At 39.9% G+C, this 211391-nt stretch overlaps 26 protein-coding genes and 1 long non-coding RNA gene across 81 annotated transcripts; 14 read left to right on the forward strand and 13 right to left on the reverse strand.

Annotated features, from left to right (window-relative positions):
- Positions 1–1277: 1277 nt before the first annotated feature.
- LOC116651802 (uncharacterized) lies at positions 1278–2805 on the forward strand. Its single transcript, XR_004304807.2, has 3 exons — positions 1278–1888; positions 1957–2048; positions 2098–2805. It is a non-coding gene; the product is annotated as an uncharacterized lncRNA (long non-coding RNA).
- A 2472-nt stretch (positions 2806–5277) lies between these two features.
- Positions 5278–7889, reverse strand: CCT4 (chaperonin containing TCP1 subunit 4). The gene is made up of 4 exons (XM_002059184.4): positions 7658–7889; positions 6587–7379; positions 5848–6532; positions 5278–5789 (listed from the first exon to the last, which is right to left on the reverse strand). The coding sequence occupies exons 1-4, from the start codon at positions 7761–7763 to the stop codon at positions 5772–5774; spliced, it is 1602 nt and encodes a 533-aa protein (XP_002059220.1). The 5' UTR covers positions 7764–7889; the 3' UTR covers positions 5278–5771.
- A 106-nt stretch (positions 7890–7995) lies between these two features.
- IFT43 (intraflagellar transport 43) lies at positions 7996–9094 on the reverse strand. Its single transcript, XM_002059185.4, has 5 exons — positions 8951–9094; positions 8639–8898; positions 8557–8580; positions 8382–8504; positions 7996–8323 (listed from the first exon to the last, which is right to left on the reverse strand). Exons 1-5 carry the CDS (start codon positions 8990–8992, stop codon positions 8047–8049), a joined length of 726 nt encoding a protein of 241 aa, XP_002059221.2. The 5' UTR covers positions 8993–9094; the 3' UTR covers positions 7996–8046.
- A 2-nt stretch (positions 9095–9096) lies between these two features.
- On the forward strand, positions 9097–13680 carry PICK1 (protein interacting with PRKCA 1). Of its 4 annotated transcripts, XM_015169034.3 has the most exons (5): positions 9107–9231; positions 9421–9492; positions 9606–9731; positions 10573–10684; positions 12087–13680. In XM_015169034.3, the coding sequence occupies exons 1-5, from the start codon at positions 9191–9193 to the stop codon at positions 13434–13436; spliced, it is 1701 nt and encodes a 566-aa protein (XP_015024520.1). In that variant the 5' UTR covers positions 9107–9190; the 3' UTR covers positions 13437–13680. The 4 variants fall into 4 exon arrangements, with proteins under 4 accessions (XP_002059222.1, XP_015024520.1, XP_032294770.1 ...); XM_032438879.2 differs by lacking the exon at positions 9606–9731 and having other exon boundaries at positions 9108–9231; XM_070208861.1 differs by lacking the exon at positions 9421–9492 and having other exon boundaries at positions 9110–9231.
- Positions 10957–12003, reverse strand: LOC6635757 (uncharacterized). Its single transcript, XM_002059187.4, has one exon. It carries the CDS (start codon positions 11903–11905, stop codon positions 11114–11116), a length of 792 nt encoding a protein of 263 aa, XP_002059223.1. The 5' UTR covers positions 11906–12003; the 3' UTR covers positions 10957–11113.
- Positions 13681–14399: 719 nt separating the features above from the next.
- LOC6635758 (ATPase family gene 2 protein homolog A) lies at positions 14400–17848 on the forward strand. Its single transcript, XM_002059188.4, has 3 exons — positions 14400–15011; positions 15067–15558; positions 15610–17848. The coding sequence occupies exons 1-3, from the start codon at positions 14609–14611 to the stop codon at positions 17115–17117; spliced, it is 2403 nt and encodes an 800-aa protein (XP_002059224.1). The 5' UTR covers positions 14400–14608; the 3' UTR covers positions 17118–17848.
- Positions 17849–18392: 544 nt separating this feature from the next.
- Positions 18393–19946, forward strand: LOC6635759 (thiamine transporter 1). Its single transcript, XM_002059189.4, has 2 exons — positions 18393–19721; positions 19779–19946. The coding sequence occupies exons 1-2, from the start codon at positions 18569–18571 to the stop codon at positions 19907–19909; spliced, it is 1284 nt and encodes a 427-aa protein (XP_002059225.3). The 5' UTR covers positions 18393–18568; the 3' UTR covers positions 19910–19946.
- A 273-nt stretch (positions 19947–20219) lies between these two features.
- On the forward strand, positions 20220–22075 carry spict (magnesium transporter spict). The gene is made up of 3 exons (XM_032438880.2): positions 20220–20358; positions 20574–20879; positions 20959–22075. Exons 2-3 carry the CDS (start codon positions 20609–20611, stop codon positions 21813–21815), a joined length of 1128 nt encoding a protein of 375 aa, XP_032294771.1. The 5' UTR covers positions 20220–20358; positions 20574–20608; the 3' UTR covers positions 21816–22075.
- A 584-nt stretch (positions 22076–22659) lies between these two features.
- Positions 22660–23729, forward strand: LOC6635761 (protein D3). The gene has a single exon (XM_002059191.4). It carries the CDS (start codon positions 22800–22802, stop codon positions 23565–23567), a length of 768 nt encoding a protein of 255 aa, XP_002059227.2. The 5' UTR covers positions 22660–22799; the 3' UTR covers positions 23568–23729.
- On the reverse strand, positions 23570–27185 carry LOC6635762 (uncharacterized protein DDB_G0283357). The gene is made up of 3 exons (XM_015168921.3): positions 25388–27185; positions 24480–25306; positions 23570–24410 (listed from the first exon to the last, which is right to left on the reverse strand). Exons 1-3 carry the CDS (start codon positions 27000–27002, stop codon positions 24336–24338), a joined length of 2517 nt encoding a protein of 838 aa, XP_015024407.1. The 5' UTR covers positions 27003–27185; the 3' UTR covers positions 23570–24335.
- A 708-nt stretch (positions 27186–27893) lies between these two features.
- On the reverse strand, positions 27894–36761 carry Pih1D1 (PIH1 domain containing 1). 2 transcript variants are annotated; one of them, XM_015168920.3, is made up of 5 exons: positions 36519–36732; positions 36332–36443; positions 28282–28904; positions 28070–28213; positions 27894–28010 (listed from the first exon to the last, which is right to left on the reverse strand). In XM_015168920.3, the coding sequence occupies exons 1-5, from the start codon at positions 36585–36587 to the stop codon at positions 27978–27980; spliced, it is 981 nt and encodes a 326-aa protein (XP_015024406.1). In that variant the 5' UTR covers positions 36588–36732; the 3' UTR covers positions 27894–27977. The 2 variants fall into 2 exon arrangements, with proteins under 2 accessions (XP_015024406.1, XP_002059229.2); XM_002059193.4 differs by lacking the exons at positions 27894–28010; positions 28070–28213; positions 28282–28904 and adding exons at positions 29123–29394; positions 29466–30325; positions 30924–32756 and having other exon boundaries at positions 36519–36761.
- On the forward strand, positions 33706–55144 carry MRP (Multidrug-Resistance like Protein 1). 21 transcript variants are annotated; one of them, XM_015169044.3, is made up of 14 exons: positions 33706–33842; positions 37345–37453; positions 37516–37824; positions 37883–39088; positions 39149–39286; positions 39760–39906; positions 40834–40918; positions 40971–41790; positions 41859–42223; positions 47730–47953; positions 52469–52686; positions 52772–53278; positions 53609–53990; positions 54175–55144. In XM_015169044.3, the coding sequence occupies exons 2-14, from the start codon at positions 37397–37399 to the stop codon at positions 54364–54366; spliced, it is 4650 nt and encodes a 1549-aa protein (XP_015024530.1). In that variant the 5' UTR covers positions 33706–33842; positions 37345–37396; the 3' UTR covers positions 54367–55144. The 21 variants fall into 21 exon arrangements, with proteins under 21 accessions (XP_015024530.1, XP_015024529.1, XP_015024538.1 ...); XM_015169043.3 differs by lacking the exons at positions 39760–39906; positions 47730–47953 and adding exons at positions 39442–39588; positions 43466–43686 and having other exon boundaries at positions 33709–33842; positions 37328–37453; XM_015169052.3 differs by lacking the exons at positions 39760–39906; positions 47730–47953 and adding exons at positions 39442–39588; positions 44769–44989 and having other exon boundaries at positions 33709–33842; positions 37328–37453.
- Positions 55145–55495: 351 nt separating this feature from the next.
- Brd7-9 (Bromodomain containing 7/9) lies at positions 55496–58591 on the reverse strand. Its single transcript, XM_002059195.4, has 4 exons — positions 58450–58591; positions 57674–58368; positions 55912–57601; positions 55496–55849 (listed from the first exon to the last, which is right to left on the reverse strand). The coding sequence occupies exons 1-4, from the start codon at positions 58505–58507 to the stop codon at positions 55599–55601; spliced, it is 2694 nt and encodes an 897-aa protein (XP_002059231.1). The 5' UTR covers positions 58508–58591; the 3' UTR covers positions 55496–55598.
- A 155-nt stretch (positions 58592–58746) lies between these two features.
- Positions 58747–59934, reverse strand: LOC6635766 (uncharacterized). Its single transcript, XM_002059196.4, has 2 exons — positions 59570–59934; positions 58747–59503 (listed from the first exon to the last, which is right to left on the reverse strand). The coding sequence occupies exons 1-2, from the start codon at positions 59781–59783 to the stop codon at positions 58878–58880; spliced, it is 840 nt and encodes a 279-aa protein (XP_002059232.1). The 5' UTR covers positions 59784–59934; the 3' UTR covers positions 58747–58877.
- A 2138-nt stretch (positions 59935–62072) lies between these two features.
- Positions 62073–64390, forward strand: LOC6635628 (histone-lysine N-methyltransferase 2D). The gene has a single exon (XM_070209228.1). The coding sequence runs from the start codon at positions 62121–62123 to the stop codon at positions 64344–64346; it is 2226 nt and encodes a 741-aa protein (XP_070065329.1). The 5' UTR covers positions 62073–62120; the 3' UTR covers positions 64347–64390.
- A 3051-nt stretch (positions 64391–67441) lies between these two features.
- LOC6635629 (uncharacterized) lies at positions 67442–79102 on the reverse strand. Of its 3 annotated transcripts, none has more exons than XM_070209242.1 (5): positions 72480–72789; positions 71115–71468; positions 68790–69016; positions 68541–68725; positions 67442–67989 (listed from the first exon to the last, which is right to left on the reverse strand). In XM_070209242.1, exons 2-5 carry the CDS (start codon positions 71368–71370, stop codon positions 67794–67796), a joined length of 864 nt encoding a protein of 287 aa, XP_070065343.1. In that variant the 5' UTR covers positions 71371–71468; positions 72480–72789; the 3' UTR covers positions 67442–67793. The 3 variants fall into 3 exon arrangements, with proteins under 3 accessions (XP_070065343.1, XP_002059234.1, XP_015024405.1); XM_002059198.4 differs by lacking the exon at positions 72480–72789 and adding an exon at positions 78995–79102 and having other exon boundaries at positions 67444–67989; XM_015168919.3 differs by lacking the exon at positions 72480–72789 and adding an exon at positions 78995–79102 and having other exon boundaries at positions 67445–67965.
- A 2672-nt stretch (positions 79103–81774) lies between these two features.
- LOC6635630 (cilia- and flagella-associated protein 53) lies at positions 81775–132790 on the reverse strand. 2 transcript variants are annotated; one of them, XM_032438831.2, is made up of 9 exons: positions 132600–132756; positions 132442–132530; positions 94471–95026; positions 86044–86194; positions 84011–84145; positions 83751–83941; positions 82698–82844; positions 82233–82626; positions 81775–82173 (listed from the first exon to the last, which is right to left on the reverse strand). In XM_032438831.2, the coding sequence occupies exons 2-9, from the start codon at positions 132452–132454 to the stop codon at positions 82045–82047; spliced, it is 1716 nt and encodes a 571-aa protein (XP_032294722.1). In that variant the 5' UTR covers positions 132455–132530; positions 132600–132756; the 3' UTR covers positions 81775–82044. The 2 variants fall into 2 exon arrangements, with proteins under 2 accessions (XP_032294722.1, XP_002059235.1); XM_002059199.4 differs by lacking the exon at positions 94471–95026 and having other exon boundaries at positions 132600–132790.
- A 1675-nt stretch (positions 132791–134465) lies between these two features.
- Positions 134466–135333, forward strand: LOC6635631 (adult cuticle protein 1). Its single transcript, XM_002059200.4, has 2 exons — positions 134466–134564; positions 134626–135333. The coding sequence occupies exons 1-2, from the start codon at positions 134559–134561 to the stop codon at positions 135010–135012; spliced, it is 393 nt and encodes a 130-aa protein (XP_002059236.1). The 5' UTR covers positions 134466–134558; the 3' UTR covers positions 135013–135333.
- Positions 135334–136985: 1652 nt separating this feature from the next.
- On the forward strand, positions 136986–139584 carry Nbr (exonuclease mut-7 homolog). Its single transcript, XM_002059201.4, has 4 exons — positions 136986–137331; positions 137411–138062; positions 138177–139150; positions 139324–139584. Exons 1-4 carry the CDS (start codon positions 137223–137225, stop codon positions 139452–139454), a joined length of 1866 nt encoding a protein of 621 aa, XP_002059237.1. The 5' UTR covers positions 136986–137222; the 3' UTR covers positions 139455–139584.
- A 254-nt stretch (positions 139585–139838) lies between these two features.
- Pld3 (Phospholipase D family member 3) lies at positions 139839–141721 on the reverse strand. Its single transcript, XM_002059202.4, has 2 exons — positions 140425–141721; positions 139839–140360 (listed from the first exon to the last, which is right to left on the reverse strand). Exons 1-2 carry the CDS (start codon positions 141586–141588, stop codon positions 140103–140105), a joined length of 1422 nt encoding a protein of 473 aa, XP_002059238.1. The 5' UTR covers positions 141589–141721; the 3' UTR covers positions 139839–140102.
- A 196-nt stretch (positions 141722–141917) lies between these two features.
- Coq3 (ubiquinone biosynthesis protein COQ3, mitochondrial) lies at positions 141918–143148 on the forward strand. 2 transcript variants are annotated; one of them, XM_002059203.4, is made up of 4 exons: positions 141918–142053; positions 142105–142290; positions 142350–142882; positions 142937–143148. In XM_002059203.4, exons 1-4 carry the CDS (start codon positions 142019–142021, stop codon positions 143065–143067), a joined length of 885 nt encoding a protein of 294 aa, XP_002059239.2. In that variant the 5' UTR covers positions 141918–142018; the 3' UTR covers positions 143068–143148. The 2 variants fall into 2 exon arrangements, with proteins under 2 accessions (XP_002059239.2, XP_032294716.1); XM_032438825.2 differs by having other exon boundaries at positions 141944–142053; positions 142108–142290.
- On the reverse strand, positions 142925–143721 carry Mpp6 (M-phase phosphoprotein 6). The gene has a single exon (XM_002059204.4). It carries the CDS (start codon positions 143628–143630, stop codon positions 143136–143138), a length of 495 nt encoding a protein of 164 aa, XP_002059240.1. The 5' UTR covers positions 143631–143721; the 3' UTR covers positions 142925–143135.
- Positions 143722–144572: 851 nt separating this feature from the next.
- On the forward strand, positions 144573–146570 carry E2f2 (E2F transcription factor 2). Its single transcript, XM_002059205.4, has 5 exons — positions 144573–145091; positions 145151–145260; positions 145556–145814; positions 145880–146198; positions 146267–146570. Exons 1-5 carry the CDS (start codon positions 144771–144773, stop codon positions 146365–146367), a joined length of 1110 nt encoding a protein of 369 aa, XP_002059241.1. The 5' UTR covers positions 144573–144770; the 3' UTR covers positions 146368–146570.
- A 325-nt stretch (positions 146571–146895) lies between these two features.
- On the forward strand, positions 146896–151710 carry del (deadlock). 2 transcript variants are annotated; one of them, XM_002059206.4, is made up of 5 exons: positions 146897–147194; positions 147262–148785; positions 148851–149084; positions 149151–151054; positions 151547–151710. In XM_002059206.4, exons 1-4 carry the CDS (start codon positions 147045–147047, stop codon positions 151044–151046), a joined length of 3804 nt encoding a protein of 1267 aa, XP_002059242.2. In that variant the 5' UTR covers positions 146897–147044; the 3' UTR covers positions 151047–151054; positions 151547–151710. The 2 variants fall into 2 exon arrangements, with proteins under 2 accessions (XP_015024543.1, XP_002059242.2); XM_015169057.3 differs by having other exon boundaries at positions 146896–147194; positions 148851–151054.
- Positions 151629–153719, reverse strand: pths (probable ATP-dependent RNA helicase DDX47). The gene is made up of 3 exons (XM_002059207.4): positions 153429–153719; positions 153110–153368; positions 151629–152817 (listed from the first exon to the last, which is right to left on the reverse strand). Exons 1-3 carry the CDS (start codon positions 153633–153635, stop codon positions 151712–151714), a joined length of 1572 nt encoding a protein of 523 aa, XP_002059243.1. The 5' UTR covers positions 153636–153719; the 3' UTR covers positions 151629–151711.
- A 264-nt stretch (positions 153720–153983) lies between these two features.
- Dap160 (dynamin associated protein 160) lies at positions 153984–163719 on the forward strand. 4 transcript variants are annotated; one of them, XM_015169059.3, is made up of 12 exons: positions 153984–154127; positions 154384–154938; positions 155515–155937; positions 155998–156431; positions 156491–156764; positions 156820–156967; positions 157035–157298; positions 157367–158329; positions 158669–158920; positions 159006–159279; positions 159349–159522; positions 163074–163719. In XM_015169059.3, the coding sequence occupies exons 2-12, from the start codon at positions 154775–154777 to the stop codon at positions 163415–163417; spliced, it is 3714 nt and encodes a 1237-aa protein (XP_015024545.1). In that variant the 5' UTR covers positions 153984–154127; positions 154384–154774; the 3' UTR covers positions 163418–163719. The 4 variants fall into 4 exon arrangements, with proteins under 4 accessions (XP_015024545.1, XP_015024546.1, XP_032294714.1 ...); XM_032438823.2 differs by having other exon boundaries at positions 153985–154127; positions 163049–163209; XM_032438824.2 differs by lacking the exon at positions 163074–163719 and adding an exon at positions 160175–161728 and having other exon boundaries at positions 153985–154127.
- Positions 163720–163918: 199 nt separating this feature from the next.
- Positions 163919–188391, reverse strand: Nhe2 (Na[+]/H[+] hydrogen exchanger 2). 23 transcript variants are annotated; one of them, XM_070209411.1, is made up of 21 exons: positions 187933–188391; positions 186106–186346; positions 183787–184050; positions 181116–181312; positions 180857–180977; positions 180380–180518; positions 180084–180301; positions 179727–180019; positions 179333–179458; positions 179092–179249; positions 178574–178712; positions 177987–178001; positions 176348–176404; positions 176161–176247; positions 175896–176076; positions 175129–175251; positions 174187–174396; positions 171606–171818; positions 170731–171067; positions 168843–169145; positions 163919–166360 (listed from the first exon to the last, which is right to left on the reverse strand). In XM_070209411.1, the coding sequence occupies exons 1-21, from the start codon at positions 188389–188391 to the stop codon at positions 165817–165819; spliced, it is 4425 nt and encodes a 1474-aa protein (XP_070065512.1). In that variant the 3' UTR covers positions 163919–165816. The 23 variants fall into 23 exon arrangements, 22 of the variants coding, with proteins under 22 accessions (XP_070065512.1, XP_032294742.1, XP_032294741.1 ...); XM_032438851.2 differs by having other exon boundaries at positions 175129–175221; positions 175995–176076; positions 179062–179249; XM_032438850.2 differs by having other exon boundaries at positions 175995–176076; positions 179062–179249.
- Between the last annotated feature and the right edge of the window lie 23000 nt (positions 188392–211391).

The following is a 211391-nucleotide window of genomic DNA, read 5'->3' on the forward strand; positions in this document are numbered from 1 at the left end:
ATTTATGCTGCTCGTTTTAAAAAGAAAAGGGAAATATCAGGGGGAATTTGTCCGGCTTGCTTTTAGTGTAGATCAAAAGCTTTTCAATGGCCGCCTTATCAACTGCAGGGTACAGCCGCCCGCCTGCCCGCCAGCCAGCCAGAACGGTGGGGGGCGGAAATGGCCGCCGGGCGGGAACAGGGACGCTGGCACTCACACGTAATTGGTACACTCGAGAGCTGCGCTCCTTGAATGTTATCAGTCCGTTGCAGACGTGCGTTGAAAAGGGACCCCAAGAACGCTTTCGGGTTTTCAGTTCATATTCAAAGTGCCCACAGCCCAACTCCCCCTTACTGACCCTGCCCTCGGGTCATTTAACTGGTCAAATAGAAATTCCGATTGGAATTGGGATTAGGACTCAGCTTCAGCTGGAGGCTATTATTTGTGTGTGTGTGTGTGGCATGCGCTCAGATCGGCTGGCTCAGATTTGATTTGAGCTCTTTGATAGATTTGGCTGCATTTGCAAATTGAATTGGCCATTTTGAGAAATGTTTCCTTGCAGGCCAGCCGCCTCCATTTATAACAATTTAATGAAATTTTCGAATGCGTTTTCATAACATTTTCACGGACAGTTTCCCTTCGTTGATATCATTAATCACTCGCCTGCTGTCCTAGACTAACGAAAATTAAGTTTTCTGTTGCAAATCAAAAAAGAAAGGAAAAACAAAAACAACAACAAAAACTCTTCCAATTGTTTTCTCTTTAACTAAAACACTTTTATGCGCCCTCACTTAAGTGCCACGCCTGCTTTTCTGGGCTTAACGTTGTGTCGGAAAAATCTGTTAAGTATTTAGTTTATATTTTTTACGATTTCCAAGTTGTTAAATCTCAAATTTCCCTCTTGAATATGCAAAAACACATTTAAAAATTTATTTAAATTAAAATTCTAATTTTTAGAATAATTATTGTGACCATAAAGAATAAGGGGATATTTTTGGGTACACTCTTTTCATAATTTCTTAAAATATAAATGCAAAAATAATCTAATGATTCAGCTCTGGCAAAAAAAAAACACGCAAAAAAAACACGATATTTAAAGTCTGGGTAGAAGAAGGGAAATTTTCTAGAGGCTTGGGAAATTCGCATGTTAACATTTTTGACATTTTTCACGCGTTTCTTGACAGAACAACTTTTAAGTTTTGGCCGACGGGAGGTAATTTTCTATGTACTAGGGAAATTTACATGTCAAATTTTGAATTATTTTTCAAATAGGGAAATTTTAGAGAAAAATTTGCCTAAATTGTCAAAAATTCCTTAATTTTAAATACAAAACTTATCTTGAGCTCAAATCATGTCCAAAATAGATTTGTAGACAAAGAAATGCGTAAGAAAATTTGTAATGAAGCTTTAACAAGTCAATATTTAAAGTCTTGAGAGCAAATTAACCACTGAAGCGATTGATTCTAATTTGTAAGGTTGGATAAGAGAAGAAGATGTCTTTGTCAACTGGGAAAGTGCTCGAAAATTATATGGATAGCATATGTTCAGTTTCTGGATGATTGCATTTGAATTTGATGCTTTGAATTTCAATTCGCAAATGTGTGTGAGAGAGGTGGAGGAGGGGGGAGGCGGGACATACCCCTTTTTTACCATCTCTCAAATAAATGTATGTCTGTGACGAGCTGCCTTTGTTGTCAAGTGAAGACAAACATTTAACCAAAGAAAAACAAGAGTGCAAGAGTCGGAATATGCACGACTACAAGATACCCTACACATACAGACAGGCACACGCGCATCTTCTATCCTCTTTTCTTCCTTTCTCAACACTAAGCATGAAAAAAAAAACATCCCTGCTTCTCAGATCAGAAATAGGGCATCAAAATGTGTGTAAATACCAAAGCCCAAGCTTGTAAGTTTTCAAATTTCCCAAAAGTGAAATCCTCTAGATTTGTATAAACTATAAAATATTCCACATAGCAAATTTGTTGCCTGTAGCTCTGAAAATTTCTGAGATATAAACAAAAACGCAAAAATCGATAACATTTGGTTATCGATTTATCGAGAATGGGGTGAGTTATCGATAATTTGATTTGAATAAACATAACAAGTTTCTTCCAGATCTTTTGGCTCTCTCTCTCAAGCCAAGCTACCCCATTTACCCGTTTACAGGGCATAAGACAAAGAAAAAGCTGCCAACACAATTGAATTACAATGAAAATATGAAATGAGCGACAAAAGCAAAGTTTTGTCTAGTTTTCTTCTACGTTTTTTTTTTTTTTTTGGTTTTTGTCCTTCGGGCGGCAAAAATTAAGCAAACAAATGCGAGAAGCGACAAAGAAACAAAGCGAAAATAAGTGGAAACACATGGAAAATTGAAAAAAAAAAACTCTAAAGTGTGAGCGCTGCAAACAAATATAACTAGAAGCTGGACCCGTAAAAAAATCCCAAATTCAATATTTGCGCATACAAACAAATGCGTGTCCCTAGACGAGGAGCCCGCCCCCCTGATGAGGTCAGTGCAAACAAGACGAACAAAATGTGGCAAAGTGCTCAACGCTGTGGGCTATAGGGAAAACGAAAGCAAGAGTCCGCACGACTAGCAGATACCCTGTAGCCAGTTTCGAGCTGTCAATTGAACTTTCTTCGCACTTCGAACTTCCTTCTACAACACACACACACACACACAGAAACAATTCCCAGTCCTGTTTATGCTTCTTCTTTCCCTCAGGTTCACTCTATGAAAAAGTTAATCTTTAATAACTTTGTTGCTCTTAGTCCGATTCTTATGAAATTTTCGGAGCTTTAAAATAACATTCAACTCTTGTTGCATACAAAAAATCAGCGCTATACTTTTTACATACTTCCAGTTATGCGGGAAGGGGTAAATAGGGTTTAAATTAGCACGATCTGTACCATGTACACAAATTGGAGATATCTTTCAAATGACAGATACTTCGTACTACTCGGAAATGTTGCTAAGTCTAGCTCGTAAAACTTAAGAGATTTGTTTAAAAACGGAAGATCGATATTGACTTTTATCGATTGCTTGGAAACGGGGCAAGTTATCGATTATCGGAAAAAGAAATACCTACATTGACAAGTCCCCAGCTCTTACAGGTTCTGAGATCCTTGCGTTCATACAGGCGGACTGACGGACAGACGAACATATCTAGATGAACTCGGCTGTTGATGCTGATCAAGAAGATATATAATTTATGGGCTGGGGCATGCTTCCTTCTGCTCATACATACGTCACATACATTTAGACAAAAACATTATACCCTTTTTACTCATTATCAATGGGTATATAAAGTGAGCTGCCTTTTGTGAGCTAATATATATGCTCGAAAATGGATATACGCGAAGAACTTCTATTCGATTTCACGGAAACGGGTGGAACTATCGCTATATTAAATCTTTTCTTAAAGAAGAAGACTGTGGAATAGGGGTATATTTACAATGTTGGGATATTTACAAATTGGGATATTTACCATAAAGGGGATATTTACAATGGAAATATTGCAATATTGGCAATGAGGGGTATTTATAATGGAGGGGATATTTATAATGGGAAATAGTTTTAAGTGCAGGGATATTAACAATGAGGGATATTTATAACGGGGCATTGTTACAATGAAGGGGATATTTATAATGGGGAATAGTTTTAAGTGGAGGGATATTAACAATGAGGGATATTTACAATGGAGAATAGTTACAATGAAGGAGATATTTATAATGGGGAATAGTTACAATGAAGGGGATATTTATAATGGGAAATGTTTAAAATTAAGGGAATTGAGAACTAAGGATTGGGAACATGGCCTACTACCGTAGGGATATTAGATCATTCGCCTCATAGGAGTGGAATCCTTGAAGGCGTCTCTCTGTGATGGAGTTAGCCAGGAACGGGAAAATCCAGCATATGGGCGTAGAATTGGATCTGAACTCCGACCTGTATCTGTATCTATGCATAACTTATACAAAATGTTGCTCTTATAGCTAGATCTGTTTATAAATATAAATACTCTTTGAATTTCAGACTCCTACAAAACCAGCATAGCCCATTTCGGCACATCTCTAAAGGGTATAAAAAGGGCAACCTTTTCTCATTCCCAGCAACCCTCAAAGTCCGCCCAAAAGTATGCCACAAATTACGTAAAGCCCATTCAAAAATGGTTGATTTTAAAAGATGGCTGAAACATGTGAAAATTTGCATGCAACCCCCTCGAATAAAAAACGAGAAGGTATCCAACCCCTCGCTGTGGCGCAAATGCCCAGCCAATTAGCTGGAAATGTTGATGTGCTCAAAAACCAAAGCAACAGGAACTCCCGCATGACCCAACCCCATTTGGGATATCCTTTTTTTTTTTTTTGAAACTGAAATCAACACCAGGCCGAAAGTTCAGGCCTTCCTTTTGGACATGTTTACACATTTAATTAACTAACACGCGCCCGAAAACTTCCGGGGATTCCCCGGCCCCGCGAAAAGTAAACGAACGGAAAATGAGACTCGGTTCGGGTTCAGTTTTTCTGCCTCTTGTCTCTGTTTTTATGTTTCCTTGACCATTTGAAACCATTTCAAGTGGTTTAATCATTTAACGCACATCATAAAAATCGCATCAAGTGACTTTTTTTTATTTACACGCATCAACAAAAGAAAGGAATTCCAGCCCAAAAAGGGGCGACAAAAACGTATGCGGGCGGGCAATGTGAACGAAAAGAGGGGGGGGGTCGATCCAAAAGGATGGCAAATCCTTTGAAATTTTAGCAGTGCCCGAAAAGGGGCGTGAACTAATCGCACAGCCCACAGATGAGCCGAAGGTGATAAAAATATTGGCGAGAAATTGAACGAAAAGTCGAAGATCTAATAACAATCATGTTCGCAAATTAATCGAATTAAGCGGCGTTGCGCGACCAAAATACGTCTCCTTTCAATGCCAAAAAGTCATGTGAATGCAAATTGAACTTTTGGCTATGCAACCTGGGATAAACATTAACTCAACCTCAACTTCCGCGACTATTTTGCGATTAGTTTCGATTTTGGGATGCGTCAGAAGTAGCTTTGTTCCACCCATTTTCCACTCTTGGAGAGAGCATAACATAAAACTGTTATCATATATTGGAATTCTGACAATGTCAAGTAGGCAATCGGACAAAATGTGAACATTAGTTCTTTATAAATGAGTTCCTTATTTAAACAATCTTAAAGATTAATTGATCTTCAATCATATATATATTCATATATACACATTGCCAACGCATACATATTCTTTATGTATGTAAATTAAATGCCTTGCATCATTTAAATAAATTCCTTTATTTATGCATGCTTTTTAGTAACAAGAAAATGACATATTTAAGTGCAGCGCAGGCGAAATTTGAATTTGCCGCCAAATGCCAAACGATTTGCCACACTTTCGCCAAAGGTGGCAACGCCAAAATCAAAATGCGTGCGCACGCCTGCGACTGGCAAATTCTAAAATGCGCGCAAATTTCAAAATGGCGCACAGCAAAAAAAAACTTAATATGCTGCACAATATTCAGTTGCTTGTTAATACAAAGCGAAATACATAGTTTTTTATTAAACGTTAAATAGTTATTACCTTGTGTGTTGTATTATAAGGTGAATTTAATTCAATTGGACGCGGCACAAAGCAGCCGCAATACGTTATGAGTGTGTGCGAGTGTGTGTGTGTTTGTGTGTGTTAAGGAGTTCTTTTTTTTTTTTTTTTTGATGTGGCTTATGAAAATGCAAATAAGTAAAGATCTTGCAGCACAGTAGGCGAACATGTTTAGCTCATGGTATTGATCTAGAAGAGAGAACATGGATTTATAAAAAGACTAAGAGTACAATTCCCGGCTACTCACAATATCATCGATCTTCAGTATGGAGCGTATGGTCTCGGTGGCCAGTGTGATGGCCGAGGTGCTGACCAGCAGCGGCTGGACAACGTTCTCCGCCAGTATATCGGTAATGGCGCCCTTGCGCACATTGATGCCCGCCGTCTTCTCGCCCTGGGCATGACGATTGCGCAGCTCCGTGACGGTGGCAATCGGATTGAGGCCCGCATTCTCGGCCAGAGTCGATGGAATGACCTCCAGGGCATCGGCAAAAGCGCGATAACAATAGGCATCGACACCCTCCACGGTTTGTGCCAAGGCGGCCAGCTGCAGCGCCATCTCGATTTCTGGCGCACCGCCGCCCACAATCTGGGCGCGCTTCTTCACCAGACAGCGCACCACGCAGAGCGCATCGTGCAGCGAACGGGCTGCCTCCTCAAGCACCAGCTTGTTGGAGCCACGGCAAATGATGGAAACGGTGCGTCCCTGATTCTGTATGCCCGTGATCTTGACAAATTTGTTGGTGCCGCTGGCCACCTCCTCGACGAGATCGGCGCTGGACAAGTTCTCGGCTGTGAAATGATCCAGCGAGGCGATGGGACGGCAGTGCAGAGACTTGCATACGAACTCAATATCCTCGCGCTCCACATCCTTGACAACCAGACACTTGATCTTGTCCAGGAAATGCTGAGCCAGATCCGAAACGGCATCGCTGCAGAATAACTTTTAGTATTACGAAATTCATATTAAGCAGAGATTAACTCACCGCAATATGGACTTCTGGACGAGCAGGACATTGCAGCCGGCCTTCTTGATCTGTTTGACAATATTGAGAATATAGGAACGTTCCTCCTTGAGCACACGATCCATGGCCGCATAATCGCTGACAATCACATTGTGATCCATATCGGTTTTCGGTGCCGAAATGCAGAACTGAATCAGCCCAATTTTTGCCTTCTCGATGCGCTTGGGCGCATTGGTGCCCGCCGAGCGGCTGGTAAAGACCAGGCCCTGCACCAGTTCCGTATCCTCGACGGTGCCGCCCAGGCTCTGGATAACCTTGATGTTCTTCAGATCCACAGACGACTCCTTGCCGGGCTCGGTGACCTTCAGCACCGCATCGACAGCAATCGGAGCCAACAGGCTGCTCTGCTGCGAGACCACCTTGGAGTTGAGCGATGTTGAGGCGCTCTTGATCAGGGTATCGCGATCATTGAGCTCAATGGGCGTGGACATTTGGGTGAGTATCTCGACCGCCTTGTTCGAGCAGCGCTGGAACGAGTCCGAAATGGCAGTCGGATGCAGGCCCTTCTGCAGCAGCTTCTCGCAGGCCTCAAGCAATGCGCCCGCAATAACCACCACAGATGTGGTGCCATCGCCGGCCTCCACATCCTGGGCACGGGACAGCTCGACCAACATCTTGGCAGCCGGATGCAACACGTTCATCTGCTTCAAAATGGTGGCGCCGTCGTTCGTGATGGACACCTCACCGTTGCCCGCCTGGATCATCTTGTCCATGCCGCGCGGGCCCAGACTGGTGCGAATCGCATCGGACACAGCTGCAAAAAGCAAATATGTATCAAAATTCTCCACCTCCTCCACACGCTTCGCCCGCAGCACATGAGTCATATGCGCGACAAAGTGTCATCACTAGGAAGCTTCGAGACGGCGGCGCAGCCGGCAACTGCTTTTGTTAAATGCATTTTTGCACAGCAATGCGTCTTAACAATAACTTTTGTGCAGCGCAATTTGTTGTTTGCAACATAAATGTGCCTGCTGCACACACTTTATGTGATAGCTGTGCTTATTTCTGCAAAAAAAATATGCATTTTCTTACCCTTGGCCGCCTGTATGTTGGACAGCCGCACATCGGTTGGCTTCGACTTGTCCTTGAAGGTCTGTGCTTTCGGTTTAATGCCAACTGTTCTTGCTTTCGGCGCCATTGTTGTCTTAGTTATGCGATTTTTAACAATTGGTAATTTTTAAGCACAATTTTCAACGCGATTAACACAGATTAAAAAGTGTCTAAAACTATGTTTTTCGCTGCCCCGTGACGTATAGTGACGGGAGAAACTCTGATAGTACTATCGATTGTTTTCGATTGTTCAAGCGATGTTTTTGGTATTATTTAGCACCATTTTCGGTGAATGGCAATTTGAATTTTAAAACAAGTGCTTTAGCCTAAATATTGCATTTATTTTTGATTTTCTGATTACAATTGTCTGCCTAATCATATTTAAGCGTTGGCGGCAGTTCGTCTGGCCCGATTTCCAACTTTTCCGGCACACCAGCCTTCAGCGTCTTATCCGAATTTATTTGAGCCGTGACCTCCGTAAAGAGTTTATCCCATTCCCAAAGCTCGTCCGGCTCGTCCAGACTTTCTTGATCGTGCAAGCAACGCGTCAATATGGACAAGTCGACGTCCTCAATAGCCGAGAACGCATTCTGCGAGAGCAGATCAGAGCTCAACTCCTTGAGCGCGACTTCATGGCTGTAAGGAACGCTGAAAAATTGAGATAGTATTCATATATCTTTCCAAATTATTAACACAAGGCACTCACGGCGGAGGATCGGCTATTTCGTTCAGCATGAGATCGTCCCTGACATCATCCAAGTCCGGTATAATGGGTATATCATCTGTGGGTATTGTGCTGGACGCCGATTTTGTCACCTGAAAACGCTCGCTAAATATTTGAGACTCGTTATTTATGTTTTAATTGAAGTGTTTCCGCTTACTCGTCAAACGAATTCTTCTTCGATCTGTGAACATGAAATGCCTATTAATAACAAACGGAAACAGTTACCGGATATAACTGACTTGAGGCCCTTCAATCCCGAGTCCGCCCAACCGCCCGAAACGCGTCTTATGGGCGGGCGACTCGAATCGAATTCATTATTATATGTTGTCGGCGTTGTGGCCGCTGTGGTCGTGGGACTGCTGCTCTCATTGTGTATATCCAGCGTTATATCGATGGATATATCCTTGTTCAGCTTCTGTGTAGACGCGGCACTCGCGGAGCCTCCCGCCTCGTTGAGCACATCGCGACTCTTGGAGCGGCGGCCCTTGCGCGCCGTCGTCTGCAAATGTGCCTAAATTAACTGCTTTTTTTTATTAGTAATTTGATATTACCTTTCTTATGGTCATTTTCAGCTCCTCAGCCCAATCCATCATTATAAAAATAATTGTTTATATTTCTGGCGTTGCCTAGGCAACAAGTTGTCGTTGCAGTGTTGCAAAATGTTGTATAATATAAAATCGATACTATTCGATAGCAGCTGTTTTTGTGCCGCAGCCAACTTCACGTCACGCAGTGCGGTGGCAGCTTCACAGACTGATTGATTCAAAACAAAATATTAAAACGCTGCCAAAATGCTGACAGACGACGATGACTTCTTCTACGAGGACAAAATGTGAGTAGGAAATACGTCAACCGTGTGTACAATCGCATGTTCATACAATTTCATAAAACGCCTGGCGGGCTTTAGCCAAACGAAAGCCTTCGCCCAGCGGCTTGTCACAAATCAATAATTGGGTCAACATATTGTTTTGATTTTGTTTTTGACCCAACATTTAAATACTTTAAATTGAAATTTGGTCAGTAAACGAGCAGGCGAACAGGCACCGCCAGTGCTCATACAATTTAATGCGGATTCCATGGCCGACTTTGAGGCGTAAGTATCGGGGCATATGGCAAGTACTTTTGCTGCTGCTTCTTCTTGTTCTTCGAGAAAAAAAAAAATAGTACTCTTATCTACGTCACAAATTGCCCAAATTTCCCCGAAAGTGAAAAACCCAAAACGGAGGATTCGAATACGTCTGATACGGAATGCGCGGTGCTCTGCACTGGCCTCGACTTGGCGCCCGAAAACTTTGGACTGTATTATAAACAGAAATATGAGTTAGATCGCTTGTAAGTCCATGTCTTGACTCAAAACCCATGTACTTTCATGTAGTGTCTCCAAAAGCTAACCAAATAGACGGAGACTGAGCAACAATATTATTGTGTGGGAATTCGATTAGATTATCGTAATATCTTAAGTTTTTATTGTATAACCCAAAAATGGAGACTGCTAGAACGTCCACCCCTAAACAGATAATGCCCCCATTGTAATGTAGGGTTTATCTATGGTAGATATATGATATTATTTTCGACTTTTTAGCAATCTTAGAAGCCTACAAAATCTCAGTTTTGATTAAGATCATTTGAAATAATATTAAGTTTTTTTTTTATATAATTTAATTCTTTAATGATTGCTCTATAAAAGCTATATGTTATAGTGCTTCGATCCAGCACAAAGACAATTTTATGCAGTCTTTAAAAATTAGTTTCTAGTTGAAATTAAACAAGAGTTCATATGAGATCGGACCTAACCTAGCTTATAGTACTCCCTTGAGGAATATTACAATAAATTATATTTCTTTTTTACCTACCTAGAACTAGTATTAGCCCGACTTATATCAAAAATTAACTTAGATATAGACTTTTTCAGTTTTTTTTTTTTTTTAATTTATCAGAAGCAACAGAAAGAAGCCTTAAGATTGTAAAGCTACAGATTATTAAGCGATCATGTATAAGTAGAGTTACAATAGGTTTTTCTTAGCTGAATTGCTAAATCGTATTGCTAGATTAAATACCTAGAAAATTGCACCCATTAATGTGAGTATGGCACGCTTCGATTTACTTTCGAAAAGCTTCCAATTTGTTCCAAACTCTATCCGATTTGAAGCTAATGCAATTGATCAATTTACAGGGGCATGACCGTGACGACCAGCTCCGTTGTGATAAACAAGGATCAGAGCAATCTAATTGGCATCAGCATCGGAGGCGGAGCCCCAATGTGTCCCTGTCTCTACATAGTTCAGGTGAGGATAAACAAACAAAAATAATAAAAATAGCTGAACAAAAGTTTTTAGTTTAAGATTAATATAAGCTACTAGCGCAGAAACAAAGCAGATTTATAGCTCAACAGACTTTGCTTTCGATTCTTCTTCTTTTTTTTCCATAGCTTAAACTTGTTGAGAATTACAAGCTGAACAACATTTGCAGCTAGTTTTTGAATTGAAACAATTTTGAATTAAATATGAAATTAACAAAATTGTTGATAAAACTAAAAAAAAAAGAAAAGACAAAACAATTAGCTGAACTACAAATATATGTTAATTAAAAAATAAATAAACTAAAGAAGCAAAGACAAAAACAATAATCCGAAAGGAAAAACGCATCTAAAAGCGAGGCATTGATTCAACCCCAAACAATATTTCAAAATGTATCGCGAGTATATTTGTAATTGTTTACAATTTAACTTTGGTGCGCTTCCAGGGATTCGGTCTGGCCTTGAAGTTGGTCAGCTGGCGCGCCTGCTGGTATTCCTTCTGCCAACGAAGCGATGCCGCAACCATGTTCGCCTGGCAGCGATCCTCCTGCTTGCGCTGATTCCACTTGTCGAACTGCTTGCGTTGCTCACCCCGTTTCTGTGAGTGCAATTTGAATGGCTTCGTCTTGACAATGCTCGACCAGATGCTGGGCACATATGGCGGCTTGCGCCAAGAATCGCCCGATGTTGCTAGCAAATTTGGCCGCAGCGTTAACTCCTTCATGCTGGACTCCTGTATGGACAACATTTCGGCCTCCCAGCGTTTGTTCGCCTTCATCGAGTTGATAAGCGTGCGGGGCGTTTGCGGCTCGGTGATCTTCTGCAGCGAATTCAGCTGACGCATCTTGTTGCGCATCTCCCAGCGCTTGTGATGGGCTCTGAAATTCGGCACCGGCAGACTGTGAAATTGTCGCTGCTGTTGTTGCGCCCGAATCACGCTGCGCGCCCTTTCTATGCGATTCCGATCGTACTCCTGCTGAAATTTGCAGACCTTTGGCACCACGGACGCCCTGCGGCACTTGCTCGCCTTCGATCTGGCGCTGTCCAGGCCCGCCTGCTGCCGCAGCAGCTTGTTGCTTCTAGAGCAGCGCTCCATTAAAATGGATCTCAGTCGTTGATCCAATTGACTGGCGCGCGACATGATTTTCGCTTTGGCAGCCGGCTTCGGTGCATTCTCTCCGTAATCTCTGTACCAATGCGAGAGCGTCATGGTGCTTGGCCAATTTTCCAAAAAAATGTCCTGAAATGGAAACCGAAAATATAAAATTTGTTCAACAGAATTTTGAAACTACTTTGAATGTGCCTAAACTCTACTTAACAGCTGCTCGGCTCCAGGCATCTCAGACATGGCTTCCATAGAATATATTCAATACGTGCCCTTCTTTTTTCAGGTATTCGATGGCACGCCGGCCGCTCGGGAGGGTTCGCTGCAGTCGGGTGACGAGCTGCTGGCCGTCAATTCGGTCAGCGTGAAGGGCAAGACCAAGGTGGAGGTGGCCAAGATGATACAAACAGCCAGCGAGCAGGTCATCGTGCACTTTAACAAGCTGCACGCGGATCCGGAGCAGGGCAAAAGCCTTGACATAATTCTCAAGAAGCTGAAACATCGCATTGTCGACAATTTGTCGAGCAACACGGCGGATACGTTGGGTCTGTCGCGGGCCATACTCTGCAACGATTCGCTGGTGAAGCGGCTGGAGGAGCTGGAGGGCACAGAACTGATGTACAAGGGCCTGGTGGAGCATGCCCGTCGCATGCTGAAGGCCTACTATGATCTGCTGCAGACATACAAATCGTTTGGCGATTGCTTCACACAGATCTCGGCGCATGAGCCGCAGCAGCGCGCCTCCGAGGCATTTCGCACCTTTGGCGAATTCCATAGATCGCTGGAGAAGGATGGCCTGGCCATCATCAAGCAGATCAAGCCCGTGCTGGCCGATCTGGGCACATATCTGAACAAGGCCATTCCGGACACCAAGCTGACGGTGCGACGCTATGCGGACGCCAAGTTCACGTATCTCTCCTACTGTCTGAAGGTCAAGGAGATGGATGATGAGGAGCACGGCTTTGCGGCGCTCCAGGAGCCGCTCTATCGCGTGGAGACGGGCAACTATGAGTACCGTTTGATCCTGCGCTGTCGCCAGGATGCGCGCAGCAAGTTTGCCAAGCTGCGCACCGATGTGCTCGAAAAGATGGAGCTGTTGGAGTGCAAGCATGCCATGGATCTGAACAAACAGCTGCGCAGCCTGCTCGAAAGTCTCGCGGAGCTGCACAAGAGTCTGGTGGAGCGTCTGGACACGCTGCCACCGCTGTTCCCCATTGAGGTGGACTTCAAGGAAACCGATTTTCAGTACAAATCCAGCACACTCAAGCCCCAGGAGCTGGACGAGGATGAGCTCGAAGCCAATGCGCAACGACGCAGCCACAATGTCATCTATGGTCGGGAAGCAGCAACCGTCGAGCAGCCGGCGCCCATTGTCAATGTGGCAACGTCCAGTTGTCCAGCAGCCGCTGCCGCCTCCAATGCCAACGAGAATGAGACGCTACTTAAGGAGCTGGGCCTGCACGATGTCGATTTGCTGTCCAATCCGCAGACGATTAGCAATCAAAAGGATTCCATATCCGCGCAAAACGATGGCTACGATTTCGATTTGTTCCTGAATCAGGCAAATGCCACAACCAGCCTCGAGCGGGACCTGATGTCGGCAAATGCTAGCGAAACTGATTTGCTGCTCCAATAAACTTTTTTTTTTTTTTAGTATTTTTGTGCAAATATAAAAAGTGTTGAAAAACCAATTAATTTTTAAAGCTGCGCTTAACGGCTAAGGCTGGTATGCTGTTCAAGCCAATTGCTGATAAATCGACTATGCAAACATTGTAAAAGACCTTTTGCTTATGCGTTATGTGTGTGTATATATATATTATCCTGTACTTACAATTAAATCAATACTTATTAGATAATTAAACTTGACATGAGATTACAAATTATCTTAAAGTATCGATACTTTAATTTAAAAGTCAGTTGCCGCGTACTCGTCTTAATAAGGCCTGTCTTTGTCTGCCTTAGCCATTCACAACGCGCGCTCACACATGCACAAGTGGTTTCTACTTACAATTAAATCAATACTTATTAGATAATTAAACTTCACATGAGATTACAAATTATCTTAAAGTATCGATACTTTAATTTAAGAGTCAGTTGCCGCGTACTCGTCTTAATAAGGCCTGTCTTAGCCATTCACAATGCGCGCTCACACATGCACAAGTGGTTTCTAAATCTCAGAGCACACACAATTGTCGCAGCTTCCTTGATTCCAAATTCGCTGTTATATGTATACTTAAAAAAAAGCAATTGCACTTACCAGCTTTTGCCATTCACAATGCCTGCGTTCCCCTGCAGATGACTTGGCGATGCGCAGGCAAACAAAAAAACACGATTAACCACATAAAACACAAAACAAAGATGTTTTTATATAACATCCAACTCCTGCCACGACGAGCTATTTTCTCTATTTTCATAATCCTTTCTTAATTCAAAACACATGAATATTGCGCACTTGTTTCAAATATGCAATGTCTGCCAACTTTTGCCATTCACAATGCACGTAAACACGCACAGCTGATTGGCATTGCAAAAGGTAATCAAAACCTGCTTCGTTTGCCGGCTGACATAAAACACAAAACAAAGAAATTTGTTTTATACAACATACAAATGCTGGCACGACAAGCTATTATCTATATTACCAAAGTTCAATTGTATCAGTTTCTTAATTAAATTCGAATATAAAAGAGAATATTGCGCACTATGTTTAAATGTGCCTCGCCAGCCAACTTTTGCCATTCACAATGCACGTACACACGCACAGCTGATTGGCATTGCAAAAGGTAAACAAAACGTGCTTCGTTTGCCGACATGCCGCCAAAATCGAGCAACAAAAAGAACCAAGCCACTTGGTATCATTGCGACAAATGCGGCGTGCACATAACATCCAAATCCCGAGACACACACGAGCGAATATGTCCCATTGATGAAGACAAAAGCGGCCCAGCGGTGGATGCAGAGTTTGTGCGCAGTGGAGCGCTCTACACGAGCAGCGCGCAGCAGCGCAGCTTTGAGGTGGAATCACTGAAGGATCTGCCGCCCAAATATGCCAACATGCTGATATTTGTATCCGAAGGCGCCATGCAGCTAGCGGAATGGCACATAGGACAGCAGCTGGTCATAAGCCCGGCGACTCAAGAGTCCGGGACGCTCGTGCGCCTGGCTTGGCCCGTGTCGGAGCAGTTTCTCACAACAGTGTTTGCCTCGACGGAGGGTAGGTTTGTGTGTGCCCAAGTGGAGACAACTCGCTAATCGATTTCCTATTTAAGATTACAAACAGAATTGGACGCCGCTGCGAGGCAAATCGCTGCGCATTTCGGCGCTGGACAGCAGCCAGCTCTACGTTGCTGCGAGCGTCTCCTTGAGGCAGCTGAACGGCAGTGAGTCCAGTCTGGAGCAGCAGCAGCTGCCGGATGTGGCTGCTGTGCTCAAGCAGGACCTAATCAATAACATCTACTGCAGGCACAGCGAGCTGCACTTGAATTTCTTTAACAAGCCCTTGACCTTTCGCTTGGAGAGCTGGCGGGGCGTCGAGGAGTGTGGCGTGGAGGATGCGCTGGCACGGCTGAGCTTGGCAAAGTCCCAGCAATTTGTGCAGATAACAAGCGCCACGCGCCTGGAGCTGCTGCTCAGCGAGGAGCAAGCCAAACCGGAGCCAGAGCAAAAGCTGACTAAAGCCAAAATAGGCGGATTGGACAAGGAAATCCAATTGGTGGAGGAGAGCATGGACTATGCGCTGGGCTACAGGCCGCTGCCCAAGGGTAAGCAGACAATTTGAACTTGGAAACCCTCTCAACATCTTCTCCCTGCAGGCATCAAGGTCTCACGTGGATTGCTGCTGTACGGCGCCAGCGGCTGCGGCAAATCCCTGGTCTGCGAGGCCATGTGCGCCGCCGCGCAGGCACGCGACAGCAAGGTGCAGCTCATTCGCATCAACAGCGGCGAGATCTACAGCAAGTTTCTGGGCGAAACGGAACAAAAGCTGGCGGCTCATTTCGAGCGCGCCTATGCGCATTATCCGCATCCGACGCTGCTGCTGCTGGAGGATGTGCACACGCTGTGTCCCAAGCAGGACGCCGGCAGCGATCTGGTCAAGCGTGTGTCGCTGGCAATGCTCTCGCTGCTCGATCAGCTCAGCAGCGGCAGCCGGCCCGAGTCGAGTCGCACATTTTTGCTGGCCACCAGCTCGCAAATCGATGCACTGCATCCGAGCATACGGCGTGCCGGGCGTCTGGACTGCGAACTGGAGCTAGGCGCACCCGCGCCAGCCGCACGCCAACAGATTCTGCACTGTCTGCTGCAGCCGCTGCAGCATAACATCCAGGAGTCGGAGCTGGAGCAGATTGCCAGCATAACGCACGGCTATGTGGGCGCCGATCTGGCCAATTTGGTGTATACCGCCACGCTGGCCACACTCAAGGCTGAGGCGCGCGCGCTGGAGCTGCGCGACTTGCAGTCGGCGCTCACACAGGTCAAGCCCTCGGCCATGCGCGAGGTGCTCATCGAGAGTCCCAATGTCCGCTGGTCGGACATTGGCGGCCAGGCGGAGCTGCGGCTGGCACTGCAGCAGGCCATCGAGTGGCCGCTGCTGCATGCGGATAAATTCCAGCGCCTGGGCATCAAGCCGCCGCGCGGCGTGCTCATGTTCGGCCCGCCCGGCTGCTCCAAGACAATGATTGCCAAGGCGCTGGCCACCGAAAGCCAACTGAACTTTCTGTCCATCAAGGGTCCCGAGCTGTTCTCCATGTGGGTGGGCGAATCGGAGCGTGCCGTGCGCGAGGTGTTCCGCAAGGCGCGTCAAGTGGCGCCCGCGATTGTCTTCTTCGACGAAATCGATGCCATTGGCGGCGAACGCGCCGAGGGCTCGACCAGCGGCTCGTCCGTCAAGGAGCGTGTGCTCACCCAGCTGCTGACCGAACTGGACGGCGTAGAGGCCTTGCATAATGTGACCATTGTGGCGGCCACCAATCGCCCGGACATGATTGACAAGGCGCTGTTGCGTCCCGGCCGCATCGATCGCGTCTGCTATGTGGGCCTGCCCGAGCCGGAGGCACGCCGCGAAATCCTTCACATCAAGCTGCGCGCCATGCCCCTGGCCGAGAATGTTGTGGACATTGTGGACAGGCTGGTCACGCTCACGGCGGGCTATTCGGGCGCCGAAATACAGGCTGTCTGCCATGAGGCAGCGCTCAGCGCTCTGGAGCAGAGCTTCGAGGCGGAGGCCGTGCACTGGCGGCACTTTGAGGCCGCACTCCAAATGGTTCAGCCACGCACAAGTCCCGAGCTGTTGCGTCTCTATCAGGAGTACATTAAAAAGTAGAAAAGTAGGGATGTTCCCGAAAACTCTTTCAACGCACTTTCGCCTTGATTTATTTGAAAGCGTGTTCCACAACGAATTCAACAATTTAAACTCATTTCGACTTTTTATGCATTCTATTTTTTTTTTTTTTTTTTTGGTTTTTACGTTTTTCGGAGTTGTAAAAAAGTGTAATTTCCAGTGCCCTAAATCGTCAGAAAAAATATCATAAATCTCCAATCTAAATGATATAGATAAGGGAACAAGAGATGATAATATTAATAAAAATGCTTATCAGTGAGAGAAATCATAAGTCTACAAGAATTGAAGAACGTTCAGTCGAACCGACTTGGCAATACCCTAACAGTGTTGTAAAGTGGCGTACGAAACAAAATTGTAATTTGTTAAGAATCAGGAGTTAAAATATGTGAAGTGCATGTAAAACTGTAATTTTAGAAATGTGCATTTAAAACTGTAAGATATATAAATTCCCTCTAAATTGCTTGGGCTTTAATCGAATGGAATTGTCAAATTGATTGAACCCTGCTCCAAGATTTTCTTTACATTATTAAAGAGAGAGCCAGAAACCAATATGCCTTTTGTTCACTTCGCGTGCAGAGTATCAACTGTTACATGCCTAATGACAAAACTTGTTATGCCCGAAAAATAAATAATCAATTCGATACCCAATTGAATCAGTTCAACAATGCGCTGACAACAAATTTGTACATTTTTCTTGTGTATAGACTAGAAAATACCCTGTGCCTGCGACATTTGCATTTTAAAATATTTTCCTAATATTTCAAAAATAGTTTTCAATGATATTTCGAAAGTAGAGCTATAAAAAACGGATATGTAATATATAAATAGAATAGCTTTAAGTTATTTATACAATTTTAAAATTTTCAGTGCTGCCAATTTCTAAAAAAAAAAAAGCAGCTGAGTCCAGTGTTGAAAATGGCCATAAATAGCTGTTCGCTAAAAATAGCTAAAGGCAGCTATAAAATAGCTGTATTGGCATTGGAGTTGTCCAAAAATAGCTAAACTAGCCTTAAGCAAAAACTTATCCAGATTTAGCTGGATTAGTTAAGAGTTTTAGCTTCTTCCGCCAGATGAACTCCTAAAATAGCTAAAAATAGCTATAAAATAGCTTTAATGGCAATAGAATTATTTAAAAATTAAGTGCAAATAATATTTGAAATGTTTACAGGGTATGAGCAGAACAGACACACATTTATATATGGGTGTATATTTTAGGAGAAGTGTTTTTTAGTGCTTGAACTCGCAAATTGGCAGACTTTTTGAGGGGCGAAAGAAAGCAACAGGTTGCTGCAGAGCTCGTGCGAGAGCGTCGCCGGGATCGGTGCGGAACAGTTGTTGTCGGACCGTCGCAACGATTACGACACAGAGTCAATCAGCACGCACGCTGCTAACAAATTTGAGAGCGCGCGTCTCTTCGAGAATTGCCAAATAAGATGCAGCTGTGGCTGAGGATTTCCATGCTGCTCTGCTCGTTCGGTTTTCTGCGCGAGCTGCGACCCTCGGAGCCGTACGTGACCGAATATTTGGCCGGCGATTGGCGCAATCTGACCTCCGAACAGATCTACCAGCAGGTGTATCCCTTTGGCACCTACTCGGTGCTGGCCCTGCTGGTGATCGTGTTCCTCATCACGGATCTGTTGCGCTACAAGCCCATCATTGTGCTGTCCTCTGTGGCGGGCATTGTGCTGTTTGTGCTGCTGCTGTGGACGCGCAGCCTGCTGGAGCTGCAGTTAGCCCAGCTGTTCTTTGGCTTCTTCATGGCCGCCGAGGTGGCCTACTATACGTACATCTATGCCAAGGTCGATCGGGCACGTTATCAGATCGTCACCGGGCATACGCGTGCCGCAATTTTGGGTGGCAAATTTCTGGGCGGCATTGTTGCCCAGCTGCTCGTCTCAACGGACTGCATGAACTTTCGCCAGCTGCACTACATCTCGCTGGCCACACAGATTATATCGCTGCCCATTGCCCTGCTGCTGCCGAGTGTGCCGCGCAGCGTTTACTTCTATGCGGTGAAGGATTCGCCGGCGCAGCTGGAAAATGAGAATGCGAAAATGGCGGCGCCAAAGTTTTCGCTGAGAAACGCGTGCAGCCTGCTCTGGTATCATTTGGTCTCCTCCTATACGAATCCCATTGTGCTCATGTGGAGCATCTGGTGGGCATTGGCCATTTGCGGCCAGGTGCAGGTCATCTCGTACATACAGTTCCTGTGGAAGGAGCTGGCGCCGTTGCATCAGAGCAACTACAATGGCGGCGTCGAGGCGGTGGCCACACTTCTGGGCGCCATCGGAGCCATCCTTGCCGGCATGCTGAACAGCAACAGTCGCCGCAGCTTTTATATGCTGCTCAATTCGGTGTGTGCGGCCATATTGGGTGTGCTAATGCTGCTCGCGGCCTGCTGCAACAGCGTCTGGTTGGCGTACGTCAGCTATGCGATCTTCTGTGCCATCTTCTTCTTTATCATCACCGTGGCAGCTGCCGTTGTGGCCGAGAATCTGGTGGACGACAGCTTCGGGCTGGTGTTTGGCATCAATACGCTGGTGGCGCTTGTCTTGCAATCGATATTAACTGTTGTTGTGCTGACCGGTAAGTCGAGGATGCTTTTATTTGTGACCGCCAGCTAATCCTTTCATTCCTGGGCAGACACGGGCTTTGGCCTGCCGCCAAAGAAGCAGTATATTGTTTATGGCAGCTACTTTTTGGTTTTGTCTGCAGTTTACCTGCTGCTGCAGCTGCTACTAAAGATCTTTGCCAGAAAGTCTCCGGCGGCGTGATGAAATAAAATACCACTCGAATATCCTTAATTACATTTTTTATTAATGTTTACCTTTTTTACAGCGCAGACAGCAGTAACTTAACAGGTCTGCGGACTGTTAATAACAGTGCGTAATTGTTTTAATTGAGAAAAAGCGCTTGTGCGCTTACAAGCAAGCCGGTGTTGAATTTTGCATTGTGTATAACAATACCAACATATTGTTGCAGTTATTTAGCAAAAGAAAACCTATAATTGTGCGGCAATTGCCATTTAACAGTTGAAATAAGACCTAACAGAGAGCACAGCTGTTATTCAACATTTCGATCGTGAATTGCTGCAAAAGGCCGCACAATAATCGATATTTTCGATATTATGTTCGTGCAGCCCTGGTAAAACGCAATCGAGCACAAACAAAACAAAGTTTCTGTGCGTGCAGTTCCTATATTTGCATGGCTGCTAAATAAACAAGTAAGTTGATTAAAATTCTATAAATAATGCACGCAGTTCACACAAACTGCTTGCTTATATGTGTTTATGTGTTTGTATTGAGTGCAAGCCTCGAGGGCAAATGTGAGTCATGCAGACAACAACTTTCAGCTGACGAGCCGTGCGTGTGTGTATGTGTGTGCGTGTGTGTGTGTGTGTGTGTGTGCGTGTATTTATTATTCTAGTTTTTCTTTTAGAGTTGCGTTTACCAACAACACGAATTAGCTAACAAATGAATAGCGAAGCCCCATTACTGCCGCCGGCCCAAGCTGTGTCCGCCGCAGCCGTTGTCTCGGACACGCCCCCTTTGACTGAGCCCTATTCGGATACGGATTTTTACATTGGCGTCGGCTTGGCCATTTCATCATGTTTCTTCATCGGCTCCAGCTTCATTATCAAGAAGAAAGCACTGCTGCGTCTGAGCCGCTATGGCGAGGTGCGCGCCGCAGCTGGCGGTTTTGGCTATTTGCGTGAATGGATCTGGTGGGCGGGGCTGCTGACAAGTGAGTTTTGCTTTTGTGATCGGGAGAGACCTTGTCTAAAATAGTGACTCATTCGTTATCGTTTGTGTGTGCCTTGCAGTGGGCTTGGGCGAAGCAGCCAATTTTGCCGCGTATGCATTCGCACCCGCCTCCCTGGTGACGCCGCTGGGCGCGCTGAGCGTCATCATCTCGGCGGTGATGGCATCGCGTTTCCTCAACGAGAAGCTCAATTTGTTGGGCAAGATTGGCTGCTTTCTGTGCATTCTGGGCTCGACAATTGTGGTCATACACTCGCCCAAAGAGAAGGAGATTGAGGATCTGCAAGTGCTCTTCGAAATGCTGCAGGATCCCGTCTTTATACTCTATGTCATTTGCATCTTTGGCTCGAGCGCATTTGTCGCCTGCTTTGTGGCGCCGCAACATGGCCACACCAATGTCTGCGTCTACCTCTTCCTGTGCTCCGGCATTGGCTCCCTGACGGTGATGTCCTGCAAGGCACTGGGCCTGGCCATACGCAGCACAATTGCCAACGGCTCGAATGTGTTCAGCACATGGATGCCATGGTTCCTGATCGTGGTGACCGTCACCTTTATAGCCATACAGATGAACTATCTGAACAAGGCGCTGGACATATTTAATACGAGCATTGTGACGCCCGTTTACTATGTGATGTTCACCACGCTGGTGATCACCGCATCCGCCATACTGCTCAAGGAGTTCCAGCACATGCGCTTCGAGAATATACTCGGCGATGTGTGCGGCTTTCTAATTGTCATCATAGCCGTCTTTATGCTCAACGCCTTCAAGGATATCGACATCACGCTGATGGACGTGCGCGGCCTGATGCGGCCCAAGATGCAGCGCGTCTCCCAGTACGACGAGGAGGTGCTGGTCAGCACCAATCTGAAGGAGCGTCGCTACTCGTACGGCTCCAGCGATGTCTTCCGCAAGGCATGACACAAGCAGCGCTATCAAGTTTAGTTATTCCCCATGGCCCAAACTTGACTCCAACCAACCACATTCAAATTGCAATCCAAAAAAACCATATCAAACGCATCATACCATTGATTGTTCCTTCATTTTTGTTAATCACACTTTCGTTTAAGTCCTAGCATTTTAAGTGTATTGTAAAGCTAAAAGATCGACCAGTTATTATTTGCCTTTAGGATTACGTGAAAAATTTGTATATAATATAAGCATAGCCCTTGCCAATTTAAGTTGTCTTTGAATCGAGTTGAAAAACAGCTAAAAATAGCTATTATCTGCTTGTTAAGACGCCAAAAATAGCTACGTAAGTTGAGAATTTCAAATGTTTTCGGCTGACCACCTCTTCAAAAAGCCTTATTTAGCTTCAAAATAGCTGAATTGACAACGCCGTTAAAAACACTTGAGTCTGATTAGCATCATGATGTTGTATCCAATTAGAACTGACAGTGGGCTACACAAATGTTGCAAAATAGCTATAATTTGCCTGTTAGAATGCCAAAATTAGCTAAGTCAGTTAAGAATTGCCAGCTAACCTCTAAAAATATCCGTATTTGGCCTTAAAACAGCTAAATGAACAACGCTGTTAAAAAGCACAACACTCTTATTGGCATACATGTATTATATCCAATTGGAGCGTTCAGTGGGAGATTAGGCAAGTCGCTCTAAAAAAAACCTTGGCTAGTTAAACAAGTAAATCTCGTATTTGCTATTTGCCTAGCAGGCTGTTCGATCCTCGTCAAAGTTTATAAATCAACACAAATCCAAATTCATATCGTATTCAACAAAATTGATAGCCTGTTTTGAAAATTCGGAAAACATCGATAACGATAACAATTCAACGCGTTCACCTGTGAATGCCAGGGCTGCCAACTGTGAAATAATTGCAATTAACCAAATATTAAAAAATAGTTAAAAGTTCGATTTGGCTTGAGTAAACATTAAATTTGGGCAAATATGAATATTGTGCGCTTGGGCTGCACGCGTGGCGTGCTGAAAAATCCATTGTCCACGCAATGGAATAACATAATCAGGGCTACCGCAATGACGGCTGTCAATTGGAATGCCCTCAATGCCGTTAGAACGGCAACAGCGACAAGCTCTCGCAAAAATTTCGCCATTTTGCAGAGTTCAATTCCAGTTATAAACTCGATACGCAACTATACGTGCAAATCGATCGGCGGCAGCATGGAGGAACATTGTGTAGTGCCCGATGTAATTGCCAAGGCGCCCAAGGGCACGGCTTCCGTTGAATATGCCGGCGGCATAAGCGTGCAGGCCGGCAATGTGCTGACCCCCACCCAGGTCAAAGATCAGCCGTGCGTCAAATGGGAGGCGGATGCGTCGAAGCTATACACGCTCTGCATGACCGATCCGGATGCGCCCAGTCGCAAGGATCCCAAGTTCCGCGAATGGCATCACTGGCTCGTCGGCAATATACCCGGCAGCGATGTGGCCAAGGGCGAGGTGCTCTCCGCCTACGTGGGCTCTGGCCCGCCGCCCGATACCGGCCTGCATCGCTATATCTTTCTGATCTTCGAGCAGAAGTGCAAGCTCAACTTCGACGAGAAGCGTCTGCCCAACAACAGCGGCGACGGACGTGGCGGCTTCAAGATAGCCAAGTTCGCCGAGAAATATGATCTGGGTGATCCCGTCGCTGGCAATTTCTACCAGGCCGAGTACGATGACTATGTGCCCATTCTGTACAAGCAGCTGGGCGCCTAAGACCAAGAGTTTTCCTTGCATTTCTCTAGATTACATAATGTGAAGCACATTTGTTTTTTTTTTTTATTAACTTGTAATTTGAAATTGTAATTGGAGCCAGATTCGAATCATAGACGAAGGTCTGTTTGGCAATAAAAATTGCGGCAGCTGCATTTTGAATAAGTTCGTTTGTTGTACCCGATTTTCAAGGTGAGACAGGTGCAGGTGCACTCAATTACAATCGATATTTATTACCCTGCGAAGGGTTGTTATGTCATGGGAAGGCGTTTCCAAGCCCAGCAGGTGCTTCGATATAGCCAAGTCATACCTAAAGCTAATCAGTTCTAAAGAGGAGCACACAATTTGAAACTTTACAATTCGCCCCCAAATAATCTGTAGAACCAAAAGACTTCTGGAAAGGATTACTAGCAGGGACATTCACAGTGCACTTCACCATCTCCTGCTCCAGCAGCTGATTCCTTATCGCTCCTAAAGAGAAAACATTCTTTCACGAACCTAATTCGAATCTTCACAATTCTCGCCAACTCTCTGTAAAGCCAAGTCTTGCTGGGTTGGGTAGACTCCAAACTCCCAGTGGAAAGCTTACATCCACTCTAGTCTCATCCTGATATTGCGCCACAATAGATAAACCGTGCGTCCTTATGATGTATGCATTTATTTGTTTACTCGCAATCTACAATCTTGTGTTGTTGTTTTTTTTTTTTATGTATTTATCAATTTATAATAAAATTTGGGATGAAAATGCATACAGGACAAGCGGCGGCTGCCTTAAGATGCTGGAGCGGATGATTCCAAGCTGTCGTACTTCTGTTTATGCTCCGGCCACTCCACCTCGCTGATAGCCTGCCAAGATATTTGAATATTAAACAAACAATTCAATTAAATGATAATTAATTAAGTAAATGTGCTTGCCTTGAGTTCGTCGAAGGCCTGCTTGGCTATCCAATGGAATACGGGATTCTTCCAGTCGCGGGTAATGGCCTGCAGCTCCTTGACGCCGGTTTCGGTGGCCGGCGATGAGGTCTTTGAGATTTTTAGATACTGTGCCCACAAGAAGACCATGCTGCGCATTTTGTATGTCCAAAAATCGTTGGGCACGCCGCGTATCATGTCCTGTACCTTTTCGGTGTTCGGCATCTTGAGGTTCTCCAAAAAGGTTACATTCATCAATGTAAATATGGACTTCATGTTATTGTAATAATTATCGGAATTCTTCTCCAGCGCAAATTGGCCCTGGCTAACAATAACATCGACCACCTGATCGGTTGTCAAACGTGGAAAGTCCGGTATAAAGCAATTGCGCAAATTGATGCTGCCAAATGGCTGCAGCTGCTCCTTGATGGCCGCCTCGCACCACTTGTAATCCGTCCACCAGGCTGTCCAAGATGTATACTTTTTGGACTCCTCCTTGATGGCCCACTCGTAGTGCAAACGCTTGCGAATGCGCTTGACCAATGTGCGTCCCGCATTCTTGCCCTCCTGCTCAAAACTGGGCATCTCCGCCAGCGCCTCGTCGTCCAGCTCCTCACCGCTTGTACTGTAATTCGGCGCCTGCTCAAAGAACATGATCGCATACGACTTGTCCTCCGGCTGTGGCAGTGCCACCTTCTGATTGTTGATATACGGCAGCTTGAAGCCGCCCAGCAAAAAGCCGCGCTTCACGGCAAGCTTGCGACGCTTGATGTCGGCCTTGGTGAGCGGCACGGAGACTGCCTCGGCTACGCGTTTCTGTCCGGGAACTGCAAAAGGGTAAGACGTTAATACAAAGCTTGACCGAATCAGGCGAAGTTTCTGCTGGGTACTGAAGCGCTCGGCTTTACCTTTAGCATTTGTTTTGGCAGCTTCTTTCTTGACTTCCTGTGGCTTGTTGTTGTTGTTGCTGCTGCTGCTGCTGATGTTGGCTTTGCTTTTCGCTTGAGTATTTGGAGCTGGCGCCGCGATCGGATTCTTTTGGACCGGCAGCTGAGCTGGCTTCGGCTTGCCGCCATTGAGTGCCACATTTTTGGCCACAGCTGGTTGATTTTTAGCGTTCAATGGATTTTTAATAATTTGCTTTTGTTGCGCATTCTGCGGCCGATTGACAACAACTGGCGGCCTGCGTGCCGCAAGGGGCAGCTGCGGATTGTTGCTGTTGTTGTTGTTGTTGTTGATAATTTGCCTGGGAGCTGGTGGTCTGCCCTGATTGTGCATCTGCGGCGGTCGGTTGCCAACTGGCATGGCATTGGGATTGGGCTTGGGGCCGCTATTGTTGTCGAAATTCCATTTGCTGTTGCGATTGCCGCCCACATTCGGTTTGCCCTGGCCGAAGCCAAAGTTGTTGTTGCCCACCTGCCAATTGGATTGGTTCTTCATCAGAGCGTTAACCGTCTCCATCACTGCGTAAGCCTCGCCAGCGGGCCTAGCATTGTTTGGGCCGCGATAATTCTGCACATTCGAGCTGCCTGCCCCAATTGATGCTTGGCTATTGTTGTTGTTATAAAATGGTTGATTATTGTTGCTGTTGTTGCTGTTGTTTATGGGAAAATCGTTGGACTGCGGCCGGCGAAAGTCGTCATTGTATCCGCGATCGTTAAAGTTGCCAAAGTTACCCGTATTATAAGGCGCAGCAGTGCGTTCATTGTTGTTGAACTTAAAATTGGAGCCGGTGCGCCCCAAATTACTCGATTCCTGGCCGCGCAAATTGTCATTGAAATGATCGGCACGTCGATAAGTATCGATATTGCGATCATTGTTGTAAAAGCGTTGATTGTCAGTGTTGTTAATGTTGCTGCTGTTGCTGTTGTTGTTGTAGCTAAGATCGCTAACAGAGCGACTCATGCCCAAATTTGTTGGCAACTGCTGCTGCTGCTGCTGTTGTTGTTGTTGTTGTTGCTGTTGAGGGCCACGGTAATTGTCGGAACTGGACATATAACCGTTATTGCTCGCATTTCGACTGTTGTCGCCGCCGCTTATATTGAATCGCTGATCGAAAGTGCGTCCCAGAAAATTTGATTGCGTCTGCTGCGACGGTCCACGAAATTTATCATCAAAGTTGCTCTTAATCGGCGCAGCACTCACGTGGTCTGCTCCACGGCCGGCATTGCCGAACCTTTGGTTGTTGTTGTTGTTGTGGTTATTGTTGAAGTTAGAGAAGCCAATGTCGCCGCCGGATCGTCCGTAATTGTTTGATTGCATGCCGCCAAACTTGTTGTTATCAATATCTGCATATCGTTGATTGTTGTAACCGTTGTCAATATTGTTCATTGACCTACGAAAATTATCATCGAATGGACCGCCACCACCACCAACACTGCCGCCGCCACCTCCGCTATTGCCACCACCACCGCCGCCGCCGCCACCACCGCTGCCAACTCCGCTGCGAATTGGCGCAAAAGACGATGTATCATTGGGCTGTCGACGCTGCCCAATGCCGTAGGCGCTGAATCTATGGTCCATACTGCCCGATTAACTGCTCTCTAAATCGATTTAACTAATTATGTGTGACGACAAGGTATGATTTTAACGGCTATTGCAGCTATTTCTATAATTTTTTATTTTTTTTACAATACGCTAGCTGCTTGATGCCGTTCTAAATTGTAATATTTTCACATTTGACAGACACGCACACACGCGCACACACACATACATGCAGACTAGTGCTGTAAAGCGCCGGATTGAGCTGCCGTGAACCTGAACTAATTCAGGAACGATTCCACATTTGAACAAGTAAATCAAGTCATTTTCTGTTTTATTTATTAGCTACAATTAAATTGAAACTGACAATTTCTTTTATTTAATTGACATTTATAATTACGTCATTTTTGGTGTAACCTTACATTTGCCTGACTGGCTCTTGAATGGAACTAAAAGGGTGTTTCAAGCCAGGTGTAACCAGGGCTACGCCATATTGACTGCCGGTTGCTGTAAAAGAAAAATGTTATACAAGCACACCCCAGTGTTATACAGCTCAAGAAATTGGTAAATAATTGAAAGTATTATTATTTTATCTTAAAAACATGTAGTTTTAAGTAGTCTAGGGCTGAGGAAAATAATAGAAAAGCAATCAGCAGATATTTACCCATAAAAATATGCCCCTGCCGATAATTTTAATGAATACCTCAATCCCCCAGATCAGGCCTTTATATTCTGTATTATCAGATTTGCCTGGAACAATATAAGATATTGTCTGTACTTATAGACTTTCGCATTTCCTCTCTATCTAAAAAACTGGTTCTATTTTGAAGTTTTTAATTTTTTTTTTAAGATTTTTATTTAAAAAAAAATGAAGCAAAATCCCATCCCACGATTTTTGCATAATCTAGAGATTAGAGTAAAAACAATTTAAAATATGATTTATACTTCATTTGATTATCATTGCTCTTTATTTTTTTTTTTTAGAATTTCAGTTTTTGTTTTGTTTTATGTTCATGATTAGATCAGAACCGGAATGCGTACTTGAAGCATCTGAAAAAGTTATCCGATAATTAATTGAACTTGGAATATATAAAAAACTCTATGTTAACCTTGCTGGTTTTATCGAAGAGCGCCTGGGCGCGTTCCTGGTTCAGGCGATAGTTGACGAATTTATCAAAAACATAGCCATGTTTCGGGGACTCGATCAATATGCGATCCTCGCCAATGTCCAAGCTGAATTCCTGCGACGAGACCTGTTAGGGAAGATATGTTAAAGTGTTTTCCAGAGAAACATATAAATATATATATTATATAGACTCACGCAATTGGGCATATAGAGTTCAGCATGGATTTCGTCGACGATCTCATCGCGAACCCGGGCACGCAGCTTGTAGACGGGCTCACGGCTCTTGGCCCAGTTGCTCCGGATGCTGGCCGCATGCTCCTCATCGATTTCCTGCACCAATGCGCCGGGTTTCGATGCGGATTGCTCTCCCTGTGGCTGGGACTCGTTGGGCTTTGGTCCGCCCGCCCGCTGCACATCATCGTTGCGGACACGATGCGGCGCCAGGGTTCCGATAAACTTGCGATTGCTCAGGATAATTGTCTTGTCCATGCTTATTTGTATGTTGTACTTTTCGCTCAGCGCCTCGGCGACAATTTGTAGAAAGAAATTGTTGAACAGTTGCGACTTTTTGATTTTCAACAAGAACTTCGGATTGATGGCAATGTCGCACACTTCCACCGTATTGTTGGAGCGATCCTTGGCGCTGCGCATCTCCGAGATGCTCATGGGCACACGGAACGAGCCCGGCTCGCATGATTCCAATATGGAAATTAGCTCCGCATCGGTTATATCCTTGGGTCCTGGCACTTCCGGTGCCTGGCAGACGTTTATGAAGAACTTCTCATTGCTGTTCACTTTAAAGCTTTTCACGCAGAATCCTAATAAAATTGAGGAAAAATCAAAAATAAATAAAAATTCCATGATACTAGATTGCAAAAAAAAAAACTTAAAATAACCTCCGAAACGAATCACATCGTTTTTTTTTTTTAAATTAAATATAATCATAAAATATACAAAAGACAAACGTAGGCTTAAATCAAAGTCCGTGCTCATGGACGTAGAAAATAAGGTTCACGAACCGAACCTAGACCGCGAGTTAGTTTGAACCGTGAACCGAACCAGTTACAATTTATTTGGTTTTGCAGCCCTAGACAACTTAATTGCAAAATTTATCCTGTGATTAGGTACAAAAGCAACTGCTTGTTTAACGTACATTATTTTTAAACATTATTGATTTCAATACGTTTTCATGATTCCATTTAAATTCAAAGGTACTTAAATTAATATATCTTAAGTTTATAGTTATTTTTCAGATTTCAGACGCGCATACTCTTTAGCGTGATCAGGCCACTCGATTGCACTGATAGCCTGCAAATACAGATAGATTCGATTATAATATGAACTTGGAAAAAACAATTTAAAAAAAAATAGCTGCCCACCTTTAGCTCATCGAATGCCTGTTTGCACATCCAGTGGAAGACGGGACTCTTCCATTTGGACTGAATGGCCCCAAAATTGGCCTCATTTCTGGGACTGGCCTTAAAGATTTTATAGTATTCCGCCCACAGAAAAACCATGCTACGCATTTTGTATACCCACAAATGATTTGGAGTGCCGCGTATCATCTCCTGCAGCTGCTCGACAACGGGCAACGAGAGATTCTCGAGGAACGTCTCATTCATGAGCTTATATAGAGTTTTGTGATTACGAAAATGCGAGCTTGTGTTCTCCTCGAGCGCAAAATGTGCCGATTTCATGACCAGGTTAATCACCTGCTCCGTGCTTTTCTTCGGATAGTTGGGCAGAAAAGCCTGCCGAATATTGAGCGAACCGAACCTTTCCAGCTGCTTGTTCAGCTCCGATTCGCACCATTTGTACGCCTGCCACCAGGTGAGCCAGCATTTATAATTATTCGCCCGATACAGCTTCGTCCAGGCCGCACTGATTCGTTTGCGTATGACATTGCGCTTCCTGGTGTCCGGCTTGATGACCAACCGGTTGCCAGCCGTCGGCGGCGCATCATCATCATTATCCGAATTCTCGTCCGACTCAATGTTGGCCATGTCGCCCTCATCATTGTCCGTCACATGAATGCACGTATTGTAGATGGGTTCTTGTTCAAAAAAGGTGATCGCATAGGACTTATCCTCCGGCTGGGGCAACGCCCTGGCACTGTTGTTTATATACGGCAGCTTGATGCCGCCAATCAAAAATCCACGCTTCTCGGCCAGCTTGCGTCTCTTAATCTCGGCCTTGGTCAGAAATCCTGGACCTGTCCCATCCGCTGCACGCTTGTTGGCTGTGAACAGGTCTGACTATATTTCTCGTCTACTCTCCCAAAAAGCACTTAAACATTTGGAGTATGGATTTCTAAGTTTTTGAAGGGTGTGTTGCTTTTTAGTCGCAGGGGTTTGAACCATTAACTTTACTTATTTACTCACACTTTTTTTTTCTTTCTGATTAGAACTGGGACTTTTCTTTTGGTTTAGTTCTTGAAATATGTTAAGGTAACTAATCAGGATTTCGGTGAAGCTTTCAAGTCAAAGGGATTTGAACCAGAATCTTCTCTCTTTTTTTTGTAAGTTTTTTAATTGGAACTGAAACTTTTCTTTTTTCAAAATATGTAGAACTATAATAATTGGAACAAAGCTAAATATTATAATAAAATTCCATCGTTTATATAGGTATAACATGAACTGGTTCAAATCCTGAACTGAACCAACGACCTTTCTTTGCGTTTTATGGTTCTATGGGGTCTTAAACTCAGCTATTAAGCTAAAAATTGTATAGGGTAGGTAAAAATTCGAAAAAATATTAGTGTAAAAAATGTTAAAAAATCGATCTCGATATGTTTAAGTGCTTTGAGAACTTTATAACGGAGCTATTATATAGCTTACCATTTCGGTGAGCTGCTGTTGGCAGATTTGTCAGATTGCCGGCGACATTCCATGTGCTCGGCCTGTTCGGATTTTGGTATCTATTCGTATTAATTTTTACCAAATTGTTGAGAACATTTGGCTTGCCAGCCGGAGCTGGCAGTAAGACCTTTTTGGTCACAGCATTGCCTGTATTTTGCTTATTTATTTTGTTTGGATTGCCGCCCGTTTGCCTGTTGCCAGGTAAATTGGCAATCAGGGTTTTCTTTGTAAGATTATTGCCAGTTCGAATCGGCGATGGCTTTTGCTGCGTCTGACTTGGTCTATTTTTGAGGGAGCTGCTCCTTGGTGGTTTCATGGGCTGCTGCTGCTGCGGGTTGTCTCTCATTTGAGCTGGCCAAATCATGTCCGGATTGCCATCTCCCACAAAGCCAAAGCAGCCGGGATTATTATTATTATTGTTCCAGTTGGGTTGGTTCATGGGATTATTGATATTCCAGTTGCCCGGGCTCACTGGATTATTATTATTACTGTTATTCCAGTTCGTTTGATTTCTGTTGTTGAACATTGGATCCGGCGGGAAATCGAGTATCATGTTCAAGTTCCTGTCCTGGAAATCGGGATCAAAGTTGCAACGTTCGTCTGGCAAACTTCCATCGGAATTATAACGATTTATATTTAAAGCATATTCATTTCCCTCATTCAAGTTATTTCCCATAAAATTTGACGGTTCGCTATCAAAATTGGGTTCTGGCCCAAAATCGTCTGCATATTCCGGGCGTAGCGCCTCATTCCGTACACTCCTACGGAAAGTTTCGTCCAGAACGGACCGTCGACGAAAATTATCCTCCGGATAACTTTGATTGCGTTCATTGTAAAAACGTTGTTCATCTGGTTCATTCTCGAAACGCACATCAATTCGCCTCCGTTCCGAACTAGTTCCACGGTAGTTTTCCACCTGCAGCTGTCGCGGAACAGCTCTCAAATCATCATCGAAATCATGAATATTGGAATTTTCAGAGTTTCTGGGACGCTCTGCGCGAAAATTATCATAAATTGAACGATAATTTTCGGGATTTGGCGAACGACGATTTAAACCGAAATTGGAACCTATTGGTTCACGATTATTGTTAAAAATTAAACGTTCCTCGTCCCTAAACTGCGACTCATTGCATTGATTTGGACCAAAATCGTCCAAATTTGGGCTACGAAATTTTTTCAAAAATCTTGGGCTATCATTAAATGGTTCCGCTTCACGAAAGTTATCATTTCGTTCACAATGTCGAGTACGAAAACTGTCTTCCCGTTCAAAGATTGGATTTCCCCCACGTAAATTGTCGTTTCGCTCACGAAACTCTTCGCTACGCTCACGATATCTGTCGTTTTGCTCACGAAACTCATCGCTACGCTCACGATGGCTTTCTTTTCGCTCACGAGAACTGCCATGCCGCTCGCGGAACTGTTCATTTCGTTCATGTTCATCGAATCGGCGAATCAGTCCAAAATTTTCGGGGCTTGGTGCACGTTGCCGTGGAACGCCCCTATTTCCATGCCAATCGATGTCTCTCGGCGGCGGCGGAGTGCGCGGCCGCTGCTTGAGCCTCTCCTGACGCAAATCAATCATAGCTGTAACTTCTTTGACAATAAAGGCGTCCACATCCGCCTGACGCTCGTCGCCGGCCTCGACGCTCATGCGATATCTTTGCCGCTGAATGTCGCGTAAATTGAAATCGGGCACCTTCAAGGAGCCAATGGCCAGGGCAAAAGCTCGGCTGCGATTGAGGCCCAACTGGCGAAAGTACTGTAAACGTTGATCCACTTCAACGCTTCGGAACGGTTTCGCTTCACTGTTGCCTGCTCAATTTTTGCATGAGTTAAAGCGACATGTAAAGAAAATTGAGACACTTTGATTAAAATCAACACACATGCACATACACACACACACACCCACACGACCAACTCGCACTTGACTCTTTGGTTTATGCTAAGAGTGCCGTGTTGAGTGTGCATGAGTGAGCTGTTTGTTTTTTTTTTGCCATCCGTTTATTTTGGTTTTAAGTTGAGCATATGTTTATATGGGGTTTTTTGTCTCTGTAAACAATACTCAACTAAATCGCTGTCAACATGTGCGTGATGTTCAAATAACGTTCTCTGTTGTTTTTGACACATGATATGAGTCAAACGTCGCTGTTATTTTCAGAACTGTTAACCATGTAAATTGCATACATTTGCTATGTACATACATATATACATAGTTGTGCACATTAAATATATGTATGTGTTTGGCGAGAATAACTCAAACATATGATCGACAAACGTTTGTTTGCTTATTTCATCAGAATGATTTGTGTTGTTTTATCGCGCGCGCGCTCTTATCTCTTTCTCTTTTGCCATCGCTCTTTGGGGGGCCTTAGCACTATCTTTTGGCGCGCGCGTTAAAATGCCGATGAGCAATGACTTGCCAATTAGACGCTTGTGTGTGTGTGTATGTGTGCGCGCATAACTTAAATTCCCAAAGGCTCAACAAGCGTGGCAGTGTGACCAGCTGTGCGTCTGACCAGCCCAAGTCTAGCTTAAGCTGCACAGCTTTTCATTGATCAAGCAAAAGAGAACCGCGAGCCAAATCAGCAGAGAGATAGAGAGCGCGAGAGTCGCGTATGCTGTGTGGGAACGGCAGCAAGTGTGCACGTTTTTTTCACTGCGGTGTGCTTTGCCAGCTCTTGATTAAACGGGTTGCATTGGTATTGGTGTAGAGAGCGGGAGCGCTTCAAATAGAAACAAATAAGTGCCGCCGGTCTGTGCGTCTGGCATTCAGTTGGTTTTGTTAGCTCGACACGAGCCGGTCGAAGGAATATTAAAGAAATAAAAGTGCCGGCAACTCACACAACCCAGCAACAGTAGCAGCAGCAGCATTTTTGTACGTCACATTATATCGCCGAGGTAATTATAAGTGGCTTTTATTGGTGTTGTGTTTGTTGTGTTCATTATTGTTGTTGTGTTGTTGTCAGTCGGGCGCCCGCAAGCGTAACAAGTGCGAACGAAAGTTATTTGACACACATTGTGAAATGCCCACACGCACGTTCTAGAAGGGTTTCCACTGAGAAATTACTATTTCTAACGATTTTCAATGAATCACTAAAAAAAGATCTGGCAATAATTTTGATAATTGACAAATTGTGTGTTTGTTTTCTGTTTGGTCATGCTCAGTGCGATTTTATAATTGATAAAGCCAAACTGAAATGACACAGAGCTATTATATGATTTATATGCATAAAATATATATGCATATGTGTTTGTGTGTGTGTGTGGCTTTAATTTGTTAATGCTGCTATGCTGCGAACAGTTAGAACAGTGGGCAAAACCTGATACGATGACGTCACAACTTAAGCCCAACTGTCGATTAATTTCCCAAAAAAAAAAGGGCCCTGAAATAGAGAGAGAGAGAGAGCGAGAGAGACACGCACGCACACGCACGCACGTAGCTATTATAAACAAGCGCGATAAGCAAGAACAATAAAATTATAAAGTGCAATTCAAAACTAAAGCAACAGTAAACAGAAATAATATATTTGTTTGTATGCATGTGTATGTGTATACAACAGTAGTTAAAAAAGTATGTGTGAGTGTGTGTGTGCGCGTACTTGAGCCTGTAAATGATAACAACGCGTTGCCGCGCGCACGTCTCAGAAACAACTTGAAAGATAATGATAACAAAGTTTGTGCAATCCTGTGAAAGGACACAATAAACAAGACAAAACACACAAAAACGAATGCCCAAAAGAGAGCGGCCGATAAAGTTGAACAAGTGATAGCTAATAAATGGCATGTGCAGCGATAATGTCTAAAGAGACAATCAAGTCATAAATAACACTTGAATAAGTTTCATCGACTGCAAAATGCACTGCTAATAAATAATTATTCGTTCTGTGGCTGCCAAACTGTGAACCGTTCGCTGACGCTCAAACTGTGTTAAAACAAAGCCAGCAGAGATCGAAGAGCGTGTTAATGTGCGATTAGTTACTCTGCAACTGTAAGGCAGTGATCTTCAAACTGTGCAGTTAATTGAAATCGATTTTGGCACTCTTCAAACGGTTCAAGATGCACTCATGCAATGGCTTTAAAACTGCATGCATAAGACTGCCACAGATTTTCTCAGTGACTCTCAAAGTGTGAATAGTAAAAAAAATCTGTAGCCGCGATTGTTCGCCCTTTGCTGCATCTCTCAGCGAAGCTGGGACGTACCAACAAACTCGTTTGAATCTTATGAACAGAGTATGCAATTATTTATAATATGCTATATATATATATATACATCATATACAAGAACGCAAAAGTTCAATATTGAACTTTTCTGATATATTTTTTTTTTATTTTTATCAGTGTGCTCTCTGACATTTTCGTGGAAATCAACAGAAGAGCAGCATCACGATGACTCGACACATGTGAAAGATTCTGCTAAAATGCGAATATTTCTGCATTTGTCGTATATAACACCATTTTCTTCTTCTTCTTCGTCTTCTTCTCATTTTATTGTCTTCTCCGTTTGGTGCACAAAATGAGATATTTGATTCTATTACATAACTTTGAATAGTCGCCGGAACAGGTTTGCCATTAATTACAAATGTTTTTTATCCGAACGAAAAATACTCGTTTTTGTTGTTGTTTACTTTAACCTTGATTCGAGTATAATTCATTTGTCAGTCGGCCTGCAACCGAGCTTATCTCGCATTCCAAACGAATTCGTATTATAATTGTCTCTGGGTTACATTTTATATGCAAGTTGTAATTGGTTTGAATATGGGAGATTATGTATATTATGAGCTGAGTTTTAACTATTTTCGCAAAATATTCATTTGATAAAAGTCAAGTGAAAACGAGAATTCCTAAAGAATTCCAGCTCCGGGTTTAATCAATTAGAGTATTTGGCCAGCGGTGTTTTAACAATTCTCAAAATTTAGCTGCTTATTCTAACATTTGATGCTAAAACACAAACAAACTCGTTTTCGCATCAGGCAAAGATCAATAAAATGTGGCATTGTTAAAGATCAAAATCAAGTGTGCGAGTGTGTGGGGCAGACGGCGAAACGGGTTTCATTAAAATGGCCAGAAGTCCATATACATAAATGTTTATATACATGCAGGCATTAACTAACTACTGAAGAGTTTGTTTGCTGGGAATTCATAATGACAGCGTTCAGATTAAATAAACGCTTGGAAAGACACTTCAAAGCAAATTGAACGCACTCGAGTGAGAGGGAGGGGGGAAACCATGTGTGAGCGATCGACATGGATCGTTAGTGACGCGTATCGCGCAGATAAGCAATTAAAGCTATTGATAAAGAAATGGGGAAAAAGTGTGTTAACAAATAGCAATTGTCATGCAGCAGGAGCACAACAATTGCCAGATTAGGCCAAGTGCAGCCACTTACCGGGCGTCGGTTGTACAATAATAGAATCGCGCGGCGGTGCTCCATTGCCCGTTGGGCCTGTGCCGGCTGCGTCCGCGCCAAAGAATTGATTTATATTTTCTTCAAACTCGTTCTGCAATTGTCAATTAGAAGAAAGAAAAAATAAACAATATTTATAATTGCGCGTTTTTTGTGCATTTTTGCTTACCCTCACAAAGCGCAAGTTTTGCTCGCGAAAGTTGTCGTTGCCCTCGATAAAGTTGCTGCGGCGCGACATGTTTGCGCCTTTGTGTTCAATTCAAATTTGAAGTTTATAAAACAGTAAATATGCCTTTATTTCTATTTACTTGACTATTTCTCTAATTTCTGACAGGCAAAGTGTATTTTTATTTTCTATCATTTGGCACACGCAAAGTGCTTTGCAGGGTTGCCAAACGATAAGTCGTAAATGCGATAACATTGGCAGTGTTGTTAAAGCCGTTTTGCCAAGTATGGATTAGATGAGCAAAAAAGAGAGATGGACTGGCTTAAATAAAAACAGCTAAAAATGGCTGAAATTCTAAACCGGCCAAAAAAGCGTCCAATCTGTCTTGATATGCAATTTTTGAACCTTTATATATATTAAAATGTAAAGAGCATCGAAGAGAACTCAATTTATATTGCACTTCGAGTTAAATATACTTTTTATATATATATGTAGGATTAGTATAAGTTTCTTCAAAACGAGTACTAATTCCTAAGTTCACTTTGTTCTCCAATTTATGGACATAATTAACAAGGACAGAAAATTGGGTTTAAAAGACCAGTTGCAGTTGCCCCTCTGAATAGGCCAGATTTGACGTAATTTCAGCTAAATTGGCAACACTGGTTCTTCAGTGTTGTATTGTCTCTAAAATTTTATCGTTATCGTTTTGGTTTTTTTTTTATATTTTCTTGTTTTTGCTTCTTCTTGTGTTGTGAAATAAACCAGCTGTTTTTGCATAGTACAATTTTTTTTTTTTTTTACATGTTTCACAGTTTCGTTTTTCCCACAGACACGCACGTGGAGGAGTGCTTACACAAAAAGTTTAAAGCCAAAACTCGACCATGGGAGACGCTACTGCCTTTTCGTCCATGGACGAGTTTTGCGGCTCCACATTCTGGGTGAGTGCGAGAGACAAATGCTTTTATTTGGCGCGCAATTTACGCATTAATTTTTCTAACAGGATGCAAATGAGACGTGGTGGACAACCGATCCAGATTTTACACCCTGTTTCGAGCAAACAGTTCTAGTTTGGGCACCCTGTGCCTTCTTTTGGCTATTTATGCTATTCGACTTTTGGTATTTGAAGGCCAGCTTGGATAAGAACATACCATGGAACAGATTGAACATAAGCAAACTGCTCATAAATGTGGGTCTCCTGGTGGTCACCGCCTTGGATCTGATCATGTCGTTTGTCAAGAAGGGCGGCGACTCTGAACTGCCGCTCTACGGCGTGGACATTTGGACGCCCATCATAAAATTGCTCACCTTCGTAAGCCGCACATTACCTGACTTGTTCCATATACCGTATTAACCTTTCCCAATTGCAGCTGATGGTACTGATGTTCATACCGCTGAATCGCAAGTATGGCGTTCAGACATCTGGTTGCCAGTTCATGTTCTGGTTTCTATTGACTATATTCTCCATACCACGCTGTCGGACCGAGGCGCGCTTGCATCAGGAGCGCGGTCAGATTATTGGCTCGCAACAGGCGGAGCCGCACGATTTCACCTGGGAGACATATCAGTTTGCCAGCTTCTTTATATTCTTTGCCTTTACCTGCCTGATGCTGATCCTCAACTGTTTTGCTGACCAGCTGCCCAGGCAGACCAAATACTATCGCGGACCCAAAGAGATACCCGAGCTGTCGGCCAGTTTTCTGTCGCGCATCACGTACAGTTGGTTCGATCGGATGGCCTTGAAGGGCTATCGCAATCCGCTGGAGGAGAAGGATCTGTGGGATTTACGGCCGCAGGATAGCTGCAAGGAGGTGATGCCCACCTTTGCGCATTATTGGAACAAGAATGTGCGCAAGAACTATAAACGCGCGAGCGGCGGTCAGGAGCCGAAGGCACAGTTCAGCAATGGCAAGGTCTCGTTTGAGAATCCTCAGAGCAATGGCCGCAAGAAGGGCATGGCCAGTATTATGCCGCCCATTTACAGATCGTTTGGTGGAATTTTCCTATTCGGCTCATTCTTCAAACTGATCACCGATATTCTGACCTTTGCCCAGCCGCAAGTGCTCAGCCTGATCATTGGCTATGTGGAGGACTTTGCCAAGGTGCCGCAGCCGGAATGGAAGGGCATCATGTATTCGATACTATTGTTTGTGCTGGCCAGCGCACAGACCTTCATACTCGCTCAATATTTCCATCGCATGTTCATTGTGGGCCTGCGCATCCGGACAGCGCTGATCAACTGCATCTATCGCAAGGCGTTGCGCATTTCAAATGCCGCCCGCAAGGCGTCCACAGTCGGTGAAATTGTCAATCTGATGGCCGTGGATGCGCAACGTTTCATGGACCTGACCACCTATCTGAACATGTTGTGGTCCGCACCGCTGCAAATCGCGCTGGCCCTCTACTTCCTCTGGCAGCAGTTGGGTCCCTCCGTGCTGGCCGGTCTCGCCGTGATGATCATCATGATACCGCTTAATGGCTTCATTGCCAGCCGCATCAAGACCTATCAGATACGCCAAATGAAGTACAAGGACGAACGTGTCAAGCTCATGAATGAAGTTCTCAGTGGCATTAAGGTGAGTCCGAGCCTAAAGCTAGCAGCTAATTCCTTTTGACTCTTGTATCTGCCATTGCAGGTGCTTAAATTGTACGCGTGGGAGCCCAGTTTCGAGAAGCAGGTGCTGGATATACGTGACAAGGAAATAGCCACACTGCGCGCGACCGCCTACTTGAATGCCAGCACATCCTTCCTCTGGTCCTGTGCGCCGTTTTTGGTAAGAATTGCCAGAAAATTGGCGCCGCTTTGAACTCTCTTTGCAGCACTTGACGTTTATGGGACGTGCTCTAATCCTGGAATCTGTGTCTATTATCTTGTCCAAAAAAATGTAAAAAAAAAAAACAAATATTACAAAAAAAAAACATAAATAAGGTATCCTTGGTGACATTTGCCACTTACCTGTTGTCCAACGAGGCGAATCAGCTGAGCGTCGAGAAGGTCTTTGTCAGTCTCGCACTGTTCGATATCATGAAACTGCCGTTGACCATAATACCCATGCTGACGGTTGACATAGCCGAGGTAAAGCCCGCCGCAAACGGATCCAACGGAATCTAGATTATATTATCGACACATTTACTTCGGCTATGGGCATCTATCGGCACTATCGGCAACCTTCCAGATTTGGATGAGAAAAACATAAACACAAGAAAAAATTAACCCAAATACCAATTACTATATATATTTTTCTAGGTATCATTAGTCACATTTGCCACATATGTTCTAATCGATGAAAACAATGTGCTCGATGCGAAAAAAACCTTTGTCTCATTATCATTATTCAACATACTTCGCTTTCCGTTAACCATGTTGCCCATGCTGATCACCAACTTGGTGCAAGTAAGTTTACCATATTGCAATTCCAATTGAAAATATCTACCAGCTTTCAGCCTGATATCAGATCGTATCTAGCTGAAACTGGTAGAGCATTTTTGGTACAGTTCACTCCGTGAATTGTTACTATGTGCCGTATTGTGATTGTAATTTATGTTCAACTATTATTTATTATTATAATTATTATTTTATTTAGCTACAGCAACGAACGACTATTATGTATTCAAACCTAACCCTACACTACAATTTTCCTAACTATCCTTAAATTCGTTTTTTTAAATGGTTTTTTAATGGGTTCCCATTTATCATCGAAATGTCCTGTGCTATAAAAAGTTTTGACAATTTAGTGGGGCATTTCTTTAGAAAGCGGCAGCATTGGCTTTGGGCTACATTTTCTATTCGTTTCTTCGGCATCCTTCATTCAGTTTAGTTCAATATTTGCATACCCTTGCAGAGGGTATTTTCAAAGATCCAATCCTAAATAAACTTCGGTGAATATTGTCCGATCATTAAAATACTAAATGTATGCTATTTGTTTATTTTCTTTTTTATTAATACTCTTCTTCAATTTTCTTAAATTTAGGATCATATATTAATAAAATTAAATATACGAATTTTCCCTTAATGTAGTTTAACCAAAAATCTGATCAGTTTCATTCTGACTATCTTATCTAATAAGGAGAAGTTGAGGTTCTGGTTTTTATAGACATTATCCATTGAATACCCAAAGTTCTGCAAGGGTACAGAAGTTTCGGCAGGCCGAGTTTTTGGTTTAATCTTGGGCGATTACGAACTATTAAAAGTACCTTAGAGCTTTTCAAATCCTTTCCGAACATCCCAACATACCAACAACTAATGCTAACCGAACCTGTGTGTTGATAACAGTGTTGTATAACGATCAAAAGTTTTCTAATCGATTTCCTTTTCGCATAGACGCAAGTTTCTGTCCAACGCATAAACAAATTCCTGAACAGTGAAGAGCTGGACCCCAACAATGTGCAGCATGATGCCTCGAAACGTGAGTAAATCCGACGAAGATTCCAAATTAAATTATAATGAAATATTTTTAGCACATCCCATGAGCATTGAGAATGGCCACTTCTCGTGGGGCGATGAGGACGAGATGACGCTCAAGAATATAAACATGCAGGTGCCGAAAAATAATCTGGTTGCCATTGTTGGCACCGTCGGTTCCGGTAAGTCCTCGGTGATCCAAGCACTCCTTGGTGAAATGGAGAAAATCTCCGGCACGGTCAACACGGTCGGCAAAATGGCGTATGTGCCACAACAGGCGTGGATCCAGAACGCGACCGTGCGAGACAATATATTGTTCGGCAAGCCGTACGATCGCAAGCGTTACAATAAGGTGATCGACGCCTGCGCCTTGCGCACCGACATCGAGATACTCTCTGCCGGCGATCTGACCGAAGTCGGCGAGAAGGGCATCAATTTGTCCGGCGGCCAAAAGCAGCGCATCTCGTTGGCGCGCGCGGTTTATCACAATGCGGACCTGTACCTGCTGGACGATCCGCTGAGCGCGGTCGACTCGCATGTGGGCAAACACATCTTCGAGGAGGTGATCGGACCGAAGGGCATGCTGGCCAAAAAGACACGTGTCCTGGTCACCCACGGCATCACGTTCCTGCCCCAGACCGATAAGATTTATGTGATGAAAATGGGCGAGATTAGCGAAAATGGCACGTACGCTGAGCTGCTGAAGAACAGGGGCGCCTTTGCCGACTTCCTGATGCAGCATCTGCAGGAGGGCGAGGAGGAGGAAGAGGAACTAAATCAAATCAAACGCCAGCTATCGCAAACCGATCCCGCTCTGGTAGCGCCCTTCGAGAAAGCCATTCTCCTGGCGCGCACCGAAAGCCTTTCGGACTCAATGTAAGTCTTGGAACCCGACCAAGAGCTGAGATCTTGACTATAGTTTTATTTTCTTTTATTTTCCTTAGCTCTGTCACCTCCGCCGACAGCTTAATGGGCGGCAGTTTGCGTCGCCGCGGCAAGCGTCAGGATTCGTACGATTCGAATGCATCGGCCGCCTCGTTGAAAAAGAAACAAGAGGTCGAAGGCAAACTGATCGAGACGGAAAAATCACAAACGGGCGGCGTTGACTTTGCCGTGTACAAGCATTATATCAAGAGCGTTGGCATATTCTTATCGGTCGCCACCCTGGTGCTGAATTTTGTGTTCCAAGCCTTCCAAATCGGTTCCAATCTGTGGCTCACCCAATGGTCTAATGACAAGGCCGTGGAGCACGATACGGGCCTGAGGAACATGTACTTGGGTGTCTACGGCGCTTTCGGTTTCGGTCAAGGTGAGTTCATTGTGATTCAGTTCGTAATTATATTCATGTTCGTTTTGTCGCATTTATGTTGCTTTTATGTTGTCGTTTCATTTCCGTTTAATGTTTGGCTTTTATGTTAAATATTATGCTTATAAGTTTTTGAATATCGGGCCGAAAAAGCAGATCGAATCGCTGAGAATTTTAAGTGGAACGATTGGAATGAAACACGAGTATACAAACTTCCTGTAGAATGTTTTGAATGAAACACGCTTATATTTTCCAGCGATATTATCTGCTTTTATGGCACTTTATCTTTAGTGTATTTTTTATGGTATTTGGTTGTATTTTATTTTATGTGTTGCTTTTTACGTTTGCCCGCCAAAAATCATGCCTCGAAAAGTCGCTGACAAACAAATAGTCTGTGCCTCAACCTCGACCTTCATCAGATCTCTGTCCGACCAACAACCAACTAACGACTCATAAAGACAAACACACTAGATCTATGTACACACAACTTATTATATGGCTAACTATTAGATAGATAACACCTTTTAATTTGCACAAATTCGCACGCTTAACGACTTTACAGTTTGCACAGCACACAAAATGCTTTCAATTAGGCATGAAATGAATGGGAATAATGCGCGCCACGAATTCGATAGTACGATACATTTCGATAATTGTCAAGAGGAAAACATTTTTGAAACACCGAAATGGAACAGTAATGCGAAATAATTCATTCTGTCAATAATATTTTAAATAATAGAATAATAAGTAACAGTGGTCGCTTCCAATTGGTAACTAGTTCTTTTCTATTTTTATTTTTTAGAATAAGATTTTTAAAAATATTCCTTTTTTGACTTTCAAATTAAGCTTTCCTTTAGAATTTTTCCTTATTGATTTTTTCATTTCTGTTTCTTTTAAATATTTAAAATCTTTTGTTTTTTAAAAAAATGCTTACCCTATTCTTGAATTTCTTTATTTTCTTTTTGACTATCTAAAATCAGCTTTCAATGAAGGGTTTCTAGTTTGCAAGTGGCCGCTGTTAAACTTGTTTTTATATCTAAAGTTCAATCCCAAATTCAATTCAGAGCATGCCTAATAATATTACACAACAAGTTCCTATCGTGTGTGTCGTGATTGTGTGCACAAATTAAATATTTCCAAATTATGTTTACAAAATTTTAAATCTTTGTGTGTTTTGTATTACCCCCTTACTCCTTGAACCTCTATCCTACAAAAACGATGACCCACCGTACGAAAAATTTGTAGTCGGATCGACATTTTTCTCATCGCTCGCGGTCTCCTTGGGCGGGCTTCAGTGCTCGCGCATATTGCATAACAGTCTATTGCACTCGAACTTGCGCTGGCCGATGGAGCTGTTCGATACGACGCCGCTGGGACGCATCGTTAATCGATTTTCGAAAGATATCGATACCATCGATAACGTGCTGCCATTCAATATACGCGTCGTCATGATGCAGGCATTCATGGTAAACAATTTCGCTGACCGACCGCCTGATTGATCTCTACCTAACCAAACCACAATACCAACTAATTACTAACGTACTTAACTCCCGTCTGCACTACTCATCAGATCTATCTGGAACATTCGACCTATCTATCATACATAGCGGTGACATTTAGCTAGACTTAAGCGCGCCTCTGTCTTTTTTGTTTTTGTTTTTTTTTTCGTAGTACTAACCGAACTTATCCCCAACCACAGTTGCGACCAGTTTCTTTTCGACCCTTGCCCTGTCCCTGGGCTGCATATACAGCGCCGCGTATTTGCACGAGACTGTACTGCATGCGGTTTTACGCTGGCCTATGGAACTGTTTGACATGACACCCCTGGGTCGTGTTGTCAACCGTTTCTCCAAGGATGTCGATACCTGTGACAACACCCTGCCGCTCAATCTGCGCGCATCTGTTTCACAGTTCTTTGCGGTAAATCTCAATTTTCATTAAGGGGTGGGCTTTTAAGGCAGCAACTGTACCATGAGATCTATTCATATAAGAGTAAAAGTTAAGATTCCCTTTCCGTTTTCCTTGTTTATATACTTCAATTGAAATCTGAGGAACGTTAGCTAATGTACAATTCTCAGAAATTCCAGTAGGGATCTACTTAAGTTAAAGGGTTGCTTCTGTTTAGGATTCGATTAGGATAAGGCTCTTCGATAAATCATTTATCGATTAATGTTTAGGTGTGGGGAATTGACAGATTAAATATTTTTATTTTACCAATTAAATTCAGCTATCAGTCCCAAAACCCATTCAGGGCATGTCTCAACCACATCATAGGGTCGCATTGTCAATAATCGATACCATCGTTAATCGATGTCATCGTTAATCGATAACGTAATTGTCATTTAATTTAAGTGTCGTCCCGCAGGTATTCATGGTTAACTCATTCGATGACAGACCTACGTACTTGACCATGCACTCATAAGATCCCTCGTGACCTTTGACCTATCATTAATTCATTTTGGTGACATTTAGCTAGACTTAAGTACGCGTCTGTCTGTTTTGTTGGTCTATTACTAACTGAACCTTCTGAACTCCTCCCGAACTGCAGTTGTGACCAGTTTCTTTTCGACCCTTGCCCTGTCTCTGGGCTGCATTTATAGCGCCGCGTATTTACACGAGACTCTTGTGCACTTTGTCTTGCGCTGGCCCATGGAGCTGTTTGACATAACGCCCCAAGGACGCGTTGTCAATCGTTTCTCCAAAGATGTCGATACCTGTGACAATACCCTGCCGCTTAATCTGCGCGTGGCTGTTTCGCAACTCTTTGCGGTAAATCCCAATTTTTTAATATCCTTCATTTAAGGGGCGGACTTTTAGCTTTGACTATTCTCCTAGGGTTTTAGTTACTTGTAGATTCTCTTCCAGACTTTTTCTATATATTTTTATGGGACTTTTTACTAGAGTTTTCTAGATAATAAAATATTTTGCAATTTGTCCAAAAGAATTCCAATGGAAAAACCTTTGTGCTTTGATCTGATCTGATCTGATCTAAAAGCTTACTTTTTATTTTATCGTCTGATATCTCATGAGGAAACTCCTTAAAATAAGTTTCTCAGACCTTAAACGTATTACCATCCGGCTTTGTATCGAGTTGAGCTCTCTTAGAGACTTAGAGCTTTTATCACGCCGGCTTAGCGTAAAGTCCCGTAGTTAGTTTTCCATTATATTTATGTGCACATCCTATTTAAACCTACCTTTCCCACATAGTGCTCGCGTATATGGGCTCCTCCCTGGTGCTGGCGATCGGTTGCATCCGGTGCGCCGTCGCGATTCATGCTCAACTTCTGTCAAGTGTTCTACACTGGCCCATGGAACTGTTCGAGACGACGCCGCAGGGCAGAATTTTGAATCGTTTCTCGAAAGATATTCATGTTGTTGATGCCACATTGCCCATGCTACTGCGCGTTGTACTATTTTGCGCAATTGCGGTAAATTTCGCACCATTTTTGTTTTCACACCAAACACCAAAATACAAAGAACACAACTGTACTTTTCGAGATTAGTTGGGAATTTTAGTGTGTTTTCAATATACAAATTAAAATAGAAGACTTTTATAATGGGAATTTTAAAAATGATTCTGTATAACAGTTAAAATAGAACACTTTTATATTGGGAATTTTCAAAAGGGTTCTTTATAACTGCTTAAGTAGACATTTATATAGGGCACTTTAGAAGGAGTTGCTTATGAAAGCTTTAGTAGTGAACCTTTATATCAGTTCGTGTTTATTTTCCATTTCTCAGTCTCTTACCTTAATATACCATAACTTAATGTGAACCAGAATTTAGGGATTTTTCCACTAAAATATTGAGATTGTCCCACTGTACTTTGAACTACTTGGGAAATATTTTCCCAAGATAATTTCCAAAGCTCTCTATGCTTAACCATAGATTTAATAGCTTGGCTTTTTATTAATATAGCTTAACAATTATTTTAATTGGAGTTTCAAGTCCTTGTACCATTGTACAATAAGGTTTAGTGAGCTTTTCCAGGGATACAAACTTAATTATTATAGGGTTTCTTTTTATTGTGGTTCAAAATGAGAGGAAAGAAAAGAGAGATGAGAGGAAAGAAAAGATGTGAAATGAGAGAAAGGATTAGAAAAGTTTAATAATCTAATAATATATTTACAGTTGTTTTCGAATTTCAAGAATTTGGTCCATTGTACTTTGAGCTGAGGTGATCTTTTCCAGGGATACAGTATTTCGTATTATGCAGTTTCTTTTGATGGTTCGATGCTCTAATAATAGTAATATATAGTTTTTACTTGAGCTTTCTAGTTTATGAGAATCTCGGCAAAATTTGTCATCTGTATAGATTTTTTTTTTGAGATTGAGGTTGACTTGTTCTACAAGTTGGCCTCTTCAGATTCCCAAGATAGATCCATTAACAACGCCCAGTCCTGTGTCCGCTGCAACTAATAAACTCTACGTACTTGGATCTTGTCTATATATCTAACCTAACTATCGGGCGCTCTTATCTAAACCTGTGTGTATAAATAGTATTTAGATGGGCTTAACTACTTTAACTAGACGTAATGCTCGCATGCACAGCACGTTCGGAGTCCTGCCCACTGTTAAGCTATAACCCCTCTGTGATATATATATATATATATATAAGTATGAATAAAATAGATGTTAAGCCATTTGAAGAGGTAGCTCAATAACTTTACGCTCGATGCAGTTGTGTCGCGCTATTTGTCGGGCCTAGCCCTGGCCCTGGGTGGCCTGCACTGCTCTTTGGACGTGTTCACCAAGCTGATACGCATGGTGCTCAAGTGGCCGATGGATTTGTTCGATACGACGCCTTTGGGTCGTATACTCAGTCGCTTTGCCAAGGATATTGACACGGTGGACAATGTGCTGCCCCAGATAGTGTCTCAGTTTTTGTCCACATGCTATTCGGTAAACATATTTTAAGAATCAACCCAACAAAGAAAAACAAAAATCCCAGCACAAGCACCAAATTATCGAAACTCCTCCCTTAACTTTTTCTAACCCCCAAAACAGCTGCACATCTCGTACTAAAAGCTAGAACTAGACGTAGAACCCATCACCATTACATTATCATAATTTTCACATTTTGCAACACTGGAAACTGAAACGCATTTACTTGATCTGAGCTCTAACCTCAAATATAATTGAGTTTTCTTTACTTTTTTGTGCTTTGCTTTAGTTTGTATTATATCATTTTTTATGCTCAACTAAAAATCCTTCTCTGAGAACGCGCCTGTCTCAGAGCCCTAACGGTTAAACCTATCGATAACTAAAGCCGATTAATATCGTTTAGAGTTTGACAGCCTTGGCTTGGGCAGGGTTGGGCCTGGTAAAAGGGGGTTTAATTTTGGATATGCCTAAGTATAACTAGAGATAAAGGCGCGCCCATTTTTCGATTTGCATTAAATAAGTACATACTGTTAATGCCATTTAATGTTTATCGATATATTCTTTTCGCGCCTGGCTATCGGCTGCGCAATTCCATTCCATTCCGTTCCGTTGCGTTTCCGTGCAGGTGTGTTTGCCTACATTGCGGTCGTGATTGTCTACTGCGGCGGTCTGAAGGCCGCAAAAACATTGCACAACCAGCTGCTCAACCAGGTGATGCGCGGCTCGATTTGTCGCTTTTTCGATATAACGCCCCTCGGGCGCATCTTGAACAGTTTCAGCGCCGATATGGATGTTATCGACGAGGAACTGCCCGCCACCATGGATTCCTTCATGACCTTTATATTTATGGTATTTTTCTTACACATTTTATTTGCCATTCTCTTTCTTTTGAGTATTGTTTTCTTGTAGCCCACTTGAGTTACGGTTTGTACTTGGTTTTATTACCTAGTTTGTAGAACTTTTTGACATATCATGTACCAGAAAAAAAAAAAACACTCCTGTCTCCATTTCTCAATTCCACCTCTAACGTTCTCTTTTCACGCATTCACACATTTACGATGCGCAGGCCTCGGCAATTACGGCGCCGCGATCACACTCTTCACATCCTCCCTTAACGCCTCATTCAAAGTGTTCCGACAGCTCTTTAACAATCTCATGCATTGCCCATCCGAGTTTTTCGATACGACGCCCAAGGGGCGCATCTTGGATCGCTGTTCGAACGATATCCACAGCCTGGACATGATCATGCCCCTAAACATACGCATGTGTCTGAGCACTGCGTTTCAGGTAACCAGCCAGCCCCCCGAAAGCCGCAAAGCGGAAAAGTCCCTGAATTGTTTCCTTACTTTTCAGTTGAATTGGAAGTGTATTTTTTGATTTTGTAGTTTTGTACATTTTCTGCATAATTATTTCGTCAAGCGTCGTTTGTCGCATGCTCAAAAAACGAATCTACGCTTCGATAACAAACAAAAATCTACTCATATATATCGAAATATCTAGCCCCAAGCCTCAAACCGAAAAGTCCATTAATTTACTTACTTTTCAGTTGAATTGGAAGTGTATTTCGTATTTTCGTACATTTTCTGCATAATTATTTAGTAATGTTTTGTTGAATGCATGGAAAAAACACATATCCCCCATTTCTAAAACAAAAATTATGATATATCCCAATTTTAAAAAAGTTCTATTGGAACATTATTCTGTAGTATTATTGAATACTTGGGCATTCTTTAAAGAACTTGTTCAATTTTGTTATTATCTCAAAATGTATGCTCTCCAAACTTGGGTGAAATCTTTTTTAGATCAGACGTCTATATCTTAAAGCTTCAGTAGTATGAATCGATCTAAATTTAAGTATTTTTCTAGTATCTGCATAAATTGTTATTTATATCGGACTCTACTATCTCATATAGTGTACATAGAAACAATTGTTGGGAAATTTTCTTTTTTACATAATATCCCCACCACTTTATCTGCTTGTTAGGGTGATTCCACTTTTGTTCCTTGTCATTTTTGCCTTCGTCCCTTTTGCGCAACTGTACTTTCCACTTGGAACTAGGTACAGTACCGCGAAAAATGATGTTCCACTTCGGAACCGGTTCCTTTTTCCATGTTAATACTTTATGATCTTTCCCCACATTGCATAAATAAATAAATGAACACATACTCAAATAGGCCTAATTAATTAAACCTGTTGTTCTGTCCAAGCTCAAAGCGATGTCTTTGTAAATTACCATTCGTTTTGTTCATTACCTAACAAAAAGAAAGTTGATTCGTTTCTAACCTCACACCTGTTATGTCCCACTTGCCTAATGTAATCCTGAATTATTGCAGTAATTAGCAATATAGCCGCCGTACTAATCGTGTATATTGGCGGTCTGATTGGGGCACAGAAATTGTTTTGCCTATTATTTCGGCGCATTTTGGGCGCGCCACAATCCTTTTTCGATATACAGCCCAGGGCCCGAATACTCGATCGATTGGCCAACGATGTGTACAAATTGGATATGGTATTGCCTGAATTATTACGTGTCTTTAACTCGCAAGCCTTTCGGGTACGTGTCCCTCTGTGATCGTGACTAACCTACAATAAAAAGAAAGAAACGTAGAACTAACCAAACTTTTTACTAAACCAATTTCCATTCATCTAAGCGAAGCTTGTAGCAATTGAAGAAACCTTTTTAAAGAGAATTCCCAAGAGTCGATGACTGTACCACATACACAACCATATACCAGGGACAATATAAACACTACGATGTTTAACGCCCGTACAATTGAATGCAACGCAAACTTGCTATCCTGGCTTCTCATCTGGCTTTTCCCCACTTCAAACGAAACGCCAGCCGACTGGTTGTTCGCTCTCCAAAAGCCAGATGAACGAATGCCGAAGCTGATCGATTGTGCTCTGCGTTGATTCGATCGGTCCTCAGGCCGAGCCGCAGCTGAGAGTACATTTTTTTTTTATCGTTTTCGCTCTTTCGGCTGTGAAACTGATTTTGTTGTTGTGCTCAATTTTCAAAAATTAAACATCTTAGTGTTTATACTGTCTTTGCATATACCATATCATAGTTTTCTGAGCGGGCATGCTTTGTACTCTTTCCATAACTAGTCTCTATATATACTCTGTCTAAGAACTGAATTTCCAAGCTGATGAACCAAATCAAATCGCAGGTATTGCCTCGTTATTTGCGGATCTGGGATTATGGCTCGGCGGCTTACATGCCGCCCAGGTGCTACACTCGCTGATGCTATTGCGTATGCTGCGGGTGCCGATGTGGTTCTACGATACCACGCCGGTGGGTCGCGTAATGTCGCGTTTCTCGAAAGACATTGAAACGGTTGATCAGAAAATTGTGGAGGTCCTAACCGACTGTATTTGGTGTGCATTTGAGGTAATTTTATTTTCGAGCGTTACCCAACACTGGCTACCAAAATGATCCAAAATTGCTACAAAAAATACGAATTGGCAAATAGTTCTATAAATATCACATTAATACCCCGCTCCTACCTTGAACTAATCCAAAAACTAATCAAATCTTTACCTGTCGCTTTTGGTTTGAGACTCTTAACGATTGGCTTTTCAAATCCGCATGAAATCAATGTTGATTAATTTCGTAGCAAATGCTCGCCAGTGTTAAAAAACTACCGTTTGTTTTTTTTCAAATTCGTTCAATCTTCAGGTATTTTGTCCGTCGTTAAGTTTGTGGTGCCCACAATTGGCGGCCTGCGTGCGGCTCAATTGTTGCACGCCTTTCTACTCCATCGTGTGGCGGCTGCACCGCTGAAATTCTTTGATACCACGCCGGTGGGTCGCATAATATCGCGTTTCTCGAAAGATATTGATACGCTCGATCATTTGTTGCCGTCCCTCATACTCAGTTTTGTGTGGCTGCTCTTTGAGGTAACATACGTAGAAGAAGAATCTGAAATCTTTTAATTACTTCCATGTTGTACTTTATACTTCTTATAAATATCACAGATCATTCTCCAATCCTTTTCTATTCCTTCTAACCCATCTTAAGTCCAAATTGTACAAAATCACTATTTCAAGTTCACATGTGTTGTGGAGCACAGCATCAGCATTTCTCAGTTCTTTTGCAACACTGCTCCCGACTCTTGAAAGCCACCAATGTGAAGGATATATTTCAATTAATTTCCTTTATAATTCTTATAAATATCATAGTTCATTCTCCAATTCTTTTATATTCCTTCTAATCAATTTTAAGTCCATATTGTTAATAATATCCATTCACGTGTGTTGTGGAGCACTGCACAAGCATCTTTCAGTACTTTTGCAGCACTGCTCTTTTTTATAATCTCAATTGAATGCTAATTATTAATCGCCAGGAACCTTATCGGGATTGGTGGTATTGTTCCCGGCACTTGGAGGCCTTCGCGCTGCCCAGTTATTGCATGAGCTTATCTTGCGACGTATGCTTTATGCGCCCTTACAGTTCTTTGATACGACGCCGGTTGGTCGTATTATATCCAGATTCTCGAAAGACATTCAAGTAGTTGAACTATATCTGCCGTTTATGATAATCAATTGTGTCTGTCTGGCATTTGAGGTAATATCCAACTGTATTCAATTGCACAAATTAAATAACTAAGATTTGTTAACAGATCTGTTTCAGTTGGAAAAGGTTTGTCACATTTCTGAATAAACACTTTTAATTGAACTTTGGTTCGGTTTTCCAGTTATAAGTATAGAGTCAACTTATAAATTTGAAAATATTCGAATTTAATTCAGATAAAAAATGATCAAGGTATAGAAAATAATATTTTAAAAATAAAAAATATAGATATATTTTAGGCCAAAAGGCGTCTGGAATATATATATTAGGCTCGTTTGTGTTTTTGGTTAGAGTTCACAGAACATGTAAAATTGCTGTTATCCTTTTTTTTGTTTTGGATATCCCCAACATTTTAAGGTAAATGATAAGCTGTAACAGATCTGTTAACTTCTCTTTGAATCTGCTTAGCCTCGACTTCATTCCGATTCGCTAAATCGAATAGTTGACAATTGGAATTCTCTAGGAAACGCATTGCTTGGAAATTATTACTAACATGTCAATAGCATTGCCCATTGGAACATTCTGTTAACTTTAACAGCATTGTTAAGCTGAGTATCTTAAAGTTAGGTAAATATGAATATTCTTAGATAGGATTTCAGACTCAAATCAAGTAAAACGCGTTGCAATTGAATCGTATCGAACTCGAATCGATCATCAATTTAACAAGAACAATTTCAGTTTCCTATCATTTGATTTCCAACTAACTCCACACAACACTTGCACCAGCCCCCAACGAAAGACATATCAAGCCAAAGATCTGGATAATAATGTTATGCTATATTTGGGTTAGGTTCTGGCCACAATTGTGGTTATTAGCATATCGACGCCAATTTTCCTGGCCGTCATCGTGCCCATTGGGTTCATCTACTATTTCGCGCAACGCTTCTACGTGGCCACCTCCCGCCAGCTGATGCGCTTGGAGTCCGTTTCCCGATCGCCAATCTATTCGCATTTCGGCGAAACCGTGACGGGAGTTTCTACAATACGCGCCTACACGGTCCAGGATCGGTAAGAATCAATCGAAACATTAGCTGTTGCTGTGAAAAGTTATCGATAATTATCGATAATTATTATATTTTGTTTCCACCCACAGCTTCATCGAGGAATCGGACAACAAGGTGGACAAGAATCAGGTGTGCAAGTATCCGTCTCTGATTGCGAATCGTTGGCTCGCCGTGCGCTTGGAGATGGTCGGAAATCTGATCATTCTGTTCGCCTCGCTCTTTGCGGTGCTGGGCGGTCAAACGAATCCCGGCCTGGTGGGTCTGTCGGTCAGCTATGCGCTGCAGGTAACCCAAACGCTCAACTGGCTGGTGCGCATGTCCTCGGACATTGAGACGAACATTGTGTCCGTGGAGCGCATCAAGGAGTATGGCGAAACGAAGCAGGAGGCTGCCTGGGAGCTGGAGGAAGATAAAAAGAAGCCCAAAAACTGGCCCGAAGATGGACGTGTCGAATTCAAAGATTTCCAAGTGCGCTACCGCGAGGGTCTCGAGCTGGTGCTGCGTGGCGTTAGCTTCAACATCAGCGGCGGCCAAAAGGTGGGCATTGTGGGACGCACTGGTGCCGGAAAATCCAGTTTGACTCTGGCTTTGTTCAGGTGAGTTAACAGAACAAATGTTACAGTAAGTGCGATGTTGAACAGAGTGTAACATTAACATTAATATGTTAGTAAAATTCACAAAACCTTAATATAACATAATTATGTTGTACAATATCAGTAGACTTCAAATTAACATGAACATTAACTTAATAGTAACAGTGACAGGTCGTTAACATAACATGATTATGCCATCAACGTTTAACAGTGATAGATCTGCACATAACACAAATGCTAGCAACAGAGTCTGTTTGTTAACATAATATCCGCGTATTAGTTTTTTTTATTGAACATTTGATGCTTACATTTTGACAATAATATTTCTTGCAGAATCATCGAGTCTGCTGGCGGCAAAATTCTGATTGATGGCATTGACATTGCCACCATGGGTCTGCATATGCTGCGCTCGCGTCTGACGATCATACCCCAAGATCCCGTGCTGTTCTCCGGCTCGCTGCGTTCTAATCTCGATCCGTTTGAGGTTAAGACCGACGATGAAATCTGGAAGGCGTTGGAACTGTCGCATCTAAAGGCATTCGCCAAGAGTTTGACAGCCGGCTTGAATCACGAAATCTCCGAAGGTGGCGAAAATCTGTCCGTGGGCCAGCGTCAATTGGTTTGTCTGGCGCGTGCACTGCTGCGCAAGACCAAGGTTCTGGTGCTGGACGAGGCCACAGCAGCTGTGGATCTGGAAACGGATGACCTTATACAGGTATGTTTAGCTAAGCACTGTTAATTAACATTGGAGTCTCATGTTAACTTGCATGTGAGCCACATGTTAACATACAATTGAGCCCAATGTTAACTTAAATTTGAGCCACATGTTAACTTACATTTGAGCTACATGTTTACTTACATTTGAGCCACATGTTAACTAACATTCAAATTTCTTGCAGAAAACCATACGCAGTGAGTTCAGAGAGTGTACCGTGCTGACCATAGCCCATCGTTTGAATACCATCTTGGACTCGGATAAGGTCATTGTGCTGGATAAGGGTCAGATAACAGAGTTTGACGCGCCGAGTGCACTGCTGGCCGATCCAAAGTCCGCCTTCTTCAGCATGGCCAAGGATGCCAATCTTGTTTAGTATTTTAGCATAAACATGGACGAAACTCATAAAAAAAAGTGTGGCCAAAAAACAACAAAACAAAATGAACTAGAACTAGTTAGGCCGCAATTGAACGCTAGCTTTTAATCAATTTAGCAACACTGGAAAATATTTAAAAGAAATAACGTTAAAGTGCTCTACCTCAGCGGAAGCAACAACTACAAAAACAACTACAACAACTATGGCAACAACAATAGCAACAACAATAACAACAACAACAACAATTTGTGTGTGCGTGCAATTAGTAAATACCATTAAAATGTTCATTAGCTTAAGTCAAAAAGTTGAATAATGCGCTCGCAGGTCTCTTTTGGTACATTTCATCTAAAATGTACTTTTATATGTATATATATATATATATATACATATATTTATATATATGTACGTATGTGTATGTACTTACCTAGGTTCGTTTTATGTGTATGTTTGTATATATGTGCATGGCCATATATAGTTAGTGTATACTCTACACATATATGGATTCGCATGCCCTGTTTATTTTTCTATGCCAGTTTACATGTTAAAAAAAAAATAATAACCGAAAAGCGTCCGACTTAATCACGCAAACGTACTTAAAATATGAATGAAAGAAAACAAAACCTCTTAAGAATTTGCCTTCAAATGATTAAATCAGTAAGCTATTAAATGCCCAGTAGTTAATTAGATTTTGCAACATTTTTTGTAAAATGTGTACTTAACGAAACAGTTGAAATTGTATTCATAAGAACAAATAAAACCCATCTATAACTAATGTGAATTTAAAGTTTCCAGATTTTGCACTTGATTTTTGTAAATTAAATGTTACTTGAAGTTTGATCTTTTCTCTGTATGCAATAATATTCTGTCGGTCTTTTTATTTTGAGTTAGTGCAAACTCAATTAAAATTGAAATTTTAAATGCATTAAAAGCTTTCCGATATCTTTGAGGTATTTTAAATTTTGAAAATCCTAACGGTTTAAATACCGACTATCGATTATTGCTTATCGAACTAGTTCACATCGAGGTGAATTTTTAGCAATTAGTTCATGTTAAAAATGAAAAGTCCGTTTTTTTCTCACTTAGATTAGGTTTCTCCTATTTTTTTTTTTTTATTGAAAATGCAATGCGATTCGAATATATATGAAAATAATTTAGCGTAGTTTGTTAACTAAGATTATTAACATTGCGCGCGCGGGCAATTATCGTTGCCGCCAAGAAGGATCTCGCGAATTCTAGTTGAGCAACAGCTGGGCGACAATATTGTTATCGTCCGCCGGATTGGAGGTGTGCATGCCGGAGCCGCTTTCGAGAAATTCACGCAGCTCGTTCTCCAGATCGCCGCCGGCGTGCACGTCCGGCTCATCAATGTCCATGGGCACATGGCCGACCGCAACGGGCTGGAGCTGAGGCAACGCCACCGGCTGCTGCAGCAGCTCGGGCAGCGGAACGCGTGCAGGGGCTGTCGGAGGCGGTGGCAAACCAGCTGCAAGAAGGTGAACAAAGCATTAGCAGGAAATCGTAAAATTTGGTTAGTCGAGCACCTACCGAAGGACATGCCCATGGCCTTGCGCAGTGCATATTGATCGGCAATGGCCGAGGGCGGAAGCTTTTTGGCCAAATCGCTGAGCTGCTGGGTTAGTTGCTGTGCCGTTTGCGTTTCCTCCTGCCCGGCCGGCGGCACCAGGGCCAAGTGCGCCGGCAGCGGCTGCGACAGACGCTCCTGCTGCAACACGCGCAGCTTCTCGATGAGCGTCAGATTGTTGTTTAGATGCTCGTGCATGCGTCGCGACAGCTCAAAGTTCTTCATGTCGGTCTCCATGCCGTCGAGGAAGTCCACATCGATGCCCAAATCCTTGAGCGTGCGCAAACGCTTAAAGTCCAGCCGTGTATTCTTGTACTTCTCGTATTCCTGCTCGATTTGGGCGCTTGTCTCCGGCTGCTGTTCCAGCTGTTCCTGCCTGCGATTGAAGCACTTCTCGATCTCGCGCTGCTCATAGTTGTGCAGCTGCATGTTATAGAGCTCGTCCAGGGATTTGCTGTGCTCGCCATTCGTGAGTATGTCGAGCAGTCCGTTGGCTATGTTGGTGCCATAGCTGGAGTCCTTTGTGAACTGCAATATGCTCTCGGCGTACTCGGCGCTGGAGGCATCGCCATAGGTGCGCAGCACCAGCTGCGTCTCCTCGGCGCTGAGCGTGGAGAAGCGCGAATCGAATGTGGGAGCAAAGCTGGCAAATGGCCCATAGCCCAGCGGCTTGACCGGTTTTACCGCATTGCGCTGATCCGTATGGATGCCATGCAACTGGGCGCTGCCCGCCGGCAGTTTGCCGACCAAATCGCCAATGGTCACAACCTTTTCGGGACCTTCGTTCTCGTCCCGCATCAGCAGATTGAGCGTGGTGGTGCCGTCCTTACGCTGCCGCAGAAAGCCCATCTTGTGGGCGCGCTGCTTGGCGCTGATGCGCTGTTTGGCCTGCTGGGCGGCCTGCTGCACCTGGGCGAGTATCTCCTCGCTGGTCAGATCATCCACGTACGGTTCAAAGTGCGTTTTGGGCGCATTCTCAAGGCGCAATGCACGTTTGCGCTCCTCCTCCTCCAGCTGAGCCGGCGTGGGCGGCTCCTCGGCGCCCGTCGATGCGCCCTCATCCGCCGAATCGTGCGCATCATAGCCGGCCAGCTCATTGGAGGTAAGCTCAAAGCCCAGCTCTTTGGCAGTCAATTCGCGTATATAGCCGGACAGCGGTTTCAGCGTACGCATTAGATTTTCCGGCTGCAGCTGCTTGAGGCCCAGCTGCAGCAATCGCTTGGCCGCCTTATGGTAAACGGTGTCCACATGATTATAGCGTATGGCATTCTCGCACATCAGCCGGAAATCATCGCTGAAATCACTGAGCGCCGCGTACTCGTGATCATCGATCTTCTGGCGCATTGTCGAAAAGTCCATTGGCTTGCTGATGATCGACGAGTAGCCGGGCGCAATGTCATCGGTAACGGGCCATGCAAAGAACTGATGCGGATCCCGTTTCTCCAGGAATCGGAGCAAATGCTCCAGCAGCTTATTCAGCGGCGATTTCTGTTGCTTCAGCTTCAGCACACAGCTGCGTGGCTCTCGTCCCGATTCACTGCTGCTGCTTGGTGTCTTGGGCGCTTCCAGTGCTTTGGGCGTTAATGCATTCAATGAGCTGGCGCCGCCAGGCGTGGAGGCAGCCGTCGAGCCAGATGGCGAGGGTATCAATAGCTGCAAGAGCAAATTCTCAATATTTAACTGATATTTCCCAGAACAAGGCTTAAACTATTGGGGCACACTCACGTCGGGCAGCGGCTTTGTTGGACTGCCGCCGGCTGTCGTCAGGCCCTGCGACGAGGATGTGGGCGAGCCGAGCAGCATATCGTCCAGTTTGCGCGGAGCTATGGGCTTCGTGACCGGACAATTGGAGGGTGAATTGTCGGTGGTAATGCCCGCGTAGTATAGGATATTTTCTGGCAGTGGTTGTGACTGCTCCGCATCGTCGTCCATAAAGCTAAATCCATCCTGGCTACAATCGGCATCCACTGACGCCGAGGCGGGCGCCTGGCTGCGCGGACTGCGCTGCTGTGCTGATGAGAAGCCGCTGCAAGCGGCATCATCTGCTGCACTGGCTGTTTCATCCAGGTGTCGCTCCTCGGAGCACAGTTCACGCTGCCGGTCACGGCTGCGATGCCGTTTCTCCTTGTGATGCTTGTGTTTCTTTTCGCGATCTTTCTTTTTCTTCTTCTTCTTGGACTTCTTGTGGCGCTCCCGATGGCCCAGTTCGCTGCCACCGCCGGCACACTGCAGCTCCTCGGGCACCGTGGGACTGTCCGGCGCAGCGGCCATCATTGCCTCCGCGGCGGTGGGCGGTCCGTGTCCATCCAGGGCCGTCAGCGGCGAATTGGCGCTGTATTCGGGTGTTGCATTGGAGCCGACCTTTAGTATTAGCTTAAGGCCACGCTGCAATTGCGCAGGATCCTGGTGCTGACTATATTCTGTGAAAGAAATTTGGTTTAGAAACGCGCGCGCTGCTCGTTGAAAAAAAATGCACGCTTCTGTATTTTCGGTCTTTTTACCTTCATACTTTTCGCGTCGCTCCGATTTGTTCTTTTTGTGCTTTTTCGATGAGCCCATTTTTTATGCAGGCGGTTTTTTCTTGTGCAAATTACGCCAACAGTTGGGCAAAACAAAACGAGAATGTACGCAAATAAATGAAAAAACAAAATTATTGGCTACTGAAGGCGAGACAGACGCCATGATTTAGTGATGAGAAACCAGCTATCGATAAGTACAAGACGAAAGTATCGATAGCCAGGTGCTGTATATTGGCGCGCGCAATTCGATAACCAGGGCTACCACAATTCGACACAGTGTTTGTGTTTGTTGCAAATAATATTTTGCCGCGCTATATTTCATACTGTTATTCTTGACTTTTGTGCTCAAAATAAATTACTATTAACCTAATTTGCCGCCTGTGCAACTATCAAATTGATTTTTGGCCAACTCAAAGACGATTGCGACGCTTCGCTGCGGCCGAATGCTGCCGTTTAGCGGTTACATTACCCAGTTTGGAGGCAGCGGATCGGGCCTTGGCGCCCCCCGACCGAGTCGATCCGGGTGCATCGTTGACGACATTCGTCGGCAGCGCAACAATGGCCGCACCCTTTTTGCCCTTGCTAACGCCTGTGTAGAGGGTGCGCGTCGAGTTCAATGTTTGCAGCGATGTGTCCAGCTTATTTTTGATCCTGTCCAGATCCTGACGCATCCGCTGTATGTCCGAGGCAATCGTTTGCCTGTCGCGCTGCAATCTCTTGTGCTGTAACAACATGTTCTCTAGCACAGTTTTCTGCAGCAGCACCTCTCGAATACGTCGCTGATTGCTAAAACTCTTTGGACCAATCTCCGAGTAGCCGCGCCTCATCACCTGCTGCGACTGCCGGTTCATTCTGGCCTTGATCTGTGAAATGGGCAACACTGGCGATGTGTTGCTGGTCAGACCACCGACACCGCCGCCCCGTATACGGCGTATCTTCTTCGAGCTGGCCGATTTGCTGGTCAGACTCGGCGGCGAAGAGATCTGCGCTATGGGAGCGGGAATGGCCGGCACGGCCTTGCGCGGCGGCGACGTGGCTGTGAAACACATTTGCCCCATTTGGTATGTACTCGAATCTCTTGTCAAGTCCAGCCTTTACTCACTTTTCATATGCTTGTGTATGTTGGCCATCATGGAGTTGACGCGATTCTTCACGTCCGACTTGTCCGGAAAGTAGCGCACCGAATTATCATAGCCCAGGCGCAGCTTGGCATTTGCTTTGGCGACGGCCAGCGGCGGATCCAGATTGTCGGACTCGCTTAAAGAGCTCTTCACTTGACTCTTCAGTATTGTGCCCAAATTCAGTCGCATTGTCATCTTTTGGCCTTCGAGCAAAGCTTCTCGCTTGCCTTCAACTTGCACAACGAATTTTGATATCAAATTGTTAAAAAGCCGAAATTTGGCGTAAAATCTTAGTCCGAAACTTTGTGCTCTGCCTCAATTTTGTAATTTATACACCGAATTCCTAGCCTGACAGCCAGCCTGCTGCCTGTTCCCCTGACTACAAATTTCAATTGTCAAAAAACATTTCGCATAAGACGAGTAGCTAAAGCTCAATTATGGACTCTAGTTACGAGCAGATATCCTAGTTAATTAACTAACATACTTTTTTTTTAAATACGTTTTTTAGCCTTGGACTCTTCCAGCCCATAAGGAATATATATCTATATTCTTGATCCAGTCCATCTTTATTTATGCAAGGATCTCACAAGGTAAATGGTAAAACTTAAATAATAATATATATTCAACTAAATTATATATTTCTCTTATTGTTAGCTTCTTTCATTGCTTCAAAACGTTTGCATATCGTTTACGATCTTCAGTTTTATGGGAAATTATACGATAGAGAAAATGTAAGTCGCACACTGATTTATCTTATTATGCACGATCGACAAATACCGCTTACTTTTAATATTTATAAATTTAGATTTATTTAAATCTGAACTCCTGCAGTCCATAGAGAATATATATCTATTTTTGATGCAGTCACGCCCATTTGTAGGCAACAAGCTCGTAAATTAATCGTATTGTTAGCTACTTCCATTTCTTTAAACCGCATGAATATCGTTTACGATCTTCAGTTTTCTGGTAAATTATACGATATAGAAATTTTATCCATCTACTATAAATACTTCTGAAATTTTTATTTATAAATCAAATAGGACATTAATTAACTTTTATAAATTGATGACTATTTAAATCTCCTCTACAAAATATATTCTTTGCATAGCTTATGCTCTAGATATGCTTTCCAAGCGCAAGATAGTATTGTTAACAGCTTGAATACGTAATTCTCTGTTTTGTTTGCATAACCAAATTATTGACTTTTTCGACTTTTCGGCAGGGGCGTGGCACTGGTGCTGCATTCGCTCCCACGAGAAATATTTTGTGGAATTATGCAAGTTTGGTGCCATTGTATATAGACACGGTTATTGGAGTCGAGTTTGCCATTTATTGTTGATTTTTCTTCACTTTCTTGTTTTTTTTTTTTTTTTGTTTTTAATTTGTATTTGTTATTGGTTTTATGACTGCGTTTTTAATGGCACTTTAGCCATGGGCCATTTTACGAGCACGTTAGATTTATGAGAAAAGTGAAATGGAATTTCTAAAAAATAAAAATTGTTGCCCCTGAACTTCTCCATTAATTTGTGAAAATGCATCTCAAGCGCGATCCCACGCATTCAATAGTCGTACACGCATGTAGAAAGGGTTCCAGTCGGGAGTGCCCGACTAGGAGATACTTCTTCATGTATTGGCGCTTGTAGTCAGATTTTTACAATATTTCCAGAACTTGTGTACATGCTAAGGCCTAAAGTTTCATTTGGAGGAATATACATTATGTATGATATATTTATATTCTGGTTAAACCAAACCTGAATCTACATTCCAAGTTTGATGCATCTAGCTCTGCTAATTCTCGAGATATGCCTAAAAAACCATGTCCCAGAATCGATATTTATCGATATTCGAAAATTGGAATGAGTTATCGAATGTAAATAATGGGCTGCATTTTGGTAGCATATAGGAGCTTATTTATTTCAAATTTCAAGCTTATAGCTTTTATAGTTTGCGAGTTTTTCGGGGTCTGGGCTCTATCAGTAACTATTCATAACTCTGCTCAATATAAGTATAAATCATGAGTCAGATATTTGCCAAAGATTTTTGTCGAAAACTAAAGGCAGCTTTTGTAATGCGAATAGAGTTTAATTTTTTCTAATGAAACCTTTTTGCACCACATTGTCAAGTATTTGCGTTGAAGTGCGTTAAAGTAGGAAGTATTTAGGCAAAATTCATTTACAAAATGTTTGCTCAGCTTGCCGCCAATTGGGCAGTTATGAATGGAACAGGCCAAAGCTGGAGAATTTGTATACCAAAACTCGAGAAAAAAAAAAATAAAAACAACTTTTGCTGTAAGCGGCAAAACAAGCAAACGCGTTTGTTGTGGCCATAAACAAGAGTGCAAATTGTTTTCGTCGAGTGTGCGAGGGGGGGGATGAGCCGCAGATGAGACCGAGACCGAGACCGAGACCGAGTGCAAGTCGCACCTAATTTGTGGCCAAAGAGCGCGGCGAGTGACCCGCGATGTTTTAGTTGCGTTTTGTCGCGCGTTTCTATAGGTAACACAGCCGGAAAGCACACGCGCTGGGTGTGGAAATGTGGCCAAAGGATTTGCCCGGATTTGCCAGCTGGCTGTTCTCATTATTGCTAATACCCCTAATCCTAATACTGTCCAGCTCGCACGGTTCTGTGCACGACGAGCTGCCGCAGTGCACGCTGCAGGGCGTCTATCGCCAGCGCCAGAGCCTCATCGAGTCGCCCAACTATCCGGACACCTATCCGTTCAACAGCTGCGTGGATTATGTTATACGTTCGCCATATCGCTGCCCCACCAAGTTTCATGTGCAGTTTCTGGACTTTCAGCTGGAGCTGTCCGCGAATTGCAGTCGCGACTATTTGGCCGTGGGCCTGCAGCATGATGATCGCGACCTGGACGTGCTCTGCGGCCAGGTGCTGGGCATCAAGAAGTACCAAACGCCGGATGGCATATTACGGCTGCGCTTCCTCAGCGACAATTCCCCGTGGACAACGGGCGGCGGCTTCCGGCTGCTTGTGACGCGTTTGGCCTGCGAACGCGAGGATTTAACGGCACGCGGCTTGCCCGCGACAAATGAGCCGGATGATGCGGATGAGCCGGATGATGCGGATGATACGGTACAGGTGAATGCCCAATTGCCGCACAAGCAACACCATCATCATCAGCTGCAGGGGGCGGGACACAACGCAAGCTCGGCGCAGTCTGTGCTGCCCGGCTGGCCAGGCGGCTATCCGGACTATCCGGCTTTTGCTCCGGGCGGCTTCTATTTGCCCGCACCTTGCCCCACAAACGAGCCACAGCAACAGCAACAGCTTCAGCTGCAGCAGCAACAACAGCAACAATTGCAGCAGCTGCAGCAGCAATTGCAACAGCAACAACAATTTGGTCAGCAGCAACAGTTGCTACCGCAGCAGCAACAATTGCTCCAACTGCAGCAACAATTTGGACAGCAGCAACAATTTGGACAGCAGCAACAATTGCTACCACAGCAGCAACAGTTGATCCAACAGCTGCTCCAGCAACAACAATTTGGACAGCAGCAACAGTTGCAACCACAACAGCAACAGTTGCTCCAACAGCAACAGCTTGGACAGCAGCAACAGTTGCAGCCACAGCAGCAACAGTTGCCCGCCATCTCGGATCAGTATCAAACGAGCTCGTTTCACGAGCCCACCGCCAATCTGCGGGATTACGATCCTCAGTTTGGGGGGCAGGTGGATTTGTGCTGTGTAAGCAGCTTTAGTCAGGCGCATTTTTATCTCTCCAGTCCGGGTTTTCCGCGCACCGTGCTCAACGCTCTGCTGCCCAATCAGCAGCGGGATTGCGTCATCTATCTGGAGAAGAGTTCACCCAATGTCGCCGGATTGCGCATTCAATTCAAGTTCTTTGATTTCGGACAATCCACTGCGGCCGGGAATTATCCGGCTGCCGCCTCAGCCGGCGGCTGCTCCGGGGATTTCATTGAGCTGGATGGGCAGCGCTATTGTGGCTGTCGCTCGGGTCATGTGCACAAATCCTTTTGGCCGCAGGGCCGCAAGGCGTTGCGTCTGCGCATGGGTCAGTCGGGTGGCGCGGCCTCCAACGGTTTTCTGCTCGAGATCTTCCACGATCAGGACACCAGCAACTATAGGCTGGATGGCAACAGGCCGCTGAATGGCCAAAGTGCGACGGGCTTGCCGGGTTTGGGCGGACTCCAGCCTCAGCTGGGCGGGTTCCAGTCGCAGCTGGGCGGACTCCAGTCTCAGTTGGGCGGACTCCAACCTCAGCTGGGCGGACTCCAAACACAGCTGGGTGGGCTCCAGCCTCAACTGGGCGGACTCCAGTCGCAGCTGGGCGGGTTCCAATCCCAACTGGGCTACCAGCCGCAGACTACGTTCTGGCAGGGCTATCCCGGACGCCTGCCCAGCTATCCGCTCTCCCCCCTGTTACCCATCACGCCGTATCGGCAGTCGAGGCAGGCGCCTGGTTCCTGGGCTTATGCGCGCGGTCTGGACGCACAGCAGCCGGCGCGCGTCGTGGAAACCAATTCGACGCGCAAGGAGTTCTATTATTTCGATGCCGATCAGGCTTTTGCGCGCGCCGCCCTCGACGAAGACGGCGACAATGAAGATGAGCCAAAGGCGACAACCACGGCGCCGGCTCGACCGGGCACAAAGGCGTTCGAGCAGAGCAGCTGCACCTTTGATTACATGGAGGTGCTGCGTCTGTCCGTGGACACGCTCTGGCTGACCAAACCCATTTGCCTGGCGCCGTTGCGCAGCTGGTTTAGCAATATTTTTGGCTAGCCTCGATAGTTCTGGAAATCCATAAATAAATCCCATTTTCGCTAGTTAAATTTTCTTTAAATATATCTATTACCATTATTCGAAGCGCCTGCTAAAGTTCAGGATAAACTTTTCGCAATATGGCAACGTCAGCTCATTAAGTTGGCAGCACCAAAATAATACGTTGGCAATGCGGCTTGTAACGGCCAATAACAAACTGCTTACTTTTTAAATAACCTTTTTCAGTGTTGCCAGATGCACAAAAACATTGCTAAATGGCAATGCTCATGTCAAATATTAAATATTAATCTCCATATATATAACTATGTTGCTTAATAGGATATCTAAAAAGTCGTTGACTGTAAAAGGTCTGCCAAAAATTAGGGTTAACTCCTCCCGTTCAGCTGTGTGTGTGTATGTATGTATGTGCGTGTGTGTGTGATGTGGGCGTGTCTGTGTATGTATGCATGCATTTAGGTATATATGTATACATGCATGTTTGTTTTCTTATACCAAACGCAGACCAAGCTGCAAATTTAAATAAAACGAATTTCTGCCAAGTGCTCTCCTCCTCGATTCTCAAGAATTCAAGTAGGCCCTGCAGTTTTTGATGCAGTTTTAGTAAGTGCCTGACAAGTGTGTTGGTGATGAAGTCAGGGGTAAGTAGGTTTGTAGGTTTGTAGGTATGTAGGTATGTAGGTATGTAGGTATGTAGGTATGTAGGTATGGATGTATGGATGTATAGATGTATGGATGTATGGATGTATGTATGTATGTATGTATGTATGTATGTAGGTATGTAGGTATGTAGGTATGTAGGTACGTAGGTATGTATGTATGTATGTATGTATGTCTGTATGTATGTGTGTATGTGTGTATGTATGTATGTAGGTATGTAGGTATGTAGGTATGTATGTATGTATGTATGTATGTATGTATGTATGTATGTATGTATGTATGTATGTATGTATGTATGTATGTATGTGTGTATGTTTAATCAATTCGGTATTTATATCGGGCAAAATTCATCGTGGTCAAAATGTATGAGAAAATGTTACCCACAACTATCCTATATAGACATCCTATATAGGGAAATTTCCCACCATAGTGACTAGGTCCAATCTCAAACTCAAATACATTTTCTTTTAGCCAAAAATAAGTGCGTATTAAATTATAAAGTAGCTGATAAACAAGATACCCATGAATTTCACGAGCATGTGCTGACTTTCATTTTCCATACAAATGCGTCGCATTGTTTACAACATCGCATAAGTGCGGTGATTGTGGTTCCAGTACGTCCGTCCCGCACTTTCACACCCTGACATTGAACGCCTGTGTCAGGCGTCGCCTCCTCTGTTATGCCCACAGACCGGGGAGTTCTTGGATATGTTTGCTTGGGCTTCGGCGTCGACACCTCCAGACGACAACTTAACATTAAGGTTAGCTATTTGAAGAGCTGCTGTGCCTGACAACAACGGAAATGTTGTCCGCAACGGCAAACCGGGGCAGATTATCCGGCTAGCAGTTACCCTGTTAATGGGGCTGTGCTTCATCTTCTTTCCCCAATTGTAACAAATCCATAAGCTATTATATTGGGCAGGGGCAGTGCTTCTTCTGCTTTCTCTACTATGGAACATTATTTAATTTTTGTCTGACAGATAAGTAACATGTGAGACCTAATGATTGCAATCTGTTGTGTCTAGATTTCGAAAATCATATTAATTCACATTCATTTCTCTGAACATTCATAATTTGTATTGAATTGAATTGAAATATTTTTAAGCTGCGTGCACCAAGCGACCCTTTTAGCAAGTTGTACAGGGTATCTTCACAACAATGCATGTGACTTACCAAATGCTGTCGCAGCAGCTCGGGAATAGCTTTGGAAACCAGCGATGACTCAGCGTGAAACCTTTTTTGTCATTTTACCAGTGTTGCCAAATGTCTCTTAAAATAATATAGCTAAAGCCAATGTTAAAAATAGCTAAACGCATCTCAGCAGAATTTGCTAAGAAATAGCCAAATCAGCTTCAAATTGTAACTGTTTCCGACTGACGACCTCTTTTAATAATTAGCCATTTTGGCTAGAAAACAGCTGAATTGTCAACACTGTTGATGACGTCAGCAAAGTCGAGCTGGTAGAGAGATCATAGAAAAACAATTGTCGCAAGTCAATATAAATATGTTTGTGCCAAATAAATAAAAAAAAAAGTAGATAACATATTTAGGCCAATTTTTTTATTTGCTGTGTTTAAAGAAAAGTAAAATGTGTTTATTTTTGTTATCAAAGAATTTTTCGCCAAAAATGAAACCTAGTTTAACTATGGAAGAGATTAAAGCTGAAAATAAATAAAATACTAATGCTAACTCTGTCTAGCACATGCTTTATGTTCGGCTTTGAGGTTATGTACAAGAGATTGGCTTATTAAATTGTGAAAAAAACGTTATAAATTTTTTAAAATATCTTAGTTTTTGTTTTTGATTAGAACGTTCCATAGAGTCAATACAATTTAGCTATTATAATCAATCCTATATATAGGATTTTATTTTTTTTATTTCGATGTTGAGGTTAAATATAAAGCCTGGACATGGTGCCCTAAAACAGCTTAAAGCTTGCCCCAAATTTAATTTAAGTTAAAAAATAAAAAGCCTAACAAAAATCTGTAAGCTGATAACTATATCATTTGGCTGAGATTTCTTCTAAATTATTATGGAGTAACACCTCGCCATCTCATCTAAAACCAAAGAGAATAGAACAATTGTGAATATCATTGCGCAGTAGAATATTATGGATATATTTATCATATGTTTATTAGCAATAAGATCTCGTACACATTAGTTATTTTTATAAATAGTTATTAAGAATTATTGGTTAGGTATAGATATATATATATATACACATTGATATTTGATTTTGTACATACAATAGATAATATTCATTTATAATTAGGCTCAATCCATTTTCTAGGTTAGGTTAACATTATAATACTTCGACTACCAACACCGATTGATATGACAGATTGGAAACATTTATTGGCATGTGTATTAACTTGATATTTGCATAAACTAGTAAAACTTTGAATATACACATACAAATACATATATATATATATATATATATATATGTATATGTATAGGTGTAATTATATACAACACATTTAGAGATATAAAAAGTTAAAGTTGTCTAACACTAGAGTTGGAAATGTACTCCATTTAGTGTTGGGTAATTGGCTTAGTGCGAATGTAACGGAAGGCATGGGGGGAAAAGGTACATAAAAAATTATCTAATTGTTGGTTAGTTTAGTTTAGTTAGTTTAATTAGTTTAGCTAATTGTTAGTGCTTGTTGTTCTCCAGTTACGCGCTTGACTTTGTCAGCAATATACAATTGATGCTTGGTATACATATGTGTGTGTGTGTGTGTGTGTCGTGTGTGTCGTGTGTTTGTGTTTGTGTTTTTGTTTCCGAATCTAGCCCAGGAATCGTATATTGGTGAATACCACCTTGGCCGGCCGCTTGCGATTACAAAAATTAACCGTCTTGCTGTGATTACCTTTGCGATTCTCATGCAAATTGACCAGAAGCTTGAATATATCCTCCTTGCTAGGCGTGCAGGCGTATCGCAGTTCCGGTTCATAATTGCTGTTGATAGAATTCATGTAAGAACTGAGATAATAGTAATATTTTGCAATTAGAATTTATGGTTGACATCACGCCCACTTTTCATATTGATATTGATTTTGTGGTATTTCGGTATTTCAGGGTTCTGTGTACGGGCCTAGAGAGACTCTTGGAAATGCAGTTTAGTACAAATTAATTGATTAAATAACAGTTTTTCAATTTTCATCAAGTTGCGGGTTGTGTTCCTGAAAAAGCCAGGCAGCTTCGAAAATTTTATTGAATACATTTCGCCAAAATGTTTATTTGTAGTTGGTTTCCGTTTTGGAATTTATCTTGAATTTATCTGATTAAAATTTTGTATTTGCTTCAAACTAATTGATTTCACAAATTTAGCAAAGGCGAAATTGTAGCGAAAGCGATTTCAGGAACATTGCCCAAGTTTGTTTGTTTTTTGTTTTTTTAAGTGGAAAAAGCGAATTAATCAAAACTACGACTACAAATCAAAACTGGGGTAACATACAATTATATATTTTTTTCGGATTGCTTTGGAGTGAGTGTTTTTTTTTTTTTGGGGTACCAGGATGACAATAGCTTACCCGCGATTGCGATTGTGCCGCTTCCAGGGATAGCGACGATAATAACGCGAACGTTTGGGCTTATTCGGACCCAATACCAGGCTGCCAATGCTGTTGTCCAGCTCGGGATAGTCATCGCCGGCAATTGCCGTCGGCAGCTGCTCCTCTTCCACATAGACCAGCGGCAGCGTATCCAGCGAGGGATCCTGGTTATCGGGCAAACTGTTAAATAAATACGCACGATTTTAGCCGCCAACTCTGCAGACTTACCTCCAACATTTTCATGAGCAAAGCGGATTTGTCGACCAGTTCCTGCTCGGCGCGCAAATCCTGTTCCAGCTTCTTGAGCATGTCATATTTGCTGGCCACCTCCAGTTCATTGTAAACGGCATTCGCAAAGTCTCGTTCCGGCTCTGGCTCCGTCTCTAGCTCCGTCTCCGTCTCCGGCTCCGTTTCCGGCTCCTGGCCCAGCTCCGCGTTCAGTGCGTGCAACAGCTCTGTCCGGGCGAAAGGGAAGCCACAATAACTTGTATTATTTGGCATTTTGGCATTTACGCGACTTTGCCGCTAATCCCAACCACAAGAAGGGGCTGCTGGGCGCGGTTTCCGCCAACTGACATTTGAAAGTTGGCATCGTTTTGTTGCCCAGCTCACGCTTACATTTGTTGTATTGGGGCTTAAAAATACTCATTCATATTCAAATATACGGACGGGTATTTGCTCAGAAGTGGCGGAAATTGACCGGCGGCTATAACCACGACAATAGCTCAGACAGCCGTCAGTCTGTCACAGTCCCTTGCCCAGCCCTTCCCCCAGTCCGTCCCCCAGTCCGTTCCCAGTCCGTCCCCCAGTCCGTCCATCAGTCAGTCTTTCAATTGTGTTTGACGTTTGCCCGTTTATCTTGCAGCTGCCTTTGTCTCACTTGCCAGCTTCCTGCCAGCTCTCTGTTCGGCTTTAATGCCACGCCCATCGCCCACATATTGCTTCCACTCGGATTACAGCTTACGATTCATTGGTTCAGCATTAGGCGTTGTCTGCCTTCGAACTCAAAGCTGATCAACTTTTAAGCAATTTTATTTGAGATTTGCTACTTGTTTATCTTACATATTTGAGAATTGCCACGAAAAATGTTCTCAATTTAAGAAAATATTTTCTACAAATATCTAATTAAGGTTAATTTTTCTAAGAGCAGATACATTGACTCTTTTTCACTTTTATTCAATTTCAAGATATAAAGTGAACTTTAATAAATACTTTTGGATTTTTTTATAATGCTCAGAAAATACTACTTGCTATTGAACTTCTATTTAAACATGAGAAAGTTAATAAAAACGTGACTTTTTATAATTAAGAAAATGGGTATAAAATCAAACCAACTCATATTTTAGAAATCTATTCTATCTATTTTTTATTCTCTCATCAGAGACGGGTACGAAGTATGAATAATAAATAGGTCTTATCACAAGCGGCATTTAAAAGAAAGTGCATTTTGTTTTAAGCAAAATAAATAATTTAATTTAATTTATAAAAAGGTCCTAAAGGCCTTTGAAATTTATTACTTTGTGCAGTGTTGAAAAACATAATTAAAATAACGTTTTTAAAGTCGTTAACAACAGTTCATACTTTGTGTGCAGTGTTGCAAAACATTAGACATTGCTCCAGCCCTGGTTTGAGCGCAAACCTAGCCTAACCTAACTTTAATCAATTGGAAACCCAAACGAATTTATTATACCAAATAAATGGTAATCAATTGTGTTCATATTTTAATTTTATGGCCACACTAGAAGAGTGCTGTATATTTGTGTGTGTGTGTGTGTGTGTGTCCATTGATTGTAGACAAAACGGCGCGACTTCTGACGTAAAACCAAATTTCAAATGCGTCCAAAATTGTTAACATTTTGTGGGCGTGTTAAGTGTGTTGTGCCTCTGTGTGTGGTGTGTTGCCATAGATAAACGCACTTCAAAAATTGTGCACTGACCGTAAATGCCCAGCGACCATTCAAATCAATTGATGCGTGGGAGGGATGGGAGTGGAAAAGAAATGAGAGGCGGGAGGGAAAATTTGGGCACCTGTTGACTGTGCAGCCAAACGTGGTGGAAAATAATATGCAATGCTCTTGTCAAAAGCCATAAGGCCAAAAATGTTCTAATTGAATTCCATACATATTTATGGGGTTAACTGGCAAAAGAAGTCCCGCTTTCATTTTAGATGCAAATGTATTTTTTTTTTTTAACCTTTTCAACTTGGTCCAAGAGTTGGTTAAAATATTTAAAACATTTTGGCGTAACTTGGAAATTTTTTGAAACTTTTAAAACTTCAATTTGCCAATATGTATAAATGTGTAAATATGTGAATTTAAGGGGAAGAAAGGGTTGGCCGCCCGAAAATCGCGTCTAACCGTGGCAAACTATGAGCCCGGTTAATAGCTTTGACATGGTTTACTCAATGGGAAATAAACTTTCATGGCGCACATTGTAGCCCGTCAGTGGAGGCAGTAGACGAAGACGGACAAAGCCTACACACAGAAGTCAAATGTGAGGGCGTAATCCATTCAAGAACAAAAACACAGTGCCGTTATTTAATCAAGGACTCACCATCACCAGGATCGTAAACGTTACGTTGCTGCGCATTCAAGTTGGGTTGTCGCTGCTCGTCGTCCTCAGCTCCGCCGACAGCTCCTGCTCCCAATCCAGCTAAGTAGGCACGTGAATGCTGGTGTTCCCCGGCAGCAGCTGCTCCATTGCCAGACGCTGTCGCGTGGCCCGTAGCTGTCAGAAAGCCAAGGACATGACGCGTGCTGGCCAAGATCGTCAGCACCAGCAGGCAGAAGGTTTGGATGTCGTGCTTCATGGCCTCCTCCTCTTAACTTGTGTGTGTGCGTGTGTGTGTGTGCCTTGACTGATGTTCTCGGGATTAGTGGGCTGTTGGCGCCGTTTGTCGGTTTTTGTCTGCAAGCACAAATGAAAACGTGTTTGAGGGTAATTACCATCACAACCTTTCGCCCACCTTGCATACCGCCCCCCACAGCTTCTCCCACCCCTCCTTACACGTCTAGCAACTGCGTGTGGGTGCTCGCACTTTTTTCACACCCGACGCAGGCTTAAATCAACAACTTGCTGCTCTTGGGGTGTGCTTATTTAGTACAACTTGTGAATACCCTTACGGAGGGTATTATGGCTGTGCCTTGAAATGTGCAACGCATTGCAGAAGACAGCTGCGAGCACATTTATCAATAGTCGAGCTTATATAGGAAAGTTCGTCAGTGTGACCGTCTGTCCGTTTGTATAATCGCGTGTATCTCGAGAACTTTAGGTGCGAGAGATTTAAAATTTGGAACGTAGCTTCTTTTAGCGCTCGAATATATCTTTTTTATTTCAGCACGACAATAACTCTCACCATTTTCAAGAAGTCCATAACAAACTATAGCATTATCCCATTTCTTGAACATATGTCGTAATCCCTAAGATCTCGAGCTCCAAGTTGGTATGTAGAATATCTTATCTTACAGATCTAGAATATTTTTAAAGAATATCGGATGACTGTAATGTTTTGGGCCACTCCATCATTAATTAAGGTTTCATATGGAAAAGTTGTCTTTAGGGGTAAACACAAATCCAGAAGATTCCCTATTAATATCGGATTATTTTAACATAATATTACTGTATAAAACGACTTGTTCAATAATTGAGTTTTTATTTGGAAAAGTTCCTTAAACACATTATTTGAAGATATCTTCACCAAACTCAGCTTTCCTATGCCCCACACATATCTACCTCGTCGTAAGGGTATTTAATTTTCGATATGTTGTGCTTTGTTTTTCTAGCTTGTTTTTATTTTAAGGCCAACATTCGCATCGTTTCATTTAATTAGCCGCGTGGGCGTGGCTTAGGCATTGGCTTAACTCCTTCTCCACGCATTGCCAGCACAAGTTTACCGCCACCCTCCTCTCACTCCCCTACCTCCTGCTCGTACTTCCCCCAGCCGCCAGCATGTCTTAGGTTCCCATTAGCCAGGCCACAACGCCTTCAGCTTTGCCCTTGGCGTGTTCTTTCGCTTGTCTCTAAAATAACTTTGCGCTGGTGAACAATATAAATGAGATGGCTTCAAACTTTTGGCACTTGCGGTCGTGTCTAACTCCTGAAGCCTTCTGATTTGGTTTAATTTCTCAAACCCAAACAATGGAACAACGTTTTTTTGCTTAGGCTCAAACTGTTCTAACACAAATTTACAGCATGCACAAATTTGAAAAAATTTCAATTTTTTTTGTTCAATATGAGTTAACAGGAATTTTATGAAAAATTCGTAAAGAAATGATCTAGCTTTTATTTAATAAATAGACTTTTAAATATTCATAAAATTTATTACAAGATATTTGGCTATTTTTTAAGACTTTTGTAGCAAACATGTTAGCTTTAAGAAACCAAGACTGGTTCATGCTTCCGACTCAATTCCTTCTCAAGCTCGCTCAATTGCGAACTGGTTCCAAGGCAAGTCAAATGAACTGCGCGTGCAGTTTCCAATTGGAATATTTCCTTTTGACGAATTACCAAATGAACCATGCGCAGAGCTTACAATAAATGAGCCACAAGACACGCCCCACAAATTGACGACTGACAAAAAAAAAAAAAAATAAAATTGTTTTCAATTCGTCAACTCATTAAAAATTGTCTAAAAAAAGTTTTGCTGCCAATTTTTTTGTTCGCTGCACGTTTTGATTGGACTGCAGTGAACATTTTTGTGGGAGCTTAGATAAATTTCTCAAATTATCGACTAAATCGAGTTGCAAAGTCAATCTTTAAACTTGATTTTGTCATATTTCTGTAATCGATGGCAGATGGCTTTGTTAACAAGCCAAATATTTTTGTTGAAATATTCTGAAAGCCTATAAATGCTCAACAAAATGGCCATTTACGTGGCTTTTGACTTAAATGTGCTGTGAGCTGGCCTATAATATCGATACTCCAATTTAATACCCCTACTTAAAATAGACAGGTTTACATTAAGCTCTTTATGTTGTCATAAGGTACATAAGAGTAAGTACTCGCAAATGAAGTTAAAATCGCGTTTTCAAATATGGAATACCCTTTTCTTTTTTTTATGAATATGGCATATGCCTTCATTTCGTTAGCTAAAGTTAGTTAGTTGAATCTTACTGGGAAAAATTGCTAGGCACTTTATCCTCATTGTAAAACTAAGCTTGCTGCATAACATCGTTTTCGCCTCCATTTATCTAACTCATATTATTAAGCTGAATCTTACTGGCAAGAGTTGCAAGGTACTTTATCTACATTGTAAGACTAGACTTGCAGTAAACTCTTTCCGCCTTCATTTCGTTAGCTCACATTAATTAGTTGAATCTGACTGGCAAAAGTTGCTAGGTACTTTATGTACATTGTAAAGCTTTACAAGTATATTGTATAAATATGCATATATTATAATATGAATATATCAGCATACAATGAACAATATTTTCCACACTTAGCCAACTAAGCAGAACCTTACCTTGAACATGAGTTGCTTATGAACGGCATTAAGAAACTTATTGTTTACAGGGTATTAAAATGAAAACGAATGTAGACAGCTCAGAAAATATGTCCTATATAAAACACACAATATTGGCCTTGGCATTGAATAACATATTCAATAAGAGTTTTTCAAGCTACTTTAATGCCCATAAAACCTTAGAAAGGTTTTTTTTTGGTCACAATTAGTGACAATATTTTTTTTCTTTATTGCAAGGAATGTTTTCAGAAGTGGATGAGCCCGAGTGGGCGGTCAACAGAACACGAATCGTTGTTAAACTGTTTTAATTAACTTGTTGACACACACTCAGACAGACTCGAAACTGGCCCAAATGTAGGGTAGGGGAAAGAGCTTGGCCAAATTGTTGTCAATGTTAAATGTTATCCCGGGGGTAAAATGAAATTTACCACAAAAATGTGGGCGAACATTTGTACCTGTCCCCTGGCTGCCAGCTCACCTGTTTCGCAATAAACGCACAGTTAATTGTTTTAATGAGAAAATTGAGCTCAAATAAATGGGCCAAGTAGAACAAGGCATAACTGTTGGAACTTGTCATGTGTATTGTAGAAAAAAAGGTGAACGCCAAAGCTTAAATACTCTGGTAGAAAAAATGGGTCAAGGTTCTGTGAGGTGGAGAAATGTAGAGCTCATGGTTTGGTCAAGATATGAAGAAAATTAGAAAAGTTTTCTTAGAAAAAAAAGTGTCGGAAATATTTCTTCTAAAGAGTAAGATATTTATATATAGCGCGTATAACCCGGCCTTGCCCGTCAGCTACCAAATCTTTGATCTCCATTTCCACCAAGGAGGAATGGAATTTTCGAAAAGTGTGAAACAGTTCTCGAATGAATTTGAACAAAGTTCTTTGAAATAAAGTTTGGGGCCGATTGGGTGGTTCACAAAAAAGTAGCATACAAACGTTTTTCACAATTTTTCCACGCTTGCGGGTGGAATTACCCGAAACAAATGGAAACTATCCTGAAAACCTCAGCTGTCTAGCTCTTACGGTTTGGGTTAAGTGTTGATCACCAATCAGTCAGTCAGTCAATCAGTCAATCAGTCAGTCAATATAGAGATTTATATATAGAAGTTTATGTAATTAAGATTTTCCAAAGTTCCACAAAGAAATTAAGGAACATATGTCCGAGTGTTGATGTTGATTAGGAATATAAATATATATATATACTTTATGGGATCACAGTTGTTTCCTTCCAGGCATTACACATTGTTCGAGCTAGTTATTATACCCTTTGCAAGTGTATGAGAACTTGTTTAATTAGCTTTGGGCCAGTGCAAAGGGTCACTGGGTTTTTCCGGTTGGGAATTTTTTTTAGTACGCTTCTGGCCCAAAAAGTTGTTCTTGTTGGCCAAAACTAATGCACATGTTGCTGTCGGCCAATTAGGCAAACGAAATGTGTTTTCCTTTTTCTGTGTGTTTTCCCTTTTTCCTTCTTCTGCACAATATTTCAATATTATATAAATGCGACAATTATGAGCCTGAAGCGCAGCTGTCAACTGGGGAACCTTCTTATAATTCCAAGCATTTCCAGACATATGAGATTCGATTTCTCAAAGTCGAGGAAAAATAACTTTAATAAAAGTATTTAGAAATTGGCAGCTTGGCTTAACAAAATCTTTGCAAGAGTTCAACTGTTTATAGCTAAACCTTATCCATGTGTTTCTATATATTTATGTATCTATATGTATGTGCATCTATATCTGAGTCCTCTGTTGAGGGGCTATTTCCTCTTTCTCGTTAATAACTTTTGCATTTTTATTTATTTATTATTTATTAGAAATTTGGATTAGCCAAACGTCAAGGTACCTCTAAAATAGACTCTAGAAGTATGGAGATGCAAAAAAACGTGACTCGATAAAATCTATTTGTTTATGCGGATCAAGCACAAATTTTGATTTATTGATTCTGGCTTATTAAAGCCACTTCAAGTTGGAAAAAAAAGGTTGCCATGCACTTACAAAAAAAAAAAAAAAAACAACCCGAATATCAAATATTGTTTTGCTCTAATAAGCCCGCTCCCAAAATGTTTATAAACCCAATATATATACATATATTTGCTGTTGTGTACCCTTTGGCAATTCATGATTTTCACGAGTATTCGCATTAGGAGGTCAAGAACTTGATAGCCTCTGCTTCAACTGAACTCTGCTTTCGTCTTTCAATATAAACACACACACACACACAGACACAAAAGCACTCAGACAACGATCATATTTTGCGGGCAAAGGTGCTGTGGAGCGGTAAGTGGGGTAGGCGGGTGTGTGGCAGTTTCTATGCCGGAGGGCTGAAATTTGATCCATGCTCGATGACCATGTGGAATAACATACGCCCACAAAGGCGCACAGATTGGTAGAGGGAGGGAGAGGGAGTGGGGAAGAATGGTAGAGAAGTAACAGCAGCAGATATTTATTATTTTTTATTTTAATACCCTAACCGAAAAGTATTGTAGCTATAACAAAAATCGTATAACGTAGAAATCAGTATATTTTGAAAAGTAAGGGTATGCAAGATATTGTTGTTTATACCGAAAATCTTGTAAAAAGTATTCATTACATTATGGCATACCCCTGTGCTAATATGTCATAAATAACTCTGAAATTAGGATCAACGAGACGTACTAGTCGGGAGCTCCCGACAAAGGGATACCCTGAACATTCTTCCAACAGCGAATGCAATTATATATACTATTCTAAACAAAAGTCAAGCTGTCTCTAAGAAGGGGTATGCAAGATTTTGTGTATTATACTTTAAGTATGTCTGCATATTATTTCTATATTGGAAAAATCGTCTATAAGAAGGGTATTAAATCTTCGTTATGCCACATCTGGGCTTTCATATATTGTTTGACTTTCCAATTGACTTGGACGCGTACGCGTATTGCATTTATGACCCCCGGGATTTTTGTTCAAACAATTTTCTTGCGTTGGTTTTTTTGTTTTTTTTTTGTACGTTTCTTGCTGTTTGGAATTTTTGCAGGTGACACTGAAGGGATTTCAGTTGAGGTGTGTTTGCCAGGCAACATTTACAGCAAATATTTCTGTTTTTCTTTTGCTTCATCTTATTTTCTTGTTTTTAATTTCAAGCTGAGTGTTTCTTTGGCTGATTGTTACAGCAATCCGTCAAATTATTGAGCTCTGTTTGGTTTTCTGATCAAGCAAAATTAAGATATGATTGGGCTTAAAAGCAGATAAAATTATATTGAAAATTTAGTAGAATTTCATATTGATTTAAGTCAAAATTATCTCGAAGGAGTTTCGGGTTTTTATTCAACTTTGTTTGTAAATGTATCCAAGTTATATTTAGGCTAGCCTTTCAAAGTTTGTTTGATTATTCATTCGAGTTAGGTTTGTATTTAATATTTAACTAAGAAAGATATCTAAAGAATTAGCTTGTCAGAAAAATAGCTACCATTTAAGCGCTTTAGCATTAATTCCCAGCGACACTTGCCCATTTTCTCGCTTCACTTGCCTTACTTTCTCTCGGCGATTACACTTAATTCCCCTTTTTTCCTTAAACAGTTTAAATGTGAAGCCATGAATACTGATTTATACCCACACTATATATATATACTGTTATTCGGGCGCAGTGTGACCCACTTTTCTGCAGATGTTTGTGCTCGGAAATTGGCAAAAAAAAAAGAAGAGTTTCTGTGAAATTTTTAAGTTCGTGATTGATTTCTGGCATGCATTTTCCATACGACGCAGGTTTTGTTGCCATTTTCGGGCTTAACTTTTGCTTTGTTTTACATTTTACTAAACCTATTCACCAAATGATTGATATGCGTAAATTAAGTGAAATTGAGGCTATTTCTGGCTTATCTAATATTTATTTATAGCTCAGTTTTTCGGTGTCACAAACTAGTTTGTTCTTTCACTGTGATTCATTAGTTTAATTAGTTAATTTCCTATAAATAAGTTTTTCCTCACAATTTTTGGCGTCTCTTTCCGCTTCAAAATATGCAAAAGTTTTCATTGTAAAACACATGGTAAAGCTATTTTGAATTTGAATAAAAAATAAAAACTAAACAAACTTTAATATTTTCAACGTTCCTTTTAAGTCTGATTAAAGCTATGATTATTTTCTTAAGCCAAGTTAAGAAATTAATTATTAATTTAGCTGTCTCGAGTTTCGGAGAACTGAACAAAAAAAGTGTTTGGAAAAACACTCAACTACTTTGAAAGTAAGGCGTTTATAGTATTTATTTCCTCCGAATTCATTTGCGATTAAAATAATAATTACTTTAGGAGCCCTTTTTAAAAGAGGATTAGTGAAAAAAGTTTAAGAGTAAGGGTCTTAAAATATTTTTATTCTGTTTTCCGCCGAATTCATTTGCGATTCAAATAATAATTACTTTAGGAACATTTTTCAAAAGAGGATTAGTTAAAGCTTTATTTTCGGATGAAGATTAAATATGTAAGCTCTTAATTTAACTTAAAGAATCTTTTGGGCATCACGAAAAAAAACATTTAAATGTAGTTTAGAATCAAATTAAAGCTGCAGAATATTTTTTTAAAAGACGTTTTTAAAATTTCCAAATTGTTCAAATTTTTTTTGAAATTGTCATATTTAATCATTTTTCATAATATTTAAATGTTTTCACATTTTCAAATTATTTCAAATGTTAAAAATTTTTCAAATTTTTAATTGTGAAAAGAAAGCTTTATTAAAAGTTGCCTTAGTTCCCGTCAGCACTAACACACACACCCACAAATATGTATAAGTATATATTTAATGCATTAGATAATTTTAACACGCATTGTCATTTGGCGACGGCACTTCTAAGATTTCGCGACGGTTTTGTCAGTTCGTTAAGAAAAAGTCTCTCGGAACCAGTTCAAATGAAGTGAATGCATTTCTTGCTTAATTGTTCGCTTCTTTATTTTTGGTAACTTTAATTCAAACTTGAAATATTAATTGATGGCGCGAGAACTCACTTGGTTAACTTTCGATTAACTTTCCGGATCCGTTTTTGCGGATATATTGCGCTTTAACTGTTGCAACTGTTGCTCCTGCTACTTGTTGAACACTGCGTAACCGACTCGCGGCGCCGACTTCTTTTATAAGGACCAGGCGGGCCGATGGCCGCACGAGCGCGCGTTCGGCGCACGCACGCACGCACGCATGCACGCACGAAGGCGACGCGCCAAAAATTGCGTAAAAGCTTCGCGAAGCTTTTACGATTCCATTTACAGTTAGTCGGCGCGTCACGCGAGGACGCGCGTTCATTATGTTTTCTTTTTTTCCTCGTAATTTGGCGTCTTTATCAATGAAAAATTTCGTCACATTTGCGCAAAGTTGTTTTGTTTTTTTTTTTTTTTATTTTGTTTTGTTTCTGATATTGTCTTATGAAAAATTATAGGGAAATCGGGCAACGCCTGCGGAATCATAAAAAGTGGCCGCAATTATTTACGCCGCAAGATAACCGCGCGCCGCTAACTAGGCAACAAGTCAACGCGAAAGGGCAGGCAGCGGCGGATGGGGGGGGCTTGAGCTGGGCGGGGCTGGGCGTCGGTCTGGACACTTCCCGTAATTGTTGACATGGCGCGTCATTTGGTTCGCGGAACATTTGAGGCGTAGGCGAATGCGTTTTACTGCGCGCAGTTTACTCGCAGCTGAAATTACGACGCGTAAATCCTCGGCAATCCGGAAGCGTATTTTGAACAGATATCCGCCTGCTTCCTGCACTTTACTTTCTCCAAGATCTGCCTTTACCTTGAATTCCCTTCTTTTTTTTTATCACAAAAAAAAAAATTGAAATATGTTTACTTATTTTTTATTAACAAGAAAAAGTTTTTACTTCTTTTCACTATTTTTCTTGTTTTATCACAAGCATAACTTCTAAGGTTTTTCCTATTTTGCACTATATCCCAATTTTCTTTTTTCTATAAAAAAAAAATATATATATTCTGCATCGTAAATCATTTGATTTAACATTGACAGACTTGCTAATCGCAGCAATTAGCTAGCGATTGCCTCATATTTCATTTTTATACCCTTGTGTGGGGTATTTTGATTTCATCGGTAACTTGATTAAAACTAAACAAATTCTCTTTTAATACGAACCAGGTTCACGAACCGAATCTTAAGGCAAGACATTGGTTCGAAACGTGAGCTGAACCGAACCAATTAAACCATTTGAACCAATGTCTCGCCTTAAAGTTCGGTTCGTGAAGCAAAAAAACGCGTAGTTTTTCAGTCAGATAGTTTCATAAATCGGCATTAAAATCGAATGAAAGTGAGCTGGAAAGATATATGCTTATTGAAAAGGTTCATTGACTCCTAGGTAAAATACCGTTAGCACCTTGCAGGCGACACCTCCCAGTCACATAAACAACGTTAAGTCGCGCTGCCTAAAGTTTTCTTATTTTTTACCCAAGCACAATCTAAGATAGACACTGAAACGCGATGGACTAGGCTGAGTGTGAGGGGCTGTGGATGCTTGACGGGGTCATAAGCTGCAGTCAGCAGGCCACGGGCCCCAGGCCCCAACACTTTAAAGTCAATAGCTGGAAGGAAACGAGTAAGTGACGAGGGGGGCACATCATTTGCATGGGTTACATTTTGCCGACAAGAGTGTGGGCGGGGCCGTAGGCGGAGGCGAAGGAATCGGCCACAGCAAATAAGCAAACACATAAGATTGCAGAGTGGCAAGCTGGGCAATTGCCCGGGGCAACCAATACCAAAATGATATAACGATACCTCCTCCTGCCCTCAAAGTAAAAAACCAATAACAGACGCGTTCAAAAGTTGTCTTCTCCAAGTTCCTGGACGAGGGTGTTCTTAATGGAGGGAGGTAGGTTGTTGAATACGTCTTCGTATGCTGACGCATATTTTTAGCCCAGCGCAAAAACAAAAAAAGTCTATTTTAAGATCTTTCAATACCAAAAATTGCAGTTTGCATTAATTACAAAATGTCACAAAGGAAGATTTAGTTGAAGTCTGGAGCTCCTCGTCAATAAAGCCCACGCGCTTTGAATGCGTCACGGCTTTTGAGTGTCATATTCTATATATCTACATCTATATCCATATCTTTCTGAATAAATAAATATATGTATTCATATGTAGATTATAGTGCGGGCGCCAACATTTCCGGCGTGCAATAGATAAACAAATTAGTTCAGCTAATTACGCTGAGATTTGTTACGGTCGCAGTTCCAAGATACTAAATCGCCACAATTTCGTCCCAATTTCGCCAAGAGAAAATATATAAATGGTTGGCACCAATAGAAATTAAAAAAATAAATACTTAATAATGTTCATTTTTATTGTCCGAATTTATAAAAGAAATAGTTTATAACTTAAAATTTATGTGCAACTCTTCATAAATTGCGTATTTAATTCTATTTTGTTAATAAATTGCTGAGTGAAATGAAAGTGAATTAGGGCTGAGACATGTATACCTTATCTATATGTTATTAATATATATTACATTCAGATTTATAGCTCAGTACAAGACAATTGACATAGCTTTGATTTTAAGGCAATTTATAAAACAGTTAAGGTACGAAATGGGCGAGATTTCAGTTTCCGGAACACAGTTCGCTCGCCTTATCGCAGCTGGCGCATGCAAAATGCAAATATTTGTAGCCTATTTGGCGGCTGGCCTCTGTAAAAGAACTCCTACGCGCAGCGCATAGGATTAGAGTTGGATTTTTTATTTGTACGTGGGTTTTATTATCTTGAACTTGTTACAGGTTTAATTAAACTTGATGCATTGACACTTATATTGACAGGTTTATTTCGCTGAGATTTCGTATCGGATGACAGCCCTTCCCTGTACGCTTTTTGATTAACTATAATTTCAATCTTGCAACCGTGCATTTTGGAAATTTATCACGTAATTTGCTTCAAATGTATTTGAAAATTGTTGTCTGAAATTTGAGTAAAACCCCATTTTTTTGGGAATAATTTGTCCCGTTCAAAAGGGTGAGACGGGTATAGATCGAAATAAAATGTGATGAAACGATTATTAAAACAGCATATTTTATGCGTCCTCATCGGGGTCAAGAATATCGTCAAAGTTGCCCTCTTCCTCGGCGATCTCCTCCGGCTCCTCCTCAATCGGATCGCCCATGATTATTTGCTCGGCCAACTGATACAGCTCGAGAATGTTCTGGCCAAAAAGAGAGAAGGATAATTTATAGGAAAACTTTTGTTAATCCCCAAACTCACCTTGGCATTGCGCAAAGCGACAATTTTCTCGTCCTCGAAGCGCAGTTGATCGTATTGCTGCTTCGATATGAGCAGGCCGCGATTAAACTCATCCTCCATCTCCTCCTGGAGCACCTCGGCGTATTGCTGCTTGGCCACCGTCAAACTGATGAGGCTCTCGCTCTTCAGCGACTCCTCGGACAGATCGGAGGCATCGTCCATGTATTTGCTTTGAATGGCGCCCGGATAGTCACCAAATTCTTGGGATGGCTCACGCTGCATTTCAATGCTGCCACCGCCAATGTCCTCCATGATGAAGGCCTCCAATTCGCTGGTCGCCGGCACCACGGCCACCTCCTTCTTCTCGTCCTCCAGCTGGTGCCGGATGCGCAGCTCCGTCTCCCTGAACTTTTGCCTGTAAGGAATACCCTTAGTATCTATCTGTCTCTCTCTCTCTCTCACTCTCACTCTCTCTTTTGCACTTACCGAGCGCGCACTATGTTCTGTATGTCCTGCGGATCGGAGGAGAAGGGCATGGGCACACGCAGCGAACGCTCCTTCATCTTGGCCCGCTCGTTCTCAAGGAACTCCTTCAGATTTTGTTCACATTCGCGCCAGTCCTCGTTGTCGATGCTGTTTGAAATAAGCATTCAGATTTTCAGATTTTCATATTTGATTAGCTAACAAATTTGCCAGGCATTTATTAATTTCTTTCTACCCCTCCCAGTTTGAATAAGCCGCAACACGTTGCTACTTAAAACAATTTCTATACCCTAACCAAGAAGCTTGGCTAAATGGGTTAGTTGGTTCGAGTAGGCAATTGGGATCGCTAATCTGCAGAAGCTCAGGAGTATTCTCTTCATATTCCGAGTATATGCATATTACAAAAACACAATTATTTAAAATAGGCAAAATTAGAATAGTTTTATGTAAGAGTATATAGTCGTAAACCTTAAATTTTAATTTAGATCGGAAAATAGACACCGAAGTTAATCAAGAAGGCATGCTTAATCGGAATCTAAAGGTAAATCAAACCATTAAAAAATAATTCCTATTGTTTTTTAGCTTTTCACTAAAGTGCACCACTAAAAAATAATTCCTATTTGTTTTTTTTTGTTTAGCTTTTCGTTATATAGAAGATTGAAGAACCTGAAAAATGAAATGGGAATAATAACTCATCCTACTCATCCTCCAACGGTTCTAGTACTGAATTCCAGATTCCAGGTAAGTTTAAAGCTAGATATCGATCTGTAATAATATCTTTAGAGATTCGCAAATATGCATTTGGACTATTTATTAGGGTATTTAAATGTGCGCATATAAAGCCCATCTTGCTCGACTTTTCCTTTAGCCTAAGTAGTTGCATTTTTCCTCGAACTAAAGCCTTGGGCTTAAATGCTCAAAGGGACGTGGCACAGCGCCCCCAAACTGGCCATAAAATGTAGTTTTAATGCTGTTGCATTATTATTTTGCTTTGTTTAAATAACTTTTAATTAGCCACTGGCTCAGCTCGTGGCCTGGATTCCTGTTCTCACTTACCGTAATAGGTCCATGCCCCGCTCGGCATCCTCGAGGCGGTACTGCTCGACGAGCAGCTTTTGTTGGCGCTGGCGCTCGTGCTTCTTGGCCAGCATCTCGGCCTCCTTGGCCGCATGCTGCAGTCTCTCCCGCTCCCATTTGACGCCCTGCACCTTCAGGCGTTCTGCGTTCTTTTCTCGGCTTGTTTTCAGCTGTAGTCAAATTTTTGGCACAGTTTTAATTAGATTTTCTTGGGGTATTGTCGATGTGGTTAATGTTACCTTGGAGCGCTCTTTGAGTATCTCGGCATTGGCATCTTTGTTGACCATAAAGATGGGATCGTCGGCCAGCTCTTCAGGTATTATATCTGATTTTCCCTCTATAATCAGCATGCGCTCACGCTCCACCTCTTTTAACTGAAGAAGAGTTACTCAATTAATTTCTAATACAAAGCCAAAAAAAATCTACATAAAAATATATGTACATATATATACAAATTTTGGGCTACTTGGTTTGTTTAAAGACTTTTTAGGAATAGCAACGCACAAATATAAACTATTTGGAAGCTAGTTCTATAAGCTTCTAAGTATAAGTTCTTCGATATCTGCTAGATTTTCTTTCAGCCTCATTCCACAGATTAGTGTCTAAATAAAATCTTCAGAGACTAAAGAAAACACACTATGTAAGGGAAATGAATTCTTGATTATCTTCGGTGCTTATAGTCCGATTCGGACTGGGACTGTTTCTAATTTTTTTTTCAGTCTAGTATTTTTATAGCCTTTTCAGTGTGACCAGGCTTATGAATTAGATAAGCGAAATGTCCTTGATGTAAAACTAAAATCTGGCAACATCACAATGAGTATGAGTATATAGCTCTTATAATAAGTAAGTTATCTATGAATAAAGTACAAAAATAGGTTTAATAATATGGAGCCATAATCTCTTTCTACATATGGAATACAAAATATTCCTTTAAAGAGCTGGTGCTCTTTTTTTTATAATTAACTGTATGATTATTTATGATATAATATAATATAAATGTATTATAGCTAATCTCAATAATAATAATAATTTTATTTAAGCTGTCAACTCTCCAGCTGGAGCTTTACTATTCTACGAAATCAACCTCTTAACACAACAGACGGACTAATTTTTTTTAGTTAGCTCTGGGTATTTTCTAGTTTTCTTCGAGGAGGGTTATGAAGTCTTTTCTTAATTAAACTTCAATCTAGCAACGATATAAGCCTCTCTTATAAGCTCATGTCTCATCTGGCAACCTTGGATAATTAAACTTCAATCTGGCAACGACATAAGCCCCTCTTATAAGCTTATATATAAAAATTGACTGCCGTAGATAATTAAATTTCAATCTGGCAACGTAACAAGCCTGGTTTATAAGTTTTTATCTCAAATCTGGCAGCCTTGGTTGCCTGAACGCCCCCGAATCGACACCTAAAACTGCGCAGTGCGGCAAAGTAAAAATAATTCTTCTTTAGCCGCGTCTCTGGCTCCGCAAATATCTGGAGCTCTCCGCGCGAATCAAAGACAAACAAATATAAGTGGCCATATCCGGCTTTTGGAGCACTTTTCAGCTGTAGTTTGGAATTATTGCATGTCTCGCAGGCATAAAGCCAAGTTTTGCGATGGTCTAATTCTTTATGATTTTGACGGCTTGGATTTGCCAATTTCATGTCGAGGGCTCATTCAATTCAATTGTTCGCCAGCGAAATTTCTCATTGAAAACTTTTCGCTAACAATTTGTATCTTGTCTTTTTTGTCTCATTTGCCACGCCTACAGTCCATGAAAATCCCTTTTTTTTAAAAAGTTATTGCGGTCCATAAAACGGACTACGTGACAAATTTGCGTGGGACGCCATTTTCATTTTTTTGTATTATTTGGTTACCCCTGAAAATTTAATTAGGCGTCTTGCAAATTGCAGACATTTGTGCGGCCGGCTTTTTGTATACCCTGTAATATGTGGTAAATGCGGGACAGGGGGCATAATTGTTTTGTGGGTGTAAATATCAAAGCGGAAGAATTTCTAAGCGTTTTTTCGCTTTTTTCCTACATTTTTCTTATATCGATAAATATCGATTTGAAGCCAAGGTTTTTGAAGCATAACTCGAGAATTATAAAAGCTAGAGACATAAAATGTGAAATGTGGGTGCTATTCAGATATGAAATATTTCACAACTTGACTATCCTTTCCCGTAACCGTACAAAAGTTATTCACCTGGACTGAGGAAAGAAGCTTAAGTAGGGTATCTTGCTAGTCGAACACAAAGGCATTTTCTCTTTTTTTTGTGGGCTTACCTCACGCGCTCGAATCCTGGCCAGCAGCTGCTTGCGGTAATCCTCGTCGATCCGTTCGCGCAGCTCCTTCATGTAGGCGCGGTCGGTCAGCTTGACCACATTGGTGCCCATGAGCCGCTCCAGCCGGGCGCTGATGCGCGGCAAATTGAAGCTGTGGGAAACACGGTTAATCGGCGTGTCAAATGTGACTCGGTAATCAGCTAATTCCTCGGGCACGCAGTTAATACTCGTAAAATATTTGCAGCTTTTTTTTTTGGGGGGTGTTTTCCTTTTTTTTATATTTTTAGTCTCTTTCTACACGTGGGTCACACGAATGCACCGTGTTCGGCGTTTTCGCGCTTGTAACTCTTGGTAACGAATGAGGTCGGCCACATATTTGGTTTCTATAGAGCTTCTAGTTCTCTGCCTTTTCTGCCTTTGCTTTATTTGCCAAACACTAACGGAAAAAAAAGAAGAAAAACCGGCAACACACAAGGACAAGCATTCGCCCTCCCTCGCGCTGCCTGTCACACTCGAGCCCAAGCTCATAAATGTGAAAATTTTTCTAAGCAAAAGTTAAGGCTACCAACTTTTTAATGCTCTAACTATGTCTGATTTGTTGCAAAATAAAACTGAATTCCAATTCAGAAATGAAGAAAAGATTTTGAAACTATATCAGAGTATGAAGATCCTGTTTTTATTTTTACTATTTTTCAAGTTTGTTCAAAGTTTAATATAATGTATTAAAAATTCGACTTGAACTTAAACCCACATTCTAATACTCTCATATTACTTTTTTTTTTTTTTAACTCTGAACAATAGAAATTCCCCCTGCAATTGAGCGTAATTTTAGCCTGGCAAAGAGGGGGGAGGGTATATATGTGTATATAGTACGGATAGTTCTTTATGTGATTTATTCGGTAGACTTTTTAGCAGACAGTTGTTGGCAACAACTCACAAACATGTTATACGATTTTGACAGAGCTCCATTTGATATGTGCTCCAAATTCCTATATGCTAATACATATTGGGCTCATACATGCGATAAATATATATATATATATATATATATATATATATATATATATATATATATATATATATATGTATATCAGGCATTAAATGGAGCTAGTCATGATATGTCTGAGCTAGTTATTATTTTTGAATAGTGTATGCTTAAAGAAACTACAATTAGTTTGGGTTTTTTTTTATGGGCTTATTTGCAATTTCGCCATGTTTATGATATACATATATTCTATATGCGACATGAGGCGCATAGATAGATGTATTTACCACGCCGCCAACTTTGTCTCATTTGCGGCACGAAACAAATTTGACAGCAGGATAAATATGTTGTGGCTGGGGCGGTGCGGGGGACACGTGAAATCGGACCAACTTTGTGGCGAAATAATGTTAAATTACCTGAATGATATGGCCTGACTGAATGACTGACAATAATCAGAGGCCACACAAAAAGTGCCCGACTCGGGGTTAAGTCTCCGATTTCGACTTTGGTTTCACGTTTCGGTTTGGAACGGAGCCAAGAAACAAACAAAACAAATTGGCTGTTAAACGGTTTTTTGGCCTGCTATTAAGTTAAATGTGGCTTGGGCCAAAGTTAAATGAACTTTTAATAGTTGCACTTGCAAAAGAAAAAGAAGAGGCAGGTGCTTTTTATTTGAAGGTTACGTTTGACTTAAACAAACATTTTTATGAGAACTATAATATTAAATTTGATTTGAGTATAATTTTAGAGGATTTGTCATATTCGGACAAATGAATATCTTATAAATGCATTTGCTCCGTGCACATTTTGAGGTTATGCTAACATTTTAAGGTTATGTTTGATTAAAAAATAAATAAATTTGATAGATAATATAACTGTTTATATTATTTTTATTCTTATTCGAATATATTAGTATTTTTTAGGGGTTTTTTCAAAGTTAAACGATTTAATTACTAATAAATACTTCTGTTAGCTGCACATTTTGAGGTTATGTTAACTTTTTAAGGTTATGTAAATTCAAGTTAAGTTAAGAATTCAAGTTAAATTTGTGTGGTTTAGTTCAATTCGCATATCATTAAATAATTCATTAATATAATAATATATATATTATATTATAATTATAATTATACAACAATATCTAGGCTTGTTCCCACTGAAGCTCAACTGCAACATTCTTCACATTCTTATCTGTTCCTCCATAATTAACATTTTATAGACATAGACCCAGTTTTTTATGGACAGTCGCCGGCATTATGGTTTACATATGCGTGGGCTTTTATCGCGCAGCTCTCAACCCGTTCCCAGCTCCAAACATATTCCCATTTCCCACATACGCCCATATACAGAGAATATACCATAACAATGTCTGACCTCCACCTTCACTGCACATGGCATTAAAGTCGCAGTTACGTACGGCTATACAAGGTAATTACCGTTACCGGAGCATTTATAAATCACGGCCCACCTGTACGTGCGTGACAGGAACGGATGCAGCCAATGGCTGAAATGTCATGGACAGGAGCGGGGGGGGGGGGCCGGTTGGCGACAATAAAAAAAATAGTCGACATCCGAAACTCATTCCAGCCAGGAAATTCGACTAACATACAAGTGTTTCCTCTGTCTTTCCCCTACAATTCTTTGTCTTAGTTTTTATACCCTGCATACCACAAGAAAATAAGAGGGTATATTAAAGAAGCAGGCATTCCGGCCTCATCAAGAATATATATATATATATATATATATATAAGCTTTCGTATCTGTCTAACGATTACACATTTGGAATTTAGTCAACATATATAACATATGTTACATTGAGCATATTTACCAATATCGGTAAATATCGAAATTTTATACAATTGTTCTCTCAAGATCGATAAATATCGATTTTCGGCACACGATTTTGTTGGGCATATCTAAAGAGATTCTAAAAGGCAATATAGACTCAAAAGCTGACATTTAGATGCTTTCTTTAATGGATGCTTTATTTGATAGTAATTTTATTTGATACTATGGTTCTTTCAAGATTGATAAATATCGATTTTCGTTTGTAATAATGTATGTAGATCTATATACAGGGTATCTGTCAGGTGTGGCACCTTCAACTAAAAGACTCGCAACATGCTTTCTTATTGCAATTATTTGGTACACATATCGCAATTGCAGCACCTGACATGACAGATTGCCATAGATAGGTTGGAGGTTGCCCGTTTCCACAGGGTCTCTGGCACAATTTATGCACGTTGGGCTTGACTTATTGATACTCAAAACAATAACAACAGCAAGGTTCGTTTGGAATTTCATTATCAATGTCAATGCTGATGTAACACGTTGAAGGCAGGCGACGAGCGTCAATCGACAGGTGAAAAACTAGTTGCAGAGCACGCAGCCAACACTTAAACTGGGCTGAGAGCTTTTTCTTTGGATATATTGAAAATTGATTGAATTGAACTTTGATGTCTTCGAGGAGCACGAAAGAAGGAGAGGGAACATCAAAGCCCGAAGACATTGTTGTTGGCCACAAATATACGAGACAATGTTGTATCTATTTCGATTCCGCGTAGCTTGTCCCAGTCTCCCACACAGAACCCACACGGATAACCACAAGGCCACAGAAGATTAAATTTCCAGATCTAATTTAATAATTCTAACTAAATTTGGGAATAGCAATAAAATAGTTGACATCTGAATGTGAGTTGATATGAGAATGTTCTAGAATATTCTAGTTGAAAGCAAATAGGTGGGGTCTAGTTTGGAGTGCTCGTCTCGAAAATACTTATAAAAATTCATTTCTTCCTTTTTTCTTACTACACATACATATATGGACACACATACACACATACACTCTTTACAACATACCCACATCTAATGATAAATGCATTTTTGCGTAACTTCGGTCCTTGTTGTCCGATCATTATGAAATTTTTGGGGCATAAATATGTTTGGCTAAACTTTTAAAATGAGACTTTTAGTAATTATTATACTAAGGGATTGGGAAAGTTATCAAAAACGGGGAAATAATCTAAAGGGTAATAATCTTAAATCTTAACTTTAGCTGTATATCATACGAGAGTCTACTTTCTAAGTTTGTTGCCTTAAAAAACAACTCTGAAAATCAATATTTATCGACGTTGTAAAAATAGAAATAAGTATCGAAAATTTGATAAGATCGTGCTGCTCTAAAATTCATTGTCTAGCTTATGTACTTTCACAGATCTACTTTATTTTACCTGAAACATGGACTTCCATAAAGCACTCCCGAGCGGTATTTTTAAACGCATTTCCACTTCAAGGCCAAGCTCATTAATATTCAAAATATGTAAGGGTCCTGCACATGATATCATATGCAGCAGGCTCTCAGCATAATTTGCCATTGATTTTATTTATGACTCAATTAGCGCTCTTCTCCGTGAAATGTCAAGCTATATTAGTTTACAGCGAGAGCTCTGCCGCTTCGGCTAATTGAAAGACGAAAGTCAAACTAATATAAAACTGAGAGCTGAGAGCCAAGAGCTGGAAGCTGCGAAGCCTCGAAGTATGCAGCGTTAATTAATGCGAGAGACGTGCATAAATTGTCGAGCACTTGACTTTTATGCGTTCGCTTCTTCGGCCTCGACTCGTTTGCCACGCATTAAAATTGATAATTGCAACACGTAGCCAAAGGGCAATAAATGCGGCAAAATTCAAACGCCATTAAACCATACAAAACTCTGAGCCCTGACTGATTGAACGCCAGACTGATTGATTGATTGACTGACTGAAGGAATGTAAGCGCGATTAGGTAGCATTTTTTACAGTAGGCAACGTTTAAGCAATTTTTGGAAATTCCACTCGCATGCGTGGAAAATTAGTGAGAAATATTATTATTCAATATTATATTATTTATATATATATTATAACCGCTTGATAGAAAGGGTTTTTAAATATTTTGGTTGTTAAAGTTTTTAGGTTCAAACAGAATTTTGAAGACCTTTAGGAATATTTATATCAATTCACACCTTTCGAAAAATTCAAGTGCTTAAGTGGTAATGAGGGTTCGTCCATTTCTCATCTTGCACGCGCTAAGCCGGGTAATATGTACATAAATTTCATATCTACATATTTTGAGCTATTTAGCGTAGAGTTTACCTTTCGGGCGGCTCCAGTGTGCATTGCACAAAATCGACTAGAAAATCATCCTCTATTTCAAGGGCCTCAGCACTTTTGGGCTTCAGACGCTTTAGCTTGGCGCTGCCCATGTTGACACGCCCCCAATTTGACATGACTTACGACTGGGAACAGGTGAAATATTCCCGTTGCTTGGCTCAAATTTAAACGACTTGCGGCACTGTCGATTCTCGAATGTGGCGCCCAACGTCTGGGGATTCTTGTTTTGTTTCGCTAACGTTTTTTCCTTTTTCCTGAGACACATGTGTGCACACCTGTGCACACACACCCACGCACACACACACACATGTGACAACAGGCGGGTCGAGTGCCATGTGCTGCGGCTGCGATTCACTTTAATGTGGCAGCGTGTCGTGTTACAGCCCGCCTGATACGGCCAAGCCGAGGCACAGTTAAGCTCCCGGCCGAGTGGGCGGGTCTCGGGGCGTCGCATGTTCGCGCTAAGCGTTTAATGTTTGGTTTAATGACATGACACCAATGTCAATATTATGAGAAATACACAACGTTCTGTGTCAACAAGTTCGCATTTTACACAGCCGAAAATCGAAAGTGTTTCAAGATTGTCAGTAAAAAGCTTACGAATGGCACGCAAAGCAGAATTGAAGACCTAAAACGTTCGCGAATAAGCTGTAAAAGGGAATGGAAAACTCGGATGCGCTCAGTAGAGGGAGAGAGAGAGAGGGAGCAAATGTGGGAACAGCAAGAGTGCTGAAAACGGTTAGAGAAATTCTTCTGTATACAAGCTGCAAAACGTTTGCGAATAAGCCGCATGTCGAAATCGAGAAGAAATGTAGGCGTCGCGCCATTTAACCCAAATTTAAATAGAAATAAACTCCTGATAAATGGTTGTGCTTCCTTCTCTTATTGAAAGCATAGCTGCCTGTTGAATGTTTACGAATACGGTAAGGAAGAAATCCACAAATTACTAAGCTCTCAAGGGCATACAAAAAATACACGTTTTTATTTGTAGGAATTCTTGATTTTCTTAAATTGAACAAATATTTTGCCAGTGTAACGACTGGCAATCCTTGAGGGTTGTTCAGGTGACAACTCTATTTTTATAATCGTCGTCCAACTAAATATTGTCTATGAAACTAGTTTCTCGAGTTTCCATTTTCATTTACTCGTTGCCAGATTTTATGGCTGTCAGCGTCGGATTTCAACGAAATGTTTCACATGTTGGACTGCTCACAACGGGACCTTTCAGTGGCAGGGTTGCCACCAGCAGAGAGAGGTACAGTGCGGGCCAGATAACTATTTGGGTTTATGGCCACGTTTCATGCCAGCCAGTCATACAATAATTCCCTCTAATCGACTTTGAGCGCAGAAATTGAGCAAACACTGACATTCCATGCAAACTTGTTGGCCACATTCTCGGTCAAATGCCAGGGTTGTCGGGGAGTATTTACATTTGTTTTCGCGTGGCAATTTATCGTGCACCACGTGCTTGCCTAGCTCGGCAACTTTAAGAATCACACGGCTGCCAGTTTAAATTACAGCCTCAAGAAATACCCTCAAGCCGCGACCGCAAGGTTGCATTTGCAATCGGCAAAAGACGTGTCCGTTGACACCTTGACAACAAAAAATAATTCAAGTTTGCATTTTTATTGAGTTTTGCTTAAAGGCAAACAGGGTATATTCGATCCATTGGAAATTTTATAGCGAAATGCATTAGATTAAATGTTGGGCCCGCTTAAGCAATTAAACAAGGCTCAAATTGGGCACACTTATTCTGTAATCTTTTAACCAGGGCTGCAAAACGTTTTTGAACTTGTAAGCTTACTAACTGAACTAGTAGCTCGAAAGGATGTGAGCCGAACCAGGTTCATATTTTTTTTGAGTTTACAATCGGAACAAACTTTTTATAATCTGAACTATGCTCCCTTACCGCTGTTAATCAACACTGGCCACAGAGCAGCTCGCAGTTGGGCTTCTTTCTGTCCATTGCAATAGTTTTACTGACTTAATTTTTTCATTTTGTTGCACTTTACTTTGTGCAGCTTTCCTTTGTGGCAATAATATGCAGCGCTCCGTCGTCGACTCGAGTTTACGTTGTGCATCTGGCAGCTTAGAGCCGCGCGTCGAAGGCGGAAAACAAAGCAAAACACAGCCAAGTCGACGACATTTCCTAACTGGCTGAGCTCCGGTCTTGGTCAAGTCATCGGAACGAGTTAAGGGTAGCCGGAATATTCATAATGTAATTGCTCTGACAGTTACTTTGCCTCATTTGGCTAAAATTCGTGGAATAAAATATTTTCTGCGAAATTTATGCAGGTTTTTGCTCTGAATTCCTTATGACAACTACAATTTTTATCCATTAAGATTAAAGTTGTATTCTTTCATTTTCCCAATTTTGCTTGTAACGCCTTGTGAAGTGCATCGAAAGCACGCACGATTTTGGTTTGTGTAGCTGCTAAGCTTTTTGGATAGCTTTTTTCCAACTGTATACACTGAAAGTTATTTAAGCTACAGTTAAGTTTGTTTTTACAGTTGGGTAAACCTTTAGAGATATGTATGTTTCATAAGATATGCTCTTTAACATTTTTGAGTTAATTTAATATCCTATAATCTATTAATAAATATTCGAATATATAATGTATATCTATATAAACCAAAAATGTCGCAAGAAGAGTTTAACGTTCATTATCCTAATCATATATCTGAAAAAATATATATAACATATATTTTATAGATTTTAAAATCGAATATTGAGTAATGTTGTGGGCTTCATCATTCCCGCAGTTTAAACATGTTGAGAATTTTAAGCAATTAATAAAAGCTGAATTAAGTCATCAACTCAGCTTCGCGATTTTTTTTAGAGCCGTCTTATGACAACTGAACCAAGAAGCAGGACTCGAATCTCAATAATAATAATAATTCGAAAAAGTATTGCTAAATTTGTAAAATTAGCTAAGCTCGATTTGAATAATATCTTATCAAAAAATAAAGCTTAATCAGCTTTACATATAAATAGATTCCGCCTAAAGAAATATCTGAATTAAGCTAGTAAGAAACTATTGGGAATATCTGAATTTAGCTTAAAAAAAAAGATAAAAGGGCAGCACTGAACTTTCAAAGATATGATGAGATAAATGTATCCACACAGACGCACAGATTAATAATAATAAATTAATATTATTATTTAATTATGTAAAATATTGGAGAACACCTGAACCAGATCTTAGAACCTTTGGAATGGAGCGCAAGGATTCCGAGTCGAAATCTTATGGTGTATGGAATTCTAATAAAGTTTCTTGAACTCTGGACTCAAAACTTACGTGCACTTGACCAGATCCTGCAGATCGTCCTGGCTGAGCGCGTACTCTGCATCCTGCACGGATAACTTCCGTCGACTGCGACGTTTGCGCCGTGGAGCAGCTGCACTCGCAGCGACGCCCTGCAGACTCAGGACCAGATTATCGTTGGACTGGAAACTGGGTATGCCCCTGGCCATGGTGGCGGAGACGACATCCGCAACGCTGCCGATGCCGCGCTCCTCCACGTACTTGGCATTGCCGGCGCCGCTAGCCACCTCCTCCGCCTTCGTCCGCTCCGCATAACTGTCCCGGCGCCAGGACGGGGTTAGGGTGCGTATCAGATGCTGCGTATCCGCAAAGCCCTCATAGTTGTAACGCTTGCGCAGACCCAGGCCGGACAGATACTCGAGCGTCTGCCAGACGTTCATCCTGTTCGCACCGTAACACGGCTCTGCGTCGACTGACCGTGCTGCTATCCGGCGGGCGAGCAGCATCGTTACCGTCGCGCACGTCCCGCCCGCGGGCAAAGCGGGCGGCAGCCATTCGGAGCCCGAGTCGGAGCGCGCAACAGTGCCAGCTGTGAGTGGCATATGGATAACAGAGTTTATTTACGCTGTAGTCGGAGTCCGTACCACACGTCAGTTGGACGAGCGTAAATTGAAATGTAATTAAGTTTCCTTTAAAAACGCGAAAAGTTTTCAGACCCTTTTACGGGTTTGCCTCTCGCGTGCTGCGCCGCTGACGGCCAAACTTCATTTGAGACCGGAGCCAGTAGAAGTCGCCAGTTGGGCCCCCTCCCCACACAGTTGCGAGGCGCGTATCGTGTTTATTGGAGGGCGCCGGTTCAAATTCGGCACCATTAAAAATAATATCATTGTGATTGAGTGACGCGCCGCTTAAGTACTTTCTTTGTCCCGTACTGGGTACTGACACCATTTTGCGCTTTGATTACCATTTCCCTTTTTTATTGAACACGCAAAGTGTTCAGGCCTACAATTGCACACACCCCCCACCCCACCCACAATCACCCATAACGCCGCCCTTGGGCCAAACCCATTAGCAATGCGGCTACGCAGCGAAAGGCCCGCTCTCTAATGGCAGGTTACCTCCTCCTGGCAACACCTATGCGAGACCCTATCACAGATAGGGATTGGAAACTTTTTTATTACTTATTTTGTTAGAGAACGAATGCGGATATTTCATTGGGGAATATGCATATTATAATAGAAATCAATTCCAGCTTGAAGTCGTATATTAATCACAAATTTTATAATAAGAAACTGAAGTAATTATTTATATGTATGTTTATATATTAGATCTGAAGTATTTCTCTATATATTTATATAATAACATTATTATAATATAAAACAATTCCAGCTTGTCTGAAGTATTTTTCTTATAAATTTATATCATAGATTAACATTATTATTATAGAAAACAATTCAAGTCTGAAGTATTTGAAGTCAAAAGCTTTGTTTTCCTCTAAAGTCATCTAATCAAGGGTGCGATATATCTCTAGGAATCGTACGAGATCTTTTTTCAAGGTCTGTCATTTAAGGTCTGCAAAGAATTCAATTAGAAACTCTTGATATTTCTTGCCCGTATATCTCAGCCTATTCCCACAACAACTAATCCTCACGAACTCAACCTTGATGAGAAGTACGACAATAGCACTTCACACTGTCCACATGGAACAGCAAATGATAATCGACCCAGTTAGCGAGCCTCAGACAATCCCGCCATCACAATTTTGCCAATTACTTGGCAAACTTTTGCCGACAGCCTGTCCAAGCTGAGCCCATCAATCCAAACGCTTCGTTAGCATCGCGTGACTCCTGTGGCAAATAGATCCCATACATACAAGCACATAAATTGGCGGCTCTCACTTCAAGGAAATATTTGAAGATTTCTTGCACTGAAAGTCTTATCAATCGACTAATGCTATTGCCTAATGCATTAAAGACAATCACTCAACTTTAAAAACACGTGGAATAAGAATTCTGGCCGCGGTAATAAATATAAAACAATTAATTTGGTTTTTATTTAGCCCGGCAGTCCTTAAAATACTTTTTTGATGATTTTTGGCATATCACCAAATCGACCAAAAAGCAAGGGGTTACACGTCACGTTTTTTTTCAAAATCGGGGTCGGGTCAAAAATCAAAACTTTTTCGATGATTATTGTTAATATCTCCGGTAAATATCGTCTGATTTCGAAATGTTACACCTTTTTCAATTCGTACGGATCCCTACTATAAATTGGCATTCAAAGAAATTCAATATCTATGGGTAAAAAAAATGATTGACCAAAAACAAACTCGTTTTCAAACTCAACCTTTTTCGATGAATTTTTGGCATATCTCGGCCAAATAATGTCAAATTTTGGAATTTTATACCATTTTGAGCTCGTAAGGATCAGTTCTATCGATTGGCATCAACAAAATAAAAATCTCAATTTTGACCACAATTGAACAAAAAAACATCACGTTTTTTTTTCAAAACCGGGGTCGGGTCAAAAATCAAAACTTTTTCGATGATTTTTTTAACATCTCCGGTAAATATTGTCTGATTTCGAAATGTTACACCTTTTTCAATTCGTACGGATCCCTACTTTTAATTGGCATTCAAAGAAATTCAATATCTATGGGTAAAACAAAATGATTGACAAAAAACCGGCTCGTTTTCAAAATCAACCTTTTTTGATGAATTTTTGGCATATCTCGGCCAAATAATGTCAGATTTTGGAATTTTATACCATTTTGAGCTCGTAAGGATCAGTACTATCGATTGGGATCAAGAAAATAAAAATCTAAATTTTGACCAAAATCGAACAAAAAGCAAGGGGTAACATCACGTTTTTTTTTTCAAAATCGGGCTCGGGTCAAAAATCAAAACTTTTTCCATGGTTTTTTTTTTTTTGAATATCTGCGGTAAATATCGTCTGATTTCGAAATGTTACACCTTTTTAATTCGTACTGATCCCTACTATAAATCGGCATTCAAAGAAATTCAATATCTATGGGTAAAAAAAAATGATTGACCAAAAACCAACTCGTTTTCAAAATCAACCTTCTTTGATGAATTTTTGGCATATCTCGGCCAAATAATGTCAGATTTTGGAATTGTATACCTTTTTAAATTCGTACGGATCCCTACTATAAAATGGCATTTAAAGAAATTCAATATCAATGGGCTACAAAAAATGATTGACAAAAAACTGATTCGTTTTCAAAATCAACCTTTTTTGATGATTTTCCAAAATTTTGACCCAAATCGACAAAATGGCAAGGGGTTACATCACTTTTCGATGATTTTTTTTTTCAATATCTCGGGTAATAGCTCCGCGGGGAGATATGACGTTCCAAAACGACATAACTCCGCGCGGAGATATAACGTTCCAAAACGACATAACTCCGCGCGGAGATATGACGTTCCAAAACGACATAACTCCGCGCGGAGATATGACGTTCCAAAACGACATAACTCCGCGCGGAGATATGACGTTCCAAAACGACATAGCTCCGCGCTGAGATATGACGTTCCATAACGACATAACTCCGCGCGGAGATATGACGTTCCAAAACGACATAACTCCGCGCGGAGATATGACGTTCCAAAACGACATAACTCCGCGAGTTTTTTATTTTCAAAATCGGGGTCGGGTCAAAAATCAAAACTTTTTCTCGGCCAAATAATGTCAGATTTTGGAATTTTATACCTTTTTAAATTCGTACGGATCCCTACTATAAAATGGCAGTATCAATGGGCTACAAAAAATGATTGACAAAAAACTGATTCGTTTTCAAAATCAACCTTTTTTGATGATTTTCCAAAATTTTGACCCAAATCGACAAAATGACAAGGGGTTACATCACGCTTTTTTTTTTTTTAAATAGAGGTCGGTGCATAAATCGAAACTTTTCGATGATTTTTTTTTTTAATATCTCGGGTAATAGCTCCGCGGGGAGATATGACGTTCCAAAACGACATAACTCCGCGCGTTTTTTTTCAAAATCGGGGTCGGGTCAAAAATCAAAACTTTTTCGCTGATTTTTTTTAACATCTCCGGTAAATATTGTCTGATTTCGAAATGTTACACCTTTTTTAATTCGTACGGATCCCTACTATTAATTGGCATTCAACGAAATTCAATATCTATGGGTAAAAAAAAATGATTGACCAAAAACCAACTCGTTTTCAAAATCAACCTTTTTTGATGATTTTCCAAAATTTTGACCCAAATCGAAAAAATGACAAGGGGTTACATCACGCTTTTTTTTTTAAAAAATAGAGGTCGGTGCATAAATCGAAACTTTTCGATGATTTTTTTTTTAATATCTCGGGTAATGGCTCCGCGTGGATATATGACGTTCCAAAACGACATAACTCCGCGCGGAGATATGACGTTCCAAAACGACATAACTCCGCGCGGAGATATGACGTTCCAAATCATCACGTTTTTTTTTCAAAATCGGGGTCGGATCAAAAATCAAAACTTTTTCGATGATTTTTTTTGACATCTCCGGTAAATATTGTCTGATTTCGAAATGTTACACCTTTTTCAATTCGTACGGATCCCTACTATAAATTGGCATTCAAAGAAATTCAATATCTATGGGTAAAACAAAATTATTGACCAAAAACCAACTCGTTTTCAAAATCAACCTTTTTTAATGAATTTTGGGCATATCTCGGCAAAATAATGTCAGATTTTGGAATTTTATACCATTTTGAGCTCGTCAGGATCAGTACTATCGATTGGCGTCAACAAAATAAAAATCTAAATTTTGACCAAAATCGATTAAAAAGCAAGGGGTTACTTGAAAATCTGATTCGTTTTCAAAATCAACCTAGTTTGTTGATTTTTTGGCATATCTCAGCTAAATAGTGTCAGATTTTGAAATGTTATACCTTTTTGAATTCGTACAGATCCCTACTATAAATTGGCATTTAAAGAATTTCAGTATCAATGGGCTACAAAAAATGATTGACAAAAACTGATTCGTTTTCAAAATCAACCTTTTTTGATGATTTTCCAAAATTTTGACCCAAATCGACAAAATGACAAGGGGTTACATCACGCTTTTTTTTTTTTTAAATAGAGGTCGGTGCATAAATCGAAACTCTTCGATGATTTTTTTTTTAATATCTCGGGTAATAGCTCCGCGGGGAGATATGACGTTCCAAAACGACATAACTCCGCGCGGAGATATGACGTTCCAAAACGACATAACTCCGCGCGGAGATATGACGTTCCAGAACGACATAACTCCAGCGGAGATATGACGTTCCAAAACGACATAACTCCGCGCGTTTTTTTTCAAAATCGGGGTCGGGTCAAAAATCAAAACTTTTTCGCTGATTTTTTTTAACATCTCCGGTAAATATTGTCTGATTTCGAAAAGTTACACCTTTTTTAATTCGTACGGATCCCTACTATTAATTGGCATTCAACGAAATTCAATATCTATGGGTAAAAAAAAATTATTGACCAAAAACCAACTCATTTTCAAAATCAACCTTTTTTGATGATTTTCCAAAATTTTGACCCAAATCGAAAAAATGACAAGGGGTTACATCACGCTTTTTTTTTTTTAAAATAGAGGTCGGTGCATAAATCGAAACTTTTCGATGATTTTTTTTTTAATATCTCGGGTAATGGCTCCGCGTGGAGATATGACGTTCCAAAACGACATAACTCCGCGCGGAGATATGACGTTCCAAAACGACATAACTCCGCGCGGAGATATGACGTTCCAAAACGACATAACTCCGCGCGGAGATATGACGTTCCAAAACGACATAACTCCGCGCGGAGATATGACGTTCCAAAACGACATAACTCCGCGCGGAGATATGACGTTCCAAATCATCACGTTTTTTTTCAAAATCGGGGTCGGATCAAAAATCAAAACTTTTTCGATGATTTTTTTTGACATATCCGGTAAATATTGTCTGATTTCGAAATGTTACACCTTTTTCAATTCGTACGGATCCCTACTATAAATTGGCATTCAAAGAAATTCAATATCTATGGGTAAAAAAAAATGATTGACCAAAAACCAACTCGTTTTCAAAATCAACCTTTTTTGATGATTTTCCAAAATTTTGACCCAAATCGAAAAAATGACAAGGGGTTACCATTAATTACCGGAGATATGACGTTTCAAAGCGACATAACTTCGCCGTCGATCTTGGCGGATTCTACGGACCTCCCCGAGTAACCCCTCCCTTTTTGGCCGCTATCGGGCTTTATTTGGCCGAGATATAGCCATTTAAAGTTTTCCCAAAAAAATCGAGTGGTTATGGAGTTATGTCGTTTTGAAGCGACATAGCTCCGCCGCTCTAAAAAAATCTTGGAGATATGACGTTTCAAAGCGACATAACTTCGCCGTCGATCTTGGCAGATTCTACGGACCTCCCCGAGTAGCCCCTCCCTTTTTGACCGCTATCGGGCTTTATTTGGCCGAGATATAGCCATTTAAAGTTTTCCCAAAAAAATCGAGTGGTTATGGAGTTATGTCGTTTTGAAGCGACATAGCTCCGCCGCTCTAAAAAAATCTTGGAGATATGACGTTTCAAAGCGACATAACTTTGCCGTCGATCTTGGCAGATTCTACGGACCTCCCCGAGTAACCCCTCCCTTTTTGGCCGCTATCGGGCTTTATTTGGCAGAGATATAGCCATTTAAAGTTTTCCCAAAAAAATCGAGTGGTTATGGAGTTATGTCGTTTTGAAGCGACATAGCTCCGCCGCTCTAAAAAATCTTGGAGATATGACGTTTCAAAGCGACATAACTTCGCCGTCGATCTTGGTGGATTCTACGGACCTCCCCGAGTAGCCCCTCCCTTTTTGGCCGCTATCGGGCTTTATTTGGCCGAGATATAGCCATTTAAAGTTTTCCCAAAAAAATCGAGTGGTTATGGAGTTATGTCGTTTTGAAGCGACATAGCTCCGCCGCTCTAAAAAAATCTTGGAGATATGACGTTTCAAAGCGACATAACTTCGCCGTCGATCTTGGCGGATTCTACGGACCTCCCCGAGTAGCCCATCCCTTTTTGGCCTCTATCGGGCTTTGTTTGGCCGAGATATAGCCATTTAAAGTTTTCCCAAAAAAATCGAGTGGTTGTGGACACGATATTCACGACATAATCTCGCCATGATCAACGGCGAAGCTATATCGCTTTGAAACGTCATATCTCCGCCGCTCTAACAAAATCTTGGCAGTTAATCAATTCAATAATCCAATGGTTACATACAAATTTTTGACAAAAACCGGATCGGGAATGATGTCAACTTTTTTTGATGATTTTTATTGAATATCTCGGCCAAATAATGTCCGATTTTTAAATTTTATACTATTTTGGACTCGTAAGGACCAGTATATTCGATTGGCATTCAAAAAATTCAAATCTAAATTTTTAGCAAATTTGACGAAAAAGACAGTGGTTACATCATGTTTTTTTTTCCAAAAACGGGGTCGATTCAAAAATCAAAACTTTTTTGAACATTTATTTTCAATATCTCAGGTAAAACCCGTCCGATTTTGAAATCTTATACCTTTTTGCAATCGTACGGAACCCTATTATAGATTGACAGTTAATCAATTCAATAATCCAATGGTTACATACAAATTTTTGACAAAAACCGGATCGGGAATGATGTCAACTTTTTTGATGATTTTTATTGAATATCTCGGCCAAAAAATGTCCGATTTTTAAATTTGATACCATTTTGCACTCGTAAGGACCAGTATATTCGATTGGCATTCAAAAAATGCAAATCTAAATTTTTAGCAAATTTGACGAAAAAGACAGTGGTTACATCATGTTTTTTTCCAAAAACGGAGTCGATTCAAAAATCAAAACTTTTTTGAACATTTATTTTCAATATCTCAGGTAAAACCCGTCCGATTTTGAAATCTTATACCTTTTTGTAATCGTACGGAACCCTATTATAGATTGACAGTTAATCAATTCAATAATCCAATGGTTACATACAAATTTTTGACAAAAACCGGATCGGGAATGATGTCAACCTTTTTTGATGATTTTTATTGAATATCTCGGCCAAATAATTTCCGATTTTTAAATTTTATACCATTTTGCACTCGTAAGGACCAGTATATTCGATTGGCATTCAAAAAATTCAAATCTAAATTTTTAGCAAATTTGACGAAAAAGACAGTGGTTACATCATGTTATTTTCCAAAAACGGGGTCGATTCGAAAATCAAAACTTTTTTGAACATTTATTTTCAATATCTCAGGTAAAACCCGTCCGATTTTGAAATCTTATACCTTTTTGTAATCGTACGGAACCCTATTATAGATTGACAGTTAATCAATTCAATAATCCAATGGTTACATACAAATTTTTGACAAAAACCGGATTGGGAATGATGTCAACCTTTTTTGATGATTTTTATTGAATATCTCGGCCAAATAATGTCCGATTTTTAAATTTTATACAATTTTGCACTCGTAAGGACCAGTATATTCGATTGGCATTCAAAAAATTCAAATCTAAATTTTTAGCAAATTTGACGAAAAAGACAGTGGTTACATCATGTTTTTTTCCAAAAACGGGGTCGATTCGAAAATCAAAACTTTTTTGAACATTTATTTTCAATATCTCAGGTAAAACCCGTCCGATTTTGAAATCTTATACCTTTTTGTAATCGTACGGAACCCTATTATAGATTGACAGTTAATCAATTCAATAATCCAATGGTTACATACAAATTTTTGACAAAAACCGGATCGGGAATGGTATCAACCTTTTTTGATGATTTTTATTGAATATCTCGGCCAAAAAATGTCCGATTTTTAAATTTTATACCATTTTGCACTCGTAAGGACGAGTATATTCGATTGGCATTCAAAAAATTCAAATCTAAATTTTTAGCAAATTTGACGAAAAAGACAGTGGTTACATCATGTTTTTTTCCAAAAACGGGGTCAATTCAAAAATCAAAACTTTTTTGAACATTTATTTTCAATATCTCAGGTAAAACCCGTCCGATTTTGAAATCTTATACCTTTTTGTAATCGTACGGAACCCTATTATAGATTGACAGTTAATCAATTCAATAATCCGCCGCTCTAAAACAATCTTGGAGATATGACGTTTCAAAGCGACATAACTTCGCCGTCGATCTTGGCAGATTCTACGGACCTCCCCGAGTAGCCCCTCCCTTTTTGGCCGCTATCGGGCTTTATTTGGCCGAGATATAGCCATTTAAAGTTTTCCCAAAAAAATCGAGTGGTTATGGAGTTATGTCGTTTTGAAGCGACATAGCTCCGCCGCTCTAAAAAAATCTTGGAGATATGACGTTTCAAAGCGACATAACTTCGCCGTCGATCTTGGCGGATTCTACGGACCTCCCCGAGTAGCCCATCCCTTTTTGGCCGCTATCGGGCTTTGTTTGGCCGAGATATAGCCATTTAAAGTTTTCCCAAAAAAATCGAGTGGTTGTGGACACGATATTCACGACATAATCTCGCCATGATCAACGGCGAAGTTATGTCGCTTTGAAACGTCATATCTCCGCCGCTCTAAAAAAATCTTGGCAGTTAATCAATTCAATAATCCAATGGTTACATACAAATTTTTGACAAAAACCGGATCGGGAATGATGTCAACCTTTTCTGATGATTTTTATTGAATATCTCGGCCAAATAATGTCCGATTTTTAAATTTTATACTATTTTGGACTCGTAAGGACCAGTATATTCGATTGACATTAAAAAAATTCAAATCAACATTCATGAACATTTATTTTCAATATCTCAGGTAAAACCCGTCCGATTTTGAAATATTATACCTTTGTGTAATCGTACGGAACCCTATTATAGATTGACAGTTAATCAATTCAATAATCCGCCGCTCTAAAAAAATCTTGGAGATATGACGTTTCAAAGCGACATAACTTCGCCGTCGATCTTGGCAGATTCTACGGACCTCCCCGAGTAGCCCCTCCCTTTTTGGCCGCTATCGGGCTTTATTTGGCCGAGATATAGCCATTTAAAGTTTTCCCAAAAAAATCGAGTGGTTATGGAGTTATGTCGTTTTGAAGCGACATAGCTCCGCCGCTCTAAAAAAATCTTGGAGATATGACGTTTCAAAGCGACATAACTTCGCCGTCGATCTTGGCAGATTCTACGGACCTCTCCGAGTAGCCCCTCCCTTTTTGGCCGCTATCGGGCTTTATTTGGCCGAGATATAGCCATTTAAAGTTTTCCCAAAAAAATCGAGTGGTTATGGAGTTATGTCGTTTTGAAGCGACATAGCTCCGCCGCTCTAAAAAAATCTTGGAGATATGACGTTTCAAAGCGACATAACTTCGCCGTCGATCTTGGTGGATTCTACGGACCTCCCCGAGTAGCCCCTCCCTTTTTGGCCGCTATCGGGCTTTATTTGGCCGGGATATAGCCATTTAAAGTTTTCCCAAAAAAATCGAGTGGTTATGGAGTTATGTCGTTTTGAAGCGACATAGCTCCGCCGCTCTAAAAAAATCTTGGAGATATGACGTTTCAAAGCGACATAACTTCGCCGTCGATCTTGGCAGATTCTACGGACCTCTCCGAGTAGCCCCTCCCTTTTTGGCCGCTATCGGGCTTTATTTGGCCGAGATATAGCCATTTAAAGTTTTCCCAAAAAAATCGAGTGGTTATGGAGTTATGTCGTTTTGAAGCGACATAGCTCCGCCGCTCTAAAAAAATCTTGGAGATATGACGTTTCAAAGCGACATAACTTCGCCGTCGATCTTGGTGGATTCTACGGACCTCCCCGAGTAGCCCCTCCCTTTTTGGCCGCTATCGGGCTTTATTTGGCCGAGATATAGCCATTTAAAGTTTTCCCAAAAAAATCGAGCGGTTATGGAGTTATGTCGTTTTAAAGCGACATAGCTCCGCCGCTCTAAAAAAATCTTGGAGATATGACGTTTCAAAGCGACATAACTTCGCCGTCGATCTTGGCGGATTCTACGGACCTCCCCGAGTAGCCCATCCCTTTTTGGCCGCTATCGGGCTTTGTTTGGCCGAGATATAGCCGTTTAAAGTTTTCCCAAAAAAATCGAGTGGTTGTGGACACGATATTCACGACATAATCTCGCCATGATCAACGGCGAAGTTATGTCGCTTTGAAACGTCGTATCTCCGCCGCTCTAATAAAATCTTGGCAGTTAATCAATTCAATAATCCAATGGTTACATACAAATTTTTGACAAAAACCGGATCGGGAATGATGTCAACCTTTTTTGATGATTTTTATTGAATATCTCGGCCAAAAAATGTCCGATTTTTAAATTTTATACCATTTTGCACTCGTAAAGACCAGTATATTCGATTGGCATTCAAAAAATTCAAATCTAAATTTTTAGAAAATTTGACGAAAAAGACAGTGGTTACATCATGTTTTTTTCCAAAAACGGGGTCGCGATTCAAAAATCAAAACTTTTTTGAACATTTATTTTCAATATCTCAGGTAAAACCCGTCCGATTTTGAAATCTTATACCTTTTTGTAATCGTACGGAACCCTATTATAGATTGACAGTTAATCAATTCAATAATCCAATGGTTACATACAAATTTTTGACAAAAACCGGATCGGGAATGATGTCAACCTTTTTTGATGATTTTTATTGAATATCTCGGCCAAATAATTTCCGATTTTTAAATTTTATACCATTTTGCACTCGTAAGGACCAGTATATTCGATTGGCATTCAAAAAATTCAAATCTAAATTTTTAGCAAATTTGACGAAAAAGACAGTGGTTACATCATGTTTTTTTCCAAAAACGGGGTCGATTCAAAAATCAAAACTTTTTTGAACATTTATTTTCAATATCTCAGGTAAAACCCGTCCGATTTTGAAATCTTATACCTTTTTGTAATCGTACGGAACCCTATTATAGATTGACAGTTAATCAATTCAATAATCCAATGGTTACATACAAATTTTTGACAAAAACCGGATCGGGAATGATGTCAACCTTTTTTGATGATTTTTATTGAATATCTCGGCCAAATAATGTCCGATTTTTAAATTTTATACCATTTTGCACTCGTAAGGACCAGTATATTCGATTGGCATTCAAAAAATTCAAATCTAAATTTTTAGCAAATTTGACGAAAAAGACAGTGGTTACATCATGTTTTTTTTCCAAAAACGGGGTCGATTCAGAAATCAAAACTTTTTTGAACATTTATTTTCAATATCTCAGGTAAAACCCGTCCGATTTTGAAATCTTATACCTTTTTGTAATCGTACGGAACCCTATTATAGATTGACAGTTAATCAATTCAATAATCCGCCGCTCTAAAAAAATCTTGGAGAAATGACGTTTCAAAGCGACATAACTTCGCCGTCGATCTTGGTGGATTCTACGGACCTCCCCGAGTAGCCCCTCCCTTTTTGGCCGCTATCGGGCTTTATTTGGCCGAGATATAGCCATTTAAAGTTTTCCCAAAAAAATCGAGCGGTTATGGAGTTATGTCGTTTTAAAGCGACATAGCTCCGCCGCTCTAAAAAAATCTTGGAGATATGACGTTTCAAAGCGACATAACTTCGCCGTCGATCTTGGCGGATTCTACGGACCTCCCCGAGTAGCCCATCCCTTTTTGGCCGCTATCGGGCTTTGTTTGGCCGAGATATAGCCGTTTAAAGTTTTCCCAAAAAAATCGAGTGGTTGTGGACACGATATTCACGACATAATCTCGCCATGATCAACGGCGAAGTTATGTCGCTTTGAAACGTCGTATCTCCGCCGCTCTAATAAAATCTTGGCAGTTAATCAATTCAATAATCCAATGGTTACATACAAATTTTTGACAAAAACCGGATCGGGAATGATGTCAACCTTTTTTGATGATTTTTATTGAATATCTCGGCCAAAAAATGTCCGATTTTTAAATTTTATACCATTTTGCACTCGTAAAGACCAGTATATTCGATTGGCATTCAAAAAATTCAAATCTAAATTTTTAGAAAATTTGACGAAAAAGACAGTGGTTACATCATGTTTTTTTCCAAAAACGGGGTCGCGATTCAAAAATCAAAACTTTTTTGAACATTTATTTTCAATATCTCAGGTAAAACCCGTCCGATTTTGAAATCTTATACCTTTTTGTAATCGTACGGAACCCTATTATAGATTGACAGTTAATCAATTCAATAATCCAATGGTTACATACAAATTTTTGACAAAAACCGGATCGGGAATGATGTCAACCTTTTTTGATGATTTTTATTGAATATCTCGGCCAAATAATTTCCGATTTTTAAATTTTATACCATTTTGCACTCGTAAGGACCAGTATATTCGATTGGCATTCAAAAAATTCAAATCTAAATTTTTAGCAAATTTGACGAAAAAGACAGTGGTTACATCATGTTTTTTTCCAAAAACGGGGTCGATTCAAAAATCAAAACTTTTTTGAACATTTATTTTCAATATCTCAGGTAAAACCCGTCCGATTTTGAAATCTTATACCTTTTTGTAATCGTACGGAACCCTATTATAGATTGACAGTTAATCAATTCAATAATCCAATGGTTACATACAAATTTTTGACAAAAACCGGATCGGGAATGATGTCAACCTTTTTTGATGATTTTTATTGAATATCTCGGCCAAATAATGTCCGATTTTTAAATTTTATACCATTTTGCACTCGTAAGGACCAGTATATTCGATTGGCATTCAAAAAATTCAAATCTAAATTTTTAGCAAATTTGACGAAAAAGACAGTGGTTACATCATGTTTTTTTTCCAAAAACGGGGTCGATTCAGAAATCAAAACTTTTTTGAACATTTATTTTCAATATCTCAGGTAAAACCCGTCCGATTTTAAAATCTTATACCTTTTTGTAATCGTACGGAACCCTATTATAGATTGACAGTTAATCAATTCAATAATCCGCCGCTCAAAAAAAATCTTGGAGAAATGACGTTTCAAAGCGACATAACTTCGCCGTCGATCTTGGCGGATTCTACGGACCTCCCCGAGTAGCCCCTCCCTTTTTGGCCGCTATCGGGCTTTATTTGGCCGAGATATAGCCATTTAAAGTTTTCCCAAAAAAATCGAGTGGTTATGGAGTTATGTCGTTTTGAAGCGACATAGCTCCGCCGCTCTAAAAAAATCTTTGAGATATGACGTTTCAAAGAGACATAACTTCGCCGTCGATCTTGGCAGATTCTACGGACCTCTCCGAGTAGCCCCTCCCTTTTTGGCCGCTATCGGGCTTTATTTGGCCGAGATATAGCCATTTAAAGTTTTCCCAAAAAAATCGAGTGGTTATGGAGTTATGTCGTTTTGAAGCGACATAGCTCCGCCGCTCTAAAAAAATCTTGGAGATATGACGTTTCAAAGCGACATAACTTCGCCGTCGATCTTGGCAGATCTTGTTGATTCAAATCAACATTCATGAACATTTATTTTCAATATCTCAGGTAAAACCCGTCCGATTTTGAAATATTATACCTTTGTGTAATCGTACGGAACCCTATTATAGATTGACAGTTAATCAATTCAATAATCCGCCGCTCTAAAAAAATCTTGGAGATATGACGTTTCAAAGCGACATAACTTCGCCGTCGATCTTGGCAGATTCTACGGACCTCCCCGAGTAGCCCCTCCCTTTTTGGCCGCTATCGGGCTTTATTTGGCCGAGATATAGCCATTTAAAGTTTTCCCAAAAAAATCGAGTGGTTATGGAGTTATGTCGTTTTGAAGCGACATAGCTCCGCCGCTCTAAAAAAATCTTGGAGATATGACGTTTCAAAGCGACATAACTTCGCCGTCGATCTTGGCAGATTCTACGGACCTCTCCGAGTAGCCCCTCCCTTTTTGGCCGCTATCGGGCTTTATTTGGCCGAGATATAGCCATTTAAAGTTTTCCCAAAAAAATCGAGTGGTTATGGAGTTATGTCGTTTTGAAGCGACATAGCTCCGCCGCTCTAAAAAAATCTTGGAGATATGACGTTTCAAAGCGACATAACTTCGCCGTCGATCTTGGTGGATTCTACGGACCTCCCCGAGTAGCCCCTCCCTTTTTGGCCGCTATCGGGCTTTATTTGGCCGAGATATAGCCATTTAAAGTTTTCCCAAAAAAATCGAGTGGTTATGGAGTTATGTCGTTTTGAAGCGACATAGCTCCGCCGCTCTAAAAAAATCTTGGAGATATGACGTTTCAAAGCGACATAACTTCGCCGTCGATCTTGGCAGATTCTACGGACCTCTCCGAGTAGCCCCTCCCTTTTTGGCCGCTATCGGGCTTTATTTGGCCGAGATATAGCCATTTAAAGTTTTCCCAAAAAAATCGAGTGGTTATGGAGTTATGTCGTTTTGAAGCGACATAGCTCCGCCGCTCTAAAAAAATCTTGGAGATATGACGTTTCAAAGCGACATAACTTCGCCGTCGATCTTGGTGGATTCTACGGACCTCCCCGAGTAGCCCCTCCCTTTTTGGCCGCTATCGGGCTTTATTTGGCCGAGATATAGCCATTTAAAGTTTTCCCAAAAAAATCGAGCGGTTATGGAGTTATGTCGTTTTAAAGCGACATAGCTCCGCCGCTCTAAAAAAATCTTGGAGATATGACGTTTCAAAGCGACATAACTTCGCCGTCGATCTTGGCGGATTCTACGGACCTCCCCGAGTAGCCCATCCCTTTTTGGCCGCTATCGGGCTTTGTTTGGCCGAGATATAGCCGTTTAAAGTTTTCCCAAAAAAATCGAGTGGTTGTGGACACGATATTCACGACATAATCTCGCCATGATCAACGGCGAAGTTATGTCGCTTTGAAACGTCGTATCTCCGCCGCTCTAATAAAATCTTGGCAGTTAATCAATTCAATAATCCAATGGTTACATACAAATTTTTGACAAAAACCGGATCGGGAATGATGTCAACCTTTTTTGATGATTTTTATTGAATATCTCGGCCAAAAAATGTCCGATTTTTAAATTTTATACCATTTTGCACTCGTAAAGACCAGTATATTCGATTGGCATTCAAAAAATTCAAATCTAAATTTTTAGAAAATTTGACGAAAAAGACAGTGGTTACATCATGTTTTTTTCCAAAAACGGGGTCGCGATTCAAAAATCAAAACTTTTTTGAACATTTATTTTCAATATCTCAGGTAAAACCCGTCCGATTTTGAAATCTTATACCTTTTTGTAATCGTACGGAACCCTATTATAGATTGACAGTTAATCAATTCAATAATCCAATGGTTACATACAAATTTTTGACAAAAACCGGATCGGGAATGATGTCAACCTTTTTTGATGATTTTTATTGAATATCTCGGCCAAATAATTTCCGATTTTTAAATTTTATACCATTTTGCACTCGTAAGGACCAGTATATTCGATTGGCATTCAAAAAATTCAAATCTAAATTTTTAGCAAATTTGACGAAAAAGACAGTGGTTACATCATGTTTTTTTCCAAAAACGGGGTCGATTCAAAAATCAAAACTTTTTTGAACATTTATTTTCAATATCTCAGGTAAAACCCGTCCGATTTTGAAATCTTATACCTTTTTGTAATCGTACGGAACCCTATTATAGATTGACAGTTAATCAATTCAATAATCCAATGGTTACATACAAATTTTTGACAAAAACCGGATCGGGAATGATGTCAACCTTTTTTGATGATTTTTATTGAATATCTCGCCAAAAAAATGTCCGATTTTTAAATTTTATACCATTTTGCACTCGTAAGGACCAGTATATTCGATTGGCATTCAAAAAATTCAAATCTAAATTTTTAGCAAATTTGACGAAAAAGACAGTGGTTACATCATGTTTTTTTTCCAAAAACGGGGTCGATTCAGAAATCAAAACTTTTTTGAACATTTATTTTCAATATCTCAGGTAAAACCCGTCCGATTTTGAAATCTTATACCTTTTTGTAATCGTACGGAACCCTATTATAGATTGACAGTTAATCAATTCAATAATCCGCCGCTCTAAAAAAATCTTGGAGAAATGACGTTTCAAAGCGACATAACTTCGCCGTCGATCTTGGTGGATTCTACGGACCTCCCCGAGTAGCCCCTCCCTTTTTGGCCGCTATCGGGCTTTATTTGGCCGAGATATAGCCATTTAAAGTTTTCCCAAAAAAATCGAGCGGTTATGGAGTTATGTCGTTTTAAAGCGACATAGCTCCGCCGCTCTAAAAAAATCTTGGAGATATGACGTTTCAAAGCGACATAACTTCGCCGTCGATCTTGGCGGATTCTACGGACCTCCCCGAGTAGCCCATCCCTTTTTGGCCGCTATCGGGCTTTGTTTGGCCGAGATATAGCCGTTTAAAGTTTTCCCAAAAAAATCGAGTGGTTGTGGACACGATATTCACGACATAATCTCGCCATGATCAACGGCGAAGTTATGTCGCTTTGAAACGTCGTATCTCCGCCGCTCTAATAAAATCTTGGCAGTTAATCAATTCAATAATCCAATGGTTACATACAAATTTTTGACAAAAACCGGATCGGGAATGATGTCAACCTTTTTTGATGATTTTTATTGAATATCTCGGCCAAAAAATGTCCGATTTTTAAATTTTATACCATTTTGCACTCGTAAAGACCAGTATATTCGATTGGCATTCAAAAAATTCAAATCTAAATTTTTAGAAAATTTGACGAAAAAGACAGTGGTTACATCATGTTTTTTTCCAAAAACGGGGTCGCGATTCAAAAATCAAAACTTTTTTGAACATTTATTTTCAATATCTCAGGTAAAACCCGTCCGATTTTGAAATCTTATACCTTTTTGTAATCGTACGGAACCCTATTATAGATTGACAGTTAATCAATTCAATAATCCAATGGTTACATACAAATTTTTGACAAAAACCGGATCGGGAATGATGTCAACCTTTTTTGATGATTTTTATTGAATATCTCGGCCAAATAATTTCCGATTTTTAAATTTTATACCATTTTGCACTCGTAAGGACCAGTATATTCGATTGGCATTCAAAAAATTCAAATCTAAATTTTTAGCAAATTTGACGAAAAAGACAGTGGTTACATCATGTTTTTTTCCAAAAACGGGGTCGATTCAAAAATCAAAACTTTTTTGAACATTTATTTTCAATATCTCAGGTAAAACCCGTCCGATTTTGAAATCTTATACCTTTTTGTAATCGTACGGAACCCTATTATAGATTGACAGTTAATCAATTCAATAATCCAATGGTTACATACAAATTTTTGACAAAAACCGGATCGGGAATGATGTCAACCTTTTTTGATGATTTTTATTGAATATCTCGGCCAAATAATGTCCGATTTTTAAATTTTATACCATTTTGCACTCGTAAGGACCAGTATATTCGATTGGCATTCAAAAAATTCAAATCTAAATTTTTAGCAAATTTGACGAAAAAGACAGTGGTTACATCATGTTTTTTTTCCAAAAACGGGGTCGATTCAGAAATCAAAACTTTTTTGAACATTTATTTTCAATATCTCAGGTAAAACCCGTCCGATTTTAAAATCTTATACCTTTTTGTAATCGTACGGAACCCTATTATAGATTGACAGTTAATCAATTCAATAATCCGCCGCTCAAAAAAAATCTTGGAGAAATGACGTTTCAAAGCGACATAACTTCGCCGTCGATCTTGGCGGATTCTACGGACCTCCCCGAGTAGCCCCTCCCTTTTTGGCCGCTATCGGGCTTTATTTGGCCGAGATATAGCCATTTAAAGTTTTCCCAAAAAAATCGAGTGGTTATGGAGTTATGTCGTTTTGAAGCGACATAGCTCCGCCGCTCTAAAAAAATCTTTGAGATATGACGTTTCAAAGAGACATAACTTCGCCGTCGATCTTGGCAGATTCTACGGACCTCTCCGAGTAGCCCCTCCCTTTTTGGCCGCTATCGGGCTTTATTTGGCCGAGATATAGCCATTTAAAGTTTTCCCAAAAAAATCGAGTGGTTATGGAGTTATGTCGTTTTGAAGCGACATAGCTCCGCCGCTCTAAAAAAATCTTGGAGATATGACGTTTCAAAGCGACATAACTTCGCCGTCGATCTTGGCAGATTCTACGGACCTCCCCGAGTAGCCCCTCCCTTTTTGGCCGCTATCGGGCTTTATTTGGCCGAGATATTCAAATCTAAATTTTTAGCAAATTTGACGAAAAAGACAGTGGTTACATCATATTTTTTTCCAAAAACGGGGTCGATTCAAAAATCAAAAATTTTTTGAACATTTATTTTCAATATCTCAGGTAAAACCCGTCCGATTTTGAAATCTTATACCTTTTTGTAATCGTACGGAACCCTATTATAGATTGACAGTTAATCAATTCAATAATCCAATGGTTACATACAAATTTTTGACAAAAACCGGATCGGGAATGATGTCAACCTTTTTTGATGATTTTTATTGAATATCTCGGCCAAATAATGTCTGATTTTTAAATTTTATACCATTTTGCACTCGTAAGGACCAGTATATTCGATTGGCATTCAAAAAATTCAAATCTAAATTTTTAGAAAATTTGACGAAAAAGACAGTGGTTACATCGTGTTTTTTTTCCAAAAACGCGGTCGATTTAAAAATCAAAACTTTTTTGAACATTTATTTTCAATATCTCAGGTAAAACCCGTCCGATTTTGAAATCTTATACCTTTTTGTAATCGTACGGAACCCTATTATAGATTGACAGTTAATCAATTCAATAATCCAATGGTTACATACAAATTTTTGACAAAAACCGGATCGGGAATGATGTCAACTTTTTTTGATGATTTTTATTGAATATCTCGCCAAAAAAATGTCCGATTTTTAAATTTTATACCATTTTGCACTCGTAAGGACCAGTATATTCGATTGGCATTCAAAAAATTCAAATCTAAATTTTTAGCAAATTTGACGAAAAAGACAGTGGTTACATCATGTTTTTTTCCAAAAACGGAGTCGATTCAAAAATCAAAACTTTTTTGAACATTTATTTTCAATATCTCAGGTAAAACCCGTCCGATTTTGAAATCTTATACCTTTTTGTAATCGTACGGAACCCTATTATAGATTGACAGTTAATCAATTCAATAATCCGCCGCTCTAAAATAATCTTGGAGATATGACGTTTCAAAGCGACATAGCTTCGCCGTCGATCTTGGCGGATTCTACGGACCTCCCCGAGTAGCCCCTCCCTTTTTGGCCGCTATCGGGCTTTATTTGGCCGAGATATAGCCATTTAAAGTTTTCCCAAAAAAATCGAGTGGTTATGGAGTTATGTCGTTTTGAAGCGACATAGCTCCGCCGCTCTAAAAAAATCTTGGAGATATGACGTTTCAAAGCGACATAACTTTGCCGTCGATCTTGGTGGATTCTACGGACCTCCCCGAGTAGCCCCTCCCTTTTTGGCCGCTATCGGGCTTTATTTGGCCGAGATATAGCCGTTAAAAGTTTTCCCAAAAAAATCGAGTGGTTATGGAGTTATGTCGTTTTAAAGCGACATAGCTCCGCCGCTCTAAAAAAATCTTGGAGATATGACGTTTCAAAGCGACATAACTTCGCCGTCGATCTTGGCGGATTCTACGGACCTCCCCGAGTAGCCCCTCCCTTTTTGGCTGCTATCGGGCTTTATTTGGCCGAGATATAGCCGTTTAAAGTTTTCCCAAAAAAATCGAGTGGTTATGGAGTTATGTGGTTTTGAAGCGACATAGCTCCGCCGCTCTAAAAAAATCTTGGAGATATGACGTTTTTTTTAAAAATAGAGGTCGGTGCATAAATCGAAACTTTTCGATGATTTTTTTTTTAATATCTCGGGTAATGGCTCCGCGCGGAGATATGACGTTCCAAAACGACATAACTCCGCGCGGAGATATGACGTTCCAAAACGACATAACTCCGCGCGGAGATATGACGTTCCAAATCATCACGTTTTTTTTCAAAATCGGGGTCGGGTCAAAAATCAAAACTTTTTCGATGATTTTTTTTAACATCTCCGGTAAATATTGTCTGATTTCGAAATTCGTACGGATCCCTACTTTTAATTGGCATTCAAAGAAATTCAATATTTATGGGTAAAACAAAATGATTGACCAAAAACCAACTCGTTTTCAAAATCAACCTTTTTTAATGAATTTTTGGCATATCGCGGCAAAATAATGTCAGATTTTGGAATTTTATACCATTTTGAGCTCGTCAGGATCAGTACTATCGATTGGCGTCAACAAAATAAAAATCTAAATTTTGACCAAAATCGATTAAAAAGCAAGGGGTTACTTCAAAAACTGATTCGTTTTCAAAATCAACCTAGTTTGTTGATTTTTTGGCATATCTCGGCTAAATAGTTAATAATGTTATACCTTTTTGAATTCGTACGGATCCCTACTATAAATTGGCATTTAAAGAAATTCAGTATCAATGGGCTACAAAAAATGATTGACAAAAAACTGATTCGTTTTCAAAATCAACCTTTTTTGATGATTTTCCAAAATGTTGACCCAAATCGACAAAATGACAAGGGGTTACATCACGCTTTTGTTTTAAAATAGAGATATGACGTTCCAAAACGACATAACTCCGCGCGGAGATATGACGTTCCAAAACAACATAACTCCGCCCGGAGATATGACGTTCCAAAACGACATAGCTCCGCGTGGAGATATGACGTTCCAAAACGACATAACTCCGCGCGGAGATATGACGTTCCAAAACGACATAATTCCGCGCGGAGATATGGCGTTCCAAATCATCACGTATTTTTTAAAAATCGGGGTCGGGTCAAAAATCAAAACTTTTTCGATGATTTTTTTTTTGACATCTCCGGTAAATATTGTCTGATTTCGAAATGTTACACCTTTTTCGATTCGTACGGATCCCTACTTTTAATTGGCATTCAAAGAAATTCAATATTTATGGGTAAAACAAAATGATTGACCAAAAACCAACTCGTTTTCAAAATCAACCTTTTTTAATGAATTTTTGGCATATCTCGGCAAAATAATGTCAGATTTTGGAATTTTATACCATTTTGAGCTCGTCAGGATCAGTACTATCGATTGGCGTCAACAAAATAAAAATCTAAATTTTGACCAAAATCGATTAAAAAGCAAGGGGTTACTTGAAAAACTGATTCGTTTTCAAAATCAACCTAGTTTGTTGATTTTTTGGCATATCTCAGCTAAATAGTGTCAGATTTTGAAATGTTATACCTTTTTGAATTCGTACGGATCCCTACTATAAATTGGCATTTAAAGAAATTCAGTATCAATGATTGACAAAAAACTGATTCGTTTTCAAAATCATCAAAATTTTTTTGATGATTTTCCAAAATTTTGACCCAAATCGACAAAATGACAAGGGGTTATATCACGCTTTTTTTTTTAAATAGAGGTCGGTGCATAAATCGAAACTTTTCGATGATTTTTTTTTTTAATATCTCGGGTAATAGCTCCGCGGGGAGATATGACGTTCCAAAACGACATAACTCCGCGCGTTTTTTTTCAAAATCGGGGTCGGGTCAAAAATCAAAACTTTTTCGATGATTTTTTTAACATCTCCGGTAAATATTGTCTGATTTCGAAATGTTACACCTTTTTCGATTCGTACGGATCCCTACTTTTAATTGGCATTCAAAGAAATTCAATATTTATGGGTAAAACAAAATGATTGACCAAAAACCAACTCGTTTTCAAAATCAACCTTTTTTAATGAATTTTTGGCATATCTCGGCTAAATAGTGTCAGATTTTGAAGTGTTATACCTTTTTAAATTCGTACTGATCCCTACTATAAAATGGCATTTAAAGAAATTCAGTATCAATGGGCTACAAAAAATGATTGACAAAAACTGATTCGTTTTCAAAATCAACCTTTTTTGATGATTTTCCAAAATTTTGACCCAAATCGACAAAATGACAAGGGGTTACATCACGCTTTTTTTTTTTTAAATAGAGGTCGGTGCATAAATCGAAACTTTTCGATGATTTTTTTTTTAATATCTCGGGTAATAGCTCCGCGGATATATGACGTTCCAAAACGACATAACTCCGCGCGTTTTTTTTCAAAATCGGGGTCGGGTCAAAAATCAAAACTTTTTCGATGATTTTTTTAACATCTCCGGTAAATATTGTCTGATTTCGAAATGTTACACCTTTTTTAATTCGTACGGATCCCTACTATTAATTGGCATTCAACGAAATTCAATATCTATGGGTAAAAAAAAATTATTGACCAAAAACCAACTCGTTTTCAAAATCAACCTTTTTTGATGATTTTCCAAAATTTTGACCCAAATCGAAAAAATGACAAGGGGTTACATCACGCTTTTTTTTTAAAAATAGAGGTCGGTGCATAAATCGAAACTTTTCGATGATTTTTTTTTTTTTATATCTCGGGTAATGGCTCCGCGCGGAGATATGACGTTCCAAAACGACATAACTCCGCGCGGAGATATGACGTTCCAAAACGACATAACTCCGCGCGGAGATATGACGTTCCAAAACGACATAACTCCGCGCGGAGATATGACGTTCCAAAACGATATAACTCCGCGCGGAGATATGACGTTCCAAAACGACATAACTCCGCGCGGAGATATGACGTTCCAAAACGACATAACTCCGCGCGGAGATGTGACGTTTCAAATCATCACGTTTTTTTTCAAAATCGGGGTCGGGTCAAAAATCAAAACTTTTTCGATGATTTTTTTTTTGACATCTCCGGTAAATATTGTCTGATTTCGAAATGTTACACCTTTTTCAATTCGTACGGATCACTTCTTTTAATTGGCATTCAAAGAAATTCAATATTTATGGGTAAAACAAAATGATTGACCAAAAACCAACTCGTTTTCAAAATCAACCTTTTTTAATGAATTTTTGGCATATCTCGGCAAAATAATGTCAGATTTTGGAATTTTATACCATTTTGAGCTCGTCAGGATCAGTACTATCGATTGGCGTCAACAAAATAAAAATCTAAATTTTGACCAAAATCGATTAAAAAGCAAGGGGTTACTTGAAAAACTGATTCGTTTTCAAAATCAACCTAGTTTGTTGATTTTTTGGCATATCTCAGCTAAATAGTGTCAGATTTTGAAATGTTATAGCTTTTTGAATTCGTACGGATCCCTACTATAAATTGGCATTTAAAGAAATTCAGTATCAATGGGCTACAAAAAATGATTGACAAAAAACTGATTCGTTTTCAAAATCAACCTTTTTTGATGATTTTCCAAAATGTTGACCCAAATCGACAAAATGACAAGGGGTTATATCACGCTTTTTTTTTTTAAATAGAGGTCGGTGCATAAATCGAAACTTTTCGATGATTTTTTTTTTTAATATCTCGGGTAATAGCTCCGCGGGGAGATATGACGTTCCAAAACGACATAACTCCGCGCGGAGATATGACGTTCCAAAACGACATAACTCCGCGCGTTTTTTTTTCAAAATCGGGGTCGGGTCAAAAATCAAAACTTTTTCGATGATTTTTTTTAACATCTCCGGTAAATATTGTCTGATTTCGAAATGTTACACCTTTTTTAATTCGTACGGATCCCTACTATTAATTGGCATTCAACGAAATTCAATATCTATGGGTAAAAAAAAATGATTGACCAAAAACCAACTCGTTTTCAAAATCAACCTTTTTTGATGATTTTCCAAAATGTTGACCCAAATCGACAAAATGACAAGGGGTTACATCACGCTTATTTTTGTAAAAAATAGAGGTCGGTGCATAAATCGAAACTTTTCGATGATTTTTTTTTAATATCTCGGGTAATAGCTCCGCGGGGAGATGTGACGTTCCAAAACGACATAACTCCGTGCGGAGATATGACGTTCCAAAACGACATAACTCCGCGCGGAGATATGACGTTCCAAAACGACATAACTCCGCGCGGAGATATGACGTTCCAAATCTTCACGTTTTTTTTCAAAATCGGGGTCGGATCAAAAATCAAAACTTTTTCGATGATTTTTTTTGACATCTCCGGTAAATATTGTCTGATTTCGAAATGTTACACCTTTTTCAATTCGTACGGATCACTACTATAAATTGGCATTCAAAGAAATTCAATATCTATGGATAAAACAAAATGATTGACCAAAAACCAACTCGTTTTCAAAATCAACCTTTTTTGATGATTTTCCAAAATGTTGACCCAAATCGACAAAATGACAAGGGGTTACATCACGCTTATTTATGTAAAAAATAGAGGTCGGTGCATAAATCGAAACTTTTCGATGATTTTTTTTTTTAATATCTCGGGTAATAGCTCCGCGGGGAGATATGACGTTCCAAAACGACATAACTCCGCGCGGAGATATGACGTTCCAAAACGACATAACTCCGCGCGTTTTTTTTCAAAATCGGGGTCGGGTCAAAAATCAAAACTTTTTCGATGATTTTTTTTAACATCTCCGGTAAATATTGTCTGATTTCGAAATGTTACACCTTTTTTAATTCGTACGGATCCCTACTATTAATTGGCATTCAACGAAATTCAATATCTATGGGTAAAAAAAAATGATTGACCAAAAACCAACTCGTTTTCAAAATCAACCTTTTTTGATGATTTTCCAAAATGTTGACCCAAATCGACAAAATGACAAGGGGTTACATCACGCTTTTTTTTGTAAAAAAATAGAGGTCGGTGCATAAATCGAAACTTTTCGATGATTTTTTTTTTTAATATCTCGGGTAATGGCTCCGCGGGGAGATATGACGTTCCAAAACGACATAACTCCGCGCGGAGATATGACCTTCCAAAACGACATAACTCCGCGCGGAGATATGACGTTCCAAAACGACATAACTCCGCGCGGAGATATGACGTTCCAAAACGATATAACTCCGCGCGGAGATATGACGTTCCAAAACGACATAACTCCGCGCGGAGATATGACGTTCCAAAACGACATAACTCCGCGCGGAGATATGACGTTCCAAAACGACATAACTCCGCGCGGAGATGTGACGTTTCAAATCATCACTTTTTTTTCAAAATCGGGGTCGGGTCAAAAATCAAAACTTTTTCGATGATTTTTTTTTTTTGACATCTCCGGTAAATATTGTCTGATTTCGAAATGTTACACCTTTTTCAATTCGTACGGATCCCTACTTTTAATTGGCATTCAAAGAAATTCAATATTTATGGGTAAAACAAAATGATTGACCAAAAACCAACTCGTTTTCAAAATCAACCTTTTTAATGAATTTTTGGCATATCTCGGCAAAATAATGTCAGATTTTGGAATTTTATACCATTTTGAGCTCGTCAGGATCAGTACTATCGATTGGCGTCAACAAAATAAAAATCTAAATTTTGACCAAAATCGATTAAAAAGCAAGGGGTTACTTGAAAAACTGATTCGTTTTCAAAATCAACCTAGTTTGTTGATTTTTTGGCATATCTCAGCTAAATAGTGTCAGATTTTGAAATGTTATACCTTTTTGAATTCGTACGGATCCCTACTATAAATTGGCAATTAAAGAAATTCAGTATCAATGGGCTACAAAAAATGATTGACAAAAAACTGATTCGTTTTCAAAATCAACTTTTTTTGATGATTTTCCAAAATTTTGACCCAAATCGAAAAAATGAGAAGGGGTTACATCACGCTTTTTTTTAAAAAATAGAGGTCAATGCATAAATCGAAACTTTTCGATGATATTTTTTTTTAATATCTCGGGTAATGGCTCCGCGCGGAGATATGACGTTCCAAAACGACATAACTCCGCGCGGAGATGTGACGTTTCAAATCATCACGTTTTTTTTCAAAATCGGGGTCGGGTCAAAAATCAAAACTTTTTCGATGATTTTTTTTTGACATCTCCGGTAAATATTGTCTGATTTCGAAATGTTACACCTTTTTCAATTCGTACGGATCCCTACTTTTAATTGGCATTCAAAGAAATTCAATATTTATGGGTAAAACAAAATGATTGACCAAAAACCAACTCGTTTTCAAAATCAACCTTTTTTAATGAATTTTTGGCATATCTCGGCAAAATAATGTCAGATTTTGGAATTTTATACCATTTTGAGCTCGTCAGGATCAGTACTATCGATTGGCGTCAACAAAATAAAAATCTAAATTTTGACCAAAATCGATTAAAAAGCAAGGGGTTACTTGAAAAACTGATTCGTTTTCAAAATCAACCTAGTTTGTTGATTTTTTGGCATATCTCAACTAAATAGTGTCAGATTTTGAAATGTTATACCTTTTTGAATTCGTACGGATCCCTACTATAAATTGGCATTTAAAGAAATTCAGTATCAATGATTGACAAAAAACTGATTCGTTTTCAAAATCATCAAAATTTTTTTGATGATTTTCCAAAATTTTGACCCAAATCGACAAAATGACAAGGGGTTATATCACGCTTTTTTTTTTAAATAGAGGTCGGTGCATAAATCGAAACTTTTCGATGATTTTTTTTTTTAATATCTCGGGTAATAGCTCCGCGGGGAGATATGACGTTCCAAAACGACATAACTCCGCGCGGAGATATGACGTTCCAAAACGACATAACTCCGCGCGGAGATATGACGTTCCAGAACGACATAACTCCAGCGGAGATATGACGTTCCAAAACGACATAACTCCAGCGGAGATATGACGTTCCAAAACGACATAACTCCGCGCGTTTTTTTTCAAAATCGGGGTCGGGTCAAAAATCAAAACTTTTTCGATGATTTTTTTTAACATCTCCGGTAAATATTGTCTGATTTCGAAATGTTACACCTTTTTTAATACGTACGGATCCCTACTATTAATTGGCATTCAACGAAATTCAATATCTATGGGTAAAAAAAAATGATTGACCAAAAACCAACTCGTTTTCAAAATCAACCTTTTTTGATGATTTTCCAAAATTTTGACCCAAATCGAAAAAATGACAAGGGGTTACATCACGCTTTTTTTTAAAAAATAGAGGTCGGTGCATAAATCGAAACTTTTCGATGATATTTTTTTTTAATATCTCGGGTAATGGCTCCGCGCGGAGATATGACGTTCCAAAACGACATAACTCCGCGCGGAGACATGACGTTCCAAAACGACATAACTCCGCGCGGAGATATGACGTTCCAAATCATCACGTTTTTTTTCAAAATCGGGGTCGGATCAAAAATCAAAACTTTTTCGATGATTTTTTTTGACATCTCCGGTAAATATTGTCTGATTTCGAAATGTTACACCTTTTTCAATTCGTACGGATCACTACTATAAATTGGCATTCAAAGAAATTCAATATCTATGGGTAAAAAAAAATGATTGACCAAAAACCAACTCGTTTTCAAAATCAACCTTTTTTGATGAATTTTTTGCATATCTCGGCCAAATAATGTCAGATTTTGGAATTTTATACCATTTTGAGCTCGTCAGGATCAGTACTATCGATTGGCAACAACAAAATAAAAATCTAAATTTTGACCAAAATCGATTAAAAAGCAAGGGGTTACTTGAAAAACTGATTCGTTTTCAAAATCAACCTAGTTTTTTGATTTTTTTGCATATCTCGGCTAAATAGTGTCAGATTTTGAAATGTTATACCTTTTTGAATTCGTACGGATCCCTACTATAAAATGGCATTTAAAGAAATTCAATATCAATGGGCTACAAAAAATGATTGACAAAAAACTGATTCGTTTTCAAAATCAACCTTTTTTGATGATTTTCCAAAATTTTGACCCAAATCGACAAAATGACAAAGGGTTACATCACGCTTTTTTTTAAAAATAAAGGTCGGTGCATAAATCGAAACTTTTCGATGATTTTTTTTTTAATATCTCGGGTAATAGCTCCGCGGGGAGATATGACGTTCCAAAACGACATAACTCCGCGCGTTTTTTTTCAAAATCGGGGTCGGGTCAAAAATCAAAACTTTTTCGATGATTTTTTTAACATCTCCGGTAAATATTGTCTGATTTCGAAATGTTACACCTTTTTTAATACGTACGGATCCCTACTATTAATTGGCATTCAACGAAATTCAATATCTATGGGTAAAAAAAAATGATTGACCAAAAACCAACTCGTTTTCAAAATCAACCTTTTTTGATGATTTTCCAAAATTTTGACCCAAATCGAAAAAATGACAAGGGGTTACATCACGCTTTTTTTTGTAAAAAATAGAGGTCGGTGCATAAATCGAAACTTTTCGATGATTTTTTTTTTTAATATCTCGGGTAATGGCTCCGCGGGGAGATATGACGTTCCAAAACGACATAACTCCGCGCGGAGATATGACGTTCCAAAACGACATAACTCCGCGCGGAGATATGACGTTCCAAAACGATATAACTCCGCGCGGAGATATGACGTTCCAAAACGATATAACTCCGCGCGGAGATATGACGTTCCAAAACGACATAACTCCGCGCGGTGATATGACAACATAACTCCAGCGGAGATATGACGTTCCAAAACGACATAGCTCCAGCGGAGATATGACGTTCCAAAACGACATAACTCCGCGCGTTTTTTTTCAAAATCGGGGTCGGGTCAAAAATCAAAACTTTTTCGATGATTTTTTTTAACATCTCCGGTAAATATTGTCTGATTTCGAAATGTTACACCTTTTTTAATACGTACGGATCCCTACTATTAATTGGCATTCAACGAAATTCAATATCTATGGGTAAAAAAAAATGATTGACCAAAAACCAACTCGTTTTCAAAATCAACCTTTTTTGATGATTTTCCAAAATTTTGACCCAAATCGAAAAAATGACAAAGGGTTACATCACGCTTTTTTTTAAAAATAGAGGTCGGTGCATAAATCGAAACTTTTCGATGATTTTTTTTTTAATATCTCGGGTAATAGCTCCGCGGGGAGATATGACGTTCCAAAACGACATAACTCCGCGCGGAGATATGACGTTTTAAAACGACATTAATCCGCGCGGAGATATGACGTTTTAAAACGACATAACTCCGCGCGGAGATATGACGTTCTAAAACGACATAACCCCGCGTGGAGATATGACGGTCCAAAACGACATAACTCCGCGCGGAGATATGACGTTCCAAAACGACATAACTCCGCGCGGAGATATGACGTTCCAAAACGACATAACTCCGCGCGGAGATATGACGTTCCAAAACGACATAACTCCGCGCGGAGATATGACGTTCCAAATCATCACGTTTTTTTTCAAAATCGGGGTCGGGTCAAAAATCAAAACTTTTTCGATGATTTTTTTGACATCTCCGGTAAATATTGTCTGATTTCGAAATGTTACACCTTTTTCAATTCGTACGGATCACTACTATAAATTGGCATTCAAAGAAATTCAATATCTATGGGTAAAAAAAAATGATTGACCAAAAACCAACTCGTTTTCAAAATCAACCTTTTTTGATGAATTTTTTGCATATCTCGGCCAAATAATGTCAGATTTTGGAATTTTATACCATTTTGAGCTCGTCAGGATCAGTACTATCGATTGGCAACAACAAAATAAAAATCTAAATTTTGACCAAAATCGATTAAAAAGCAAGGGGTTACTTGAAAAACTGATTCGTTTTCAAAATCAACCTAGTTTTTTGATTTTTTTGCATATCTCGGCTAAATAGTGTCAGATTTTGAAATGTTATACCTTTTTGAATTCGTACGGATCCCTACTATAAAATGGCATTTAAAGAAATTCAATATCAATGGGCTACAAAAAATGATTGACAAAAAACTGATTCGTTTTCAAAATCAACCTTTTTTGATGATTTTCCAAAATTTTGACCCAAATCGACAAAATGACAAAGGGTTACATCACGCTTTTTTTTAAAAATAAAGGTCGGTGCATAAATCGAAACTTTTCGATGATTTTTTTTTTAATATCTCGGGTAATAGCTCCGCGGGGAGATATGACGTTCCAAAACGACATAACTCCGCGCGGAGATATGACGTTCCAAAACGACATAACTCCGCGCGTTTTTTTTCAAAATCGGGGTCGGGTCAAAAATCAAAACTTTTTCGATGATTTTTTTAACATCTCCGGTAAATATTGTCTGATTTCGAAATGTTACACCTTTTTTAATACGTACGGATCCCTACTATTAATTGGCATTCAACGAAATTCAATATCTATGGGTAAAAAAAAATGATTGACCAAAAACCAACTCGTTTTCAAAATCAACCTTTTTTGATGATTTTCCAAAATTTTGACCCAAATCGAAAAAATGACAAGGGGTTACATCACGCTTTTTTTTGTAAAAAATAGAGGTCGGTGCATAAATCGAAACTTTTCGATGATTTTTTTTTTTAATATCTCGGGTAATGGCTCCGCGGGGAGATATGACGTTCCAAAACGACATAACTCCGCGCGGAGATATGACGTTCCAAAACGACATAACTCCGCGCGGAGATATGACGTTCCAAAACGATATAACTCCGCGCGGAGATATGACGTTCCAAAACGATATAACTCCGCGCGGAGATATGACGTTCCAAAACGACATAACTCCGCGCGGTGATATGACAACATAACTCCAGCGGAGATATGACGTTCCAAAACGACATAGCTCCAGCGGAGATATGACGTTCCAAAACGACATAACTCCGCGCGTTTTTTTTCAAAATCGGGGTCGGGTCAAAAATCAAAACTTTTTCGATGATTTTTTTTAACATCTCCGGTAAATATTGTCTGATTTCGAAATGTTACACCTTTTTTAATACGTACGGATCCCTACTATTAATTGGCATTCAACGAAATTCAATATCTATGGGTAAAAAAAAATGATTGACCAAAAACCAACTCGTTTTCAAAATCAACCTTTTTTGATGATTTTCCAAAATTTTGACCCAAATCGAAAAAATGACAAAGGGTTACATCACGCTTTTTTTTAAAAATAGAGGTCGGTGCATAAATCGAAACTTTTCGATGATTTTTTTTTTAATATCTCGGGTAATAGCTCCGCGGGGAGATATGACGTTCCAAAACGACATAACTCCGCGCGGAGATATGACGTTTTAAAACGACATTAATCCGCGCGGAGATATGACGTTTTAAAACGACATAACTCCGCGCGGAGATATGACGTTCTAAAACGACATAACCCCGCGTGGAGATATGACGTTCCAAAACGACATAACTCCGCGCGGAATTATGACGGTCCAAAACGACATAACTCCGCGCGGAGATATGACGTTCCAAAACGACATAACTCCGCGCGGAGATATGACGTTCCAAAACGACATAACTCCGCGCGGAGATATGACGTTCCAAATCATCACGTTTTTTTTCAAAATCGGGGTCGGGTCAAAAATCAAAACTTTTTCGATGATTTTTTTTAACATCTCCGGTAAATATTGTCTGATTTCGAAATGTTACACCTTTTTCAATTCGTACGGATCCCTACTATAAATTGGCATTTAAAGAAATTCAGTATCAATGGGCTACAAAAAATGATTGACAAAAAACTGATTCGTTTTCAAAATCAACCTTTTTTGATGATTTTCCAAAATTTTGACCCAAATCGACAAAATGACAAGGGGTTACATCACGCTTTTTTTTTTTTAAATAGAGGTCGGTGCATAAATCGAAACTTTTCGATGATTTTTTTTTTTAATATCTCGGGTAGTAGCTCCGCGGGGAGATATGACGTTCCAAAACGACATAACTCCAGCGGAGATATGACGTTCCAAAACGACATAACTCCGCGCGTTTTTTTCAAAATCGGGGTCGGGTCAAAAATCAAAACTTTTTCGATGATTTTTTTTAACATCTCCGGTAAATATTGTCTGATTTCGAAATGTTACACCTTTTTTAATTCGCATGGATCCCTACTATTAATTGGCATTCAACGAAATTCAATATCTATGGGTAAAAAAAAATGATTGACCAAAAACCAACTCGTTTTCAAAATCAACCTTTTTTGATGATTTTCCAAAATTTTGACCCAAATCGAAAAAATGACAAGGGGTTACATCACGCTTTTTTTTGTAAAAAATAGAGGTCGGTGCATAAATCGAAACTTTTCGATGATATTTTTTTTTAATATCTCGGGTAATGGCTCCGCGCGGAGATATGACGTTCCAAAACGACATAACTCCGCGCGGAGACATGACGTTCCAAAACGACATAACTCCGCGCGGAGATATGACGTTCCAAATCATCACGTTTTTTTTCAAAATCGGGGTCGGGTCAAAAATCAAAACTTTTTCGATGATTTTTTTAACATCTCCGGTAAATATTGTCTGATTTCGAAATGTTATACCTTTCTAATTCGTACGGATTCCTACTTTTAATTGGCATTCAAAGAAATTCAATATCTATGGGTAAAACAAAATGACAGACCAAAAATCGGCTTGTTTTCAAAATCAACCGTTTTGGATGATTTTTTGGCATATCTTGTCCAAATAATGTTAGATTTTGGAATTTTATACCATTTTGAGCTCGTAAGGATCAGTACTATCGATTGGCAACAAAAAAAATAAAAATCTAAATTTTGACCAAAATCGACCAAAAAGCAAGGGGTTACATAACTTTTTTTTCAAAAACGGGGTCGGGTCAAAAATCGAAACTTTTTCGATGATTTTTTTTTAACATCTCCGGTAAATATTGTCTGATTTCGAAATGTTACACCTTTTTTAATTCGTACGGATCCCTACTATTAATTGGCATTCAACGAAATTCAATATCTATGGGTAAAAAAAATGATTGACCAAAAACCAACATGTTTTCAAAATCAACCTTTTTTGATGAATTTTTGGCATATCTCGGCCAAATAATGTCAGATTTTGGAATTTTATACCTTTTCAAATTCGTACAGATCCCTACTATAAAATGGCATTTAAAGAAATTCAATATCAATGGGCTACAAAAAATGATTGACAAAAAACTGATTCGTTTTCAAAATGAACCTTTTTTGATGATTTTCCAAAATTTTGACCCAAATCGACAAAATGATAAGGGGTTACATCACGCTTTTTTTTTTTAAATAGAGGTCGGTGCATAAATCGAAACTTTTCGATGATTTTTTTTTAATATCTCGGGTAATAGCTCCGCGGGGAGATATGACGTTCCAAAACGACATAACTCCGCGCGGAGATATGACGTTCCAAAACGACATAACTCCGCGCCGAGATATGACGTTCCAAAACGACATAACTCCGCGCGGAGATATGACGTTCCAAAACGACATAACTCCGCGCGGAGATATGACGTTCCATAACGACATAACTCCGCGAATTTTTTTCCAAAATCGGGGTCGGGTCAAAAATCAAAACTTTTTCGATGATTTTTTTTTAACATCTCCGGTAAATATTGTCTGATTTCGAAATGTTACACCTTTTTTAATTCGTACGGATCCCTACTATTAATTGGCATTCAACGAAATTCAATATCTATGGGTAAAAAAAAATGATTGACCAAAAACCGGCGCGTTTTCAAAATCAACCTTTTTTGATGATTTTTTGGCATATCTCGTCCAAATAATGTTAGATTTTGGAATTTTATACCATTTTGAGCTCGTAAGGTTCAGTACTATCGATTGGCATCAACAAAATAAAAATCAAAATTTTGACCAAAATCGAACAAAAAGCAAGGGGTTACATCACGTTTTTTTTCAAAATCGGGCTCGGATCAAAAATCAAAACTTTTTCCATGATTTTTTTTTGAATATCTGCGGTAAATATCGTCTGATTTCGAAATGTTACACCTTTTTTAATTCGTACGGATCCCTACTATTAATTGACATTCAACGAAATTCAATATCTATGAGTAAAACAAAATGATTGACCAAAAACCGGCTCGTTTTCAAAATCAACCTTATCTGATGATTTTTTGGCATATCTCGTCCAAATAATGTTAGATTTTGGAATTTTATAACATTTTGAGCTCGTCAGGATCAGTACTATCGATTGGCATCAACAAAATAAAAATCTAAATTTTGACCAAAATCGAACAAAAAGCAAGGGGTTACATCACTTTTTTTTTCAAAAACGGGCTCGGGTCAAAAATCAAAACTTTTTCGATGATTTTTTTAACATCTCCGGTAAATATTGTCTGATTTCGAAATGTTACACCTTTTTCAATTCGTACGGATCCCTACTATAAATTTGCATTCAAAGAAATTTAATATCTATGGGTAAAAAAATTGATTGACCAAAAACCAACTCGTTTTCAAAATCAACATTTTTTGATGAATTTTTTTCATATCTCGGCCACATAATGTCAGATTTTGGAATTTTATACCATTTTGAGCTCGTAAGGATCAGTACTATCGATTGGCATCAACAAAATAAAAATCTGAATTTTGACCAAAATCGACCAAAAATCGGGGTCGGGTCAAAAATCAAAACTTTTTCGATGTTTTTTCTTGAATATCTGCGGTAAATATCGTCTGATTTCGAAATGTTACACCTTTTTCAATTCGTACGGATCCCTACTATAAATTGGCATTCAAAGAAATTCAATATCTATGGGTAAAAAAAAATGATTGACCAAAAACCAACTCGTTTTCAAAATCAACCTAGTTTGTTGATTTTTTGGCATATCTCGGCTAAATAGTGTCAGATTTTGAAGTGTTATACCTTTTTAAATTCGTACTGATCCCTACTATAAAATGGCATTTAAAGAAATTCAATATCAATGGGCTACAAAAAATGATTGACAAAAAACTGATTCGTTTTCAAAATCAACCTTTTTTGATGATTTTCCAAAATTTTGACCCAAATCGACAAAATGACAAGGGGCTACATCACGCTTTTTTTTCTAAATAGAGGTCGGTGCATAAATCGAAACTTTTCGATGATTTTTTTTTTAATATCTCGGGTAATAGCTCCGCGAGGAGATATGACGTTCCAAAACGACATAACTCCGCGCGGAGATATAACGTTCCAAAACGACATAACTCCGCGCGGAGATATGACGTTCCAAAACGACATAACTCCGCGCGGAGATATGACGTTCCAAATCATCACTTTTTTTTTTCAAAAACGGGCTCGGGTCAAAAATCAAATCTTTTTCGATGTTTTTTCTTGAAAATCTGCGGTAAATATCGTCTGATTTCGAAATGTTACACCTTTTTCAATTCGTACGGATCCCTACTATAAAATGGCATTTAAAGAAATTCAATATCAATGGGCTACAAAAAATGATTGACAAAAAACTGTCTCGTTTTCAAAATCAACCTTTTTTGATGAATTTTTGGCATATTTCGGCCAAATAATGTCAGATTTTGGAATTGTATACCACTTTGAGCTCTTAAGGATCAGTACTATCGATTTGCATCAAAAAAATAAAAATCTAAATTTTGACCAAAATCGAACAAAAAGCAAGGGGTTACAATCACGTTTTTATTCAAAATCGGGGTCGGGTCAAAAATCAAAACTTTTCGATGTTTTTTCTTGAATATCTGCGGTAAATATCGTCTGATTTCGAAATATTACACATTTTTCAACTCTTACGGATCCCTACTATAATTTGGCATTCAAAGAAATTCAATATCAATGGGCTACAAAAAATGATTGACAAAAAACTGTCTCGTTTTCAAAATCAACCTTTTTTGATGAATTTTTGGCTTATTTCGGCCAAATAATGTCAGATTTTGGAATTTTATACCATTTTGATCTCGTAAGGATCAGTACTATCGATTGCCATCAAATAAATAAAAATCTAAATTTTGACCAAAATCGATTAAAGAGCAAGGGGTTACTTAAAAAACTGATTCGTTTTCAAAATCAACCTAGTTTGTTGATTTTTTGGCATATCTCGGCTAAATAGTGTCAGATTTTGAAGTGTTATACCTTTTTAAATTCGTACTGATCCCTACTATAAAATGGCATTTAAAGAAATTCAATATCAATGGGCTACAAAAAAATGATTGACAAAAAACTGATTCGTTTTCAAAATCAACCTTTTTTGATGATTTTCCAAAATTTTTACCCAAATCGACAAAATGACAAGGGGTTTTTTTTAAAAAAGAAGTCGGTGCATAAATCGAAACTTTTCGATGATTTTTTTTTTTTAATATCTCGGGTAATAGCTCCGCGGGGAGATATGACGTTCCAAAACGACATAACTCCGCGCGGAGATATGACGTTCCAAAACGACATAGCTCCGCGCGGAGATATGACGTTCCAAAACGACATAACTCCGCGCGGAGATATGACGTTCCAAAACGACATAACTCCGCGCGGAGATATGACGTTCCAAAACGACATAACTCCGCGCGGAGATATGACGTTCCAAAACGACATAACTCCGCGCGGAGATATGACGTTCCAAAACGACATAACTCCGCGCGGAGATATGACGTTCCAAAACGACATAACTCCGCGCGGAGATATGACGTTCCAAAACGACATAACTCCGCGCGGAGATATGACGTTCCAAAACGACATAACTCCGCGCGGAGATATGACGTTCCAAATCATCACGTTTTTTTTCAAAATCGGGGTCGGGTCAAAAATCAAAACTTTTTCGATGATTTTTTTAACATCTCCGGTAAATATTGTCTGATTTCGAAATGTTATACCTTTCTAATTCGTACGGATTCCTACTTTTAATTGGCATTCAAAGAAATTCAATATCTATGGGTAAAACAAAATGACAGACCAAAAATCGGCTTGTTTTCAAAATCAACCTTTTTGGATGATTTTTTGGCATATCTCGGCCAAATAATGTCAGATTTTGGAATTTTATACCATTTTGATCTCGTAAGGATCAGTACTATTGAATTCATAGAAATTCAATATCTATGGGTAAAAAAATTGATTGACCAAAAACCAACTCGTTTTCAAAATCAACCTTTTTTGATGAATTTTTGGCATATCTCGGACAAATAATGTCGGATTTTGGAATTTTATACCATTTTGAGCTCGTAAGGATCAGTACTATCGATTGGCATCAACAAAATAAAAATCTAAATTTTGACCAAAATCGAACAAAAAACATCACGTTTCTTTTTCAAAATCAATTAGTTTTAACGTTATTGCCCGCACGCCACAAACGCTACACATTATGCCCAACCCCTTCATATTATATGGTGAATACTCACGCAACAATAACATCTGGATCCTCCCACCATTTTTTCTGCGTGGGCGCCAAACGCAGACTAACCTGACGCCAGTGATTCTTGTGGACTACCTGGAATCGGTAGATAGGGAATAGGTAAATTCCATTCTTAAAGTTCTTGTACATTTGAGGAACTCTTACCTTATACTTCCTAGGATCGTAGGAATTTTGTTCCTTCTCTGTAAAGACCAGACGAGCCATGTCATTTGCCCCTTGGCACTAAGTGTCTAAGATAATTATGTAACTATATAGATATATAAATATGTATATATATATATATATATATATATATATATGTATTTAAGGAGTGATATTTAATTGTGTGTGTATGTATGTATTACTTCTACTGTAAACAGAAGATTTAGTTTGACACATCTGCAAAAGATGACCATGTTTTCTAATCAATTATTTATACAACAAAATTTCTCTGTCAGAAAATTGTTTGAATAGACTTTCGATAAGTATTCAACGAAGGGAGCTTAAAAGATTGATTCAACAAACTGAATGCTTATGTCTAAGCTTGGGTATCGATATTTATCGATTTGAGTAACAATCGTAACAGATTTAAAAAAAGCATTATGAACATTTGGAATATTTATATAAATAGACTCTCGATAGGTTATAAACGGTGGGAACTTAAAAGATGGCAACATTTATTTCGGAAAATCATATACAGCTCATGCGGATGTCTCAGTTTGGGTATCGATATTTATCGATTTGAGGAACAATCGTAAAAGATTTAATATGCTTAATAATAAAGTTTTGAGTAATTAATAAAAATTACATTAAGAAAAACATTATGAACATTATGAATATTGATTATACTTATTATTTTAATAGATGGCTTCGATTAATATTCACATATTTGATTCACATATTCGGAACAATAAGTAAATAATATTTAATTGAATCCAAAAACACGAAGTGCACTTATCAAATTATTATGCAAATATTTCTTATAGCTTAGTCAAGCTCTCCATTAACCTAACCAAGTATCCCACTTTACCCAAGTCTCTTAAGATATATTGTGAGTAATTATTAGCTATATAAATAGGTATTTATATGGCAATATAACAAATGCTTTTAGTCGGCGATTTTAATTTCAGGGCAAACACTTTGAAAAATGCTGATGAAATGTGAACTATATCCAGTATAAGATACCAAGTGGCCAACTATAACAATTGCATTGATTTGTTGTTATTATTGTTATACCCATTTAAAATAGGTGAGCTAGGGCATTATAGTTTCGTGGCAGCGTATGTATATACAATATACAATCTATACAATTTTTATATCGTTCGTCAGAGCGAAATGTTCTTTCAATTATCGATAAATTTCTTATGAAATACTTATATCGATAAGTTTACCAATATATCGGATATCAACATAATTTTAGACAGAAATGATCAAGAGTTAGATGCCATAAATGCATTCATGTACGATTATGCCCCCCGTCTCATTAAAATCGATTAATACCGAATTTGTATTGGTCTGTTGATTAGTTTTTAAAAAATTATAAGAGCGTAAGTTTTTAATAACTATTATTATACGAGGCTACATTTTTTAAGAACTTTTAAGCCAACCGATAAAATAACGATTAATATATATCGACAGCTTGTAAAATTTTAATCGATATCAATAAATATCGACATTCGGCCTGGTTGTTAAAGATTTAATCATGCTTCCTCTCGTTGCGAGTATATCACAGGGTACAGGGTATCTGCTAGTCGGCCAGCCTCAGCTGCTGAGCTCTTATTTGTTATTTCATGGTAGCCATGTGATTCGATTGATAGGCGAATTGATTGACCGAATCAAATGGGTTGCTTTGACGGTTGTCTCTTGCTGCTGGCTGCTGGCGTTTATCTTGTAACTTGTCAACCGCTCTGTAGCCAATTGTGTCTCCAAGCCGAGGGGGGCTGGCAATTGAAGGTCAAGGAGGGGGGCGTGGGTTTGTTTCAGAGCAAAGCCGGCCAGTTTCCGCATTGGCCGAGAACTGGCTTTGGCCTGATCCGATCAGAATGGGCGCTATAAAAGCTCAACGGCCACGGGCAGCTGTCAATTAGTTACGTTTGAAGCGTCTCGCCGATCACAGAAGCCAACATGAAGGTAAGCAGGAGCCGTTTTGGGCCCAACAAGAGCCGTATTTTAATCCGAATCCCACTTGCAGTTCGCCATTGTCGTAGTCTTGTTCGCTCTGGCCTGGGGTGCCCACGGCTCAGTGGTGCCGCTGCTGACCTCCGCTCATGGCTCCGCCGTGGTGCTGGGCGCTCCGGCCGTGGCCGGCTCCGTGGCCGTGCACGCCTCCGCGGTGCCCGCCGCTGTGCCCCTTGCCATTGCCCCAGCTGGACCCATTCTGGTGCAGTCAGCGGCCCATTCGATTGCCCATGCTGCTCCAGTTGTGGTTGCGGCTCCGGCGCCCGCTGTTGTGGCCGTTGCCGCTGCACCCGCCTCGTATGTGGCCAAGACGCGCGGTGCCGTGCATGTCGCCCCGCTGCCCGGACATGTCCAGAGCGCCGCCTCCGTCAACCTGGAGCCCGCACCAGGCACTTGGTAGAGATCACACTCTGGGATTACAATTGCAACAGCCCTGCCTTTGACCTTGCCATCGATTCGTTTTTAGTTTCCTTTGTTTTTTGTTTATTTCCCAAAAGGCTATCCCACGCACATCTTACTGCCATCTAAGTCAGGCTTCGCCTCTTATCAGCAGCTGCGCTTTGGCCAGCTCCTCTCCTACTCTACTTATTCTGGTCTTCTTTATGTACTTCTATTCCTTACGATCTGTTAACCAAATGATATCCTCACATGCACATGAAAATTTTGTTTCAAAATAAATATGTTTAAAATCAAAATAAATTTTTTACTCATGAAAAAGCAATTTTAAGAATGTCTGCACTTAAAATGCTCAAACAGTTTAAGCGCTGTATTTTTGGCATTTTTTTGCCAGTCGCAAAAGAAAAGATTTCTGGTATATAAACTGTTTTCTGTTCAAGGAGGAGTACATACATAAAAAGCAAATATAAAGGTATGTGTAAAATTCATCTATACATTTCTGGTTGCTATTCTCAATGCCTCTAGCTTGCATATTCGGTGAAAAATGCCCAAAAAACTACTGCTTGAAATTGATATTTATCGATTTATCGATCTGAGATGAAATAAAATATAACGCATTCTACCTTTTAAATTTATTTCATGAGGAACGTGCTCAGGTTTCGAAAAAGTCAAGTAGTCTGAATCTATAAATACTGTACGAAAGTTTCTGTGGCGAATTTTTGGGCTAGTCATCGATAATTATCGATTTTCTGGGCTAGTTTTCGATGACTTTAAATAAACTCAAACTTTGTGTGCTCTAGATGTATAAAAGTTGGGAGAGAGAGCAGGAAATGCTTATAATGTTCGATTTTTATATAAAATAGGGAACAGAAGAATGGACAGGCCTGGGAATAAATTTGCCCTTGGAACTATCGCGTTCCCAGAGCGTTCCCATTTCATCAACAACTTTTATCAATGGTCAGTGGCCACGGGGCAAACTTATGTTTACATAAAGAAAAACTCCATTTAGATTACATCAGTGCAATTAATCATTTGGACATATAGATCAACCGATTGCTAATAAAACGGTGTTAGCCACAGCTTCGAGCACAGCCTCGACCTCCCACGATTGAACTCAACCTGTCTGGTTGCCAACTCAACACTCTGCAGTTAAAAGCGAGAGTTACATGTGCTGAACTGGAGCAGGGCCAGTTGACCTTGATAGCCAGCACTTGCAATTGTTTAATATAGAAAAATTATGCCTTTTGTGTTGAGCTTGATATTGCCGCATGCTAATTCTGAACGACCTGTTCTTGGCACTTGAAAACCCACTGGCTGTTGGCCATAAATCTTGACTGTCCAGTTTGCAATTCTACACGTGCTGCCAGCTACCAGGTCTTGTCTATAACTGGAACTTAGCTGTAATTGATGACGCCCTCCAGTTGTCACAATATCAAGTTTATGTAACGGAATGTGATGAATCATTTGCTAAAGGGCTTAATCTATTGAATCGTAATTAAAGTCTTAAGGTACAGCACTTAGGCTTATTAAATGTAATAAGCTTAAATATTCTCGACTGTTGTGACAATAAACTGCATTCATTAAAATTGTTGACTATTCAGTTGGTTTAATAATTAAAATAGTATTACTAACATATGCTCATTGATGCAAGTGCATGTCAATTATAAGAAAGCTTTAACAGATTCATTAAGCTTTGTAAATAATTCAAATTTAAATCTGCCGCGTTGACCACCGCGAGCAGTAGTTTACTAGTTCGGGCAATACTATCGACATATCTATCGAGTTAATTTTCTACTTAACTTTCCAAAAAAGGATCGATACCAAACTGTCTGACGTAAGTATCGAACCTTAAGGTCAATAATCGATAATGTTAAGCGGCTCTGTAAGGTAACAGCCTGTTAAATTCAAAATTAGGCCAACTTGGCAATTCTTGTCAAAACTAAGTAAATGGTTTTGACAACAGGGTCTTACAATCACTTTACAGGATATTTAAAAAGAAAAATAGGTAAAACCAATTGTTTGAACTTTTGGTAAAGAGGACTGCAGCAGCGCAGTTGATGAGCGCCCACTGCTATTAACAGTTCACCATAATGTTAAGATCTTAAATGCGTTAAAAACATATGTTTTTACACCGCGAACGAAATTTGGTTATCAATTTTGCAAGTGCATTGTGTGTGGGGCTGCGCGCCCACAAAATAAAAAGGAAACTAAATTATGGCTAATAGATATAATGCAATGCCGGCTGGCATGGAGTCCGATGACGAAGAGCTGGAATGCATGTTCGCGCATTTGAAAATCAAACGACTCGAGGACATTACAACGGGTACGAAGAATTGTTTTTTGTGGGCTTAGAAGCTCCACATTGATTCGTGTAAATATAAATATAATTTCTTTCACCTTAGGCGCGGGCATCAATGGCGACTTTGACGCCACCTTGGACACAGAATTTCAAAAGTTCTTCAATGTATTTCGCGAGAAATGGAACATGCACAGCAAATGCAAATCGTCGCCGTATATGCGACAGGATCTGATCAATGCGCTAATGCGTCATCCGAATCCCATGCTGATGGCACTCAAAATCTTTGCCAATTGCCCCGACAGCAGCAATGTGAAGAACAAGAGCCTCTCACACTTTGTGCTGGACACGGTGTGCAAGCTCCAGGCGGATTTGCCGCATCTGAGCGAGCATTGCGATGACAACACCAGCATGATAGCCTTTCACTTTGTCAAGACGACGGGCCTGACGACGCTCAACAATGCCATGGTCCAGGCATATCGCATTCAACAGATCCGTGAACTGCTCGTGCCCAAGCTGCGCGAGATGCTCGACAATGGCTACTACAAGGAGGTCGCGCAGTGGACACTCAATTTGCAGCTGACTCACCAGTTTGATATGCTGGAATTGGCATTCCCATTGATTGCGCAGGAGAAACTGCCGCTGGCCGAAGAGTACCTGGATCAGGCGACGCATCAGCGTCTGCCGTTTGTTAAATTTCTCGACTCGCTCCTGCACAAGGACAAGTCCGTCATAGAGATGTGCGAGAGTACACTCAGGTACATTTTGTTGGTTCGGTGGTTCTTTCCTTGAGGTTGGCTTTTGTGAACCCAGCCACATTTTTAGAACATAATCCATCCTATACTTGATTCTCATGCCTTAATCTCTTGCAGTCGCTATAAAAATCTGAAGGTATCGCATCATGTGCTCAGCTATCGGCCCGTCTCAAAGATTGTGGCCCGGCTGGCCAAAAAATATGGCTTCGATGACACCATAACGCCCAACTACAAATTCACAAAGACCTGCAGCTACCTACATTACCTGTACCGCGAGTACGAAAAGTCGCGCATCAATATGGCCAGCTTCAGGGAGCTGGTGCGCGTGCATGCCTACGACCATGCTCTGCGCTTGGATTTTGTCGCCTATGTGGCGGCGGCTGCAGTCAATGGGCCACTGGAATCGGAGGCCATATACTGGTACAATGAATTTAAGCTGCGCCATGAGGATTGTCCGCCAGAAATTAAACCGCTAATCTCACAAAAGGTGGAGCCGCCGTGCCGTGCAGTAGAGCCGACGCCAACGGCCTGTGAAGTGTACCTGGGCATGGATCTGCCGGACGAGTGCCTTCTGATTGTGGACACGGCGGCCACATTCGAACGCATGCTGCAGCATTTGCAGCGCGAACAAATCATCTACATGGACTCGGAATGGATGCAGAATGTATGCGCACAGAATCAGCTCTGTTTGCTCCAAATAGCGACCACACACAATGTCTACCTAATTGATTGCCTGGCCAGCCGCCAGGCGCTGCACGAGGAGCACTGGCGTGCCCTGGGCGCCAACGTCTTCAACAATCCAAACATTCTCAAGGTGGGCTTCTCCATGCTTAACGATTTGTCGGTGCTGCAGCGTTCCCTGCCGCTCCAGCTGCGTCTGCATATGCCGCATCATTATCTGGATCTGCGCAACGTTTGGCTGGAGCTAAAGAAGCGACATGGCGTTGAGCTGCCCTACGGCAACGTGAATCGCGCCGGCGATGCACTCACCGATTTGTCCATGCTCTGCCTGGGCAAGAAGCTGAACAAGGCCAATCAGTGCTCCAACTGGGCGAATCGGCCGCTGCGACGCGAACAGATACTCTATGCAGGTGGGATGAAGTATTATATTAGAGCCCTGCATCGAGTAAACCGAAACCCGTTTCGGATTCTCGAGATGCTTGCGTTGCAATCGATCCAGAACGTTAGCTGGAAGAGTTGATTAACCTACGCAGGGCTCTATATTATATATATCTAAATATCCTAATTCTTGCCTCTCTTGCAGCTATTGATGCGCGCTGTTTACTGCTGATCTACGACTGCCTCATGAGCTGCGTGGCTGATATCAATGTGATCGTTGAAAAGTGCATTGCCAGCAACAATTTTCTGCGACGCGGCGGCAATAATGTGAAATAAGTGTGTGGCTAATCTCAAAGCACAGTCCGTCAAGTTGAACATGGAATGCGGCAACTATGCACTATGTTAAAGTTATGACAAGCGTGAAAGAGTATTTGAATTATATATATACATATATATATAGATTATATTACCCGGGTGTTTTTTCTTACATTTTTGTTATCAGCTTTCCTATCAGGCAGACAGTACCCGGCGTTGTCCGTTTTATGTTTCACATTTAAGAAATCAATTTGTTTCCGTCAATTTCCCACATTTGCAGGAAGGAAGGGTGGATTATGCGAAGAGTATTTTTAACAGCACCGATCGGATGACAAACACAAATTCCATACAACCTTATTTTGTGGCTTTCCCGCACAAGTGTGTAGAATTTCCGAGAATCGAGTCTTAATTTACAATTTCAGTCCCAGAGTTCTTTACGGCTTGGGTTGCACATTGGACATTTAGTTATCCAATTTTGCATTCCTCAGGAAACAGTTTATATATTTAGATAACAAAATAGCGCAGTACTTTGTTTAAAACTGTGCATGATGTGCAAATATAAAGCATAAGAAATACTGTTATCAAAATGTGGTGAAAAGCTATGAAATAAAATGACGTCAGATTGATAAGCTTGCCAGTCAAAAAATAGTGCAAATGCCAGGCATTGCCTTAAGTGAATGAGTGGGCATATGTGCTGTTCCAATCCCGGTCAAAGACATTCTCCAAATCGTTGCGTATGGTGCCTGTTAGGCCGGGTTGTGTGTCCTTTAGGACCAGGCCAATGCCAGCAGTGTCTGTGAAATAATCACCAGACCAATTGGAGGTGCCGATATACGCGACTCTGTCAGTTACCATATACTTGTTGTGATTGACGCGACCGTAGGGTATGCGCTTTTGAGCCTCATCTGCGGGCACAATAAAACGGCGCTGCAAAAGGATGGGAAATTAGTTTAGAATAAATATATATATAACCTGTTAGCTAGGCTCTCACAATTTGTATATTCACATGAGGGTGCGCCATGGTCAGATCCTGTAGTGAGCGCAAATAGTTATCCTGGCTGGCATCCGAATGCTTCCACCAGGAAATAAGCATTTTAACAGCCACGCCGCGCTCCACAGCCGCGCTGCGCAGCGCATTATCAATGGCCGACCAGTACTGGATCTTGGGTCCAAACACAATTAGGGGATAGTAATCCATGACAGCAATATGCACGAATTTCAGAGCCCCATGTATCGTCGTTAATATGGCATCCAGATCATGGGTGCGTCCCGAGGCCGAGAGTGGGGGAGGTGAACTGGCTGCAAAGGCCTGCATTGGGTACATCTTGTTCACATTCAACAACATGGGCTGGTCCTTATTGTATTTGGTTCCGTAATCATAAGGCCAGGAGGATGGTATGCGTGCATCTGGATTGCTGCCCAGATACCAGTATGCCTTGAAGATCTTTGCCAAATCGCTGGTTAATTGCGGACAATTTTGAGCCAAGACGCCGAGCTCCTTGACTTGGGTCAGCGCACGCCAGTCCATGTTGGCACTGCCCAAATAAAAGTGCTCTCCATCCACAATCCAGAGTTTTGTGTGCAGTATGCCACCACCCAGGTACTTGGAAAAATCAAGGGATACCACGTCGGCAGCACCATAACTGGCCAGTAATTGTGTGTCCAGATTTGGTGAAACGCTCGAAGGTTCGCTTTGTGCAATACGTATTTTTATCTTAGATGTGGCAATGGCATTGTCCAACAGTTTCTGGAAAATCAGCTCCCCAGGCTGCGCGCTGCTCTCATTGGCACCCGTGTCCTCACTACGCAGTGACCAGTAGTAGGATCCAATGTCTAGTGTGGATTTACTATTGTCCAGCAGTTGCTGCCAGGCCTCAAATGTGCTCATGAACTTCGGACTGTTGGGTGTAAAGTTCAGGCCAATCGGGATTGACTCAACCAGCGTTATATTGCAATCGTATTGCTGATCGTCACGCTGATGTGCCGGAGATCTGAGCATCAGTGGCTTGGGATGAAACATCGAGCCGGCTAAAAACAGCAGCAGAAATGTGGTTAAAAGGAACATTTGCAGTGCATGAACGTTTCCTCTTTGCATATTTCTGTCCGACGCATTTACGGCGTCCTCATGATTGAGCAACGGTTCTTCTTTGTACATTTTGCACAGTTAACTATTTTTAATATATATTTTTGGTTTAAGCGTATTCTTTATTTCTTTGTCATAACATCGATGAAGCAATACTAAAATGGTGACGCATGCCAAATAACTGTTCTTATCTCGATACTTATCGATTAGCCCGCAAAAGCTTTAGCGGCAAGAGCGTCACTCAAATTTACATCTGCCTGCAGTTAACAAAATAAAATTACTTTTTTTAAATAAATAATCCTAAATTAATATACCATGAATCGACGCTGTGCTTTTTATTTATACTGTTCTGCGTCGATTTTTTTATAGCCTTTTTTAATCGTCAGGCAGGTTCCACATGTGTTATCGATAACATTCGCTATCGATATATTGACAACATTTTCCCATTTCTAAGCCTAAAACATAATAAACAACAGCTGATTTTACAATTTACGCATTTACAATGTTGCGAAATTTGACCCTTCTTAAACCCAGCAAGTATGTCGAACACACTCATATTAATTGCAACTAAATCTTAAATCTTAACAGTAGATTAGGTCAGTCACTGTTTGGCGCGCTAACAAGACACAGCAGCTTGGATGCCACTTCAACCGGCGGCTTTAAGCAACAGACCGCGGAAACGGTGCGCGAGGTGAAGCATCATGACGGTTTGGCCGCAGATTGGTGGAATAAAACTGGTCAAATGGCAGCGCTGCATGCCATGAACGAAATCAGGCAAATAAACCACTTAACACATAAGCAATTAACTTACCTGAACAATTTCTGTTATGTAGGGTACCATTAATACGCGATGGAATTGTGGCGCGCGGTAATGTGAAGGCACATTATATAAACACAACAAAAGTCTTAAGTGGACAACGCATCTTGGATGTTGGCTGTGGCGCCGGTCTGCTGACCGAGCAGCTGGCTCGTTTGGGCGCTCACGTAACCGGCATAGATCTCGGCGAAGAGCTGATTAAGGCTGCACGCGTACATTTAGCTAATTGCAGCCCCGAGCTCAGTGATAGAGTCGAGTATAAAATGGAACCAATTGATCAGCATGCCAAAGGAAATTGCGAGTGCTATGATGTGCTGATACTTTCTGAAGTCCTGGAGCATGTCGACGATAAGGTGGCGCTGCTGAGCTCTTGCGTACAGACACTCAAGCCGGGCGGCTCCATTTTTATAACCACCATGAATAAAACATTGCCCATGTGGCTCGGCGGCGTTGTGCTGGGCGAGTATGTGCTGAATATAGCTCCAAAGGGAACACATCACTGGGACAAAATGATTGGGCCACTGGACGTGCAGCGCATATTGGACACAAGTAAGAAAGTTATATTGAATGGATATAGTTAAACGTTAATGCTTGTACTTGCAGTGAATTGTCAGACGGTGCTCGTCAATGGCAGCACCTACGACTTTTGGCGTAACACTTGGCGCTGGATAAACTCCACACAATTGTGCTACGCGCTGCAGGCCGTTAAACAGATGCCAACCGAAAGCAGCTGATCAAATTTATTGTACAATATATCTAAAAGCTAAACTCCTATGTCATATGTTATAAAGAATATGATAGTCTATGAATCATCATCGTCGTCGTCGTCCTGGCGCGGCTTTTTGAATTCCGGCTTTTTTTGCGATTTTGGATTGTCATTGGATTTGCGCTTGTTAAACTCGTTTTTCGTTGCGAATTTTTTGTTCATCGTTTTGCTTGCGGCCGGCGCTTGATTCGCATAGTAGGCTTCGGCCATCTCCTGGTCGGTGATATCTTTGGGCTGATCGGGTCTCGTTCTGCCCTGCTTTTCGGCCAGCTCCAGCTCCATTAAACGCTCCAATTCCGGATTCATGCCACGAAAACTTAGTCGACCATCGATGAGTCCGGCGCATATGCTATAGCTTGGCTCGATTATAAAATTTGAGTTACTATTGAGCATCTTTTGGTTCAGTTCATTGGAGTACAGTGCGCGGCTTTGCTCGTCATCGTCTTCCTTAGCCACTTTGGCTTTGGTGCGTTGCATGAACTTCATGTCCAACACGCCGCGCGAAAGTCTTGGCTTCACTTTCGAAGGCATTTTATGTTTTTTAAATATTTTTTCTATTTAATTATTAGAAAAAAATCTACAGGCACGTTGTTCCCCAAGAGAATGTGTGAGCAAAACAAAATCAAAAGTAGTGATGGGCAACAGATCAACAGTGTTGCAAAATGCGAATGCTGCGATGCCATGTGGGCGCGCATGACTCGTTTAAAATAGTGATTGCATATGCATGCAGTTGAATAAATCCAAATATCGGTTGTTAAGGTGATAACAATAACAATTTAAATATAATGGTATAGTGTAGAAGCTACACGTGTTTACTGCAATACGTGACAGAGCCACAGACAAAAAATGCACTTTCTGACAATATCTTTAAACATGAATAAATAAATAATGTCAGGAACGTAGATGGCAATGTGACAGAAATATAGAGTGATATTAAATGCTAACCTATAATCGAATTATTAGAAGGTTTAATATAAGCCACAGTTATGTTATTTCAGTGCAAGTTATAGGGGAAAAAATTAATATCTGCGTGACACGCAATTAAAGCAGCTGTAAAAGCGCGCCCCTCACACACTCACATGGCGCGCATTAAAAACGTGGTTAACCAGGACGATAAGTGCATCGCCAAAGCTAACATTCTAAGCATTTTGCAAGAAAAATATATACAATTTACGCGTAAACTCTAAAATATGGGTAAAATAAAATAACTATATATAAGCATGTTTAATTGTTCGATAAATCTATTTGGTATTTCGATAAATTGGTACAGCTGCAACCTGGGCGACGGTGTAAAGAGGTGAAATTATAATATAAATAAGAGTATTGTGCTTAAGTAGATAAAGTTAGTTCTTAATTAAGTTTTATAACAAGTTAACTGTATGTTTTTGTTGCACAAAGGCGTCATTAGTTAATTGCGCCAACCTTTTTGTTAGATTAATTGTGGCGGTTAATCGATAAGTTGGCAAAGTACAACACTGATGCGCAGTGCTGGGAGAATGAAAAAAAGTGACATAAATGGCGGAATTGTGCTCAAGCGCCAACATTTGTATTTAATTGAGATTTATAATAAAAATACGTGAATATTTTCATCGTCTAAACACGCAGCAATTTAATAGGGCCAACAAATTAGCCATTCAACATCGAACAGAGAGTTTTATTTAAGTGCGCGCCATGTACAAGCGTAAATCTGGTGGTGTAGTACCAAGGCAGCGGATCACTGCCAGCAGCAGCAGCCCCGATATTGATGACTCTGCCAGTGGCCATGAGGCCGAGTCGGAATCCAAAACCTATGGCACCTTCCACATAGACCTACCGACGGAACCACAAAAACCCAAAATACAAATACAACAGCAGCAACAACAATCAACACAAACATCACAAACACCACAGCCCCATAGTCAACAGCAGCGCTCGGTGGGTTCGCTGGTGTTGTTGACCCAAAAATTCGTTGAACTGATGAAACAGAATGGTGGCTCGATTGATCTGAAAGAGGTAACACCCGTATGCATCTTCCATATATATCTCATACACTCACAAATATATTCTTGCAGGCCACGAAAATCTTGGACGTTCAGAAGCGTCGTATCTATGATATCACCAACGTCCTGGAAGGCATTGGCCTGATTGACAAGGGCAGGCACTGTTCGCTAGTGCGTTGGCGGTAAGGATTGTGGATATTGTGCGGCACAAGGGTGTGCATAATATGCTTATTTTCTACCTAACCAAATGTCTTATGAAGCCTTTATGGGCTCCTGCACTTGAGCTATTTGAGATAATGCTCACTTGTGGAGAAACTGCACTGCCGCGGAACTTTCTCTAGATTAATATTAATCAACCTTTTCCACCTATCGCAGTGAAGTCATGAAATATCATATAGATCGAAAGAAAACAAATTTAAATGTTATATATATGTAGTTATTTAAATTAATAATATCATGTTTGCATGTTCTACTTAGCGGCGGAGGTTTCAACAATGCCAAGGACCGCAAGGAATACGATATTGCCTGCGAAAGGACAAATCATTTAAAAACAATCGAGGAGGATCTGGACAGACAATTGGAGTATGCGCAACGTAATTTACACTATATAATGCAGGATCCAACCAATCAATCATACGCGTACGTAACACGAGATGACCTACTGAAAATTTACGGTGATGATTCCGTCTTTACCATACCCAATTATGACGAGGAGGTGGAAATTCAGCGCAGCGATGTAGGTTAACCCAAATTTAAAGGCCCATTTCCCAGCTCATTATTTGTTGTAAATATGTTTTGCAGCATGAGTTACGTGTTTCGTTGGATAATGGCAGCACGATCGATATACGCCTGGTAACCAACCAGGGCAAGGGTACGACAAATCCAAATGATGCGGATGGGCCATTTGATGATCGGTATTTGGACACACCGTCGCCGTCGCACTCCAGCGACGCAGGCGCCGGCACAGGCAACGTAATCAAGGACGAGCATACGTACTCTTGTAATCCCGAGCTGAAGGAGATGAAGGCACTCGAAACTGAGCTGACGGCGAAAGTAATCTTTCAAAATTATATGGCTGGCCACTCACTGAGGCGCTTCTATCCCGATGATCCACATTTAGGTAGCTTAAATATCATTGTAACTGCTTTTATGATCCTAATATGGGTTTTTTGTCTCCTGTTATTGTAGAAAATCCGCCACTGGTGCAACTGAATCCACCACGAGAAGACTTTAATTTCGTACTGAAAAATGACGAAGGCATCTGCGAGCTATTCGATGTACAGTGTTAGGCAATTCGCGATTGTAATTGGCCGAGTGCGTTGTGCAAATATTTAAGATTAGTAAAATTTTGACCTTTAATATTGTTTTATAATGTAGACATTTTAAATTAGATTAATTGTAATGTACTTTTGGGCCAATAAAATACGTCGATGCGTATACATGTACATATACACATTCGTATACATAAGAAATTGACTGCATGTTTCACGCACTACACGATTTTTATTTACAAAACATACGAAAACAAATTTGGGCGCAATTATCTAAAAAACTTAACAAAAGGCGCGCTAGTTTTATGATAAGTGACAGCAAATTCAAGTAGATGGCACTTATCGATACACTCAATATATTGCTTGAGGTTAGCAAAACTTTTTACTGACATTAAGATTATTTAAGAGATGATCCAAATCCTTATTGATTAAAGATCAAACCATAATAAAAAGCGCTCCAATTGAGTATTTTGGTCCTTTGTCTGGCATCGATAGGAATTTCGCAAAGTACTCATTGCCTATCGACAATTTGCAAAAAGTAACACTGGCCACCATTTGTGCAGCCCCGACATAACGGCACTTGTCAAAGCGCGAGACATAAAAGCAAACACTGGCGCACTTTTTCCTTAACATTTTCACGTGGAATTGTTTGGGACTTAACTTAAAAAGCTGTGGATAGAATTTGAAAATTAAAGATGCGTCGCCGTGATATTTTACGGATGTGGGCGCAAATAGTCCAACAGACGGGCATAGAAAAATATACGGCCAAAGAATGGCAAGAAAACTACGAAGAGTTCTGGAAATGCATGCAGTCTCCCACAGATCCATACATACGCATTGAAAGTGTAAATAAATGTACAATTGGGCTGTTTAATCTATCATTTACATTCAAGTTTCTTCTACTACGCATAGATCGATCATCTTCTAAACGAACAGGCAGTCGGGAATCAGCAACAGCAGCCGCCAAAATTGACTTCAACGAAACGTAAATCTCAACCGAAAGCTGGGCAAGCGTTGGTCCATAAATATGACGAATCGGAGCCACTGGCTATATGGCGAAAGCGCATTAAATCGGACTCAAAAATCTTGTCGAAAGAATCAAAGGCAACCAAAGCCAGGAAGCAGACCCGGAATACAGTTGGAACAGCAGCTACTGAAGATCAGATTCCAAAGGGAAAGGAAACTGATGAGAGGATGGTAAACGAGAATACACCTGCTCCAAAATTTACTAACAATTGTTCGAGAAGAAGCGCCGTCAAACAAACAACAAAGTGCAGTCGTCCATCTCTTCTCCAGGATGCATCGTTGGAATGTCAACTGGATGAGGAGCAAGTTCAAGCTAAGGAGCTAGTTAAGATACATAAAAAGCATGAACTGCAGCAAATTCAGAATGAGGTGGCGGGTACAGAGCTTGAACAGCTGGAAGCTCAAGAGGAGGAGATAGATGTAGTGAATGTAGAGCAGGAAACTCAACAGGATCAACGGGAGCAAGAAATTGAGGAACCGAAAGCTCAAGAACAACAAAGGGATCGTTTAATTCTTAAAATAAAGAAGCAACAAATTCAGCCGGAGTTGCTATATGAGTTGGAGCAAGGAATTGGACAGCAAAATCTACAGGACCATCAAAAGAATAAACTAATTCTTAGGTTTAAGAAACAAAAAATTCACCAAATAACTAAGCTGGAGCAAGATGTTGAGCAACAGCAGCCTGAACAGAAGCAGGAGACGATAATGTTGCATAAAAATCCAAAAATGCCGCTTATTCGTGTGTATGAAAACATGGAGGAGCAGGAAACTCTATTGGAGGAACTGCAGGTATCAGAATCTGAGAGTTGGGAGCGGGAAATTCAACAAGATCCGCTAAGTGAGCCGAATCATGAGTTGCAGGTACAGGAGCAACGAAATCGGAAACAGAGAATGCAGCTGGAACAAAATAATGCACAGCACGATGCGCCAGAGGTGCAGCAAATTCAACATATGATAAAGATTAAGAAGAAAAAAGTATACCAGCAGCTGATGGATGAGCTGCAACAAGAGATTGGCAGCCACAAAGTTCAACAGGAGCAGCATGAGCAGCTTCCGAATCAATTAAAACAGAACAGAAAGCAGAATAATCAAATGGAGCTGCTGGATCAGCTAGACCGAGAGATTGAGCAGCAGGAGCCGCTGAAGCAGGTGGTAGAAAAACGGAGACCGCATCAAGATCAACCAATACTAGAGATTAAGAGGCAAAAAATACATGAAGAGCTACTAACTGAGCTGGAGCAAGAGATTGAAAAGCAGAAAGCAAAACAGAAGCAAAGTATTCAAAAGCAGAATCTTCAAAAGGAGCAGCTAAATAATGCTGAACAGGAGCAGGATCAACATGGGCAAAAGACAGATCAAGATGAGCATCAGACCGATTCTGAGCCGGATATCGTGTCGTCGCAGCCCAAGGTATGTGACATGATTGACAAAAATTTGTTGAATAAAACCTAAGAACTTGTTTGTCTGCTCTCTAGAAATGCACCAAAAGGGGAAGGCAGTCAGCCAGTCAAACCATGCAAAATAAAAGAAAGCAAGCTAAAAATACAAGCCCAGAGCTAGATGCTGAGTTGGAGCAGGCGTCCGCGACACGTCGAATACGCACGCGCTTACAATGCTCCAACCAAGAACAACAGCAACAAGCAAATCAAGATCAACAGCAGCTGAATGCGTTTAGAAGATGCAGCAGATCGAAGCGTCAATCAAATGCTGTAATCTTAGTTTGCGCTACCCTCGAGTACTTGCCACATAATAATCAATTTCTTTTGTTACCGCAGATGAACGCTCAAGTCGCGCACATGTCGCAAAAAGCAATCGATTTAACACCGACTAACGATTCAGCCAATTCCGCTGACTCGACTTTCACTTTGCAATCAAATGAGCCGGAAAATCTCTGCATGCCCAAGGGCCGAAAACATCTTGAAGCTGTGCCAGAAGAAACTCAAGACAAGCACAAGCTAAATTTAAGCCCAACTAAAGAATGCTCCAAGCTGTCCCTTGAGCAACCTGTTGAGCATAATTCAAAGGCCGAATCTGAACTGGAGGATATGCTCATAAATGAGGCTATGCAGCTGACCGCTCCACTTGCCGCACCCACGGATCTGGGTCAATTATTGGCCGACGATGGTAAATGTGGCGTTGAGGAAATCGATCGTTGTTTGCAGATCTTTAATGACAAAACGCCAAGTGAGATTGACCATCAAATAGCTGATACAACGGATTTTTTCGATAATTTGCCCAATTTGTCAACAATAGTTGACAAAACGCCACTCGAGCTGGACACGGCTATGGATAATGTGCTCAATTACGAAGGCGATGATGATGATGATGACGATATTGATGCTATATCAGTGACCACATCCTGGGACGGCGAAGATGAGCCCATTGGCTATACAAATTCAGGCAAGCATCCAACTGAAAATACAAAAGTTGCGCTGGAGCAAAAGGCAGACGCAGAGCCAGTGAGAGCTCAAGAGAGCTCTGAGCCAGTTACTCACGTTGATTCTACGGTGTCTTCCGCCAAGACGCGTCTCAGCGAGTTGGTTAATTTTCGTATACCCAAGAAAGCAAACAGACAGTCGGAACAACTGCCACAACGGCAGCAAGGAAAACAGCCGAAGGCTCAAATTATGAGAAGCCAGCAGCAACAGCCACATCGGACGCAGCCGCCGCCGCCGCAGCAGCAGCTGCCCAAGGGGCGGCCTGTCAGAGGCAGCACAAGATCAGCTGCAGCCGGAGAAACGACAGCCAACTCCGGTCCAATTTTCGCGCCACCCTTTCGCCTGCCACCGGAACCGGACAATGCACTCTCCGGCATACCGAATATTTATACAAATGAGTGCAAATATTTCATATTTGGCATCAAATGCTGGCGCTTCTTGGATGGGCAATGCGACCAAATCAATTGCCAGCACACGCTCAGCGGTCCGTGGGAGGTGCAGCGGCGCCTTCAGTCGATGAAGCTGGACAAATTATGCGACACTTACAGCATGGTGTTGCGTCATGGGCTGCTCTTCCGAAACTTCTTCGTGGTATTCGCTGAGATCTTCGGCAATCGTGGCATGCGATCGCATCTGCTGCGTATGGTACAGGATTGCAGCTTATATATGGCATATTGTGCGCCCTTTATCACGGATATTTATTATCTGTTGCTGCGCTACGAGCTGGCGCCTCAATTGGCGGCGGCGCATTTCATGAAGCATCTGTGGCGTCCAAATATTGGCCGCGCCTATCCGGATTTGACCATGCAGCTGCTCCGAATACTCGCTGCAGCCGATTGGTTTAATTACATACCAAATCTGAATCATCTGTTCTACAATCAAAGCTTTCCCATACCCGTCGAATTTATGGCCTGCCTGGCCCATGATGCTGTCGGCAAAGACGATCCGGTGCTGGTTAAAAAATGCTGGGAGCTGGTGCTCTTCAGTCCCATCGATAGAAACGACGAAGCCCTTAGCTCGGTTATTAAAATCCTGCAGAACTGGAGCGAAACTGCGGGCAAGATGCAGGCGGACGCAGCTCAGCCGGCGATGCGGGAGCAACTGCTGTTGCAGCAGCAGCAACAATTGCCGCATCGCTACGTCAGCTTGCCGCCAGCCGACAAAATGGCCTACAATCTGACGAATCCGTTTCGACACACCTTCGAGGATAACATCGACTTGAGCGATTTTTAGGACAACGGGTGAGCTATAAACAAAAGCTTAAAATCCTTAAACATATAGCTATATATATAGGCTATGTTATGTGGTAGTCCAATCGCAATAAATATTGCTCAAAGTCCTTGAAATACTCCTTGTCTATGTTCGGTTTGATCAATATCAGGTTGGTTCCCAATCCAGTTTAATACATCCTCGGCTTTTGCCAGACGTTAATCTAAATATTAATGGAAACAATTCAACTCTTAGTTTATAATTGCACATAGATTTCAATCGAAGATTAACGTAGGCACAAAGGTCAAACATCATCTACTATAAAAGCAAGAATATATATATATATATATTTACATGAATAATGTCGCTGATTCGTTTTGCACTTTAATTTTTCACCAACTCGGTTTGACTTGTAAAATAAATCCAAATTGCAAAGCTCCAACTGTTTCGGCTTTAGGACACTATTCAATATATAAATGATTATCTTCTCTTACAATAATCCCTCTCCTCTCTCTTCTTTGCAGCAAACATTTGGCCTTTCGGACTTATTTGCTGTTGAGCAGCGTTTACAAATATTCATTTTAACAAAATATCGTACAAATCACGTATTCTGGCATTTTACACAATTGAACTGTGTATATCAATTATTTTTTTTTTTATTAAATTACAATACTAAATAAACTTAAAAGCTAGTTTCTCTTTTTGCCCCGGTTCCAGTTCTTTTTCGCTCCGCCGCCACCGCCTCCGCCTCGGCCGGCTCCCGCACCCTTGCCCCTATTACCCCCCATGGGCTTCATGCGTTTTCGCGCCCCCGTAAACTGCTCCGAATCATCGATGTCGGCGGCAGCACGCTTGCCCCCCTTGCCACCTTTGTAGCCCTTGCTATCCTCCAGATCCTTGAGTTCCAACTTGGCGGTACGCTGCGCCTCAGCGACGCGCTCCTGCAGCGCCATGACCTCGTCCTCCTCGCACTTGTAGAGCGGCAGCTGTTTCCCGAGCAGCTGCTCTATGCGCTGATACAGCTCAATGTCGTACTGGGTGACCATGGTGATGGCCTGGCCGGAGCGACCGGCACGCGCTGTCCGGCCCACACGATGTATATAGTCCTTACTGTGCGTGGGTATATCGAAATTGACCACCACATCGACATGGGGTATGTCCAGGCCACGTGAGGCCACATCCGTGGATATCAAGATGGAGCGATTCTTCGCCTTGAATTTGTTCAGAGCTGCCAGACGCTTGTTCTGCGACATCTGGCCATGCAGCGGTATGGCGGCGAGTCCCAAGGCGCGCAACATCAGCGCCGTCTTTACAGTATTGTTGCAGGTGCTGCAGAAGATCATGAAGCTGTTGCCCGCCAGTTCGTTGAGGATGTGCACCAGGTACACATCCTTATATTTGACTGGTATGAAAATATAGTACTGCTGCAACTGATCCACCGTTTGGTACTTGTTGGACACTTCCACCTTGACGGGATCCTTGAGTGAGGCACGCTGCAGCTTCTTTACCTTCTTAGTCATCGTCGCGCTGAACAGAAAAGTCCGCCGTTCGCGCGGCAACACCTTCAAGATCTTGTCCAGCTCCACCTCAAAGTCCATGTTGAGTATGCGATCAGCCTCATCCATGACCAGGTACTTGATGGCCTTCAGATTGAAGCCCTTCAAGTTCTCCAGATGATCGACCAGACGACCGGGCGTCGCAATGATAATGTGTGGCTTCTTTGCCAACTGCAAACCCTGCGCCACCATGTCCATGCCGCCGACCACGACGCAGCATTTGATGCCGATGCCGCTGCCTGTGGAGCAGAAAATAAGAACAATTTTTAGGAAAGGTCGAATCGCTGGCTTGCATATCTATATTACAGCTAATTTACTCAGAGGTAGTGACGAATAAAGAAATAATAATTTCATATTTACGTTGAAGAACATAAAATCAAAAAGGGTTTCACATCATTGTGGACATGTATGTATATACAGTGGCGGCAATTATATTAGCAACACTACTCATTTACTCTACTCATTTAAAGTGTGCCCATTTGCTTGGCCGCCACTGTATATATATAAGGAAATTTATAACTGTACACTCACCCAGCGCCTCGAACTGTTCGCCTATTTGGAAAGCCAATTCACGTGTGGGCGTCAGCACCAGGGCAAAGTAGCGCTGCGGATTTTCGAGCAGAGCATGCAAAATAGGCAGGGCAAAGGCGCCCGTTTTGCCCGAACCGGTTTCAGCCAGGCCAATGACATCTTTGCCCTGCAGTGCAACAGGTATCGCCTCCTTTTGAATTTTCGAGGGCGCCTTCCACTTCAGCTCCTCGCACGCCTTGCACAACGTGTCGTTTAAGCCCTACATTTTGGAAAACTACGTTATAGTATGAAAATGACTTGGCTATTTTGAGAAATTTACTAGATCTTTCCATGTCAGCGGCTGGTCGTCTTTGGGAGCCTCTTCTGCTTCGTCCGCCTCATCGGGGTCACTTGTGTCTGGTTCTTCAGCGTTTTCAACGTCATCTTCCTCGGCGTCGGCATCCTCTTCAATTTCTTCTTCCTCACCGCTTAGCTCTTCATCGCTTGTTTGCAATTGCGCTTGTTCATCTTCTGAAGTTTCCGACATTTTGTTACATATTTTATTCGCCGTTGCTTTAGCGGATATTACCAGTCGCCACACGTGCTCGCACAGAAAAGAACGCTGCGTTGGATAATGTGCGAGACATAAGCTATCGAAAATGTATCGATTGTAATTTGCTTTGGCGGCAACCCTAAATGAGGATGTGGCGATATTTACTTCACATGTGGCTATATATCAGGGTCACATTTTCGCCTAAATTATTTCCAACGAAATAAAATGGCGAGCGCGTAGAGCTTTCTTTTTATTAAATCGCGAAACATTGCTACACATTTATGCATACAAATAGTAAAAACTGGAACCACTTTATATTGGAAGCGGTCTTCAGTAGCCCTGAACTAGTGTATGAACAAACTAGATTTTTGGTTCGTTCACCTGAGGGATAGTTCGTTTTGCTTAGTTCGTGAACAATTAATTTGCACGACAAAACGAAGTTAAAAATAACAAAAACTTAAAAAAAATTTAGTGTTCAAATGAAAAGTAAGCACTTATAATATCACCACATTGCACACACAGCTACAGCAGACAGTTGAATAAGAAATCAATACCGACTCTCGGTAAAGATGGATTTTTCGGGCAATCAAAACGCCCACCAAATATACGAGCGACAATTCCGATACAACTGAAACATTTCCAAATGTGACGAGGTGTTAATTTGTTGTTATCTGCTGTAGTTGTTGCTGTTAGTTAAGCCAGTGATGATGTGTTTTTTTAACAATTTGCAATTGCATTTTAGGTAAACCATAAAAATCCATTGTGAAAAATTGTGGGGTGGTGGGAGCAAAACGGATACTCAATAGTAAAAAGAGCGTAAGCCAGCGCGAGCGAGTGTGTGTGTGTGTGTGCACATTGGAGAGGAGCATGACATGTATTTGATGTGTACTCAGCGGCCGAAGAGAGCGCATTAAACAAGAACAAAACACACACACACAACTGCGAGAAAGCTTGTTGTTGTTGTCGGTGTGGGGGAGTCAGAGTCGGTTAGACGAGAAATACACGGCGTAAAGCGTGTGTGGATAACATAAAACTAACATACACTCACACACGCACGTACACATTTGTAGCAAGCAGAATATTTTGCGAAGCTCACACTCCACATAGAGGCACACAGCAAAAAGGGCAACAAAATGAATCCGGCAGTGGATGCGTGGGCTGTAACCCAGCGTGAGAAGCTCAAGTACCAGGAGCAGTTCAAAGCGCTGCAACCGCAGGGCGGCTTTGTTACCGGAGCCCAGGCAAAAGGATTCTTTTTGCAGTCGCAGCTGCCGCCGTTGATCCTAGGTCAAATATGGTAAGTAACGGAACTGACTCACTTGTTAAGTATTTATTACATTTATCGGCCATGCAACGCTGCTGGCAAGATAAGAACAGAACAACAACAGTTATTTTGCTGACGTTTTGTTTTGTTCTGGCTTTCATTGATATGAATTAGAGATGTGTCTTTGGGCAAGTGTGCGTGCGCTCATGCTTAAGCACGACTCACGATGTTATCATAAAATTTCGTGACGAAAAAATGGAAAAATATGTTTATATTCTTCTGGTGCAGCGGTTGCTCAAAAGAATTGTTAGAATTGTCAAAAATAAAAATAAATATATATATATATATTCTATAAATGTATAGTTTTTAATTTTTCGTGCATATATACATTTTTGGAAAAACTTCACGAAATTGCTTAATAGAAATAATATTTTATCAAAATTTAAAATGTATAAATTAATCCCAAGTTTGAATTCATTGGAAAATGAATTAAGCTCTCAACCCGATATACCTCAAAAATATATATATACATACCTTAAATAAGAGACACTTCCACTCACGACTCACGCACACATCTCTAATATGTTGTTTGTTGTATTCCATATGCAGGGCACTGGCTGACACGGATTCCGATGGAAAAATGAACATCAATGAGTTTAGCATAGCTTGTAAGCTTATCAATCTGAAGCTGCGAGGCTTGGAGGTGCCCAAAACGTTGCCGCCCACATTGCTCAGCTCTCTAACGGATGCGGCTGCCCTTGGCGGACCGACGCCCACGATGACGCCACGCGGCTCGACCAGTTCAATGAGTCCCATGGATCCGCTCAAAAGCATTGCTGCAGCTGTACCTCCGGCTGTGCCCGTTGCTATTGCTGCTCCTCCAATTGTGGTGCCACCGATTCCGGCTCCAGTTCCAGTTCCGGTGGTGCCCATTCCAGTTGCTGTGCCTGCAGCGATTGTGTCGCCACCGCAAAGCAATCCACCTAGTCGGCATATGTCCATCTCGGAACGCGCGCCCTCCATTGAATCACCGTGAGTAAATCATGAATTTTCCACATTTATTGTGCCTCTTTTAAACGCCTCCATTCACAGTCAAGGCGAGTGGGCCGTGCAGGCGGCACAGAAACGTAAATATACGCAGGTATTCAATGCCAATGATCGCACCCGTTCCGGTTACTTGACGGGCGCCCAGGCGCGAGGCGTTCTTGTACAGAGCAAATTGCCGCAGGTGACGCTGGCGCAGATCTGGACGCTGGCCGATGTCGATGGCGATGGGCGGCTCAGCTGCGATGAGTTCATCTTGGCCATGTTTCTGTGCGAGAAGGCCATGGCTGGCGAGAAGATACCCGTTAGCCTGCCACTGGACTGGGTGCCGCCCAGCTTGCGCAAGATCAACAAGTCGCGACCGGGCTCCGTGTCTGGCGCGGGCTCACGTCCCGGCTCGCAGCCCGCCTCACGGCATACGTCGGTCTCTTCACAGGGCGCCGTCATGTCCGATGCCGATCCACTTGCGGGCTTGCCGCAAAGTAAGTATTGCCTAAGGAAATATAAAAGAATACATAACAAATGTCTATCCTTGGTCCAGCTTCATTCGAGGACAAGCGCAAGGAGAACTATGAGAAAGGCAAGGTGGAGCTGGATCGCAGGCGCAAGCTTATGGAGGATCAGCAGCGCAAAGAGCGGGAGGAGCGTGAACGCAAGGAGCGCGAAGAGGCGGACAAGCGAGAGAAGGCGCGGCTGGAAGCCGAGCGCAAGCAGCAGGAGGAACTGGAGCGTCAGCTACAGCGGCAGCGTGAAATCGAGCAGGAAAAGGAAGAGCAGCGCAAGCGCGAGCTGGAGGCTAAGGAGGCAGCTAGAAAGTGAGTTCGATTTGCAAAGGAAACCCTTACGAATAACTAATGGTGCCTTTAATAGGGAGCTGGAGAAGCAGCGCCAGCAGGAATGGGAGCAGGCACGCATTGCCGAAATGAATGCACAAAAGCAAAGGGAGCAGGAGCGCGTGCTCAAGCAGAAGGCACACAACACTCAACTGAATGTGGAGCTTAGCACGCTGAACGAAAGGGTGAGTAGCTACTCCAACCATATTCCACCAGAGCTAACGCAGCTCTCTCTCTCTCTTTCTCTCGCAGATTAAGGATCTGTCGCAAAAGATTTGCGATACACGCGCCGGGGTGACCAATGTCAAGTCCGTGATCGATGGCATGCGCACCCAGCGCGACACTTCGATGAGCGAAATGGCCCAGCTGAAGGTGCGCATTAAGGAGCAGAACGCCAAGCTGCTGCAGCTAACACAGGAGCGTGCCAAGTGGGATGCCAAGAGCAAGTCGAGTGGCGGCATTGCCGGCGACACGGCACAGCAGGAGCAGCTAAACGCCGCCTTCGCACACAAGCAGGTGGGCAACTGGGCAAATATATATATTAGGAAAAATATAAATTTTGTTAACTCTAATCTGGACTGCAGCTACTGATTAAGCAGATCAAGGACAAGGTGGTGAACATTGAAAAGGAAATCGAATCCAAGAAGGAGGATCTCAATTCGAACGATGTAACCATGCAGGAGCTGAAGGCCGAGCTCGCTGCGCTGATTACCAAATGCGAGAATCTGTACAAGGAGTACGACGTGGAGCGCACCGCGGTGCTGGAATTGAAATATAATCGGAAGAACGAAGCAGCCACAATCAGTGCCACCTCCGCCTGGGATACGGGCAGCGCCTGGGGCGGATCTGCGGCCAGCGGCGTGCCTGCAGCCGCTGCTGTTGATGCCTATGCCGGCTATGGCCTGAGCATTGACACAGTTGCTGCTGCCGATGCTGTTGTCGATCTCAGTGGACCGGCGCCGGAAGGTTTCGTTAAATATCGTGCCGTTTACGAGTTCAATGCTCGAAACGCTGAGGAGATTACGTTTGTGCCAGGCGATATAATACTGGTGCCATTGGAACAGAACGCCGAACCCGGCTGGTTGGCTGGTGAAATAAACGGCCATACCGGCTGGTTTCCCGAGTCCTACGTGGAGAAGCTGGAGGAGCAGTCAATGGCATTGGCAACAGCAGCGGCAGTGGCAGTGCCAGATGTTGTCGAGCCCGCGACCCAAACCGATAGCTACTTGGACAATAACGCCTTGGCGGCACAGCCAGAGCTGGCAACAGCGACTGTTGTTGCTGCTGCTGCTGCTGCTGCTACAGGCGATGTCGAATACTATATAGCCGCATATCCTTATGAATCCGCCGAGGAGGGTGACCTGAGCTTTGGCGCCGGCGAAATGGTCATGGTCATCAAGAAGGAGGGCGAATGGTGGACGGGCACCATTGGCAATCGCACCGGCATGTTCCCATCGAACTATGTCCAAAAAGCGGATGTCGGCACAGCCACAGCTGTCAATGCCGTTCCAACTGCTGTCGAGCCCGAGCCCGAGCCCATCGAGCAGGTGAGTCGCTAAAGTGGTCACAGTTAATACAATAAATATAATTTGACTTCGGTTTGCCGAAGCTGAAATGCCCATGCAGTCAGATTGAAATGTTTTCCAATCAGATCTATAGTTAAAACTAAGAAAATACGATTGTTTTCATGCTCTATATATAAAAGAGTTCGTTGTCGGCTTGAAATATCCCCAGTTTAATTTAATATCGACCCACTGCAATGGCATACAAATAGCTTCTAGTCGTGTTTTAACCATATCCATGTGCTCATCTACTAATCCAATGCTTTTCATTTGCTAAACCCCAATCATCTCGATACACACATCATGCTGCTCGCTCTCGTCCAGGAGGTCACACCGAATGGCATTAATGCTGCTGCCGCTACCGTTTATGCTGCTCAGCCAGAGGCGTCAGAGCCGCAGTCGATCCAGCCGCAGGCACAGTCCCAGTCACAGCCACAGGCGGTTGAGCTGGAGGAGTCGCATACAATCGAAGATCTTGACATTGAAGTATCGCAGATAAACACACAAAACAAGACACAGAGCGAACCGGCCGAAAGCTACAGCCGGCCCATGTCACGTACTTCTTCCATGACACCCGTAAATAGTTGACCTACATGCGCCCGAACATTTTCAACGCCATAAAACTTTACTAATCCCCATTCCTATCACTTTTACTTTGCAGGGCATGCGCGCCAAGCGTTCGGAGATTGCACAAGTAATTGCACCATATGAAGCAACCAGCACGGAACAGTTGTCGCTGACGCGCGGCCAATTGATCATGATACGCAAGAAGACCGACTCCGGCTGGTGGGAGGGTGAGCTGCAGGCCAAGGGCAGACGGCGTCAAATCGGCTGGTTTCCCGCCACCTATGTCAAGGTGCTGCAGGGGGGACGCAACAGTGGACGCAATACGCCAGTTTCCGGCAGTCGCATTGAGATGACCGAACAGATTTTGGGTTGGCTATAGAAAATACTTTATAAATCGTAAACTTAAAACAATTGTTAATTATTATGTACATTTGCAGACAAGGTGATTGCTCTCTATCCGTACAAAGCACAAAACGACGATGAGCTCTCGTTTGACAAGGACGACATCATCAGCGTACTGGGCCGCGATGAGCCAGAATGGTGGCGCGGCGAGCTGAACGGTCTCTCCGGACTGTTTCCCAGCAACTATGTGGGCCCATTTGTCACGTCCGGTAAGCCAGCGAAACTGAACGGCACTAAAACACAGTGAATCTCCACGAGAAACGACAACAAAATCCACAACCATGACGATGCTTTACACATAGTTTCATCCCCAACTCGCGCTCTCTCGCACACATTCCAGTTTATATTTTGTTTTTGCTCAACTTATATAATTTCTCCTGGATATCGAATAAGTAAAGCCAATTTGTTCTCGCCACGCCTAACGTCTTGAAAGCTAGTTTATCTTATGATGTTTAGTTCTAATTTGTTGCAATATGATGTAATTATCTGTATGTGTATATTGTTAATTGTTATTATTTAGTTGTTTAGCAATTATTTAATTTTAAGTTAAAAGTCCCGCAGCCCAAACACCTATGTATCCTTGTTAGCCAATCTTAAGCTTTAATTTGATATTGATTTGCATTTACATGCATATATACACACACATTATATATATATATTTATACATTTACCTTACGTACATCTTGTGTATTTAGTAGTCCATTGATTTTGTATTTATTTTGTGTAATTTTTTGTACTTTTACCTGCTATTATTTATACATTTATACACCCACATATGTTTATGCTGTATATAAAATCGAAAAACGAAAATCTAATTACAATATTATTTGAATTTTATACTCTTTGCACTGCGGCGCACAGGAAACGTATAACGAGCCATCGGGTTTGGTCTTTAAGCGACGCTAGGAATACGCCACAACAAAAATAACAACCAGGTCCGGTGGGATCCATAGTATTAAGTTCGTCAAAAAATGATCCAAAATCTAGTCGAAACTTAGCGAGCATTTAGTTCTGATTTATTTTCAATATTTTCTCAGAATCATATTCCATTCTAAGTGTATCAAAAGAACCTGATATATATTTTATATGCTGTTTTTTTTCTCGAAAAATTGAAGACTCGCTCTATTTTCTGGATTGTTATCTTTCGTTTTCATATTTTAAACAGCTTTTGAGTTTTATGGACGGATATTTTGGGAATTATTGAAAAATACTAAGGATTGATATTTTGTTTTTGGAAGTATTCCAAAGTTCTCCTACATCATAGAATCAAATGTGCAACTTTAATGGAAATCTCATATATGTAATCAATCAAATTACCATTCAAAATACAAATCGCAATCGAAATCAAGTTACATATAAACATATTTAAAAATCTATATATATATATACATATGAGATAAAACATATTTATATCAAAGGCAATTACAATTCTGTTCTATTAGATGTGTTTAAAGCCCAATGCATACATACTATATATCTAAATTTAAAGTGTTTTTTTCCCCAAGAGATATAAAAACAAAAAAATGAGAAAAAAAGAAAGAAATATACATATACTAACTACCTACAAAAATACACATATATAAAAATGGTTTTCTGTGTTTTCCAATAATATGCGCATGTATTTGTACATAATATATAACTAATATTAATTGTTAACTAAATACTAAGCATCAAAGACCATTCACAATTAAAAAAAAAAACAAAATTACTTCACGGAGGAGAAGGCTTTTAAGCACACAGACGACAGCAGTATTGGTAATAGTTATAACTTCTTCAATTTTGCTTAATAATATATATGTATGTGTATTTAATTTGTTTATAAAATTTAATTGTTTACTACTTTAAGCGCTTAATTCAACTGCCATAATTAAATTAGTTTGATTCATTTGCCAGCAAAGTTATCAGCAGCATTTACAGCGCGCATAAAATTTGCAAGCAGAGTTGTCAGCAGCATTTACCGCGGGGATAAAAGTTGATTAGTGTATTGTAAAAAAAAAAAAGAAAACAAAAACAAAAGCGAAAAAACTATTGTATAAAACGCGTTCGATTTGAATTGCAATTAGCTACATATAAACATAATATTGAACATATATATACTCTATTTATACAAATAGCTATATTATGTTATGTTCTGTTGTTAGTCCTAAAATATATATGTATTGTATCTATGCTATATCTACAAAACACACTCTCGATTGCCTTTCAAAATGATAACCAACATATAACATGATGAAATTTACTCGTAACTTGTTATTGCATACAAAAAAAAAAAAAAAAACTATACATATGCATCTATAGGCCCTAAAACTACTTAATAAAAAGAAAAAGAAACCCGAATCAATTAACCAAAAAAAAAAAAAAAACACACGCTGCTAAATGCTTGCCCGAAATCGAAATTCTTTTCTGTTTTCGCAAGTGTTTAGCTGAGACATATTTACATATGTAGCTATATTGTTGGGTTGATTATGAACTATTAAAAAAGAAAAGTAATATGAAAGCTATATAAATATTTAGTAAATACTACAAATTTCTTTAGCAAAATGTTAAATAGAGGCAAAACAAAAAGAAAACCATTTCTGTTTATCTTAAGTATGGGCTGCGCACTTCTTATAGAGCCAAACACACACACACACACACACACACACACACACACACACACTTGCATACATATAATGCTCATATACGCGTATTTGTTTTAATCGTTAAGGCGTTCATGAATTTAACTAAGCAGTAAAAGAAATATACAACAAAAAAAAAGGAAGGAAAATTAAAAATAAAAGTAAATAGCAAAAATTGATATATGTACGCATCAGTGTGGCCAGCTTAGCTATTTTCTACATAAATGTAGCTATTTTCAGCTAAATTTCAAGCTAGTTTGGCTTTCTCTGGCAACTCAATGGGCAATTCAGCTTTTTAAATCTATTCTCAACACTGGTTTCAGTTAATTGCAGTTGGCAGCACTGGTGCGCATTAGCTAGCACACACACACTCACACAGACACACTTTAAATGCGAAATGATGACCATCGATATACATATTTACCTACATACTAACATACAGACATATGCATACATATACATATATACATATACATAACAAAATATGTAAGCTATGCACATGGAACTTGAACTTCTTGTCGGGAATTCTCGTTAATCGCATAAAAACAAAAATACATGCATAAATACATACTAACAACAAATATATATATATATATATATATATATACATATATTTAGAGAGAGTTCTTCAAGAAATGCAAAAATTAAAACAAAAATAATATTTAACATATTAAACTATATCAGTTTCAAATGAAATAAGATTATGAAATTACAAAAATAAAAAAAAAATATTAACACATATTTGGTGAAATAAATGTATAAACGGAATTTCAAAAAACAAAAAAAAAATATATATATATCTGAGCATTACGTGTACAATTATTTGGTGGCGGCTTCTCAAAGGGAACTCCAGAGATTTTGATTTAAATTTTTATGTGATTTCGATTAAAATTCAAATTAAAATATTTTTTTCTTTTTTTGAATTAAACTTGAATTTAAATAAACACTTTTTATGAGCTTTAGAAAAAAGGAAAATTCAAAGCCAAATAAAGTTTGACTCAACTGGAAACCACATCCAAATCAAATCATCAAATCTCTGGAAAACCGCATTTATTTTTTTTTTTTTTAATTTTAAATATATACAATTTATTGTTTGTTTTGGTTTTCGATTCTCTAGATATTCGTCTTCTGTACTTACGCAGTGCCCCGAACTGAAATCCAAGCAGCGCAGCAGACCGCAAAATCGAATCAGATCGCTCGACGTCCGCTGCAGCGACTCTGGCAGCACTGGCGCCAGCAAGTACCCGCGCCCAGCGTTGCCATACCGGACGAACGATTGCGCGGCAAAGTGCAATCAGTGCACATATCAAAACGCAGCAATGGCCAATTGATGGGCTGTGCCTATGTCACGTTCGAGTGCAATGAGCTGATGGCCAGGGCCATGCTGCAGGAGGATCAGGATAATCGTCTACTGGGCCGTGACGTCATCATGGACTGGCAGCTGCCCAAGAAGCGCAGCAGCACGCAATGGCGCTGCTGGTGCTGACCTCTCGCCATTTATAATAATTAGATATATACATATATATATATTTAAAATTATTTTTAGTTTGCTTTGATTTTCGTTCGATTTTTATTTTTAGTAAAATTCTCTTAGACAATATTTAAAATCAGTTTAACAGTTTACAAGTTTTTTTTTATTTATTTTGTGTTTTGCTAAATATTTTGGTGAGTGTTTTTTTTTCATTTTTCAATTATTTTGTTTTATTTTCCCGCTATATTTATGTCCAGTTATTTAATTAATTATGCACAACTTAAGGCCTACAGTATGAAAATTGCAAACTAATTCAATTTTCTTCTTGATTTTGTTTAATTGTATTTTTTTTCAATTTTAGTTTATGCTCTGCAGCAAATTTAATTTATGAACTGGCGCTTTTTATATAAAGTGTCAATTTTTCAATTTTCATCCGATTTATCTGTGCATAATGCTTTATTTATATAGAAAACGCGCTCATAGTTAACACAGCTCTGATTTTATTTCTTTTAAGTATTTTTTTTTTTCATAGATTTTTGTTTTACTTTTAAGTGAAATGACAATTTACAAGAAATGTCCATGCAATTTCTTGTAGCTGTTTATTGTCTTTCGTTGAAATAATAAAAATATTTTTTAGTTAACTAAACACAGTTTTTCTTTTGTGTTTTTGTTGTTAGTTAGTTGCTGACAATATAATTGGTATTATGCCCGATTTAATTCAGCTTTAATGTGCATATTTAGAAGGCAATTTGTTGGATATACTCACATAAAGAATCACTCAGGACAAATAAGAAGTACAATTTCCTACTAAGCATGTGAATTTTACTTTTATTTTGTAGGTTATGTTTTACTTTTGAGGTTAGGTGAAAAAAGTAAATGGCTACCGGTTTGATATATCGACTACATATTGAACATATTGAACTGCAAATTTATGGGGACTCCCGTGTTCTGCTCATACAGTCGAAAATTCACGCATACTTAGACGTTAAGATTTACTCTCGTGCTACACATTTCTCATTAGTTTGTGGCTCGTAAATGTTTACAAAAATAATTTATAAATTACACAACTCTTGCTAAATAGCTATAATATATTATTATTTAATATATATAGGTATTAACTTGTATAGTTTTGCTTAGAAATAGATTTCTTATGTATTATTAAATGTAGCTCTACGACTTCAGGCGGCTAATTTCCGGTTTACTTTATACACGCTACGTTAAGTACGACTAAAATTGAACTAAATACTGCAGCAACACAGTTATAATTATCCATATAGATATTATAAATTTGTCTAAACTAAAAGCAAAAGACAATTCACGGACACACAGCTAACTAAGTGTTAGGACTTAATCTGAACTTTGGCTAAATTGTTAATTGATAACACAATTGTTTCTGGAACACATTAGCATTAGGCTAGCTTTAAATACAGTAAATACATTATAAATAGATTAGTTTATCATTTGAAGAATTTAAATGGTTCGAAGCAGCTGAAAAAATTCTGTTTAACTTATAGTTTGTGTGCTAGACGTACGTACAATCGTTTTGTTTTTCTTTCTTTTCTTAAATATCCTTGCAGATCCTAACTATCCAACTATTTAACGGACCATGTTAACTGTCTGTGCTGTGAAGTTAGCCTGCTGAAATTTGGTTTAGAAGCATATTTTAGTTACAGGTGGTATGCATAATCGGAGTTGGCCTGATCGGAACACTAAATCATATATCTACGTGAATGAGACACTGTTCACTTTTAAAATATTCTTAACATAATTTTCATGTTAAATATTTACCATGCTCCTTATTTCTGGATTGAGTCCTGTTATTATCGGATACCATATACCACATAGCTAAGAATAATAGGACCTCTATATCATATAGCTGCTATAGGTAGAAAAGGTCGAACGTGAAGTTCTTGAATGAGAAACTTTTCGTTTTTCATGTTAAATATTTATCATGCTTCTAACTTCCCGCTAAAATCTTATAAGTATCAGACGGGCATTACGTATAGCTGATAGGAATAATCGCTCGAAAAATGGAAAATCTCTTCCGTTTTTCAAATAATCGTATGTTAGACCCTTTTCTTATCTACAACGGATCAATATATGATAGAGCTCTTCTAGAAATAATCTGTAGGTTTTTTGAAACATTATCCGCAAGGTTATTTAATCCTCGGCAAGCCGAAGCTTTCTATGCTCTTTTGTTATATACAATTTTTGTTATGGGATTAATTATAATATAAAGCTTTCTTATTTTTTGTTTTAAACCATTTTCAAAATGTTCTTATATACATATACATAATATATATGTGTCAATTATATTCATGTGGATAGTTAGGTAATCGTTGCCGAACTCAGTAGAACATTTCGTATTGGAAAAGACGCCTGGATCTGGCGCGAGTCCTCCAGCTGCTTGACCCTCAAATGATGCTCTCGTCGTTGTTGCGCGTCAGGCGAATTGTTGTCGTCGTCGTCGTCGTGGGGGGTGGAGCTGGTGCGGCTCCAGCTGCAGCTCCAGCTGCTGCGCCATGCCGTCTGCCCAGCTCGTGTGGGCGTGGCGTTGCGGGCGTTGTGAACGTGGTGACGACAATGTTCTCATCGTCATACAAATCAAAATCCTCGCCCTCATCATCATCCTCATCCTCCTCCTCCGTGTCCGTGTCCGTATCCTCGTAGTCCAGCAGCGCGCTCGTCACTTGATTTCTGCCGCCCCCCACGCCCACAGCCGAACCGCCCACCGCGCCAGCGTTCATGTGCCGGATCTGGGCACGCGGCGTGTTCGTCGTCGCGGCCAGACGCGGCAGCAAAGGTTCACGTCCGGCATGCATTACTTTCGCGGAGGCCGAGGCGGAGGCGGCGGCGGTGCCAGCCAGCGGCACCGCGTCCCAATCATCGGCATCGACGGGCTCGCAGAGGGACTTGGAGTGGCCGTGCTGGTAGCTGGACTCCTCGGGTATTGTGTCGCTGAGATTGTGTAATTTTGTTGTTGTTGTTGTGTGCAATGGACGTGAAGAGAAGTCGAAGAAAGTAAATGTCAATTGTGCGTTCAATTTTGAATCGAAGTGAATGCGAACTATGATCGGGGTCTACATTGAGGCAAAGTACAACTAACATAATTATTTAACTTTAAAGGGTCTACATCAAAATGGAACTAACAATAACGAATAAAAGTACTTAGAAGACAACTTCTTACGATTATCATAGAAAACACCAAAAAGGCAGAACCCAAATGAGAACAAAGCAAAAAGAAATAGTAATAAGTTATATACAATAATATAAAGCGTAAGCATTAAGCGAAAGATTTAAAAGCTTGGTTTAAAAGTGAGAGCAGAAAACACAAAAAAGCAATTCTAAAATACAATTTATCTTTTCTTCAAAAAAATACTTTTAGGCACAGTTAATAACAAAAATAACTGCCAGCAGTTCCTTAAAAATAATAACTAATTTTTTTAGCTTTTTTTTTTTGTTGGTTAGTTTTCATTTAAAAGAGGTTCAAGTGCAACTGATTTTGCTGATCTACAATAAAACAAAATAAAGCAATTTATGCAAGTTAAATTAAATTACATGTGGTTTGGTTCACGGTTTGAACCGGTTCCTTGCCCATAGGTTCGGTTTTTGAACCGGATTTGGGTTCAGAACTTGCCTTTTTCTATTTATTCTATTTATAAATGAAACTATTTTCTGTCAAATTGCTTTTAGCTTTGGTTTTTAGTTCAGTTCACAACTCGAACCAGTTCCGCTTCCATAGGTTCGGTTCCCGAACCGGTTTGAACTCAAAGCTTGGCTTTTCCTATTTCTTCCATATTTGATGGATTCTTAGTTTAGTTTACGGCTTGAATCAGCTCGTCTTTCACAGGTTCGTTTTGTGAACCGAACTTGGTTTCGCCAATTTTTTCTATATTTTAATGTAACTAGTTTCTGATAATTTTCGGTTTTGTTTTTAGCTTTGGTTTTTAGTTTCAGACTTGAACCGGCTTAGCTCAAAACCGGTTTGTAACCTAGCTTTTCCGTAATTTTCGATAGAGAAACGAGACAAACTTAAATATTTGCAGACGGAATATCTGTCTGTTTTACATTTTATGCTCTATACTATGAACAGCTAATCAGTTGCAGGAGTACCCCTAACATCGCGCGCATAATAGTTACATTTGAGGGGTGCTTAGCACAGTCATGAACTGCTTGATAATTATATTAAGCGAGCCAAAATACTTACACATATTTATGAATATATAAGTATATATATTTATGAGCCAAAAGCCAACATATACTAGACTTTCATAACAGCTCGACTACTGTTCAAATATTTTGTGTATATATTTTTGTATATTATTTATGTGTGGTGTGTGTTTACTAAGTGATTGATGCGTTTGTCTGTGGACTATACAGCTACACGGACTCAATGGAAACGGCGCTAAAAATATAATCAAAATTATAAACAAAGAAAAATATTGTTACCCAAAAAAAAGAAAGCAATTAACAATTTTGATAATATAAGCAGATGTGCAAAATTGTTTAGTAAAACGCTTAATGTTCATGTTAAAGTACATGGTAAATGTTTAAAAATTGCATTGCGTTTAGTTAAATATATGTGAGGCGTTAAGTAAAAGAAACAAAACGGAAAAACAGGCTTCTTTAAAAAATTGGATGTTCATGTTAGGTACATGTTAAAGTGCATGGTAAATATTAAGAAATGGCATTGTATGTTGTCGTGGCGTTTAGTAAAGGTAACAAAGCCGAAAACGAAGCGTCTTTTAAAAACTAATAACATTATTATTTTTCATGTTTAGTACATGTTAAAGTACATGGTAAATCTAAGAAAATTGTATTGTATGTTGTTGAGGCGTATCAACAACAAAAAAAAAAAAAGCTTCTTTTCAAAATGCACATGTAAAACATTTAGTGTTCATGTTAAGTACATGTTAAAGTACATGTTAAATATTAAGAAATTGCATGGCATTTGGTTAAATGTTTTTGTGACGAATAGTATAGGTAAAAACACAGACTACTTTTCAATTATAAAATAAATTAGTAAAAAAAATTAAACTAAATTAGAATTAGGATAGAAAGTTGCACCAATTTATTGACTTCCTGCCTGGTAAACTATGAGTCACATTTCTGAATAATGTACTTTATGAGTGCGAAATGAATTGATGCCAATTGCCAGAGAAGTTGAAAGTTGCAAGCTAAAACTAGCTATATCGGTATTATATAGAATTCATATAGGGATAGACTAAACTGATATCGATTCAGTGAACTTTACGAATGATTTGCATGAACTGATCTTGTACTATATACAAACTATGCAGTTAGGGATCATAAGTGTTAGTTTCTTGTCTGGTTTGACGATATACGATTGGTTGAAATTCGACATTGGCCGGCTTTAGTTGTATTTTGATTGCCCATTTTATTGTTTTCTGTTTGGTTTTTAATGGGTCACTCGGATTACTTGGAATAGTATGTAGCTCCGCTACTCTCCGATGTTGGGGAACTGTAGTTGGTTGTTGACGAGTTGCTCGGGGAATTAAACGTTGCCGTGGTTGTTATTAAATTAGCCGAGTTGCAATTGTTGACAGTGCTTGTTGTTGTTGTTGTCGATATTATTGGTTTGATATTGGTAGCAGTTGTTGCTGTTGTTGTTGTTGTTGTTGTGGCTGTTGTGGCTGTTGTTGTTGTTGTGTTCTCTAGCAAATTACTAGCTCCCGGACTACAGAGCAAAACTCGACTGGGTCTGCGTCCAGTTGCTATGAGTCTGCGTCGAGCATTTGGGTTTTTTTTTTTTTTTGTTTGGAAATCGAATTGAGAGCACACAATTAAAGTTGAGTATTATAAATGAAATTATGGCAAAAAGGTACGCACAAGTAAGAGCATACATATTCAAATGCATAAGCAAACATTTTTGAAACTGAAAAGCTGTTGAACGGGACGCGGGGATTTGCGAAATATGCAGCAATTTATCACAATTTGGGCGAGGAATTTGTTGACAAAAAAATAAAAGTAAAACATAAATTTCTGGGTTTCTTCTAAAATTAATTTAAATATTTTGAATTATTTTGTGTATTTTAGTACTTTCATTATTAAAGCTTTTGAGTTAGCAGAGGTTAAGGTTTACTTTATGCTATTTTTTTCATGCGAGGTTCTAATTTTCTTCTTTTTTTTTTTAACAAAAAAGGGATCCATAACGTTTTTCTAGGAATTTTTTTAGTGTCTGCGCAAGCGAATATCTTTCTGTTAATATGTAAAAAAACTATTTTTGAGGAATAAATATATGAAAATTTAATAAGCTGAATTATTTTATTTAAGCTTGCTGCGATTGAAAACCAAATAGGATTCTATTTATTCGAGCTGTCTATTGAAAGTTTCTAAGAAAAATATAGTTGAAAAATGTCGGCAAAATAAAGTCAGATCTTCATAAGATATGTCAGGACTATCGATGAAACAAATTATAATATTGGTTTTGATGTCCATAGTAAATAATTCTTTTTTGATATATCTCGGCTTAACAAAGGTCGGGAATGATAGATTATTTTAGACTCATGGATCTCGACTATTAAATGGCGTTCAAAAAAATCACACTCCAAGTTTTGACAAATTTGAAAATGAGGTCAAGCGATTAAATCACAAATTTGGCTGAAATGCTAAGATATTCAATTTATGATTCAATTTAATTCTATAGACAAAACCGAATGATATTTATTTATGAGTTTAATTGGAATATTTCGGGTGGATATCTTCAGATTTTTAAATTATATACCTTTTCTAAAATAACCTTTAAGTTATACTTTTTATAATAAACGATTAACAAGCTGCCTGATACAAAAGAGTACAATTACAGCAGCTAGGTACAGCTAGGTACATTGATCTAGGTACATGGCTATATGTACCTATTGGTAGACTTTCATGATGATATTTATCCGCTTAAGGATTTCAAAAAAAGGTTTTAATTTGAATATCTCGTGTAAATACCTTTAGATTTTCGAATCATATAATTTTGAGCGAAACCCATAAATTATAATTTTTATGATAAATGATTAAGAAAGCTGCCTTACAATAAAAAAGAGTACAAGCAGCTGCCCTTATTACATAGACAATATAATATTTGATATTCGAATGAATGAAAGCTATGCAAAGTCTTATAAATAAACAGATCCACACTTAAAAAAACAAGCACAGAAACGAAAAACGGAGTACATAGTCACATGCAGGGCACATTTTAGCAACAAAGAACAGGACACACACACACTTAACTGTGCTCGCTGTGTGTGCGTGCGTGTGTGTGTGCTGGTGGGTGTGTGTGTGTGTGTGTGTGTGTATGTGAGTGTGTAACAAGGACTTACCCGCTAAGCTCCAGCATTGAACCGCGTCGCACGTTACGGCGATGGCTCGCCGTGACCGGAAACGGACCCGTATGTCCGTCCGGGCCGACCAAATGGGCGCCCAACGTGCCGGACGATATGGACTGCGATCGATTGTCCAGCCGGGGATTGTGCATCGATGTCGATGGCAGCTGAATCAACGGATTGATGGCATTTATTGTGGGCACAACCATCAGATCCTGGCTGGCGCTTGCGGCGTCCACGGCGCCGCTGCCGAGGCTGCCGGCCTTCGAGCTGGAACTCTCGCGACGGAACAGACCTATGACGGACTTGGGCTGTTTAGGCTTGTTTATACCACCTGTCGGGGTCGTGGGTGGGGGGGCGCACAGTTCCAAGTATACAGGTGTGTATCGAAGTGTGTGCGTGTGAGTGTGTGTGTGTGTGTGTGCGTGTGGGCGACAGTTACCAAAGGATAAACAATGCGGCAAAGAGAAGAAAACACAAAGTTCAGGGAAATTAACAAACAAAAATAACACAGAAAAAACTACAAAGTGTTTTTTACAAATATCCAAAAAAATTTCACTTAATTTTTACTCGCGAATCAATTTTTTTTTTTTTTTAGTTTTATTTTTTTTTTGTGCACTTAAGAAACACAAAAGAAAACTATATAGATAGATATTTACTTATGTACACATGTAATTTGTGTTATTTACACATGTTCTTCATCTTTTCGGCAGAGTTTCTTAAGGCCAATTTTCAATTTTCAATTCAAATAGCAGAAGAGTTTGTAAACGGAGACGGCAACTGTACATTCAGTGTTGGGAAACGTATACGTTGCCGCCCATAACTCAGAGCTGCGCCAGTGTTGTTAAACGCTTGACAACTGTTCAGCTTACCTAAAAACGTGGCGCTTGGCGAATTGTAGGCCAAATACTCCTTGTTCGAGGCCCAGGCGGGGAATTCATTCTGCTGCACTGCGTCCGTCGACTCGTCGCCTCCTCGCTTCCATGGCAGCTGCGATTCGGTAGCTGTGGGCGTGGCCACTCGACGTTCGCCATCCGAGTCGCGCGACAAATTGCGATCCTCTTCGGGTATCGGATGCTCGGCCACTGTGTAAGATAAATTGCGAGTGGTAAAGTGTTAGAAAATTCGAATATTTGTTAGCTTTTTCATGCATGCATCACGCGTTCAGCTTAAGCTCAATTATCGATAACTACTAGAAATATCGAAGAAATGGTAGGACAAGAACAAAGTGTGCTCAACTTAAATGCAAATCAAGTTCCGTTAAAAACAGTGTTCAAAACGAATCGAAATGCCGAGTGGCAAGGCTGCGAGCCAGTGCTGAGCAATGAGCTAGACTTCAAAGGAAGCCCGCTATGCGGAAGCTTGTTGAAGAGCCGCCTTAAAGTTTCAGGCTTGGATAAATGTGGGTCGCAGCCTAAGCCAGTATTACCCATTCTTTTTTTATGTATAGCAAATAATGGGTTATGTTCACTTTCACATCGCATGTGTTTTTCAAAGTTCTTGGACACAACGAAAATAAAAATATGCTTGACAATTGCGAATTATAGAAGTTTCTTAAATTTTAAATATTTCAAAAACACATGCGACATTTGATTTGATTCGTCTTAGCTTAATTATGATAATAATAACAATTAGCCTGATTAAACAAATACAAACAAATGTTGGGACTGGGAATGCTAATGGATAAGTTCTGTTGTTGTTGTTGTTGTGTAATCGCGACTTTTAACTTAAGAGGTTGTATACGATTCCGGGATGGCAACAACAAAACACTTTGTCATGCACAAAAATGCCATGCTGCTTTTCGCTTGAAATGTTTTTTTCAATTGGTTTCTCATATCAAAGGTGAATTTCAATTGATTTGCGTAACATTATGGTTTTGCTAAATGTACTGAATTTTGGTATTACTTTGTCAGATGATCGCCTATTCTTATCGTTAATGTATGCAACTACGAGAACTACAAGCTGTTCTGCATGTTTTATTTTTTTTGTCTTGAACAAGCAATTTAGCGAATGTTTTAGCTAAACAGTCGCTTGATAGACATTGATGACAACTATTTATGACAGCTAGATAACATTGAAGATTATTACAAAATACTTAGGTCCGTTTTATTGTGCTCCAATTAAAGTTGGTGTCTGTTCAACTTCCGTTGTATTTAAAGATCTGGCTGATAAAATTTAACAGGCAGTTTAACCACTTGGTAGACATTGAACATAAAGATAGCAACATGGTGTTGTCAGCTGTTATTTACGTTTTACTGTTTAAGTTGATAAAATGTACCAGACAGTTATTCGAGTTAAATAAATAACATAAGATAGATAGGACGGTTATGCCATCTGTACTTTAAATGAAATTGATTTAGCTGATAAAATTTACCAGGCAGTTGATTCACATTTTAAATATTTGACATTAAGATAGAAACACTATGTTGCCATTTTTTATTTACATGCAATTTATCTAGCTGATACAATTTGCCAGGCACTTTATTAATATTTTATTTACATGAAACTGAATTATAGACTTAAAGATAACAATGCAGTGCTGCCATCTATTATTTGATTTTCTCTGATTGGCATTAGGATAGCAGCACAGGGCTGTCTTCTGTAATTTGACTGTTACTGACATGAACCTTAACGGGAGCTTAATAAAACGGGCCTTATTAACAAGTTGGGAATTACCAAAGAAAATAAATAAATAAAAAGCAACAGAAATAAACTCGGTATAGCTTAAATAGCGGCTTGAAATGCTTAGCACAAATAACGATTGTACAATCAACTTCTCTAAGATTATGAGACATTATACGATTATAATGGCTTTTATTTTGATTTAAATACACAGAAATTTTTGTGTGTTTAGATTTATTTTTTATGTGTGAGCAATGGCAAACGAATGAATGGAGATGGGCTTTTGAGAGTGAAAGAGAGAAGCGATAAAAGAGATAAGTTTACGCAAGCAGGCCAGTTGATAAGGAAATTATGCCAGAAATTCTCTTTGTCTGGCTGGAAGTTGAATAAACTTTGCACTTATTCTTTTGCGCTTCTCTCTGCAATTTAGTTTGCTGAACCAGTATGAAAAATACGAAAAGGCATAAAAATGCATTACATATAAAAGTATATATCGGAATCTAAGTATTTAACTGGAAGATAAAATTTTCCACTTCGGGATATATTTTGTTTACAATTTTGGATTGTATGTACAAGATATACTGGCAATATTTTGTACATTTGTAACTAGAATTTAAATGAGGAGGTGAAGTTATCAACTCGAGCGGGAATATTTTTGGATGTTGTACAGATGTTTATGCATATCAGAGATGGATGATGGGAGTATGAGATGTCTCTGGATGTGAATATATAAAATTCGTATAGCCAATGCATCAGTGTGTTTTATTATTTCGTTTTTGTTTTTTTAGATAATTAGGATTCTTGGTAGTTGTGTTTTTTGATATTGTTTACCAATGCTCTGGTATGAACGATCCCGTCGCCAGGGCAGGATCAGTTCGGCCGCTGTGGGTCCAACTGACGGATCGGGCGAGTCTAGATCTTGCTGATCGTCGTCGAGCTTGGGCGCATAATGCTGAACGATGCGCGCCTTGGATGCATCGAAACCGGGCAGGTTTTGAATATGCGCTATCAGGGAGTTATTATTGGCGCGATCCGAGTCAGCTAATTGTGTGTTACAGTTTATCGGGGGCATATCGAGCAACATATTGGTTATATGTTAAATCAAATGAAATTGGATAGGCATAAAATAGGGATATAAAAAACAAATATATAGAAAATGTTGTCGTTATATAGCTTTTATTTAAATCTAAATTCTCTTAGGCAATTTGCGTTCAAAAAAACAACGGAAGTATACAAAATAAAACAGAAATCAATCAAATAATCAAAGAGTCTAGCAGAAGCTCTGGCTCAACAGTTGATCTGTTTTTTTCGAGGCATAAGAAAATTACAAATTAAAAAAAAAAACAATAATAAAAAAGAGTTTGTCTAGAAACAAAAGTTGGCTACTTGATATAACAAATAGCTAACATCTTTTTACACAATTAATCGTACAAAATGTTTACAAACTTTCTTAACTTTTTCTTTATTACTGTACTTTAAGCTGTTGTGTCGCGCACATTTCTTGTACAGAATCATATGAAATATAGTACTTGATGGCATTTTTGTGTAGTCAATTGTTGAGATAAAAGTATAAAAATGGAAAAAGACACGAGTCGGTTATCGCTATATAACCACCGATCAGGCGTTCAGTAAATATATATCTCTAAAAGGTTCAACTGATAAATGATAAACAATTAAATCGGATAATACTCGATGGGGCAATAGCCCTATTTGTAAAATCGCATACATAAACTGGATATAGCCAAAAAACATATAGAAGCTAATGGAACTTACGTGATGATTTTGCGGTAAATGTGAGACCGTCGTCCCAATCGTCGCTGGGTCCAATCACATTGATCTCATTCGGATTCTGCGGGCATTCCTCGGCTGTTTCGTTAAGCATATCGTTAATATAGTCTTTATACGATAAATCATATCGTATAATATATGGCACACAGATAACAGTGTTGTTAAATACAAAATGAGGCAGTGTGGAAAATGCGTGTTGTCAGTGTTGTTAAATGTGCAGAAATTTTGAAGTACAGTTTTTTTTCGATACAACCAATTTATGTTTTTTGTTTTCATCGGGTAGGAAAGCGCGTGTTGTAGGAGGAAGATAAAAGAAAGTTTTGGGTTTTCTCAATTAGTGACCAATTTTTGTTTTTTCGTTAAAACTTAAAACTTATTTAAATTATGATTAGTAACAAAATGTGTGGGATTATGTAAATGGGGGCTCGTAAAGTTGTAAATGAAAAAGGAAAAAATTTGTTTGAAAATTTTGGTTTGGTTTTATGTCTTACGAGCCCCAACATGCTTATTAGAAACTTAAAATTAATGAAGTGCGGGTTAATGAATAGTTATAAATTACTTAGATTTGGAGAGAGGAAATCATGCTACGGAAAAGCTGAGACTACACATCTGGGATGCTGTCTATAATGTAACTAAAAAATTAAAATTTTTTGGTATAGCTTTCTACAGCTACAACTACATTGGGAGTAGTTATTTTTAATAAAATATTTAATTGCTGTAAATTGTCTTTTTTTTTTTTTAGCGGCATTTACCTATGTCTAATCTACGATATTTGTTAAGTGAATTGTGAGTATGTCTTTTTCTGTAAGATTTTTTGCGTGAATGGTTTGAACTCGAATTCGTATTCGTACCATTGGAGAGCTGCTTGGTGGTGCCGTTCTGTTGGAAATCATGGAACGAGACATGATTCTGTTTAACATTCTCTTTGGGCTCCTAAAAGTGTAAATTAACAGATATATTAGATATATATATATATATATATATATATATATATGTATATAAGGGGCATTCGCTTACCTTGTTGCTGGCGCCACGTTTGCTGCGCTTGTGATGTTTCCGATCGTTGAACATGCGACGGAAATTCATTTGCATTTTATAATTGACCTAAAATTAAACACACAAAGACATATGTTTTCAATACAATATTGTTTAATTTCCATAGTATTGAGGTGCTCTCAGAGATTTGTCAATGTGTTCGACTCACCTGTGTGGACAAATCTCTGTCATCTACTGCGTGTCGGCTATAACTAAGACGACGGTGCTGTAAGGAATATTACGAAAGCACATTAAATGCCATATTATAAATGGTGTTTGTTTTCTTTTTTTTTTTTTAAATTTATTTGACAAGTTATACGATTAATTGTAAATTTGCTGCTAACTAGCATAAACAACAATTGATTAGGTGAATAAAGACGTCTCACAACATTTGTACAGCTTACATATACATTAAGATAATATGCTCTGAATATGATTGAATATATTTCAATTTATAGATTGTTATTAAAGGGCGTGCTTGTGGGCACAGCAAATGGAGGTGCACTTCGGCCTGGCCGCAGCGAGAATACTCTTTCCAAAATATAAAGAATATATAGCATATATATAGAATATATCCAATATTCATTTTTTGTTGGTTTTTAAGTAATAACACACAAAGTTATTTAACAATTAGATAAACTGAACAGTTTTGCTAAATTTGAACCGGCGACTTCTCGCTAGTTGACTCGAGGCGCAAAAAAAACGGATGCATTTCGATTTTTTCTCCCACAACAAACTTGTATTTTGAAAAGAGTATATTTTTGGATAAGGGATTTAAATTGCAACACAACATTTAGGTATATACAAATATATATATAAATATAAGTATATTCTTGTTGGTAAAAAGTGTGTGCTTTACAGGATCTAGCAAAAGAAGAAGATTAGTAAAGTAAATTGTTAGAAACAAAATTCAAATAAATGTAACAAGCAAACCCGAAAAAAAATTGATATATGTGCGCATTTCAAAATGTTTTTTGCTGTGCTGCAAACGAGTTTAATTGGATGTTAAGTGTTGAACCTGATATAATTGTGATGTTTCGCAATTTTAGATCAAATCGCCAACTACTCTAATACATTTATAATGGAAGATGAACCTACGGTTCCACAATATGTTCAATATTATGGAAATTATAAGAGCTTACAATTTTTTTTAGAAATATTTTGAATATTTGTAAGTCAAGTCTTGAGTTTTAATATATATTTGTCTAGCCTGCAAAAACTACTTTGAAATACTTTTAAGAAATAAAGAATAGTACCCAAACAATTATAATTTGCTATTAAAGCATTGTTAAAGTATTAATAGTTATAGATTAAACAACGCTATTCTGGAAAATTCACATATATATATTGTATATCTCCCTAATAGAAACATGTTCTGTGCTTGTTTGATGTACAATGAATGGAAATGTTTTTGAAAAACTAATAAAAATGAATTTGAGTTCTGAGTTTAAGTTCTTATCAAATTGAATTTAAGTATACATAGATTTATTTGAGAGTTGTTAGCCATTTAGAAAAAAGTTGATTATCAATACGATTTGTTTGTTTTATAGACACCAATTATACATTAAGATATTGACTAGAAACTGTAACTGTTAATTAATTAGTATAATTAATGTTATTAATTATATGCATTACAAAAATGTCTTGCAGTCATTAGTACAGACACACAAAAACGTGTAACATATACAGAAACAAATGTTTATCATTTTAATTGATTATTAATTAATTTTATTTTTTTTTGTAATAAAAGAAAGAATAAAATGAAAATTAAAGAAATTCTTAAATCAGTTGAACCAATTTATTCGTACCATTTGTATGGAAGCCTTTCGTTACGAAATATTTGAATATTTTGTACAGTTTCGTAAAATATTTTCAAAGCACACAAAAATTTGAAGTAGTTTTCGAGATATTTTGTATTATTATATTTTTGACGTTGACGAGAAGTTAAAGTTGAAGTTGAGTTCGTAACAACGGGAAGAAATCAAAGAAACGATTAATTACAAATATATCTAATTATATAGATATAGTCAGCATATATATGTATATATAGAGAGAGTGAGTAAGAGATATATATATAAAGAGAGAGAAGGAGAGAGAGAGAGAGAGAGAAGCGTGTCTCAAAACGAAATGCCCAAAAAGGAAACTAAGGTGGAAAGCATAAAATACAAATACGACTACGAGGCGTCAAGTATTTTCGGTGATATGGATTGGAATTGTGATATATATATCATATAGGTACTCAAAAACTTGGGCCGTGTGTGTGTGTGTAAGAATATGCTATAAGATATATAGTAGTTGTAGTAGTTAAAACTGTCACTGCTATATTATAGAAAACCAAACCAAAATCGATTATTATGCTGAAGGTGCTCAACTCGATTGCGAGCTGCATACGTACCCTTCTATATGGCTTTAGTTCTTCGGCCAGCAGATGGTGTATCTTGGCATCTGTCAAATCCTTTTTGGATGGATTATAGTCCAGTTCGGCCATGTCCAAGTTGTGGGAGCACGAGTTGTCCAGATTTGTCAGGCTGGGACTATTTGAATGGAGCAGACACATGGAAATTAATTAAACGAAAATATATTCCTATATATATATAGAGATACTACCAAGTTTTAAACAAAGATACAGATAAACGAATTTTAGATATGCAAAAGTTCTTTAAATATATATATATATATATATAAAGTGTAGAAGAGAGAAGTATTTTTGGAGTGTAGAAATTGGGGGCCAATCCGGTAATTATGTTAATTTTTGTGCTAAATTTTTCATGCCAAAAAAAAATTACTACAACATTTCGTTTTAAATTTCTTGCATACATGCATTGTACGGCTATTGTTATCGATTATTAATTATCGATTATCGATTATCCAAAATTCGTTTACCAGGTGGTGTATATGGTTGGCGGTGCCCACCTGCCGCCAATATAATTATTGGTATAATTCCTAAACAATGCACTCATCGACTCGGTGCCCGTCATCTGGCCAATTGTCGACGGATTACGACGCATCACCTCCATGGCATCCCGCATGGTCAGCTTGGAGTAGGTCTCAATAATTTTGGGTTCGGCGCCCTGTAAAGCATAGAGAGAAGCATTGGGAGGGGAAGAAGTTAAGTATACTCAGCTTAAAAGTAAGATGGAATTCTGATACCTACCTTTAGATCTCTGATCAGCAGGGGGCGTATGAAGCGATTGTCGAAACGCTTGAACTTATCACGCACATTGTAGTTGCCCGTCTTGCCCACAATATCCTCAATGCCAGCCATCAAGTGATCCATAAACTAAAAGGATTCAAATGAGAAAATCATTGTATAAATAAGCAGGACTGATAACTGCCTGTTAAAGTTCATGTTAATTCATTTTCAGTAAGAGGTGCATTAGAATGTGAATTTATATCAGCTAAGATCTACAGAATCTATTAGCTTTTATCTTCCTTGTAAATATTTAACATACAGATTAAGTTACAAAATTCCTTAAAGTGATTCTGAATATTGTCAGCTAAGATCTATTAAATTTATTCTGAGCTTTAAGAATGAGTTTTTAACTTACACGCTCGTGAATTCGCTCGTTCATGCTGGGCTTCCGCTTGTTGGCTCGCTTCACGTTAAGAATCTTGACAAGTGGCTTTATGGTGATGCCTTGCACAAACACCGTAAAGTAGATCACAGCTATGGTTGTGGTCACATACATATTCTTATGCTTGACCACATTCTCATCGACGAGCAGGACGAGGGCAAAGGCAACGGCGCCCCGCAAGCCACCGTACGACATGACAAACTGATCCACTCGCGACAATTTGTGCAGTCGAAAGCGATTGGCAATGGCCGACAGCAGAATGACACCTGTACAGGTTGCAGTAAAGAACAGTCAAACATTCAAATGTGGAGCTAGATCGAATATACCCACCGATAACACGAAATATGGAGCAGAAGGCAATGGTTAGGATCACAAACCACGTATTCCATACGTGCATATTGTTGACGGTGGCCACGCCTAGGAACATAAATATAATCGTCTCCGCCGAACTGGATAACATTTTCAACGCATATTTAACAGTTGTATGCGACTTTTGCGATATATTCGACTCCACATAGTTCTTCATCGTAATGCCGCAGAAAGTAATGCTGGAGATAGGCAAGAAATAGAAGGACAAATATTTGGTTATGATAATGTTGCTATTTGTTGCCACAGATCATACTCACGCCAGAATGCCGCTCATGTGAAAGATTTCAGCATTTAGATATGCCAGATAGGCCATAACAAAAATAAATATGGGCTCTATGACACGCACATGATCCGTAAAACGTGTTAGCAGACCCGTCAGGAAGCCCCAAATAATGCCTGTAATATATATAAAATATTTATAATCAAAAATATGAAACTGAAAGTGTTCAACAAAGAGTCCCTGGTTCAATGCCCCGCAAAAATCTTATTAAATCAAACGTTGTTTTCGTTACATTTTTTTTTGTTTAATATAAATTTATATTAATTAAGAGAATCTGAACAGACGTTGTAATTAAATAATCACAACACATTTCTGAATGCGTCAAATAAATCAATTTGACATATAGGAAACTGACTCATCTGACCGCAAAAGCATTTATTATGGACTATATCTTCTTATTTGATTTATGTATATTATGCATTGTTGCTTTATATAGATTATATATGGCACTTACCTATGGCAGTTCCGCCCAGGGCCACAACGAAAAACGAGCCCACGCCGCTGGCAATGTCCTGCGCCATAATGTTGGGCAATCCGATCTCATTATAGACCTCCATCATGTGATACATGACAACCTGCAAGCATGCAACAGGCAATTAGTAATTGCACCTCGATTAACACTCAATCAAGCCACAAGCCGCATGATTTGATGGGCTTGTGAAACTTCCTGCGAATTACCCAATGAAAAAAAAAAACAAAGTAGTTGTACTTACCGTGACGGCATCGTTGAGCAGGGACTCGCCAAAGACGACAATGTAGAGGATCTCGTTGACGTGTATTTCCTCGAATACGGCAAGCACAGCCACCGGGTCGACGGCGGATATTAGCGAGGCAAACAGAAAGACGTCCAACAACTTGGGCGTCTCATCGCCAAAGACGCCGCACAGCCCACACGCGTAAAGGGAGCCACCTGCAATGCAAGGAGTCGATAAATCTCAACATTCTGCTTTTCAATTAATTGCGCTGTCAATTGCAGCGGGCTTGTTCACAGTTAATTGCACTAACTTGCTTAAAGGCGTTTTAATTGCATTTGCTCAAATGAAGTGTCTTAATTGATTTTCAAGTTTTAAATATCTTCTATGGCGAAATTACTTAAATTCATTAATATTTCAGAGCAAGGAAGGCTTTGGTAGAGGACAAAATAAGATAAATTAAATTAAATCTTAAATATTGTCAAGTTTAAAAAAATATTAATGAACAAATTATTTGTAGCATAACTAGTTCTTGGAATAAAATGGTGCGCTGCAGTTTTGGGTGAGGCTTTTCTTTATAAAACTTATCCCATTTATGTACAATTTAAGTTCCAGGCTAGTAGTAGTATAATTAGTAGTATTGATAGTTTAAGTAGTAATAGTAGTAGTAGTATTTCCAGTAGAAGTAGTAGTGGTAGTAGTAGTAGTAGTAGTAGCAGTAGTAGTAGTGGTAGTAGTAGTAGTAGTAGTAGTAGTAGAAGTAGTAGTAGTAGTAGCAGTAGAAGTAGTAATGGTAGTAGTAGTGGAAGAAGTAGTAGTAGTAGAAGTAGGAGTAAAAGTGGTAGTAGTACTGGTAGTAGTAGTAGTAGAAGTAGGAAAAGAAGTGGTAGAAATATAAGTATTACTAAATGTGCTAAATACAGTACTATGAGTCTAACTGGTTATACAATTAGTAGTAGTAGTGGGAATAGTAGTAGTAGTAACAGCATTAAAAGTAGTAGACGTGATAGTAGTAGTAGTAGAAGAATGCTAACTGTACTGTGAACTATACACCTTAACAGACACAACATTCCAAGCCGGCGTTTCAATTCGATTGTAGCCTAACCTAAATTAAAGCAAGTCTTGAAATAAAAATCCAGTTCGCCTCTGAGGTTTACTTTCCCATTATTCAAGGCCACATAAATAAATGTAACTCATTTGTAATTATAATAATATTGCTTTGAACTAGAACTGAGACTATTTTTATGCCTTCATACATATATATGCCAATCTGAAAAGTTACATAAATAAACATATAAATCGCATTCGTTATTATATCTGAAATTAATGAAATAATTTTTAAGCCCAGGTCTGAATTAATAATTTGCCAAACACAAATTTAAGCAGTTGTGTGTGTGCTTTGAAATTGACTTTCCCAACTTTTGACAAACATTAGCTGTAATAAAAAATCTCTTAGATCTGTAGATATTTGTTTGTTTTTCATAAAAATCACGTTAGATTGTTTTTATTTCTAACAGATGTGCGCCAACCAAGCGTAATGCCTCGTGCCTTCATCATTAGAGGAAGCCCCAACCCCACCAATTCCATTCCAATAGATGTATATCCCCATATATCCACATCAATCGCATGTTGTGTTACATTTTGTATAAATCACGTCTAAGCGGTCATCTACAACTGTCTTCCCTCGCCGCTTGGCCCCTGCTGCTCTCCAGGCGCTTGTTACCCTGCCCTTGGACAACATTGTTCGTTGTTCGCGTGCCACAAATTTTGATGTGTTTAACAAGCGCGTCGCCATTGTAATCAGTCCTAAGTAATGCTACAGATATATGTATTTCCAGTAAATTTGTTTACTTTGTCAGCGTGCGAAAAACACAATTGAAATGTCGTCAGTTTGGGGGGGAGCGAAATGCATTAACATAATATATGACTCGAGCTTAGTAACTATTTTCAAACATTTATTGTGAACACGAGAATGTGATGTCTGTTATATATGTAAGGACGAGTCATGTTCAAGGGTAGTAAGGTCTTGAAAAGGATTTAATAATAAATAAAATGTATATATTTTAAATTGATGCTCTAATGGCTGAAGTAAACGGGACTGTTCATATTGAAAAAAGGCCTTAGCCTTAATAGTAATAGTTTTATAGGGGGTTTTCACTGCTCATTTGATATTATTATTATTATAGAGAAGGCATTAAAATGAGTTTAGAAGAGTGGGCTGTTTTTATTATAAAGATGAAATAATTCGTATTCTTCTCAAGATTAAATTCAATCCTAATTTTGTTTAGAACTTTGAATAAGAAATCAGAGCTCTGTTGGGATGCCCAATAAGATATTCGGTATATTCCAAATATAGAATCCGTTTATAATTCCTAAAAGGTTCAAGCTAGAACTGAAATAATGTTGTTGATGCTGATAAAAATTCAGTACTACTCTTAAGCTTAGGCGCATAAAACTAGCAGACTGTGAAAAGTTAAAGAATCCCCCGATAAAGCTGTTTACTTCATTTTAAGGTCTATTGACATTGGGGAAACTGCGCTGTCATTGGGCCACTTGATGGATGAGTGCGAACCACACGAGCATCAAGTTTTGCCCCACTTTGGCTTCTACTCTTCGTTTGGGCCATGTTCCGCTCGTTGGCGACGTGTGCGATGACGCACCATTAAAATAATCAATTTAATGGAATACTCACCAATTGTGGCCACATTGAAGATGGTGCCAACCACGGCCATCAGCAGGATGGTGCCCAGATTATCGAAGAACATGCGATTCGGCATAAAGTAGCCCGCGTCCAATATTATCGGCGGCAGCATGTAAAAGAAGAACGTGTTCGGTGTCAGCGGCGAGACGGCAACATCTGTGCAGAAATAGAGAACAACGCCTATGGCCACGCCCACAACGATAAGTAGACAGGATTCCGGAAATATCAGATGCAATTTGGGCGTCATGTGAAAACCTGTGAAATGCAAAAAATTTAAATTAAGCAAAACAAAACATACAAAAACCAACACACAATAGCCACAAATTTGCATATGTATCTATGTGGGCGTCATGGGGCGTGGCGGACAAATACATTTACTAAAATTGCACAAAAGGTTTGTTTTTTCTTTTCATATTTGCCGAGTGCCTATAAAAACCGACACGAGAAAAACAATTTCCATTCCAACAATGGCACATTTACATGAAAATGTGAATATGCTCTCCGCACCGCCAGACACCCTTCCCCAATGGAGCTGCTCAACGATTATGGCTGATTCTTGTATTTGGGTCAATTCCTTTAATGGGGCCAAATATGGGTATACACAAATAAAACACTCTATGCTGAGACACGACACTTTAGAAATATATACGATAATGTGTGCTAAATTGTTTTTGAAACTACATTTTTATTGACTCGCGACGAAAGTTCTTAATATATATCTCCTATAAAGTGGATTTTTGGGAGAAGCTTTACGTTTGCATATATATGTATGCCTTATTGTACCTGCAAGCGTGCATGTTTTTTTTTTGGTATATATGCAAACATGCTTGCATGCGTACATGTATGAATACATGCCCAGACACCTACAGGCACACACACCTATATGCATGCATGTGTACATACAAACACATATATACATGCATGCAGACATATGTATATGTTTGTGTGCATGCCAGCATATTCATATAAATGCTTGTATATATATGTATGCATGTTGGTTTCTATTATGTAGACATACATACATACATACAAACACATGTACAGCATTGCATACAAAAAAAACCGACAAAAATATAAAAAAAAAACACTACTCTACCAGCTAAGCATGAAAAACTGCAGAGCCTAATTGAATTCTTGAGAATCGAGGAGAAGAGCACTCGGTAGAAATTAATTTTATTTCAATTTGCAGAACAGCGACAAATACGTTTGGTCTGCGTTTGGTATTAAAAAACAAACATGCATGCATACATATATACAGTAACACACACACGCCAACATACACCCACACACACACACAAACACACTCATATATAATACTTATATGCGTACAAAATACTTGTATTATTATATATTTTGTTTCATATGAGCTCACGATTATAAAATTTGTATAGAATCCTAACTTTATTTATTGCTATGTAGTTTATTTATGTATTCCATATATATATTTCCATATATAAATATATATTAAAAGAATATAATCATAATTATTATAGTTAATCTTTGAAAATCTAAAACTAAATAGAGGAAATTAAATACGAATCAGAATTGAATTCAAAATCGATGAGCAAAATGTTCATAATTATGAAAATTGGTTGACAATGGAAGTTAACAGAGAGCACATAATCTACAAAGCTATCAATGCTAGCAAAATGTTTGCACAGCTGAAAAAAGTGGCCCCGATAATTATGTAAGTAAGTAAGTAAGCTCACTTGGGGCAGTTGACAGACAGAGAGAGAGAGAGAGAGAGAGAGAGAGAGAGAGAGAGAGAGAGAGAGAGAGAGAGAGAGTAGGGGGTTCCTTTGCAATGAACCAATAAGTGAAGCAGTTGGCCTTCAGCAAATGGATTTTTGTGCAAGCCAAGCCACGAGCCGGCTAAAAGAGCGGGCCAACAAGATAGCAAAGTCAAGAGTTGAGAAAAAAAAAGAGCAGGTGCCAGTCAAAATCGAGATTGCAGCCAAATCGTTTATGCAATCTGGCAAATTGTTGCGCCCGGGGGTTTGGGCCTTGCTTTCTCGGGGGTGGTGGCTGCTGCTTTTTAGGGGCCAGTGTCAAGGCTTTTGGGCGCTTGTTGCGCCACTTGGCTGACTCTTATGCAATACCCTTCAGCTGCACACCTAAGCACACACCCAGGCACACACAGACAGGACGCACAATCAGCAAAAGTCAACGTTATATAAACATATTGATTTTGCCCGCCTGGCAACCGGCGAACCGACGGAAGCCCAGGCAAATAAGTAACAAATAAATAAATAAAATATGTAAAAAACGAATGCATATGCTTTACATATATTGACATATATATATACGCACCGATTTTGGCTATGCTCGCCGAAAGTATCCAAATGCCAATTATGAACGGCGTCTTGACCCGCGCAAAGTCCACCTGGGAGAGCGGATAACGTTCCGTGTGATGATGTGCCTCGTCCGTCTCATCGTCGAGCGACACATCGAACAAATCCTTCTCAATCTTCGCATCACCCGTCAGCGGTTCGGCTTTGGGCAGAGCCGGAGAAGCAGCTGTTGATGCTGGTGCCGCTGTCGTCTGAGGCAGCTGAAGTAAGATTTTGGAAAAGATTTGTATTGTTTTGTATTGTATCTAAGCAACCCCTTCCGCTAACATGGCAAATATTTCCAGCTACATTTATTTTTTAAATAATCCCCCAACTATCCGCAACTATTTAGGATAGATAACCTTTTAACTTCAATTCTCTGTGCTATTTCACTATCTTAACTGCCTCATAGAGAAAGCCTGCTCCAATTACAGTCATAGTAAATATTACATATATCTTTTCTGCCAACTGTCTAAACACTTTGTCTGATGGATGTGCGATTCAGTCAACAGTTGGCGTCAGCTGAAACTTTTGGTAATAACTCATGACAAGCGACATTTCTAACTTTTGTTGAGCTTCTGGCCTGGTCAATTACCATAATTAGAGGCAATTTTGCTTGCTGTGTTCGAATCGAAATGGCTAAAACTTAACGACAGTTGAATGCCAGTCCGAGCCCTGACATTTCCTGGGGGCACAAAACCAGTGTTGTCAAGTTTTGAGTTGCAAAAAATACTCTAATCAAAAAAATGCTTCAAACAGCTAATCCAAGAAAGCCTTTTTGTACCTCTTAACGGAATAAATAATCACGTATTTTATAACACTGCTTATTTTGAAATAATTCGCACACAATAGTGTTGGAAAACGCTGCCATTTTTAGCTTAGGAACAACAACCTCAAGTTATGCAAGGATTTATTTTTGTATTATATAAGAAAAGGAAATTGTAATAAAATGATAAAATATAGTGTTGAAAAACGCTGCAGTTATTTACAGCTTAGGAATGGAAGGCTCATGAAGCAAATACCAAGAAATTTGTACAATAGTGTTGAAAAACGTGATAATCTCCAACAGTTTAAGAATGGAAGACTCAATAGCTAGCTACTCATAGATAGCTGAGAAATAATAATATTTTTGTTTAGCCAGAAACTATTTTGCATGCATTTTACTCAATTTAAGAAAAGTAAATTATGAAGAAGTGAATCGCAAACAATTTTAATTCCGGTGTTGAAAAACGCTGCATACTTTGCGAGCTTAGTAAAGGAAAACTAAATACTTGGTTAGGTATTTTTAATCCACTAAGAACAAGAATGCAATTAGTTGAAAAGCACTTTGTAGGGATAAAGGAAAATAGGCAATAGCTCGCATTCGGCTCTTAAATAATAAAAATTAAAAAATGCGTGGAAACTTGCGTCGAGCTGCCTCTATAAATGTGTAGTATATATGTATGTTTATATATTTGTATGTAATATATGTATGTTTCCCACACTATCTATGGGAATCGCATTCCAGACTATCTTCGGTTCTTATAGTCCGATCTGTATGAAATTTTCAGGGCTTCAACTTGGCAATCTACAATTGTACAAATACTTATACTCAACAATATACATAAATCGCTTTGGCGTTATCCAAAACAACTTGCAAATATTGTTTTATTAAACAAAAATGTAGAGAGAGAGAAGGGCGGAAATGAGAGCTCGTCTGCCATTGATGAGCTGATCGTAATTACATTTTCAGCTCCTACTTATCTAATTTTTCAGCTATTCTTAAAAAACCCACAGAAGAATATCGTAATTAAATTTCCATACTTACGTTTAGCTGCGTGACGGCATCCGCTGGCTTGGCGCTGGAGGCGGAACTGGAGCTGGAGCTGGAGCTGCTGCTGGAGGCGCTAACATTGGGACGTGCCTCGATGCTGGTCAGCAAAATGCAAATGCCGCACAGCAGCAGCAACAGTTGCCGCTGCCAGCTGCCGCCCGGACTGAATCTTGGCCGTTTGCTCGGTGGAGATTGGGTTGTTGTTGTTGTTGTTCTTGGTGGTGCGGGTGGCAGACGGAGCACGCTTTGATTAGGAGTCATTGGCTTAGCCGGCTGACAAGCTGTTGCCACGGGCAATTGAATTTCTATAGCATTAAGGGAACTTGGACTTGAACTGGAGCTGGGTCTGGTCGGGCAGCTGCTCCAGCAGGCGCGCCGGGCGAGGTTCATTTGTTGTTGCAGCGCCGGCGTCGCGCTGTCGTAATCCTTTTCCGTCCGGCTCACCATGCTCATGCTCTGGGCTTTTGTTGACTTAGGTTGTTTATATTAGCTGCGACTGCGACTCGGTACACGGCTGAGTTATTGATTTTAGCGGGCATAATATACGCTAGGTGCGAGTTTACTTTGTGTGTTGTCTTTTGCCGTCCGTATTTGAGCACAATTTGCCGAGTGTCTGTAAGTAGAAAATTAAACAAAACGTTAAACGGGGTTTGCCAAAGAACAACTAGGAGCAGCAAGTACATAGAGCATAATAATATCTAGTCATTAAATTGAGGCGTCAAATTGGGTTTGGCCAAAAACAAGGAATTCCCGGAATTGACGCACTTCCTATCAGGAGAAGGCACGTTATTTCTGAGAAATTAAAGGAATAGAGTTCCTGCTAAATAAATGTAGCCAACAAGTAGGAAATCGAAAATGCAGAAAGTAATTGAAATTCTGACAAATAAAGTACTTGAAAATTCTACGAAGTAACCAAGTAAACACGTTCGAAGAACTTCATAAGAACTGGGATCTTAAAATGGGTACAAAGTTGTCAACAAGGTGACTATTCCTTGTATCCTCTTCTCAAGTTCCACTCTTCTTAAGAACAATTACATTTTAAGTTGAAAAACTTAAGTGCAAAATTCAATTTAATACGTTGTGCACTTTTATTAAGAACTTGAAAATGCAAACTCTTGTATAAAGTCAAGCATAATTAAAATTATTTAAAACATATTTGAGATCGAAATTTGTAAGAAACAAATTTAATAGAAATAAATGAAAAATAAATACAAATAAAATAAATAAAAAAAAATATATATATAAATAATTTTCTACGACTTTTTTCTCCAGGAATGAAAAGCTTACCTGCCAGCAGAAATCGAGCAGAAGAACTTTTAAGTTCCTTCCAAAATTGTTACCTAGCTGAAACTTATCTCACAGGATCCTTTCTCAATATTTGTCTATTCCGTTCTCTGTTAAAAATAGGCTGTTTAACGCTTCCAACCTAACCTATCCTAATCGAACTGCTTATCGGGCCGCATTAAACGACCGACCTGCCGCAATAACCAACGGAAACTGGTTAATATCCAGTAAATTCACTTAGCATGAAAACTCGCACATTAAACGGCAGCTGTTTGTCCAGAGCACAGCCAAAAGCCTGGCAGACAATAAAAAAATGTGCTAAAATCACGCATAACCCAAGAATTAAATCTTTCACTCAGCTCACGGGTAAGAATTGGCGCCATATCATTTACGGTCTAAATGGCAGTAGTAGGAGTTTATGATGTGAGGAAATAAGATATAATAGAACTCTGTGTATGAAAATTAAAGTTATCTGTATATCATCGAGCTCTTTGTATTAAAATTAAAACCCAGCTGAAGACCCATTTTTCTTTACCGGCTAAGAATTGGATTAGACTTTTGTGATATATTATTATATATTATCTCCCTTCTAATTTTCCAATCAATTGCAATCTTAAGTTTGATTTCCGAACAGGTTAGGAAAATGTTAACATTAAAAGTTATTTCATTTTCTATCTATTTCATAATTTATTTAAATTGCATGGCTTCTTAAAATTCTCAAGCAGTTTAAACCTTAACCTTAACCCCAACATACTATACGGATCTTGAAGCTTTAGGAAGGGTTTCTTTGCGGAAATCTTTAATCAGCTTTGATTATAAAATATTTTAAAACCATATATAAAATACTTTTACTATTAACTGCCTGCTAAATGTTACTGAAGTTTCCAATTTTTCTTCGATAAATGATCTTGCCTTTGTGCTAGTCCAATTTTTACTACACACCTCTCTCTTTTAGTTAATTTCCACTGTTAATTGGCAATCAATTTAAATGTTAAACAGATTGTTGGAATTTTGGCCAGCTTAACGTTTAATCGATCGTTAAATATTGAAATTATGAGTTATTTGGACTTTTAACTGGATAGATCCAGTGCACTTAGCGCCATGCTAAATAAGATACCACGTGTTAATTGTATTTAAAATAAGAGCTAAATAAACAACCAGATGTCTTCGCTTTACCTTTCCTTTTATTGGTTTGTTTTTTTTGTTTGTGTTTTTTTTTTTTGGTTGGCTATCAGCGCCAAAGATAAGCGAACATTTTAATTGGGCGCAAACGCCGCAAAGTAGCTGCTGATAGCAATAACAATTGTTACAGCTCGCTCTCATTACAGACGCGTCTATCTATAAAGTCGGCACAGAAGATAAAGCGACCAACATCGTACGATTATTATACTAGATGCCAGGGTAAAAATCATCTTGTTGCAGTCAAGTGCAATGTCGCGTTGACACGATCAATTGGCTCGTTTTCCCATTTTTCCAATAACTATGCAATTTGCCATCAATTGAAAACGGAATTTACTTACATATTATTATTATTATTATTATTATTTCGCAAGCATTGACCCTCAATAATGATTTATTATTGCCGCCTCATGATATTCTATCATTATACCCTTGCATAGGGTATTATGCATCTGTCAACAAATAGGGCAGACATTGTAGGAAATATCTGCGAGTCAACGTGTTTATATTCCACGTTTGATGCTTGTTACTACGTATATAATATATAAAAGTCGACTGGCCGGTTCTTAATTATATCATACTACAGTTAAAATGGGAAACTTTGAGACTTTAAACTATAAATATATGTTATCTAGCTTAAAATATTCAGAGCAGAAGGGCCATCATTATATCAGTACCGCCTCCTATATTATGTATAATATCGATTTTGAAACAGAGTTTTTTAAGCATAACTCAAGGATTTATACAATAACGGTTAGTATCTACAGATGAGAACTATATATCATATTTTAGATATCTTTCCCATTTCTTCCTATAATTGTAAAAAAATAGATCTTTAGCAATATAGTCTTGGACTTTAGTATTTACGCACATTCATAGGTCGTTTCATGAAGATCGGACTATAATTATCAAAGTAAACCAGGGACGCAGTTCCCATGTAAGGCTATAGCCGAAGGAAGAAGAGGCACATATGTGTGTATTTTCATGCATATATGTATAGAGAATGAATGCTTGTTTAGAGCATCTTCCAGTCGGGAATTCCTGACTGGTCGGGCCCTCTCACTTGTTTTAAACGCCAATCGCGTGCGTCAAAGTCCATTTACTACCTTTATTATCTAACCACAATTGTCTTCTAAATTGATTTACCCCCTAACCCAATTCAGTGGGTCCGTCAGTTGGCCAAAGTGCTGATTAGATGAACAAGCGACAGGCAGTCGGCAGACAGGTAAACACCAACTAAAAACATTTTCAAGTTCAGTGGCTTTGATATAAAATAGTTAACCAACCACTTAACCGGATTTAACCGGCAGTCAAAAGCGTTAAGCAGCTTATGATTATATTTATAGGAGCACTTGACGTGAACTACTTGAACCCAGCCACTGTTTGTTTGCAGCATAGAAAATTAAATAAGCGAGAGTGGTCGACTAGGGAGTGGCTAAATAGGGGAGACCCCAAGCCCAGCACAGAGCTGTCATTGCAAGCATTCGATTATTTTTCTATACATACCAAATAGTAAACACATATACAAAAAACGATGCATACAGGCATACATACATGCATGCATACATACACACATACATACACACATACATACATGCATACATCCATACATCCATACATACATACATACATACATACCTACATACATACATACATACATACATACATACATACATACATACATACATACATACATACATACATACATACATACATACATACATACATACATACATACATACATACATACATACCTACATACCTACATACCTACATACCTACATACCTACATACCTACATACCTACATACCTACATACCTACATACCTACATACCTACATACCTACTTATATACTTACATACCTACAGACACCTCCTGCTCCTCCGGCTCCTCAGCACCCAGCGTTGGGCGGCTGTCCGTGCCTAATTCATTGGTGAAGCCTGCAGACCCTACTTAAATTTTTGAGAATCGAGGAGAAGGGCAGCTTTAATAAATATGTTTTCTTATTTAAAGTTGCTGCGCAACAAGACAAATTGGTCTGCTGTTGGTTGATAAGACAACTTACATGCATACATACATACATATATATGCACATACATACATACACACACGCACACACATACATACAAACATGCAGGCCCCATAACTCGGTCAAATCTCATCCGATTTTCATAAGGTTTGGCTTTTTGTTAATGATTTGGCCTCATAATTAAATTGGCATCAAAATCCGGCAACATAATTTTGGATCGAAATTCATGTGGAAATTGTACCCCAAACTATTCTATATAGACATAGGTCTAAAGTACCCACCCCCATAAATTGGTCAAATCTCATCCGATTTTCATAAGGTTTGTCTTTTTGTTCATGGTTTTGCCTCATAATCAAATTGGCATCAAAATCTGCCAACATAATTTTTGGTCGAAATACATGTGAAAATTGTGCCCTCAAATATCCTATATCGACATGGATCAATATTTCCCACCCCCATAACTTAGTCAAATCTCATCCGATTTTCACGAAGTTGGGCGTTTTGTTCATGATTTGGTCTCATAATCAAATTGGCATCAACATCTGGCAACATAATTTTTGGTCGAAATTCATGTAAAAATTGTGACCTCAAATATCCTATATAGACATAGGTCCAAATTTCCCACCCCCATAACTTAGTCAAATCTCATCCGATTTTCACGAAGTTTGGCGTTTTGTTCATGATTTGGTCTCATAATCAAATTGGCATCAAAATCTGGCAACATAATTTTTGGTCGAAATTCATGTAAAAATTGTGACCTCAAATATCCTATATAGACATAGGTCCAATTTTCCCACCTCCATAACTCAGTCAAATCTCATCCGATTTTCACGAAGTTTGGCGTTTTGTTCATGATTTGGTCTCATAATCAAAGTTGCATCAAAATGTGGACACATCATTTTTGGTCGAAATTCATGTGAAAATTGTGCCTTCAAATATCCTATATAGACATGGATCAATATTTCCTACCCCCATAACTTAGTCAAATATCATCCGATTTTCACGAAGTTTGGCGTTTTGTTCATGGTTTTGCCTCATAATCAAATTGGCATTAAAACGTGGCAACATAATTTTTGGTCGAAATTTATGTATAAATGGTACCCCTAAATATCCTATATAGTCATAGATCAATATTTCCCACCCCCATAACTCAGTCAAATCTCATCGGATTTTGACGAAGTTTGGCGTTTAGTTCATGATTTGGTCTCATAATCAAATTGGCATCAAAATCTGGCAACATAATTTTTGGTCGAAATTCATGTAAAAATTGTGACCTCAAATATCCTATATAGACATAGGTCCAATTTTCCCACCTCCATAACTCAGTCAAATCTCATCCGATTTTCACGAAGTTTGGCGTTTAGTTCATGATTTGGTCTCATAATCAAATTGGCATCAAAATCTGGCAACATAATTTTTGGTCGAAATTCATGTAAAAATTGTGACCTCAAATATCCTATATAGACATAGGTCCAAATTTCCCACCTCCATAACTCAGTCAAATCTCGTCCGATTTTCTTAAGGTTTGGCGTTTTGTTCATGATTTGGTCTCATAATCAAATTGGCTTAAAAATTTGGCAACATAATTTTTGGTCGAAATTCATGTATAAATGGTACTCCTAAATATCCTATATAGACATGGGTCATATTTCCCACCACCATAACTTAGTCAAATCTCATCCGATTTTCACGAAGTTTGGCGTTTTGTTCATGATTTGGTCTCATAATCAAATTGGCATCAAAATCTGGCAACATAATTTTTGGTCGAAATTCATGTAAAAATTGTGACCTCAAATATCCTATATAGACATAGGTCCAAATTTCCCACCTCCATAACTCAGTCAAATCTCATCCGATTTTCACGAAGTTTGGCGTTTTGTTCATGATTTGGTCTCATAATCAAAGTTGCATCAAAATGTGGACACATCATTTTTGGTCGAAATTCATGTGAAAATTGTGCCTTCAAATATCCTATATAGACATGGATCAATATTTCCTACCCCCATAACTTAGTCAAATATCATCCGATTTTCACGAAGTTTGGCGTTTTGTTCATGGTTTTGCCTCATAATCAAATTGGCATTAAAACGTGGCAACATAATTTTTGGTCGAAATTTATGTATAAATGGTACCCCTAAATATCCTATATAGTCATAGATCAATATTTCCCACCCCCATAACTCAGTCAAATCTCATCGGATTTTGACGAAGTTTGGCGTTTAGTTCATGATTTGGTCTCATAATCAAATTGGCATCAAAATCTGGCAACATAATTTTTGGTCGAAATTCATGTAAAAATTGTGACCTCAAATCCTATATAGACATAGGTCCAAATTTCCCACCCCCATAACTCAGTCAAATCTCATCCGATTTTCACGAAGTTTGGCGTTTTGTTCATGATTTGGTCTCATAATCAAAGTTGCGTCAAAATCTGGACACATCATTTTTGGTCGAAATTCCTGTGAAAATTGTGCCTTCAAATATCCTATATAGACATGGATCAATATTTCCCACCCCCATAACTCAGTCAAATCTCGTCCGATTTTGATAAGGTTTGGCGTTTTGTTCATGATTTGGTCTCATAATCAAATTGGCATCAAAATGTTTTAGGAATAAGAAAATGTCTCAAATTAAGCACAAAATACTTTTTACAAATACTTTTCCGTAGAATCCGCCAAGATCGACGGCGAAGTTATGTCGCTTTGAAACGTCATATCTCCATGATTTTTTTAGATCGGCGGAGTTATGTCGCTTCAAAACGACACAACTACCCCGATAACTTTCAATTGCTATATCTCGGCCAAATAAAGCCCGATAGGGGCCAAAAAGGGAGGGGCTACTCGGCGAGGTCCTTAGAATCCGCCAAGATCGACGGCGAAGTTATGTCGCTTTGAAACGTCATACCTCCATGATTAATTTAGATCGGCGGAGTTATGTCTCTTCAAAACGACATAACTACCCCGAAAACTTTAAATGCTCACATCTTGGCCAAATAAAGCCCGATAGGGGCCAAAAAGGGAGGGGCTAGTCGGGAAGGTCCGTAGAATATGCCAAGATCGACGGCGAAGTTATGTCGCTTTGAAACGTCATACCTCCATGATTTTTTTAGATCGGCGGAGTTATGTCGCTTCAAAACAACATAACTACCCCGAAAACTTTAAATGGTCATTTCTCGGCCAAATAAAGCCCGATAGGGGCCAAAAAGGGAGGGGCTAGTCGGGGAGGTCCGTAGAATCCGCCACGATCGACGGCTAAGTTATGTCGCTTTGAAACGTCATATCTCCATGATTTTTTTAGATCGGCGGAGTTATGTCGCTTCAAAACGACATAACTACCCCGAAAACTTTAAATGGCTATATTTCGGTCAAATAAAGCCCGATAAGGGGCCAAAAAGGGAGGGACTAGTCGGTGAGGTCCGTAGAATCCGCCAAGATCGACGGCGAAGTTATGTCGCTTTGAAACGTCATATCTCCATGATTTTTTTAGATCGGCGGAGATATGTCGCTTCAAAACGACATAACTACCCCGAAAACTTTAAATGGCTATATCTCGGCCAAATAAAGCCCGATAGGGGCCAAAAAGGGAGGGGCTACGCGGGGAGGTCCGTAGAATCCGCCAAGATCGACATAACTACCCCGAAAACTTTAAATGATCATGTCTCGGGAGGGGCTAGTCGGGGAGGTCCGTAGAATCCGCCAAGATCGACGGCGAAGTTATGTCGCTTTGAAACGTCATATCTCCAGGATTTTTTTAGATCGGCGGAGTTATGTCGCTTCAAAACGACATAACTACCCCGAAAACTTTAAATGGCTATATCTCGGCCAAATAAAGCCCGATAGGGGCCAAAAAGGGAGGGGCTAGTCGGGGAAGTCTGTAGAATCTGCCAAGATCGACGGCGAAGTTATGTCGCTTTGAAACGTCATATCTCCATGATTTTTTTAGATCGGCGGAGTTATGTCGCTTCAAAACGACATAACTACCCCGAAAACTTTAAATTGCTATATCTCGGCCAAATAAAGCCCGATAGGGGCCAAAAAGGGAGGGGCTACCCGGCGAGGTCCTTAGAATCCGCCAAGATCGACGGCGAAGTTATGTCGCTTTGAAACGTCATACCTCCATGATTAATTTAGAACGGCGGAGTTGTGTCGCTTCAAAACGACATAACTACCCCGAAAACTTTAAATGCTCATATCTCGGCCAAATAAAGCCCGCTAGGGGCCAAAAAGGGAGGGGCTAGTCGGGAAGGTCCGTAGAATATGCCAAGATCGACGGCGAAGTTATGTCGCTTTGAAACGTCATACCTCCATGATTTTTTTAGATCGGCGGAGCTATGTCGCTTCAAAACAACATAACTACCCCGAAAACTTTAAATGGTCATTTCTCGGCCAAATAAAGCCCGATAGGGGCCAAAAAGGGAGGGGCTAGTCGGGGAGGTCCGTAGAATCCGCCACGATCGACGGCGAAGTTATGTCGCTTTGAAACGTCATATCTCCATGATTTTTTTTGATCGGCGGAGTTATGTCGCTTCAAAACGACATAACTACCCCGAAAACTTTAAATGGCTATATCTCGGCCAAATAAAGCCCGATAGGGGCCAAAAAGGGAGGGGCTACTCGGGGAGGTCCGTAGAATCCGCCAAGATCGACGGCGAAGTTATGTCGCTTTGAAACGTCATATCTCCATGATTTTTTTTGATCGGCGGAGTTATGTCGCTTCAAAACGACATAACTACCCCGAAAACTTTAAATGGCTATATCTCGGCCAAATAAAGCCCGATAGGGGCCAAAAAGGGAGGGGCTACGCGGGGAGGTCCGTAGAATCCCCCAAGATCGACGGCGAAGTTATGTCGCTTTGAAACGTCATATCTCCATGATTTTTTTAGATCGGCGGAGTTATGTCGCTTCAAAACGACATAACTACCCCGAAAACTTTAAATGGCTATATCTCGGCCAAATAAAGCCCGATAGGGGCCAAAAAGGGAGGGGCTACGCGGGGAGGTCCGTAGAATCCGCCAAGATCGACATAACTACCCCGAAAACTTTAAATGGACATATCTCGGCCAAATAAAGCCCGATAGGGGCCAAAAAGGGAGGGGCTAGTCGGGGAGGTCCGTAGAATCCGCCAAGATCGACGGCGAAGTTATGTCGCTTTGAAACGTCATATCTCCATGATTTTTTTAGATCGGCGGAGTTATGTCGCTTCAAAACGACATAACTACCCCGACAACTTTAAATTGCTATATCTCGGCCAAATAAAGCCCGATAGGGGCCAAAAAGGGAGGGGCTACTCGGGAAGGTCCGTAGAATCCGCCAAGATCGACGGCGGAGTTATGTCGCTTCAAAACGACATAACTACCCCGAAAACTTTAAATGGCTATATCTCGGCCAAATAAAGCCCGATAGGGGCCAAAAAGGGAGGGGCTAGTCGGGGAGGTCCGTAGAATCCGCCAAGATCGACGGCGAAGTTATGTCGCTTTGAAACGTCATATCTCCATGATTTTTTTAGATCGGCGGAGTTATGTCGCTTCAAAACGACATAACTACCCCGACAACTTTAAATTGCTATATCTCGGCCAAATAAAGCCCGAAAGGGGCCAAAAAGGGAGGGTCTAGTAGGGGAGGTCCGTAGAATCCGCCAAGATCGACGGCGGAGCTATGTCGCTTCAAAACGACATAACTACCCCGAAAACTCTAAATGGCTATATCTCGGCCAAATAAAGCCCGATAGGGGCCAAAAAGTAAACACATATACATAAAACGATGCATACAGGCATACATACATACATGCATACATACACACATACATACATACATACATACATACATACATACATACATACATACATACATACATACATACATACATACATACATACATACATACATACATACATACATACATACATACATACATACATACATACATACATACATACCTACATACCTACATACCTACATACCTATATACCTACATACCTACATACCTACATACCTACATACCTACATACCTACATACCTACATACCTACATACCTACATACCTACATACCTACATACCTCCATACCTACTTATATACTTACATACCTACAAACACCTCCTGCTCCTCCGGCTCCTCAGCACCCAGCGTTGGGCGGCTGTCCGTGCCTAATTCATTGGTGAAGCCTGCAGACCCTACTTAAATTTTTGAGAATCGAGGAGAAGGGCAGCTTTAATAAATATGTTTTCTTATTTAAAGTTGCTGCGCAACAAGACAAATTGGTCTGCTGTTGGTTGATAAGACAACTTACATGCATACATACATACATATATATGCACATACATACATACACACACGCACACACATACATACAAACATGCAGGCCCCATAACTCGGTCAAATCTCATCCGATTTTCATAAGGTTTGTCTTTTTGTTAATGAGTTGGCTTCATAATGAAATTGGCATCAAAATCCGGCTACATAATTTTGGATCGAAATTCATGTGGAAATTGTACTCCATACTATTCTATATAGAATATAGTATATAGAATCCAAAGTACCCACCCTCATAACTCGGGCAAATCTCATCCGATTTTCATAAGGCTTGGCTTTTTGTTCATGGTTTTGCCTCATAATCAAATTGGCATCAAAATCTGGCAACATAATTTTTGGTCGAAATACATGTGAAAATTGTGCCCTCAAATATCCATATAGACATGGATCAATATTTCCCACCCCCATAACTTAGTCAAATCTCATCCGATTTTCACGAAGTTGGGCGATTTGTTCATGATTTGGTCTCATAATCAAATTGGCATCAAAATCTGGCAACATAATTTTTGGTCGAAATACAAGTGAAAATTATGGCCTTAAATATCCTATATAGACATAGGTCCAAATTTCCTACCCCCATAACTCAGTCAAATCTCGTCCGATTTTCATAAGGTTTGGCGGTTTGTTCATGATATGGTCTCATAATCAAATTGGCATCAAAATGTGGCGACATAATTTTTGGTCGAAATTCATGTGGAAATTGTGACCTCAAATATCCTATATAGACATAGGTCCAAATTTCCCACCCCCCTAACTTAGTCAAATCTCATCCGATTTTCACGAAGTTTGGCGTTTTGTTCATGATTTGGTCTCATAATCAAATCGACATGAAAATCTGGCAACATAATTTCTGGTCGAAATTCATGTAAAAATTGTGCCCTCAAATATCCTATATAGACATGGATCAATATTTCCCACCCCCATAACTCAGTCAAATCTCGTCCGATTTTCATAAGGTTTGGCGTTTTGTTCATGATTTGGTCTCATAATCAAATTGGCATCAAAATGTGGCAACATAATTTTTGGTCGAAATTCATGTGGAAATTGTGCCATCAAATATCCTATATAGACATGGATCAATATTTCCCACCCCCATAACTCAGTCAAATCTCGTCCGATTTTCATAAGGTTTGGCGTTTTGTTCATGATTTGGTCTCATAATCAAATTGGCATCAAAATGTGGCAACATAATTTTTGGTCGAAATTCATGTATAAATGGTACTCCTAAATATCCTATATAGACATGGGTCAATATTTCCCACCCCCATAACTTAGTCAAATCTCATCCGATTTTCACGAAGTTTGGCGTTTTGTTCGTGATTTGGTCTCAAAATCAAATTGGCATCAAAATCTGGCAACATAATTTTTGGTCGAAATTCATGTAAAAATTGTGACCTCAAATATCCTATATAGACATAGGTCCAAATTTCCCACCCCCATAACTCAGTCAAATCTCATCCGATTTTCACGAAGTTTGGCGTTTTGTTCATGATTTGGTCTCATAATCAAATTGGCATCAAAAGTTTACATAAGGTTCAGGGATTATCAAACATTTGTTAAGCTTTAGCCGACACTGCGAAGGAAATTCATTTTCCATTTGATTTACATGATGTGTTCTTTTATAGCACACCATGAATATTGACTGCTGTCATCAACAATTTATGATTTATGGTCTGTGACTTTGCGTTCGCATCAAACACCTGGGGCAATGCTTAAACGCAAATCGAATTGACGTATCCGTTCAGCCGTTAACTATTTACTTTGGCAGCTGATTGTCTCGTTTTGTTTTTATTTTTATAACAAATGCAAATAAGTACAGGATTTCGTCGTCTATAGCCGGAGGCCACGCGTCCAGCCTGCGTCAGTTGTTGTCAAATTGAAATCTAAGTTCAAGTTGAAATAACAAAAATATATTTAAAGGTCAAGCAAACATTATTGAGGTGAGACTGAAAAGATACTCTATACTTAATATGGGGAATAGTTGGATAATTTATATCAAGAAAGAAATTTATATTTATATCAATAAAAGAAAGTTTTCCCACATTTATACGCCCTGCTCTTGAAAATTAAGTCAATTTTTATACAAAGTATTTTCGTGTTTAATATATGCACATCTGAGAATCACATAGAAGAGCTGTTTGGAAATTAAATGTTTTGCAGAATGATATACATTAATAGACGGTTCTTTCACATATTCAGGCCCTACTCTGGGAACTTAGGGAAATTTTCGTACAAAGTATTTCAAAAAATTCATAGAACTATTCTGAGAATCACATAGAAGAGCTGTTTAAATATAAGATGCTTTCTAGAAAAATTTCCTTATTGTCTTTTATATAAATGTCTTTAACTATTTTTTTCAACTCTTATCCAAATTAAACGCTTCTAGGGTATTCAAATGCAATTTGGATATTCAAAAACGCAATTTGCTTATGGCCAATCGACGTATATTTTTTTTGGACGCTTACCAAGAAAATGTTTGTCTTTGTGGCCAACAAAAAATGTTATTCAAAATGCAATTGAAAAATGCATTCGACCGTACTGTGGATATATATGGTCTATGTTTTTGCTGCTATATTAACAGATCAATAGATAGATATATCTATATTTGTATAAATGTATTTTAGACAAATGCAAATAGTACATGTTTTCTATCTGCTCTTTAAACTTTAACCTTATGCCTAACCTTAATCGATAGACACACGCGCAGAGTCAATTTTTGGCTGGGCAGAGGAAAGTTCTTTCGTTGACGATAGAAATATATATTTACCCAACAAATCAAAACCAATTGCCGACATGGGAAATGTGGGGGTGTATGCCTCATAAAAAAATACACTGGATTATAACCGGTAATGGGCCATATTAACCGGTTCAATGTGGTTCTCCCGCCAAGGCGAAATGTTCCACAACGAAACTTGGTCAAAACGAAGCAGCTGCCAACTAACCAAATTTATGGCTAAAAACAATTTTAAAACAATTGCCACATGTTTATATCTGAATGTAGTACATACAGTCAGAGAAAAGAGATTGCCTTAGTTCTATAAGTCAGATAGTTTTGTGCTTATAGCAAAATAAATTAAAATACTTGAACTAAGTACAAAAGACTTTTTACAAAAAATTGCATGCTTAAAACAAGCTTCAATCCTTTTCAATTTCAGTAAAAGATTCATCAGATTGAGTACTACACGTGTGTCTTGTATTTAGGAATTTAAAAAAAAGGAAAGTTTTAGGAATAAGAAAATGTCTCAAAATAAGCACAAAATACTTTTTACAAATACTTATCCGTCGAATCCGCTAAGATCGACGGCGAAGTTATGTCGCTTTGAAACGTCATATCTCCATGATTAATTTAGATCGGCGGAGTTATGTCGCTTCAAAACGACATAACTACCCCGAAAACTTTAAATGGCTATATCTCGGCCAAATAAAGCCCGATAGGGGCCAAAAAGGGAGGGGCTAGTCGGGGAGGTCCGTAGAATCCGCCAAGATCGACGGCGAAGTTATGTCGCTTTGAAACGTCATATCTCCATGATTTTTTTAGATCGGCGGAGTTATGTCGCTTCAAAATGACATAACTACCCCGATAACTTTAAATTGCTATATCTCGGCCAAATAAAGCCCGATAGGGGCCAAAAAGGGAGGGGCTACTCGGGGAGGTCCGTAGAATCCGCCAAGATCGACGGCGGAGTTATGTCGCTTCAAAACGACATAACTACCCCGAAAACTTTAAATGGCTATATCTCGGCCAAATAAAGCCCGATAGGGGCCAAATAGGGAGGGGCTAGTCGGGGAGGTCCACAGAATCCGCCAAGATCGAAGGCGAAGTTATGTCGCTTTGAAACGTCATATCTCCATGATTTTTTTAGATCGGCGGAGTTATGTCGCTTCAAAACGACATAACTGCCCCGAAAACTTTAAATGGTCATATTTCGGCCAAATAAAGCCCGAAAGGGGCCAAAAAGGGAGGGTCTAGTCGGGGAGGTCCGTAGAATCCCCCAAGATCGACGGCGGAGTTATGTCGCTTCAAAACGACATAACTACCCTGAAAACTTTAAATGGCTATATCTCGGCCAAATAAAGCCCGATAGGGGCCAAAAAGGGAGGGGCTACGCGGGGAGGTCCGTAGAATCCGCCAAGATCGACATAACTACCCCGAAAACTTTAAATGGTCATATCTCGGCCAAATAAAGCCCGATAGGGGCCAAAAAGGGAGGGGCTAGTCGGGGAGGTCCGTAGAATCCGCCAAGATCGACGGCGAAGTTATTTCGCTTTGAAACGTCATATCTCCATGATTTTTTTAGATCGGCGGAGTTATGTCGCTTCAAAACGACATAACTACCCCGAAAACTTTAAATGGCTATATCTCGGCCAAATAAAGCCCGATAGGGGCCAAAATGGGAGGGGCTACGCGGGGAGGTCCGTAGAATCCGCCAAGGTCGACGGCGGAATTATGTCGCTTCAAAACGACATAACTACCCCGAAAACTTTAAATGACTATATCTCGGCCAAATAAAGCCCGAAAGGGGCCAAAAAGGGAGGGGCTACTCGGGGAGGTCCGTAGAATCCGCCAAGATCGACATAACTACCCCGAAAACTTTAAATGGTCATATCTCGGCCAAATAAAGCCCGATAGGGGCCAAAAAGGGAGGGGCTAGTCGGGGAGGTCCGTAGAATCCGCCAAGATCGACGGCGAAGTTATTTCGCTTTGAAACGTCATATCTCCATGATTTTTTTAGATCGGCGGAGTTATGTCGCTTCAAAACGACATAACTACCCCGAAAACTTTAAATGGCTATATCTCGGCCAAATAAAGCCCGATAGGGGCCAAAAAGGGAGGGGCTACGCGGGGAAGTCCGTAGAATCCGCCAAGATCGACGGCGAAGTTATGTCGCTTTGAAACGTCATATCTCCATGCTTTTTTTTGATCGGCGGAGTTATGTCGCTTCAAAACGAAATAACTACCCCGAAAACTTTAAATGACTATATCTCGGCCAAATAAAGCCCGAAAGGGGCCAAAAAGGGAGGGTCTAGTCGAGGAGGTCCGTAGAATCCGCCAAGATCGACGGCGAAGTTATGTCGCTTTGAAACGTCATATCTCCATGATTTTTTTAGATCAGCGGAGTTATGTCGCTTCAAAACGACATAACTACCCCGAAAACTTTAAATGACTATATCTCGGCCAAATAAAGCCCGATAGGGGCCAAAAAGGGAGGGGCTACTCGGGGAGGTCCGTAGAATCCGCCAAGATCGACGGCGGAGTTATGTCGCTTCAAAACGACATAACTACCCCGAAAACTTTAAATGACTATATCTCGGCCAAATAAAGCCCGATAGGGGCCAAAAAGGGAGGGGCTAGTCGGGGAGGTCCGTAGAATCCGCCAAGATCGACGGCGAAGTTATGTCGCTTTGAAATGCTTTGGATGTTTACAAGGTTTGAAATTATTTTATTAAATTTACACTTTTTAAGTATTTTTTTAAGTCTAAGATTTATGAGTTTTAATATTAGGCAATTCTTAAAATAAGAATTTCTTTTTTTCTTATTGACAATTTACATCAAGTACAAACTACTTGAATATTTCTCAAAGTGTATGCATGTGAGTGCGTGGGTACTCGGCGCATTCATTAGAATTTCCATTGGCATTTGCAAACTTGATAAATAAACCACTCGGAGAGGCATTCCCGGCCGGTTTCATTGTGTGCAGCCCAGTTAACGGATCCAATTGTGAGCCCTAAATGTGTGTCAAGTGCCGGGCTGGTGCCTCGGGGGGAAGGTGCCATAAAATGCCTACGCAAAGCAATTTGAAATTATTTATCCTTGAATAGGAATAGAACGGAACTTACGCCAAGGTACAAGTTGGTTTATTACTTTTATTATCTATTTGTATTCCCGATAAAAACAATAAAGTCATGCGCATTTTGGACACTTTATTGTTTTGCCAAAGCCTATTTTTATTTGTTTGTTTGCTAACTGTTGAGCAAATAGACATAATGAGATAATCGTTTGGTTAAACCCGACACTTTAAGAGATGATTTGGAAGAAGTTTATATACATATATATCTCTTAATCTAAAAAGATGTATATATTGATATTGGATAGCAAAAGGACGAACTTTATCGGTTTAATTCGACTCCTGCACCTCACGCCAGTAAGCGCTCAATAAAATATCGATCAAATTAAAAATTAAATAACCTATCGATATCGGTATTATTCCACATGTCTCTCCCATCGATAACTTTCGATATCGATGCAGTGCGAGAGAAAATATACACTTCTTGGATTGTATTTTAGACCCCTAAATCACCAACAAAATATAGTTAATATTCCAAATTTATAAATCGATAATATTAATCTTTCTCTCTAATCGATAAGTATCGATGTCGAGCCAGTTTTTTTGAGTATAACGCGAGAATACACAAAAACAATGACCAAAAAAGTAATCTTGAATTGATTTGTATAAAACTGGATTCAGCTAAGTCATCTATGAAAAATCGTTGATAAATCACATTTCTCCCCAATCGATAACTATCGATATCGAACCAGTGATTTTTGTGCTACTTCAACTAATTTATAAAATTGATTATGATTTATTCTTAAAAGCGTATACATTTCTTTTATCAATCCCGCAATTTCTCAACTATTCTGCATTATAATTGGCTCAATTACTTATTGACAAACCCTCACGAATTCGTCCCTGCTCACTCCAAGAACTTCTGGCCTTGACAACAAGCAAAAAAAGTGCTCAACCGAATCTTATATAAATCGAGGGGCTAAAAAAGAACAACAAAAAATAAGAAATCAGCCGAAATGTGTATCACAAATCACCGCAAAATCATTTTACGGTTTGACGACAAATGCTAAGCGACTGCCGAGCTTAGGACCGCGTCCGGGGAGCCATAGCTCTGACATGCGTCAAAAAAAAAAATATAAAAAACAAATAGAAAAAACTTTATCCCAATGCCATTGAAATTGTCCCTTTTTGGCCAGCGGGTGGCTTCGCAATTGGTTTGCTGTGAGTCTCTCGATAGGCGAGGGGCATATTTATGGCGTCAAGGGGTTTCCGTATTTGGGGCAAGGGCGTGTTGTATATAGTCAGACATAAGTAGACGTATTGATTAAAACATTAGGCGAAATCGTGCACTCGAAATTCGTACAATTCTTATCGCCAAAATACGTCATAATTTACATTTTGAAAGCAAACCCAACAATTTATGCGCCTCGATTAATTTTATGCCAGTTCTGGAATGCTTAAGCTTTTAAGAGTTTTGAGTATAAATAAAATGCTTATCTTACTTTTTATGAGTAAGAAGGCAAAACTTATCGCTTGGATTATTTTATGCCACTTCTCATCATCTCTTTAATTCTTGGAACCGAGAGAGCTTCGAGTATCGATCAATTTACGCCCACATAAAAAACCAGTTTCATGGAGAACTCTCTCGGTTTTCGGACACAATATGAGGTCATCTATTTCTGATATCAAAGACAATTTTACAACGTGATTTTATGTTTTAAACAAATGTAATTTGAATCTAATGATCGGCTTTAAAAACAATTTGGAATATTTCAAAGGAAACACATCCAACTAAAAATAATTTTGATATAGAACAAATGAAATTATTTTACTGGAATTACATGGAAGATAGCGAGCTATGAGACAACAATTCATCATAAATCAAAGGCTTGGTCGAAACCAACCTAATATAAGTATAGAAACTCTTATCGGGGAATTTTTTTGGTTTTTGGGGCTTTTGTCATTAGCTGTGATATATATTTCTTGTGTCATACTCATAGATAGTAAAGTGGTCAGCATTTTACAACGAAAATGCCGCAAGAAATATGGCTAAATGGGCATTAGGTTCAAAAATGTGCAGACTAGATAACAAAAGTGGGCTTTATAGAAATGAAAAAAAACAAATTCCATGTGTCCAGATATTTTTTGATTAATCTCTTTGGGCTCTTTTTTATGATAAAATAATATTGTTGGAATATTTCGCAAAGTTCTGTACGGAAAGAAAAACAGCTTAGTTGGGAATTACAAGCGTAAAAGTAGTTTTGGCTAAATGCAGCCACACTGCGTTAAAAAAAGAAGTGTGGCCATATTTTTATATTTGATCTTCAAGAGCGAACATCTGTGTACGTCAAGTGGAAGACTCGCACTATTAAACTGTGTTATATATAGATTGAAATTTTCAGAGACTGTGGAAATGCTTACACGATTTCAGGTTGGAATAAAAACTGTTTAAATGGTGGAAATGCTAAAAACATGCGACGGCAAAAATCAATCAAAGAGGAACATCTGTTGAAAAGATTACTTTATTTTTTAGCGTTGAGTTAAAATGAGCTTGGGCCTGGTTTTTCTTCGTGGTAATACTCTTTTTCACGCAAGTTAGCAAAATATTCTGGCACAAAGCGTGAAGCCAAAAACCGGTTTTTAATTTTTGGCAAGAAGCGAGCTCCAAACTTCGGCAGACATTAGCCAATAAAAATTATACTCTGCATTTTAACTAGCTGCGCGACTAACGAACGGGTTTTTTGAACCTCAGGTAACATACTTAATGAGCCTCAATACACGTTTAATGAGCGCCAGCATGGCGAAATTATTCTTTTAAAAAGATAAACTGCTTAGAAACAAAAAATATTATTATTCTCGTGTCGGGGATTCACCGCGCTTTGTTAAATTATTCCCGTGAGTGTTGAAAAAGGTTAAAACGTCGTATTCGTGTTGGTTTGTGTCGTAAAAACCCCTCCCGTAGACCATCTTTTCTCTAGAGTAAAACATCGCCCAAAAAGGAATCTTTTGTTGAAACAATAGAAAAACCAAACTGAGCTCAACAGCTGCCAGCCTGATATGACGAAAGACCTTGCAGCCAGAGTTGTAGGACAGTTTCGTATAGGTAGATCAGAGACCTTACAGCCAGAGATGTGCCCAAATGTGTGTAGGGGAGTTTCGTCTAGGTAGTTTCTAGGCTGGTTGGCACTTTGCGTTCGTTATCAGCGGCACAAAAACAACGACAACGACAACGGCAAGAATGTCGCAAAGAGGCAAACGCAAATGACCGGAATAATACAAAAATTTGGAATGCGAAACGGGTTCACAGCACAAAAAGTGGAACAGTGTTGCAAAATGAGAGCAAGTCAGACAAACTGAGAGAGACAGAGAGAGAGGGAGAGAGAGAGGGCGAGAGCGAGGCCAAAATAAACAGAAAGTGCAAAATTTTTGGTTGAAAATTTCATTGCAGTTGGAAAAGAAATTATGAAAAACAATTTCTAAAAATACGCACAGAGAAAACGATGGAAAAAAAGGTGCTGTACAAATGTCACTAAACGAAAATAAAAATAAAATATATATATTTTACAAGAAGCTTGTCTGTTTTTTACGCACGTTCTGACGTTGGTTTTTTTCACAGCATTTTCCGCAGCTGTTCCGTTTGCCTTTTAGCGTTGATTTTCGATTTTCGAATATGTTTCTTTATTTATTTTTTGTTTGGATCTTAAAACATTGCGCCGCGTTGTTGTGTTTATAAATAACATCAATTATGGGCACAGCATGTTTTTAAAAAATTATAAATAAATAAGAGCACCAACTAAATATTGAAAAAATTCGAATATTATCATAAAATTCAATTGCGTTTTCAGGCGTTTTCTGCGCGCAAAAATGGCGCAATTCTTGCTCAACAACAACACACACGTGCTTTGCCGCAACACAGATAACTATATGAAACACACATACGCAGACACACTATTTCATTTTCATGTATATAATGAAAACATTTTTGTTGTTTATAATATTGCAATAATAAATTATTTTCGAATTTGTTTCGTTGCGTTGAACCGAAAAAAACAAACTGCAGTCCGCGCTCTGAAGTCAAGAACTGAAACAGAACAACAAACGGCAGCGGGAAAACTCATAACACGGAGAGCCTCAAGGCATAGAAGCGAGTGTCGATAGAGAGGGGCAGAAAGAGAGCAAGAAACTTAGAGAGGGAGGTAGGGAGAGTGGCAGAGAGAGAGCGAGAGAGAGAGCGAGAGCGAGAGAGTGGTCAAAATGCCGGTTGCCGCACAGTGAAGCAAGTACACTTAAAAATCTTTAAATATTAAAATCTATAATAAATATGAATATAATATAATTTTGACAAAATAAAAATGTTAAAATTAAATTGATATAAAATTAATAATAATATACCTTAAACACAACAAACATTTATAAAATTTTTTAGTTCATGCGAATAACTTAACGCATCAATAACTTTTGAGTGAATCGTTTTCAACAATATATAATAAATAAAAGTAATAGCATTATATTTCACAGCATATTATATTATATGCTGCTGTATATTACTTTAAACAGATAGTATATTCCTTTATATAACTGTTATATTCCTTTATACAACTGTTATACAATGTGTTTAAGAATTTTAAAGTGAAGGATGAAGTATTGGAACTTATATTGAGTCTTCATTTCTCAACCCATGTTAAATGTTAAGAAAATCTACAAATATTTTAAACGGTTATTAAAAGTTATAATAAATAAAATAAAAAATAACAACAATTTTCAGCCAACGAAACCCCTACAGCTGTTAACAGCAATCTAACAGCGCGCTGTTAACAGCAATGTTAGGCTTAACAGACAACTGTTAATGATGCTCAACATTAGAAACAAAACTTACATTATTTTGTAATGAAAAACAATTTTAATAATATCTCAAAACAAACCGGAAATATCTTGAAATTATGAAAAAGAGCTTATTTTAATATAAATTTCTTGCAGTTTCTGGATCACAGCGAGCATAGGAAATGCAAGTCGCAAAGACTCTGCCGGGCATGCCACTCTTCCAGCATTTTATTTTGTTTTTTTCTTTGTCCAGCGATTTTCATTGTTAAATGAAATTAATAATTGAGTAGACAGTCAGAGACCGCAGAGGAATTGACAGAACATGCAGCTTAAATTGATTTTTGCCTAGTGTTCGCTGTGTGTTTGGGTTAAGAGCTTGCAAGGATAACAAGCCGTACGTAATTCAGTTGTAATTACAATGTACACAGTGCCTGCCAATGTATGCGTTTCCATTTTGCCTGCCATTGAAAATATCTCGCACATATGTGTACAACTTGCTGGCGAATACATTTCAATATCAGGTTCGTGGCATTTCCATATCGATCGACTGACACGAGCCGCAAAAAGGCAATGGCAAAGGCAAAAAACAGTAAAAGAAAATCAAAATAAGAGAGTGCAGAGCCAAGCTGGGCAGCTTGGAGCTTGGAGCTTGGAGCTGGGGACCAGCTGCTGGCAACTGCACAACAGATATGCAAGATATGTGCGATAGAATGTGCACAAAGTGTTTTGTGTATATACACATTATCCTTGTACTTGAACAGCATGCACTAAGTGCACATAATTGAAACCAAAGGACAAACGCCTTGTGTGCACCCAAGATGGCAATCCTGCATGGATTGCATGGCATTCACGACATTTTCACGACCATTTTCCGCCCATAAAGTGTGACTATGCGAAAACCATTTGCTGCAGCAGCTAAAGTGTGTGTGAGTGTGTGTGTGTAAGGGAGTGACTGTGAGCCAACAGCGTGTAATCAATTCATATTCAAGTAAGCGTATAAAATCAACTTGAATTAAGGACAACTTAAATTTGAAAATAATTAAATTAAGCTCAAAATGATTAAAGATAGGCAGTCACTCAGCGAAAAATTATAGAACTTTGCACTCAAATCGGGTAAAACCTAAATCGACATTCTGCCAACATTCAAATCGCAAAAAGCCTGAAAAAAATATTTGTTTCCCAAATGAATCATACTTAATTTTAAAAAAATGTGCTCGAATTAAGAAAAACGCTATCGTTGAGTTTTCGATTTGGTTGTCATGCTTAAGAATTATTTTTAACAAAAAAGTTAATCGTAGCACAATTTATTTTCTTAACGCCAAATTCGCCTTTTTATAAATTCAGCTAAAATTTTGGTGCATGGTTTCAGGTACGAGAAATTCAATGAAGCGCCACAAAAACTTCCTACCTACCTTCCCGGCTAAATTAAGTTTTAGGCTAAACATTTTCAATTAAAAAGATTGTATTCCAGTTTGCTGCCAAGCATGAAAAACAAACAACAATGGGAACCGCCCCAACATGGCTTTTATATCGGAAAAGTTTTCTGTTTGAAGAACTTGTTATGGTAACAAAAATCCAAAAAAAAAAATATATAATAATAAGTGGGAGTAGATTCGGAGAAACAAGTTGAATAGACTTAAGCATACTTAACTCAAACTTTTTGCCCCGAGATCGTAATATGACGAATAAAATTTAATAATCCACACACACCCAGCTCCCTCACAAGCACACGCACACACACACACAGAGACAGACAGACAGCCACAGACAAAGCGAGGCGTTATGTAAGCGGCTCAAGGACATTGGGCAACAAGACCAAAAGCTGGCCAGAAAATAACAGAAGTTCAAAGCGAAGGCCGCCAACCAGCAAAATAAACCAAAATAAACAAGAACCAGATAATGATGTGGAAGTAGAAGAAAAAAAGAGCAAACGAAATTTATTACACTTCTGCAATAGTCATGTTCGAAGGACGAAGAACACGCAATATTCATCCACTAAATCAGTTGGCGTTGAGAGGCAAATAAAAATCCGACTGGATGGGGCG

This window comes from Drosophila virilis, chromosome 4 (genome assembly GCF_030788295.1).
Source record: "Drosophila virilis strain 15010-1051.87 chromosome 4, Dvir_AGI_RSII-ME, whole genome shotgun sequence".
Taxonomy (NCBI): Eukaryota; Metazoa; Arthropoda; class Insecta; order Diptera; family Drosophilidae; genus Drosophila; species Drosophila virilis.

Coding starts and splice junctions, on each gene's coding strand:
- CCT4 (XM_002059184.4), bottom strand. CDS start 7,763: ATGGCGCCGAAAGCAAGAACAGTTGGCATTAAACCGAAAGCACAGACC. Junction 7,380..7,657: donor CAACATACAGGCGGCCAAGG/GTAAGAAAATGC, acceptor TGCTTTTTGCAG/CTGTGTCCGATGCGATTCGC. Junction 6,533..6,586: donor GTCCAGAAGTCCATATTGCG/GTGAGTTAATCT, acceptor GTTATTCTGCAG/CGATGCCGTTTCGGATCTGG.
- IFT43 (XM_002059185.4), bottom strand. CDS start 8,992: ATGATGGATTGGGCTGAGGAGCTGAAAATGACCATAAGAAAG. Junction 8,581..8,638: donor TCGGGATTGAAGGGCCTCAA/GTCAGTTATATC, acceptor TCATGTTCACAG/ATCGAAGAAGAATTCGTTTG. Junction 8,324..8,381: donor GAAATAGCCGATCCTCCGCC/GTGAGTGCCTTG, acceptor TCAATTTTTCAG/CGTTCCTTACAGCCATGAAG.
- PICK1 (XM_015169034.3), top strand. CDS start 9,191: ATGCTGACAGACGACGATGACTTCTTCTACGAGGACAAAAT. Junction 9,232..9,420: donor TTCTTCTACGAGGACAAAAT/GTGAGTAGGAAA, acceptor AAATTTGGTCAG/TAAACGAGCAGGCGAACAGG. Junction 9,493..9,605: donor TCCATGGCCGACTTTGAGGC/GTAAGTATCGGG, acceptor TTTCCCCGAAAG/TGAAAAACCCAAAACGGAGG.
- LOC6635757 (XM_002059187.4), bottom strand. CDS start 11,905: ATGACGCTCTCGCATTGGTACAGAGATTACGGAGAGAATGCACCGAAG.
- LOC6635758 (XM_002059188.4), top strand. CDS start 14,609: ATGCCGCCAAAATCGAGCAACAAAAAGAACCAAGCCACTTGGTATCAT. Junction 15,012..15,066: donor AGTGTTTGCCTCGACGGAGG/GTAGGTTTGTGT, acceptor TTCCTATTTAAG/ATTACAAACAGAATTGGACG. Junction 15,559..15,609: donor CTACAGGCCGCTGCCCAAGG/GTAAGCAGACAA, acceptor TTCTCCCTGCAG/GCATCAAGGTCTCACGTGGA.
- LOC6635759 (XM_002059189.4), top strand. CDS start 18,569: ATGCAGCTGTGGCTGAGGATTTCCATGCTGCTCTGCTCGTTCGGTTTT. Junction 19,722..19,778: donor AACTGTTGTTGTGCTGACCG/GTAAGTCGAGGA, acceptor ATTCCTGGGCAG/ACACGGGCTTTGGCCTGCCG.
- spict (XM_032438880.2), top strand. CDS start 20,609: ATGAATAGCGAAGCCCCATTACTGCCGCCGGCCCAAGCTGTGTCCGCC. Junction 20,880..20,958: donor GTGGGCGGGGCTGCTGACAA/GTGAGTTTTGCT, acceptor TGTGCCTTGCAG/TGGGCTTGGGCGAAGCAGCC.
- LOC6635761 (XM_002059191.4), top strand. CDS start 22,800: ATGAATATTGTGCGCTTGGGCTGCACGCGTGGCGTGCTGAAAAATCCA.
- LOC6635762 (XM_015168921.3), bottom strand. CDS start 27,002: ATGGACCATAGATTCAGCGCCTACGGCATTGGGCAGCGTCGACAGCCC. Junction 25,307..25,387: donor TGCCAAAACAAATGCTAAAG/GTAAAGCCGAGC, acceptor ACCCTTTTGCAG/TTCCCGGACAGAAACGCGTA. Junction 24,411..24,479: donor AGGCCTTCGACGAACTCAAG/GCAAGCACATTT, acceptor ATATCTTGGCAG/GCTATCAGCGAGGTGGAGTG.
- Pih1D1 (XM_002059193.4), bottom strand. CDS start 36,587: ATGTCGCGCCGCAGCAACTTTATCGAGGGCAACGACAACTTTCGCGAG. Junction 32,757..36,331: donor TATTGTACAACCGACGCCCG/GTAAGTGGCTGC, acceptor AAAATTGAGCAG/GCAACAGTGAAGCGAAACCG. Junction 29,395..29,465: donor AGGCATTCGATGAGCTAAAG/GTGGGCAGCTAT, acceptor CTGTATTTGCAG/GCTATCAGTGCAATCGAGTG.
- MRP (XM_015169044.3), top strand. CDS start 37,397: ATGGGAGACGCTACTGCCTTTTCGTCCATGGACGAGTTTTGCGGCTCC. Junction 39,907..40,833: donor TGATCACCAACTTGGTGCAA/GTAAGTTTACCA, acceptor CTTTTCGCATAG/ACGCAAGTTTCTGTCCAACG. Junction 53,991..54,174: donor AAACGGATGACCTTATACAG/GTATGTTTAGCT, acceptor AATTTCTTGCAG/AAAACCATACGCAGTGAGTT.
- Brd7-9 (XM_002059195.4), bottom strand. CDS start 58,507: ATGGGCTCATCGAAAAAGCACAAAAAGAACAAATCGGAGCGACGCGAA. Junction 57,602..57,673: donor CAACAAAGCCGCTGCCCGAC/GTGAGTGTGCCC, acceptor TTGCTCTTGCAG/CTATTGATACCCTCGCCATC. Junction 55,850..55,911: donor GGCCATGGGCATGTCCTTCG/GTAGGTGCTCGA, acceptor ACCTTCTTGCAG/CTGGTTTGCCACCGCCTCCG.
- LOC6635766 (XM_002059196.4), bottom strand. CDS start 59,783: ATGACAATGCGACTGAATTTGGGCACAATACTGAAGAGTCAAGTGAAG. Junction 59,504..59,569: donor CATACACAAGCATATGAAAA/GTGAGTAAAGGC, acceptor TGTGTTTCACAG/CCACGTCGCCGCCGCGCAAG.
- LOC6635628 (XM_070209228.1), top strand. CDS start 62,121: ATGTGGCCAAAGGATTTGCCCGGATTTGCCAGCTGGCTGTTCTCATTA.
- LOC6635629 (XM_070209242.1), bottom strand. CDS start 71,370: ATGAAGCACGACATCCAAACCTTCTGCCTGCTGGTGCTGACGATCTTG. Junction 69,017..71,114: donor CGTTTACGATCCTGGTGATG/GTGAGTCCTTGA, acceptor TCGCCCGGACAG/AGCTGTTGCACGCACTGAAC. Junction 68,726..68,789: donor TGCTCATGAAAATGTTGGAG/GTAAGTCTGCAG, acceptor CCCGATAACCAG/GATCCCTCGCTGGATACGCT.
- LOC6635630 (XM_032438831.2), bottom strand. Junction 86,195..94,470: donor CAGGATCTGGTCAAGTGCAC/GTAAGTTTTGAG, acceptor TGTTTCCCACAG/CTTCAATTTGCCGCGCATCA. Junction 82,174..82,232: donor TCGCTTTGCGCAATGCCAAG/GTGAGTTTGGGG, acceptor CTTTTTGGCCAG/AACATTCTCGAGCTGTATCA.
- Nbr (XM_002059201.4), top strand. CDS start 137,223: ATGGCTAATAGATATAATGCAATGCCGGCTGGCATGGAGTCCGATGAC. Junction 137,332..137,410: donor ACTCGAGGACATTACAACGG/GTACGAAGAATT, acceptor CTTTCACCTTAG/GCGCGGGCATCAATGGCGAC. Junction 138,063..138,176: donor ATGTGCGAGAGTACACTCAG/GTACATTTTGTT, acceptor AATCTCTTGCAG/TCGCTATAAAAATCTGAAGG.
- Pld3 (XM_002059202.4), bottom strand. CDS start 141,588: ATGTACAAAGAAGAACCGTTGCTCAATCATGAGGACGCCGTAAATGCG. Junction 140,361..140,424: donor CTCATGTGAATATACAAATT/GTGAGAGCCTAG, acceptor ATCCTTTTGCAG/CGCCGTTTTATTGTGCCCGC.
- Coq3 (XM_002059203.4), top strand. CDS start 142,019: ATGTTGCGAAATTTGACCCTTCTTAAACCCAGCAA. Junction 142,054..142,104: donor ACCCTTCTTAAACCCAGCAA/GTATGTCGAACA, acceptor AAATCTTAACAG/TAGATTAGGTCAGTCACTGT. Junction 142,291..142,349: donor CATGCCATGAACGAAATCAG/GCAAATAAACCA, acceptor TCTGTTATGTAG/GGTACCATTAATACGCGATG.
- Mpp6 (XM_002059204.4), bottom strand. CDS start 143,630: ATGCCTTCGAAAGTGAAGCCAAGACTTTCGCGCGGCGTGTTGGACATG.
- E2f2 (XM_002059205.4), top strand. CDS start 144,771: ATGTACAAGCGTAAATCTGGTGGTGTAGTACCAAGGCAGCGGATCACT. Junction 145,815..145,879: donor TGGAAATTCAGCGCAGCGAT/GTAGGTTAACCC, acceptor TATGTTTTGCAG/CATGAGTTACGTGTTTCGTT. Junction 146,199..146,266: donor TCCCGATGATCCACATTTAG/GTAGCTTAAATA, acceptor CTGTTATTGTAG/AAAATCCGCCACTGGTGCAA.
- del (XM_015169057.3), top strand. CDS start 147,045: ATGCGTCGCCGTGATATTTTACGGATGTGGGCGCAAATAGTCCAACAG. Junction 147,195..147,261: donor CATACATACGCATTGAAAGT/GTAAATAAATGT, acceptor TACTACGCATAG/ATCGATCATCTTCTAAACGA. Junction 148,786..148,850: donor TCGTGTCGTCGCAGCCCAAG/GTATGTGACATG, acceptor TCTGCTCTCTAG/AAATGCACCAAAAGGGGAAG.
- pths (XM_002059207.4), bottom strand. CDS start 153,635: ATGTCGGAAACTTCAGAAGATGAACAAGCGCAATTGCAAACAAGCGAT. Junction 153,369..153,428: donor CGCTGACATGGAAAGATCTA/GTAAATTTCTCA, acceptor TCCAAAATGTAG/GGCTTAAACGACACGTTGTG. Junction 152,818..153,109: donor CGAACAGTTCGAGGCGCTGG/GTGAGTGTACAG, acceptor TCTGCTCCACAG/GCAGCGGCATCGGCATCAAA.
- Dap160 (XM_015169059.3), top strand. CDS start 154,775: ATGAATCCGGCAGTGGATGCGTGGGCTGTAACCCAGCGTGAGAAGCTC. Junction 156,432..156,490: donor ACTTGCGGGCTTGCCGCAAA/GTAAGTATTGCC, acceptor TCCTTGGTCCAG/CTTCATTCGAGGACAAGCGC. Junction 157,299..157,366: donor CCGCCTTCGCACACAAGCAG/GTGGGCAACTGG, acceptor TCTGGACTGCAG/CTACTGATTAAGCAGATCAA.
- Nhe2 (XM_070209408.1), bottom strand. CDS start 188,391: ATGAGCATGGTGAGCCGGACGGAAAAGGATTACGACAGCGCGACGCCG. Junction 178,713..179,061: donor CCAACCATATACACCACCTG/GTAAACGAATTT, acceptor CCATTCAAATAG/TCCCAGCCTGACAAATCTGG. Junction 175,252..175,895: donor ATATCGTAGATTAGACATAG/GTAAATGCCGCT, acceptor TATCGTATAAAG/ACTATATTAACGATATGCTT.